Source organism: Podarcis filfolensis (genome assembly GCF_964270895.1).
Source record: "Podarcis filfolensis genome assembly, chromosome: 10".
Classification (NCBI taxonomy): Eukaryota; Metazoa; Chordata; class Lepidosauria; order Squamata; family Lacertidae; genus Podarcis; species Podarcis filfolensis.
In genome coordinates, this window is record NC_139612.1 from 22,396,951 (window position 1) to 22,654,099 (window position 257,149).

The following is a 257,149-nucleotide window of genomic DNA, read 5'->3' on the forward strand; positions in this document are numbered from 1 at the left end:
ACTTGTTTCTTCCACAGACTCTCCCAGCTCAAGCATCTGACACCTCCTCTTCACGGTCTTTTCCTCCTTCTTCCTCGGACTACTCATCCTTGTCCCACCACCACTCCCTGGGCTCTGAGCCTTCTTCCCCTGGTGGTTTTCCCTCCATTCTTCTGCATCCAGCCAATCCTTTGCTTTCATGTCCCTTCCCTCTTTGCTTATGACCTGCATGAGTGGCTCCCAAACTTTGAAAGCCACGGACCGCTTGAAAATTTCTGAGGGTCTTTGCGGACTGCTTGATTTCTCTGCCTGTTGTAATGCACAGTGCTAGGTGCTGTGAGGTGCTTTTTATTGCTCCTTTTATTTCTCATAAACTGCTATTTATTTCTTGTTTATTGTATTTCAGACACTTCAAGTTACAGACGCTTCAGGTTACAGACTCCGCTAACGCAGAAATAGCACCTCGGGTTAAGAACTTTGCTTCAGGATGAGAACAGAAATCGCGCGGCAGCAGCTGGAGGCCCCATTAGCTAAAGTGGTACTCAGGTTAAGAACAGTTTCAGGTTAAGAACGGACCTCCAGAACGAATTAAGTTCTTAACCAGAGGTACCACTGTAGTCATTTAGCATCTTTTGCCCAGTGTGCTTTTCTGGATGAAAAGGTTTCATCAAGCTTTTCTTAACAGAATTAAGTAGTTGTGAGTCTGGCGTATCTTGGGATAAATTACACCTGAGGCCTTAGCTCCTTTGAACTATAAAAGCTACTTTTACCTTTTGTTCCCGGAAAGCTTGCAAAAGAAGAGCCTAATCTTATTGTTAGCTTCTAAGTGCCTAGGTTTTCAGACGAATCTCCTGCAAGCACAAAGGAATGCAAAAATAATTCTTGCATTGTTAGCTGTTCAGAAAAATAATCGCACCTTGTTTCCTCTTGCAGCCAACGACGTCCATTGTAAAGGTTCCATTTTTATTACTATTCCATTTTACCAGAGCCAGGTGATACAAGGGTCCAAAAAGTGCTATCGTTTGAGCAAGGTGAAGTCTCTGGTTTTGTTTTGGGTTCCCCCCCACAACAAAAGTAAGAGAACTCTGCATGCATGTAGGACCCTCACCTCTTGGTAGATGTGTGAAGCACCACGCCTGGTGCGAGAAGAACATGGGAAACCTACTAGGTATTTCTATTTCTGAATATATGTATTAAAACTATTGAATCATTGCCATGGGCCACATTTGCTAACACCACATACCCCCGAAGAGATTTTAATGCAAAGCTTCAAGAAATAAATTTACAGAGCTAAGAGTCTAATGCCCAGTTTTATCCAGACAGACCATTAAGCACTTAAATCTATGGAAGAGAAAATACCATTTTCTTCGCAACTGTATTATTGAAAGCGTCAAATTGGTCAGACAGCACTTATTTTTTGTCTTTGAAACTATCACCCCCTTCTGGAATAGCCTTGTCATTACAGTCACCAAGAGGCAAACGAAAGATTTCAAGCTAGCAAACGGTTTGGTAAAAGTTTTATTTGAGAGCATGAATATAAGTTTACACATTTCTTTAGTCTTAGAAGAGCTGAATGGAAAGAGTTTGCATAGTTTACAAAGCCAAGAGCCCACATTCCTTTGCTGTGTACCTTCTTACATTCGTTATAAAGAAATTTCAGCATCGCAATAACTGTACTAGCTTGCAAGCTGCCTTATACAAAATTAAACCCATTAGCCTATATACCGTACTGTTTGCTCCAGGGGTTGGCAACCTGTGGTCTCCAGGTGTAGCTGCCCTGTATTAGAAATCTCATTCATGTGCAGAGGCACTGGCAAATTTAAATCTTTCCTATTGCCTATAATTCTGGACAATACATAAAATGAAGAGACAAAATGGACACACTTGATAACAAGCTTGATTGGAAGAGGACAGAGAAAGAGGCACAGAAACTTCAGATTAATAGAGAGCAAGTCACATTCTAAGCACCAAAAAGTCCACAGCTGCTTTTTTAAAAAACAAAACAGTTTAAACCTAACAAAGAAGGGAAAGTGTTTTAATGCAAATATTAAAGGTTGGAGCCAAAGTTTTGGGGGCATTTGCTTAAGCTGCTCGGTGGAAGCAGGAAGGCTTAAAAATATTTATTTCTGCCTAATTATGTTTGAGGGCTGCTGTACAGAATCAGCAGGCTAACAAATATGATCTGTGGTTGGACTTGTAACGCTTCAGGCTGACAGTGAGGAATTCAGATGTTTGAATGCTACTTTACACATTCAAAATCTCACCTCAGATATGAAGCAAGCATGCCAGGAAAAGGATTCTAGCTTAGCATTCCCCCCATATATTGTGGTATTTGTGAGATTTTTTGAAATGGTAGAACCCAAAACATGTGGCCTTCTATTTGTTGCTAGACTCCAACTCCCATCCGCTCCAGACAGCATAGCCAATGGTCAGGGATGAAAGGAGTTGTAGTCCAGCAACATCTGGAGTAGGGTATAACATTTACAACAGTGTTTCCCAAACTTGAGTCTCCAGCTGTTTTTGGACTACAACTCCCATCATCCTTAGCTAGCAGGAACAGATTTTATTTTTACACAGTTTGTTTTAAAATGTGTATAAAAGAAGACTTTAGAGCATCTAGTCTTTGAAATACACCAGGAATATCAGGCTCCCTATATGTGAGTAACATTTGCAACAACTAGTAACAAAGTAGTAAGAGAAGTGCTGGAAGTACTTAATCGGAAGCTATCAAGTTAGAAATGTTAAAAAAAAAATCTTTGGAATATGCCATTTAATACGTTCAATTTTGTTTAAAAAACGCCCCAATACAGTAGAAATGCAGAGGGTTCTGAAGTAAAGCGAAACTTGGCTTGATCCGGGTTCTCTTCCCATTAGGACATCATCTTTTTCTTACATTCCACCGAGCAGAAAACCATTCCTTCTACCGGCATAAACTTCTGGCCAATGAGACACTTGCTGCAACAGGAGCACAGAAAGCACTCTGTGGTGGCATGCCAGTTGAAATTGTTGTAACTCACACGTTGAACTTCAGGGTCGATAGCATTGTGGCAACCCTGGCAGACCTAGAGAGGAGACGAGAGAAATGAAAAATGTGTTTGTTTCCACCTTTATAAGACAACGAAACTCAGCATATTCAATACAGACGTTATGACTTCGGCTCAGCATTTGAAATTCGCCAGGCGCATTTTGCACCTGGCTATCGGCCACTTAAAAAGCAGAGACATCACCTTGCCAACAAAGGTCCGTATAGTTAAAGCCATGGTTTTCCCAGTAGTGATATATGGAAGTGAGAGCTGGACCATAAAGAGGGCTGATGGCCAAAGAATTGATGCTTTTGAATTATGGTGCTGGAGGAGACTCTTGAGAGTCCCATGGACTGCAAGAAGATCAAACCTCTCCATTCTGAAGGAAATCAGCCCTGAGTGCTCACTGGAAGGACAGATCCTGAAGCTGAGGCTCCAATACTTTGGCCACCTCATGAGAAGAGAAGACTTCCTGGAAAAGACCCTGATGTTGGGGAAGATGGAGGGCACAAGGAGAAGGGGACGACAGAGGACAAGATGGTTGGACAGTGTTCTCGAAGCTACCAGCATGAGTTTGACCAAATTGCGAGAGGCAGTGGAAGACAGGAGTGCTGGTCCATGGGGTCACGAAGTGTCGGACATGACTAAACGACAACAAATTGCCCACTTGTGACCAAGTAAAGATGCCCGGGTGCCAGAATGGTGCCTCCACCACCTAGAGGTACATGCCTGAGGTTCCTTCAACCTTGACTGTTTTCACAGATTGGCAACACATCCTGTAGAATCCTACCTGTTATATTTTATCTGCACAATCACAATGATTTTCAGGAACCAAAAAGTCGCATTGAAAAATATGACTTTCGAGTCGTCTTGCCCCAAAATGACAACTAGGGATTCTGTAACCCTGGTTTAAGGAGTCATTTGGCGCCTAGCTTATATATCCGAGTTTTTAACACTGCTTCAGTTGTAACATAATTTATCACGATGACAACATTACTCAACATCCTTGGTTTCTCCTTTGTGCCTTGAAATTGCCTGTGGAATGTAGAAAAGGCAAAGGCTGAGGACTGGATTTTCCCTCGCAGAAAGGGATTCTCTGCAGGCAGAAAAGGCAAAGCCTATTGTTTGCCCATTCTGTGGATCTGGCCTGTTCTTCCTTGTGGCAAGAGCCGCTATACTGAGTGCTTTCCACAGGCCTCCACTTGGTGGCGATATTGTGCAAAATGCGAACACTGTACTGCGGATTGATGAACCAGCCTGTCTATCCTACAGGTGAGGAGCCGTGAGATGCAAATTCTTACAGTGCTAAAATAAGCACACTGAAAAGTCACAGGGATGGATGCTTCATTGAAGGATCATGAGAGCATAGAGAAAGATATTGATAGTTTACAGAGTTGAACCACCTGTTCATAGAATCATAGAATTGGGAGGGACCACAAAGGCCATCTAGTCCAACCCTCTGCAACTCAGGAACCTTTTGCCCACCTTGGGTCTCGAACCCAGGATCCTGAGATTAAGAGTCTTATGCTCTACCAACTGAACCATCTCATCTCTGCTTACAGGTAAATCTGTACATATATACTGGGTGATAGCCAATGTTAGTCACGCTCAGATCTGACCCACAGAAAGCAATAGACTTAAGTAACTAGTCTAATAAATTTCAGTAGGTCTGTTTTGAGTATTACTTCATTGGATATCCCCCACCAAGTCTCAACAACCCTGCTCTTCCTTTCCAAGCAGTTGTTAATCAGCATGGAATGATTTCTTTTACTATATGGACCTTTGCCAACAAAGGTCCATATAGTAAAAGCTATGATTTTCCCAGTAGTGATGTATGGAAGTGAGAGCTGGACCATAAAGAAGGCTGATCGCCGAAGAATTGATGCTTTTGAATTATGGTGCTGGAGGAGACTCTTGAGAGTCCCATGGACTGCAAGAAGAACAAACCTATCCATTCTTAAGGAAATCAGCCCAAAAGTGCCTGGCGTGCTCTGGTCCATGGGGTCATGAAGAGTCGGACACGACTAAACAACAACAAATGGAATGATTGTGCCCAAAAGAGCTCCCATCTCTCTGGCATGCTAGTTTTATACATGCAAGACTTTGCGCTTCTTGTGTTGCAAGAAGGGTTATTCAATTATGCAAACTTCCCCCTGCAGTGGTACACTCACTGCTTCATCTACTGTGAGAACAAGGCCACCCCTTTTGCAAATTCTTAAATTCTGCACTTCTCTATTTTAATGTGAGTCAGTGAGTGTAAGATTTTTTCCCAAAGTTCTTGGGGGGAAAAGAAATAGATGCCCTGAAGAAACACAAAGAAGTGTTTTCCAGTCAGTTCATTTCAGATAATGGTCAGAACAAGAGGGGAGACAGAGTGTTCTGATGAATAACTGCTCTATCAGTGGGAAAGCTGAATTTAAGAACTACAGATTAAGAAGCACACACAAAAAAGCTAAGCGAAACTACAGACAGAAAACACTCATTAAGAGAAGGGAAAACCAAACAGGAACAATAATAAATAATTAAATAAAGCTACAAAAAGCCACATTGTAAGTAGAACAAAGGAAACCCAGGAACCCGAATGAGGAAGTAATTAACTTTGGACTAACTGGTGCAGATGCTAAACAATGTTTTAAAAACATTTCATTCTTTGACACTGCATTTTAAAGAATAATATTTATAAGACTGCACACTGAGATACTCCCCTGGTGGTCGTGCTGTGTGGACTTCACAAGAAATACAACGGCTGTCCACGATTTTGGACAATGCAGTGAAACTGACAAAAACTTCAGTCTAGAAGATAGCAGGAGAGTCACTGCTCTATGAAAGCATTAGACAAGGACAGTTGCCCCAGGGGTTTTATACCCAAGGTACATTAGGTCTATTCAAATGAAATCAAATCCCAGCCCCCTGTTGTTTTCTGTCTGCATTTATTCAGGCACCAGAGCAAAGTTTGACATGCAGATCTCTAGTACAGTTAGAGCACTGGAAGTCAATAATGATTCCTTTGAATCGAGGGCGAGCAGGTGCAATGAAATACAAACATCATGCTCTCCCACTGGCCTAAACTAGCAATAGTACTTCTGCATTCTGCAGAAATTGCAAGTGATGGAGGAGCATCCCTGGAAGCTCATAAAAAGAGCCATAAAAAAATCCCACCTCTCATGGGAATGATCTGGGAAGAAGACACAGTGGCAGGGTCAACTTTGGTCAAGCAAAGGGATGGTTTACACAAACTGCTCAAAGTGGTCAAGGACAATGCACAAAATCTTTACTTGAAGAGAGGATAGGGCACCTTCATACAAACTTCCCTTCCTTACTAGCGTAATCTCAGTTTCCACCCCCCCCTACTCTGGAACAAACGGGAATAGCTGTGTGTCACCAGCACATTCCTGATATTACCAGTCTTTTTGCCTAAGCTGGCCATTCCCAAGAGTTTGCGTGTAGATGCTGAACAAAACATGTGATAAGAGAGGTGGACCTTGATGGTGAATGAATTGCTTACAGGAAACACTATCAAAGACAAAACACTGGGTGGTATTAAACCTAGTTTGATTTAAGAGTATACATCAATAAACCACCATCCTTAAACATTGACACTAATGAACATTCCTACATTGCAGGGGGTCTGAGCTTAGATGACCCATAAAGTGTCTTCTAACTCTACAATTCTATGACTATGTTAGGTCTATTAATTTCATTAAGTCTACTCCGATTAAAACTTAGCTGACAACCACCAGGCTGGGGTGAGGCATGGATAAGCCAGTAGTTTTTTTTTTATGGATAACAGTGTTTTAAGAAATCACTGTTCTAGGCAAGATATGGGAAAGCACACCTGGGCACATAACTGTACATAGTAGTTACGCGTCGCAGGCAATTCGTGACTCTCTTACCACGGCATGATTCTTCACGTAGCACGGTTTGCAGACAGGCTTTTCGTTTACCATGACGTAGATCTCCCCAGCCAAGACACAGTCGCAGTCAAAGCAGCAGAAGTGTTTCAGATGCCAGCTTTGACCTTCGGCCTGGGTGTACTCATTGCTGAATATAAGCTGAAGGGATACAAGGAAGGGAGGTACACATTCAATACAACCACCCCGGTATTTTGTTCTAGAATGTTTTACAATGCTAAGGAAACACACACTTTCGGGCACATGAAATAGCTCCACTGTGCATTTCAGTCTGTTGCATTCATCGTTCTGTTCCCTGCCCCTTTCACCAGGGCCTCTTGGAGATCTCTGTCAAAAGCAGCGAATGCAAAAAAGCAGAGGTTTGACTCTCCCAGAGAAAAAAGGAATGGCTTGTGGGCTTCCCATGGGTATTCTGTGAGAACAGGATGATGGACTAGATTAAGGTTACCAGACGTCCCTGTTTCCCGGGGACAGTCCCTGGATTTACAAATCAGTCCCTATACAAAATCTATTGAAGTTGAAAAGTGTCCCCGGATTCGTTGAAAAAAATCTGGTAACCTTAGACTAGATGGGCCTCTGGCCTGATGAAGTAGGGATATTACGTCCTTATGAATGCCTTCCAGGTATTGAGAAAATGAGGGTAGTGTACTGTCAGGGGACTGCCATTGGAACAGGGGAGGGAGGCAGGGGGGCCAGTGGGATACAGAGAGCCTCCGAAGGTCCTGAGGAGCAGTTCCTCTTCCAGCGGTGGGAAAAGCCACACCTCCAGTGGAGAAGAGAGGGAAGGGGCCAGCCAAGCGGGGAAAGGGCTCGAGGATGCTGTTGAGCTCGCTGGGCTGGGCAGGAGGGATGCACGCCCCTTCCATTGCCCAGCTTGCGCAGAGGGGTGAAACGCAAAGAGGGGAGGCGGTGGCTTGGGGTACCAAAGTTCTTATGCTGGGGGAGAAGCCGGAAGGAGCCACTCCCGGATTCTGCAAGTGACTAAGACGGACATGAACTTTGTTGGTCTGCACTGTAAATAGTTTGCACAATAAAACCTGTAAAAGACAGGTCGGAGTCCTGCCTGGTTACTCACGAGCAACCACCAACACCATCTGACATGTACGAACAGTGCAAATGGGACACAAAGAAAGAGGCTCCAGGGGTTGTGGCAAACCCTCGACAAGGAGGACCCACAAGCTGAGCTACAGGTAAAAGGAGTTATAGCTCCTGCACAGCTCAGGACTAAGAGATGCTAGCAAAGTGCTCCTGAGCAAAGCTCAGAAAAGAAATATGGGGGTTCATTCAAGCCCACCTCAAAAGGAGAAGCCAGCTTTAGAAGCTGCCAAATTTATTTCCCCTCAGATTAAAAACCAGAGCGGGAGAAGAATGGATGGCTTTCCCATACTCTCTGCTTTGGGTAATGGAGTCATGTCCCTGATGTATACTTTTTAGGGCCAGGTGTTGCCTTTCACCATCATGCCCTGCTTGTTAGTGAAATCCTAATGCTGGGCTAAATGGACAGCAATGGAAGAAGCTGCGTTCTACAGAATCAGGCCACTGGTCTATCTAGTATAATCTATAGCAGTGTTTCTCAAACTTGGGTTGTTGGGACTACAACTCCCATGATCCCTAGCTAGCAGCACCAGTGGTCACAGATGATGGGAGGTGTAGTCCAACAAGAGCTGGGGACCCAAGTTTGAGAAACGCTGGTTTCTACAGGATTTCAGGCAGGGATTTCTCCCAGCTCTTCCTGGAGATGACGGGGATTGAACCTAGCACTTCCCGTGTGGAAAGCAGATGCTCTCCCAGTGAGCTATGGCCCTTCCCTTGGTCTGGTCAAAAGGCAGCAAATCTTTACAGGCAGGTCTTTTCTCCATGGCCTCTTCCATGGATGCAGAGCAGAAGGGGGACCTTGCTTACCTCATCGCAGCCAGCGCAGCGGGGCTTCTCGCTGTCACAGTAGTGTCGGCCGCAGTACAGCTTCCCATTCTTCCAGAAGTAGATCATATCCACAAGAAGCTCACTGCAGGTGCAGCAGACAAAACAAGCCGGATGCCAGAGTTTGTCGTAGCCGGCCCGCTCGGCGTAGACAGCCGGGTCCCCTTCCTTCATGCTCAGTTTGCACCGGAAGCAGCACTGCGAGGAGGTCAAGGGATTTTAAAGTTTATGTATAGAGCTTATCCAGACTTCCACTTACCCCACTGTGCCAGAAGTGCTTTAGTTATGCTGGTCACATGATCCAAAAAGCTGTCTGCAGACAAATGCTGGCTCCCCTGGCCTGAAAGTGAAGATGAGCGCAGCACCCCATAGTCAATTTCGACTGGACTTAACCATCCAGGGGTCCTTTACCTTTTACCTTTACCTACCCCCTGGGAAAACCCAAACTTGACTGCTAAACCGGAGCAAATGTACTGTAATTTAGATTTCTGCAGATTGATGTTTGCTCCAACTCAGTGCTAAAAAGTGGGTTTTCCTAGGGAAAACAGTGAAGGCAAACAGAAAACTGGTCAGATCCATCAGACAAGCCTTTCCACAGCAAAAACTATGGCCAAGGCAGCTCACAAAAAAACCCACATGGGGGGGGGGAGTGGAGGGAACCCAAATGCACAACACGGTTTGTGTCTCATATCGATTTCACATCATTGTGAAATCACCTTTGCATTTTACACATCAGTACATTCAAACAAGGTAAAACAGTGCCTAATATAGGCTTAATGTATGACAAGGAAAGCGCTAAATGAAAACCAACTGCCCCTAGAATAAATACGTAAATTAAAGGTTAGATATACTAGTGCTGCCCTTTCGGGACTCCAAAAGACCACAGCAGCCTGGCTTAAATACAGTCCAGAGGGGGTGGAGTCTTCTCAGCAGTGTGGAGTATTTACAGCCAGCTCCTTCTAACTTAGTCTTATAAGTAATAAGTGGATCAATGCTGTTTATATGGCTTAATATATTCTGCCAACAGTAAGTGAAGCCATGATATGTCTGCCTTTGTATTGATTAGTTTGATTTCAAGCAGAGGCCTTTCCTCGTTAAACTTAATTGGGGGTGCCATCTCCCCCCACCCCCCTTGGCTTCCACTTAGGCTTCCCTCCCTCTTCATCTCGGGAGTTTTCCTTTTCTGTACGGTTCGTCAGTTTTCACCTTGAAAAGAAACCCACAACAAACTGCTTCTTCCAAGAACTAATGGCTCTCATTTAAATATAGCAAGACTCTCCGGCCATCCCAAGAGACAAAAAATATTGATCTTCATGCAGGTACTAAATATAGCATTTTAGATCTCGGTAGAAGCTGCACGACTGTCATGTAGATGATGGAGCAGACTTGCTCCAGATTGAAGGAGAAAACACATGGGTGGAAATTAGGCAGGCTTTGCCTAAGTGTTAAGAAGTAACGTCCCAAGGAGAAGAGCTGTTCAACAGAGAACCCAGCTGGTTCAGGAAATAGCGGGCCCTTCATCACAGGAGAAATTTAAGCAGATGTCGGACATTGCAGGGGGTAGGACTAGAGCACCCTTGGGAGACCCAACTCTACGATTCCATCCTTTCTGGGATGCTGTGACTGCAAGATTCCTTCACTGAGATGTGGGGCATAGTAGATCAGGGTGGCTTGTTGTGGTCCAAGGGATGAACTCTTCCTTGACCAATCCTCCTAGGGTCACACGCCCATGTTGGCTGTGGCCCAAAGTAGGCATGGTCACTAACCAGCCAGATGGGCGGGGTATAAATAATAAAATTATTATTGCACACTCCTGAATGCACACAAGCACACGTGCAGTGCTCAGGTCAGCTGAGAGGTGTGTGCATGCATTACCACTCACTCCCCAGTCGCACCATGACCAACAGGGGGATGGACAGGTTTAAACTGGCTTGCCTACCCTGTGCTGAGTTCCATTTTCTTTTCTTTTTGGAGCCACTGCCAAAATCATCTGGGGTGAGGAGAAACTGCTGGGTGGAGAGGAATCATGCTTCTGAGCTGCAGTTAGCCACCCCTGGCCTAGATGGTGTCTGAGGTCTGTCCCAGCTAGGGAATGCCATGCTTCTAAGTCGGTAGAGCACGAGACTCTTAATCTCGGGGTTGTGGGTTTGAGCCCCACGTTGGGCAAAAGATTCCTGCATTGCAGGGGGTTGGACTAGATGACCCTTGTAGTCCCTTCCAACGCTACAAATTTTATGATTTCCATGTTTCTTTACCCAGGAGTTACCTCCAAGGCCCAGAACAGTCACCTTTTAGCACATACTGTGTTTTTCTTAGTGGAGGACCCAGAGGCTTTTTCCTTCTGCCCCTGTTGCTCTTAGCAGGCTGAAACAGTCAATAGTTTAAAAAGACTAAAATACTTAATAAATAAACCCTGTGCAAAGGATGCTGCAGCGTGAAATACCAGGCTAAAATAATACAAAACCCCATTGTTTTGCTACCCTTTACCGACAGTTCTGCTCCTGTTTGCAGCACACAAGACACACACAGACAAGAAGACAAATATACATATATGCCCACTTACATATTGGGATGCCTTTTGACCAGCCAGTTTGTCTTCCATGGCTCCTACGGTGGCCGGGGTGCCTCTCTCCCCATTAGTCGGGACATCCTTCCCGGCAGCTTTGCCTTCCACTTCGCTCGGCAGCTTGACATCTCCCACCCCGAGAGCCTCGTTCTTGTATTTCTTCACAAACTGCTCCATCTGCTTCACCTCATTAGGACTCAGCTCGTGGCATTTGGACGGATCCTGATCATGTGCGGGCAGCTGCTTGGCCAACTGCTTCTTCCTGTACTGAGCACCTTCCGAGCCAGCCACGGGTTGCTTCTCCTTGGGAAGCATCTGCATATAATGTCTTGCCTAAAGAGTCCAGAGGGATTGCAAGAATTAGTTTATCAGATGCCCTTGGGATTCCTGCTTTTATAAACGGGGAGGGCAGCAGTGGGGAGGAAGGCAACCAAGGGGAGATTAACAGGGCTTAGCAGAAGTTGTTACTCTTCGGCGCGAACAGATACCAAGAAGTGGACAGCGAAACTGAAGGGACGTAACTGGGGCTGAGAGTCAGAAGCTCACTGCAGCCGCATGCTTTACAACAAAAAAACCCCAGCCATTTACTCCGCTGCAGTAACAGCTTGAACAATGTTTAGCTAACACTGAATCTTTTCAGATACTGACATTGCAAGAGCTTTCAGACTGCTAATTGCAATCTTTCTCACAGAGGAAAACCAGCATGTGAGGGTTGGAATTGAGATCGAAGGCTTTTTAGCTTGTTTAAATAACTTAAAATGAAATAAGGTACTGCAAGATATACATGAAAAACTGAAGGAAAACTACTTCTGTACGCTGAAGTCCCCCCTCCCCTTGAAAATCCCTAAAACCCTCTTATGATTACAAAGCTGCACACACATCTCCAGCCTTCTGCTTTAGATCAGCCAGCAAGACACTACATAAACTTGACTCAAGATTGAAACATGCAAGGGGTTGGGCTGGGTGGGGAAGCCCAACAAGGCTATCCAACTATCGCATCTCGATGAGCCATTAATAAACCAAGGGGAGCTTTTCGCTTGGATCCCAGCTCTGAATTCGTTCTGACCATATACAGTAACAGAAATGTGCAAGCTTGAGTGCTTTTCTTCAGCTTTTAAACAATGACATAAATTGTGCAGGTTTTCCAACGCTATGTCCTGTTTCTGGAAGTATTCTTGAAAGGGCTCGTCTGGGAAGTCGTAAATCATCCTAAGTGGTGGCGAACATCTCTAATGCAATGCTTTATCCTAGCCATTAACACGACCTCTTTCCTCCACCTCACCCCTCTTGCTTCCACAATCATCCCATTTCCATTGTGTGGCTATTTTATAGCAATCAGAGACTTGCAAGGGGAGTTGACCACCGGACCCCACTTCATTATGTTTACACGGCTTATAGCAGGAGAACCAGGGGCAGTGGACTACATTTCCTGTCTTGGGCCACTGGCGATGCTATTGAAGGCTGATGGGAATTGGAGGGGTACCAGGCTTACTGAGATAATAATTCCATTTAAATTTTCCTGTTGTTTTACATCAAAATATGGCCCCAATCCTGGGTGTTCTATACACTCCAATCCACCCCTCCTTCAGTTTAAAGCAGGATTTCCCAAACTTGGGTCTCCAGCTGTTTTTTGGACTACAGTTCCCATCATCCCTGATCACTGGTCCTGCTAACCAGGGATGATGGGAGCTGTAGTCAAAAAAAAACCATTTGGAGACCTAAGTTTGGGAAACCCTGGTTAAAAGGATACCTTCTAGTTTTCACAAAAGCTTCCAAGACTGTATCACGATAGCTCACCAGGGTTTGATTCTGAACGGGAGGTGCCCATTCGTAAGTCACAGTATTGATGGACACGTTCTTCTTGGCAGCCACTGGATTAGTCAGTATCATAACATTGCGCTTGTACATAGGGATCCCATCCGATTTCAGCTTTGCAATGAGGGTTGTATATTTTGTATCCTCAAAGAGCTTCCCCACTTTGCGGTCGTCCTCGTTACTAGTGGGAACATCATGCTCCTCCTGCCCACACTTGCAGTTTCGACATATTTTCCTAGCGATTCAAGAGAAAAGCACTGATTAGGCCATGTTCATATAAGTAAACAGAAACTGAGTGATAGCCTGCTTTAGATATCATTCAGGAGGGCATAACCATAATTCTGTGAAAGTGTAGACTCAAGGAGAGGAAACCACAGCTGCTTTGCTTCTCTAGGCAAATGCTGAGCTGTAAACAAAGAACTGACCTTGGTTGCAACTCACAACTGTCTGGAGCGAGACAAACCACAAGCCCATGTTCTGATGATGTGCTAAGCCAAACCATGGCTTAGCTCACAGAAGCAGCAAGACCAGAGAGGAGAAGCAAAAGGGCTGCAATCTCTTCTCTTGGCTGAATGCTACATGCAAACTGGGTCACTGTCTGTGCTTAGAAGTAATTGCCTCAACTGTCCCTTCCCTGCTGAAAATGGAGCTTAGTGAAGTCACATGATGAATACGACTGATTCCTTTGCTGTTTCATTTCCTAGGAAATAGCCCTTTTCTCTGTGGGACAGAAGAGCATTCTGGGAAGGTGGGCAGCAGCATCAATATTACTCTGGTAACATTGATGTGAACAAGCAGCTCAACAGTGTGCTGTCCTTTGTTTTCATGAATACATTTTCCTCTTCCCTCATTAGTATAAATAATCTGGGAGCAAAAGGGGCAGATTAATATCCTATATTCAGTAGCAGTTTTATAGTTTTAAGACTATGGACCGAATGCTCTTATGCTGCTGCCTCTTTATAGAACAATATGCACTACAGTACTTCACTTACTTACATATTTGGGAAGCCCAACCCTGCTGTGTTTGGGGCCCTGGACTTCTGCCCTGGAGATCTACCCTGATGGCCTCAACACCTTTCTTTCCTCTTGACTTCCTCAAGGTGGTGCATGTGGGTCTCTCATCACCCAATTTAGCCTCTCAACCACTCAGAGACACAGAGAGACTGACTGGGCCATGGCCACCCAGTTTACTTTGTGGCCAAGTGGCAATTCTATCCTGGGTTTCCCTGGTTCTAGTCCAGCACTCTAACCACGACATCTCTCTGGCTCTTACATTACTAGTGTGGCATGTCATAACTCAGAGACAATACTGAGCTGGATAGATCAGTGGTCTGCTGCTTCAATACAAGATGGACATACCACGTGCGAAGTTTATCCCTCAGGACTCTCTGGAAGAAATCTGCATGGTTGCACAACCAAGGGTCTAGAAACCAAGCTTTATGAGGAATGGCTGAGGGAGTTGGGTATGTTTAGCCTGGTAAAAAGGAGACTAAGAGGAGATATGATAGCCATGTTCAAATATCTAAAGGGTTTGTCACATGGAAGATGGAACAAACTTGCTTTCTCCTGCTTCAGAGGGTAGGATCTGAACCAATTGCTTCATGTTACTGCAGAATATGATCCGGAACCTTGCACTAGATGTGCCAAGGTCACATGCAATAAGAGACTATCATAGCCATAGTTTTTACATAGTGGCAATATGAATTTTCCGGCAGGTATGTCAAGAATGCTCCAGTGTAACAGATTTCCACTCACAGCTGGCTTTATATTCACACAGATGTTACACTCCCATCTAGTGGAAAAGAACATAATTGTACTGCAGACCCTAAAGGCATATTTGTTTTGCAGAAAGCTTTTCAGAGACGTTCGTGCACATATATTTGCTGGGCCATCTATCTATTGGGGGGGAATTGCGGGGGGGGGGGGGAGTCTAGGTTTGGTCATTCTGAAATTCCTGACAAACTACCTTCACACTTAGAGAAGCTAACAGAGATCTTCTTTTAACAATATGTCATGTATAAATACATATACGTAGAACCATAGAATTGCAGAGTTTGAGGGTCATCTAGCTCAATCTCTGCAATGCAGGAATCCTGGCCACAGCCAGCCCTGGGTGGACTTGAACCACCAACCTTCTGGCCACAGTTTATCTTGAAATGGGAAAGGTAGCAGATTCAGCAGAGCTCAACCTAGGACTACCCAGCTATTGATGCACACCAATTCCCATCATCAGAATTCCGAGCCAATGGCTTTATTAATCTGAATGGGGAGTCTTGTGTTTATTTAGTCTGCTGGAATAATGCTGATGTTGATTCATGTATTTTAAAAATATGTACCTTCAGTGGTGGGTTTATGATCTGTGGGGCCCTTTGTGCAGCCCTTTCCGGGCCCCACCCATTAGTTTTCCTTAATAAATGTGACTGTCTCAAAACTAGAGGAAATGATAATTATGTTTCTGCCTTTGCACTGTGCTCCCTGCTCCCCAGACAACTTGGGAATACTTCTTGCTGTTGCCCAGACAGGGGGGAAAGGTGAGGACAGTAATGGTGAATCTGAAATGGGTGCCCCCCCCAATAAAAAAAACCTTGGGAACAATCAGGAAAAAGATGATGATGATTATGGTGACGACCTGAAAGATCATCTCACTGCTTATATTCCCAGCTGATCACTGCACTCTGCAGGTGAAGGCCTCTTGCAGGTACCATCTTATCAAGAGGACCATCCACACAATATACAAATTGGGCCTTTAGCGCTCTGACACCTACCCTTAGGAACTCCCTCCCTGTCAATATTCGACAGGTCCCGTCTCTGTTCTCTTTTTGGCACCTACTGAATACTTTCTTCTTCCAACATGCCTTCCTCTAGTTCAGGCTTTTTCTGCAGTCTGTACCTGTATTGGAATTGTTTTAATTTTTTATTGCTTTGTTCAGTTGTTGTTTGCCAACCTGGGCTTCTTTCTGGAGGAAGGGCAAAATATAAATTTAATATACTAATAATACCTCTGCCAAGGGGTCTCCCTGCTCAACAACTTTGGGAAAAGGTGACAGTAACAACAGAGGTGGTAACCAGTGCCGTTTTTCTAGAAAAAGAGGTGCTGAAACTCACCACGAATGCCTCCCTTGTTCTCTTATAATGACAGTGGCGCTCGCCTGAGAGATGGAACTGGTGGTAATAATGACGATGCCCTAATCCACAAAAGGGTTCATCTAGTGTATGTTATTTAGGAAGGACTCTATTTTATTTCCTTTTTTCATTATTCTCCTTCACCTCTTATCTTTAATGGTAATAAAGCTTACAATACAGCTTAAAGGTAAAGGTAAAGGTAAAGGTAAAGGGACCCTTGACCGTTAGGTCCAGTCGCAGACAACTCTGGGGTTGTGGTGCTCATCTCGCTTTATTGGCTGAGGGAGCCGGCGTACAGTATGACTAAGCCACTTCTGGCGAACCAGAGCAGCGCACGGAAATGCTGTTTACCTTCTCGCCGGAGCGGTACCTATTTATCTACTTGCACTGGCGTGCTTACGAACTGCTAGGTTGGCAGGAGCCGGGACCGAACAATGAGAGCTCACCCCATCGCGGGGATTCAAACCTCTGACCTTCTGATCGGCAAGCCCTAGGCTCAGTGGTTTAGACCACAGCGCCACCCGCATCCCACAATACAGCTTACAAGAGAGCCAGTGTGGTGTAGTGGTTAAGAGCGGTAGTCTCGTAATATGGGGAACCGGGTTCGCGTCTCTGCTCCTCCACATGCAGCTGCTGGGTGACCTTGGGCCAGTCACACTTCTTTGAAGTCTCTCAGCCCCACTCACCTCACAGAGTGTTTGTTGTGGGGGAGGAAGGGAAAGGAGAATGTTAGCCACTTTGAGACTCCTGAAGGGGAGTGAAAGGCGGGATATCAAATCCAAACTCCTCTTCTTCCTCTTCTAATTAACTGGAAGATGGGGTTCATAGGTAACGTCTCAGACATCACAAGGATTTGGTGCCTGTATAAAAGATGGTTCTTCCACACACACACTTTGGAAAGGGAGACAAGGTAGCCCAGGAGAGGTCAGGGGAGCGACACAGCATGCAGAAAGTCCCAGACTGTTCAATCCATGGAATGCAGTATCAATACATTTGGCTTCTTGGTTAAATTCTATAGCAACACCAATCACCGGTAGCATTTCTTCACGGTACAGTCAAAACTGTACTCTCATCGGAAGCAAGCCCAATGGAAATCAGTTGACTTCTAAGTAAGCAACTGTACAAAACATTAAATTGCCCCAAGGCTGGCCCAAGACATTTTGGCATCTGAGGCAGACCTCAAAATGGCGTCCTCCCTCCCCACCAGGGAGAAAGGGGGTCAGGAAAGAGCCACATCAGGAACAAGGGTGGGGGAGGGAAAGGAAGGAAGACTGACAATGGGATTAGTTGCCCTGGTAGACCCTGCTGCCTGGGGCAGTCTCAATTCTCCTCATGGGCGAACTGGCCTTGGCTTGCCTGAACCCACATTTTATTTATACGCTCATAAGAATCTAAGAGCTCCACTGCAGGGGTCAGCAAACTTTTTCAGCAGGGGGCTGGTCCACTGTCCCTCAGACCTTGTTGGGGGCTGGATTATATTTTTTGGGGGGGAAATGAATGAATTCCTATGCCCTACAAATAACCCAGAGATGCATTTTAAATAAAAGCACACATTATACTCATGTATAAACACCAGGCAAGCCCCACAAATAACCCAGAGATGCATTTTAAATAAAAAAACACATTCTACTCATGTAAAAACACATAGATTCCCAGGCCGTCCGTGGGCCGGATTTAGAAGGCGATTGGGCCGGATCCGGCCCCTGGGCCTTAGTTTGCCTACCCATGCTCTCCTGCATGGGACCAAAGGTCCACCTAGCCAAGTATTCTGTTCTCATAGTAGCCTGCGAAAAGCCCACAGGCAAGATGTGTGCACAATAGCAGTGAAATAGTATGGTGTCTTTCTCATATATTTGAAAAGGCTAGCATAACTCACACTTGCTGTTCTAATCAGAATCAATTCCTTCATGTGTTAATTTTTCCCAATTTTGTCCATGTGTGTGATATAGTTAAGTTTATGTCTGAATGAGTCAGTTTGCGGCCGAATGAGACCTGTGTTGTGCAGATATGCTTATCTGCAATAGAAATGTTTTGGTAAATCAGGAAACCTCTCCTCTTACCTCCAGAAATGTAGCTCAAATCCTTCACATTTGTCTTTGCACTTCAAGCAAGGGGCTCCTGATCCTTCTTCATGTCCTAAGCCCATCTAGAAAACCAAAAAAAAGAACAGAGTTTTTAAAAAAAATTTCCCCAAGGCACATAGTATTATTTTTAGAGTGCTTCAACTGGCAAACTTCCAAAAATCTATCTAAGATATAGGCAGGGGGAGTTATCAACTTTCAACAAGATAATTCACTTGAAGCTGCATCATGGAAGCGTCACACCTTTCTTCCTAGCCCTGTAATTTCTGAATAATAGCTGGCTCTTTAATGCATTTGGCTTTGTGATAGCGGTAGTGATAGCAGGACACTGAAATAAGAAACATATGATTGGACCAGGGCTGGGTGATATATCGTCCACAACCAGTTTGAAGTCCATATTGTGGTATCATTGTCATAGTTCTTGACCTGGCAATATATTGCAAATCATGATGTGGGTGTGGGTGTGGTAGGCAAATATCACAATGTGGCATAAATCGTGAAGCCAGCCAATGCCTCTACAGAGCTCCATCCTTATTTCAGACTTTGCAGTATATCAGTATATTGCGATGTTTAGCTGGTGATACACCACAAAGTTGAAAATCAGGTGTATCCTTATTGCAGACATTGAGATATTTCAGTATATCACACTGTTTAGCTGGCAATATATCACAAAGTTCAAAACCAGGTATCACCCAACCATAACATTCACCTCTACATAGTTCCATTCTTATTTCAGACATTGTGATATATCTGTATATCACGATGTTTAGCTGGTGATGTATTGCGATGTTGAAAACCAGATATCGCCCACCCTACTGAATCAGCTTCCCCCCTCCAGCGGTTTAGCAAGCCACTATGTAACACCTCCTGCCTCTGTTGAACAGCTCGCCTGGGACACCTGCCACCAGTGGTGCTTGCTTGCCTGCCAGACATGTGCCCTGCTGGAGTTGATGTGGCCACCTACTGGCTACTAGGCAACAGCCTGGTGTGACAACAGCCTTACATTTCTATCAATATAGAAAGAAAAGACCACATGAAACTTATGTTCTGCAAGAGTGCTTCAGCAAGCAGATTTGTTGAGCAGAAAAGAAATGGCCAGTTTTCATGAAAATGAGTAATGGGCTGTAATGGTTGCCATCAATTTGATTTGATTTTAATTAATTTTTATAATGAAATGTTTCTAGAATGTTGCACTATTTTATTGTTGTTAGCCGCCCTGAGCCCAGCTTCGGCTGGGGAGGGCGGGATATAAATAAATTTTATTATTATTATTATTATTATTATTATTATTAAGCCTTTGGCTGGCTATTCATGAGGGGACACAGGCTTTTGCCCCTGCGTAAGTAAAAGCAGCAAGCTTCAAGGTGAAAGGGTTTCAGACATAATATTCATAATTATCATTACCACTTACCCAAAAGTGTGTGTTGCAATTGCTAAGTAATGCTTTACACCTGTGTGGAATTCTGACTGAACACCAAGCTTGCCTTTCAATACTCAAAAGTATAAGAAATCTGCCTGCATGCTTTTTCTTCTTCTTTTTTTTAAAAAAGAGGATGGAATCAATTTATCCATAAATGGAATCATGGAAGAAAGTAAGACACATAGGTCATTTGAAATGTAGCCAAGAAGAGGTTTCTGGATGTCAGTTGCTAAAAATTCTAAAAAAAACATCTGGCATTTCAAATACGCCCAGTTTGATTTCAAGGCAGTCTGCGAACGAAAAGCATTACAAGTCTACTGATTGAAGTCATCTGCTTCACAATGCCTTCACGACTAAAATATTACTTCAGAGCAAAGTGTTATAAATGGTTGCAGGCCAGCCTCATGTTTGAAAAAGAAATCTTGCTTTAATCAGCTTGGAATGTTTCTGGGGACTCAAAAGCTGGCTCTCTTTTATATTAAAGAGCCCTGACCAAACCTCAGCTTCCTGGCTGCTGCCAATCAAATGTCTGGGGAAACAGAAGTGCTGAATATCATCTCTCCCTCTCAAGAAGAAGAAGAAGAAGATCTGCACCATCAAATAATGTATTCATATGTTGCATGTTCTTACTGCAGGCTAAGGGAAAATTACTGGGTGGGGAGGAACAAATTCTGAGAGGAATTGTCACCTGTCACTTAATATAATGGTGGCCAACACACAGAATGCAGCCACAATGACAGTGTCAAAAGGACGTGGTGGCATCATGTGCTGGCATCCTCGTGTGGCTACACAGTGCTACAGAGATGCAATGCAAACCAGGTGTGCTTCTAGACTCTTAGAGACACAACATCAGGAATATATGAGCAGGTGCCCACAATTCCTCTCGCCCCTGGCAAATGTCCCTGGCTTGAGGAGGACTGCCAGTAGACTTCAATCTAGTGTTATATCTTGAACACCCATGGGTAGTGTTGAAGAGAAACCGAGGCAAAGATGCACAAGCTCACACAGATGCCTTCAGATACAAGCAAGTGGATATTCTTTGTTCTTTTGGCCCGACACCAAGATCCAGGACCGAGGGCCTTCTGGCGGTTCTCTCACTGCAAGGAGCGAAGCTACAGGGAACCAGACAGAGGGCCTTCTTGGTAGTGGCACCCACTCAGTGGAACGTCCTCCCATCAGATGTCAAGGAGACAAGGAGCTATACAATCTTTAGAAGACATCTGAAGGCCTGTATAGGGAAGCTTTTTAATGTGTGATGTTTTATTATGTTTTTATATGTGCTGGAAGCCACCCAGAGCAGCTGGGGCAGCCCAGTCATCTGGTACTACTATCTTACTTGGCTATGAGTGATTGCCAAGAAAGAAGACAACTACAACTAGTAATAATAATGGGGAAATATACACAAAGAGGCTCCCCTTTTCAATGCCCTGCCAAATGTACAGATGTTGGAAGGGAGTGGAGTGGAACTGACCTTCTGAAAATCACATGTACAATGGTACCTCGGGTTACATATGCTTCAGGTTACAGACTCTGCTAACCCAGAAATAGTACCTTAGGTTAAGAACTTTGCTTCAGGATGAGGACAGAAATTGTGCTCCAGCGGCACAGCAGCAGGAGGAGGCCCAATTAGCTAAAGTGGTGCTTCAGGTTAAGAACAGTTTCAGGTTAGGAACGGACCTCTGGAACGAATTAAGTACTTAACCCGAGGTACCACTGTATATTCTAACACTTAAGCGGCTGTCGGAACCAGCAGCTGTTATGCGCAGGAGATTTTCGTGCAGGTGAGCCTCAGTGTGACTGTGGCCTTAACCAAACCCTTCTAACATTTATACGTAACAAGACCATATGCATAGCTAGCTGGCACTAGACCATACATGTACTGGCAACATGGATTGGCTGAGGGAGACAGGGAACAGCAAGAAGCCTCAAATTCAGCAGGGAACTGCTTTTACTTAGGCTTCACTTTTTCAGCATTCTTCCAAAGAAGCTATTCCTTGTTTGGGAATCCCAGGCCTGGTGCACCAAATTGCGAATGAGTAGGAGCTGTGAATTGGGAAAACTCTGGTTCAAACCTACGCTCAGCACCAGGAAAGCCTTGGGCAAACCACCACTTCTCAGCTTCATCTATAAAATGGGGATAACCATATTAGCTTGTTTTACAGGGCTGTTCTAAGGGCTACCGAGGGAATGTATATAAAGCCTCGATAGGTGTATTAAAATCATATATTGCAATGAAACACAGTACCAATGCAAGAGTTTAGAAATGTTTTTAATGGACAAAAGGCGATTATTAAGGCCTCGTTGGTATTAAAACGTGTTATTTAATTTTATTGCTTTACATTTTGATTTTGTCACTTTATGATTCCTACCCCCTGCCACCCCACACAGAAATCTGCCCAGGCCATCTTTGAGAGAATTCCCACACATATAAGGGAATTCTGGTCTATCTTGATAACTAGCAATTTTGACAATTACAAAATATAGAATTAATTTCGCTGGTACAAAATTACCCGAATGGCTGAGAATGTTGTCCTGTTATAAAAAAAAACAACCCAGGACTTTTTCCATTTTGTCCCATTTTCATTTGGTCTGTTGAACTGGGAAGATTTATTGAAATGGTGACTGGCTGTTGATTTTAACTCTGAACTGGTTTCCAAGGCAGCCGCCGCAAAACAACAAGGATCAAGAAATGCCCTGCAAGAAATGCCAAGTGGCACTTTGCAGTAAACGAACGGAACAGAAACTTTTACTTCTGCATATAAAGTGAGTGCTGCTTGCAATACAGGATTTTAAGCAAGTTTTCTCTTTGCTTATTTTCATTGTTCAGACACATCCCAGAGTTTACCTCCTCTCAAAAAACCCCTTTTAAAAAAGGCAGACACATACCATTCTTCTTTAAAGAGTAGCCGTCTGAATGGGAATGTTCCCCCCTTATTTTCCAAAAGGACGCAAATTTCTCTGCTTCAGTGCCAGCCTCTCCTTTCCTGAGGCAAACTATGTGATCACAGCATGCAAATGGGACCGCGAGGCAGTGACCTACTGACACGTTTTTATGGAGTTCACCGATGTCACAGACAGGGCAGAGCAAATTCTAACTTGGAACAAAGGTTTAACTAACAGGGGCTCAATAAAGCACCAACTGTATAGCTCTCGGCATCTCCATGGTGAAGTTAATGGGAAACACAGACACTGGGGAAAATCACAACCTCCGTCAAACACATAGCATTATACTCAGAGATTCCTCCATTGCAGGGGGTTGGACTAGATGACCGTGAGGGTCCCTCCCAACTCTGCAATTCTATGATTCTTTCTATAAAAAGAGATAAAATCAGGTAGCAGTTGTATATGTGGGAGAGATTAGCCTAATGTTAAAGGCATCCCTGGCACATGAATGCACTCAGTGAATTAGGCATTAAGACTGTATTTTGCAACTACTCAAGCTCTAACCTCTGAGGCACTCAGGCTTTGGGTAAGAGAATTATGAGCAATTTATTCTGGGCAGGCAGAAGAAGATTTTCTCAGAGATTGTTTATTTCAAGCTCATTGTCAAGAACCAATAACCCTTCTTTATGGGACATGAAATCTCACACAGATGCCATGTATATCATCTTACCTCCCTATCTCATCCCATTTTACCACATACCCAAAATAAATATCTTGCCATTTCTCTTCGCTGCATTATTCATCTACAGATGAAATAAAGACAACCCAAGAGGCCTTTAGTATCTAGGAGTTCACTTCTAGCCTTTCTGCTTCAGGTTAACTTTTCAATGTAAGCATGGAGACATTCAAGGAAATTTGGCTGCAATCCTATTTACCTACTTACCTCAAAACAGGCCCTACTCAACTCATTGAGACTTCTAAGTAGGCATGTGAAGGATTGCAATGTTAGAAAGTTGCTTTTCTGCGATACAGAAGCATAGCTGTCAACTTACAGATTTGAAAATAAGGGACCAGCAGCCTTGAAAATAAGGGACCAGCAGCCAAAATAAGGGACCTGCAGCCTCACCTGTTCCAAGCACAGTCTTCCTGTCTTCCTCCTGCAGTCTGGTCAAACTCATGCTGGTAGCTTCGAGAACACTGTCCAACCAACTTTGTAACAAGAGGTTCAACTGACTAGAATCTGAATCACATGCACCACAAGGCCTATGCAGCCTCAACTTAAGATGGCTCCCTGGCCTGGCTTTGCACTGCAAAGTTTGCAGCAGCACGTGCAACAAAATGGCGTCCAGCATTCAAAAACCCCCTCAGCTTGCATTAACTAGCCACAGTCGTTCTTAGACTTCTTATTGGGTGAGCAACACAGCCAAGCAACACAGTTGGAGCCTCCCTCCTCCCTGGCTGGCAGGGAGGGAGGGAGAGGAGCTGCTTCCTTTGAAATTTAAGGGACATACTTTAAGAGACATTTAAGGGACATCCATCAGTAAGGGACAACAGTGGGACATGGCGCTGGAATAAGGGACTGTCCCTTCAAATAAGGGACACTTGACAGCTATGTACAGAAGGCCTACGAATCCTCAAATCAAAGGGAGATAATATGGTGCTGCCAGATGTTGTTAAGACTCCAACGCTCATCGACTTGTCTGATGGTTAGGGATAATGGGAGTTATAGCCCAACAATATCCGAAGGGTACCACACTGGCTACCCGTTCTTAATGTTTCCATTTGCATCTTGAGTTTTGTGCAGGTATTCCTTGATCCCTCCACAGGAAAGGTACCTTATAGGAATACACTGGAATAACTTTTTTAAAAAATAAAAAAGAGCCAGCAAGGAAGTGACCAAAGACAACACTTATATTTATTCATTTGTATATTCAAGGCAGCTCAGAAAATTCTTTAAAATGTGATCCTAGGAAACATGAGAAGGGAAATAATAAAGGTTGATTGCCTATATATCATATAATCTCTTTACCACTGAATCCTTCTCATTTCCAGCTTGGTGCAATGTCTTCAACAACTGTTTGAAGAGTGACAGGCAGTTATGCTCCTAATTTCTCCCCCGCCACATTACTGTCTTCCCAGCTACTTTTCTCTTGTTCTTTTTTGTGTGGAACCAGAGAATAAGTCTTGATAAAAAAAAATGAAGCATGCACCACATCTATAAAGAAGTAGCCACCTTTGTCTGCAATGTCATTTTTGAAAATGAACATGCTCTATGAAGCAATTAAGAGCTATAATTATAGAAGTACATTCTCATTCAGCTCATAGGATGGCTTTGAATTAAGGCAAAGTATGTTCCAGCGAAAAAACCAAGTTATGGAATTTATGAAGAGAGCAAAGCGGCAGCTTTCAAAGATGGGAGAACCAGATGGATGTTTTTCAGATGTACTTTTCCACAGGTCTTCAGATTTCACACAAGATCAGGTAACGAGAAGAAGGTCTCAAGCCTGATATTTATGTTCACCATTGCATCAGGAAGCCTGAAATCACAGAGCATCAAAGCTCTCTGTTGGCCACAGTTAATGGAGTCAGTTTTCACCAGGACAGAACTACCAAAGAGCATCACTGAGATCAAAGGGGATGCACAGTTTTGCCTATTAGGATGTGCTCAGTTGCCAGGACTGGAACGGATTAATCCACCTCACATTAAATTTCTTAAAATTTAGGAAGTGGGTTGGTTCTAACTAATGGCAGGGACAACGTTTACGAAGAAGAGTTTCCTACCAACATACTACATGTTCTCTTCTATTTTTCTGGCCTCCAGATTACAGCGATACTTATACAACTACCACATAGCTTATGCCAACACTGGCATGTGTTTATCCTTACTACATTTTATCGTCTTCTGGAACGGGATCTCTTAAATCTTTCACAAACATTTATTTCTATTTATTCCTAAACAAAGAGGTTGCAGATGGCTGCGTAAGAGAGTAAATATATCATTCACAAATTTCTGTTCATGGCCAAGGCCTGGACACAGTTTCTTGTTCTCCGCAACAATAGCTATTCTTGTACAGTGGTACCTTAGTTTAAGTACTTAATCCGTTCCGGAAGTCAGTTCTTAAACCAAAGCGTTCTTAAACCAAGGCGTGCTTTCCCATAGCAGCAGGGGACTCAATTTACAAATGGAACACACTCAACAGGAAGTGAAACATGTTCTTATTCCAAGGCAAAGTTCACAAGCCAAAACACCTACTTCCGGGTTTGCAGCGTTCTTAATCCAAGTTGTTCATAAACTAAGATGTTCTTAAACCAAGGTAGCACTGTATTCTGTATAACACACTCCTGCAGGTAAGATACCCACCTGGAAACATTTTCCAGGGTCTCAACAGATTTGTTTAAATGACAGATATGTGGTCTCTTATAATCTTCTGTAATCCCAAAACCTAACTGAAAGAGTCATACTTCCTCTAAGATTGTGTGTGTGTGTTAACAAAATCTGGACAACAGATTGACTACTTCAGCCTAATGCTTGCTAATTGTAACATCGAAGAAGCAAGCATACATTTATTCTTCATCAACAGGCCCAATTTTCCATGTAAAATATTCTGAAGATATATATGATGATGGAAAGAGCTATGTTGCTAAACTATCACTTTCAGCACAAGTTTTGAGCTGCCCTTAAAAGTGGCCTTTTGGGCAACAATTAAATATACAGTACCTTTATGAAGTGTCACAAAAAAGTTGGCATGTAGCCATAGGCACTCGAAGTTGAATGCAACACAAAAAACATCAGCAAGTTTCTTGGAGTTCCTTTCACTTCTGTGACACTGACCAATTATCTGAGACCTCTTTCATATACTAAAGGAGAAGCAGTGACATCTGAAAAACTAATATGGAGCAGATTATATACATTCTTGAAGAAATACATGAGTATAAAGTTGAATCCATTAACTATACTCCTTCCCTGATCATGTTTCCAGTGAATATACATTCCTTTTTGTGCAAAATTACCATCATCCTACATGAAGTTCTGGCTAACCAGGATATTAAGAAATTTCCCCTTTCATTTATCGAGATAGCTCAAAGTATTTATATTGAAAGTTCAGACGTGAACTGGATGGCGTTGGTGCATATGGAGTTGTACAGGTATGTGACACAAGAACTGTTGCATTTATAGACTGGTAGCTGAAGTTCAAGTCCATGCATGGACTCATTTGGTAGCCCTGGAGAAACAATCACAATCTGGCCTATTTCTAGTGCTACAATAAGTATCCAAACAAACCCCTGTGTTGCAAAAGAACGTCAACAATGTTTGGGCAACATGATGACCATATCCATACGTAATACACAATCTTTATAGAATTCTTTCAAACAATAACAAGTTCAATGAATATATGCAGAGCAGTGACTACATTATTACATAAGCACTGCTCCACAGCATTTTATATTTTCATTCACATATATTCATTCGAAATAAGATGGGTCTATGAAACAATTCTAGGGACGCGGGTGGCGCTGTGGGTTAAACCACAGAGCCTAGGACTTGCCGATCAGAAGGCTGGCGATTCAAATCCCCGCGACGGGGTGAGCTCCCATTGCTCGGTCCCTGCTCCTGCCAACCTAGCAGTTCGAAAGCATGTCAAAGTGCAAGTAGATAAATAGGTACCACTCCGGCGGGAAGGTAAACGGCGTTTCCGTGCGCTGCTCTGGTTTGCCAGAAGCGGCTTAGTCATGCTGGCCGCATGACCCGGAAGCTGTACGTCGGCTCCCTCGGCCAATAAAGCGAGATGAGCGCCGTAACCCCAGAGTCGGTCACGGCTGGACCTAATGGTCAGGGGTCCCTTTACCTTTATGAAACAATTCTATATTCTCCCACCACGCTGACGAAGATCCACAAAACAGCAGTCAATATCCGGAATCTCTGTTCATTATATTACAAAGTTGGAATCTCTGTTAGACATTATATTACAAAGTTTGGTACCTTGCTTCATTTAAAGGCTTTCAGAGACTTTGAGTCTAAGATTTCATTTTGAACTTGTTATTGTTTGAAAGAATTCTATAAAGATTGTCTGTTACGTATGTATATGGTCCTCGTGTTGCCCAAACATTGTTGACTATTGCTAGTGCTGCCAGAGCCAGGCACCGGGACCTGCAACTCATCCTTCACCCAACCTGATGCCCTTCAGATGTTCTGAACTGCAACTCCCATCAACCTCAGTCACCATGGCCAATGGTCAGGGATGATGGGAGTTATGGCCCAAAACATCTGAAGGGTGCTAGGCTTGGGAAGGCTGCTCATGCAGCCTGGGGCTCGAGCGCTCAGGTTCCCTTCTTTCTTATATTCTCACTCTTCCAAAAGAAATAGCAAAATAAGACTGCACACACAGACTATTAGCGTACATCAACAGTGCACACCAACATCCAATCTATTCACCAGCTTTCACTGGTGTGGGCTACAAAAAGTAAATGGAAGAACTATTTGAGCACCAGGCCATGAACCATGCTGTTTTGCTGCCCTAGAGCACTTGTAGGTTCTGGTAGGCTCCCCAGGTCTGGAGCTCGTAAGGTTACGTACTTCAGGGGCAGACTTTGGGCTCTCAAATTTCAGTGGCACCCTGTGTGATGCTGAAATTTGGGCCCTCCACCACTTGAGCCCTATTCTACAGCACTGTTGTGGCGCCCCTGCAGTGCTGCGCCCCCTGTGGTCGAACTGTTCATGCCACCCTAAAACCACCTCTGCTTACTTCATAGGAATGTGGTATAACTCCACAGTAGGTTGACTTCAGTGTGTAGACCCTTCCTTCTTTCCTCCCGATAATCTGTGTGGTTTATCAATAGGCTTTTAAACTTAACAGAGCAAAGACTGCATGCTCAGGGTGCATAACAGCTAAGGTGTGCTCTTTTGCAGAGAAAGGTTTGCTGCTGATGGGGATCATGTGAGCACACGTGGCGATCCACTAAGAGCAGGTCAGTGGTGCACCCAAGTGGATTGTGTAGCTGAATGAGAATTAAGTAAATACAGAGGTACCTCGGGTTACAGGTTACAGACACTTCAGGTTACAGTTCTCCGCTAACACAGAAATAGTACCTCGGGTTAAGAACTTTGCTTCAGGATGAGAACAGAAATTGTGCAGCGGCGGCACAGCCACAGCAGCAGGCCCCATTAGCTAAAGTGGTGCTTCAGGTTAAGAACAGTTTCAGGTTAAGTACGGACCTCCGGAACAAATTAAGTACTTAACCTGAGGTACCACTGTAGAATAAATCAACAATAATAAGAATGTTAAAGGAACATTTTAAAAAAGTATTAAAATGTTTATTGCTTTTAAATAACACCACAGCACCGGAATGTTCATACGTTCTGGCCCTCTCTAAGGTAGAACCTATCCCAGCAAGAAGTCAGAGATGAATTCCTGTCATTAATGACTAGAGCAGAAATGTCTCTATTTCCCCATCTTCTACCTTATTTTGGCACCTATGCACACCATAAAATTGAATAAAAGCGTGCAACAAACCTACTTCAGTTGAGCACACATTTTGCTCCAGCTTTAGAAAATGCCTCCTCAATTAAGACTTGGCTTTTCTAAAACAGCCTGCCGCCTCCAACAATTCTGAGTAACCAATGCAGAGTATTTCGTTCCAAACAGCTCAGGTGCTGCAAAGATTCAAGTTTCCGTCCTAAACTTACAGAATAAAAATGGTAAAAGAGGTGAAAGCCTTAGGGAGTTGCACTGCTTTTAATGTCGGTGCATCACAGAACTAGAGAACACTTAAAAGAGATCTGCTTGTCCGTACATATTGAACTGTACACACTAACGCAGAATCCATCACAGCAAGCACAGATTAACTCCTGTTTGGTAATATTTGGGCATATCTAGAGAACAAAGAATCTGAATTTTGGGGAGGGGAAAAACCACCTGGAAGGACTGGCGGAGCAGGAGATTGTGCTAGGGACAGGAGCCTAATATTTTTTTCCATTTTCTCTTGTCATTCAGACTTTGCTGTATACTTTTGGTTTTATTTTCGGCACAGCTTTCCCAGACTCATAGAATCACAGAACTGTAGAGTTGGAAGGGACCTGGGGGCCATCTAGTCCAACCTCCTGCAATGCAGGAATATTTACCCAACGTGGGGCTCGTACCCATGAGCCTGAGCTTCAGAGTCTCCTGCTCCACCGACTGAATCGAACGCACTTTTACCTACTTACTAGGGAGTACGCCCCATTAAACACACAACGACCTGGTTCTGAGTAGACGTAGGTAGGACTTGCCCTGCCAGGATCGTGGAACCTACCGATAACCACAGTCTCAGCCAAATCCCTCCGGGCCAATGCTTTTAAAAACAAAAAAATATTTATTTGCATAGTAGCAATATAATAATAATAATTGATAATAATAATATCTCTGCAGCAGCGCCCTCTCCCCTTCAATATTACGAAGGAGGCGCAATCTACTATCCAAGGATGAACTTGAGACGTAGAGGGGTGTGGGGGAGGAAAAAATAGGTTTGGGATCTTACAAACCGAGGAGGAGAACAATAGCAGGCAGCCAGCAAGGGTGTCAGGGGCGTTGGCCAGCGCGGACAGGTAAGTTTAGCCGCCGGCCTCGCTCCCTCCGCGCCCGCGCTGAAGTTGCGCGCTGCTTCCTTACCTTCTTGATCTTGCTTTCCAGATCCATGTTGGATCCCCAGCGCGCGCACGCGAGATCCGGGGCGAGGGAGACACTCAGAGCGCAAATGCCCTCCTCCCTCCTGCTGCTGCTCCCTGACAGTCGGATGTGGTTAGAAAGGAAATGAGCGCAGGGAGGCTCACTTCGCTGGCTCGCTCGCTCGCTCGCCCCGGGCAGCTCCAGCTGCAAGCGAGTGCGCTCAAACTTCCGCTCTCCTGCGGCAGCGGCGAAAGGAACAAAGGAAGCCCGGCAGCCAATGGGCGCGCAGCTGCTCGCAGGTCCGAGAGCCAATCGCGACGCCCACCAGCCCCAGACCTTTGCGCCAGAGAAGGGGCGGCTCTTGCGCGGACGCGCAGCCACCCGGGCGCAAGTGGGGCTGAAGCGGCCCCTTCCTGATGCGTGTAAGCGGAACTCTTTGGCTTCGCAGCCGAGGCGTTCAATGAATGAGCTGCCTGATCAGCTCACGGCAAAGGTATTTGCTGACGCAGCCTGTCAAGGGCTTCCAAGCCTCTGTCTCTCGTGGGGTTAAAGGGCGGGGAGGGGGGAGAGCAGTTTATTACAATTATGAGCTGGTGGCTGATAAGAAGATAATCCCCTTTTCAAAAAGTGCTCCCGGAGGCTCTGTGATTTATAGCGTCTGGGAAATGAGTATGTTTTGCTCTCACTGGAAAAAAATAAAAAACGTTCTTCTACTTATTTTTCCTCGCTTGAAACTGGCTGCAGGAGCAGTAGGCATCTAATTTTTATCCCTGAAGCTCAGTGGTATATGTGTGTGTGTGTATAATATATACCGTATTTTTTGCTCTATAGGACACACTAGACGCTAAGACACACCTAGTTTTGGGGGGAGGAATACAAGAAAAAAAAATTCTGAATCCCAGAAGCCAGAACAGCAAGAGGGATCTGACTTCTGGGATAGCATCTTGCTGTTCTGGCTTCTGGGATAGCCACAAGAGCCGCGCGAAGCCTCAGCAGGGCAGCGGGGAGCCTTCATCCCCATGCGTGCAGAGGCTTTGCAGGGCTATCCCAGAAGCCAGAACAGGGCACGGGGAGCCTTCATCCCCGTGCCCTGCGGAGGCTTCACGGGCTATTCCAAAAGCCATAACAGGGAGAGGGAGCACTGCGCAGCGCTCCGTCTCACTGTTCTGGCTTCTGGAAGAGCCCACGAAGCCTCCGGAGGGCAGCGGGATGAAGGCACCCTGCTGCCCTGTGGAGGCTTAGCTGCGCAGCCTGTATTCGCTCCATAAGACACACACACATTTTCCTTACTTTTTAGGAGGGAAAAAGTGTGTCTTATAGAGTGAAAAATATGGTATATACATACATACACATATGTTGCATGCACAAGGTCCCAGGTTCAATCACAGGCATGTTCAGATAGGGCAAGGAGAGTAACCTGTCAAAATCCTGGAGAGACACTGTCAGTCAGTGTAGACCACCAGCGATGAATCTCCATTCCAGCACGGGTCTTGCTCAGCGTTTGAAATTCACCAGGTACATTCTGCACCTGGCTACCAGCCACTTTTGTCCAAATGCAGATGCCCGGGAGCCAGGATAGTGCCTGACGTCTCCACCATCTGGAGGCGCATGCCTGGAGATCCTTGGACCTGGACTGTTTTCACACACTAGCAACACATCCTATGGAATGCCGTCGGTTATATTTTATCTGCACAATCGGAATGAATTTCAGGAACCAAAAAGTCATATTCAAAAATATGACTTTTGAGCTGTCTGGCCCAAAAATGACAACGGGATTCTGTAACCCTAGTTTAAGGCGCAATTTGGTGTCTAGCTTGTATATCTGAGTTTCTAACATTGGACTCTTGCTGTCTGTAAGGCCGTTCAACACTACCATTACCACCTGATGACATCAGATGCGGAGCAGGTTTGGACAGGGACCAGGTTATGAAAGGACAAGGAGGAGCTTAAAGTGAGCTGCTGATTCTTCCTTTGCAAGTGGGGCTCCTTGCCACTACTGCAGACCTGCTGAACTAAGATGGACCAATGGTCCAACTCAATATAAGGTGGATTTCTGTGATACTAAAGCTGCAAAGTCAGCCAATTTAAGTTCCGATTTTCTTTCCCTGTTCCGCCTTACAACAGGATCCCATGCATGTTTTCACCAAAGTAAGCCCCGCTGACCTCATATGTGGGCAACACTAAACCATGGTTAACATGAAACATAGTTAAATGTTAGGCGCCTGGCAAACTGTAACTCAGCCCATGGTTTACTATGTCACAGAATAGTTAAAAGCACCAGTAAGAGCAACTGAGCCTTAAAAGTGGTTTTACTTGTGGCTCTGTAGCTTTGTGGCAGCGACAGCTCCTTAATCATAGTTAATTAGGAGGCCTGGGCTTGAATGTACTGCTAAGCTATGGCCAGTATTGACCAATGTTTGCAAACCAACTATAAACCTTGGTTAGGAACATGGCATTATAGAGTTGGAAGGAACCACAAGGGCCATTTAGTCGAAGCCCCTGCAATGCAGGAATCTATGCCCAATGTTAATAAGCCACAATTAAGCTGCTGACTTGGGTTCACACATAGTGCTAAACCATAGAATAATCAATCATTTCACATTCTGTGCAAACTAGGCCACTGAGTCAGTGCAACATAATCCCAAATGAGCACACAAAAGTAGAGGCTGCAAAACGAAGCATGCTTATTGAGGAGTAAAAAGGTAAAGGGACCCCTGACCATTAGGTCCAGTCGTGACCGACTCTGGGGTTGCGGCACTCATCTTGCTTTATTGGCCGAGGGAGCCGGCGTACAGCTTCTGGGTCATGTGGCCAGCATGACTAAGCCGCTTCTGGCGAACCAGAACAGCGCACAGAAACACAGTTTACCTTCCCCCCAGAGTGGAACCTATTTATCTACTTGCACTTTGACATGCTTTTGAACTGCTAGGTTGGCAGGAGCAGGGACCGAGCAACGGGCGCTCACCCCGTCGCGGGGATTTGAACCATAAACCCCAGTAAAACTTATTTTGGTTTGAGTTGCCTTTTGGGGCTAAAGGTCTAGACTTGTTCACTGGGAGTCTTTTCCTGAAAGATAATGGAAGGTGACTAAAAAGTGATGCTATTTACATTTTATTTCTGTTTAGAAAAGAGGTGGAAGCAAATAGCATGGCTAGGAAGTTAATCTTTCAGCTGGATCGATAAAAAGCATTGTTACAAAATCAGGTTTCTGATTTATGTCCTACAAGACAAGGTAAATTCTCTGGCCTTTACATAATTTAGTATGCTAACAACCCTTCCCAGGCATAAATACTACCAAACACACAGCTGTAGGGTGTTAAAAGTATTAGGAAGGAATGTACAAATTACATCTACTAACTTTTTGGGAAAACTCCAAAACTCACAGTTGGGCCATACCTTTATTAGGCATTCCCAAATTGTCAAAATAGTGGCAAGCTTTAGAGGTCTCTAGAGGTCTCCATCAGGCAAGATGCAACAATGTGGGGGGAGGGAAAATAAGGAAAAACCAAAATTATTTTGTTCCAATATAAAGATAGCAAGCTGAATAAATCTCTGCTAGGTGCTGCAGATATCAGGTTGCATACCTAGGATTCTGGAATAAATGAGCAATGGTCTCCTCATTTTTTTAAAAAAAGAATAACTCAAAGCCTGGCTGTGAAAAGGATCACGCAATTGTGGATTTCTTTTTATTTTCTTATAGACCAACATTTTTCTTGTGGGCCTTTGCTTTTTAGGAAACTTTTTGAAGTAAGCCCTACTACTCAAATTCTGTATTGCACTGGTGTCAGTGAAGTGTCCAACACAGAGTTGATGTGATGGTTTTGGAGTACAGTGGTACCTATGGATGCGAATGAGATCCGTTCCGGAGCCCCGTTCGCATCCTGAAGCGAACACAACCCGCATCTGCACGGGTCGCGATTCGCCGCTTCTGCACATGCGCGTGACATCATTTTCAGCATCTGCGCATGCGCGAGCGACGAAACCCGGAAGTAAAGCACTCCGTTACTTCTGGATCGCCGCAGAGCGCAACCTGAAAACGCTCAACCTGAAGCATATTCAACTCGAGGTATGACTATATTCTGCTGCTTGAGCAGAGAGCAAATCATCCACCTTCTGTGACGGAAGGGAAAGTTGTCAGTTTGGCTGATATTAAAACCTCACACAGGGGAGCTGGGAAGAGGTCCTGAGAGGCAAGAAGACTCAAGAAACAATATAGACACACACACACACACACACAGAGAGAGAGAGAGAGAGAGAGAGAGAGAGAGATGAACTTGAGGAAAAGGTCAAGGGTATTACAAAACGGAGTGGGGAAGAAGCTAATGAGAGAATAGACTCTACAAGTAACACAACAGTTCATGCTGCGGAGGGAGGCTAACCAGAATGCATGAAGGAAGTCGAGTAAAAGAGGTAGTGGTATGAAAAGCAAGAACCTGTGTAGACAATAGCTTCCCACTATGTGGGCAGGGACTGATTCAGCCAGCCCCCAGCCCCCAGCCCCCAGCCCCCAGCCCCCAGCCCCCAGCCCCCAGCATTGCTCTAATTCAGTAGAAAGAACTGTGCAGTCAGTCCACACCCACAAGGTTGGATCATTTAAACAAGAATGGGGAACCTGCGACTCACCAGATACTGCTACATCACAACTCTATGGGCAGCTTGATGTAAATCTCTGACCTTTGGACATGCAGACTTGGGGGTGATGGGAGTCAGAGTCTGAAATATACTTTATTCAGCTCATAGTAGTGAGGAATGAAAGTTTCCCCAAGATATCTGCTTTATATACATTATTCACACAATGGGCCGCACGTGATTGGCTAATTCTGAGATTCTCCTGTAGGCCAATCAAGTTGCGGATTCACTTCCACCTGGAGCTGGATTGGGTGGCTCCTGCAGACTAATCATACTGCTGCATTGTTCTAGGACCAATCAGACTGCTGCATTCTGAATCCTATTGTTCTAGGACCAATCAGACTGCTGCCTTTGGGATCCTATTCAACTCAGTACATAACAGAGTCCAACAGCATTCAACAGGTTCCCTCTTCTTGATTTAGATGCTAAGCCAGCTGTACAGCATCTGCTTGTGAAAAAGCTGCTTTAGCGCAGTTGAGATAATAGCTAAGAGGCACCTTTGAGTGTTGAAGATGGAAGAATATGGAGTTGTGGGAAGTATGGCTGCATTCAGGCAGCACTCCCCCCCTCCCCCAATTTTCCTGATATTCCCTTACTCACAATTTCCACATTTCATGTGATCTTTTACTTGATGTAAATGCTTCATCTGGAAATCTGGTTGAACTCAGGTGGGTAGACATAAGCTGAAAATTAAGGCACAGGATGCCTCTGAGCCTAGGAATTTGTGACTGGTGCCAGAACAAAACTAACAAGTCCTTTCAAACAAAGCACATCCGCCTCCCCACATTGTCCCAGCAGCCTGATTTAATGCAGGAAAACCTTCAGTTGTTGCCATTGCTAAATAATTGGGAGTCCGAAACCCTTGCTGATCTGTAATGAATCAGGTCAGCATCTAATGTAGTAGCTATTGATCTTCAGCTCTCCCCTGTTGAACAAGATTACACCCTCCATTCATTTGTTTGTTCCTCTGCTGCAAGACTCTTACAGCTTTATCTGCTGCTTGAGATTCATCCATTTCCCCACCCCTCTCCTAGTGAAACTTTGTCGTGTCATCTCCATGTCAGGAAAAGCTTTTAAGCCAGGGGTGGCTAAGCTGTGCCCCTTCCAGATGTTGAACTACAGCTGCCACCATCCTTTGCTGTTAGCCAATCTGGATGTGCCTGTGGCAGATGTAGTTCAGCAACATCTGGATGAGGTCCACAGGTTAACCACTCCTGCATTAGCTGTTAAATTTCTACACGCCACGCAGCCATTGGAGATCTTTCAAAAATGAGCTTGCAATTCTGCTCTCTGAACAAGTAAACAGCTGGAGAATCTGTGAGTTCAGGCTCACCAGTGCTGTGGTGTTAAGGCTGCAGTTACATAAATGCATACCTAATTTGCAATAAGTCCCATTTGAATTTGGTGGGACTCATAAGTGGGAAGAGTGCTTTTGCATTCAGGCCCTGCATTCTCACAGGCATCGGTTGGGAGCCATGCAAAGAGGAACTTGACCTATTGGATTGATCCAGCAGGCTTCTTAGTTATGAGTAAAGGTGCTAGGATGAGGCCATCATACTGTTGTTCTGCTGGTGCTAGTGATGTGTTAATTGTGCAACGAGTAAAAGAGAGAGAAAGAGAGAGTCGGTAATAAAGTGTAAATGAAAGAAGAAGTGAAATTGAAGCAGGTGACATTTTAACATGATAGAAACCAGAGCAGGCTGTGTTTATGAGCACCAAAGTGGGAAGATCTGTTTTGCTCTGTTCAAAGAACCAGAAGAAACTCTAGAGCAACTGCAGAGCTCTCAATTATTTGACTCCATCAAATAGCAGGAAAAGAAACGGCATTCAAAAATTATCAAAGGGGAGAGCCAGTGTGGTGTAGTGGTTAAGAGCGGTAGATTTGTAATCTGGTGAACCGGGTTCGCGTCTCCGCTCCTCCACATGCAGCTGCTGGGTGACCTTGGGCCAGTCACACTTCTCTGAAGTCTCTCAACCTCACCTTACAGAGTGTTTGTTGTGGGGGAGGAAGGGAAAGGAGAATGTTAGCCGCTTTGAGACTCCTTCGGGTAGTGATAAAGTGGGATATTAAATCCAAACTCTTCTTCTCTTCTTCATGTGTGGTGTGCAGGGTGTATGAGCGTATCTTACCTTTCAAGGGGTCAAGAGGTGTTTGCGACTGGTCTTTATTTCTAGACATTATCTCACTACTGATGTGCACTCTGCAGAGTTTCTAGGTGCCCATCATTCAGTTAAAGCCCATGGGAAGATACCAAGAGGTAAACATTCTCATGGGCACCACCGAAAGGAGCGTCTCCACCCCCATTGTTCAGCCCGGAAACCAAGACCCAGAACCAAGGGCGGCCTTCTTGTGGTTCCTTCACTGTGAGAAGTGAGGTTACAGGGAACCAGGCAGAGGGCCTTCTCGGTAGTGGCATCCACCCTGTGGAATGCCCTCCCATCAGATGTCAGAGAGATGAGTAACTATATAACCTTTAGAAGACATCTGAAGACTGCCTTGTATAGGGAAGCTTTTAAATGTGCAATGTTTTATTACATTTTTCTGTATGTTGGAAGCCGCCCAGAATGGCTGGGGTGACCCAGTCAGATGGGTGGGTTCAAATTATTGCTTTGCTATTGAGGCCATTTTTAGATCAGGAAGCTCGGGCAGTTAGGGAGGTTGCAGAGCACTGGTGAAATATATACTGGAAAGAAAAATACACACACCATCCTCAGTCACCCCAGTTATAAGTTCAGCGCCCCACACCCACTGAAATCGTGAAGAGCATTGAGAATTAGACAGAAGAGCGAAAGCCTCTTTCACAGCGGAAGGAAACTTTGGACAGATTGTGGCCCGGCGCTGTTTGAGTCAGAGAGACACAAGACAAATTGAGGGGAAAAGGCAGAGAATGGCCTTTGAAAATGGACAATGAAAATCGTTCTTGGTGGTACTTTCCCTCTAAGCCTAATGGTGACATCAGGCCACAGTTCTCTGTGCAATTGCAGTAACGAAGGGAAGAGTTAAAACTTCCTATGTGCTGTGGTCCCAATGAAAAATCATTCTCATACTTAGTATTAAAGAAAACCCTCTCTGCGTATTTGATATAACATCTAGTTATACTGTAAGAGTGCCCCTCCGGCAAATCTGATATGCATCAGTAGATTTGTTGTTCGCAGCAGTGCCATTACGTTATGTCTCCACCTAGGCTCAACTTGTACATTTTTAAACAAACAAGTTCAAATATTCCAACAGTGCCTTAAAATCTCTTGTAATCGCTAAAAGAAGCCAAACCTGAGATATCTCTCTACTCAGGGAAAGCAGGACTGCTCTAACAATGTAAGCAGAATTTTTAAAATGCTAGCAATTCTGAGAACGTCATAAGCTGCCAAGTACCAAAATAAAAGTTTAATTTGTTTGTTATGGTGCTTGAACTCTGATCTCACAGTTACGACTATCCTATTAGTAAGATGATAGGGCTGGGGAACCTCAAGCTGGGGGTGGGTGGGGTGAATGTGGCCCTCCTGGCCTTTCTGCCTGGCCCTCAGTGGTTTTCCTAGGTCTCTTGCTTGACTGGATAAATGAAGCACAGGGGTCTCTGTGTGTACAGAAACTAGCTTAATATGCAAAGGTAAAATTCACATTAAATGCTCTGGCCTCCTCCCCTACTAGGATGCGGCCCCTGGAAGGTCGATCAGACTGGAATATGGCCCTCAGACTGAAAAATGTCCCCCACCCTCGTCTTTAGGTTAGCTAAAGATATTTGTGAATCCAACTAAAAGTGCAAGACTGGAGGAGGTTGTAAGAAAGATGCAAAGTTTAGCATTCCTCTCCAAGTAAGGTGACATTTATTTCAAGGATGATATTTTATTGGATACACCAAGTGCCTTGTGAATATGGAACCAAATTCCTTTGGCAATACTGTTTACTTATAACGTAAGTAAAACTATACTTATATCATTAGTTTTAAAAGTGCAAGACTGTATTTTGGTTGTTTTGTTTTTTAAAAAAAGAAATAATCTTAAGTGTAGAATAAATACAGAAGTCTGTTATGCACCACTGCTTTAAAAGCATATTTAGGGTTCAGACCCCAAAAGGATTTTTTTTAAAAAATAAATCTGTTCCAGTACAATATTCCTGAGAGCAGCACCAGATTCCTCATTACTAGACAAAGATACTACTGTCACTCATTTATTTCCCCCAGACTTTCGGTTTGGACCCCAAGAGTGAGATCCGCAAGTCCAGGTATTTAGAAGTATTTGGAGAAAATCAAGTTTTAGAAGCATCGTAGTTTACTTCAGATAAACACGGCAAGTCACTTAATACCAAATAAGGCCAGATAACATTTCTTGGCTCGGCGAAGAAATTGTGCAACAAATTATCATGACATCACATTCCTCTGCACTGTCAACGGAAGCATCTGCCATAATAAATGTGAGAAATTATTCCAGTGAAAGGCAACGAGGCTCGTGTTTGTAGAAGCATCTCTTGTTGCCGCTTCTCTTGTTTCTTACACAATCCTCTTACATTTTCCCAGTACGCGTGCCAGCGCTGCAGGTGGTGCTTAGCAAACAGCTACCGTACCACTTCTGTTGCTGCTACTGCTGCTACAAGATGTTCCCTGCTTGCCTCTTCCCATTTTTTGAGTCTGTTGGGATGGATGTGGCAGCATCAGGCAATGCATTTCTTGGAGGCTGGATCTGCCGCCCTGTGGATCTTTGCTGCCTGAGGCAGTTGCCTCGCCTTGCCTCATGGGTTGGCTGGCCCTGTGGTGAGCCTACGTTTTGTAGTGGGAAGCCATGCTGGGTGAGCCTGGTGGATCTGGAGCCCAGCAACACCTGAACATAGCTTTCAGACCAGCAGCCTTGAAAATAAGGGACCCGCAGCCAAAATAAGGGACCTGCAGCCTCACCTGTTCCAGGCACTCCAGTCTTCCTGTCCTCCTGCAGTCTGGTCAAACTCATGCTGGTAGCTTCGAGAACACTGTCCAACCAACTTTGTAACCAGAGGTTCAACTGACTAGAATCTGAATCACATGCACCACAAGGCCTATGCAGCCTCAACTTAAGATGGCTCCCCGGCCTGGCTTTGCACTGCAAAGTTTGCAGCAGCACATGCAACAAAATGGCATCCAGCATTCAAAAACCCTCTCAGCTTGCATTAACTAGCTACACACATGGCATGCAAGTTCCACCCCCCAGTCGTTCTTAGACTTCTTATTGGGTGAGCAACACAGCCAAGCAACACAGTTGGAGCCTCCCTCCTCCCTGGCCGGCAGGGAGAGAGGGAGAGGAGCTACTTCCTTTGAAATTTAAGGGACATCATTTAAGGGACATCCATCAATAAGGGACAGCAGCGGGGACATGGCACTAGAGTAAGGGACTGTCCCTCCAAATAAGGGACACTTGACAGCTATGCACCTGAAGGGCCACAGATTCCCCAGACCTGCTTAAGAGGGGGAGAGAAGCAAATAAGTCCCAAATTCTGCTTCTGATACAGGCCATAGAGCTGGTTTCCTTTTTTGCAGAAGCCTCCCATGGCACTTCAGAAAATGTAATTTTATATAGTTGTGTGGTCTTCCGGAGAGTCTGTCTGGAAACTTAAAATGGCTCCCACCTGAACTCTCCTCACAGAAGAGCATGTTGCTGACTGGCCCAATAACTCCCAGTTTATGAATAGCTTGCACTCCCTGTTGGGTGCTGTAATAACTGCAGCTATTTTCCTGGAGCTACTTAAAAGCAGATTTCAATAATCGCTAAAAGTGATTTACTCTGGCACAATCAGCAAGCCCTCGCTTTAAATAATGTGGGGAAGAAACATACGCCCCCTGAGCATCATGGGAAATCTCTGAGTACTGACATAACCAAGGGGAAGGTATTTCCAATGTCTGGCACGAAGGCGTCCTGAGACGACGAAGGTTTCGCTTGCTGGACCCTGCAATAGAGACATCTCTCATGATAGGATGCTTGAAGGCAAAGGCTTTTTATTGTAGACAGTGTAAGCTCCTTTAATGCACTCTCTGGCTCAGTGAAATATTGAATTCTTAGACTTCTATTAAGCTTCTCTTGGGGCTCCGGAGAGGATACATTTCTCCACAGTGAGCTGCCTAAGCTGCTTATCAGGCTATGCCTTCGTCTATCCATGTCATTTTCGAATGATATTTCCATTTACTTTTGTGTGCAGATGAATGAATTTAAAACCTCCCCTGTGTTCTTGTAAGCAGTGCTCTTTTGAATTCCGTCCCCCCCCCCACTTCTAAAAAGTTGGCTATTAACTGTGGCTCTCTAAGGTTGAAAACCTCCTGTGCATACCTAACTTTGCAATCGATGGGACTTGTAAGTAAAGCAGGTTAGGATCATACTTTAAAAGGGAGGGGGGATATATAGCCTTTCAAAAAATAAAAATAAAAGTACAAGGGCACAGTCTGGAGTGTGTATTCCCCCCCCCCCCAAATTTTTTTATTGGTTTTCACAAAATTATAAATACACACACACACACACACAAACAAACAAAAATCATAACCTTATTAAAATTAATCTTATTAACATTGTTAAGTGACTTGCTCGTATCCCCCTAGTTGAATTTCAATGCACATCATTTTAAAGGTTTTCCAAATCAAAGTTCTTATAAACTTAACTTAATCACTTAACATCATTCTATCTTACCAATTCAGCATTAAACATATTAATTCATCACATAACTTATTATTTAAATCCTAAGCCTATCTAGTAATTGCAAGCTTTTTCCAATTAATTTAACTTAACATATTTAACTAAATAATCATTAAATTTTGTCCATTCTTCCTGGTACTACTCCTCCTTCTGGTCGTGGACTCTTCGTCAGGTTGGCTAGCTCCAAAAAAATCCATTATCTTCATCTGCTATTCTTCCACAGTTGGTACTTCTTGCATTTCCCACTTCTTGGCTGGTAAATGGAGTGTGCATTTTTGGCTGCAGTCCTAAAAACTCAGGAATATGTTTCATTGAACTAAGTGGGAAATCATTAGTAAATGTGTAAAGGATTGTAATATAAAGCCCCTGTTTGGCCTCTGTGTCTGGAGGGTGCTTTGGTATCATTTGATGTTCAGAGGCACCAAAGGACTAAGGAATGGTTCTTCCTTTCCTTAGATCAAGCTTCTTCTACTCCAGATGTTGTTGGACTACAAATCCCATCACCCCTGAACTTGGGCCATGCTGGCTGGGGCTGATGGGAGTTGGAGTGCGCCACATTAGGTTGAAGGACCATCTCCACCCCCCATCGTTCTACCCGGACACTGAGGTCCAGCGCCGAGGGCCTTCTGGCGGTTCCCTCCCTGCGAGAAATTAGGTTACAGGGAACCAGGCAGAGGGCCTTTTCAGTAGTGGCACCTGCCCTGTGGATGTCAAGGAAATAACTACAGTCATACCGCGGGTTGAATATGCTTCAGGTTGGGCGTTTTCGGGTTGCGTTCCGCGGCGACCCGGAAGTAATGGAGTGTGTTACTTCTGGGTTTCGCCGCATGCGCAGACGCTCAAAATGACGTCACGTGCATGCGCGGAAGCAGCGAATTGTGACCCGCGCACGCGCAGATGCGCAGACGCGGGTTGTGTTCGCTTCAGGATGTGAATGGGGCTCCGGAATGGATCCCGTTCATATCCAGAGGTACCACTGTATCTGACTTTTAGAAGACATCTGAAGGCAGCCTTGTTTAGGGAAGTTTTTAAGGTTTGACGTTTTATTGTGCTTCTAATATTCTATTGGGAGCTGCCCAGAGTGGCTGGGGAAACCCAGCCAAATGGGCGGGGTTTAAATAATAAATTTGTTGTTGTTGTTGTTGTTGTTGTTGTGGTGGTGGTTGTTGTTGTTCTTATTAAAGACTGTGTTCCTCTTTCTTTGGCAGCCAGACCATAATTGGGAATCTGGTCTCCCCTCTTGGAAAGACATCCCTAAAATAACTTGAAGTTTGTGCTGGTTATTAAGATATATATATTGCCTCTGTTAGCGTTTCGACTGTCCAAAGAACACAAATGATGTACTGCATTTTTAATTGTCTGTTTAAAAGCATGACAAAAATATATATATTTGCTGGCGGTGGGAAATTTCTTTTAGGCCTTCAAGAAATTATTTTTTGTTATACAGGCAAGAAGTTTTATTTTTCACCCAGTTCTCCTCTTAGCATTGCTTTTTTGGGAAAAAATCCAAAGTATAGGGCATGTAAATTGTTATATTCCTTTTAATCTTTTTTTGTTTTTTTTAAGGCAATAGATAAAGTTTTTCAGCAACAGCTTATTACCTCTGGACTGTCAGGTTATGTAGTTTAACAGATGTGAGAAACTTTTTTTTAGCACTAGTGCCATGACAAGGTTTTAAAAAAAGATGATTATTGTATCTGCGAGTTGGAGAACAGATGGTTTGCAGTGCTACTCAGCGAAGAGGCGCTTACCTTAATTTATGGAGGTATTTCTGATTTATTTCTGCATTTTCCTAGCTCCCCCACCCCCAAATAAAATAAATCTTCTCTGTTCAAGTATTGTTTGTTGAAAAGGAGGAAGTGGGACAGAAGTAAGAATCCTGAACTACATAAAAACAGGAAATCAGTAGAAATCAAGGTGTCGGAAGCATCTGTACAAAAAGCCAGGAAATCACAATTTTACCCCATACAGACAGAATGCTAGTTATTCTGTGGGCCTGTCCATACCGTACCTTTTCTAGTTAGGAGTTTCCACATCTGTTTTTGTCCTACATGGAGGAAAAAAAATATGTGAAAGGTCCCGGATTCAATCTCTGGCACATTTCCAGGTAGTGCTATGAAAGTCGTCTGTTTGAAAATCTTGGGGAGCATTGCTAGTCAGCGTATACCATATAGAGAGCTCAATGGACCAGTGACCAGACTTGGTCTAAATGGCATGTTTGTTTTGCTGAAAGAAAATGGGCTGGGAAGATGAACTGCAAAGGGACCATATCTGTTTAGGGAAGAGGCCATGTGTGAAGCAGCTCTCGTAATACAGTTAACATGCTTCCTGTGTTTGGTGGTCCCTGGTGGCTCAGAGTCACAGCTTGCAATTGCTACAAGATGTGCATTCAGTGTTAGAGGCCCAAGCCTGTGGAACTCCTTCCCACTGAGATTAGACAGGTACTCTCCTTGCTGAAATTCAGGAGCACAAGAAGGACTTTCTTACTTCAGGAGGCAATTTAAGGTAGCATTTGGTGTTACAAATTTTTAAATTTTATTTTCTGCTCTTATTCAGTAAGGAAACAGCCTCCTTTTAAGCACCAGGAACAGAGTAGACCCATTAAATTAATGGATCCAAATTAGTCATGTCTGTCATTCCCAATGTGACTCCTCTGAATGGGACTAACATTTCATACAATTCTCATTTGGGGTGTGTGCACCTCTAGTCCTTTCCCCTGTGCATATGTCTTCAAGCGCCATTTTAAAGAACCTTCTTTATCTCTCCCCCACCAATACAATATAAAGGGGTGGACATGTTCCTAATAGCTGCCCAGAATGTCCAGGGACAACCCAGTCAGAAGGGTGGAATATAAATAATAAAGTTGTTGTTGTTGTTAACACCTGCTCTCTTGTTGGCATTTTTCTTACATGAACAGACGGAAGAATCTTTATTTGCATCAGCCACTACCCATACATGAATAGACAGCTCTGTGTTTGGCTCTGTAAATGGAAAGCCCTCGATTGTTTTAAAGTTGATTTTCAAGTTCTCTGCCTATACTGCTTGCTAACAATAAAAAGCAAATAATCACGTTTGGTGAAGTCCTGTGTGAAATTTGACCCACCGAGTTTGTTCCACACATCATTTTGTTACCAACAAACCACTTGATCGCTGCTTTGGCCAGAGATAAAATGCCAGAACTGTTAGAAATGTCTCTTTAGCAAGAACCCTTCTCCTCTTTTATTTGCAGGTTGGAAGGGGTCGAAACTGCTTCTACAGAATGTTTCGAAAAGATGCCGATTTCCTGAATGTCGAACAGAAAGCATATGCTGCCACCCAGTGGACAATTAGGGGAACTTCTGCTTTGCAGTTGACGTTTGCCGGGGAAAGAAGGTCCCTGTCAACTGAGGATAACGCTGAATGCATTTGAGGAAGTGGGCTTTAGTCCAAAAAAGTGTATGCCATAGCAAATGTATCATTATTTTACGGTGCCAGAAGGCTCTTTGTTGCTTTATCATATTTATTGCTAAAAGACCAGCTGCGAACTGCAACTAATACTAGGGAACAGAGTGATACGTTTGGCATCAGCTTCGCTGCAGGAGTTGTTGGAAGTAGGTATACAAGATGCCATCCATCTGTCCTGGAGACTCCTCTTTGCTTTTGTGTAGTGTTTACTCCTTGGTCTTTTCTTCTTCCAAATATATCCCACAAGGCAGCCGAGATTTAGGACCAGAGCTTTCCTTCTCCTAGATGGGCTACCTTCCCTGGTTGAGGAGCCTCATCTGTCTCTCCAAAGCACATGCAGAAACTGCCTTCTTGACCATTGGAATCACTATTGGGATCACCTACTCAATCTGCTGGAACAGACCAAGGCATAACTCGGTTGGTAGAGCATGAGGGACGCGGGTGGTGCTGTGGTCTAAACCACTGAGCCTCTTGCACTTGCCGATTGGAAGGTCGGCGGTTCGAATTCGTGCAACGGGGTGAGCTCCCGTTGCTCTGTCCCAGCTTCTGGCAACCTAGCCGTTTGAAAGCACACCAGTGCAAGTAGATAAATAGGTACCCTTGTGGCAGGAAGGTAAATGACATTTCCATGCACTCTGGCTTCCGTCACAGTGTTCCATTGCGCCAGAAGCTGTTTAGCCATGCTGGTCACGTGACCCGGAAAGCTGTCTGTGGACAAACACCGGCTCCCTCAGCCTGAAAGCGAGATGAACACAGCAACCCCATAGTTGGCTTTGACTGGACTTAACCGCCCAGGGGTCTTTTACCTTTTACCTTTACCTGGAATATGAGACTTTTAATCTCAGGACTGTGGGTTTGAGCATTGGGCAAACGATTTCTGCATTGCAGGGGGTTGGACTAGAGCAGTCATGGCCAAACTCGGCCCTCCAGATGTTTTGGGACTACAACTCCCATCATCCCTAGCTAATGGCGGTTGTAGTTCCAAAACATTTGGAGGGCCAAGTTTGGCCATGCCTGGACTAGAGGAACCTTGCGGCCCCTTCCAGTTCTATAATTCCATGAAAATTCAACCTGCTATATACAAGGGTAAAAATCTAGCTGTACAAAGTACCCTCAAGAGCGTCGCTGAACCATACCATCTTCCCCACCTAGGTTTGTAGCTCCCATATCCCCCTTTCAGCCTTCTATGTGCACACTGGATTTGGAATCCTTTTGGAATTGCTTTTATGCTGCAATTCTATATCCATTTACAGTGGTACCTCGGGTTACAAACGCTTCAGGTTACATACGCTTCAGGTTACACACCCCGCTAACCCAGAAATAGCGCTTCAGGTTAAGAACTTTGCTTCAGGATAAGAACAGAAATCGGGCTCCGGCGGTGCAGCGGCAGCAGGAGGCCCCATTAGCTAAAGTGGTGCTTCAGGTTAAGAACAGTTTCAGGTTAAGAACAGACCTCTGGAATGAATTAAGTACTTAACCCGAGGTACCACTGTACCTGGGATTTGCATCTCTGCTGTTGTAGACAGCATGCCTCTTAGTCTCAGGTGGTTTGAGCCCCACGTTGGGCAAAAAGACTCCTGCATTGCAAAGAGTTAGACTCAATGTTCCTTGTGATCCCTTCCAACTCTACAATTCCATGATTCTCTCATTCTATTGCGACCATGCCTTGCTTGTGGACTTCTGTGAGAACAAAATGTTGGCCTAGATAGGCCTTTAGTCTGACCCAGCTGTGTTGGTCTGACAAATAAGCCTTGGGAACTCGACAGCATTTTGTTTTGAATAGATATATATATATAGGTTGGCATTGCCTGATGGATTTGACAGCTGAGCAACGGTGCGTGGCTCTCGTCACTTTACCACCTCCTGTCCCAGACAAGACTATGTATGGCTCCGCTTGGCTCTGAGCGGTGAAACCGTTCTTGTGTTAGATCAGGGGAAGCTCCTATGGTACAAAACCCCAGCACTGATCCAAGCCAATGGCAGCCACAAACAGGAGGCTGTAATTGATCCTCTGGAGCCCTGTGGCATCTTTAATGCAAGTAATGCCTATAATTGGGCCATTAATGATCCCTTGTGAATGGGATAAACTGCCTCCATTAGAGCAAGTGCCCTTTTTGCAATTCCGACAGGCCCAAGCTCATAAAAGTAAAGCAAAGCAACCTGTTTCTTTTTGCCTGTTTTTGAGTTGGTGGTGGTGTCCCAGAGAACTAATTTTGGGGGATCTGTACAGGCTTTAGTGCTGTTCACACTTAAGCCTCCTCTGAATGTGACTGGTTTTTAAATTTTAGCACCACTGTTAAGATGCTTATAATATCTGGCACATTCAGGCTTGATTTACTTTGTTCTTCCATAAATGTGTGCTTGATTGTATTATATCACTGCAGAGGACCAGTGTTTGATTGAAACAAATATTGTTTTCTTTATCATAGAAAGACTCTCCTCCCTGCAAGAGAGGGGAGTGGTTGTGGCCGGGAGCCGGACTCCGCCTCAAGCAGGGGGCGTTTGCCCCCTGCCTCCCACTCACCTGGCTGGTGCCCACGCCCTCGGCCAGGCACCCAACCAGGTGCCTTCAAGGGGGCGTGTACAGCAGCCTAAATTGCTGCGGTGCCAGCCTCCAGCCCTCACTTTTCGTCATCCCGTCGCGAGTCACCCACCCTCCACTCCCTTAGAGCAGGGTTTCCAGTTTTCTTTTGGCCTTGCTATGGACCTTAGGTTGGTCGCCCTGGTTGTCCAGGGGGCCTGGTAGGAATTTTTCCATTTGGCATTAGGCTTTTTGGTTTTTTCGCCTACCTCGTAGCAATCGTCACAACTTTCACGGTATTGGTGGGTAGGTTAGGCATTGGAATAATGTGTTGTGGTGTGTCGAAGGGCTAGGTGTGGCCATCGCCTGCGCCTTCAATTTTTGGGTATTCCGTTAAAGGAATCCGGCGGTCGTGTATTCTGTCCGATGCCTGCTTGGCGGGAGGCCATGGCACGACCCTCGGTGACATCAGGGGAGAGCTTATAGTTGGATTAGCATCAACAGGCTCCACCTACTGGTGAATAAACCCCCTTTGCTTGTTAGGTATTATTGCTGCAGATATACCGAAAGAATTAAGAAAGATATTTATGTATGCAACTACTGTGGTGAGAATGTTAATAGCTAAATTGTGGAAGGGAGATAAAATACCAACTAAATTGGAATGACAGGCGAAGTTATTTGAATATGTAGAATTGGTAAAGATGACAGGAACCAAACAAACCAAGAGTTTAACCAAGAATGGGATTTATTCAAAGTATTTTTAAAAGAACATTGTTCTGAAACGAAACCTTTCACATGTTTTGAATAACTTCTGCAATGATATATGCTACCAAGAATATGAACAATTAACAATAAGTTAAAAAAATATGCAAATATGCAGTCAACAAGGTAATGATGGACCCATATTGAGGATGATGGAAGTCCCAATATATGGAATAATTTTATATGTAAAAATTTCTTTGTATGTGAGGTGATTGGTTTACTTTTCTGTTTTTCTGTGGTGGAGGGGTTTAATACATAAAATCAATAAAGAATAAATTTCAAAAATAGTAATAATGCGTTATTGAAATGTGACAGTAGCAGCCGCTGCAGAGCAACCAGGAACCGGCAGTAAGGAAACTGCATTGTTATGGACAAAACAAGCTAAGGAACATTCTTATTTTACCAGTATGCCCTGTGATGTTTTAGAACGATATTTCTGATATCATTCTGATAACATTAAAAAGTTCAGAGTAGATCCAGCCTTGGTTCACAATCACTGCTATTGATCTGCTTGAATAATTTGCCAAGGGAACTGTTTATTTGGTTAATGTTTTGTGTGCTTTAATAATTTTTGAGGGGGAAAAAACCCTTCTAAATGTTTGTAATAAACATGTCTGCTTAAGAGTGCACTTTAATGAATCAGCTTTTTTTTTTGTTTGTTTAGGAAGAACTTGCAATGCAAACATGTTGCAATATTTATTCCTAAACATAAGAATGTGACGAAAATGTGACCAAAAATCCCAAAAGTCCTCCCTCCCCAAACACTGCGCTCGTGGGGGATGAATCCCTGCAAACTGAAGAAAAATCCAAATCATTTTTAATAGTCAGATGACACTGTGACTCAGCTGCTAACAGCTGGCATTTATCACGGTCTTTGGGACTTTCTGACCAGAACTAGGGAAAAGCAAATTGAGTATTAAGACAGGACTTCCTACAGTCAACATTTCACTTTTATATGCATGGTGAAGGTCATCTTGGTTTATGAGGAGTCAGTAGATTAATCTGTTCTTCAGATTAACATAGAAATCTAGTAATAAACAAATGTATGGAGACAACCAATTAACAATGCTTTGCAGTGTCAACATCTGGAAGGCTGCAGGTTTGCCATCCTTGGGATGGGCTGACAATGGACTAGATAGGCCTTTGAATCAGGAGGGCTTTCCTCTATGTTTTCATGACAGTCTAGAAGTCAGTTGCCTGGGAAAGCAGAGTTTACAAGTATATATGAATGAAAATATCTCTGGATACTTGCATTGTAAACATCTACTGAAGAAAGGATTTCCTATTCCCTTCCTAGATGTTATAGACCATCACAAAATAATTTAAATGGATTGACAGAAACAGTTTAGAATTGCCTAAAGCCGAAGTAAGAAATCTAGTTGAATTGGTACTGAACTCATCAAGAATTGGTGTGAAACATCATTCAGAATGTGTTCAGGGCAGTGTGAGGGAGATATGAGAGGTTTATGCTACAAGTCTAACCATGTCTACTCAGAAGTAACTCCAACTGAATTCAGAGCTGCTTACTTCCAGTATGGTTCGGATTGTGCCCTTGCTCTGTGTTACAACCAAGGTTAATTATGACCCCTCCAAAAGAACAAGAATTACTTCAAGAGCATTGGTTGAGATTATTTAATGTTTCTTTTATAACTTATAACAGGGCTGGGGAACCTTTGGCCTGCTAGATGCTGCTGAACGACAACTCCCATTGGCCCCAACAAGCATGACCAATGGCCTGGGATTATGGGAATTGTAGTCTGGTGGCCCAAAGGTTTTCCACAATTGACATATAATAAGAATATGAATGCTATTGGCACAGGACTATTGAGCAAGCATTTTTGTTGTTGAAGCAAAAGACTTGTATAGATATACCTAATATATAAATATCCATTTGTTTTATAACAAACAGTGTAGCAAATCAATGAGTTGGCCAGATGTAGATGCTCTGCCCTAAATATACAGTGGTACCTCGGGTTAAGAACTTAATTCATTCTGGAGGTCCGTTCTTAACCTGAAACTATTCTTAACCTGAGGTACCACTTTAGCTAATGGGGCCTCCCACTGCTGCCATGCTGCCACCATGCAATTTCTGTTTTTATCCTGAAGCAAAGTTCTTAACCCGAGGTACTATTTCTGGGTTAGCGGAGTCTGTAACCTGAAGCATATGTAACCTGAAGCGTCTGTAACCCGAGGTACCACTGTATTCCCTTGCTGAAATGCAGTGTCCAAACACCCCTTGGAATAGCTGTTGTTTCAAAGATAACATATTTTTGGTCTGTCTGAAGATTTATAGGTAGAAAGAGAACCAGATGCGTAGAACAGGCAGAGTACCAAATAACATGTTGGAATAGCACACTGATTTTAGCATGCTTTTGAAACCTCACTCTTGTGGACAAGTACTCGATGCAATCAACTTTTCCTCTTTTCTAGAAGAAAAAAAGTTTGGCTTGGTGTTAAAACACTGTCAGACTGCAAGTGTGTGAAGTGTGTGCCTTTTTTAAAAAAAAAAGCAGGTAGTTTTTTCTGCTGCTTTCTTTTTACAGACTTGGACCACAACTCCCGTTTGTGAGGATGTGGACTTTGCTGATGTTGAAATTCCTGCTCCCACTGGCATGGACAGCAAGGATAGGTTAAAGATACTTTGCTGCTTAAGGCAAAGGATATTATGACACCCTCCCACTCCAAGTATAGAATCCAATTGGAATGGTCGCTGAATATTACTTCAGCACCGGGGATGGGACAGTGTCCCCCCCCCCCACCACACCTAGGGGCAGAAGGCTTGCTTAGTGGTTGCAGGGAAGGCTAGCTTGGGAGATTTGGAAAGACTAATGGGAGGCTGCTGCCCTCCACATCCCCTGCAGCATCTGCTGCAAGAGGCAGTTGCCTCACTCTGCCTAATGTTAGGGCCGGTCCTAATGGAGAGGTATTGGGGCAAGTGCAGCCATTGGTGCATGAGGGCAAGCAGACTGTTGCCATACAATTTTCAGTATAGATTCCAGGGTGGCGGCAGAAAAGATTTTTTTTTTATTTACCCTGTCACTAGCAAGATGGTGACTTATAAACTAGCAGTCTTTGCAGTGAGTGCAGCTAAGACTTGATCACAAATACTGAAAAATGAGCTAATATACTGTAGAGCCGACAATAAGAATTGTTCAGCTCCTTAGGCAGCAATCCTGCTCCCAAGGACCTGGGAGTAAGCTCTGTTGAACTCGGGGGGACCTACTTCTGAGTAGACATGCACGGCCTGGTGCTCTTAATGTGCGTTTGATATATAAGCAAACCATATTCTTGTTTGGGCGTCCTTGATACGTTGCAATGCAATTTCTTGCTGTGCAATGAAGAAATATTGATTGATATCCCCCCTTGATGCTCATTGCCAGAATGTCCCTTCTTCAAGGGAGCAGAGTATGGAATATAACATGGCCTCAGCGGAGATAAATGTTGATATAATCAATTAGCCCTGTGACACTGCTGGATTAGTCATTCTTTGCTGATATTTTAGTTCAACCCTGCCAGAGAAATTAGCATGACGTTGGAAAGGGGAAGTGGCACTCTGGGTGATAGAGCTTAACTTCCCTTGTCCACTTAAATCTGAGCAATGTACAATGTGCCTAAAGCAGAGAAAGTAACTTTTTCCAGTCGGATGCAGGAGACATTATTATGCAGGTAAGTTTTTATTAGAATATTATATTTAATTGTTAACCAGTTTTCTAGGGAGGTATGTTCAACTTGTATATTTGTGAATAAACCCAGATACCATGAAACGATCTCTTTTTCAAAGAAAGCCAGACTTGGGTAAGGGCTGCTTCTGGAACTTCTTATCACTTGAGGAACACATAACATTGTGAGCATGGCCATTTCTCTTCATCTGCTATTACATACTCCAAATCCAAATCTTATTAAATATTTTTTAAACCCATCATTGTCTGTTGACAATGTGGAACACCCTCCTGCCAGATGTCAATGAAATAAACAACAATCTGATTTTTAGAAGACATCTGAAGGCAGCCCTGTATAGGGAAGTTTTTGATGTCAGATGTTTCACTGTGGTTTTATAATTTGTTGGAAGCTGACCAGAGTGGCTGGGGCAACCCAGTCAGATGGGGGGCATATAAATCACTCTTGGTCAGATCACACCTGGAATACTGTGTTGAATTCCGGGCACCACAATTTAAGAAGGATGTTGACAGGCTGGAACGTGTGCAGAGGAAGACATCCAAGATGATCAAAGGTCTGGAAACCAAGCCTTACGAAGAGTTGAAAGAGCTGGGTATGTTTAGCCTGGAAAAGCGGAGACTGAGAGGAGATATGATAGCCATCTTCAAATATCTTTAGGGCTGTCACATGGAAGAGGGAACAAGCTTGTTTTCTCCTGTTCTGGAGGGTAGGACTCAAACCCAATAGCTTCCACTTACAAGAAAGGAGATTCTGGCTAAACATACAGGAAAAACTTCCTGACTTTAAGAGCTGTTTTGATGGTGGAACAGTCTCCCCTGGAGGTTGTGGACTCTCCTTTCTTGGATGTTTATAAGCAGTGGTTGGATGGCCATGCCATGGATGATTCAGCTGAAATTCCTGCATTGCAGGGGGTTGGACTAGATGACCCCCAGGATCCCTTCCTGATTTGTAAAAGCATTCTCAAGAGTTGAATGCGACAGCATTAGAGCTTGGGTATTTAAGTGACTTAAGATGTTTGTAGATTGCTGAAAGACTAGGAAGGTATAGTGACTCAGTGCCAGAGCAAATGGTGGAAAAACCACACAAAATATTTTGGTGACTGACAGTTGGCCAGTTTAGGTTTCGAGACAGAGCTACTGGCTTAATTGAGGAAGTTATATTTCTGTCCAAGGCTCAGAAATTTCTGACTGATCTTAAAGTCAGCCCTTTGACTTTGGTGTCAGGGTATACTAGTATTAAATGAGGTTATGTTTTTAAGTTTCCCACTGCTGTGTTATCCGTGAAAGCACACATCCATACATCTAAGTCACAAATTGATGGTTGCAGTCATAAATTGAACCTTTTTGAAGCAGCCCTATAATAATCTCATAGATGCTCAGTTTAGGCGAGCTGCTTAAGACGTAAAGTGCTATTTTGCTTGACTAAGAACATTAGAGGTTTAATATAGCATTTGGATGTGCATAATGCCGTTTGAATGATTCACTGCTAGGAGCTTTGTTATCAGCAATGATTGATCTGTTATTTTAACAATGTAGCATGAGAATGTTGAAATCTGCTTCATTCAATTTCGCATCTCGACATACTTCCTGGTTTTTAAATGTCAATTGGATATTTTTAGTTGTAAAAAGTTGCAAGCTCTATCTTTTTACCATACTGTTGCATGCCACCCCAATCTTCAAGCAGTGCGAAATTCCATGAGTTCTAGGCACTTTGCCAAGGGTTCGTGTTTCCTTTGGAAATGGGGCACAGAGGAGACTGTGGTGTCTTTATGATATAGGGTTTATTTACACATATATACAACCTGAGCCTACGATGGAGGGGTTCAAAGCAGTACACTTCAAGGGGGTCCTATTTCTTGCATGGCTGCCACCTTGGATTCAAACTGCCATCCCACATTGCTCGTTCTCCAGCTTGCAAACCACTTGTAAAATGCCACTAGTTTTCCTCTTACATCAGGCAAAACCACAACCCTGAAAACTCTACTACTTAAAAAAATATATATACTTTTCAGATTTATGCATTTCACTGATTTTACAACCATTTTGGCTTTTCAGAACTTTACTTCCTCCCCCTACTTTCTGTGGTTCCTTAATTTTTTTATATATATTTTCTACATATCCAATTTAACTTAATTTGTTCACTTATTCATCTTCTTTAAATATATACTCTTATGAAACTGCGGGTTATTACAATAATGCTGCCAATGTTTTTATCTGTTTGCAGTTTATCTCTAAATATTCAATAAACAATTTCCATTCTTTTATAAAAAGTTTGTTATCTTGATTTCTTATTCTTCCAGTAAGTTTTGCCATTTCTGCATATTCTATAAGTTTCTGTATCCATTTTTCCTTTGCTGGGACTACTTCTTCTTTCCATTTTTGGGCAAGTACTTGCCACTGTAGTAGCACACATGAATTAGTCTCTATACATTTTAGGTAGTTCTGTCCCTATAATTCCCAAAGGGAAAAGCTTCTGGGTTTTTTTTAAAAACATTATTTTAAACATCCTATTCATTTCATTATATATCATTTCCTAGTAAGCCTTAACCTTACTACAATACCACTAAAAATAACCTTCTTTCTGTTTACATTTCCAACACTTGTTTGATTTTGATTCATACTTTTTTCCAGTTTACTCAGTGTTAGATACCATCACTATATCATTTTCATATACAGTGGTACCTCGGGTCAAGAACTTACTTCGTTCTGGAGGTCCGTTGTTAACCTGAAACTGTTCTTAACCTGAGGTACCACTTTAGCTAATGGGGCCTCCCACTGCCGCTGCGCTGCCGCCACACGATTTCTGTTCTCAATCTGAAGCACAGTTCTTAACCCGAGGTAATATTTTTTGGTTAGCGGAGTCTGTAACCTGAAGCGCCTATAACCTGAAGCGTCTGTAACCCCAGGTACCACTGTAATTTTCACTTAAACCATAACATGGTGTAAATTTTATATCAATTTTCCACAATCATTCCCATGCTTCCATGCCTATATTATAACCAATATCTATTGCCCAATGTATCATTGAAGATTTTACTTGCCCATCCTTTCCCCCCATTCCAATAATATTTTATACATTTTAGACAGCACTTTTACATTACACTCCAACAGGTCTCTCTCCAGTTGTGATATTTGTTCCCCAAACCCTTGTATCCTATCTTTCTTAAATACGGAAAACTCTACTATTGGCCTTTGTTCTTCTGTGTAACTCAGACAGCAGGGAAGGACTTCACCCACTTTCTGGCTGGCAGAGTCTTAGCTTTGCTGATGTCATTTTCAATGGATCATTCCCTTTGTGCTCTTTTAAGAGTCCATCTCTCCAGACGATGACGTCATCAGGAAGCCAGCCTAACTTACATTTCAACATGGCTTATATAATTAATATAGCTTAATTTAGGCCATATTCAGTGTATGGCACCTAGGAATTAGGAGTGGAGTCCAGGAATTAGACAATTGACCCAGATGGATGTACAAGGTTCCACATCCTGGGGATGCAATGCAGTACCAACCAGCTCACCTCTGCAGACATGGCTTCTGATGCATTGATGGAGGAAAGAGCAGGGCTGACATGACCACAGCATGCAGCTGTGTTCTCCCTCTCATGTGATAGCAATGACTGTGCCTTGAAACTGAATCCTATTGAAATCTGCAGGACATCTGAACAAACATGGATATGACTGGGCTTTTCATGTATTTTCTCCATTTCATTCCATGCTAATTACTGAAGATGAAAGAGATCTTTGTTTGCACTCAGCTGGAGGAAAATTGGTTTCTTAAGGGGGGAAATGGGCTGTGAGTGAGCTCTTTCCCTGGCCAAAATGTTAATGTGTTGGCATCCAGTGAAGTATGGCTTGTATAGACTTGCGTTTGTTTCCAGTTTTTCCTATGTTTAATCCAAGCTGAGCCTGTTGGAGTGGGTGAGAAAACAGAACATCTACTTGTTTGTATTTATGTTGTGAACGGGTTTTACCAAGTCTATATACTTGGGGCAGCCAATGCTGTGTCTCCAGATGTTGCTGAACAACAAGTCCCATCAACCCCAAGTGGCATAGCCAGTGGTCAGGGATGATGGGAGATGTAGTCCAACAATATCTGGAAGACACCACATTGCCAACCCCTTCTATACAGTGTATGAACCATTATACAGTACTGCATCCATACACAACATTGACGTACATACCCTCCAACATTTCTCCGTTGAAAAGAGGGGTGTCTTATTCAATGATGATGTTGGGTGGCTTCCAACATATATAAAAACATAATAAAACACAATAAATAATCAAAAAACTTCTCTATACAGGGCTGCCTATAATGGCTGCATAGTTAGTTATCTCCTTGGCTTAGGGATCACATAACTCCATACCCTCCAATATTTCTCTGATGAAAATCAGGGCGTCCTAAGGAAAAGTGGGACATTCTGGGATCAAATCAGAAACCGGGATGGCTTCTGTAAATCTGGGACTATCCCTGTTAAATAGAGACACTTAGAGAGTCTGGATGTATGACATTCAGAGAAGGCATTCTTCCAAACTTCCAAACCTTCTCCAAATTTCTACTTGTATTTTGGGGCTCTGAATTACCTGGGCTTGTTCTGAAAGTGGAACAATGCAACAGGAATGCAGGTGGAGTGGAAAGCAACTAGAGGGCCTCTTGCGCATTGCCCAAAAAAGAGTAAGCATAACTCTCTCCAAAGAAGACACAGATTTGCATGCAACATGCTTATGCTAATTTATATGAATGACTGCAACTTGAGAAATAGTTAGGATAATTTACATGGAAAGACAATCTTACCAGGGTGGGCAAAGGCCAAGCGAACTGTCTTGAGTCTGTTGTCCAGAGGTCAATTTTAACAGGCAACTTCAAGGCGTCTGCTTCCTTTCTGATGATTCTCTGTCTTCAAACTAGACCTAGACTGGTAGCATAGCTAGCTGCTTGGGTGCCCGGGGCAGCACAAATGCCCTGCACCTGGGGCAGGGCAAGCTGGGGCAGAGCACGCTGCGTGGAACCTCCACGGAGTCCACAAGTCCCATGTTACTGTTTCGGGCAGCGCGGAGCTTGCAGTTCCCCCAGCCACCACGTCACTCCCCAGGAGAGATGTGTGGCTCAGGCGTGCTGCAGGTCAGGCCCCACAGTCACCCCCCACAGTGATAACACCCAGGGCAGCCTGCACCTACTGCACCCTCCTTCCTACACCACCCACCTAGACCAGACATCCCTTTGAACAGAGGACCATCTTCTGTAAATCTGGCCACATGTAGCCAGAGTGGGGAGGAGGAATGGAACAGGGAAAATAATCTTGTCCCCAATAGAGTCAAACTTTCCATTGTTTGTTATGTACTGAAGTTCTCACCCTGGGCCAGCAGGGGGATACTGTAGATAGTTTTCACTCAGGTCCACATATGCGAATAACGAATTGAAAGTGATGTTCAGTGATTGGATAGTTACAGAAAGTTGTTACTGTTGCGTTCTAGTGGAGCTCTATATAAGCAGGCTGGCTGAACCCTCCAGTTCAGTTCTGTTCTGGGTCTGTGAATAAACAAGAGCTGTTTGGAGAATTGCTGTGTCATCTGATGTGTTCACCCACAACTTAACAGTTTCCTTGCCCAATAAAGAAATGAGTTTGCTGCTGGGGAGAGAGAGCGCTGGCTTCAAATTGTCTCTGAAAAAATTGGAGTCTGTTGTGATATGTGTCACTGGTGTCAGGTATATAGGGTTGTTGGTGTTGACTGGGGTAAAACATCAGCTAGCAGTTCCAAGAGTAGCTTCACACTTTTTCTTTTTAATGTACAGTGGTACCTCGGTTTACGAACAGTCTTGTTTACGAACTATTCGGTTTACGAACTCCGCAAAACCGGAAGTAGTGCTCTGGTTTGCAAACTTTACCTCGGTCTACGAACAGAAGCTGAACGGTGGAAGGGCAGTGGCAGCAGGAGGCCTCATTAGGGAAAGTGCGCCTCGGTTTAATAATGGATTTGGTTTAAGAACGGACTTCAGGAACGGATTAAGTTCGTAAACCGAGGTACCACTGTACAAGTAAAATATTTTAGCTGTATTTCTAATTATGTAAAGAATAAGTGCAACAAACCATGGATCATTCTAGTCCTGTATGGCTTGAAGCTGAGCCTGGCTACTGCTCCCTGCCACATATAACTCTGATTGGCAACAAACTGCATTTAAGTTGTACATTGAAATAAGTCACTATGGAAAGGAGGGCTGCCAAATTTCCAGGTGGGCACTGTGGCTCTTCCTGCCATCTGCAAGTCAAAGCAGAAGGGTGTAGAGACACTAGCACATGACAGCTGATGGTTAGTCATCAGAGTAGACCCATTGAAATCAATGGATTTAAATTATGTGATTCTGGGGATCTGCTCTGAGTAGGACTTAGCTGGTTATCACCCAACAGTTCTCTCCATCGCTTGTGAAAGGAGGCACATGGATCTGCCAGTCTGCCAGTATTTTCCATTTCTAATTGGAAGGGGCATTGGCTGAGAGCCATTAAAACCTAGGCATTTTCCTCTGCAAAACGGGAGCAAGAAGTGTTACTTGAGCTGGTAAAAGCAATCCAATGCATATGTTTCCAGCTTCTAGCTACTGACTTACTAGTTGTTTGTGTGTGTGTGTGTGTGTGTGTGTGTGTGTGTAAGTGTAAGATGCTGCAGTGCTAGTTAAAATAGATAAATCACAGTGCCTTTGAAGGATGATTCCAAGCCAATTTGGAAGTTCAATCTCTTCCGAATCCTATTTTTAAAAAATAAATCTGTATTTTTTTTTATTTAGGCTCGTATGCTTGTCCCTCCCACCGCTTGCTCCCTCCCACCGCAGTCTAGCTTGTCAGAGTCGAAGTTCTAGTTTTCATTCAGAAGAACAAACAGGACCTATCTCTTTGCATCAATAGGCATGCTTTGCATAAGCTGCATGGGAGATTTCCATTTTTAATGGCTTTAATTAGCATTTATGAAAAACCCTGGTTTACTATGATATAAAGTGACAGATTTAATTTGTTAAGTGGGTAGTAATAAAGTGTGAGTTGATTTGTTTCACTATAGTTTAAAAGGCCTGCTCAACAGGGCTTCCGTGTTAATTCATTAAGCATGCTTTGGACCTTATGGAGTCTTCTCTCTCTCTCTCTTTTTGTAGATTTAATTAACACAAATCTAACTCTCGGGAGATTTAGTGTCCTCTACAAATGTATGTGACAGAGACAGTCATTTAAAATCCATCTATGTCTTTATGTTCATTTACTCTAAAAGGGGATTATAAATGAAACAAAATGATTGTAATTGCCACAGTAAAGAATGAAGCCCTTAAGTGTAATGCCACTACAATTGCAAGAAGTCAAGGAAGCAAGAATATGTGTCGGAGCAGATTTTTTAAATAAAAAAAACTGTGGCGAATTTCATAGAAAGGGAGCATAAGAGGTCCTGGTTCTTGGCAGAATGCCTTATACTGATTTCTTTTTTATAAAAAAAAGAAGTAATTGAGACTACAATTCTATACCACTTTCCTGGGAGTAAGCACCATTGAGCTCAATGGGACTTACTTCTGAATAGATGCATGAAGGATTGTAAATCGATTTAATTCACTTTTAACTGGTTGTAGGAACATGTATCCTACAACCAGTTAAAAGTGATTTAAAGAGCACCAAAGAATTGATGCTTTTGAATTATGGTGCTGGAGGAGACTCTTGAGAGTCCCATGGACTGCAAGAAAATCAAACCTATCCATTCTTAAGGAAATCAGCCCTGAGTGCTCACTGGAAGGACAGCGTGAAGCTGAGGCTCCAATACTTTGGCCACCTCATGAGAAGAGAAGACTCCCTGGAAAAGACCCTGATGTTGGGAAAGATGGAGGGCACAAGGAGAAGGGGACGACAGAGGATAAGATGGTTGGACAGTGTTCTCGAAGCTACCAACATGAGTCTGACCAAACTGCGGGAGGCAGTGGAAGACAGGAGCGCCTGGCGTGCTCTGGTCCATGGGGTCACGAAGAGTCGGACACGACTAAACGACTAAACAACAACAACAACAACAAAAGGATCACGTATCCTGGCTTGGCCTGTATAATTTGAGGGCCAGGGAGTCAAATGCAACTCGCTCGAGTGATGTGTTGTGCACTGTTTGGGACTGACAACTTCTGTTTGTTTGTTTGTAGTACTAGCCACGCAGCAAAAACTGGAGGTTTACTTTGCCACCATATGTTGTTGAAGTTCTGTATTGCAGTGGTGTCATCACAAATTATACTGAACTGGTCTAGACAATATAAGACAACAAAAATTGAGTGCAAGAAGCCAAAGAAATTTTCCTTCACATGCTGCGGTCCAAAGGTTTTCTAGCTTGAATTGGGCCCAGAAAACTGCTGAAAACCAATGCAAGCTTGTTCAGCAAGGACCACCATAATGTGTTCAGAATGGCTGATTCCTGTTAGGAATCTCACTGGGGAATTCTGGGCCACCTGAAATTTCTGGTCCATCTTCAGGCACAGTCCTGTGAACTGCTGTAACATATTGCAGTAACCTAGATGGGAGTTTACTAGAGCATAGATTTATCTTGTGAAACACCCTGAGATCTTTTGATGAAGGGTGGTATATAAATCAAATAAATAATATATTATAATAAAGCAGATTGTTAATGCCAGGGCCACCAGCCTATGCTGCTGAAATGTAGCACAGAGATCACTATGTGCTGCTAATTGCAGTAGCTTAAGCTGTGAGTCTAATCCTTCAGAGGAAATGCAACCCCTTCCAGAACTGGTCGATACGCACATCATCTCTGTCTTGTATGGATTAAGTCTCATCCATTCTTTACCACAGCCAGGGACCTGTCCAGTCCAGCACACCCACTGCTACACTTGATGAAGATGAAGAAGAGAAATAGTGTGCCATCTCTGTGTTGAAGACAACATGCTCCAAAACTCCAGCTCCCTCCCTCAGTGGTTTCCTATTAAGAAGTGTGGGAGATAGGACTGAGCCCTGTGGAAATCCATAATACAAGCTCCACTTGGCTAAACATACACCCCCTGCCCAGCACCACTTTCTGGGTCTGACAGACCAGGTAGGAGCAAAACCATCACAATGTGCTGCCACCAGCCCTTACCTCAGACAGCCTAGAAGGACAATGGCATCAAAAGTTCCCGAAAGGTCCAAAACAATCAATGGGGTTACAGCCCCACTCCTCTCTCTCACCACAAGGATCTGCGTAGCATCCATCTGCTCCAGAGTCTTGCTCAAGAAGGGAATGTTTGCCATGGGCCTATAGCTGTTTACATTTTCTAGGTCCTGGGAAGCTATCTTTAAAATGGCCTCATCCTTTCCTACTTGAGATAGTGGGAACCACTTGCTCTTAGAATGAGGCATTTATATGCTCCCTTCCCTGCCCCCCTGCCACCAAGAGGGGCACATGCAGTCACACAAACCCAATCCAAGAACTTGCTACACATCCTTCAGCTACATCAATTGAAACTCCTCCATCAACATTGGATCAACAATATTGATCCCCTTATTATTTTTTTGGTTCACTTTTTGTCTATTTGATGCTTGACTTATCTGTTGACTTTGCCTCTTCTCCCCGCCCCCCCCTTCACCACTATGCAATTTCTAAATGGGCCTCTATAAGAAATTTTTGTTTTTAGAAACATAGGAAGCTGAGTAGAATCATCTACTCAGAGCCCTCAGAGCTTGTGACCTGAGGGCTCTTAGAGGCCTGCAATATGGCCTACACAGGCATCTAAGATGTCCCTTGCCACCAGCTCCCCTTTTTCAATTTTCTCCACATGTAAACCGGTGTAGTTGTGACGAGGAGCAAGGCGTATGAGGAAAGTCATCCCTGCATGCCTACTTCCTATGTCAGCGTTGCTCCTTTCAGTTCTTAAGATTCTCAGACTGTACTCTAAGGCTTCAGAAAGTGCTGTGAGCTCTTAAGAAACATTCATGGTTTACTATATGAGCTTTCATAGGCAATAGTCCACATTATTGTCTTGTATTTCACATATTTATCTTTAACCACTAGATGTCTCTCCTATGTTATTAGAGAATTATGCCATTAGAGAATTAAGTTTGCCTTTTCGCTCCCTCCCCACAATTGTCTTCCCCCCCAAAACCATTTTAAATGTGTCCCCCAGTTAAGGAAATGGCAAAAACCGGATAGGAGTTCCAACATCCTTGTCTAATGTTCAGCTGAAGGAACTGTATTTCATGTCGTTTATGATTCCTGCAGCTACTTCCAAGGAAGTAATTCCACTGCGTTCAATGGGACCTGCTTCCAATGGGTCTTATGTATGTTTGTTTGCATTTGTTGCAAGTCTTCTAACAAAAATTTTTTTTCCTTCCAGTAGCACCTTAAAGACCAACTAAGTTAGTTCTTGGTATGAGCTTTCGTGTGCATGCACACTTCTTCAGATACACTGAAACAGAAGTTGCCAGATCCTTCTATATAGTGAGAAGGTGGGGAGGGGTATTACTCAGAAGGGTGGTGGGAATGGGTGATTGGCAGATGGCTGTGATGAGCCTGTTGACGACTCTTAACGACTGCAATAGGTCTTACAGGAAAAAGCAAGGGGTGAGAAGGTGAAAAATGGCTTTGTCATGTATAATGAGATAAGAATCCAATGTCTTTGTTCAGACCAGGTCTCTCCATGGTTTTAAGTTTGGTAATGAGTTGCAATTCAGCAGCTTCTCTTTCCAGTCTATTTCTGAAATTCCTTTGTAGTAATACAGCTACTTTGAGATCTTGTATAGAATGTCCTGGGAGTCTTCTAACACTTACTCTTCAGCTTGTTTGACCTGTTGCTTCATTGCCCTTAGGTCCTCTGAGTAACTAGATGCTGAAATGAGTCTGAGTCTGGGCCAAGGACACTTGGGAGTGATATTGCTGGCTCACCCCACATTCCAGGCAGTGACCAGAACTCTAGCAGGAATGCCAGACATACCCATAGGAAATTTCTCTAGCACCTCCAGGGATCCATTGGTTGAATCAGCTGTCAATAGCGGATAATCAAAACTGGTCCTCCACCCCTACAAATGTTACAGGTAGAAGTTACAGGTCAAACCTGTCCCCCACAAACCTGTGATGATATTGTCTGCGACAACGGAGTCAATTGCAGCTCACCCATCTACTGATTATTGCCCCCTATTCCAGAACAGAAGACAATATCAACTCTGTGTCCTGCCACATGTGGTGAACCAAATATAATCTGAGATGATCCCATGGTTGTTATGGAGGCTATGACTTCATGAACCACTCTAGGCAAGAACTCTTTGGCACGTACTTTGTGGAGTCCTTGAGCTCTTCAACACCACAGCCAAGATGGTCTCTGTGAGGTCAAGCAGGAAAACGATTGGGTAGCAGGGTGGACAACCTGCAGAATCCAAATCCTGGCTGATTCCCAACCTAAAGTTCAAACACTTGGCTTCATTCCAATGTTGGATAGAGTCCCTGATCAGAAGAATCTAATTCCTATAGATCCCCTGCCCCCACAAGTTTAGGCTGGTGGTGGTAGTGAGGAACCTGGAGGTTATGTATGGCTGAGGTGAATTAATATTACCACAAAGCATTCAAGATTGTGAATTCACATTGAAATGTGGGGTTGGGGGGCTTGAAAAAATAAACATGTAGTGTATTCCTATGTATGATTACCACTTTTTTAAAAAAGCTTTTTTTAAAAGGTGACATGACAGAAAGGGGTAACGTGAAAAAATAGACCATGTTCAAAGGCCTTCCTCACAGGTAACTGTAGAGAGCTAAGTGCCCCCCCCCCACACATAACACAACACCAAAAGAATTCCACTTTCTAATCAAAACAGAAGTTCAAGTCTGTTGGCTTCTGTTGCAGTGTAAAAAGTAAATAAATCTTCTAATCCAAAAACCACTGATGGGGACCAATGCAAAATAACCCGGTCAACTCTGGCATGGTTAAATATTAAATATGTACCCTGCTTGCCAGCAAGCACTGTCTCTTTTGTTTGGCTTCCCCCCACATCTCCTGTTCTGCTGTTTTTGTTGGCATCGTGGTCTTTATTGTCACATTGAGTCCCGCTGGTGGCAGTGAAGTGCTATGAAGCCACCGGAGGTTGCAACCTTCCCCTTAACTGTTGGCGCTTGTTCCGGAGATGAGTGCTGGAGCTGTGGACTCTGAAGGTTATTCAAAGCATCCTCTTTGTGTTTTGTCTGTCTGCCCCTGGGAAAGGAACTGCTCATGTATGCAGTGCAAACTTTTTGCCCGCTGCTCTGAGAAATCAGACACATGCTGCTCCAGTATGGCCAAATTGATGCTCGCTGGCGCCTTTCAGGAATCTCTCTCTCTCTCTCTGCATTTCCTGACTACAGGAGATTTGTAGCCCTCCGCTCTAGTTAGAATGTGTGTGGTTAAAGCTTCATTTAAAGTACCTGCAGTCTTTCAAAACAGAAAAGTTATTGTCCTGGTGGATTTACCTCAGTGTGCATTAGTTTCATTTATGTCTGATGCTGTATTGTTTTTAATATTCGGTTGGAAGTCGCCCAGAGTGGCTGGGGAAACCCAGCCAGATAGGTGGGGTATAAATAAATTATTATTATTATTATTATTATTATTATTATTATTATTATTATTAATTTATTTAGGGTCAGGCATGGCCAAACTTGGCCCTCCAGATGTTTTGGGACTACAATTCCCACCATCCCTGAACACTGGTCCTGTTAGCTAGGGATGATGGGAGTTGTAGTCCCAAAACATCTGGAGGGCCAAGTTTGGCCATGCCTGATTTAGATGCTTGCTTGCTTTTTTTTTTTTTTTTGTAGATGGCTTTGGTTGGGGCAGGCTTGCAAGCCTGAAATGGATATCTGTGATACCTCCCTCTTTATGATCTAGTAAAACTCAAACAAAACCCCTGCTGTTAAACTGGGATTACTGCAAATGGTTTGTATAACTATAAAATAGGATTTGAAAGCAATACAGTTAGGTTGAGGGTGGGGAGGAATTCTTGGTTAGTATAATATCTATATATATCAAATATGTTTCCCCCCTGTAAGGATTCCCCCTGGTCCAGATTGTTTGAATGCCTTGATTGCTTAAATGTTTCCAAAGAAGAAAGCATACACGACTTTAATAGCTTCCTAAATTGGTATACCCCTATATATCTTAACCAAGCAGTGGATTAAATTATTGTGCTCATTTTGTGCCTCTCTCTCTCTCAATCTTCCAGATAAAATGAACTCTGTTGGGCAAGCCATCAGTCATGATCTGTTAATATCACACACTTCAAAAAAGGTCCGTACCCTTGTGAATATTCAGTTACTATATTTGAAGCTGATGCGTGAAACGCTAAGGACATCTAGTGGAGAAAGAGCCACAGGAGAGACATCAGTTTCTGAAAATGTCCCCCCCCCCCTTCCCTCTGCTTATTTCCATTTTCTTTTCTGTGTACCAGTTTGCTTGGTGCCTGAAAACAAACCGTCCTGATAGAAGAGGCTATTCTTTTCCGCTAGCAAAATGATTGCCCTGATGAGGTAGAAATTCTGGTCCTCCAGATATTGTTCAGTCATCCCTGACTGGCCATGATGTCTGGGGGCTGATGGGAATCCAACAACATCTGGAGGGGTAACCCTCTCCTGTAACCATTCTCAAAGCCACCCAAGTTTGCATATGCAGAACAACTGTTATCATCTGACATTCCGGGGAGATGCCTGAGCTCCGGTTCTCTGCTGATGCCCGCTCTTAATATTTCTTTCAGAATACTTAGAATTAGCCAAATTGACAGACATAATAAGACAGAAACCAAAAAGTGAAGTAAAAAAGAATGGGTGTGCCTAAATGAATACCTCAAAAGTCAAGGTTCGAGGACAGAAATCTGGCTGAGTCTGGAATAACCTTGTGAAGTGAAAGGATATGAAAGAGGGATTTATATCTAGATGTTAGGCTAGAGATTATAAAGAAAACAGGAAGACACAATGAGAGATAAAGGAGGTGCTGCGGGATTGGTGGAAGTCAATGTCTTGTTGTTTTAGTGTTTATAATATTAACTTGTAATATATGGATTTGTTTTTTCTGGTTTTTGTTGTTGCTTTCTTTAGTTTTTGAATGTTGATTTTTGTGTGTTGTGTATTATTATTTTTAGATATCTTTCGTGTTGTTGTTGTTGTGTGGAAAATACTAATAAAATTTATTTGAATGGAGAAAAAAATTTCTTTTTTTGGGGGGGGGAGTAAATTAAATTGTACATTTTATTTTCCTTTTCCTTTTCTTCCAGAGTTGTTGTTCTTCTTGTTGTTGTTTTTGAATATTTTTATTAGGAATTTCAACATAGCAATTCTTCAAAAATACATCATCCTCATTCCCCCCCCATCTTTCCCTCCCGCCTCCCCAAGAAAAAAAACCCCACTCTCCCACTCCCCCAGACTTCCCTCAGCTCCTCTTTCTGGTTTTTCAGCACATGTTATTCTCTGCATATCATAAAATTGTAAAGATCCTTAATTTATCTATCTATATGTTACCAATAAAAAGTTTGTGTATGTTTATTCAAAACCTGCCAAGGAGTCCAATTCATTTTGTTGTTTCTTTAAGTACTTTGTAAAAGGTTCCCATTCTTCTTTAAAGTCACAGTTGTCCTTATCACGTAGTTTATGTGTCAACTTCGCCAATTCCGCATAGTCCATCAGTTTCTCTTGCCACAGTTCTTTGGTCGGGGTTCTTAATATTTCTTTTTGACCTGACCCTTTGAACAATGCCAGGCGGCTGGATCTTGCTACCCTTAAAATTTCTCACAATGCCCCTGACCTATCATTGCTGTAGAAAGTAGAATCACTACCACAGCTAGGCAAAGCCCATCAGAAACCACAGGTAGGAAAGAAGAGGCCGATCAGAGAACACTTTACTCAGGGCCCCCTCAAACCTGGAACCGCCCCTGAGTGTATAGAATCTCTCTCCCCATATTGACGTTGATTATTAAGGAGGGAGAAACCCACCACACAATTCTTCAGTGGTACCTAGGTTCTCAAACTTAATCCATTCCAGAAGTCTGTTCCAAAACCAAAGTGTTCCAGAACCAAGGCGCTCTTTCCCATAGAAAGTAATGCAAAACAGATTAATCTGTTCCAGACTTTTAAAAACAAAACCTAAAACAGCAATTTAACATGAATTTTACTATCTGACGAAACCATTGATCCATAAAATGAAAGCAATAAACAATGTACTGCAGTCACACAATCAATCAATCAGTAGCTGAACAGGGTTCCACACAGTCACAAAAACAAAAAAAAGAGCCACAAAAACAAAAACGCAAAATAAATAGCGAAAACAGACAGACTCAAAATGGAAGTGTGGCACTCAAAACGGAGCATGTTTGGCTTCCGAAGAAAGTTCACAAACCAGAACACTTACTTCTGGGTTTGCAGTGTTTGGGTTCCAAGTTGTTTGAGTACCAAGGCGTTTGAGAACCAAGTTACTACTGTATAGACTATTAAAGAAAACTCAAGTTGGGTGCAGTTATCCATGCCTTAATTACATCCAGGTTCAGTGCTTTTTTCTAGGGGTACGCAGTGGTAGGCAATACCCCTAAACATTTTGTGAATCTTTGTACTTTTGTCCATTTACTGTATTTATTTACATTATATGCTTATGTTGACCTTTAAAGTCCTAGTCTCCTAGGGCAGGGCTTATACAGAAATTCCACCAGAAGGGTCTGCACCTGCTGTTGGATCATAGAGAACAGGGGTCCACTTGGTGTACCATCCACCTTGCTGCCCAACAGCTTCCTTGCTAGAGCTGGTTAAGGCAGGCTCAGAAGTGATGCTGACATAGGAGCCAAATCCTAGGGACTAAGGTCCCTTCAGCCCTCCAATAAAATATTTGAGGGGGCCTAGCCCCCTAAAGTTGATGGGCATTGCCATTCAATGTGTGTGCATGCACCGTGTCATGTGAAATTACCTGCGCCACCAAATATTTTATTCAAGTAGGCACCCCTCGATGCTGACAGCAATACTGAGATGCTTCAGTATCTGCAATAAGGTTTAGTTTGGGGGGCCAGTTCAGGACTTTATGGCCTTGATGATAACCAGGGGTTGCATAGTTAGCATTTCATTGGTTCAGCGCATGTTTCTGGTCACAGCTTTAACCTGGTTTTGCTAACAAGCAGGCTGGTTGGGGTTCCATGGTGGGGGTGTTTTTCTTATGGGGATTCCTGAATGCTTTGGGTGATTTTACAGTTGGTATGTCTAGTGTTCCCATTGAGGTTCTGGTCTCGCTGTGCTGTGGTGGAATGGAAAGGACCTTCAACAAGATTTCCCCACTCCAAAAATGCACCCTGGTTTTTCAGTGAGCTTCAGATGGTGAAGTGGGTTGGACAATGGATGGCATGCAAGTGGTACAAATCTCATAGTGAAGCTGGCGTAATATAGGTTATAGCACACAGTCATGCCTTCCATGTGGCACTGATAATGGTGATGAGAAACTGCTTCTCCATCTCCATGTTATCCAGAAGATGTCCAGCAGAGCCTTTCAGAGTGGTTAAGGGACTGGTGAACTCTGGGTCATAGTCTAGAACAGTGTTTCCCAAGCTTGGGTCTCCAGCTGTTTTTGGACTACAACTCCCATCATCCCTAGCTAGCAGGACCAGTGGTCAGGGATGATGGGAATTGTAGTCCAAAAACAGCTCTGGCTCCAGGAAATTGGTGACCAGTCTGTGAAGTTGTCCTCCCTCTGGCAGAGCAGGTACATAGTTTAGTGGTGCTGTTCAATTCATCTTTGTCATTGGTGATCTCAATTGCAAGGTGTGGCTTTCACCAGCTCCAACTGACACACCTGTGGTCATTCCTTTGGGTGTTTTTGGTCCCCCCCCCCAAAAAAAGTATTCATTTTATAACACAAATAATACAAACAGAAATACAAACAATACAAACAAATTCTTGTCTTATCCTTATTTTTTCTAAACATTGTTAGGTGAACTTCCTCAAGTCCCCCTTATCTGATTTTCATTTTACCTCATCTTTAGCAGTTTCATATATCATACTTTTTCACCCTTTTTCTTATCACACTTACTTTTACCATAAAATTCTTCACATTTTATCACTTACAGATAATACTATTTTAAAATACACTATCTTCTACTTCTAACCCTACAGCCTATATCCACTTCCAAAGCTATTCTAAGATTTAAATATTAACATTTTTTCAAATATTCTTTAAACTTCTTCCAGACTTCTTCCACCGTCTCTTCTCTCTGGTCTCGGAGTCTCCCAGTCAGTTTGGCAAGTTCCATACAGTCCATCATCTTCATCTGCCATTCTTCTATAGTTGGTAAATCTTGTTTCTTCCAATTCTTCACTAATAATATTCTCGCAGCTGTTGCGGCATACAGAAAAAAGTAACATCCTTTTTGGGGATTTCTTTCCCCACTATACCAAGTAAAAAGGCTTCTGGTTTCTTAATAAATGTGTTTTTCAACATTTTTTTCAGTTCATTATAGATCCTTTCCCATAAGTCTTTTACCTTGAGGCACGTCCACCACATGTGGTAAAAGGTTCCTTCTTTTTCCTTACATTTCCAGCCACCTGTGGTCATTCCTGGACCAGGATAGCCTAGCTGAGTGGCAGCCATAATACCTGCACTGCGGGATCTTCACTGGCTACCTGTATGTTAGCAGGCCCAAGTTGGAATTAATGTACAAAGCCCTGAATGTCTTGGAGTCTAGGTAACTGATGGAGCATCTCTTCCCATACCAGCCAGCCTCGATTGTGAGGTTGTCAGAGGGGTCTGTTGCACTGTCACCTGATGTGGGATAGGGTCTTCTCTGTGGTTGTGTCTTGACTGTGGAACACTCTTCTCTGAGAGACACCTCTTCAATTAGCACACTTTGGCAATTTGACATTTCTTTTCACTCAGACTTGGTTAGCCTGCTCTGGATCAGTGGATTGTGATGTTTCTATAGATCTGTTCCTATTTGTCAGACTTTGTTTTGTGTTCCTCAGCTTCAAACACTTTTTTTGAAGAATGGATGATTGTTTTATTGATTGATGCATAAACTGTTTTGTGACCATGTTAGGGTATAAAGTGATCTATAAAGTCTATCGAAAGACTGGTGGGGTGGGAGAGAAGGTAAGCTTTGACTGGGCATCAAAAAGATGTCAGGGGAGGTACCCAGTGGACCTTACTGGGGAGAGCACTCCACAAGTAGAGAGCCACAACTGAAAGGGCTCTCTCTTCCAGGTCTTCCTCAAAGGAGGGACCCAGAGAATGACTTCTGATGAAGATCTAAGGTTCCAGATACATTTGTATTGGGAGAGGGGTTCCATAAGAAACTACTATTGAAGGTCTAATTCCATAGAATTCATTTTTTAAACAATTAGAAATGAAGCATGTAAATCGCTTTGCTCGGCATCTGTTCAATATTGATAACTTGAGATGTTACTCTCAATGTCAGCCAACGTAGACTGCCTTTCCAAGCCATCTGCTCCAAAGGCCCTGACAGGACTTGTTTGCAATTTGCATAGCCCTGAAAGCCTGAGATGGGAGAAGGAGATGGCTCGCATAATGAATCTATCAGAAAGAGTGAAGGAATGCAAAATAAACAAATCAACCAGATGAATGCTAATTATCTATCAGCACCATCTTGAAACATCCTGTATTCAGAACAAATCAGTCACGTCACTGGGTACCTATTCTGCTTTTTGCCCCATCAGCTTTACAGAACGGATACGCGTTCCGGAAAGGTAGCTCCTAAATAAATATTATTTTAGTTTAATTGGATTGAAATTTACTAATGCAAATTCTGATATCTCTAATTCTTTCCCTTCCCTTTTTATGGTAATAACCCTCTAATGGCTTAAGCCTATGAAGGGGGGAAAACACACACATACACACACACACAGAGAAGATTTTTAACTAGCGACTTTACAGGGGGCAGAAAGGAGCAAAGAAGATTTAGTGGTGAAAAGAGCAAATAAATAGGTGCTCCAAGATTAAAAAGAGGGTAGAAATTGCGTGCTGAGCTGTTGAAAGGCCTCTCTGTCTTTAAAGAAAAATATTGTTTGGTGCTTTCACCAGTGTGCATGATCAAAATAAGAGGTACAAATTAGTTCATGGCTGCTGAAGCTACAAAACATCATGCAGAGAGCTGTCTTTGGGAACGTTTTAATGAGGAGAAGAGGTCATCAGACTGTGACATTGCTTTTCAGAATTCTTCAAGAACAACACAGACTTCCTGTTCCAAATGTGGTAAAGAATAAAACAACCTTAGTAGTAATCGTACAACTTTTGAACTGTGTTCCTTGGAAATACAGTGCAGTGCTCATTTTGTAGCTTTAGTTAGCTATCTCAAAGGCTCTCTGCCATATTTTTCCATGTGCCCTTATTTCAAAAGTACAGTGGAATGACAGAGCTCCAACGAGGGCTATATTTATAAAAATAAAGTTTTATTCAGTTCTTCTCAAAGTGATTTTAATGTTTTCCATTGCTCTGGGTGAGATGGTACACTGCGGCTCTCTTCATTAACATTTTCTGTCAGTGCAGAAAATAAAATAAAATAAAATAATAGATATGCAGGATTACCACATGCCATTTGAAAGGGAGGCCAAAAACGACTTTGAAATTAAACTCGCCACAATTTTAGTTTTTCGGCATTTCAAAAACATGGTATTTAAAAAATGGAGCAAGCAGCATTCTGGGTCAAATGACCCTACCCTACTGGTCCCAACGAGAATGCCATTATTCAAATAGGGAATGCATAGAATATGCTGACACAGTCAAGAAATCCATTTTGTAGTAGGCAATAAGCAGAGTACTAATTAGATTACCACAGAGTAGTCTAATTATAGTATCATTATTCCTGGTAAATAATAAAACATGCAGAGTACTTTTTTTGGGGGGGGGATAGGCTCAGTTGTGCTTGGTAGCTGCTAAAGAACAAATATTTCTTACTCTTGCTTTTCACGACAGCACCGCTGTCTATGTGCAGTTGCTGTACGAGAAAAGCCTATTCCGGCAACCTAGAGAACGGTAATAGCAATTGCTGCTGATCTGCAGATGTCTTTGTATTGGGAACACACCTGTTTTGAAGCTTGTCTCAGAGCACTGCCAATGTAGGATGAAGTAGTATAAAATTATTCTGTGAGGAGAGGTACGTTGAAAATGCAATAATTTCTGTCACAAGCTGTTGCACATCTTTCTCTAGTCACCTAATGGGTTGCCTCTGGTGGGGGCAAGGTGTGGCACCTCTGGGAGATGGGGGAAAATCCTGGTGGTGGTCTAGTGGCCGTAGGGCAATTGAAAGGGGTGGGTAGGCCAGGAAACTGACAACGTATGGCCCAGAAGTTCACCTGTAGTCCACACTGTGATCATTTAGGGGGGTGAGCGAAAACATTTTTACTCACCCCAAAGTCTTAATAGACGTTTGCTTCTTTTATTTGAGTAAGTTTGAATCTGTTTTAATATTTTCAGCTGCTATTTATTTGTTTTATGCTGCACACCACCTGAAATCTGAGCAGGGATGGGGAACCTGTGGCCTTCCAGAGGTTTCTGAACTCCAGCTACCATCAGCCCCAGTCAGAAAAGCCAAGGGTGAGGAATGATGGGAATTGTAGTCCAGCAACCTATGGAGGCATGGTTTATGCCGCCAGTTGACGATCACACAATTTCCCCAAGTATTTTAAGTTTTAGATCATTTTGGGAGTTTTGCTGTATTCTGACCTACACCAGAGGTTTTTTTTTTAAAAAATTCCTGCTCTGCATTATTGTTTTGTTGCATTTGGTTATGCTAATTTGTCGGTTTAAATTGGGTTGCAAATTAGGTGGTGCCACCTTATGTTTTAAAATCTTTTGAAGAAGGGCACTTAATAAAAGGTAGATAAAAATGAATGATTTAAATAAGCAAGTTGATAATAAGCAAACCGGGCTGTGCAAATCACATTGCTTTGATCAATGGCAAGCCAACCACTCTTGTTGACCTAGAGTTTCTGGAAATTCTTGCAGCCTGTCATCCTCCCTGTTCTCTCCAGGGGCAGACACCTGTGGAGAGGGTGTTGCCTTGCTTTGCTAGTCTCTAAGATCACACATGGCATGGCTGTGGCATTATGGATGCTCCCTGTAGACACAGTTTCCAAGGATTGGATTGAAGAATAAATGAAATTTTGCATGCCTGCAGAGCCTCCCTAGTTGCCTTCCACAGGCCAATGGTGTGAGCAGAATCATGCCTCATATACGGAGTGCAGTGGAGTATAAGGCCTAATTTTATTAGTGCCCCACATCTTCCAGAAATGCACCTTTCCATATGCCATCATATAGTAAGGCACAATCAAGACACGGCTCTGTTCTGGCCTACACAAGTGAGAGGCAGTCTCAACACACACACAAATTGGCATAATAATGCAGAATTGCAGGATCTACTCGTTACATCAATTTAGTCACCTCATTCTTACAAACAGAGATCTTTTGGAAGAACTTCTCTTCATTGTAGAATGCCAAAAAAATGGGTAACTGGATTACATTTTCTTTGAAAGCAAATAAAGTGTGCTAAAACATTAGATCTCTGAGACCTGAAAACTTTCTGTATGCAATAAACTACCCTGCGGTTGCAAGAATGCTGGGATACACTTCCGGTGCTCACCGCCATGGTGAAAAGCAGCTTCCACGCTAGCAGAGACTGTCCGTGCAGCAAATTAAGGATAATTTGAGAGTAATTATCCTTGCAAGACCCCCTTAAGTCCAAATTCAGATCCATCTTAAAAAACAGAAGTACCTCCACTCATAGTGACTGTGTTGGAGAGTTACCAATACGTGCAGTGCTATCCTCTCAGTGTCCCCTGCCACCCGCATTAGCGAGAGGCAAGTATCAGACAATCTGTGGGTGAAAGCTCATCTCCCCCCGACCCGGGATAAGCAAGATGGCGTGAAGCTCTGGCGCAGCGACAACTGCAGTCTCTAAAGTGAAAAGGGAAATGCTGGAGATGATGGATTACAACATGAAGATAATGATGAACGTAAAACAAACATTTCACACAGAAATCTACAGAATACAAACTCTTCTTGCAAATTAATGGATATGGAATAGTTAAATACTAAAGGCATCGTATCAGTGGCTGTCAAAATAAAGGATTAGGACTGGAACTGTTGTATTTGGATTAACTAAGAGGATCGGAGCAGGACGAAAGAACATCATTCCCTGAATACCAGAACATGGGAAGTCATCTAAAATTGTTTAATTTAGAGTTGGATAATTGGCTCTTTTAATTGTATTATAATTTGGTATTATATTAATGTGGCTTTCATTGGACTGTTATTCATGAAAAATTAATTAAAAAAATATTTAACAAGAATGCTGGGACACAAATAAAGATTACTGTTTCCACATTGGAAACAGATTGCCGTATTTAAGGCTGGCCAGCTATCTTCTCCCATACCAGATGGTTTGGTGGAGGATGCATGTCTTACTTCCATTGGAGATGATGGTCCTGCCTCCTTGCTTGACGATAGAATCATTCAGCTGATTCTGACAACATGGCTTTCCTTCCCTGAGGAACCCATGGGGCAATCAAGACAAAAAGGTAGCATCATTTACAGCCTGAGGTGAAATGGGAAGGTGCCACCCCACTCCTGAAGCCTTCCTTACTTGGGTTGTGTAGTGGCACCCCCGAAGCAGCTGTGACAATGGTGGAGTCCAGTGAGATCTCGCAGAGCTGGTGATGGGGTTCCACTGCCTGAGGCACTGCCTCAGCCTGTGTCAGGGAACTGGAGCCAGAGAAGGGGGAGGGAATGGGAACTTACCGGGAGAAAGTTCCTTTAATAAGCAGCTGCTCTTCATCGGACGAGGAAGTTGACGAAGGGCTGTCAGGAGGTAATGAATCTGAGAGGGAGGAGGCACTTCCGGGGCCAAGTACCTCTCGTCAGAGAGGAAGGAGGGGGGCTGGGCTTCGGAAGTGGTTATGCTGGCCAAAAACGAAAGGAAAGCCAGTCAGGACATCTTACCCGCCATGAATAAGTCGAACTTTTGAACTGCTCTGTAAATAGCTTCAAAGAGGCAATAAACCTTTGTAAATATGGCTGGATTCCCGGACTCTTATCTTCGCTAGCACTCACAACTCATTGCTGACAGCCTGCCTCATAAGCAAGTAGGATCTGCTGCTGGGCCCACATCCTATTGGCAGACAGGCCCATAAGCAAAAGTGGGAGAAGCAACAAAATTTCCCTTTGTATGGTAGGCCAGTTTCTACCACCTTCTACATCCTCCATCCGGGCAGGCATCAGAGATGAAGGACACATTCATAAGAACAGCCTGCTGGACCAGGCCAATGGCCTGTCTAGTTCAGCATCCCCTTCTCACAGTGGCCAACCAGATGCCTATCAGAAGCCCACAAGCAAGGGCAAGGGCACTCTCTCCTCCTGAAACTTTCAGCAACTGGTATTCAGAAGCAGACTGCCTCTGGTTACAGAGGCATAGCTTAGCCAACACAGCTGCTAGTTGCCAAACATTCAAAGAGGGCATGAAATAGGATTGAGTGGTGTGGCCTGAGAAGAGGGGCTGTATATAGTTTGGGGACTGTATTTGGCTCCTGGGCCTGAGGTTCACCCTGCATCTAGCATGTGAGTCTGAAATAGAGATAATAGTGGATGTTCCTCCATGTATGCTTCTTAGAAGGAACTTTTAAATTGCATATAGATTGGGTATCCCATTTAAGTTTTTGAAAGGAAAATGGGGTATTGCTAAAGCTGTTTAAGAGCACATCAGGTGAGGAAGAAACTTATGGGTAAGTCACTCCTCACAATTTAGGAAAGAAAAAAGGAACTGAAATAACACAAAAGGCCTGGTGTGCAGAGCAATTGGACAGGACTGAAGGAAGAGATGTTTTATTTTGTTTTTGCTACAACAACTCCCGATACATTATGAAGGTGGAACCATTCTTCTAAGGATTAGGTATCTTATCCGCCTACATCAGAGGTAGAGCTTGACTTGACATTTGTTCTAACTACTCTTGAACTCAGATAGGAGGCTAAATTCCATTGTTTTCAAACTCCTGTAAATGTATGGGATATAGCTTCGTTTCCTTTGGAAGCATGGAAGTCAGGTGATCAAAGATATTTTGCAAGAGATGAGTACTCTCTCCACACTCAGTCACACAATATAAAAGATGTTAAGGCTAGACACTGTCAGGTGAAAATCTCTTTAAATGCAGAATGAAAACATGGGGTAAATATAAGGGGAAAATAAACTCTGATAGCTCACCGTTGGTCTTGATTATTAGAAAAGATACATTTGACAGAAATAATATGGGTAGAGGATTCCAGAAATGGGAAAAGAACAATGGTTAGATTTAAGGATTTGATTGTACAATTGAGTTTGATTTCAAAATACCAACTGAGGATAAATGAATGGGATCAATATTTTCAGATCAGATGTCTTATCAGATAGGGATTTGAGAGTATGGTGACTCCCACTGCTGACCCTTCGCAAAACAATTTTGGCAATACGACCAGATGGTAAACAAATATAGGTTTGATACAAAAATGCAATATCTTTTTTTTAAAAAAGGATACTGTAATAGGGTGCTTTGGGAAGGAAATCTCAGAGCTATCTCAGAAAGGCCATGGCAAAAATATATGAGACAAATAAGCATTTTTATGTTAGTGCATCATGGAAAGAAACCCAATTTAAGAAGATTGTTTAGATGGTATATGTCTCCTTGAAGAATGAATCGGGTATATGTATGGGTATTGGCAATGTGGATTTAGATATATATAACATGTTATGGAATTCCTCAAAAGTTTGAAGTTACTGGTCTCAAAGCCTCACAAATAATTAAATAGCAAAGATTATGTTAAAATTTGATGTTTGTTCTTTATATAATGGATGGACAAGACTAAGGATGTGAAAATTTGATTGTTAATTTCTCTATAGTTCTTGGTCATTTCTTGGCAACACTCAGAGAATGGTTGTTGGTACAGTAATGTATTCGTGGAGAATATGGTTGACGGAAGAAATTGACAATCTTTATGAAACAAATTCTTGGTTATATGAAGCAAATGAATGTAATTATTTTATTATTTATTGGAACCATCATTTTTTGTTAAGTAGGTTAGATATTTGAAATCACTGCTCATGACTAACTGGAGTTCATTGATTTCAATAGGTCTACTCTGAGTAAAAATTAGTCACATACAGTCAGGAAAACTGAATTGTATACTTATGTATATATGATTTATTTTTTAAAGTATATATATATATAAAATTTATATAAAATAAGTTTGATTAGATATTCTGACTATTGATCTTCCAACTGCAAATATGTTATGAAGTATATTCCTTCCTAAACTGCATAAATTTCTCCCTTAAAAGCAAAATGTCAATTGGGGTATCCAAATCTTACCCTTTGCACCTGCTTTTTCTGGTAAATTATATAATTACATGTTTGAGCTCTAACAATGTCCTTGAATGTCCTTTGCCAGACTCTTCTTTCAGTGATAAGGGCCTGGGAGTTTGGGCTAATCTGACATCCTCCCTGTTCCTGTCTTTCCAATGTCCAGCTTTAGCTCTGTATTCCTTTTAAGAACCACTGTAGATTAAAAATGTCTTAGGTAACCCGTTAGTTATTGTGCACAGTTTTTAGCCAGCACAGTAGCAATCTTTCTTATAAGGAAACGAAAGGTGGGAGAATAGAAGAAAAGGCACATCTGTATTGTTTTCAGTTATCCAAAGCAACATCTACATGCAGACATATGAAAGTTTTCAAAATTGACGTAAGAAGGCACATTTGATTCATTAGCTGGGATATTTGCAGAATGCAGCAGCTTTACTTGTAAGTAAGCCCTTATAAATGATAACAGTGATTTCCTGTTGAATACTTGTTTTTTTCTGCCCTTTGATGAATGCAATTGGAATTTTTTTATAGCTGTGATAAAAAAGGCAGCGCATTAGATCATGAAGAGGTTGTAGCTGAGAGAATCTGAGATGACTTCACTGTAACGAAAGCATGTACAATCACAGGAAATCAGGCACAACATCAAGGCTGATTGTCACATTTTAATGAGCATGGTCGCATCCTGTGTTGGTGCAAAGCAAATGTCTCTTCACTGGAATGCATTAACATTAGCTGCAACTTCGTTATTTTAGACACCCCACATGTTATTCTGTAAAAAAAGGAAAGAAATGTAAAATACAAAGTTTAAATATGTGTCTTATGCTAGGTTTATTACCAATCCGTACGGCTGCATAAACACCAAGCTTTTGAAGCACATTTGAAACACACATCCCAAGAATGCTGGTAACTATGGTTTAAGGGTTCTGGGAATTATAGTTCCCCGAAGGGGTAAAAATTTCTAAGATTCTTGGGGGAGTGTGCACTTTAAATGTATGGTGTGTGCGCATTAATGATATTTAGGTTGGCCACTTGAGCATTAAGCACACTTTCCCACAATATATGCATTTTTAATGCATATTACTTGGCTAGAGAACTGCATCGCAAAATTCAGGGAAGTGTGAATTTTGAAGGCTATCCGGGAATCAGTTTGTGTACTGTTTAGGAAAACGCAAATTAGGTTGGTTAGCCTTCAAGTATGAACTGAATCAAATTCCTTCTCCATCTCTAGCCACCCCAAATTCCCCAAACACTTTCTCTATTTCCTTTAAACGCTGCTTGTCTAGCTGACACAGCCGAGGGCAGCAAGCAGCTATGAAAATTTCTCCCTCTGTTATGTCTGCCATGCTTCATAGATTAGGATGTAAGACCCTGATAGGCCTGGTTTCCCAGGGACAGTCACAGAATTACAAAAGCCATCCTGGCTTCTTATTTCTTAAATGGGGGGTGCCCTATGCGTGGTTCTCGCACAGCCCCCTGGACCCTATGCGGCACCATTAACACAAGCTTGGCTTCGCCTTCCCCCAGGTGGGATACCTGGAGGTCTCCGCCTACCTCAGCCAGTTGCCCAATCCTGCCTGGGGAGGCATTGCCAAAGTGATCAAGACAGGTAGGGGCTGGGACCACCCTGCTCACACAATAGTTACAGGGCCAAGTTACAAGGAACCAGGCAGAGGGCTTTCTCGGTAGTGGCACCCGCCCTGTGGAATGCCCTCCCACCAGATGTCAAGGAGAAAAATAACTACCAAACTTTTAGAAGACATCTGAAGGCGGCCCTGTTTAGGGAAGCTTTTAATGTTTAATAGGTTATTGTATTTTAGTGTTTAGTTGGAAGCTGCCCAGAGTGGCTGGGGAAACCCAGCCAGATGAGCGGGGTATAAATAATAAATTATTATTATTATTTATTATTGGGGGAGGATCTTGCCTGGGAATCGTCAGTTGGCTCCAGAGCTTCTCCCACCCTACCCACCCTCAGTTAAGACTTCTTTTGCAGGCGCTGCTACATCAAGGTCGCTGTTGAAGGGCCGGAAAGGAATTCTCCTGCATTGGCAGGTTTGCCTTCCCCATAGCAAAACGTCATAACTTTGGCGGTATCAGGCCTTGGGCAGAATCCTTTAGTCTATCTTCCCTAAACTGGGGGTGGGCGTGCAGCGGTGACTCAGGCCCCCCTTCTCTTTGTGGTGGCGATACCAGGGTTCCCCGTTAAAGGGGTTGTTTTGAGGGGAGGCTTTGGCCCTACGCTGAGAGGTTGTCATTGCCAAGCTCTACCCACATCTGAAACATAATAATGTTGTGGCCAATTTTAATCCCATAGCTTGTTGTCTTGAGTCGTTATTCCACACGGGGGCTGCCCAGGGTTTTGGGGGACTCTGCCTGTCCATGCAATGTCCTTATTTTCCTTGCCAGTGACACCACCAAGCTCAGGGAGGAGGAGGAGGAGGAGGAGGAGGAGGAGGAGGAGGAGGAGGAGCTGGCACTTGTCTCAAGTGGCAGCAGCAGTGAGGAAGCATCCTGTTGGCTCTCCATGGTCACTGTCGCTGGCCTCCTCCCATGGCAGCTCGTAGCAGCTGATGGAGAGTGGGCGAGAAGCAGAAGATGCTGCTGCTGCTGCTGAAGCCCAGCCTTCTATGATGTGCCAGTTCTGAGAGTAGGGAAAAGGGGGAATGGAGCGCAAGGAGTGTTGATTTTTATTTTTAATTTTTAAAAGAATACTTTGCGCATCTTGTTCCTTTCTAAAATTCATTGATTGGTGTGTGCTTTTCTTTTTGTAAATCTACCAAAGAATAAAATAACATCAGGATTAAGGGGTTTTCTCAGGACGGTGGAGGGTATGAATGAATCTTTATTTGCGTAAGCCATCGGCCATAGCAATAAAACAATACAGTATACAAAAAATAGAAATAAAAATTCAATTATATAAAATACATTTTAGGGTTTAGAATCAATAGTCAAATAGTGGATCTTATTCTGATTGCCCCAGCTGAAAACCTTGCAACCTTTTGCTTGTCACCTGCTCATCTTGATCTGTCAAGAGAAAGGACACTGTGGCAGTGGTTGGGCGACCTGGGATGGACAATAAAAGAGGGGCGATAATCTCATTCCTCAAGTCTGGTGGAGGGTATGTGTGCTGTGTCTCATTGGTGAAATGGTGGTGGCACTTCCCCTTCTTCTGATAGGAAATGCATTGAGGGGGGGACACACAAAATGGGGGGTCAGGGAGGGTCAGTTGGGGAGGGACGTCCCTAATTTATTCTGAGGAATGTTGGAGGGTATTCTGACATTGCATCTCCCAAGGGCAGTACAGCTCGCAAGTGTCAGACAGTGGGGAGAAAGCGGTCTCTCCCTCTCTTCCTGTGTGGTTGCTCACCACTGTTGGCCACACCAACAAAGTAAGCAGAGTTCATCTGCTGGAAATGTAAGGAAAAGGAAGGCATCTTTTATCATATGTGGTGGAACTGTAATGTAATAAAGGAATTCTGGGAGATGATATATTAGGAGGTGGGGTGGGAAATGTTGAAACGTTTGTTAAAAAACCAGAAGCCTTTTTTGTTAGGAATTGTAGGTGCAGAGATACCGAAGGAACAGAAAAGTCTGTTTATGTATGCAACGACAGCTGCAAGGATGCTGGTCTCCCAGAGTTGGAAAGACGACAAGGTCTCTACCAGAGCGGAATGGCAGAATAAGCTGTAGGACTATGCAGAGTTGGCAAAAATGACTGGGAAAATCAGAAACCAGGAAGATCAAAACTTCAATAAAGAATGGGGAAAATTTATATTATACTTGAGAGACCACTGTATACATTTGAACTCTTTAGCAGGTCTTAAATAACTCTTGGCTACCTCATGAGAAGAGAAGACTCCCTGGAGAAGACCCTGATGCTAGGAAAGATGGAGGGCACAAGGAGAAGGGGATGACAGAGGACAAGATGGTTGGACAGTGTTCTCAAAGCTACTAACGTGAGTTTGACCAAACTGTGGGAGGCAGTGGAAGACAGGAGTGCCTGGCGTGCTCTGGTCCATGGGGTCACGAAGAGTCAGACATGACTAAATGACTAAACAACAACAACAAATGTTACATAGACTGTGGACACAATGGAGAACTGAAAAACTACAGGGATTTATAAAAAGCAGTTGAAAAAGTTAACTAAAGAACCCATGGATGGGAGGAGGGGAGTCTAGAGATTTGGAAGAATCTTGTGTAATTTTTTTCCCGGGGGTGGGGGTGGGTGGGTGTTGATTTTGAACGTGAACATATTTGTAAAACCAATTAATTATTTTTTTTTAAAAAAGGAAGCAGAGTTCAAATGGATGGAGAGAAGTGACTTGGGTGATTGGATGGTCAATGGGAATGAAGGTGTGTCTGTGTGTGGAATTGCATTGAGGTCCAGACATTATGAGCCCTCAGAACTTGTACCAGGCCTCAGAAGAACAAGTTTTGCAGGCATCTCTAAATTTCACATATAGATTCAAAGCAAGCAGCCAATATCTTCTGCGGCGGGTTTCTAGCACCCTCTTTGTTGACAAAACGAAATTTGCCTACTTAAAAAAAGGAATACATTTGCTGATCATTTGAATAAGCCGTTATCTGGTAAGTTCACGGTCTATACTAATGCTATCTGTATGTTTATTTATTTTAACCCTCTCTACGGCCAAAAATAGAAATAAATAATAGAGAATGGTCAATAGCAGAAAGTGGGTCTTTAAAGGACTGCTTCTGTCCTGTTTCCACCAGTGTAAATATTAACACTGTAATATGTGGGAATTTTGGTTCTGGCTTTGTGCTGTGTGATTTATTTATTTTTAAGAATAGATTGGATTTATTTCTTCTCTTTTGAGATGGTCTTAGAACTGAAGTGGCTTTGTTTCAATAATATTTGCAGAGACACTGGTTTGGAATATGCACCAGTAATTGCTGAACTTCTGCATTGCCTGTGCAATTGTATTAAAAAGAAAGTGGATTCTTTCTGCAAAAATTCTTCCAGAGGCCTGAAAAACTGTTCTACTCGAATTAAAGAGCTGAGTGTGATGATCTTGCCCCCTAGTGGTTTGCAAAGATGATAATTGCTAGTACCACAGTTAATTATTGGCTCTGGAGCTTTTCGGTCAATGGGTGGGAAGTTTAAATCTCAGCAGGTACAATTGCCTCTGAAATTAAAACAACACTTTTCAAATCAAAAGGCCTGATTTATTATTGGCACATGGACACCCAAGCTAGGTTGTGGGGGAGGTGATGATGGGGAAACTTCGACAGACAATTCACAGGTTCCCTATCAAATTCATTAGCATAATTGGAAACGGAAACTTCATTCAGCGGTTTCCAACCTCTTTTAATGGATGCCAAGTATTATTTTCATTTTCAAGGCTCTGCCAGCTTGCAAAATGAGTTAGTATGTAGACCTGGGAATCCCACTGTGACGACCTGCACACCGCTTTGGAAAGGCTACATTCATTCTGTTACCCAGGAACTTAAGAGTTAACGTCATCTAGATGATATTGGCGCCATCAGAGCCAGTTTTGCAGTTTGGGGTTGCACTAGTCAAGAGGTTCCTGCCATGCTGAAACCACCATTCCATGTCAGGCAATGATGTCAATTCCAATATGGCTGACTCCCCACCCTGACTTGAGGGTCTGCTCCATAATTCTTTGCTTGGCATTGATAACCAGCAGAATTGTGAACCACACTGTCAGAGACTGCCTCTAGGTCCCGGCTCACAAAGGACCAACGCTAGCCGGTAGAACGGTATAAAGTCTTTATTGAAGTATAGTTTCCATTTCCAAATCTTAGCGTGCGTCTCTACGTCTATTCCCTAGATCGGCGAAGTCCCATCTGAATCTCCGCCTCCTGTACACCAGTTCAAGACCCTAGCCTTGCTCCACCTTTTGCGTCTCTCCTTTCGCCTCTGGGTCCTACCACCCCCCGGGGTTCCTTCCTTCCTGGATGCCTCGGATGCGGACCCTTCGGATTCCTCCCCCTCCCTTCGGCGGGCTTTAGGACCTGGCTCCCTTTCCGGGCTGCTCATTGCGCCTCCCTCTGTTACATTTGAACTTGGCGCGCGCGCGCTGTCTCCGACCCTCCTCTCTACCGTTTCCTCGCTCTCCGACGCAGGCGTGGCTGCTGCCGGAGAGCTGCCTGTCGCTGGTGCCTGGAACTCCTCCCCCCTGCTGCTCTCTGGTGGCGTAGCTGGTCCGGATTTCCAGCTGCTGCTCTCTGAATCCCCTCTGGTCCCTCCTTCCTGAGGTGCCCCTCTTGGCAACCCCCCAGCTCTGCCCACGGGAGCCCCTTTCTGTGAATCCTCCGATTCGCTGGAGAGACTTAGGGACCTTGGTCGGCTCTCGTCGCTAACTTCTCCCTCCGATTCCTCTCCATCCGTCCCTTCTGCTCCTGAACCCCTGACATCCATCCCCCCCTCGAAGCCCCCCCTTCCCCCCTCCCCTCCTTCCGGTGTGGGTTCTGGGTGCTCCGTCGTGGCGGGGGTGAGTGCCGGATACAGTTCTTCCCCCGTGTCGTACATCACATCGGGCAGGTCTGGCTCGTCCTCCGTGCGCTCGTCGACGTCGATCTCCTCTGCTTCCATCTCCCTGCCTTCGTGTTCAAATCCCACGTCCTCCCCCAACACGTCCATGTCCATCTCTCCCCCGTTCCCCTCTGAGGGTGATGCCTGCCAGGGACCCCCCAGCCACTTCCTGCGCCACTGCTCCTCTGGTTGAGTATCCCACCAATAGGAGCGGTCTGAGGCAGAACCCGAGGTTGAACCCTCCGGAGAGCGTATGTGTGGTGCCGTCTCCTCGTCCGAGTCGAACCCCTGGAACGTGCTGCCTGAAAGTGTGGGTGTGAAGAGCCAGTCGTCGAAATACTCGGCTGGCATGGGCCTGTGTGGGAAAATGGCATGGAACTCTTCCTTGAGAAGGGGCTCGTCCAAGGCATAGCCCGGCACCCAACTGTTGGCGCTGGCCGGGGTATCCTCTCTGGCAAGAAGGTATTCTACTCCCTCTTCCCCCCATCTCGAGTCTAAAATCTCTGTGGCTTCGTTGATGCGCTCCCCTCTTGGCGACCCCCCTTCCCTGGGTCCTTCTCTGGGCGGATCTGGTGCTGTGCCTGGCTCCTGAAATCTATGCGGTGCTTTGTAGGGCGTGAGCACCGATCTATGGAACACCGGATGCATTCTGGAACCCTCCGGAAGCGCTAACCGGAAGGCCACTGGATTGACCTGTGCCTGGACTTGGTAAGGCCCTAGCTGCTTATGCCCTAGCTTCTTCTTGGCCAACGATTTGGTCGGCACTGCTTGCGCTGCTAACCAGACCCAATCTCCCACCTGTATGTCTTCCCCTACTCTCCTGTGTCTGTCAGCCTGCAGTTTGTATGCGTGCTTGGCCAGTTCCAACTGCCTCCTAAGCTGTTCGTGGACTTCCTGCAACTCTGACGCTAAGTCTTCCGCTGCCTGCGGCTCCCCCTCCCCCACGCTCTCTAAACCTGGGAAGGTTCTGGGATGCCTCCCGTTGTTGGCGAAGAACGGCGTCACCCCCGTCGACACGTGCTTCGTATTGTTGTAAGCGAACTCTGCGAGGGGCAGGTAGTCCACCCACGTGTTAGGCTGCTGATTGGCGTAGCATCTCAGGTACTGCTGCATGATGGCGTTGACCCTCTCCGCTTGTCCGTTGGTCTGCGGGTGTCTCGCCGACGCTAGATTGATCTTGACGTTCAGGATGCCCATCAACTTTTGCCAGAAGTTCGAGATGAACTGCCGCCCCCGGTCGGATAGAATAGATCGTGGCAGACCGTGGACCTTAAACACGTGGTCTATGAACAGCCTGGCGGTCTGTTCTGCCGTGGCCACCTTCGCACACGGGATGAAGTGTGCCATCTTGGTAAACATGTCCACCACCACAAGCACTGCCGTCTTTCCCCTCGAACTGGGCAGATCCGTGACAAAGTCCAGGGCCACCCGTTCCCACGGCTCAGACGGCGTCTGCAACGGTTCCAGCAATCCCGCCGGCGGTTTGTGCACTGACTTGGCTCTTTGGCAGGTGTCGCATCTCGAGACGTAATCCGCTACTTCCCCCCGCATCTTGGGCCACCAAAAGTCTCTGGTCACTAGTTCTACAGTCTTTTCTCTGCCAAAGTGCCCGGCAGTGGGGGCGTCGTGTAGCTGCTGCAGCACCCTCGCGCGGAGGTCATTCCCCGGCACGTAGAGTGCTCCCTTGCGGATGAGCAACCCGTCTCTGATCTGGAACTCGTCGTCCTTCACCGTGCCCTTGTGCACCTCCTCCATCTTGGCTTGCGCGAAGGGGTCCTCCTGCAACGCTCGACGTACGGCGTCCAGATCCACGGTCGCCGAAGCGCAAGCCCACGCTTCCGGTGCGAAAATGTGCTTGGCTGCCGACGGTGCCTCCTCCTCGAGGTATTGCGGCTTTCTGGACAAGGCATCCGCCATGATGTTGTTGTCACCCGGGATGTACTCTATCCTGAAGTCGAAGTCCGCGAAGAACTCTGCCCATCTAATGTGCCTCTGATTCAGGAACCTCGCCGTGCGCCAGTACTCTAGATTCTTGTGGTCCGTGCGGACCTGCACTGTGTGTCTGGCTCCGATAAGGAAGTGCCGCCACGCCTTGAACGCTGCATGGATGGCTAGCAACTCCCTGTCCCAGATGGTGTAATTCTGCTCCGACTTGCTGAGCTTCCTTGAGTAGAAGGCGCACGGCCTCCAGTCCCCCTGCTGGTCTTGTTGCAACAGTACAGCTCCCACGGCTCTGTCTGAGGCGTCTGTCTCCACCCTCATTGGTCTGCTGGGATTCACATGCAGCAGCTGCTCCTCGGACGCGAAGAGACGCTTGAGTTTCTGAAAGGACTGCTCCGCTTCCTCCGTCCAGAGAAACTTCTTCTTCTTGGAGCTGAGCGTGTCGGTGATGGCCGCCGTTTGCATAGCGAACCCCTTGATGAACTTGCGATAAAAGTTGGCAAAGCCGACAAACCGCTGGACTTCCTTCCGATTGCGCGGGCTTTTCCAGTCCAATACTGAGCGAACCTTGGCGCTGTCCATGGCGAGCCCCTTGTCCGACAGTTTATAGCCCAGGAAATCCACCTCCGTCACGTCGAACTGGCACTTCTCCAGCTTGGCGTACAGCCTGTGCTCCTTTAGTCTCTGCAGAACTTCCCTGACATCCCTCTCGTGCGCCTCTCGCGACTCAGAAAATATCAGGATGTCGTCCAGGAAGCATACGCACTTCTTGTAAAGGAGTCCCGCCAACACGTGATGCATAAAGGCTTGAAAACAGTGAGAGCCATTTTGTAATCCGAAGGGCATAACTCTGTATTCGTAGGTGCCCAGTGGTGTGAACATGGCCGTCTTCCACTCGTCGCCCTCCCGCACACGAATCAGGTTGTACGCGCCTCGCAGATCCAACTTGGTGAAAACGCGTCCTTTCCTTACCGTCGCGAGCAGGTCGTCTATTTTGGGCATGGGGAAGGACGAGGGCTTGGTTTTCGAGTTCAAAATTCGAAAGTCCACTACAAGCCTCTTCTGGGGCGTGTCTCGCTTCTTCACAAAGAATACTGGGCTGCCCCCTACAGCTTTCGACTCCCGGATGAACCCGCGCTTCAAATTGTGGTCTATGAACTCCCTAAGTTCCTGCAGTTCATCCTCAGACATGGAATACAGTTTCCCTGTTGGCAGCGTCGCCCCCGGCAGGAGATCAATCTTGCAGTCATAGGGTCTGTGGGGGGGTAGCTTGTCCGCTTCCTTCTCGCAGAACACCTCCAAAAATTCAGAATACTTGAGAGGTACTGCTTGCAGCGTGCCCAAATGTAACTGTGGGTCATCCTCCTCCCCTTCTGGTCTAGGCAGAATGCAGTGTTCCGCACAGTAGGAGGAGCCAAAAGTCAGTTGGCGTTGGTACCATGCCAATGCTGGGCTGTGCCTGTGTAGCCAACTCATTCCCAGAACTACTGGCGTGTCCGACAATTGGGTGACGTTGAAGCTGATTACTTCTCGGTGATTCCCAATTTGCATCACCATAGGTGGTGTCTGCTGTACCACCTGCCCCCCTAGCAGTTCCCTGCCATCCACTGTGACAACGTTCAGGGGCAGTGTGGCTGGCAGTAGCGCTATGTTGTGTTGTTGAAGGAATTCCAGTGCGATAAAGTCCGCATTACTGCCAGAGTCAATCGTAATCGGCACTTCTAAAGTGAGACCACTGGGCAGCTGGAGCGATGCGGTGAGCTGCACCACTGGTTTGGGCGGGAGGGGATCCGTGGGCTTCAAAATCTCTGGGGACTTCTTTACTGACTCGCCTGGCTGGCCCCCAGTGCTTCTGTTTCCAGCCAGACTCCTTCGTTTCCCTGCTGTGGTTCACTTTGCTGAGTTGCTCCCATTACTGTCATTGAAGCTGCAGTGTGCTTGTGGAGCCTCTGGGGACACTCTTTCGCCATGTGCTTAGGACTTTCACAGATGTAACACTTCCTGTTCCCTCTAGGCTGCTTTGTTTTGACTGCTCCCGGTGTTAAGGCTCTGGTGGCTGATTGAGCTCTAGCACCGCCGATCTCCATTGGCTCCTCCCCCCCTGCTTGCGGAGGCGTTGATTGCGCACGCGCGACATCCCTGGGCAAGAGGGAGGGCGCTCTGGCTGGTGTGCGTCCCCAACGCCCTTCTTCTCTGTCCCATGGGCGGTCCTCCAGCCTCACCCCCACTGCGAGCGATCTGTCCACCACTTCCTGGGTGCTTTTGGGTCTCTCCCCCCGCGCTATCTCATCCTTGATTTGGGGGTTCAATCCTTCCCAATAAAGATCTCTAACGGGGGGGGAATCCTTGTCCCACCCCAAGGCATTGACCAATGCAAAAAAGCGGGAGTGATACTGCCTCACGCTGGCTTTCCCTTGTCTCAGCCCAAATATGTCCTTACGGGCAATGTCAATGTCTATTTTCGATAGAAAGCAAGAATCCATCGCTTTAATGAATGCAGCTGAACTCTGGAGCGCTGGGTCCATATCTCTCCACAGATTGCGCAGACATGCTTTCGCGTCTCCATGCAAATGAGACAAGATAAACCCCACTTTTTCCTGCTCATCTCTAAACTCTTTTTCCAGCAGTTTCAGCGCAAACTGCACGTCTGCTCGGAAATTGGGGTACTGCTGTAAATTCCCATCGAAGTGAGATACAATGCTGCCTCCTCTCCTCCCCAACCCGATCCCCTCGGATCTGGACCCCGTTTGTGCCTGCTTAGTAAGCACGTCCAACCTGGCTTGGAGATCTCGGCATGCAGCAGCCGCTTCATCCTCTCTTTTCCTGGAGGCGAGTATCTCTGCGCTGAGCTGCGTTACCGCTTCTTGCAGGGAAGCAATTTGCTCTTCAGTAGACATGTCGCTTGACTCTTGTGAGCTCCCAAGGCACCAGTCCTCTTTCCTCCCTGCTTCGCTCCCCACACGCCGCTTGAGTCAAAGAGAACTGATGAAAACTTTGTGAGATGGGACTTACTGTCAGAGACTGCCTCTAGGTCCCGGCTCACAAAGGACCAACGCTAGCCGGTAGAACGGTATAAAGTCTTTATTGAAGTATAGTTTCCATTTCCAAATCTTAGCGTGCGTCTCTACGTCTATTCCCTAGATCGGCGAAGTCCCATCTGAATCTCCGCCTCCTGTACACCAGTTCAAGACCCTAGCCTTGCTCCACCTTTTGCGTCTCTCCTTTCGCCTCTGGGTCCTACCACCCCCCGGGGTTCCTTCCTTCCTGGATGCCTCGGATGCGGACCCTTCGGATTCCTCCCCCTCCCTTCGGCGGGCTTTAGGACCTGGCTCCCTTTCCGGGCTGCTCATTGCGCCTCCCTCTGTTACATTTGAACTTGGCGCGCGCGCGCTGTCTCCGACCCTCCTCTCTACCGTTTCCTCGCTCTCCGACGCAGGCGTGGCTGCTGCCGGAGAGCTGCCTGTCGCTGGTGCCTGGAACTCCTCCCCCCTGCTGCTCTCTGGTGGCGTAGCTGGTCCGGATTTCCAGCTGCTGCTCTCTGAATCCCCTCTGGTCCCTCCTTCCTGAGGTGCCCCTCTTGGCAACCCCCCAGCTCTGCCCACGGGAGCCCCTTTCTGTGAATCCTCCGATTCGCTGGAGAGACTTAGGGACCTTGGTCGGCTCTCGTCGCTAACTTCTCCCTCCGATTCCTCTCCATCCGTCCCTTCTGCTCCTGAACCCCTGACACACACTTTGAAGAGTTTGCGTAAGTTGCGACAGCCCTGTGAGGCAGCATGATATGGAAGGATTGAAAGAAGACAGGAAAGTTAAATGGAAAGGGATAGAGAGATGCCGGGCTGATTCTGCCATCCCCATAGTATTATGGGAGGAGCTGTAGCTTTTTAAGGGTGCTGAGAGGTGTCTGGAAACCCCTGTTGCCCGCACAGAACAACAGCTCCCAGATTTCCCTGGGAAGAAGGATTGCTTGTTAAATCATTCTGAGAATTGTAGCTCCGTGGGGGGAATGGGGAAGTTTTACTTACAAATAGCTGCTGGATTTCTACCTGTGAATTAGCTGGATGAGAAGTTGACTCGGTTTTACATGGCATGCTTGTTGGAAGTATGACTGAGGGAACACATGGAGGCCTGGTCCTTTCTGTAGGCCACAATTTATCACCCACAACCACAAAAAGGACAAACCCACAGGGGTGATGGAACGAGGGAGGAACGAAACACAGTATAATGAACACTACTGATTTCAAAGTGCATGAATAAGGAGGCTAAGCATATATGCCCATTTGACCACTTCGATCTGGGGAACTGGTATTTTACAATCTCTCTTCCTCACTTGTAAGGAGTTGATCTTTCAGTATGACAGGACCAATGTTAAGCAATTTGTAATTAACTTCTAACTTATTGACAGTTTTAATGTATGTTTTACACAAATCCTCACTGCCACCTTCTCGCTTATAAACTCAATGCCATCTCCTCCTCTTCCTGGTCATCTTCTGGATCATTCTTTGTAGCTGGATCTTCTCTTGAGGAGATCTCATGCTGATGCTGGGCTTCTCATTGCATCTGCTGCCACCTTTGTTCTTGAGGCCTGGCTGGTAAAGGGGAGAATTGGGGTTCAAAGTAGGGTTTAGTATGGAGACTTCCGGGTTGGCGCCATCGCCGAATGGCGGACTCCCTCCGAGCTCCGGAGGGAGCCGGCTCGGCAGGGGCTGGGTTTTACCGCACCGGCGATGCGGGGACCCTTAGAAACCACGGCCACGGGGGCCGTGGACTTGGAGACTCGGCTAGCACCGCTAGCGCCCTCCCGACTCGTGAAGGAGCCTTTTTAAAGGCTACGGATCGGGTGCCGGGGAGAAGCGTGGTGCTTTGAGTCCTCTGCCATCCCTGCCGAGCGAAGCCGCATGCCATCCGGCGGAGAGCGCTGACTTCTTCCATTGAGAATTTGGACTTTTAACAACAACCCGTGAGTAAATTGGAAATCGGGTTTAAAAGAAGAAAAATTTTTGGGATTTGAGACGAGCGGGGGGGGATCTAAAAAGGAAGTCAGTCCCCCTCCCTATTGTAGACATTTTAAAACAAGGATTGGGAAGCCAAGGCCCAAAAAGAACGGTATCTTTGCTAAATTAAGAATTCCATGATGGGAAAGTACAAGAATTGTGCTGGAGGAAGAATTGAAGGAGAAGGAAAATGCACCCCCCTCCCTGGGAACCGGGGCGATTGAGGAGTGAGCCTGGTGAAAAGAGCCGGTGATTTTGACAGCTGTCAAAGTAGCTGTCAAAGTCGGAATATTAAAGAGGATTTTATTACAAGGACCTTGCTGGTCAAATTTGTTACAACTTGATATAATTTGTTAAGACTTGAATACAAAATGGCGAAAATACGGAGAACAATCGGATTTTTGGAAACAAAGTTACAACAACCCCCCTAGAGGAGTTTCGGGACATTACAAAGATGGGCGTAAGCTGGGAAAAATACAACACTCCGGAATTTCACAGAACTGGTTATCTCCTGGGAAAGCTGCAAAACGGAAACTGAATCTTGTCTACAGGGTGTTTAGACTAAAAGGAGACAACAGAATACCTTACTGAAGAAGGAAGGGACTGAACGCAAGTTTTTGTTCCTGAATAACAACAACCCATGTAGAGTTACTAAACTTCTGAATAAGAAAGTTTTAGCAGCGGAACAAGAGGAAGCTGGACTATAACCTTGAAAGAACAATGGGGGGAATTTTATAATTTGACATTTTTAAAGATTTAGGAATTAATTTTTAAAGAAAGTAATCCTAGAAATGGGAAATAATTCTGCAAGGAGTTGGGGGAAAAATGGGATTGATGGACTTAAGATTTCCAGGCTGGAAACATAGATTGGAGGATAAGGGAAATTAAACCGGGGAAGGGGAGGGAGAATTAGAATCCAAAGGCTTGCAACTATTTTCTGAATTGGTTTTCTTTTTTCTAATATATTTTTTATTTTTTTATACTTTTATTCTGTGTGCTTTTACTTTAATGGGAAAAAGGGGGACATTGTGGAAAGAAAAGGGGGTGGGCTATGGGGAGAGATCTTTTGCTTTTTTTTTTATCAAGGGTGTTGCATAAGGTTTGTATAAATTTAAATTTGAACAATGGGGTATATAAATTGTGCTTTAAATCAGAAATAGAACTTGTGGAAACAACAATATGAAAGGGGAATACAGTAGGGGTGGGGGAAGGGGGGAGTCCCAGAAAGTGGATGTTTGAAAATAAGGTTCTGAATGTATCTTCATAATTTCTTTTCTTCTCTTTCTGTATTTTGGAAACTTCAATAAATATTATTTAAAAAAAAAAAAAACAAAGTAGGGTTTAGTATGTGTTTGGATTGGGTTGTAAGGAGCCTCAGGTGGAAACATCCACAAGCCAAAGGCACTTCAGGTGGATTTGAGACCTTTGTGGGTTCTTCCAGGTCCTAACTGCCTTGGCTTTTGTTATGTACTGAAGTTCTCACCCTGGGCCAGCAGGGGGGATACTGTAGATAGTTTTCACTCAGGTCCACATATGCAAATAGGGGATTGAAAGTGACGTTCAGTGATTGGATAGTTACAGAAAATGGTTACAGTTGCGTTGTAGTGGAGCTCTATATAAGCAGGCTGGCTGAACCCTTCAGTTCAGTTCTGTTCTGGTCTGTGAATAAACAAGAGCTGTTTGAAGAATCGCTGTGTCGTCTGATATGTTCACCCACAACTTAACAGCTTTCTCCGTGAGGTACCAAGCCTCTTCCTCATAATACTTGTGGCACACCTATCTCTTTTTTCATGTCTGTCCATATTCATCTATTGTGCAATTTCAAACCTTCATTCCCTTCGACACCTGCTTTGCCCAGCATTTCCCTTCTATCTCTCTTTCCTCATCATTGTCCTCCATGTTCATTTTTCAGTTCATTATTTCAGCCGTGCTATTTGGGAGTGCATTTATAATTATAAAAGAGCAAATTTTGTTTCAAACCAGAACAGGCTATGTTATGTACTGAGTTGAATAGGATCCAAACTGCAGCAGTCTGATTGGTCCTAGAACAATAGGATTCAGAATGCAGCAGTCAGATTGGTCCTAGAACAATGCAGCAATATGATTGGTTGGCAGGAACCACCCAATCATGCTCCAGATAGAAGTGAATCCACAACCTGATTGGCTTACAGTAGAATTCCGGAATTAGCCAATCATGTGCAGCCCATTGTGTAAATAATGTATATAAAGCAGATACCTTGAGGGGACATTCATTCATTCCTCCTCACCACTATGAGCTGAATAAAGAGCATGAAATCACTTTGCGACTCTGAGTATATTTCACTGGCGACGAAGGTGGGATCCCGCTGAGCTGACTGCCACACACAGCACCGCAGCACCGCCACCTGCCGCACCGCTGCCTCGCACCGTGTATCCAGGCTTCAGCTCCGGGACACAAGGAACTCAGAATGGCAACCGACAGCAGCTTCTCGCCGTTCAACCCAGCATCTGGAGACTGGGAAGCGTATGCCTCCCGTTTCACCTTCCTCCTAGAAGCCAAAGGGGTCACCGATGAAGAAGACGCCAAGAAGAGGGCGATATTCTTCAGCGTCTGCGGAGAGGAGACGTTTGAAATCGCCCGGGCTCTCCTTGCACCCGAAGACGTCGCTACTGTTCCATACAAAACAATAATGGAACAGCTGAAGGGGCACTTTTCGCCACAGCCCTCTGTGGTGGCTCGTCGAAATGCCTTCTATGCAAAGCGGCAAGCCCCTGGGGAAACCATAACTGGGTTTGTGACCTCTCTCCGCCAAGCTGCCCGGTTCTGCAACTTCTCAGAGCTGGAGAACATGCTTCGTGACCGCCTCGTCGGTGGCCTGAAGGATGAGAAGCTGCAACGACGCCTCTACGCTAAGAAGGACCTAACGTTCCAGGTCGCTCTGGAGGAGGCCCTGGCAACGGAAGCTGCCGAGAGGTCGACGCAAGAGGCACGGCCGAGCCAGCCGTCCCAACCGAGGGTCCACCACGAAGACCTCACCGACGACTCAGGATCCAACAGGGAGGAGGTGCACCGAGTACAGCAGCGCACTCAAGCAGCCCACATACCACAGCTGCCTCGACGAGAAGCAGGGAACTGCGCAAGCTGTGGAGACAGTCACGAGAGGAGGACCTGCCGTTTCCGCAACGCAGAGTGCAGGCAGTGCAGAAAATTGGGACACATCGCCCGGGTGTGTCGAGCTCGGCCCACCCGACGCCAGGCATCAGATGACCAATCCAAGAGCCCCAGGTCCCGGGGCCCAACACACCAAGGCAACTCGACGGAGCTCACGGACTTCCAGGTATACCAGTTGCCCCACCCCAACGTAGAGAAAATTTATGTAGAGGTACAGATAGAGGGGGCCCCATGCCGCATGGAGCTTGACACGGGTTCAACTCTATCCATAATCTCGGCAAGGACCTTAAGGAAACTGTGTCCTACTGGGGGTCCCAAACTCAGGCCGGCCCCATTCACCCTCCGGGACTTCCAGAAACGTAAGGTCCCCACAATGGGGGTGGGGACCTTCAGGGTGCAATACCGAGGGCGGACGCGGCAACTGGACTTGCTTGTGGTCAAGGGCCCCTACATTAGCTTACTGGGATTGGCATGGTTTGGACCACTGGGGCTAGCCGTCACCGGGGTGAACCACACGAGCTTACAAGTGGACGTGGACGCCATATGCAAGGAATTTCCGGGGGTTTTTGATGGGAAATTGGGACAGTATACGGGCCCCCCCATTGCTCTACAGCTTGACCCCGCAGTACGACCAGTCAGGCTCAAGGCCCGCCGGGTCCCGTTCGCCCTGAAACCCCGTATAGACGAGGAATTGGACCGACTCGTGGAGCAAGGCGTGCTGGAGCCGGTGCCTAATGCCCCCTGGGAAACCCCAATCGTCACACCCGTCAAGCCGAATGGTTCGGTCCGCATCTGCGCAGACTACAAATGTACCATAAACAAGGCCCTCACGGCCCATGCATACCCAGTGCCAGTGGTCAGCCATGTCCTTGCCACCCTGGCTGGGTCGAAAATTTTTGGCAAGCTGGACTTGGCCCAAGCATATCAACAACTGCCAGTAGATGAGGCCACAGCAGAGGCACAGACGATTGTGACGCACAGAGGAGCGTTCAGGGTAAAGCGGCTGCAATTCGGTGTCAGCGTGGCACCAGGCATATTCCAGAATCTAATGGACTCTCTCCTTAAAGGGATTCCTGGCGTCACCCCCTTCTTCGATGATGTGTTGATTGCCGGGCCCACACCAGAGGAGTTTGAGGACCGCCTCCGCACCGTTCTGCACCGTTTCCAGACGGCGGGTCTCAAGGTGAAGCGGGAAAAATGTCTACTAGGAGTGCCTCAGGTGGACTTTCTGGGATTTATGGTGGACGCAGAAGGGGTCCACCCGACTGGGGACAAGGTACGGGCCATTTGTGATGCCCCAGCGCCCAAGAACAAGACTGAACTTCAGGCCTTCTTGGGACTATTGAACTTTTACCATTCCTTCCTTCCCCACAAGGCGGCGGTAGCGGAGCCCCTACACAGACTCCTGGACAAGCGGGCCCCTTGGGTGTGGGGCCAGCGCCAGGAGGCCGCATTCCAGGCAGTCAAGGACTTGCTTGTCTCAAACTCGGTCTTGGCACACTTCGACGAGAGGCTGCCGGTGGTGCTAGCATGCGACGCCTCACCCTATGGCATTGGCGCTGTCCTGGGACACCAACTCCCGGATGGAAGAGAGGTACCGGTGGCATACTTTTCCCAGACACTCAACGCAACCGAGCGGAACTACTCGCAAATCGACAAGGAGGGTCTGGCAATCGTGAAGGGAGTAAAAAAATTCCATGATTTCTTGTACGGGCGGCCCTTCACCGTGGTGACTGACCACAAGCCCTTGCTTGGCTTGTTTGCCTCCGAAAAGCAGACCCCCCAAGTGCTGTCTCCTCGTGTCCTCAGGTGGTCAATTTTCCTTGCCAGCTACCAGTATGCACTGATTCACCGCCCTGGGAAGGCGATGGGCCATGCGGACGCCCTCAGCAGGCTACCACTACCGGAAACAGGCCCCGACCCAGCACCTGCACAAGAGGTTATGAGCCTGGAGCTGCTGCCCGACCGCCCCATTCAGGCACAAGAAGTTGCACACCATTCCAAGAAAGATAGGGTCATCTCCCGCGTCCTGGACTGGGTGTGGAGGGGATGGCCCAGCAGCAGCCCCGGGCCAGAATTCGCCGGCTACACAACCCGCAAACATGAACTGTCAGCCCACAAGGGGTGCCTGTTATGGGGAAGCAGGGTCGTTGTTCCCCAGCCCCTCCGCAAAAGGGTCCTCACAGCCCTACACGAGACACACCCAGGGGTAGTAAGAATGAAGGCCCTTGCCAGGAGTTATGTGTGGTGGCCGGGGATCGACGGAGAGATAGAGGCCTGGGTCAAACACTGCCAGGCCTGCCAAGAATCCCGCCCAGATCCCCCAAGGGCCCCAGTCCAGTCCTGGGAGTCCGCCCGAGCACCATGGTCACGCCTGCATGTGGACTTCGCTGGCCCCTTTCAGGGGAAAACATTCTTCATAGTGGTGGACTCCTACACCAAATGGCTGGAAGTCGCACTGGTACCGTCCACTTCTACGTCCGCAGCCATCCGGGTACTACGCAGGCTGTTTGCAACCCACGGGCTCCCTGACACTCTCGTCTCAGACAACGGGACTGCATTTACGTCAGGAGAATTCCAAACCTTCACAGCGCAGAACGCCATCCGCCACATCCGTTCGGCGCCATTCCACCCTGCCACCAACGGCCAAGCAGAACGCATGGTGCGGACCACCAAGGACACCCTTCGCCGCATGACGCAAGGGGATTGGGAGTACCGCCTTGCCACATTCCTCCTAGCACAACACAGCACCCCCAGCTCAACGACTGGCCGGAGCCCCGCTGAACTACTAATGGGTCGGCGCCTTGCAATCAGATTGGACCGCCTTCACCCCGATAGAGCTCAGGATGAGGTAGTGGTGGGGGAAGGCAGGAACCCCCGGACCTTCGAGGCCCAGGACCCAGTGTACGCAAAGAATTTTGGGGCAGGCCCAGCATGGGTACCCGCCACAGTCACCAGGGTCACTGGTCCCGTGTCGTACGAGGTGCTAACGGATGGGGGGCAATGCTGGCGCCGCCACTGCGACCAGATACGGCGACGATTCCCGGGAGAAAACCAGGAGGAGGAAAGGTCAGAGGAGTCCCAAGGGAACAGAGGGGCAGTGAGGCCCATAGAGCAGGAGGGGCCAGCAGGAGAGGCAGAATCAGTAAATACAGAGAGGACCCGCGAAGCCAAAAGGACACCGGAACCAGAACCACGACTGAGCGAGCCGGTTGCACCAGACCAGACAGGCCCATCACAGCCAGCATCCTTGGAACATGAGCCAGAACCTGAACCCCGGACCAGGGAACACCCCAGGCCGCAACGCACACGTAGGCCGCCAGCGTACCTTGAGGACTATGAATGCGACCTCCCGGGCAGGACTGGAACTTAGAGGGGAGGGGTGTTATGTACTGAGTTGAATAGGATCCAAACTGCAGCAGTCTGATTGGTCCTAGAACAATAGGATTCAGAATGCAGCAGTCAGATTGGTCCTAGAACAATGCAGCAATATGATTGGTTGGCAGGAACCACCCAATCATGCTCCAGATAGAAGTGAATCCACAACCTGATTGGCTTACAGTAGAATTCCGGAATTAGCCAATCATGTGCAGCCCATTGTGTAAATAATGTATATAAAGCAGATACCTTGAGGGGACATTCATTCATTCCTCCTCACCACTATGAGCTGAATAAAGAGCATGAAATCACTTTGCGACTCTGAGTATATTTCAGGCTACTTCTGATTTTATTATTTTTTTGGTAACTGTTCAGCCACAATCATTTTTCACCCCTTCGCTTCTAGTGACACGAAGCTCAGCTGCTCACATAGACAAAAAGTGATAAAAGTATTTGGCTTAGAACTTCATAGAATGATGAAATGTTAGAGGGGGAGAAAGACCCGGTAGGTCATTCTGTGCATCCCCTGCCAGTGCAGGATCTTGACCTACTGTATCATATCTATTCTAGTGCTCCACTAAGTCTGCTTTTAAAAGAGCAAAAATGATGGGGCTTAACATTACTTTGTCACGCGGAACCATTCTTCAGGCTTTTGAGACTCACTGTCATGATTTTCTATCCATCATATCTAAATTTAACACTTTTAACACCACAACAGTACTACATAACCTTTATTTCTTTCCTGCTTTTATCCAGTTGGGCACCCATTTTATTAGCTTGCTATTTAATCCATTGAGCCTATCTATATAGCATATATACTTTCAATTTTTTATATCCTCTTCCTTTCATTCCATTTCTAACGAGTGACTCCTTGCCATTTGTTTTGTATTCAGGAACAAATACACCTGTGTATCACATCACTTATGAGTGATACAAACATGTGTATTGTTGCCAAGTCACCCCAATCTCTGAGTGGTGTGAAATTTCGGGGGTTCCAGGGGCTTTCCCAGGGGTTGTGTTTCCTTTTGGATTGTGTCATAGCGGAGGCTGTGGCCTCTTGGGCTGAGCCTCTTGGGCTTGCCAATCGGAAGGTCAGTGGTTCGAATCTGTGAGATGGGGTGAACTCCTGTTGTTCTGTCCCAGCTCCTGCAGTTTGAAAGCACACCAGTACAAGTAGATAAATAGGTGTGGCAGGAAGGTAAACAGTGTTTCCATGTGCTCTGGTTTCCGTCACGGTGTCCCGTTGCACCAGAAGCGGTTTAGTCCTGCTGGCCACATGACCCAGAAAGCTGTCTGTGGACAAACACCGGCTCCCTCAGCCTGAAAGTGAGATGAATGCCGCAACCCCATAGTTGCCTTTGACTGGACTTAACTGTCCAGGGGTCCTTTAACTTTACCTTTATCTTTATGGTGAATGGTTTATTTTTGCATATATACAATCTGAGCCAGTGATGGAGTTCACAGCATCAACACCCCAAAAGGGTTTTGTTTCCCCCCGGAACTAAAGTCTTGGATTCAAACAGAAATAAAATATTGCTCCCAAATGTTGCTTTGACTGCGTCTTGCTTGCTTTACTTCTTGGTCACATGACACTGCAAAACTCTACTCCAAACTTTGCCTTTGTCTGTTGGGGCAGTGGCTCCCGCCTCTTTGCTTCTGACACCAGTGTAACTCATGTACAGCCTGTGGTCTACTAGAATGTCTAGATCTTTATGACATACATTGCTATCAAGGCAGATACCCATCCATCCTATGTTTGTACATCTAATTCTCCCCACTGTAATGCAGAACTTAGTTTATCTCCTGAAATTCATTTCATTACTTTTGATCCAGGTCTCCAACCTGCCAATATGGCCTTAATTCCCATTTCTGTCTTTTATAATACTATCTAACTGAAATATACTCAGAGTCGCAAAGTGATTTCATGCTCTTTATTCAGCTCATAGTGGTGAGGAGGAATGAATGAATGTCCCCTCAACGTATCTGCTTTTTATACATTATTTACACAATGGGCTGGACATGATTGGCTAATTCTGGAATTCTACTGTAAGCCAATCAGGTTGTGGATTCACTTCTATCTGGAGCATGATTGGGTGGTTCCTGCCAACCAATCATACTGCTGTATTGTTCTAGGACCAATCAGACTGCTGCCTTTTGGATCCTATTGTTCTAGGACCAATCAGACTGCTGCAGTTTGGATCCTATTCAACTCAGTACATAACACTAACCTAGTCAGCTTCTTGTCATCTATGAATCTGATGAGCATCTCCCCTACTCCTTCATCCCAAGTGATGTTAAGCATCACTCATGATAGGTTTAAATGTAAACTCAGCAGAGAAAGCCAAGATTTTACTGCAGCTGTGACTGGACACTAGTGAGTCAGCTGTTGTTCCTGAAACAAAGCCCAGTCTTCCATGCAAAAAAATTAGGCTGCAATCCTCCACACACTTATCCCAGGATTACTAGAATCATAGAATTGTAGAGTTGGAAGGGAACCTGAGGGTCATCTAGTCCAACCCCCAGCAATGCAAGAATATGCAGCTGTCCCATATGGGGATCAAACCTGCAACCTTGGCGTTATCAGCTGCATGCTCTTACCAACTCAGTGGGCCTTGTTTGGGAGACAATATATGTGATAGGGTTGTGTAGCTCTATTTGTCTAAAAATTTGAGTTCAGTCCATGTTGCAGGTTGTTGAAGTCGAAGTTTTCAACCGAAAAATTCCCCCATACGAAACATCCAGTTCGTCAAAGAGCAGCATCAAATTATTTCCTTGTACCTTTTCCCAGGTATCTAGTGCAAAAGCGCTGTGCTCCATTGACTTGCATGCGGTTGTCCAAAATGTCTAAAATAAAGCAATTAAAGTTTTTTATGTAAAATAAGAGCTGAGCAGAAACATCTGATTTTCCTGCTCTCTCTCTCTCTCTCTCTCTCTCTCTCTTTTTTGCCACAAGAGAGGAAGACACCAGTGTACTGTCCAGTCACATCCTCCGTTTGAATAACATCTATCATCAGATCTAAAATTAGATATTGCCCACTATCCTATTTTTCATCTTTGGGATTCCCACTGTTATACAGTGGTACCTCGGGTTACATACGCTTCAGGTTACAGACTCCGTTAACCCAGAAATAGTACCTTGGGTTAAGAACGTTGCTTCAGGATGAGAACAGAAATCGTGCTCCGGCGGTGCAGCGGCAGCAGAAAGCCCCATTAGCTAAAGTGGTGCTTCAGGTTAAGAACAGTTTCAGGTTAAGAACGGACCTCCGGAACGAATTAAGTACTTAACCCGAGGTACCACTGTACAGTTCGCATTTAAGAATTGTGCAGCGGGCAGAAATCCAAGCATTTGCAATATCCCCACCCCAACAAAAGTGGGAACTTGTGCTGGTCATACAGCCGCACGAGAGCCCTGTTAATAGAAGAAGTCAGCAACTGTACCTATGAAATACCTTCTTCCAGCTCTCATTCTTCTTCACATCTAGGGGAAGATCTGTCACATTTGGCAGACGGCTTCAGGGAACGATGGCAAAACCTTTCCGTCCTTGGCTTCCTAATGTTCCTGTCAGTGCTACGAGGAAAAAGAGTTGGCAGGATATGTGAAACGAGAAAATCCCAGAGACTTGTGCTTAGCAGAGGACTGCTGCCAGCCAGGTTAGAACTGATGTGCCCTTTCTTTGCTGCTGCCGCTTTATGATTTAATTTACTCAGTGTGTCCTCACAACAAGCCTGGGCGATAGGGAAGACCAGTGCTTTTTTCTGGTGGCACTCAGCGGTATATAGTACCAGCACAATTTTTTCTAGAAATAAACCACTGAGAATAATATTCTGTTTTAAGCTGAATATTTCTGAATTGTTTCTGTTTGTGCACATATATATACAAAACTTAGTGCTATTTAAATTAAAGTGTGCCGGCTGCACACTTGATTTTATGGGTGGATATCTTATTGCTGTCAAAATTTGCTCCAGGCTAATCCTTGGCAGGCACAAAGTCGACACAGAGGGCAACCAAATGAAGAAATCCACTTGGCTGAACTAAGCCTGCACAAAAATAATGTTTGTGGACCGAGATGCTTTTATTAGCTGATATTCCTGGGAAATAAATAAATAGATTCTCTCTTAATAGTTACCTTTGACTGCCTTGTAGGTTGGGGAGAAGAACCAAAAGGAGGCATTTCTGTGACTGCAAGAATGGCGACTGTGTACGTCCAGAACAATATAGCTGTTTGTATGCAGATATAATGGAGGGCGGAGGGGCAGAACTTGAAGAATCTGCTGAAGTCTCATGTTTTCTATTTGTATCTCATTTTATTCCAAGGGAGGGACCTCAGGGTCATTTGCTCTAACTTGGGATGTTGGAGAATGTTGACAAAAATGGAAACATGTTGTCAGGGAACTGACATCGGAGCCAGAAGTAGAGGCAAGGCTCCCAAGCGATGCCAGAGAAGGGACCAGCAGGGAGAGAGGGAACTCATCGGCTGGGGAAGGAAATCAGCGTAACACCAGGGATAAAGGGGGGCGGATGGGGGAATCGGTGAAGGGGCTCCAGGACTCTTCGCCGGAGACCAGCGGGGAGAGCACAGGTCCTCCGCTACCCACACCCACCCTGCGCAGAAGACTTCCGCGCAGGGAAAGTAGGCGTAGACTTGGCGTCAAAGAACTTCTTTGCTGGAAGAAGTTCAAGAAACGCCCACTGACGGATTCTGCTAGCAACTGAAACAGCCACGAAGTGAAGGGCTGTCCAGCCAGGAAAAGGTTTAACCAGGCAACCTAGCCAGGAGTGGCGGCAACTTAAGCACGAACAACCCCATATAACCATTACACATGTCCAGAAGAGAAATTATGTGGGGCTGCCCTTGAGACTGACCCAGAAACTCCAGTGGGTGCAGAATGCTGCAGCGAAACTCCTTACGGGGTCCTCACCACAGGATCACATTCACCCAGTGCTATACCAGCTGCACTGGCTCCCAGTAGAGGACAGGATCAGGTTTAAGGTGCTGGTTTTAACCTTTAAAGCCCTATACGGCCTAGGACCCTTGTACCTATAGGACCGCCTTTCCTGGTATGTCCCACAGAGGAACTTACGGTCTTCAAATAAAAACATCTTGGAGATACCAGGCCACAAGGAGGTTAGGCTGGCCTCGACCAGAGCCAGGGCTTTTTTGGCCGTGGCCCTGATCTGGTGGAACGCTCTGTCACAAGAGACTAGGGCCCTGCGGGACTTGACATCTTTCCGCAGGGCCTGCAAGACAGAGCTGTTCCACCAGGCCTTTGGCCAAGGCACAGTCTGACCCCATCTCTCCTTCTGTAATCCTCATAGAACTCTAGCCCAATGGCTGCCATTAATTTGATTCTGAATTGATTCTAGAATGTATTTTAATTAATTGACTGTGTGATTTTATGTACACTGTGCTTTTTTACTTGTTGCTAGCCGCTCTGAGCCCGGCTTTGGCCAGGGAGGGTGGGATATAAATAAAAAAATATTATTATTATTAATATTAATACAGCAAATAAAATCAGTATCCACTGCTGTTGCTGCTTTCAGTCCGCAAGTGATATGGTTGGGCCGGCCCTGTTAATTACAGGAGGCAAAGTGAGGTGACCGCCTTGGGTGGCAGGGTCCACTGGGGCAGCAGATCACAATGTGGATCTTTCTTCCTCCCTTGTTCCTGATGTACATCTTCACTTACACCTTCCCTAACTGAGAGGGATAGGCGCCATTTTGTTGATTCACCTCAGGAGCCAAAATGTCTTGGGCGAGCCCTGATAACTGATGACATTTCATTCCATTTTCATTGTGTTTCCTTGGCACTGAAATGAATGGAGTGGAATAATTAACTACATACTTACTTACTTACTTACTTACTTACTTACTTACTTTGCCAAACCTTTATTAGGCATTACAAATTACATAAATATCGTAAGTTAAGATAGTGAGGCCAACAACATTGGAACAGAAGACTAACTGCAGCAGAATGGAAGCGGTGCTGCATGTGATGAAAGGAGGGCGGAACAGAAAGCGATGCTGTCTTAGCTCCCTAACTTCAATCCCCTTCTCAGTTCAGGAGTCTTGCATCTACAGTGGCCAACCAGATCTCTAAATGCAACAACACTCTCCCTACTTGTGATTCACAGCAACTGGTATTGAGAGACATATTGCATCTGGCAGTGTTGGTGGAACTTACTCATCTATAGCTTTCATGGATTTGTCTGTTCTTTTTCAAGCGCAGCTCTACTATCCTAATCCACCTTCCGTTTTTCAATATATATTATTTGAAAAGCTCTCTCAGTTGCCATTTCTACCAAACTCAAGCCAAATTCCCCTCCCAGGTCCAGATGTCTTATCTTAAGGGCAATCCTTCCTCTCTTATTTGGCCCTTCTTGTCTCTAATTCATAGCACACCCACCTTAGCACACAAACCCTGGGAGCTGTAGTTCACTCACCACAGTAACAAACTAGCAAACTACAGTTCCCAGAATTCTTTGTGGGAAGTCATGTGCTTTAAATGTATGGTGTGTTTATGGCCTAATAATCGCATAATTTAAATCTGTGTCCTCTGTTGCCGTCCATTATGCATTATTGGCTACTCTGCTCGGCTTGTTCCTTTGTTGAAAAGAAACTCTTTAAAGCTGACCACAGAAATCTGTCTCCATCAACTAGAGATGTTACACATCAGAGTTCTTAACATGAGATTGCTTTGATAGGTGAACTCGGGACCTTGTATATAAAAATGGAAACCATTTTCTTATTGATGGCTCTCCAGTGAAGTCAGTAACGTTCGGAACCTCACCAAACCTCAATTGCCATTCCAAGGCCCTAGCCCAGAAATTTGTAACCGGAATTTAGAGTGATTTTGTGCACAGGAAACATCACACAACTATTTTTTCATTGCATTATTAGTATTGCTCAATAGCCTGGCTTTTGTTGGTTGTATTTTTTTTTAACTAATGGGAAATACTTTGACAAAGCTGTCTTAGAAATAACTGAGAGTGGGTTAGTAACCTCACCTATCCTAAGTCTCAAATAATAATCTTCATCAGCATAATGTCTGAATAAAGTGTTTTTAAATGTGCCTTGATAAGTATTGACAAACTCACTCATAACAGCTACTTAAAAGCCATTATTGTCTAACAGGCTCATAAAATGCATTCTTCAAAGGGTCTTAGTTATATATTTGCATAATGGGGAAAGGGGTTATGATCTTATGGAAAGACAGAAGAAACTAAAGAAAAGCTCTAGCATTGTAGAATATAAAATCCTCATTAGATTCTTGAGTAATGCGTGTTCCACACATCTAAACTTGTATTTATTGTTGGGGTATTATATTTTTTATTTAAAGATCTAACCTTGGATATTCTCAACTATTATTTTTATTAATATTTTTATTCCTTCAAATGCATTTATTCATAGATTCAAATAAAGTCTTCATTGTTGTGGTCAATGACCATCATAAGGAATTTATTCGTGGGTTACTGTTGTTCTAATATTCAAAGCTAATTAGTAGGATAATCCATCCATTTTGCTATTCACCTGTTGGGAAACCTAGACTGGGAGAATAGGTAAGGTTATCATATATGTTGCTTGCTAGACCCAACAAGAGAGGAGACTATCCAATTCAATTTGAGTTCAGAGACAATGGTTGGATTCTGAGATCCTGTGAATGGAATTATTCTCCTGGGATGCTCCCGCTTATTGAAAGGGGAGGGAGCAATTTTCACTAACTTTTCCTTACCTGCTTGCAACCCTTTTTTGCTCTTCAGATGAGATCCACATGTTCATAATAGAATCCAGTAGCTTTCAACTTCCAGCAAAGTCCAAATGGAACACAGTGTGAACATGTCAGCGTATTTTATTTATTTATTTGAATATGTATGATATGTACGTTCATAAAATATATCAAGGTGGCTTACAACAACAAAAAAATCACTATATCTAGAAAACATAATTTAAAACATTAATGAAACAGCTGGTTAAAAAGGAAAAAAAACCATATAGTGAGGGGGTATCTAAATACAAGGTGTGACTGGAAAGTTTGGTGAATGGTCACAGAAATTGGACAGCGATAAATATTCAAGCATACAACCTTACAGCCTTCAAAGTAGGCCCCCTCTGATACAATGCACCATTGACAACGTTCATAGAACTGTTGGAAACCTCTGGAGAAGTCCTCTTTTCGTACTGCTTTCAGATCCCCTGTCACAGCAGCTTAGATGTGTGAAAAGTTGGAAAATCTGTACCCTTTCAGTGCAGATTTCAGTTTTGGGAAAAGAAATAAATCTGGTGGGGCAAGATTGGGAGAATATGGAGGGTGGGACAACTCAGTAACCTCAGCAACAATTTCACGTGGAATATGCAATTCTTCTACCATCATTCAGATGGACAAATGCCGATCCTGCATCAATAACTCACAAACTCCGTTGACATTTGCTGCTGTTTTGCTCGACGGCCTGCCACTCATACACTGTCTTTCAAATTACGGCTTCATCTCTGTACCCAGCTGTGAGCATTTCATGAATTTCCGATGCCAATTGTATGCTTGAATATTTATCGCTGTTCGATTTCTGTGACAATTCACCAAACTTTCCAGTCACATCTTGTAGTACAGTTTTCAAGGGACGTCTGAAAGGAGGCAGGGATGCTTCCTGGTGGACCTTTTCAGGTAGGGAGTTTCACTGGGCAGGGCCTGCCACACCAAAGACTTGGTCCTCAACCAAATCTCAGGGGCATGGGAACCTACCAGAAAGACCCCATCAGAGGATCCCAGTGACTGAGGTGGAGTATAAAGGAACATGAAGTATGAAGGTACGTTGGGCCCAAGTTGTGTTTGGCTTAGTGAATCAATAATTTTGAACCTGGCCTGGTAGCAAATCATCAGCCAACTATGATATTATGTTAATGTTTCATGTGAATCATGAAACCCATAATTCTAAGCCTTACTTGCTTGGGATACTCCTGTTCCTCAACGGGAATGTTGTGTCTTTAAGGCTGGAGTGCTATGCACATTTACTTGGGATGGAAGACCCACCGAACACAGCAGGATTTCCTCCTTCTGAGTATATATGTATGAACTCTGGCTCCCATCAACCCTAGGAACCGTGGCCAGTGGTCAGGGTGATGGAAGTTGTAGTCCAGCCCTTTCTCCATTCCCAATGTAGAGGCTGACTGAGGACCTCTGCTCCTTCCAGAAGCCGTGTTGTGCAAAGAAGCTCACAGTACGAATTGCTTCTGTCCATACAACTTGAGAGATGGACACAAAGCGTGCTGCCGTACATGTTACAACCACCATGTGTACAAGACTCTATATGTGGTATGTACGAGGTAGATCAGCCCTTAATTAAGATGATGTTTCATGCCAAACTCAAACTTCTGTGTGTCTTAATAGACTCCATAGCAAGCGGATTGTTAACAAGAAACGGAGGCACTTTCCCCCTATTATGGGACAACAATGCACTTGCAATTCTAGATGGCTAACAGCAACAAAACTGCTTTAGCAAATGGCTAGAGACAGCTTTGCCTTCATTATGCTTTCAAGAGGCTCCTCACATTTGGAGTCAGCTGCAGTGATGATAGGCAACAGGGACGGGGAAATGTAGGCTTTTGATATCCAGTGTAGTATATTATTTTTTGCACCTGGCAGTTGTTCCTATATTGAATGTTTGTTTCTACTTTAATGAGGAGATCAACTTTCATCCGATGAGATGTGCAGGTCACTTTGTAAATGTGTGTGTGTGCGCGCGTGTGCACACACACACACACTTTCTCTAAAGCGATGCACCAGCTGGAAATTTTGACTTTTAGCTGAATTATTTCTCCACAGCAAATGGTTTTCCTTTTGACGTATTTTAATGTACCTGCACACTGTGAGGAAGAGTGGGTGAACAGAAAACAGGCTGTTTTATTAACCCAGCAGTCACCTTTGAGTTTCAGAAATGTCCACTTTTTTCCCTGCCTTTGTACATAATCCCAAGAGACTTGTACCTGGCTTCCCTTGGAATAACAAAGTCCGCCACAAGCCTCCAAACATGATTGTTAACTGAATGCCAACTGTTTCTTCTCATCTTTTTTATTTTATTTTTAGTGGCACATTAGGGATTGTGTGGCCTTGTGGGTGCACTGTTGCGACCATAACGTTAATTTAGCTTTCTATTTATGGAAACCGTTCTCTCACTGTAACAGACTGACACTGTAGAAATTAAATTAGTTGTGTCTGCATTATTTGTGTGTGTGTCTGTGTCTGTGTGTCTTTTTACAGTGATTTTTTTTTTTAAAGTTCCCCAACTGTGCTCAGAGTGGAACGGGGAAAAAAAATAGAACTATGTTAAATGTTCTAACAGTACTACCTCTTCAGCTGAGAGGAATTTCTCTGAAACAGAAAGATAACGAACCCCCAAGAAGAGGCCGTTTGGCCCTAGTCAATGCCCTCAACCCCCACTTTTTTTAAAACAGTGGCCAGATCTTTTTCTGCTGATACATTTGAGTCCTTCCTTACAAAATATAGGTCACATCTAAAAATAAGTTTGCTTATGCCCTGCTCTGTTGTTTACTCCAAAGCAGTGTACAAAAATAGCACACAAACAGTATTCAGCTAACTTTTACTCAGGGTATACCTGAATATAAATTTAAAATTCAATGAGGTTAGACAAAGCAATGGGCTTCTTTTCTTTTTTGGTTGGTGTTTTTAGTCTGTATTTAGTAGCAGGAAGGAGAAGAAGCAGAGAGTTGTTTAGGATCTGAAAATATGAATAAAGTTATCAATATATTGGAAGTATTGTTGACTGCTAATGAGCGTCCTCAACCTGGCTTGCTGCTTCCTTTTTTCTGATTTGGCACCTTCTGTGTGCCATTTGTTTCACTTTCCTCCACTCTAGCCTGGGGAAATGAAGAATTTTTATCTCCCCACCTCCACCGTCCGCCAAACAGAGTTTTTATTTATTCCTCATAGTGTTTCAAGGCCCTGTGGGCACTTGTCTCCTATCTGAGTTAATGTGCCGTAATGATCTGCTCCTGCCACACATTCCTCTTCCTATCAATCAACAGGAAGAAATGCTGATTGAGATGGCTCCTAATAAGACCTAAGAGTAGGCCAGTTCACATTAGTACAGTGTGCCAGCTTTCTTTGTTTTCATGCAATCCGCCTTTAATTGGGAGCAATACCTGGGACCTGCCTCAGTGTTGCCTCATCAGGTCCTGCCAATCTCCCTCCCCGGGAAGGAAAACCAACAGCTTCATCCGCACAATGACTTCTTCTTTGGCGATCACTCGGAGCTGAGTAAGATTGTCTTCCATAAACACAGTTTTAACAATGAGTCCATAAGTGACTGTGGAGGCCAATTCTGGACCCACACGTCCTTCCACAGTGGGGACATTGGTTTCCGGGTGGGAGTTGATCACGGTGTGGATTTGCCAAGCGTGCCTTCCTCTTAGCATGTTTCTCCCTTGCGTCCCAAGTTTGAGTGTCTTCAAAGTCCATGACACCTTTGGTAAAGGCTGTTCTCCAACTGGAGCGCTCACAGGCCAGTGTTTCCCAGTTGTCAGTGTTTATACTACATTTTTAAAGATTTGCCTTGACACAGTCTTTAAACCTCCTTTGTTGACCACCAGCATTATGCTTTCCATTTTTAAGTTTGGAATAGAGTAGTTGCTTTGGAAGATGATCATCAGCCACATCTCACCTTGCTACACCTCTGTGGCAATCTGAGCCAGGTGTACTCAATGCAGTGTGACTTCATGTAGACCAAAATAAGACCCTGTAGAAATATCGCCGTCCATCCCTTTTGGGGGACCATAAAGAAGGAAAGAAATCCACGAGAGAAATGGACAAATGAGTGGATTCTGCTGAGACTTCCACCCATGCCTTCATCCACGAAACTCCACTATCCAGTTTCCACACTCCAACGCCCGGTCAACCTGGCACCTGAAGGTTCATAAGACCACCAGCCACATTCCTGCTTCTGTTGAATTACATGCTGTGCTGTGGTTGTTGGTTAGATGGTTACTATATTTTAAATATGATTAATGTTTTAGCCTGCATGATGGCTCCTGCAATCAAGGATCAGAAGGGGCCTTTTCCTTGCTTCTGAGACTCCAGGGACACCTGGGCAGCAGATGATGGAAGGTCTCTTTGGTTTGGCCCTGCAGGGACTTTCTTGGGTTTTTTAAGGGTCATCACCTACTTCTTTTTGAAGGAGCTGTCCAATCTAAGGACTCAGCTACATTAGCAAAGAACGCATTTTCACATGCATTATAATACTGTGACACCAGATGGCACTGTGGAGTCCTGCCTTCTGCCCATGTGATCCCCTGCTATGAGGTTTAAAATGCCTTTTTCTGAAATGCCTTTTTGATGTGTCTAGATCTAGCTTGTGTTCCATTTAAGGATTTTTTTTAACACCATAAGGAAGGCAGAACAATGGTTTTAAAGTTGACTGAGCAGGCACACTGGTGGTGTGGCCTTACTCCATCACATGATGGTGTGTTGCATTGTATTTTTATAGTATTCCCCTTCCCTAAATTTGCATTTGTACAGTTGAATGAGCATGTGCTAATTTTAGTTCTCTTCTGGTGATACATAAATGGCCATCCTACTTTTTTTTTAAAGTTTTATTTTAATATGACAACATAAAGAAACATACAACCCTTTAACCCTCCCCTGAGAGAAATATCAATTATTATTATTATTATTATTATTATTATTATTATTATTATTATCTGAAGAAGTGTGCATGCACATGAAAGCTCATACCAATATCAAACTTAGTTGGTCTCTAAGGTGCTACTGGAAGGATTTTTTTTATTTTGTTTCGACTACGGCAGACCAACACAGCTACCTACCTATATCTAATACCTACCTATATCTAACAACAACAACAACAACAACAACATATTATTTATACCCCACCCATCTGGCTGGGTTTCCCCAGCCACTCTGGGAGGCTTCCAGCAGAATATTAAAAAGCAATGATTCATTCAGTATTAAAAGCTTCCCTAAACAGGGCTGCCTTCAGATTATACAATACTAGCAGCCCCCCCCTCCACAAAAAGTGCAGTTTTGAAAGGGTCATTCCCTCATCTTGATTCCAAATGTCCAACTGTATCCAAACATAGAGCTCCTTGATCTCATGAACCATCATGCAGAATTTGGTTACAACATCTTAGGAGGTGCCCAAATGCATAGGGATCAGATAAACTGCTTTCCAAAATATATAGCAGAGATAATCTTGCACCCCACCACATATAACCAGATGCCCACATTTTAATGGCAAAACAGGAACAGTTCAGGCCCAGGGTGGGGAGAAAAAACTGGAGGGGTGAGTGTAAGGACTGTCGGTGAGGGATGGAGATCAAAGCTTATGTTCTTAAGGTTAATTTTAGGTGACTTTGGACATGATAGGAGTAGAAATGTGAATGGTGTGTTTTCTTTCGTAGGACTCTTGTGTCTCACTCAAAGATAGAGATACACCTGTTCAGAGACACATATAGCTCCACCTTTTGAACAAGATGCTGAAGTAAAGTGAGAGGACTCATGGATTCCATGCATGTCATGACATGAAGCTCTTGAAGGAGCGGGACGCTTGCCTGCTCCTTCAAACAACTCTCTCCTCTTGTGCTCTGGAAAACCCAAATGGATTTCCTTGTCTTGTTCCCATTGCCACCTCTCTTCTCCCTTTCAGAAACTCTGTCCCAAATATGGGGAACCTGTGGCAGATGTTGCTAGACTACAGTGGCCATCATCCCTGATCGTTGGCCACGTTGGCTGGTGCTGATGGGAGCCCAACAACACCGGAAGATTCCCCATCCCTATTCTATGCTATTAAAAGCTGAATGGCAGATATGAAAACTACTCAACAGGTGTGGTGTTTCCTATTGCTGTATCTCCAGGCTGGGGAAAGTTTCAACAGTGGAATTTCTGCCCTACATGCAAGTCGGCAATAGGAGCCCAGCCAGGATGGCAGAGGATGGAGGGGGAAAGGTGTGAATCCTCTTATTGACAGGCCAAAGGAGTGTCACCCTCTGACTAACTATTTCATTGTGCGAACTCAAATGGAGATGTGTCAAGCAGCCTTACACCCGAGCTATGTGCCAGTTCTAAACATAGTCAAGTAGAAACAGCCCGAGAAGGAGATACGCTTGTGAAGTGGCAAGGCTGCAACTTTATGGAAGAGGGTGTGATAATTGAATTTTGAAAAGAGCTGACATCTGAAATGAACAGCATTAGTAATTACGTGACATCCTGAAGGATGATATTAATGATTCTTATGCAAGTGTTTGTTAAACCTGTAATTCAGATTTAATGACTATCCAAAAGCCTTTATTATAAGAAAAAGAAACTCTCACTTTGTTCCCGAGTTTAATCTCCTTTGAAGCAAATTCTCTCTCTCTCTCTCTCTCTCTCTCTCTCTCTCTCTCTCTCTCTCAAGCAGGAGATGTTCAGCTTCAATTAGCATCTGCCGAAGTGAGTGGGAGAGTCCCCCACTTCCCATTTATTAAGGACGGAAAGGAATAAAAGGCTTTGCCACAATGATACCGTTTCATTGTGATTTGACCCTTTTGGATGTTAGAATTGTCCTTGATTGTGTGTGTGTGTGTGTGTGTGTGTGTGCGCGTATAATATCTCCTCTCTCTGAATTTGGGGAAATAAATTATTATTAGAATCCCCTGAATAATTATTTCTATTATTTGAATCTGTGATAGAGTTCTGTATGCTGATGCAAGGGGGAAGAGGATTTCACAAGATGGACCTGGGCATAATAGAGGAGAAAGCAATCACACAGACAGTGGTTGGTCCTCCTGTTGCTGACTTCAAACCAAGTCTGATTTGCAAAAAGCATTAAAATGTCTCAGTGCCGAGGGCAGCCCTCCTGGAATGCTTCTGGTCGTGCCCCCCCCCAACTTTTGCTATTCTACTTTATTTTTTTAAAGAAATCTTACTTAAATAATAATAAAAAAGCACACCTATCAGCATATATATTCCTATGATCTTCAATTCTGCAGTGTTCCATTTTCCCACCAGGTTGACTCGTAATACTTTCCTGCTTTTCTACAACTCCCAAGCAACCTGTTTGGTGGTAATACTAATTAAACCCTGTCCCAAGGATGCAGAACTCGCAAGAATGTGAACCCCTTTAGTGGGCTGGGTGCAAACATGGATTTGAGCTCTTCGCCGTCTTGTCAGCCTGTAAATATATAGAAAAGAACCCTCTAAATTAATCCTGTGCACCGTTTTCTAATTAGACTTAAAATGCAGCTGCTTTGAAAGGCCCCCAGAAGTGATGCAAGGTGCCAAATTAGTGTTGCTTTTGCCGAGAAGGTGTTCTTCTCAGGTCAGGGAGCAGATAACAAATGAAGCAGTGTTCGGAGGCATGCATTGGGCTGCTTGTATAAGAGCTGGCTTTCGGATTAATAGAGGAATGCAGTTTTTAAGAACTGCAAGTCCCCTAAGCTTCATAAAGAATGGCAACAATTCCTCTGTTGCGTTCCTGTTTGGGTCGACCGACCGCAAAAAGTGCCACATATCAACGTGGGCGCCCCGCTGTTTGCATTTGCTGTGTCTGATCTACAGCAACGGTTCTCATTGGTGATTCTTGCTCTGCTGCTTGAAAAGGACGAGCAGGAAGTAAATTTCCTATTGCTAGGACTCTCGGCCAGGATTCCTCTGATTTTAATATGGCTTTGGGCAAATCACTGAGACTTTGGCTTGCTTCATTTATTAATCGGCTGTCAGGATGAAGATAAAATGCCTTTTAAGGGTGGATGGAGCTGCCATTGCTCTTGTTACTTTCTTCTCTTCCAGAAACGTGGCTGATTCCAGAGGGGTGTCTCCTCATTAGGGATGTAGGAATTATAGAATTGTATTGGCGCTGTGGGTTAAACCACAGAGCCTAGGACTTGCCAATCAGAAGGTCGGCTGTTCGAATCCCCGCGACGGGGTGAGCTCCCGTTGCTCTGTCCTAGCTCCTGCCCACCTAGCAGTTCAAAAGCATGTCAAAGTACAAGTAGATAAATAGGTACCACTCCGGCGGGAAGGTAAACGGCATTTCTGTGCGCTGCTCTGGTTCTCCAGAAGTGGCTTAGTCATGCTGGCCACATGGCCCGGAAGCTGTACACCGGCTCCCTCGGCCAATAAAGCAAGATGAGCGCCACAACCCCAGAGTCGGTCACGACTGGACCTAATGGTCAGGGGTCCCTTTACCTTTAATATTCTATTGGGAGCTGCACAGAGTGGCTGGGGAAACCATGAACACTCCATGGACAAAAGGAGAAGCTTTGAGAAGAAATGCTCTGGTTCATGGGGTCATGGAGAGTCAAGCATGACTAAGACTACTGAAAGACGAAAAATCTAGTCCAATCATTTGCCCAATGTGGGCCTTGAACCCACAACCCTGAGATTAAGAGTCTCATTCTCTACTAACTGAGCTATCCCAATAGTTAGCATTATCTTCCATTCTACCTTGTATGTGTCCTATGCAGCACTGTTTCTGTTTCATTGCAGTTCATCTTCCACCCGGCAATGGTCAAGCTATGTAACTTACGTAATTTACTTAATTAATCAATGTAATCAATTACATAACTTAATTATGCTATGTTTAGTTACCACATCACTAAGTTATTCCTCCTCATTCATTTCAGTGCTAAGGAAACAAGAGGTGGGAGACGTAATCAATTCATGGACTGAAAGGCGGGGGGAACAGCGATGGTGATCACAGTTGCTGAGCTGATGTTTGTTCTGGACATGGGAGGAATAAACAAATATTTGCACTTTCCTCTCCCGTTTCCACCAGAATTTTTCAACTTCTCTACTCCACATCCTACTCAGTCCTTGTTCTTCTGTTGTAATTTACATGCAGCATTGCTACACTATTGAGAGTATTGCACTTTTTCTGTATGTACATCTCACTATGTTTTGTCCACATCTTTGGGCAGAACATACCTATTTTGAGTGGAGTTACCTGTAGCTTAGCACACGTTATAGCTATAACTATTGTGGGTACCATACTATGACCCCATTTTCATTTTTTAATCAGTCTTTTAATTATTGCTAAAACACAATTCCACCTTTTCTTTTGCATTGAAAAAGAAGCATACAGTGGTACCTCGGGTTAAGTACTTAATTCGTTCTGAAGGTCTGTTCTTAACCTGAAACTGTTCTTAACCTGAAGCACCACTTTAGCTAATGGGGCCTCCTACTGCTGCCGCGCCGCCGGAGCACGATTTCTGTTCTCATCCTGAAGCAAAGTTCTTAACCTGAAGCACAATTTTTGGGTTAGCGGAGTCTGTATCCTAAAGCGTATGTAACCTGAAGCATATGTAACCCGAGGTACCACTGTACTGCTATTACACCGTACTGCAATAATGCTATTACACCATGGTATTATAACATTATAAATCTCTTTCATTTCTAAAAATCCTAGCAATACTGCTTTAGCAATAATGAAAGATTGATTAAAAAACAAAACAAAAACGAAGTTATAAAATGGAGCCCACTGCAAACTTTATAGTAACACAAAAATTGTTTGTGAAAAATTCTTAGCTCTTCTAAAAAAACCCAGCATGTTCAAGAATCTTACAGATTAGAAAACAAACATTTTATTTAAGTGGCCTACCAATTAAACTAATAGATGTTTGAAACTCTGGTTTGCATATAGAAATATGGAGTGGAGCTTTTTCTAGCCCCTGTGCAACTAATTTTTCCATATCTTGCTAACAATGCAAAACAGTGCATCACTTCTCAGAAATTGGTCCAAAAAAGTTCAACTTGCTCCCAACCTAATTATCTTAATTACGCAATAAGTAGGTAGTGATTTTACAGGTTTAGGAAATAATTCAGAGAGGTGGTCACTTGTACAAGGTACTAGTAAATTGAGCTTTCGTTGAGTTTTCTTTTATTTTGAACTAAATTTGAAAATTCAGGCAACTACATGTGCATAATGAATGCTTTAATGCAAGAAGTGGTATGTCAACCATGGAGACGAAAAATATTTACATTAAATGTATTCTTCCCACACAATTAATTAGCATGTTAGCCTTTATCTACCCAGTGCATTTTCAATTTAGTAACTGAAAAGCTTTCTTAGGCTCACTATCTTAGCAAAGTGACAGAGGGCAATAATTACACCACCTATCTCAGCCTGTTGTCAAATATCAAGCTTGTTTCTAGAAACTGAGCATCAATACCAATTAATCTTAGACCTTTGTTTTGTAAGTTCCCTTCAAGGCGTCTCTGTTGTTCAGTAGTAATGGTACATGTTTTTTTTTAAAAAAAGAACCCAAAATATCTACCTAGCCTTGCAGAAATATTGAGGTATTAACACAAGCATATCAATAGCAGGCATCAGGGTATCTCTAGCAATGTTCTCACTTGAATCAGAATCAAGCCAAGTTAAAAACATTCAAACACAAAAATGCTGAGTGAAGCATATTGAGCTTTGCCTACTTAGAATAATAATAGAAGAACAGAATCTTAGAGTTGGAAGGTGCCCAAGAATCATCTAGTCCAACCCCCTGCAATGCAGGAATCTCAGCTAAAGCATCCATGACAGATGGTCACCCAACCTCTGCTTTAAAACCTCCAAGGAAGGAGAGTCCACCACCTCTTGTGGGAGTCTGTTCCACTGCCAAACAGCTCTGCCTGTCAAAAAGTTTTTCCGAATGTTTCGTTGGAATCTACTTTCTTGTAAATTGAAGCCATTGCCTTGAGTCAAGAGCAGGAGAAAACAAGCATGCTCCGTCTTCCATGGGACAGCCCTTAAGATATTTGAAGATGGCTATCATATCTCCTCTCAGTCTCTCCAGGCTAAACATACCCAGCTCCTTCAAGCGCTCCTCATAAGGCTTCATTTCCAGACCCTTGATCATCTTGGTTGCCCTCCTGTGCACACATTCCAACTTGTCAATACCCTTCTTAAACTGTGATGCCCAGAACTGGACACAGTATTCCAGGTGTGGTCTGACTAAGGCAGAATAGAGTGGTACTATTACTTCCCTTGATCTGGACACTATACTTCTGTTGATTCAGCCTGGAATAGTGTTAGCTTTACTTTTGCTGCTGCATCACACTGTTGACTCATGTTACTTCTTCAATTTAGTTGACCACTAAAATTTCAAGCAGATTTCAACCTTTAAAGAGTGGATTTTTGGAGTCTGGAAGTTTAAAAAACTAAGCAGTGAGAGATTTCAGGGATGCCAACACATACCTTGGGTTGGGTTTCCTTGGAAGGAAAGTAGTAAAAAAATGGTGGTGTCTTCATGATACCAGGATATGCCAGTGATTGAATTTGGGACCTTCTGCTTGCAAAGGAGATGTTCTCCTGCCAAATGTGTGGAACCTTTGGCGCGCCACATGTTGCTACAACCTCCTTCATCCATGGCCATTGGTCATCCTTGCTTGGGCTGATGGGAGTTGTAGTTCAGCAACATCTAGAAGGCTAAAGGTTTGCCATACCTGTTCTATCACCAAGCTATAGCTTGTGACACCCATTGCTTGGATTTTTCTAAAACTGCAGTGCCTAAGTGGTATGTGGGGTGCTTTCTTAAAAGCCCAGGACCATGTGAGAAGGCTGAATCACACAAGTTGGTTCTGCCCAATAACAACAAATGTATTTTCAGTGAAGGAGACCCTGTGGCTGTCTAGATGTTCGACTCCAGTTGCCCTCAGCTCTGCCCAGCATGGGAATGTTGGACTTGACAATATCTGAGGAACCACAGGTTCACCTTTGTCATGTTAAATGGAGGGAGGGGGAAATTATCACATTTTCCCAGGTTCAAAATATTGTGCTTAGAGAGCTCAGAAAATAGTGTATTTCCATGACAGCAGTGCAATCTTGAAGGAAGATGTGAGGAATGTACACAAGTACACAAAGAAAAGAATTGCATGTTTATTGTGCAGTGATCTGATTGTGTGGGTCATATCATGACAAAAGAAGTAAGGTAAGATCCATCACTTAGGCTAATCTGACATCTTCTGCCAAACATACTTTGCTCCCTTAAAGCCTCACGGATGTCAGTGCAATAAGTATCCATATTTAGAACTATGGGGTACCCAGAAGAAAATACAACGAAGCATTCCTTCAGAGGGAAGCCTGTTGTGAATGACTGCTCATATTAAGGAGAGTGCTATAGTCAAAGGGAAAAGAACTGATATTCTGGGTCAGTCACAATTCATAAAGCAAAAATCTCAAGAAAGTCAAATACTAGAAAGTGTGTGTGTGTGTGTGTGTGTGTGTGTTGGGAAAGAAGTGGGGATGAAGAGAGAGAGAGAGAGAGCTAAAATTCCACATTCCACTTATTTTATCCAAGGCTGCATATTTATTTTGAGATTAATTTGGCATATGCAGTGTATATTTGCCAAGATTTCCCCCCCTATTTAAATCTTCAGTTCCAAAGCTATGTTTTTAATCCTATTACTGCTAATTGAGTGAAGTCTGCAGTCTTTTTCAGTTAGGTGAAGTTCAAATTGTAATTGGTTAAAAAAAAGAGCACAACATAGGAATGAAATATTAATATTTAACTTCTGAATTTTCATTATTTCCACTTTAAAATCAAGACAGTGGTGAAAACACACGTGCACACACGTGCACACACACACACAGCATTTTGGGGGGAGAAGATACTGATTTGGAGATCATGGGAAAATTGGTTCATGGAGCAGACTGATTAGCAAAGAAACAGATACAATTGTCAAGACTGTACATTAAAGTTAAGTATTATGCTAACTCTTCAGTGGCATTCACAACGGTCAAGATCAATCAGCATTTCCCAGTGAATGTTTTCATTTTTAAAGAAGCACAGTGGGTGACATCCATTGATACCTGTCTGCTTGCAGATTTCAGTGCTTTGGCTGGCCTGTATTAAGTGTCCCATCAAGTTTTTAAACCGTACAATCAATATTGCTGCTGTAAATAGGGCTCAGTAGCAAATTAGTGCCAGTGCAACTCATGGCAAATAGGTGTGATATGACACTGACTTCATGTGCTGCTCAGAAACCCAACAGCAGCATTGTGTAGCAAGTGCAGCTTCTAAACAGTCTACAAGGGTAGCCCAGCCTAGATTGTGTTACAGTAATCTAGAGGTGAGGTTACCATGGCAGAAAGAAGATCCCAAAGAAACTCCCAGCTTAGCAATAGGTCAAGTCAAAACATCCATTAAGCAACTCTCTTATGAAGGCTCATAGAGCTGGAGAATAGGGCAAGGTAGGTGGAACCAGTCATCTCTGATGGTCAGCACTTCCCAGTTCTTCTGACAGCAGCTCCCCCTATGAAGCTTTCTAGGGCTGAAGGATGGGGCAAGACAAATGGAAAAGCCACCCCCTTACTATGTATTAATGCAACACATTTTTGTATGTTATTCTCACTCATCATTATGCGTATTTCCCCTAACGCATGCATTTTTGTAAACCTTGGCTGCTTGGAGAATCACAGTGCAAAATTCAGATAAGTGCAAATTTCGAAGAATGGTTGCATTTCCGTTTTCATATTGTTTTGGACAGTGTGAATATGATAGATTTAGCTTTAAATGGGATCTGAATCAATTTTCTCCCCTACCAGGAAGACTGTATGGAGGGTGGGTTGCCCCCAAAGTCTTACCTTTCCTGCTCCACATAATGCATTATCTTCTGTTTCATGTATAAAAGATGGCTGTAGTATCGTAGAATAATTCATTGAATAATGCACATGCCCAAATAAAAAAGCAGATGTGTCAGACATCATTCTCATCCTTTCAGGCGCGTAGCACTTAAGCCGTAGAAAGGGCAAGATGTAGAAATGTTTGTTAATCCTGTCAACTGCTTGTTGCCCTATTAGGTTTGATGACATTGCAATTTCTGTAACTGACTTTGGAATGGGATATTTTGTTAGTTTGAGAGCTTACAGATTTTGTATTAGCCTAGCCAACAGGTCAATCTAAAATGAAAAAGCTTGCTCACACTTTCATCTGAAGACGGAGCCTGAGTGGTCCTGGATGTATGTGTGAAATAACACAAGTCCATCAAAATTTTTGCTAACAACCTTCTATGATGGAGTATGTTCATGCTGGGAGAAAGTATGGTCCCAGGCTTATTTAGATTCTCATGGCAAAAAAATAAAATAAAAAATCTATAAACAAACATTTGACAACTCCTTTATGCTCTTAGGTGTTCTACAGATTATGAAAGACTCCTATAATTATTGAATTGTTCTTTTGGACAGGCAATATGTCCAAAATACAAAAGTTGTGTTTAAGAATGTTTTGAAAACAAGCTTTACTATGTAGGCCATTCTCTGCTCTGTCATATCTCATAAGCTGGTCGTTGGCCTCAGAGACCACCACTCTACATTGATTGTGTAATAGTTTGAATGTCATAAAATATTATTTCTGCGAGAACCTGCATTGAGAAAAGCCATACTTCCTTGCCCTCCCGTCGCCTGATTTTATCACCTGTATATTTATTGTACAGTACAAGAATGCATGTTATAGATTAGTGAGGACTGCAGTGGGAAGTCTATGGCTGGCGAATGTGGGAAAATATGACTCAGTCAACAAATTCCAGAGCAGTAGGTTGGTTGTTGTAGCAAAAAAAAGAGAGAACCAGGTAGCTCCTTCAAGTCTTGATTATCTAGTCAGTTCTTCAAGCAGCTTCTCCCTCTGACTGGGGAGTGAGAAAACATTTTAGGCATAACTTTAAAAGAGCCTGGAAGGTTGTACAAAAATGCCAAGAATTGGATTAATTGGCATAATACAAGGTGGTTGGGCACAGTTGGGAAAAGTGTCAGCGTAGGGAGAATCCCCACCAAGAAAGACTGTCTGCGCAATTAGCTATCTGAACTCTAACCCTTCCAGAATAATTAATGAATAACAGAGAGGATCAAGACAAAGACACAAAGTGATTTGGTGTGTGCTAGCAAGTAATACATCAAAGAATGCTGGTAATTGGCCCTGTGGCTTTCATTCTTTGCCCTATTTCTTTCAATTCATTGACTCAAAATAATGGGTTCAGGTTCATTATCAACAGGTTTTAGCTGCAAGAGTACAACACTTCAACAAAGCTGGGATTGTAGCAGTACTGGTGGCTCGTGAAAAAAAAAAGTAAAAAAAAAGTTGTGGACTGGCGCACACTCGCTTGAAAGGGAAAGGAGCGGTGCAAGGCATTAGCTTTGCACTTAATGAAACAGTGGGTATTCACAAACTTTTCCGAGTTTTCTAAGGTTTGGCTTTCCCTACAAGTCACAATGCTGGAATACAGTTGGTATGGGCAGGTATGTATAGCTCCAATTAAAGCTGTCTTATTATAGCAGCAGGGATAGAGAGGGAGAGATAGAAAGTGCGCCTTCCAATATAATGAATGAGGCTGAATGCTGGACGCCATGTGTCACAGGTGCAAGTCACTATTTATTTGCCAATAATGGCCGTTTATTGCTGGAAGCACTTATCGGTCCCTAAAAGGGCTGATTTGCTCCATAAATGTGATTACAGGTGGGTTCATTCCCCCTCCGCTGGATTTTGTTTGGTTTTGTTTTTTTCCGCCCAATTAGAAATAGAAAATGCTTAAATATTTGCAGGAAAAGAAAATCTTTTCTGGCTTTGGAAGGTACTGCTATGGCCACCATATACCACCATCGCTAATGATGTGGGATAACTTTGGATGAAGAAAAGGCAAGGAAGAGTGGAGAGCTAGGGCAGACTTCTTAGTATTCATGTTGGATGAGTATATAATGCGTACTGTTAACTTTATAAAGCTCTGTGAATGTCATTCAAAAGGTTATTTTGTTCCAGTTTTTTGGCTAAATATTGATCAATTTTTATCAGTTACTGAATAGCTTGGGGAGCTGGGGAAAACCAACATCTGTGTGACGTTATATTTCGGTTTCCCTAGTTTATGAGGTATGCTGTCATTATCAGGACTGTACCATAAACTCGACTTTTTAAAGAAGAAATATGATTGTTTATAATGCATGCACAGCAAAACATTGTTCGTTCAAGAGCAGGCTTAGGAAATTTTCATATGTGATGCTAAAATGCATTTGCTTGTCTGACGTGTATAAATGCTATTATTACAGAGTAGAAAATGGAAGGGATCTATTCGTAAATATACATCAAAGTAGCCTTTTCATTGGATTTACAGAAGCGGGAAGTATAAAATTTGATGTATCGCATGTGAAGCAGTCGCAGAATATATATTGTGAAATGTTTAAGAATCATTCTTAGTTCAATGATTGGATGACGTAATTCAAAGATCTTGCGAATCAGGTCAATGAAACTTCAGTAGATCGCAATAAACTTTGGATAAGACTTTCTGTGAAATAGCTACCAGCACAGCTTTTGTCTCTAGACAATAGTACCACGTGAATGATGTAAAATGATGTGGAATAATCTACAAAGTACTATATTTTTTTTAAAAAAGCATCTTTACATTACTTTCCTGCTGTGTTATTTTACACACTACAATGTATAATTTTGCATAGAACCGGAAACATTAATAATCTTTAACTAGGAGCTTGCCGTTACTACATTTAATTATATTCACTGAATGAAAAAATACACAATTTCCTTTATCTGATCTGTTTATGCTCTCTAAATGGTTTACACAACATGCAGTCATAACATCCCTTTCCTGATCTAAACACCCGGTCTTATATCACTATAAGTTTCTGCAACTTATGGCTTGTTGTCACATGCAAGCTTATCAATTGATGACTGCAACATGATGATGACTTATGCATATAATGTGATAGAACTTTCCCATCGCTGCATATATTATCTCAAGCACAATAATTTTCTAGTTCACACATTTCAGCTGCCAGTCATCATGAAATCGAATAAAATGTGCATATGTGTGAATCAGCCATTAACACACTTTTCTTTCTCTTTTGCTAGTTTCTGGCAACTCAAATATTTTGGTTGATCTCCCACTTTGTTTGGATAAATCAAATTATAGCGAATGATCATATGCATAAATGTTTTTTCTTCTTTGAAAATTGCTGCTGCTCCTTGTCTGAAATTTATTGTTTGGAATGAAAAGAATCTCAAAACCTGCACCAGAAAAACTGGCATGGAAAGCTCATTTTCAGAGGGAAGCATTGAAACTTTCCCATGTAATGCAGTCCCATTGAACTCAATGAGACTCAGGAGTAATGAGCTGACATTCGTAGGATTGCACTATTAATATGACATTAATAACTTACTTCTGATGCATGAAAGTAACCAAATCTTTGAAGAATGTGCAATGGTCACATTCAAAGACGAGGGTGGCCAGAAGTTAGAACAGCTGGGCTTCTTAAATTTCCAGTTGCAGCATTCAACAGTTGATTTCAACATTGTCACTTATGAGCTGTGAATTAAGCTATAAATATTGCAATACATAACAGCGATTTCTCCCATTTGAGAAGCACTGCACATCAAAAGAGCTGTGCTATGGCATGCCACCTATGGGCAGGTGTCATGCTTTTTTAAAATAAATAAATTACCCCCATCTTTTCTCCTTCTCCAAATATGTGGCTTTTAATGGGAAGGGCTGTTGAACAGTTTGAAATGCCTTTTTGTTTACTCTAAATCCCTTCCATTGCACGATTCTTTCTGAAATTCATCCTCAATTTTTAGTTGAATGATTTTGCATTCATATATTACGGTGTGCATAACAAAAAGACTGAAGACTTATATCTTTGTTAGAAGGGGAAAATAATTGACAGCAGCTGAAGCTGGCATCTTGCAAATAGTTCCTCTCACTTTACGACTAGACTTCTCTGTTACTCACCTGTATCCATGCTGGGGTTTTTTGCTTTCTTCCTTTGTTATATTACATTCCACATTAATTCTTAGCTTGGGAGTTACTTTACAGGCAAACTAGATGCGATGCTAAACACCTCATTAGGAAGCCCATCAATGGGACTTATTTCCATCAATATTATATTGTATGGAGGTAGGAGGCTTAACCCTCCCCCCTACATTACTCAAACAACAATTTCTCCCTCACAAAGAAGGGCTAACAGCAGCAAGGGGAGGATTTTCATTGGGATCATGGTGAGCAGGGAAAGGGTTAAACCTCCCTTCCCTGCATGCTATGATCCTGATTAAAATTGGGGCCCTTGCAATGGCTATATATCTATCTCTATCTCTATCTATCTATCTATCTATCTAATCTATCATCTATCATCTATCAGCTATATCTATATCTATATCTATATCTATATCTATATCTATATCTATATCTATATCTATAGCTATAGCTATAGCTATATCTATCTATCTATCATCTATCTCTAGCTAGCTAGCTATCATATATATCTATATCTATCTATCTATCATCTATCTATCATCTATCTATCATCTATCTATCATCTATCTATCATTTATCTATATCTATCTAAACATTAGATAATGTCCTAACAACACGTTTAGCATCGTGTTGGGCTCTTAGTTTTTTATAACTACTGAGTGTTGCAGGAGTGGCCCTGCATTTCATCCTAATGCTTGAAATCTTATTCAGATATAAATGGTGAAGAGTACTGCTCTCTCCAAAAAAGACTCTGGTTTCTCAGCATTCTGCTTGAAGGCAAATACAAGTTGGGCATATTTTTGCGTGCAGGAGGGGCTCAATGAGCACGTAGACATTACAGGATACTGACAGTTCTCTGCTATGGGATACCTGCCTGCGCTTTCTGTACCACCCATGCTTCTCCTCTACAGGGCTGTGCATACAAGTTTCTCATGTTCCAGACACTGAAATATCCATTCAAGGACTCCTTTCTGCATGCTCAACAGATTGTAAGGAGAGGACTGGAATATCATACCCTCCAACATTTCTCCAATGAAAATAGGGATGCCCTAAATACTACTACTATTACTACTACTACTACTACTAATTTTATTATTTATACCCCACCCTTCTAATTGGGTTGCCCCAGCCACTCTGAACAGTTTCCAACGTATATAAAAATGTAATAAAGCATTAAATTTTAAAAAGCTTTCGTATACAGGTGTGCTTTCAGATGTCTTCAGAGGGGTGTATAGTTACTTATCTCCTTGGCTCAAGCGTGGCATAACTCCGTACCCTCCAACATTTCTCCGATGAAATTAAGGACAAACTAAGGAAAAGCGGGACATTCCGGGATCAAATCAGAAACCGGAACGACTTCTGTAAATCTGGGACTGTCCCTGAAAAATAGGGAAACTTGGAGGGCCTGGAGTATGCCCCATATGTGTTAAGAGGATTTTAGACATGCTATAATGCAGAGGTACGTCCATGTCTTCTAAATGTAATGTAGGAAGTTTATCTTGCAGTGCGGGATGGTATATGTCTTTGATTATGAAAATTATTCAGAATTCCAAGGACATCATTGCATTTTAAGGGCTGCTGCGTACTCAGACAGCACGTCTTAATCTCAGTCTAAGATAAACATTTCTGCATCACCATGTACCTGACTGGCTTGCCCTTTTAAATGCACAAAACCTTGATCCATATTCAGGACAGTGGTTTTTCCCCCCTTTGAGTTTTCCTGCTGTGATGAAAGAGTCATCTCATCCTGTATTAATTTTGTCGGGTATCTTGAATATTATTATGCTATTACTTTTGGAGGCAGCCTGCCAGTACGTATCTGAACATTTTTCACATCTAAAGTAATAACACTGATAAATATCCCAATCTTTTTTTTTTTTTTGAAATAATGAATTGAATAAAGTTATTTCATCATTATCATCACCGTTTAAAAACAAACCAAACAACACACAACTTTTTTTAGGTTGGCATGCCTTCAGAATATGTTGTATTTAATATTTAAGTCCCTAGATTTCAGCATTGCAATCCTATGTAAGTTTACACAGAAGGGATTTTACTTCCTTGAAAGGGAGTTTAGGATGGCAGGCTTCAGTAATTAACAGTGCTAGTTTTAAGATAAAATGAAACAACTTTATTTGATACTTTTTTAAAAAAGTGCTCACCACTTATGTCTACTGACCTCTTGTTAAGATGCCAAGGCCTCTTTTAAAACACACTTTAGTTATACTTCAATTGAGCGCCTTTATGGGCTAATAGCCGTAAATAAATAAATCAATCAATTGAGCGCCGGAAAAGAAGGGGAATGAAGGGACAGATCTCTCTTTATTCCTTCCCCACACACTGAATCTCTCTCTCTCTCTCTCTCTCTCTCTCTGTGTGTGTGTGTGTGTGTAGAATTAACCTCCGAGAAAGCTTTCTTTGAGGTTAATTCCCCCTCTCCTCACTCTGGAAGTGCAGGGTGGAATCAACATTCCTTATCTCCCAGCATAAAATTGTAGAATTATAGAATTTTAGAATTGTAAAATTGTAGAATTGTAGAATTGTAGAGTCCAACCCCCTGCATTGCAGGAATCTTTTGCCCAACATGGGGCTCAAACCCACACCTCTGAGATGTTCTACCAACTGAACCAGCTTAGCTATGATAGTTGCTACCCTGACCCAACTGATCAGCTTGAGGGCAGCATGCATGAGTGACTCTTGCCCAACTTTTTCCAGGATTTGGCCAAGGAGACATGATTGTTCTGAACCCCACCCCCTGTTGGGAAATTCAAGCCCTTCTCAGGAGAAGCTGGCAGCAGTCCCAGGCACCCGGCTTGATTCCCTGTTGACCTCCCTGGCTGCATTCCCCAGCAAGCGCAGGCAAGGTCTCGATCGGCGATTCTTCTCAAACGTGAGAAGAACATACCCCTCTTTCCTGCCCCCCCCCAGGCAGGGGAAAGAGATAGACAGAAACGTATTTACATGCTTTTATTTCTGTCTTTGCAGCGTTACAAAAAACATGACTGCTCTCTCCATACTCCAGCAGTGTTGTAACTAACACTTCCTGTACTTCCTGTACAGCTCATATTACACTCTGAGGTAATTCCGGTGCTTCGCACTGTGAAATGACTGCCCCTCTGTTCCCACAGACAGTCCCAATATTCCCATCATGTTTACTCTTCAAGCTAGGACTTTGCAGCAGCATTGCTTCATTATCGTAACACCCCCCACACCCAATGATTTTTCTGCGAGGTCAGGGAGTCCCTTTCTTACCTCACCCGCTCTCCTGTTCAGTGTCTGCATGCAGAACTTAGCCTGATCGTTTATTCCCCTTCCTTCCTTCCCTCCCCCTCCCCTTTTTATGAAGATTACCCGCTCTGGGATCCCACAGCTAATTCTCCCCTGGTCTCCTCGCTGGCCCAAATAGGACTAATTTAGCCAGCTAGCCCTGGTGATCATCTAATGTTTACTGGATGGATTTCCCCCCTAAATTGAATTCTGAATTTATTGTTATTCATGTTTTATACTGTATTTATGCTGTTTTTTGTTGCACCAATTAAGTGTTTTAAATTTGCTGTTAGCCACCCTGAGCCCGGTTTTCTGAACCGGGAAGGGCGGGGTATAAATAATAAATTATTATTATTATAATTTATTACTTAGATATGGCAGGGATAGGTGGGGGAATTCAGGGTTGTGTTGTATTGTGGGCAAACTTCCAAGGTGGGGCCAGAGGCAATTGGGGAAGGACAACTGAGGTGACTCTTGCCTTCTCTTCCTCTGGTAACTAAGGGGCATGATTGCAGTTCATGGGCATGTTTCAGCCAAGCAAAAGCACTCAGGGAGGCCTTGAGAGAGTCTCAAGAGTTTGGATGGTCAAAGTCAGTCCATGGGTTAGAGGTTCCCCTCTCCACTTTATGGGATGATGTTTATTCCTGGGGGGTGGGGGTGAATGTTATTATTTCCGGATGGATATTTATTTATTTGCTACATTTATGCACTACCATTATTCCAAGGCGTTCAAGGTGGCACGTATGGTTCTCCCTCTTCCCATTTTATCCTCACAAGAAGACTGTGAGCACCATCATCTCCCAGGCTCCCACAATTTTTTTGTTGTGAGTGCCTGTGGGTACCTGGTCTCCCCCACCCCACTGATTCTGCCCAGTGCCTCTGCATGCCACATGCCATGCGCTGCTGCTGCCTGCCATGCACCACAGCCACTGCCTTACCTCTTGCGTTCCAGTGCCGTGGCCTGCACCTCCACCTCAAACCCCTGCAGCAGAGGTGCAGGCCCTGGTCCAGTCACCACCATGGTGCTGGAGCGTGAATGCTGCACCGTCACATGTGATGTCATGATGTCATGATGTGTGATGTCATCACATCACGACACAGTGTGTGTATGTGCACTGGGCACCCACTTGTGGGGCCCAAGTTGGGGCCCTTCCTGTGCAGTAGGTTAAGCTGGGAGATGGTGACTGAGATCTGCTTTATGCATTATTCATTTTAACTTTTAATATTTTTCATCAGACACAAATCATAAGCGTTTTACTAGGATTCTCTGAATCCCCTTCCATGGTTTCCCCAAATATTCTTTTCAAACTGCATCATATCATATTTCCCATATTTTCTTAAACCTCAATTTTTAACATAATTCTCGCTTCATTGCAAGTGTTTTTAAAATCCTGCCAATGTTTTCAATTGTTTACAGTGTTTTTTGAGGTAACTTTAAAAATTTCCCCATTCTTTATTAAACTTATTGTCCTCTTGATATCTGATTTCCCCAATCACTTTCACCAATTTGACATAGTCCATCATCTTTATCAGCCATTCTTCTGCTTTATGCATTATTCAGCGAAAGGGAAACTTCCCAAATATGTTTGGTCTATATATATATATATATATATATAATCTATAGTATATCTGTATCTCATTGAGACTTTCTTGTGATGGTTTCACTTGAGGAAGATGACAATGGGTTCACCTATGCTGTTGTTGGACCTGAAATACAATGACCTCTCCAAAATTCCCTGCCCTAAGCAGATGGGAACTGCTTTGTCCAATATTCTTCAGGGAGAAGAGAAATTCACCAATGGTTTCTTAGGGGTGGGCTTACAGGTAGCAGTGGCAGCAGAATAGCTCTCTCTTTCCCCCTCTCTGTGTTGTCAGCCTGGCCACCATTTTGCACCCCCTACAATTCATTGTTATGGGATGTTGCGGGGGGGGGGGGGAATGGTGGTTGCCACAAAAAATGGTGGAGAATGTTTAGGAAATGCCTCTTTTTTTCTTGGGGAAGGGGGAACATTGTGAGGGGGGAAACTTTCTCATGATTTTGTTGAGAGTATTCACATTGGCAGTCTTTAATGGGCGAGGGAGCCATGTTGCAGTGCTCCGTGTGTGCTTATATGTAAATAAAGTAGATTAGCCAAAATGCTGAGTTGCTGAGGTCTGTTACGCAAGCTGTGAAGACTCTGCGGATCCCTAAGTGTGCCGGTGTCTGTTGGCATCGGTCGCTGTGATGTTCGGGCTGAAGAAAGCTTTTGAAGCTCCCGAACGATCGACCAGGAGGGAGAGAACATGCCAGTCAGGCACGTGTCTCTGCCGGGGTCCTACTCAAGTGTAGACTGAGCTCCTGACACTTCACACACATACTTTTACTACTGGCAGTGGGTTTTTGAGACCAGGGTTGCGGAGCCTGCAGCCTTCCATATGCTGTTGGACATCCATCACTCAGCTCTAGTCAGAATGGCCAGCTGTCAGAATGGTGGGAATTATATCTGCTCTAGCCCTCTGCTCGACTTCTCCCCCAACCCTGCTTTATAGTTTCCATGTAGGAAAAATGGCACCCCATCATATGTGAAGTCAGTGGAAATGCGTGCTTCTGCTGTGAATACATGGGTTGAGAATTTGAAACCAGTGCTCAGCACCAGTCAGAATTAGTGTGGTTACTGATAAACTCAAGAGTAGCTGTACTAAGGTGGGGGTCCTCAGCTCACAATCTTGTAACACAGAGTAAATGCTGGTTCTGGGATTAGGAAGTCTCTAATTGAATCTCTAATTAAGAAAGCAGTAATTAATTTACATGCACATGCTCAAGCCATAATGAAATGTACAGCATTTGCTTTGATACAGGGGCTGATTGGTTAACATGCTATTTTCAGTGCCAGCTGCCCAGAGATCTTGAATTACAATTAAACCATTGTAAATCCATCGCTACTGTGGTGCACCCTAACTAATCAGGGTTAAGCAAGTCATGGAGATTTTTTTATATTTTCTAAAATTAAATTTGTTTTTAATTAAGCATAAAAATAGTGACCCTCCCTTCTCGCTTACTCCAGCTTGTTAAAGTATCCTGAGGACACCACTGACATTTTAACATTTCTGGATCTTGCACCACATACACAACGTTTCCCTCCCTCTCGTCTCTTTTACCTCTGATGTGACAATATTTAAGACATTTTAATTACGGAAACTGTGATAGCGTGTGAAAAGGAAAAGTCAACATTGCACATTTGCCTTTCGGTGTTGAAACAGTGCTTGTCACTAAAGATACCGAGCTGAAATTTGCAATGGCTCTCAGTGTCTAATCATAGAATTGTAGAGTTGGGGGAAAAAAACAAGGACCATCTAGTTCAACCTCTGCTTAAAAACCTTCAAGGAAGGAGAGTCCACAACCTCCAGAAGGAGCCCGTCCCACCATTGAACAGTTCTTGCTGTCAGAAAGTTTTTCCTGATGTTTATTCGGATTCTCTTTTCTACTGCAACTGGATTATTCTGCTCAAGTCTGTTTCTGCTTTTATCAGATATGGGTTGTTGTCCCCTCTCCCCCATATATGTCAGGGACCGTGCTGAGGAGGGCTGCGCTGAGGAGGAATTGTGGGAGCCCCCCCTCCCCTCGATCCTGATCAGGATCCTGAATCTTCCCAGGAGCTGTATAGATTTGGAACAGTGGTTTGCAGAGGGACATAGTTCAGAAGGCAGAAGCTGGGAAATACTGGATGGGGAACAGCTAGGAGAAGAAGCAGTGGGAGAGCGAGAGTTAACAGATTCACTGTCTCTGGAAAGCATTCCTCTCCTCTCCCAAGAAGAGGAGCTGATAAGGTGGTGGAAAAGAAAGCACAGAGATTACGAGCTCAGATTACAGGACGCAGTAGTGACATGGGTGACTAGGGAGGAAGTGGGTGGAGCCCTTAATTGGGAGCACCGCCATTCCTAGGAAATGGATTCTTTGTTCTCTCGCTGTAATCATTAAAGTTTCTAACTGGTAAGAAGACTCATTTTCCTTTGTTCTGTTTATCTACTGCCAAGGGCGGGGGGGGGGGGGGAGAGCTGATTCCCTGAAGCCTGACAATATATCACAGTTCATGCTAGACTTGTCTATCACTGCCATCAGCAGATATTTGCCACCAACAAATCAGTTGCCTTTCTTATGTGTCCCCTTTCAAAGGGGCAGAAACACTACACCAGTTTCCTGGCAGTTGGATCACTATTGATTCTGACAGTACATTTGCACCATGTCTCCCCTCCCCTTCTTCATCTTGGTAAGCAAAAGTGGCCCACCTGCTCAGAACCTAGCGCATAGTGGGTCTGCCTCGCCCATCACATTCTATTATGGAAGCCTTTTCTCAATCCCTAAAATAACGTCCTGTTTCTGTGACCTCTCTTTAGAAAAACAATCAGGTCGCCATGTTCTTTCCCACAAGCCCAAGTGTTTGGGCCAAACAAGGCATTTGGTCCATTCATGTATATAACATGTATATAATTCATTGAGGAAAAATACAAAGATTAGGAAGACCGGGATACAAGAATCCTAACAGAGCATAAGAGAATAAAGTATCTTTATATGCACACCATGTAACTTGGACCTTGTCAGATTTGGAGAAATAATTTAGAGATAGAAATCGGAATAAAATCATTCACCAGATTGCAATCCACTGTCAAGTTGTAATGTTAATTTTGGGAAATCTGAAATGCTACCACTTAACTCAGATAAAAGGATAATAAATAGAACTTCTGGTTTCTCGATTTAGATGGTTAAGATTCACTCTCCCTCTTTTCCTTTGTTCTGTACAAATTACACTACAGCCATCCTCTTAATTATTTTCATTCTATAATCTTTGGGCTGGAACTCTATTTAAAGCAAGTTCTAAATATAGCGTAGTGAAATTTTATGTCCCTGAGCAATTATGGTATAGAGCTCAACATATTTATTTCTAGACCTACACAGCTGATCTTTGTTAAAGCATAAGATTTATTTTCACTTCAAATTAGTAATTTCAGAGTATACATTTCGCAAAGCTTTCTTAACTACATGTAACGGTTAATCCATTTTCTTTAGATGACTGTTACATTTGTACTGCATAAGATGGTATATGGCCGAGATGTTTAAAAGATTAATGGCTAGGCGGAGAGAATCATTTTGGGAAACAATGCAGTTTACTACACCAGCTTCTACATAGATCATGAAAAGCAAGTGTATATATGCACACAGTGTGTGATATTAGAACACCAGTTGAAGTTGTGTGACACAAATGACTGGTTATTTTATTATTTGGGGGGTTGCTATTATTATTTTTTTGTAACGCATTGGCTATCACACTCAGGTATACTGAATCAGATTTCTTGAAGAGGTCACACTGAGCCAGCCACTGTATAAAACTGTATAGGGATGTGGGTGGTGCGGTAGTCTAAACCACTGAGCCTCTTGGGCTTACCGACCAGAAGGTTAGCGGTTTGAATCCCCATGACGGGTTGAGCTCTTGTTACTCTGTCCCAGCTCCTGCCAACCTAGCAGTTCGAAAGTACACCAGTGCAAGTAAACAAATAGGCACTGCTGTGGCAGGAAGGTAAACAGCATTTCCGTGTGCTCTGGTTTCCATCATGGTGTTCTGTTGCACCGGAAGCGGTTTAGTCATGCTGGCCACATGACCCAGAAAGCTGTCTGTGGACAAATGCCAGCTCTGAAAGAGTGATGAGCGCCGCAACCCCATAGTCACTTTTGACTGGACTTAACCGTCCATGGGTCCTTTACCTTTACCTTTTTACCTTAGAACCAGCATGGTGGCTAGAGATATAGCACTCCCAAAGTATTAAAGCTTATGGCCTGAAAAATGGAGGGGGACAGGTTCCACACCATCCCAGATGATAACACTGTAGAATTACCCTGTATAAGGCTATGGCATGTGAAGAACTGGTACCCCACAAACAGGGTAGCAGAAACAATAGTTTCTTGCAGGCATTTACTCTGTATACCTTCTCTAACTGTTATTGCTAGCTCTTCTACAGAGTGATCTCTGCAGTGTCATGAAGCAGTGGCCAAAGATGACATTTAGTAAAGGGTGTGTTCCCTGGAGGAATGTGTCATGGCTAAAAACTGGCCGCTGTTTCTTTAATGCTAAAAGAACTAAGTCAGCATGAGTCAGCGGCCTACAATGACTCATGCAACCTTTCACCAAATTGTACCTGTATATATAGAGTGGTCAGTGTTAGTGTTTGGTGTGGGTTGGTGGGATGGTAGAAAGCTGGTTGCGTTTGGTGTGTGTAAAAGCTGTCGGTCATGGTTGGAGAAGAAGACTTTTTAAGAATAAAAGCAGCAATACTCTGCAAGAATACTTTTTCTCAAAGACTCTTCTGTGCCAACTAAGGTCCGAGGACTAGGCAAAGGAGTAAAAAGGAGGTCAGAAACTTTCCCCTTTTCAAACACTGACAAAATGGCCCATGACAGCACAAGTGGAAGCTGCAGTCTGATCTTATGCAGAGTTGAGCGTGCTGAAGCCTACTGATCGACTTGAGTGCACAACCTCATACAAAAGCCCTCTGTTTCTTGAGTTGCAACTCAACTAAGGCATATTCTGAATAGACCTACTGAAATAACTTTGGTTCATCATTTTCAGTTATTTCAGTGGGTCTACCTGGAGTAAGTCGGATACAATATCATACCCCACAAGTGTCCTGAGGGGACAAAAGGCCCATTCCATTTTTGGGGGCACCCTGCCCCAGAGAAACACTTTTTCAGAGGGAAATTGTCATGCAAAATCACATGAGATCACAGTGGCAAAAATGGCTGCTATTTTGAAGAAAAAGTGGAAAGATGGCGTCTGGGAAGATGGGGTCCCAGTTGTTCCCTAAAAGGTGTTGGAGAGTATACATTATACATGCTTTACATTATAATAGAGATGTTTTTTTGGGGGGGCAGGTATTGTTACATTCATTGGTTGGTGGATTATTAGTCTGAGCTTCTGTGATGTGTTCATTGATAACTTGTCCATCCCTAGTTTCAACAGTCTTGATAAGAAAATAAGTCTTGAAAAGACAATAAACACCCATGGGCTCCAATGTATAGTGGGATCAGACTGGACAGTGCTACTCTAAATGTGGGTGGCATCGTGACAATAGGGGTGAAAACATCAGACGAAGCAAACTATGTTGTGCATCCTTCTGCAAGTTGCATTCAGCAGGTACCACGGGACAGCAGAGAGATGAGGACCAAAAGGTTCACAATGGAGTGAAAATTGGTGAGGCAACCTTATCTCCCATTCAACCTAGGATGAGTTTCACGTTTGAATGTCAGGCTTTCGAAAGATGCTTTGCTTTCTCAGCATCTCATGTAGGGAGTTACAGCCCAAATGTCTTCATTTCCCCTGGGATAAACCACTCTGGGCCCCACTGATCTAGGAATATAGAGTTCCTAACTCACATTCTCTCCGATACCCCTTAGCCAATTCAGAAGCTTCTTGCATTTTCATGTCAGATACTCCCTGAAATAATTTGCAACCAAATTATGAACAACAACAGAAATCCTGCTTTATCTTCATATTTAATAACGGGATACTAGGTAGATAAATTCCTACCCCCTACCCAAGTCGAATTAATAAAACGTATCTGTCTATTTGATTTCCACAATGCTTATTTGTGATGTAGTCTGCAAAAATGCTCAAAGGGTTAAATTAAACATGATGATGCTATGGCCTGTTGGCTATGCAAATAAAGTCTATTCTATTCTAAATTAAACATGAAATAGCAAGCAAGAACATTTGGAGGAGCCAAAAAGAGTCATATTTAAGTTCTTTTTAAAAAGCCTTTCTGTGGGATAATTCCAAACTGCAGAGTTCCTGTTTTATTTAATAATGCTAATTTCATTCTTCGTGATAAAACTTAATTCTTTTAAATTTAATTCTTAGAATTAACAGAAGAAATGCCCTGCCATCTGTCTCAAAGAGGACTCAGAACAATTCCTTTACTGCAAGCCCGAATATTGTTTCAACTCTTCCGTTTACATGAGAGCCTTATCATTGGGCTTTAAGTCTTGGAGAGCATCTTTAATGCTAAAACCATTGATTTCATAATGTGAAAGATTGCATTATTTTTTTTAAAAAAATCATGTCGCTGTAATTGGATTTGAAACATCAATGGACTTGATTCTAAAAGACATGTTTATGCCTTACAAAGGCTTTTCCAAGTGACCACACAAGCAAGTACAGCTCTCTGCTTCATGTTTATCAAATATAAAATAGCACAGACCTAAAGTTATAGAACAAAATCTATTCAAATAACTGTGAAAAAGATGTGCCGGGTAGGAAGGTTAGGAGGTCAACGCCCCTGTTCATTTGCTGCTTGTAACATGAAAACAATGGCGGTATTCAGTAAAATTAAAATGTGATGCTTGAAAAACTTGAATGAACATAGAATGCTGTCACAAGATGTGGCTAGAAGCAGTACACAAAATATTGTGTGCTTATGGCATGTAGAAAACTCCCTTAACCTGGTATACCCTGCAGAAGTTTTGGGATTAAAACTCTCGGCAGTCCCAGCTAGGAGAGCTGTGCTAACTGCAGCTCATGAAAGTTGTAGTCGAAAACATCCGAAAGCCACCAGGGTGACGTATAGATCCTACCCAAACAGCTATTTAGAATATATGAGGAAACATTTCTGAACCTAATCTGTTGTACATGCACCAAGAATCATAGAACTGGGTAGCAGATCAGGACCATAGCTATGCATGGACTTGTTGGACGTCTGCACCTCCAGGATCTTTCTGGTCCTTGCCTTCAATGTTCTTCTTTCTTTTCTTTAAAAAATAATTCAGTATCTCTAGTTATCAAAGGCACCATGTCTCTCAGTACCAGTAGTGAAGAATGACAACAGGAGAGTCCAGCTGCTGTCATGTCCAATTTTCAGGGCTTCTCATTGGGATCAGATTGGCCACTGTGGGATACAGGATGTTGGGTTAGATATTGTTTCCAGCAGGATGCTTTTTCATGTTATGTTCCAATTCTTATTTCTAATGCATGAAACAAAGGGAAATGGGCAGGTAGCATTTTCTCCCAACTGCCCAGGGCAGAGTAAATCTGCTCCTGCTTTCCATTGTTTGAGGTTAATGAGCAGAGGCATTATTGGCTGGCCAGGACACAGCAGTGTCTTGCACCGTTCGCCTCCATTGCATGTACTGACCGATGAAGGGAGAAGGGGACAGGATTTCCGCACTTCTTCATAGCAATCATTTTGCTCCAGTAGGAGCTTGGAGGCGGCGGGGGGGGGATCACAGTTCTCCCCCCACTTTTCTACCCACATACAGAAACTACACCAGCGATTTTGGCTTAAGACCCATTTTTTATGGGCTAGAAACATATTACAGTAGTTGTCTTACTAATGTCCTGCTCTTTGGATGGTCTTGCTTCCTGTTGGTGAGCCATGCCATCGTGTAGAACAGGAATAGCCAATGAGGTGTCCTCCAGCTGCAGACGCAGGTGGCGCTGTGGTCTAAACCACTGAGTCTCTTGGGCTTCCCGATCGGAAGGTTGGTGGTTCAAATCACCACGACGGAGTGAACTCCCATTGCTCTGTCCTGGCTTCTGCCAACCTAGCAGTTTGAAAGCACACCAGTACAAGTAGATAAATAGGTACCACTGTGGTGGGAAGGTAAACGGTGTTTCTGTGCACTCTAGTTTCTGTCACGGTGTTATGTTGCAACAGAAGCAGTTTAGTCATGCTGTCCACATGATTCAGAAAGCTATCTGTGGACAAACGACAGCTCCCTCGGCCTGAAAGCCACCCCATAGCTGCCTTTGACTGGACGTAACCATCCAGGGGTCCTTTACCTTTACCTTTTTACATTACCTCCAGCTGTTGTTGGACTCCATCTCCCATCAGACCCAGCCAGCAGATCAGGGATAATGGGAGTTGGAGTCTAACTACAACTGCAAGGCAATGTATTGACTACTAATGAGAAGAACCATTTTAGGAAGTGCTGTTTTTCTAGGAAAAGAGGTGTTGGAACTCACCTTGGACCCTTGTTCTCTTAGAATGGCAATGGCACCCACCTGAGAGGTGCCGGAATTGAGTTCCAGCTGAAAAGAAGCCCTGCTTTTTGGGATGTTGGCAAAGGATTGATGCTGCTACCCTATACTTGTTTACCTGGGAGCAGGTCCCTCAGGCCTCCACACACTTCAGAACGTTACTGCTATGTGTTCTTCTATCCCACCCCTGAATCATGGAATTAAACCCAGTGCTAATGTTATCTTTTGCTGTTCCTTTGGCCTTAAAATATATGGCTGAAAAGGTTAGGAGTACAGCTGCTGAAGGAAATGGCAATTTGCCTTTCATCACATAATATGACTCGGAATGAATTGCATATAGCTGCATGGAGTAAGTGGGTTTGGGTAAGGCTGGCATTGCAGTGCTGTTGGTCAAAAGCCAGGAAGGCAGGCCTCCTGGAACCTCAAAAGACTTGTTCACACATTGCACCGAACACAGGTTCAAGCTGTCTCTACACAGGTACAAGTGTTTGTGTGAAAGTATGTACGTTCGCAATAGCAATGATGCTTTCTGTTGCTTTTATAGTTTTGTTATTTGGTGGACTTAATATGACTTAGTTATTTATTTTAAAAATTTATTTCTATGTAACCTCCCCCCCGCCCCCGACAGGAAAAAAATGCAGACTTTTTCTTCTATATTTTGTATTCTCTTAATTTAAATAAAGCAAAGTGTAATGAAAAGGGGAGCTTGTTGATTTGTGCAGCTCATGTTCTGTACATGAAGTGTCCCATGTGAAAAACTGTGCTAGTGTAAAGTGCATTTATTTGTACTGGAGAAATGCATTGCAAAATTCAGAAAAGTGCAACTTTTGAAGGATGGCTTTTTTTTATTCATGTGTTGCTTTCAGAGAGTGTGGATTAGATAGGTTCGCCTTTAAATGGGAATTTCTCTACTGTCCCTATTCACAGAGTCAGTTCTATCAAACTGAGTGAGGCTGAATCCCAGGTAAATGAGGTAAGCCTTTATCCTCAACTGATGTTTAGGCTTTCTGAATGGTAGAAGTTACCTCCAACAGTTGAACTACTGTGGTCCTGATGGCAAAGACAGAGATAATATAGATGGGTTAATTCACTGCATTGCCTTATGATGATTTTGTTCTTTCCATCATAATGGCTAAGGTAGTCTGTATACAATTACTTTCTTTTTTTAAAAAAGTAAGTCTAAATTATTGGTGCCAGTGTATACCATGGCTTTATTTTGCTTTCTTTTTTTCAAAAGACTGTTGACTGATCAATACAAATGGTGACATTATTCCATAAGTGGTAGTAAGATGTGAATGCATACGTCTGTTGAAAAGGCTGTCATGGTCCCTGCTGGGTCTCTGCACAAATGTGTTTAAAAATAGGACTTCCTGTCAGTACTTCAAGTGTGTGTAGCAGGAGATAATTAATGAGTCAAACCTTTTCTCTGTTTGTTGCTCTCTTTCTTAACTCACTGTGATCTGGCATATATTTTGTCCTTTGTTGAAAGATGGCCACTTGTGAGATAGCAGCTGATCTGTTTGTGAGGCTCCCTAAGTACTTAAATATACCAAAAAAAGGAGAGAGAAAAGAGTGGGGAAGAACCTTACACAATTTTTGTTGTTTTTATTAGGAAACAATCCTTCTGCGGTAGCTCACAATGTGAATTGCGCTGGTGATCATGAGTGGCGAGGCAACATCAGAAGAAACTGAGGAAGGGCAGTCATGCACTTTTCCAATAGGAAGGCACAACGGACTGATCATAAAGGCGCATGCCTCTTGCATCCCCCTCAAGCTACCCTGCCAGTGCGCCCCCCCCCCATGCACCTGTGCTCTCTTTCCTTGTTTTAAATGACACACATGTGCTCACCATTCTTGGAGCTTGGCAATCCTTTACATTCACTAGTTCCCAAAAATGTGACAAAAAGACAGTCCATCAACCATTTTAGAAATACGATCTGCCCTTCACTGGAAGCCCCTACCACATTGTCGATAGACCAGGTCCTCTTTAAAAAACAACCCCAAAACCAAACTGGGGAGAGTGGAAACCCTGCCCATCCCACAGGGTCTTGCATATCAAGTTAGGTATTGCTTTAGAAAAAACTTTGGTGCTTATCTACGCATGCTTTTAGGGATGCGAGTGGCGCTGTGGATTAAACCACAGAGCCTAGGACTTCCCAATCAGAAGGTCGGTGGTTCGAATCCCCGTGATGGGGTGAGCTCCCATTGCTCGGTCCCTGCTCCTGCCAACCTAGCAGTTCAAAAGCACGTCAAAGTGCAAGTAGATAAATAGGTACCGCTCCGGCGGGAAGGTAAACGGCGTTTCCATGCGCTGCTCTGGTTTGCCAGAAGTAGCTTAGTCATGCTGGCCACATGACTTGGAAGCTGGCTCCCTTGGCTCCCTCGGCCAATAAAGCAAGATGAGCGTCGCAACCCCAGAGTCGGCCATGACTGGACCTAATGGTCAGGGGTCCCTTTACCTTTACCTTTACGCATGCTCTTGCACAATGTCCTGAATACAAATCTATTTTAAAGGTGGCATTTAAACTTCAAACAGAGCTTGTGTTTGGAAGATGAAAGCCGTGAGGGGCTTGTTGTAATACATTCTCTCTGTCTGACTGCTGTAAAATTGTAGAAAACGAAGTATATTGGCTGAAAACTTTATCTTTCAAACTTTTTGCCAGTTTTCTCCCCCCTCAGTTGTAAGTCGACAGCTGGAGCCTTGCTCACAAACAAAGCACGCATGTTAATCCTGTACCCACCTATGTTCATCAAACATATGGCTGAGTTGGTAGTCTTGTCACATGTAAGCTACATATATTGTTGCTTTAATGTATTCCCTCACTACTTTGATAAAAGCCTTAAGATGTTGTGACAGGCCCTTTGATATTTTCTTCTGATGTTACTGTGTTCGTTTCTTCTCCTACTACTTCTTCTTCTTCCTCCTCCTCCAAAATTTCCTATTTTGCATAAACATGAGCAGGCGAGACAGCTCTAGCTATGGGTAAAATCATCATGTTTTATCAGTAAAAAGGCAAAGGGCAAGGGATATGCTCTCCTCTCTCTTTTAGCTAAACTCATAGAAACTCAGCAAAATGTCTCCTGCAACTGTTTACATTTGTCATCCACATCAGATGTCATCCTTTACATATGATGATGATGGAACCACACAGAACAACCGACAGGGCTGTCAAAATTGTTAGGGTACTCCCATAACAAATAGAAATCTGAACTTTTGTGCAAATATAATCCCTAACAACCTAAAAGTCTGAGCGTTAAACAGGTTAATCTCTACATTTTTTAATATCACGGCGGCATGAAGTCTATTGTATACGAGAGACAGGGTAACTACTGGTCTCCTAATGTTGGACGCTGTTATGTGTGCCGGCGTGGTTGCTCAAGAGCGAACAGGCAAGACTCCCACTGGTCTTTTCAAGGATTTATTATCTGTCCAAAACATTCACTGTGCAGAGTGTCTCAATTCCATGTCTGCTCAGTCGCTAGCAGAATCTGGGAGTGGGCGGTCCTTAAACTTTCCCCAGCGTAGCAGTCTTTTGACCCCCATCCTACGCCTCCGCTCTCTATGCTTAAACTGACCGCACAGAGAGGGCATGGGCAAAGGGGTACCTGCCTCCCCGTCACTTTGGTCAGGCTTGGTGTTGTGGCTCTCTTTAGCATCCTCCAAGGCCTGCATCCCTTCCCCACTGGAGGCGTGGCTTCCTTCCTCACCGGTGGAAGAGCTGCTTTGCACAATCTTTGGAGGCTCCCTGTAACACAACTGCTCTTCCACCTCTCGCCTCTGAGCTGATGGCAGTTCCCATCAGGTGGTGACCTTTAAAGCACTAAACGGCCTTGGTCCTGTATACCTGAAGGAGCGTCTCCACCGCCATCGTTCAGCCCAGACACTGAGATCCAGCGCCGAGGGCCTTCTGGTGGTTCCCTCATTGCGAGAAGTGAGGTTACAGGGAACCAGACAGAGGGCCTTCCTGGTAGTGGCGCCCACCCTGTGGAACACCCTCCCTTCAGATGTGAAGGAAATAAGCAGCTATCCTATCTTTAAAAGACATCTGAAGGCAGCCCTGTTTAGGGAAGTTTTTAATATTTAATGCTGCACTGTTTTTAACACTTGATTGGTAGCCGCCCAGAGTGGCTGGGGAAACGCAGCCAGATGGGCAGGATATAAATAATATCCCCACCAACCAGCATTGCTAATGATCAGAGATGATGGGAGTTGCAGTCCAACCACCTCTGGAGGACGACAGGTGCTCAGTCCCTGCTATACACAGTGATGCGAGAGAAGATACGTATGCATGTCTTTAATAAAAGGAGCTCTCAGGCACAAAAATAAAACCAGAAGAATGGGAAGCTGCAAGTGAGGATATGGCACTGCTTTGCTGAGAGAGGTACCTTCAAACACCTGAACCATCTCACAAATGGGAGGGATTTCTGATGGCACACAGAAATGTCAACAGAATGGCGGAGTATAGGATTTGCAGTATCAACCAGGAACTATCAGTGCTTGTGAATATGCTATATTTCTGATACCATTATAATGATCTCTTTTATGATGAATGGACATCTAATTACTTGAATGCTGCCAATTCACATGATTTAGTTGACGTGGCAGTTGCATGTCGAGGTCCCCAGGGCCACCCCAATAACTCACACATCACACAGAATTTTTGTTTAAGATTTTTGGCATAATTTTGGCCACAACTTTATTAAAATACAAATTTGTGAGTGGTTGCTTAGGCATTGGTTGCGACTATCTGCCCCCACCATGGGGGACAGACTGACATTCCGCACGATGCGAAAGTCAGAATAGGGGAATACACTTGGGGGTAGCGTCGGAGCAGGGAACCTGCCCTCAGCCCTCCCCAAATGCAACCAGGAGCTCATTGCTATGGCCCGAGCCCTCTTGACAGAGTGGACAAGCAATAGTTAGCCCCCAATTCCTTTAACGGAATCCCTTGCAGCAGCAGCAGCATTAGAGGGGCAGGCACAGCCAATCCATGCCCCTCAACCAACCAAACCATAAACCAATGCCTAACCACGAACCTTACAAGTTGTGACGATTTGCTACGCAGTAGGCAAAAACCAAATGGCCCCAGCCAATCAGCCAGATGGACAAAATTCCTACCGGGCCCCTGCCCCAAAGCAGACGACCCCATGACAGGCATAGCAAGGTCAAAGCGAACAACCCTATTCTAGGGAGGGAGGGACGGGCAATCCGATGCATGGGCGAAAAGAGGAAGCCCTAGCCTCGTGCAAGAAGTTTTAGCATTTCTGGCTGTCAATCAACAAATGGCAACATTAACTTCTTCCCAACAACAAGGGAAGCCCCAATCGCATCAGTGGCCAACGGTCAATTAGCCCGCCCCCAACTTTGGAGTGTCCTGGCGGCCCCCACCGCAACACATGCTCTCCGTGAAGGAGAACACGCTTTACATGTGTCCACTCGCTCTTTGCTAAATTCTGCTCATGAACTCTGCTTTGATTATTTTCTTACACATTCAGTCTGTCATTTAAGCTACCTGCACTACCAGGGTCCGCTATGACCTGAACACAAGATATTAATTTAATTGACTTACTTTTTACAAGAGATTAATAGATTTTCAACTTACATTACACTGTTGTTTTGTAAGTTGCCTTGGTCCATATTCTAAGATGCCTTTCTTCTGATTTAAAATGCAGAATTTTGAAATTTTTAGGTCCTCCATTCATTCACATCTATTTCCTCCTTCAAAGTTACCTATGTGCTCAAGTGTTTCCGCACACTGGTGAAACCCTTCCCAAAATGAACCTCTTGATGCAACCATGCGCAGCACTGGATGAAGTTTGTGTTTTCCTCGAAGGGTTTTATCGATGCACAAAAGTACATCTGCACACAGGACAAAATTGAAAGATGCAACTGAACAGGAGGAACTGAAAGCAGTGAGAAACTGCATGTGCACAAAGCCTGAAAATAAAAAGTGGATTATTATTGGATTTTTAATCCTTTGGCACAGTTCAATAAACAACAACTGTAATTTAAAATCCTAAAATCTCAGGATAAATTCAAATGGAGGAATTTCTGGGGAATCTCTAGTTTATCTGTCGATATGCATTTTTGTCTTTTGCAGTACATTCAACAGCAAGTCACAGTTTTGCATGCTTAGAAATGAATGAAATATAACAACTGTGAAGGATGGTAACTTCCTATTCCTCCTTGCTTACTTCCTTTTCAAAATGGTGATCAGGAAAGATTTTCTAGGAGATATGATCATGCCAGTTACAAACCTAAAGTGGCTCAGCCATTTTCCATTTACTCTATTCTTTTTGTTTGAGGTTATGAAGGCTTTCTTCAGGCAAAAGGCGAAGTGTTTCGGTGTGAGAGTTCATCTCAATCTATTCGCTCTCTTGTCAAACACAAATGTCAAATCAACAGCACTAAAATGGTTTTTTGTGAAGGGGAAGAAAAATAATGTCTACAGCAATGTGAGCAGAACCTTTGGAAGTGAAAATGAAACTTCAGTCGTTAACATGAAAGTCGTGCTGCAGGAATTGAAAATGTAAGTTAAGTTTAGGTAGCCTGGAGACTGAAATGTTAATTTGTCACATGTGAAATTTCAGTTTCTAACACAGGAGAGGCAGAACTTCAAGTAACAGTGGAAATGTTGAAGTTCATAGTAGTGAAATTTCTTTTATCTTTTGGGACATATCACTTTGTACCATATTTTAAGCTCTTGTGATCAGAACAGAGTACTATGCATTACTCATCTATCTATATTTGTATCTCAGACTTATTCCAAGGACCTCAGGGTGGTATAAGGATGATCTTATTTTATCCCCAGTTAGTATAAAAGAGACCTGATGACTTGAGTACAGTGAACTGGTAAATTTTGTGCCAGAGTGAGAACTTGAACCCACATCTCTTTGAACCTAGGTCAGCTTTGTATCTGGGAACCTTCTTCCCTGTTAAATCTTGCTTTCATCTGGTAGGGAATTATTTTTCCCAGTGAGAGCAGTTAAAATAGCATTTCTTACATCCTTTTAGGCCCCTCGTAAAATTGATGAGCATTGCCATTCAATTGGTGTGCATGTGCACTACGTCTTGTGATCAGTTATGTGGAATGTGGCTTACCAGCCCTCCCCAATGTCTTATTCAAGTTGGCAGGCCTACTGCCCATCGGCAGAGGTAAAATCCTTGGTAGCAGATGCAGTGTGTTTGGTCTGTCTCTTTAACAAACATGCCTAGTCTTTAGAAGAAACTCCCCCCCCCCCCCGCTCTTTGGATGTGGTTCCTTCCAGAGCTGAGAGGGAACTAGGTGGAACCTTAGTCATGCCCATGTAGCATGTCCTAGCCGATGTGCTGAATGTTGTTGTTTATTGGTATTCACCAATAAACACAACTATCAAAGTATCCTGACTCCTGCTGCTCTTGGTACTTCTACCATCCTCATACGTTTTTTGGGAGGGTGACTATGGAAAGAGTATTCTTTGTGGCAGCCTCTAAGTCATGGGTAGGCAAACTAAGGCCTGGGGGCCAGATCTGGCCCAACCACCTTCTAAATCTGCCCCATGGATGGTCCGGGAATCAGCATTTTTTTTACATGAGTAGATGTGTGCTTTTATTTAAAATGCATCTCTGGGGTTATTTGTGGGGCATAGGAATTCATTCATTTCCCCCCCAAAAAATATAGTCCGGCCCCCACAAGGTCTGAGGGACAGTGGACTGTCCCCCCGCTGAGTCTAAGTTGTAAAATTATGTCCCCATAGTATTGCATCTTCAGTGTATAGCTTGTATGCTGAAGATGCAGTTCTTTACGGACATTTGATATTATTATTATTATTATTATTAGGCACTTAGTAGCTGCTTTTTAAAATGAAAAGTAATCTCAAAGCAACTTATGTAATATAATCAAATAATATGCATGCACTCTATGCTCGGTTGCCCTGGAAGAAGACTTGGAAACTTCAAACTTCCACCAGGAGGGTCCTCCCTGGCTGTTCTTAACATCCAAAAGGAGACAGTATTTCAGATGCTTTAGACACTAGTGTGAGCTACACACCAGTTGTGGTTGTAATTTGTTTTAAATTGTTTCCTATGCTGCATTTTATATTGCTGTGACCTGCCCTGAGATTTTCTGGTGAAGGGTAGGTTATAAACAACATCTGTTCCCCACCCTTGGTTTAGATACCAAACTTGGGTCTCCAGATGTTTTTGGACTACAATTCCCATCATCCCTGACTGCTGGCCTTGCTAGCTAGGGATAATGGGAGTTGTAGTCCAAAAACAGCTGGAGACCCAAGTTTGGGTAACACTGGTTTAGATAAACTGAAGGCTCGTCTGCACTTCTGCTTGCACCATGCGTAGAAAGCATGAGTCCAAGTCATTTTCCACTTGTCCAATGCTTTCGAGTGGCTTTGCCTTTGCCCGGCTGCTTTTCCTTAGAAAACCCACTTTTTAGCTCTAAATCAGAACAAACGGTAATCTGGAGAAAACCCGATTGCCATTTGTTCCAATCCAGCGCTAAACTGCAGGTTCTCCCAGGGGAAAGTATGTGCATGAGCCCTAACTGAATTGTGCTGGTAATATGCAATAGATCTATTTTTTCATTCTTATACACAGGAAGTTAATTCAGCATTGTTGTTGTTTGTTCAGTCGTTTAGTCGTCTCCGACTCTTCGTGACCCCATGGACCAGAGCACACCAGGCACTCCTGTCTTCCACTGCCTCCCGCAGTTTGGTCAAACTCACGTTCGTAGCTTCAAGAACACTGTCCAACCATCTCATCCTCTGTCGTCCCCTTCTCCTTGTGCCCTCCATTTTTCCCAACATCAGGGTCTTTTCCAGGGAGTCGTCTCTTCTCATGAGGTGGCCAAAGTATTGGAGCCTCAGCTTCAGGATCTGTCCTTCCAGTGAGCACCCAGGGCTGATTTCCTTAAGAATGGATAAGTTTGATCTTCTTGCAGTCCATGGGACTCTCAAGAGTCCCCTCCAGCACCATAATTCAAAAGCATAATTCAGCATAAAAAAGGCAAAGGGACCCCTGACCATTAGATCCAGTTGTGACCGACTCTGGGGTTGCAGCGCTCATCTCGCTTTATTGGCCGAGGGAGCCGACGTACAGCTTCCGGGTCATGTGGCCAGCATGACTAAGCCGCTTCTGGCAAACCAGAGCAGCGCACGGAAACGCCGTTTACCTTCCCGCTGGAGCGGTACCTATTTATCTACTTGCACTTTGATGTGCTTTCGAACTGCTAAGTTGGCAGGAGCAGGGACCGAGCAACGGGAGCTCACCCCGTCGCGGGGATTCGAACCGCCGACCTTCTGATTGGCAAGTCCTAGGCTCTGTGGTTTAACCCACAGTGCCACCCGCGTCCCTCTATAATTCAGCATAGATCAGATTAAAAGTTTTGGTCCATTCTTCTACAATGTACTGTTACCAAACAAATAATGTAACTGGGCGATTAAAAAATGCCTTTATGTGTGGGCATGTGCTGGGCTGTGGTTGCATATGAATGGATGGGATAAAGGGGGAAAGTGGAAGAAAGGGATTGCGAAGGATTTGCGAATCAAATGCTGCAGTTGTGTGAAAATAAATCAATACACAGTGAACGGACAAATAAATAAAAGCAATAACATGTGCATTCATGCCTTTACATTTGGGGTTAATTCACCATCCTTTCTTCTGTTGGTAATTGGAGAAGTTTCCTCCCCTTGAAAGTGCTGTGTCACTTCTTCTTCTTTATCCAAAATTCCAGCCAGAGTTCAGGAAGTTACCTCCGTCTGCTACTTCTCCTTTTCTTCTCTCTCCAGATTTACACAAACTAATTAGCCATACATTATTCACTGTCAAATATTTAATGCCCTGTTCCTTGCTCACTTGTCATTAGCAAGCTGCTTTCATTCTGGCAACAGGAGTCTGCGAGGTGGTGCTGTTTTACAGGGGCGATTATTTAAATTGCTCAAATCCAATAAAAGCGGGTAGGTAACCCAGCTGCTGAGGTATCGTGGCTTCTGGCTGTCAGTTAAGTGGCATGAACAAAATCAGTTTATGCAAGTCCACTTTAAGAAATACAAAAAACCTTGGCATTCTGTTGCCTCTTTTTTGAGAAATGATGTAGTAAAACCTTTGAGTGCCGCTGCTGCTCTTGGAGTGCTGGCTGGGATTGGTGAGAGTTGTAGTCCAAAACAGTTGGAGGGCACCACATTGGCAAAGGATGTGTATATATCTTTAATGATTACTCATAAACGTGTGTATCTTTCATGAACGCTGGTTTCGTATAAGGTTGGTAAATTCTGTGGAACTTATACTTAGCTTATTTTAGGATCTATGTTTTTTTTTATTTGCGTTGCTGTTTCTGGCATTTTTGTTTATAATAAGGGTTTCCTCTTCCTATGCACAGTGTAGTCCTGTAAAGATCTCCTCAGAGTAAATTCAATTAAGTTCAGTGGGGCTTACTCCCAGGTCACTGTGCATAGGATTGCATCTTCACTTTTCTAGTGTATGGTGAACTATGGACATAGATCAAAATTTATATCCAAATAGTTTCTTCGAAAAATGTAGTTTTCTGTTTTTGCTTGGGCATTTATTCCATGATATAATGCTAGTTTCGTGATATTTTGTTAACCTACAAAGGTAGATGTTCTCAGAATACTAATCCCCCCCCCCATTTTAAGAAGTGCATAAATGCATTTGCCCTATGTTTCAAGCTTTAATCTGAGATAGAGAATTGATCTTGACATTGCATGCAAGTTCTCGTGCATCCCCTCATGCAATGTTCAGGTGAAAAACTCTCTTCATGCTAATTGACCAAAGATTTGAAGAACAGCTGGGGACATTGGGGGTGGGACTTGCATATGAGCTCTTGCCCTATCCACACTTTAATCTTTTGCATGTTCAGGCAAAGGCAACTAACACAAACCTTCCCATTGCTTTAAGATTGCGGCTAGCTTACCAGACAAGGAATCTTTAGCACCTGTGGTATAGAAAGTAAAAAATCCAAATGGAAAGAAATGTTAGAACATTTATGACATGTCAGTGGTACTGTACAGTGGTACCTCAGGTTAAGAACTTAATTCGTTCTGGAGGTCCGTTCTTAACCTGAAACTGTTCTTAACCTGAAGCACCACTTTAGTTAATGGGGCCTCCCACTGCCACCGCGCCGCCGCTGTGTGATTTCTGTTCTCATCCTGAAGCAAAGTTCTTAACCTGAGGTACTATTTCTGGGTTAGCGGAGTCTGTAACCTGAAGCATCTGTAACCTGAAGCGTCTGTAACCTGATGTACCACTGTAGTTACATATATCCATGCTCTGGCTCAGCAAAAGGATGAAGGCATGGAACAAGGCTTCCACATTCAGGCTCTCTCACCACCTATGCAACTGGCAGCTGTGTGGCTAAGTGAGCTGAGGGTGTAGGAAATACTGATGATCAGCATCCATTTCAGTCTCACTTCAGGTCTGGGTTTGGTACCCAAATTGCCTTGGAGATCCTGGTGGGTAATCTACCATGGGACAAGGAGAGGCATAATGTGGCCCTGCAGATTCTCTGGGATGTTTTGGTAGCTTCTGATACTATTAACCAAGGTATCATATGGGATGGAGAACTTTTCTACTCCTTTCTGCATGACCTTTCTAGAAGGTTGACTTGGAGGGCTATTGTTCTGCCCCATGGTAGTTGTGCTATTGTGTGCCATAGGAATATTGTCCTCTCTGCTGTCTATAAAATCTTCCAGGCCAAAATACTTCAGATGGAAGTATGAGATATAAAGTGATTGTAATGTAAACAAGTGGGACCTGAAACAAAATGTTGCAGGACTGATTTCTCATGTTCAGCCAGCTATGTCTTCTTTCAAGGTAATTCATTCTATTAATGGCTCCTGCCCCAATAGTCAACCCATATTCCATGCCCACTAAGCATGGTTGGTTGTCAATGGATTATACAATACACACTCCTGCAAACCTTAAAGAAGAAAATATCTAGATTAGGACTCCTGATTCAAAGGAAGATAAATAATGAATACTTGCTCTAATATCTGCAAAAGGAGGAATATCCCAAGCTGTAGACTTTCCAGTTTGATATCATCCACTCTTCACAGTGGACCCCTTGGAATTGTAGTTTGGGGGCTTTGAACAGAATAGTTGTAGCGGTGTCACCAGGCTACAATTTCAAAGATTATTTGGAGGAAGCTGTGGCAATTAAAACTGCTACAAGTTTGTCGAGTAGTGTAGGCATCTACTAAATATAGGGCTGTAATCCACAAACCTTCATCCCCAAAGAGGCCTAATGGTATTATGGACATTGATCTTTGTGAAGTTAGTGTGCTTGAGGTTTTTATTGTTTTTCACGTTGCTTTGAGTCACTTCAGATAAAAGTTCTGCTTTCAAATTGCTCTTTTGTTGCTGCTTTATAGAATGAAGTGATTTGAAGCAGAAATGAAGCTTTAGAATTTTTTTTTTTAAAAAAATGCCTGAAAATAAACCAACTGATTCTTTTCATTTTTTCAGTTAGCTGGCTTGTAGTTTAGTGGGATTTGTGGGAAGCCGCAATTTCAAATATGTATTTTTAACATCAAGATCCCTTTCTTAGTGTTTTGCTGTGTGTTAATTTTGTGGGGGTTTTCCAGCCGAAGGGAAACAACTGCTGTGTCATTCAACCCATCTCTTTACCATAAATCTGATCTCCTCGTTGCCTCATTATAATGTAGTTAGTATAAGGCACAGAATCTTATTGCTTGCCTTATGAGGCAATTTCCATCTTCCATGTGGCCCCATGCAAGTTATCACTGTAATGATATTTATCTCTATCAGGGAGGCCTACATGGAAATTACAAGCTATCAGATTGTTTATACCGGTGAGTACATATTTAAGAACAGCTTTCTGGTAATTGTTGTTTATTACATTTTCATCCTGCACTTCCTTCAGGGAAGTGGAGGATAACAATTCATGGTTCTCCTCCTCCCATTTTATTTGCACAGCAACCCTATGAGCTAGATTAGCTTGAGAGATTGTGGTTGGTGGTGCTGTGGGTTAAACCACAGAGCCTAGGACTTGCCGATCAGAAGGTCAGTGGTTCGAATCCCCGCTGCGGGGTGAGCTCCCGTTGCTTGGTCTCTGCTCCTGCCAACCTAGCAGTTCGAAAGCACGTCAAAGTGCAAATAGATAAATAGGTACCGCTCCAGCGGGAAGGTAAACGGCGTTTCCGTGTGCTGCTCTGGTTTGCCAGAAGCAGCTTAGTCATGCTAGCCACATGACCCGGAAGCTGTACACAGGCTCCCTCGGCCAATAAAGCAAGATGAGCGCCGCAACCCCAGAGTTGGCCACGACTGGACCTAATGGTCAGGGGTCCCTTTACCTTTTACCAAGTGAGGAGGCTGAATGGGGGTAACTGAACTTGGATCTCCTCAGTCGTGGCCCTTCTCTGGCTCTCAAATCTTCCATTAGTCTCCTATAAATTGTCTTCTATCCAATTAGTCCTCTGATATGCATCCTACAGTTTGCCTTACCCATTATTCCTAAATGTATTGAGTTGGTGTATACATTGCCATCACCATATAGATCAGCATCTACATGACACGTTTCTTGCCTTCTGGCTATACACTTTGGTACAACTCATCAGGTGTGCTAGGAATATGTGTAAGATTTCATGTCTACGATCCACGTCACTGTGATTCACCAATGGGCAGGTAGAAAGTCAGGATGCAATGGAATGGTCTTGACTTTCAAGGGATTCTTGTGCCTTGTAGAGGCAAGCTCATCTGAACAAGATAGGGGATCGTTACTTTAGCAATTCCTTTTAATGCATAAGCTAGCAGTTACAGTTAGCAAGTTCTCAGCTATGTTTGAAATTCACTAAAAGCTTAGAATACCATTTTGTCCAGGGTTACCATATTGAGGGTTTGGAACCAGCTATGGCTAAACAAGAGGCCATATTTTGATCTAATAGCAGATATCTCAAAAAACAACCATTGGAGCTTCCTGTACAGTGGTACCTCTGGTTACGTACTTAATTCATTCCGGAGGTCTGTTCTTAACCTGAAGCACCACTTTAGATAATGGGGCCTCCCGCTGCCGCCACACGATTTCTGTTCTCATCCTGAAGCAAAGTTCTTAACCCAAGCTACTATTTCTGGGTTAGCGAAGTCTGTAACCTGAAGCGTATGTAACCTGAGGTACCGCTGTATATCTTTTCATTTTCTCAGACTTTTAGGATACCACTGTAATGTTGACTGTTTTGTGCTGCCTTTGTGACATTGTGGGCATACAGTTTAATTATGTGCTGTTCACACTGATGCATTAAGTGTGGCATCCAGCTAAGTTTTATTCAGAGTAAATGTGACTAAGTTTGGTCCCTTAATTTCAGTGGGTCTACTCTGAGTAAATCATAGCTGAATGCTCCTTAATTTTGTTTTCTCCTTTCTGGGGTATGATTGAAGGCCAGTGCAATGCAAAAATGAATGGGTTAGGCTTAGAAACAGTAGCTGGCCCAAGGCCATCTAGTTAGCCCAAGCAGAATTTGAACCCAGGTTGCCCTGTCCAAGTCCAACGCTTTATCTATTTCATCATTACCCTGGCTTTTTGTGCTGGCTTATTGGTCTTACAGCAGCACTGTACGGATTTTGACATCTAAAGATAGCTCTCCTTGCTTGAGCTATAATAGACGAAGGTTTAATAATGCCTGACAGCTATGATAGATAAAGAATCTCTCTCTTTCTGCGTGTCTCCTTCTTACACATACACACACATTTACAGATGCAGACTATTTTTAGGATGTTGGTATTAAAATAGACAGCTCAATAATACATTTTGAGTGGCCTATGCAGTAAAAAGGGGTGGTGTGTGTGGGGGAACCATGAAAATAGTTATTGCTTGAATCTGCTTCCCTTTGTTCAAAATTTGTTGAAGAGTATGATGTCAAAAGGTTAAATTGAATGTAAAAGACTATATTTAATGTCACATGAGTGTTTTGTTTTAACTTCAAAGCTTCTTCACATAGTAACTTTTCTTCAGGACAAGATGTGTTCCTCGGTAATTGCTCTTCATTGAGATGAATATAAAGGAAGTTCTATCTTCAGAGTAAAGATTTGAGAAAAGAAAGTATTACAAGTTTTTTATATATAAAAAATCAGCTATAAAATTTATAGGCTGATCACGTGAGTTGATATGGTGCTGTAAGCACCATTTCCTAACATTTGGTATAAGTTCCTCAGAAGAGCAAATCCTCCAAGTGTCTCTATTTTCCAGGGATGTCCCAGATTTAGAGAAGCCATCCCAGTTTCTGATTTGATCCTGGAATGTCCCACTTTTCCTTAGGATGTCCCTATTTTTGTTGGAGAAATGTTGGCGTTATCTGACCCCCAAGCTGTCTGAAGGCAATGCTGTGTAGGGATGTTTTTTTTTTAATGTTTTATTATGTTTTTATATAAGTTGGAAGCTGCCCAGAGTGGCTGGGGCAACCTAGTAAGATGTGTGAAATTAGTAGTAAAATAATCATTATGGAATGGGATGTCCCTGTTTTCATTGGAGAAATATTGGAGGGTATGCAAGAGAGAACTATCTATTCTCTTTAGGTTGAGAAGGTTTTATTACCACCTCCTTTAGGTTTTACTTATTTAACATATTTTCATACAATGAAAGGTGTACAATGCAAATTCCTGCATTGCACTAGATGACCCTCAGGGTCCCTTCCAACTCTACAATTCTGTGATTCTATGATTCTACAGAGTTGGCATTAAAAACACAACAATAAAACCACATACACATAAACAGAATACAGTGGTACCTCGGTTTTCGAACACCTCTGTAGTCGAACATTTCAGAACTTGAACGCCAAAAACCCGGAAGTAAATGCCTTGGTTTTCGAATGCACCTCAGAGGTCAAACAGGAAAAGCAGCTTCTGTTTTGAGTTTTCTGTATTGAGGCTTCCATTTTGAGGCTTCCACTTTCAGTTTTCGGTCTTTGAACGTTTTAGAACTCAAATGGACTTCCCAAACAGATTACGTTCAAAAACTGAGGTACCACTGTAGTAATTTAAACCCATAGATACTAAAAGTCAGAAAAGGCCCAGCAGTGTCAGTGCCTGCCTCCATTCAGAGTGAATTTGGTTCTGAATTGGTCACCTAGCAATTCCCCACATCACCAGCATTATGCAAGAATGGCTACTTGGTCATAAGTTAGCTAAGCCATCTAGTGATGGCCATGAATTTGGATGGCATTAAAAGAGGATGGGGCAAAATATTGGAGGATAAGTCTATCAGTGTCTCCTAACCACATGTATTACTTTTGCGGCTGCAGGCAGTAGGCCTCTGAATACCAGCTGCTGGGAATCTCAAGGGAGGAAAGTGTTGTTGTGTATATGTCTTACAGGCTCCCCAGAGGCATCTGGTTGGCCAGGATGATAGGCTGGGTGGTGCTTTAGCTTGTTCCTGCATGACTTTCATTATGTAAGTGCCTGGAAGATCCTTAAGGTCCACATTCAGAATTTGTGCTTCCCACAAGCGGCAAAGTCTGTACATGCACTTCTCACAGTTCCTTTCATGCCTACTTGGAATGAAAAAGTCCAACTCCGGCCTGGTCCTGCACAAGCCTCAAAGTCACATATTGTGGGAAATCAAATGTTGCTGTTGAATGCAATTACAGTGGTACCTCAGGACCTCGTTCTGGAGGTCCGTTCTTAACCTGAAACTGTTCTTAACCTGAGGTACCACTTTAGCTAATGGGGCCTCCCGCTGCTGCCATGCAATTCCTATTCTCATCCTGAAGCAAAGTTCTTAACCTCAGGTACTATTTCTGGGTTAGTGGAGTCTGTAACCTGAAGCGTCTGTAACCTGAGGTACCACTGTAGTTTATCATTGTACCACACAGATGGACAACATGTGGCTTTCCAGATTTTGTTGGACTCTTCCATTAGCCCCAGCCAGTACGAACAATGGCCAAGGATGATGGGCGGTACACAAGTTTCTCATCCTTGTTGCAAAGCATACATAGCTCTAGTTCTGGTGAGCCAGATGATGTTAAAAACTTCCCATATTTTATATTTAGTTGCTGTGCTGCTTTTAACAAGCAGGAACAGATCAACCAAATGTTTTGAAGAGGTTAGCTGCTTGTCAGATGTGTGCTGCTTTCCCTTAGTTTGAAATGTGATGTCTTCATTGTACAAATTGCCAGCTTTTTTAGCAAAGATTCCTATTCTTATGTTTATTAACACATTTGTAGTTCTTTTTGTTTATGTAAAGGAGGAAAAGTCCTAACAGTGCGAGAGACCTACAGAAAATTTGAAACTGAAAACATGCAGGCAGGAGATGTTGCAAAAGTTTTACAGTAATTTGTCTGTTATGTCAAGACAAATATAGTACCCAAAAGGCAAAGATTAAAGCTGCACACTGACTAGGGAGGGAGCCTCCATTTGAGACAGTGAATGTGCAAACATGCAGAGGATTGGTTGCACATGTTTCTGACATTTAGCTGTGATCTCTGAACTGCATGTGGTGGCTCTGAAAAATAAAGAGATCATAATGGTCTGGATCTGAGTTTCACTGTAGAATGTTACACACCCACACACCCACACACCCCATCACATGTGAGTGTTTTCTTCAGTTTTGATAAATGCATACAGTTTTGGTTTCATTGATCTGAGGTAGTTCAGATGGATAGATAAACTGTTGTGCTTGAGAGCTAAAGGCTTGGATTCAAATTATGGCCCAGTTTCAGTAATGACATGACCATGCAAAGTTAAGTACATAATTGAGTTCAAATGCCAACTTAGCTGTCCTACTAAAAGAAAAGGGAAGTCAAGGCTGCAGTCCTATATACACTTTCCTGGAAGTAAATCCCTCCGAATTCAGTGGGGCTTACTTATGGGTATACATGTATAGGACTGGTTGGGTTGAGACCAGTGTCAATTTTGGTTTGATTGAGAAACAGTGTAATCTTAGATAAGGCTTGCAAACTTGTTTTCTATGCCATAAGTGGACATACTTTTATTTTTGCTGTGGAGGATTCATGGAATAAAGATTAGGGGATAATGGACTTGGGAAGACTCACTAAAGGCATTTCAGACAAGATTAGGTTAACCTTGTTTATAAATTATAATGTTTGGTAATGACTGAAAGTAAGAATAGCAAGATGGACAAGGTACATAAATAATGTACTGTGGTGACAGCAATGGGTGCCTGAGACTGATCCTTTGAATCAAATTTCCTTGAAAATTAATTTGGTTGAAATAACTTTTGGCTAATTTAGAATGGAAGTAGAATTGTACGCTACAATTAATTCCAAAACATTATGATGTGTATAAAAATGTATACTCTTATGCAATTCTTTTAAGATCGCATAAATCTTTTGCCTTTTACAAAATTTGTGGAATATAAGCACACATGTTTTGAACTGTGATAGTTTAAGTGGAAAGAAAACAAAACGAGAGCTGTAACACTGTTTTTTAAGTCTTAAGGGTCATTTGAAGAAAACCTATTAGATGAAATTTGTCATTAGTCATACTATAATATTGCAAGAAAGCCAGAGGGTGAATGTGACAGTACATATTTGTGTACTCAGTATCCCTGTAGTGGGTAAATTGTAGGAATGTGGCAAGGATCTGAGATGGGAGTTGTTTGAAGTAGTGGCTGTCAATCAGCACAATCAAAGGATGGCCTGCTCTGACACAATTAGCTGATTTGGGCATGACCACTTAATTTATAAGGTCTCTCTGGCTGCTTGAAAGCTTTATCAGTCCTTAACAGGAGCATCGAGAATACCACATTGCTTGAGGTTGGTCAGGGATAATCTACTGCATTGTTTTTGGATTATTTGATAGTGCCGAACTTAAAAATGCCTCATCTGACAGATTGCTCTTACTATCAGGTGAGCTATTGAAAATAAGTGCTAGTTTGGGTGCTGTTTCTCATTTTACTAATGAAGAGCAATGATGTAGTTTGTATCTAATGGAAGTCTCTATTGGCAGATTATGCAGTGATCTTTGTACACATTAGGCATGGGTTTCAACTCAAACTTGGTGTAAAAACAATGTTCAAAGGTATGCTGAGGTTACTCTGCGTTCTTGAAATTTCATTCTTTCCTGAGATGATTGTTTCTGTGGCTGGAGAATTAACTGTATAATTAATTTGGGGAGCAGAGAAGATTGAATGGATTTCTTGAAGGCTGGGGTTCTCTGTTTGCTTATGGAAGTAGCATTGTCCAGTTAAACTACCATGCTTCTGTATAACTTAGCGGACATAGATCTTGTATAGCTTGTAGGTCACAGTGTCAGCCAGTTTCCATGACTTGCAATTTAGTTGCTCACAACTGTATTATTAAAGGTCCTCGAGCCTAATCTAAGAGAAATTGTACTTCATCGTTTTCTTTTCTTCCATAGGTCCAGACCCACTTGGACAATCCATCTAGGTATCACGTTCAGCAAACTCAGAGGCATCAAGTGAAGCAGTACCTAACGCTGGATGCGAAGCTGTCTAGCCAAAGCCTGTCATCTCATTCCCATTCAATCCATTCTTCAGCAGCTATGCCCATATTAAGGAGCGGGCATATGCCTCCGACCAACATCAGCACTCCTGGGAGTCCAGTGACCAAGTTATTAAGTCTTGGAGGAGAACAAGAAAATGCGGTATGTCATAGAGCTGTGAAATAGTCTAAGGCCTCTTGAATGTTGGTTTGCCAAATTAGATGGAGCTCACAAGATGGGGGAAAGGTCTCCCATTTGTTCAGCATTGCTACACCTAAATATGCCTGAGTTAAACTACATTTGTTGAGTGAGATCTGGAGGCTTATGCATGAAATTCCATGTCATCACTGTGGATTTGCACCATTGTCAACGGTCCTTTTATAATCACGTAAGCATTGCTTAAAGAGATGTTTGCTCTCTGATGTGATAAGGGGTGATTAATTCAACATCAAGTCTCGGGACTAAAGAAAACCTCCCAAATTTGCACAGGTTGGAGCCAGATTTAGTCATGCTTAGAGCAGACCTGAAGGAATGGGTTTCCCAAACCCAAAACTGACTGTGCAGGCAGTTTGAATAGCCTCCAATAAGGCTACAGACCCACTTTTATGACAAACTAAGACCTAAGTTTGGATTCAAACCTACCATTGTTAATTACAAACTATAGGATTTTATAGCAGCCCCTTGTTCCAGTAAATAAGGACTGCAGAGTTTTTACATGATATATGCATATAAATACCAAATAGAGCTCATATTCTGCATGCATAGCTACATTCTGGGCTGCTACTAGAAACCACCCCTTTCTCAATCTTGGAATCTTTTCAGACTGTGAATTTAAAGTCCTATGTATATGTTGCCTTCCTCATTTATGTGACTTGCATTGCCATTGAAAATTTACCTTCCCCCAGTATGAGTTTGCTTCAGTTGTAGGGCTCTCATTGGGGGGGGGGATTGGTCCCAAAGTATTAATTTTGGAAGGACATAAATATTTCCAAAATGCTTTGAATGTGAGGATACTTTTATTCACAGTTATCCTTTCCCCTGCATGCTCATCTTCAGCACTATTTTGTTCCTTATTTGCTGTTGTTCCCCCACTGAATTAGTCACAAACAGGTGATCCTAGCTTAATCATAGGTCAATTTATAAATGAGATGCTGTTATGATGCTATTCAGCCAAACAGTATTGGCTATCATCATCATTTCATTTGTATGCCTCTTCTGAAAGTGATTCTGATCACAAAGAGAATTCTTTTATCAAAGGATTAGTGTTTGTTCTTTTTTTTAAAAAAAGTGAATATTTGTAGAATAAGTTCCTCTGTTCACCATCCTCTTGCATTCATTGACAACTTCTTTTATTAGATGGAGGACGTTATCGATGACATAATCAACATGGAATCTAGTTTTAAGGATGAAGGGATAGGTTGCTCGGAAACACCGCTTCTCTTGCAAAGCACTGTAAGTAATTGACACTTCCCTTTCAAAAAAAAGTAATGAAGAATACAACTGAGAACTGTAATTCATTGTTGCACAAAGGTGATATTTGTTCTCTGGCTTCCTCTCTTGCATAAAACTATCTGAGAAAATTATCCTTTCCACTGACAAATTTCAGGATGGTGGAATGAGCAATAGAATGCTATCTTGTTACAAAGGTGTATATATATCTGTGTTATAGGCTATCTCTGCTGATAGGAACTCATGTTTCCCTTTTTACAATGCACTGATTATATATCTTGATTTCCTTGACAATTTATAATCAAATGTTTTAACACTCAGTAAGCTCAGATGCTTTTTAAGAACATACCAGAAGTAATAAATGCCTAACAAACCTGATATTCAGCAACTGATTTAACATTTGCCTCAAACATGGAAAAATGTTGTAAGGCCAAAATAAGCTGTGTTTCTCTACTTAAGTAATAGTTTCAAACATTCAAAAAATGTTGAACCTATTGTCACTGAGCATCAAAAAGAATGGAACAGATCCCTTTGTATACCTTTAAGTTAACCATTTTATTTATTGTGTTATTATTAAAATTTATAGGCTGCCTTTCAACCCCAACCCCACCATCTCCACTTTCCCAAGCTGATTCACAAAAACATATGAAATGTGCTCAAGAAACCAGCTGATCAAATTATAAAATTCATGCCATCAATTGCATGCAAATTATTAAAATTCATAAACAATGAAACTGATACCACAATTTCCTCCCCCCCCCCCGGCTGCCCCCACATGCATAGAGATCCTGCAGTTCTGATCTCCCAGGCTCAGGTTTCTAATTGCACCCTAGTTAGTGCTATTTGTATGAGCAGTTTCTCGTCAGTGATTACCACGATCTTCAAAGCTGAGTACATCTTTGCTGGGAAAGGACCAGACTAAATATTAACAGCGCCTTATCTTGGGTAACTGGAAAAGGCTGCACAAGACAACAGCAAGGCAAAAGTCTTTGTTGGCACATTTTACACTAGATGTACTTAAAAGTCCAAGGAAGACTCAAAGGTCACCTTGATATTTGAGGCTCAGCATTGCATTTCCAGGTTCCGCTCACAAGATTTGCACAAAGAGAAATGGCCGCGACAAGCAAGCAACGTACTACTGTGAAAACAGGTAGCCATCAATATTCCTTCCTACTGTGCAGATCAAAATAAATATGAGACGTTTCCCTTCAGCTTAGAAACTCTGCCTAAAGAACAAAGGGGGTTAGGCTTGGCTGGCAAACCCTGCCAAAAGGAGCTTGTGAAATTCGGACAGAGGAGCAGGGAGGACTGACTATGGAATAGAATCAGATGTGCCTCTCCATAGCTCAGGAGACTCTTGCAAGGAGAGGGCTGCATACATACTGGACTGATCACTGCTAAGGAACTATTTTGCACTTCGGACTTCATTTGTGGCAGTCCCAACTCCCCTCTCATGAATTGCTACGAACATGGTTGCAATTAATATAAGATACTGTATTGGAGATGGCATTTAAATTCATGCCAGTTTCCAAAGCAAGCTTCACAATGTTCTGAGCATTTAGCGGACCCAATTGCGCAGAGACAGGACAGAATGGAGCAGCTCATAGAGACACAGTGCGCCACGCACTTTACGATGATGTGCTGGTTGTTTCGTCGTCTGCCAGCACTGCAGAGCAACATTTTCACCTTAGTCCATGACTTTTTGTGTTGTTGGGATGCTTCTATTTTGATTGGTTGGTTGGTTGGTTGGTTGGTTGAATTTACATCAGCAATCTTTATTATGGTCCAGAGACCCAACAAATTGATTGAATTTATATACTGCCCTATACCTGGGGGTCTCAGGGCGGTTCACAGAATAAAATCAAGATATAAAACCACAAAATAATCAAAATAAAAACAACAACCCAATAGCCCCCCCCCCCAAAAAACACCCACATTTTAAAAGGGCATAGGATGTCAATTTAATCAACCAAAGGTCTGGTTAAAAAGGAACGTTTTTGCTTGGTGCCTAAAGGTGTATAATGAAGGCGCCAGGCAAACTTGCCTGGGGAGAGCATTCCGCAGACGGGGAGCCATTGCAGAGAAGACCCATTCTCACGTTGCCACCCTCCGAACCTCTCGAGGAGGAGACACATGAAGGAGGGCCTCAGAAGGTGATCTCAGGGTCTGGGTAGGTTCATCTGGGAAGAGGCAATCCTTGAGGTATTGCTAGTTTTAATGTATGTACGTGTTTGCTTAAAGTATTGTAAGCTGCTTTGAGTTGCGGTGGCAAAAAAGCAACTAATAAATTTAAATGGTGATAATAATGTGGGGCGTATGGCATGGAGCTGTGCCTCCTGGCACCACCCTCAATATCATGTGCCACTATATTGTCCAGGGAAAGTCTGCAAAGGGGGCTCCTAAATATCAGGAAGTATACTTCATTGTAGGCACTCCATGTGATCAGGAACCCTGCTTGCAGTGCCAGCATTCAAACAACCGCTGATACCCTGGGGCCATTTTGCAGGGTCTGGACAAACCACTACTCCACCCTCTGTGAGTTATCCCTACACATGGAGGGAATGTATGTATATGGCCAATGTCTATACCACAAACCAGCTTTGAAAATGTTAATATGGGTCCAGGTACTAACCAGCCACCTCTGTGAACATAACATTCTGCAACTATTTTTGTGTTCCAAAACTAGACCTACTCTCAGATTTCATAAAACCCAGATCTATGTCTGCCAAGCGACAAGATGTCCTGCTCTGTGGTATTTACCGGTGTGAGGGGCTTCATGTGGTCTACTGTCGGTGAAGAGACTTTTGTTAATTATGTGTGTGAGTGGTGCATATTGTTCCCAGCCCTTGCAAACGCCACTGAAGACTGTGTGTTACACATTTGTCCTTGGATCGGCCCATTTCCTTATCTCCTCTATAAATGCCATCTGAAGAGGCTGGTGAATATATGCCGTTGAAGTGTATTCCATGGTAATTTAGTAGGAACGAAAGGAAGGCTGTTCCCTTCCTTCCTGTTGAGCGTTCAGCCTTTGAAATGTAGGTGAAAGCTGTAAAGGGAAGCATTCCTTGCTCGAGTGCTCGGATTTTATTCTAGAGCTGCCAGTCACTTATAAATAGAAATGTGATGGGCCTAACCAATTCACACTGTACTTTAAAAGAAAGGCGAAAAAAAAGAGAGGAAAGGGGATTTGTTAATCTTTTAAAAGAGAAGAAGACGTTTCTCATAACATGTGCCACACGTTCAGTGTGCACTGCGATCTGAAATGGCATGTTATGCCATACGTCGGGTGGGCATTTCTTTTGCTGCCCCCAAAGAGATGGGTACCAATTTGAGTGCTGAACCATCTCCTTTAAAAAGTTGTTTCCATTATTGAAATTGGGAAGAAGACTCTTCCCAAATGGGGGGACCATTGTAGTGGAATACCTCTACTTATTTTCTCTTGGGGGAGGAAATCCATTCCATAGGGAAAGGGGCAATGTTAGGTTTCCTTCTATTGTTTGATGGGAAGGGGCTCTTGATCTCCTACTTTGGAAACAGCAAAAAATCTGACACAAAGTGCAACTGCTTGAAGAGAGACTTTGAAAAAATGGCTGGTGGGAAGTTGCTGCCATCCTATAAGGAAAAGGTCAGTCCTGCTTTCAAGAAAGGTGTCTTCTGCTGGAAATGAGATTGGTATACACTTGCCATTGATAGCTTAGCACTGAGATGCCATGTCATCATTATATACTCCAGTCTGGTTCCAATGGGGAGAAATGAACCACATGGTGGTCACTAAGCAGCTCCTGACTTAGTCTATTATGGGCTTTTCCAGATCATGAGAACATGGCAGTGGTGTTAGCCCATCTAGTTTGTTCAGTGTCCTCCTGAATCCTCTTCAGGATTCCCCCATCATGTGCAAGGGGGACAGTGGGAAGGATGGGCCCCAGCTACACGCCCTTCAACAAGTCACTGGTCTGGTTTGCACAACATGGTAAACCAAACTATGGCTTAGTCAGGCTCACGCGAATGTGCAAACCCTGGGGATAAAGCTTGCAGTCACTTTGCTCCTGATCCTTTTTGATTTTGCACATGCTGAGCTAAACCAAGGTTTGGCTTAATGTTTCACTGACTAGCTTAACCACAAACCTAGATTCAGACGATACATTAAGCCAAATATGGCTTCGCTCAGGACGGTAACTAAAAAGGGCCAGGGTGGAGCAAAGTGACTGCAGACTCTTCTCTAGGATCCCAGACATTTCTGCAGTCTTGGGGTTTGGCTTACTGTGTCATGCTAACCAAGTGATGGTTATCAATCCTGCAGCCATTTATGTTTTGAGGTCTAAACTTCAACAGCAGATAGCCTTTTCTACAAAGTTAGGCGCTCCATAAGGTTTAGAAGTCTGATCTTCCAGGGTCCTAAAATGAATGGAGAGCCTACAAGAGTAGAAAAGGTTCCCTACTTCAGAAATTCAGCCCTCAATGTGTGGAGGGCTCTGGAGTGGTGACACTGATGTGGATGATACCTCACAGGATGATAATTGAGTGGATGAAACTATAGGGAAGGGGGTAAATTCAATTCAGTATGGACCTAAAGGCAGACCTACTTATTTTATTCTGATGCAGGCAAACTGAAATTTCCACTTCTCCGGATTTTGCAATACAGTGCAAAATTAAGCCAAGCAGTTTGTACAAAGATGCACTTACTTGGGTTAATGAATGCCTAGAAATACGTATATCAGGGAAAATAAGATATGAACATGCTTTACATTATGGAAAATTGTTTTGCAGAGATATGGATAAAATTGCGTACAAAAATGAAAATTGCACTAAAATGGTGCTGAATTTTCATAATGACTTAAAAACTCCCTCAAATTTTAGAAAAATGGGAAACTGAGAGAAACTGCCCATCCCTAGAGGAAGAACACTTGAATAGGGCTCTGGTCGCCAGATACTATCTGTCTCACTCATCTGTTTACTGCATCATCAAGTTCAGCAGTTTACAAAGGCAAGTGCAGGTAAAATACGTCACAGATGGGCAGTTAAGCCACAGAGAATTAAGAGTTCAGAATTAGGTATCCTCGAGGTCCTTTGTGATGCTTGAAGCTAACCATTACATATGGTCTTTCAGCCCTTCTGTTTGTGAGCAGTTTTGAAATGCTAGACCAAATGGCAAGGTAGAAACAGCTCTGCTTCCCCTTTGAGTTTGAAGAGGAAATATCTTTTGATAGCTTTGATATCATTGTGTGAGTAGCGGCAGCAGTAGCAAAAGATGAGTGTGCATTAACAGGACAAAAAGCAATGCATATTTTCTAGTTCATCTGCCAACTTCAAAGATTAAACCAATCCGTGTTGGCTACTTATACTGAATAAACCCAAAAAGCAAATGATAAGAAAATGAAACAAACATTGAACAAATTGTATTTTAGTTAATTTAGGAAATGAATGAGAACATGCTTCTAATTTCAGCTATCCACTTGACAGATGAAAATAGTGCAGCTCCTAAACTTTATTAACTCAGTGGTGGCGATGTTTAAAATGAATCAATATGGTTGATGTTTAAATTGAAGATTTTTAATACATTCTTCTTTTGGGCAATTGTTACCTAACCAAGTCAGTCAAGGAGCATACTTTCTGTTCACTTAAATAATTGATTGAGCATTGGGCTCTGAGAATTCATGTATTAAGAGGATCTGTGTTCGATTTTGACCATGGTGAACCATATTAACTGGAAGGCGAGAAGAGTGCTCTTAACATTGCATTGTTTGTTTGTTTAACCGAAAACAATTTCCTAACCAAAGGCAGATTTTTTGGGGGGTGTATTTAGGGCCCATTTAGAATAATAGGATCATAGAGTTGGGAGGGACCACAAGGGTCATCTATTCCAACCCCCTGCAATGCAGGAATCTTTCACCCAACTTGGGGATCAAGCCCACAACCTTGGGATAAAGAGTCTCGTGCTCGCCTGAGTGAGCTATCCAGGCTCACATCCTTTCAGAGAGGATATAGGGATGAGGCCAAATGTATATTTCAGAAGAGGGAATTCCTTAGGCATCGAGTCACCACCAAATAGGCCCTGTCTCATGTTCCAACCAACCTAATCATGCTCACTGCTGCGTCTGTGAGCTGTGCCTCTGTGGCTAATCTCAAAGCCTGGGCAGGCTGCTTTGGCTGGAGCCACCAAGTAGCATTTCCAGGTTTTAAAAAGTCAAAACCAGCACTTAACTAGGAAGTGCATAGGCAACCATTGTAACTGATACAATATTGGAGTAACACAGTCTGGGTGTCTTGCCCCCACAAGCATCCAGGCAGCAACTGAAGCTTCAGAATCACCTTTAAAGGCAGCCCAACACTGCAGTCTGGGTATAACCAGGGCATATCTGAGGCAAGATCTACCATCCCTAGATGTGTTAACTACTATACTAGTGGAGATGCAGAAACTCATTGTCCCCCATTAGATGAGTTAGAATAAATACATAAGTAAACCAAATAGATAGATGCAGAAACTTGCACAACACCTCGAGCTTTGGATAAAAAGAAGATCATTGTTAACAATGTTCTTATCATAATCTCTAGCTACTTTGGCTTAATCGACATAATTAAAGTTTAGAGAAGCTCCATATTTCATTCAAATGAAATGTTAAGACACTATTATGTGATGATTAAGGTTTTGTAGTAATCTTTTCACAGAGCCTACCCTGGGTAAATGCATTTTGTTTCCCTTATTGGAGCTTCAGTTATACTTCAGTGCAGTTGTACCATCTAACAGGGACTAGTTAACCATTTGCTGCGTTAATCATTTAGTGCAGTTCTCATCACTGAGTGAAATGATTTACAATTTGGTTGCATGAAGACAGAGACAGATGCATATTGGCCTATAGTGACTGAGACAGTGAAGAGCGCAAAATGCATTGAATTGAAAGGTATTGTTTCTCTAAATGTATTTGTTGGCATGTGCATGCTGTATAAATATATTCTGGCCTTCAGCGGTTCAGAGTACTTGACTATCATGTTGTGGAGCATATTTTTGTTATCTGTCATGCTGGTTTTGGTTGGACGGAGGTTTGCTTGACTCAGTTTGTGCCCTGATCTGCCTTTGGCGAATTAGAAGATGGTGACATTCTTGAGTTTATATTAGCTTTGATCCTTAAAGTAAGAGAGGTGGAATTTTGATTGCATAATAAGAATCCTTGATCTGTTTGTCTTTTTCCTTATTTTAATTTGCCTTTTGAATGGCACGGGGAACTCATACTCTAGCAGTAGTTCAGGAATAATACCGCATCAAGAAAAGTAGCTGCACTTTTATGTCTAAGATCTGGAGCTCAGATATGGTTGTTGTTGTTAATAATAGCAGATATTTTTACCAATCCTGCATCATGCGGTTGCAGCCGTTTAAAAATACAACATTAAAATTGGTTTTAAAAATCACAGTCAATGAAGATGGGCAAGTCTTCTGAAATATACATCTCAGGTGTCAAAGGCCAGGGTCAAGTGGTGCATCTTCATCATACAACAAAAACGACAGGAGATATCAAACACACCTCTGTAGGGAGGAAATTTCCCAGCTTAGGGGCTACTGCAGAGAATGCACTCCCTGTGCCAAGGCCCCACCTGAGGGTGGTGAAACTACCAACAGGTAGTTTCCTGTAAAAGATTCCTGTCTGGTACTACTACCAGTCAATGTTGACAATACTACGAGATGGACCAGTGGTCTGATGCATCCCATGTTCTGTGTTCTAAGTTCATATATCTTTTTCAGTTGCTGCCCCTTTGCTTGCATATCATCTTTTTCACAGATGTCGGTCCTTTCCGATGCAAACCAGGAAGCTGGTTTCCCTTATTTATTTATTTTTTTTGCATTTTAAAAACAGACAATATGTATGTGTTGCTTTTTTTTTGTTTTAAAGGCCTAAAATAAATAGGATGTGGGCTTGCCACAGTGACTGCCTGATTAGAACTGACACAAAGAATTTTCTACAGCTGGGCTTGGTTTGAGATGGTGATCACCAGAGCTCAGCCCCAGAACCCTTTCATATGCCGGAGGATGAGATCAGCTTTGGAATATGAGAAGTAAGAATGCAGAAGATGGTGCATCTACAAGTTATGTGCTGATGCAAATTGACTCCCCACCAAGTAGTTGTATAAGAAGTAGGATCTGTCAGTTTTGGACCTCTCAGTTTCTCATGTTTCCAATCTTAACATCAGTTCTCCACATTCTGCAGCAATTTGCAGTTCAAAAATCCTCATGACCTCTCACCAGCATTTTAGTGTGAATTTCTCCCAACAAGCATATTCTTATATGCTGTTTGCATTTTTGTAAACAAAGCTACCTAATACATTGCCTTTTTGTGCCATTTTCATTGCCATTTTTATTTTTATGCTCAACCCCCCCGTTTTTTGGAAAACAGTTGGAGAACTGCATTGCAAAATTCAGATAAATGCAAATTTGAAAGGATAGCTGTGTTTCAGTTTGCACATTGTTTCAGAAGTGCAAATTTGATAGATTCTGCTTTAAATTGCTCCTCCATCCCTAATAAGAAGGCATGTGTTTTGAAAATTGAGATTCCTAGGTCTGGAAGACCTGGCCAGTCCCTTTGGCAGATGTGAAAATAGTGACGGTTTGGAAGCTCCCTTCGAGTCCCACAAGGAAAAAAAAGAGATGCACTTTTACTATGCTAGGAGATTCCATGGTTAGAGGAAGCGATTAACTAAACTGAAACTTGACACACAGCGGCTTGACTAAGAGCTCATTATGTCTACTCATTCCTCTGCACTTACATAGCCAAAGAGTAAATGTAATTGAATCTGCCAGCTCCACTCTGCATGATGGCGTCTCAAAAAGGAGCCCGCCTGCATATAGGTGTGCACATAGAGTCCTCTTTCAGATGTTCTGTGACCACATGGACATTAGAGCTGATGCATACAGCCCTGCTCCTCATTTTACATTCTCACTATGCATGTGGAAAGGGGATTAAATATTTGAGCTGCTTAAATGTTTTGGGTATATTCTTTATTCATTCACAAAAAAACCACAAAATTTTATTAATATCTGTAATTTCCTATTCCCACCCCCCAACAAAACCTAGTAGGATTCGCTTGTATAAAGACTTGTAGGTGATGCTTATTCATCTCAGAGGACATTGAGGAAGCAATCTAAATAACTACGAATCATCTATTTTGTTAAGATCTTCAATTAAGGATCCTGTAGATACTTCAGTTTCAAGCAAATAGCAAGCCAGTGTAGTCTACAATGTGCATGTCAATTTAATTGTCACCATTCAGTTAAAGGATGATCGGAAAGACGACAGAACTAGAATATATATATATGAAAATTATGATGAGAAGAATACATTTTGTCTTACTACTCAGGAATAAAATAAAGGTGCTTAAGCTGGAAATGTGCTTAGCTTTCAAATCCTACATATTAAACACAGCTTGCTCTTGAATAAGAATTCTGAACATTCTTTAAAACCTATCTCTATGAAGACATAAAAAGATATGAGAATTTTCTGGAAGTGACAGGATAAAGACACACAAGGCTTCCAATTGGCACTTGCTGGTTACAGTTTAAGCAGTGGTAGTTGCTTCAGTTCGGCGATAGCTGAAGACTTTTATTCTACATCCCATTAGTAAGAATAGTTGGGAAGAACTGCCAGTTGCCCATATCTTTGTGTTTATATGGAGCAAGCAACTGACAGAAAAAGAGGGTAGAGTTACAGTACTGTGGTACTGTTACATACAGGTGGCGTGCAACAGTTGTGTGACTCCTGTGTATCTCGTGCAATGTTATTATAATAATTAACATTTATACACCTCTTAATGCTAAAATAGGCTTCTCAGCAGATTACTGTTAGAATTTCTGCACCGTGATTGCAGTCATGGGATTGTTGTCTGTCACATGACGATGTATGTTTTGACTCCACAGAGTGGGGAGTGACAGAGACAGGATGTTTGTGTTACTGTGTTCCGTGAAGTGGGACTATTGTCCTTTGTTCTTTCTCTCTGCTATCTGATGCTAGAGAGAGAGGGAGCCATGCTGCAGTGCTCCGTGTGTGTTTATATGTAAATAAAGTTGATTAGCCAAAATGCTGAGTTGCTGAGGTCTGTTATGTAAGCTACGAAGACTCTGTTGATCCCTAAGTGTGCTGGTGTCTGTTGGCATCGGTCGGTGTGATGTTCGGGCTGAAGAAAGCTTTAGAAGCTCCCGAACGATAGACCAGGAGGGAGAGAACATGCTAGTCGGGCATGTGTCTCTGCCAGGGTCCTACTCGAGTGTAGGACAAGCTCCTGACATAAAAACCAATTACAGGAGAATTAAAATATACATGTACATAATTGAAATGTGCATTAAAACAACACAACAATTAAAGCAGGATAGTCAGGTTGAAAAGATGTGGGAGCAAGTGCCTCTTCAAGGGAACCAGTGGTATGCCAGTACAGATGAGACCGCTCATATTTCAGCAAAGAGTACTTTCTATAACACTAGTGCCACCAGTGAAAATGAAGGCTTCCACATCATAAGTCAATAATCATTAGGCCACAGCAAGTCTAACCGGGTTTCATTTGTTCTTGATGCTCTTATCGGGTCATGGAGAAGCCCACCAGTATAGAAATAAAATAAACTTTCGAATATAAAGTGGAAATACTAAAAAAGATCTTGAAATGAAAGAGAAATCGTCTGTTTGACTGGAGCCAGGATGAAGCATTAGAATAATGACACTGCTCAAATACGTTTGGGTTCTTAAAGACCACTTCAATAGATTTCCACTATTTCCTTTCCTGAAGGAAGTTGTTCTTGCTATGTTCTTCTCACACCCCTGCTTTTTTCCTTTCCATTTGGGCCACGTCTGTGAGATCTGCCTCCTTGTTTCTGTGCTCATTATCGCAAAATAGAGAAAAGTTATGGCCAAAGCACGTCTTTGAAATTAGGTGCCGTGCTCCAGTTTTGATAGGAGAAGATATTGCACAATGAAAGTTCTTCACATCTTCAGTTACTGTTGGATATGTAGCCAAGGAAATGTCTGGTTCTAGATGTTTGGTTATCTAGGGTTATTGGCTTGTTTTTGTTCTTGGTCTTGCTTCTGTTACATATTTTGTGCTCACATTTTGTATTTTTATGAGGCTCCTCACGGGGTCTCTGCCATTGGGAGCATATTCACCCAGTGCTGTTCCAGCTGCACTGGCTCCCGGTGGAGTACAGGGTCAGATTTAAGGTGCTGGTTTTGACCTTTAAAGCCCTTCACGGCCTAGGATCCTCGTACCTACGGGACCGCCCTCCTGGTATGCCCCATGGAGGACCTTAAGGTCCATAAATAGCAACACCCTAGAGGTCCCGGGCCCTAAGGAAGTCAGATTAGCCTCAACCAGAGCCAGGGCCTTTTCAACTCTGGCTCCAGCCTGGTGGAACGCTCTGTCTCATGAGACCAGGGCACTGCAGGATCTGATTTCTTTCCGCAGGGCCTGTTGTTCCACCTGGCCTTCGGCTTGGAATCAATTTGATTCCCTTCCCCTCTTCTTTTTTCCTTTCTCCTCCTATGATGGAACTCCTGTTTGGGGACTTCCCTGGCTCTTTTCTGGCCCATGTAGGACCAGTCTGGAAAGTTAGCCTTGGTGAAGACTAGACGTTTTCATCCCCAAAAAAGTTTTTGATTTGAGTTTCCATTGAAATGAGGCTGTATTTTAATGTTTTAATGTTGTGTTTTAATCTTGTTTGTAAGTTGTATTTCAATCAATTTGTTTTTATATCAGGTGTTAGCCGCCCTGAACCCGGTCTTGGCTGGGGAGGGCGGGGTATAAATAAAATTTATTATTATAAAGCAAATTCACTTTTTTTTGCATATTTCTCGTTACACATAAGAAATTAATGAACAACAGTGCTAACATCTAGGCATATATGGCAGGTGCAGAATGATTTTTCTCATCTAGCACAGTACCATTTTAAGGCAGTTGTCCACAACATGGCCCCCAAACCCATTTTAAGGAGTTTTGTACCACAGTGCCTCTTCCTTTCCGCAAAGTATCAACAAACTGAGAAATGAATTTTGAGTTCAGGGAGATAGTTACAAATCCGCTCAGGTCTCAGGTAAGACCAGCAAGGTTATTCTTCCTTTCAACTTAACTCATATTCGAAGTGTAGTTGCAGTAATCCTGTTATTGGAAAATATGCTATGGCATTAATTCAAAATCGGACATCAGGGGCCATAACCAGGCATCATTCTGCATATGAAACGCACACCAGCCTCACTCAAGTTTCTCAATATGGAACAATGGCAGTCTTTGACCCTTAACATTTAATTTTGTTTTATACAAGATAAGGGCAAAGTCTGCCTTTAGATGCATATTTTCTACCTCCCGCTGCGATTAAGACATGAATACGCATCTGAAAAGGAATTTTGTTCTTAAGTGTCTGCATATGCCTTTCACCTTACAAATCATGAATTTATTCTGATTCACTCACCCCTAACTTTTCTGACTCTCTCTCTCTCTCTCTCTCTCCCTATCCCTCTATTTCCCCCACAGCTTTCAAGTAGCATTTTGGATATATACAACAGTGACCAAGGAATGCCAGCTGCTAATATGGGCCTCACGAATGCATCCTGCCCATCTAATTTGCCTGTTAAAAGGGAAATCACAGGTAATATAACGCTGAGATGTTGGCACAGGCTTATCATTTTGAAAATAACAGTACCAGCCTTTCTCCCACCCCACAGAAGTCCATTCTGCATGATCCTAGCCAGTGCTTTTATTCAAGAGAAATAGGTGTCAGAACTCACCAGGAAGCTGTTATAGTAAGTCATCAGGTGACTCGGGGCAGCCCTGAACAGATGCCAGCTTGACAGCAGCTGCGTTCACACCCCCACACCCCCGCAGAAGTGCTAAAACCTATGGCAAGCTGTCTCCCTAGCTAGTTTGGGGGTTGCCCCTGGTTCTGGTGCAGGTCAAATAAATGTGCCCCCACTCCCCGTTATCTTAGATTCAGGTGTTTGGCTAGGGCAGCTCAGAAAGGATCTCGTGCAAACTGAAATTGAAATACTTTATTGTCACTTGTACAACTTGTATACAGTGAGATTACACGAGCAACCCTCACTCAGCTCTCTTAGTCTTAATTCCCCTCGTTTACTGACACACACACACCAAACCCAAAAGTCAGTTGCCCTGTTGTTATCTTTTCATTCAGCAGCCTAACAGCCCACGGATAGAAGCTGTTCTTTACCCTGTTGTGCGACTAATCATGCTTCTATATCTTGTGCCCGAGGGCAGGAGATCAAGAAAGTGCCGGCCAGGGTGTGAATCATCCCTGATAATTTTTCTCACTCTCCTGAGGCAACGTTCTTCCGCGATGTCATCCAGCGGATTCATGGGACAGCCCATTATATCTTGTGCTGTATTCACCACCCACTGTAGACACTTCCTATCAGTTGATGTCAAACCAGCGTACCACACCATGATGCAGTATGAAAGGACATTTTCTATTGTGGACCGGTAGAAGGAAATCATCAAATGCACACATGTAGAGGCCTGGCTGGAAAGCTTAAAGCCCACCGCTGCTACACGGAAGGCAGATTGAAGAAAAGGAAATATGAATTGGCATTGTCCTGTAGCTTGACCAATCACAGCTAGGAGCTAGCTGGAGTCATGTCTATAAATACAAAAGTGTAGACACTGGCCAGCTTCTGTTTTGACTTGAAACGTTTGTTTTGGGCTTCTCAGAAGTGAGTAAAAGCAAGAAGCGGGTAGGGGGAGTGCTGGTCCACAATGGTGCCCACCTGAGAGGTGCCAGAACTGCGCTTTGGTGAACTCTGGCTGAAAGCTAGCTAAGACTCTTGGAGAAATGTCATCGGTCAGCCAGCAGCCACTGGAAGATGCCCTGCAGCAACTTTTGGCTCCTTCAATGTTCCCTCAGTTATGCACACACAGTTTGCCACCCACCTTTAGCTCTGCACTAGCTTTGACCACTTCATACTTTAGAGGGGGGTGAGTTGGGTGCCCACCAGATGTTATTTCCATCATCCCCCACCATTGGCCATACTGGCTGGGGCTGATGGGGGGTGCAATCCAGCCACATCTGGAAGACACCGCATTATCTCCCCTTGGTTTTGAATGACTGTCTAATAATCTATAGTTGGGTCCAATAATCTATAAGAGCAATTTTTGCAGAATACATGTACTATTAAATATCATATGCCCTTGATGTTTTGACTTATTTGATTCATTTTCAGATGTTGACCTATAAAGGATTTATTAGCTGCTACTAATAAACCACATTAAACCACAGAGCCTAGGGCTTGCCGATCAGAAGGTCGGTGGTTCGAATCCCCACAACGGGGTGAGCTCCCGTTGCTCGGTCCCTGCTCCTGCCAACCTAGCAGTTCGAAAGCACGTCAAAGTGCAAGTAGATAAATAAGTACCGCTCTGGTGGGAAGGTAAATGGTGTTTCCGTGTGCTGCTCTGGTTTGCCAGAAGCAGCTTAGTCATGCTGGCCACATGACCCGGAAGCTGTAAGCCGGCTCCCTCGGCCAGTAAAGCAAGATGAGCGCCGCGACCCCAGAGTCATTCGTGACTGGACCTAACAGTCAGGGGTCCCTTTACCTTGACTACCTTATGGCCTTGTATATGATAGGCAATATCTCACATTGTCCAGCACAGGGACTTTTAAACTTTGGAGTGACAACACAACTCATCCTGCCATGCTCTTCTGAGGTCTGACTTTATTCCTGCCTCAGCTACTTTCTTTCTATTCCAGTTGTTTTACCTCAGTCCATATTTTGCACACCTGCTCTTTACAATAGTCCCTTGTCCACCACATGGGCAGAATCTTGAAGTAAATCTTTTGGCAACCCCACCCCCCATCACAGCTAGTTTCCAGGGAGATTTTCTCAGGATTTTGGAGGGTTTCCCCAGCCACTCTGGGTGGCTCCCAACAGAATATTAAAAGCACAATAAAACATTGACCATTAAAAACTTCCCTAAACAGGGCTGCCTTCAGATGTCTTCTAAAAGTCAGATAGTTGTTTATTTCCTTGACATCTGATGGGAGGGTGTTCCACAGGGCAGGCACCACTACCGAGATGGCCCTCTGCCTTGTTCAGGCAGCAATAGTCTAAAACTGACTCTTCTCTTTATCCCCACTTTGGTCTCCAACATCAGTTGATTGGCCCTTGCTCACTTGGTTTTTACTAAGTAGGCACCACGTGGGGGCAGCTGGATTGAATGTGATGGGGATGTGGTTTTAAACTCCCTGTCTACTCACACTAAGTTCCTGATTTGGATCTGCCCCTCCTGTGGCTGCTATCCAGCATACAAAGACCAAGCATAATCATTCGTACCTATAATCACACCTACGTTTGTCCTTTTATCTTCAGAGACAGAACTACACCAGATGTCTTTTATTGCCTTCTGAGCCCTTCGAAATGCATGTTTTGAGGGATAAAGCTGGAGCAAAACAAGTTAATACTTTAATTTTGTTTTTCCAAACTGCCCTGAACTTTACATTTCCTCATTGATTTTGCAAGGCCTTGGTCAGGCCTTGCAAAGGTCTTGTCCTGCTTCCTCAGGACAGAATGTTCCCAAAGATGAGTTATTTCTTAGTTCTGTCTAGCTGGGTGAGCTTCAAAGCAGCGATCTTTCTGGATATAACGCTGCTAATAAACCCAATTACTGTAGGAAACATAGCAGATTCGGGCACATTTGGGCTTCTGATCGATGGTATAAATAAGTTACCGTCCATTAAAATTTGTTCCAAGTTGCCACAAATGACTCTCTTAAAGGTTCACAATACATCTATTCATGGAAAATCCGTATTAATGGATTAACAACTTTAAAAGTTACATTCATTTAATCCAAAGAATGCTAACAACTGTGTACAGTGTTATCAGTGCAATGCAAAAGGAACAAAGAGGGGGGTTTCCTCTCCCCCTTCCCCAATATGACTATTTAAGAAATCTGATTATTTCTTGCATGATGGGAAGGGAAACTCAAATTCACTCTGGGTGCTTACCCTCCCCATGGTAAAGTACAGAAAATTAGAAAATTGCTAAATGCCATGATCTTCTTTTTCAGTTTCTAAAAATTAAAAATGCATGATGGCTATATAAAAAAAATCCCTGGCACACATAGAATGGCAACACATGCTGTAAACAGCAACTGACAAACTGCAGGAAGCGGTACAATCATCGTCGGTAAATCTGGGAGTACATAAAATTGCTTGAAGGCTTGCCTGAAAAAGTTGTGCAATTAAAAGGTCCTGTTGTTACACAGAGCAATTTCTGGAACTGTGACCCAATGACTGTTTAAACAGTTTTTGCTTTCTGTCAGAAACAGATACTCGAGCAATGGCAAAGGAGAGGCAAAAAAAGGATAACCATAATCTCAGTGAGTATATTTACATGAACTGTTGTCTGTAGGTTGTACAGGGTGGGGAAGTACCTGCTAATGCTGAAGGATATACAGTGGTACCTTGGGTTACATACGCTTCAGGTTACATACACTTCAGGTTACAGACTCTGCTAACCCAGAAATATTACCTCAGGTTAAGAACTTTGCTTCAGGATGAGAACAGAAATCGTGCTCCGGCGGCGCGGCAGCAGCGGGAGGCCCCATTAGCTAAAGTGGTGCTTCAGGTTAAGAACAGTTTCAGGTTAAGTATGGACCTCTGGAACGAATTAAGTACTTAACCTGAGGTACCACTGTACTTGGGTTCCTTTATGTGCGAAGCAGACACAGTACAAAAATGCACATGCGTAAAGGGAGATCAGCCTCATTCCTGACACCCAGAATGTTGTCTTACATATATAATGTTTTGCCTGCACTGAAATAGCATGTTTACCTATGGGAGAAACCATAGCCTTGCCTACTGAAGGGTGGTGGTAGCTATGCGTTGCATGCAAAATGTCCAAAGTTCAATCACTTGCATTTCCAGCTGCGAGGTTCTCAACTGGCAGGACTGAGAGAGGCCTCTTGAGCCCAGGGATGTTGATGAAGCTGGCCCAAGCCAGGCTTGCAGATTAACTGGCTTTGATCTTGATCAAAGCCAGAAGGGAACGCCATCTGCCATTCCTGGATTTGCTCTCCCGCCCTGGCTGTTCGCTAGAAAGCAAAAGAACCTTGCACTTAAAAGCAGAGCTATATGACTAATGCCATATTATTATTATTATTATCATTATTATTATTATTATTATTATTATTATTCGTTCATTTCTACCCCACTTTTATGCCCAAATGACATGTGTAATTTGACTCTCAGTTAGCAAAACCAGGACAGATGCAACTGCAGACTATAGCTGGTTAGGGCAGTGGTTCTTGAGTACAGTGGTACCTCGGGTTACATACGCTTCAGGTTACAGACTCCGCTAACCCAGAAATAGTGCTTCAGGTTAAGAACTTTGCTTCAGGATGAGAACAGAAATCGTGCTCCGGCGGCACGGCAGCAGCAGGAGGCCCCATTAGCTAAAGTGCTGCTTCAGGTTAAGAACAGTTAAAGGTTAAGTATGGACCTCCGGAATGAATTAAGTACTTTACCCGAGGTACCACTGTATAGATATAAGATATAGATGTGTGCTTGGCCATTGGTCACATTGGCTTTTCACCTATTGTGTCATTCTGTCCGGGTCAGAGAGTTACAGTACTTCGATCTCCTTTTCATTGATTTGGTTGAGTTCATCATAAGAGGAATGGTTCAGTTTCTGAGAATGGTGCCCCTCAACTTGAGGGAACCTTTGCGGGATGAATATATAGCGTTAATTATAATAATGTCTGCAGTTGGGTTGGCCAGGAGGAGGAATACTTTGGGGCTGTCTTGCCAGAGATGGATGCTTGGGAAGCCAAGCCAAGACTTCCCACTTTTTGAGGGCGTGGTCTAGGAAGAGGAGTCAAAATATTTAACTTGCTCTCCTAATTAGTAATTAGATCTAGGTTGAGAGTGCCCAGATGTGGAGGCTGGGTGTATGGCGGACATTCGATGCCACAATTGTAGTCTGAGAGCAAGCAGTGACCTCTTGACTGAACCTCCTGGCTCCAGCATGGCTGAACTAGCACCCCTCCCCTTTGTTATCATGGATTGAGTATTTTCAGATGTTACAAAGAGGGTGGCGTTGTGATGTTTCGAAAGAGGCACAGCATTTCACTGCCTGCTGATGAATTACATCCGTTCTGTTACATGCTGCTATTATTACAACCTCTTGTTTTCATAGTTGAAAGAAGAAGACGGTACAACATTAATTACCGGATCAAGGAGCTTGGTACACTTATCCCAAAGTCTAATGATCCGTGAGTTCGGCTGTCATTTCTGTCATTGTTTCTACTGCTTAAATATAATGAAAGGGGCTGAAGATGAAATAGATTTGCTAGATGTCAAGGTTAACTTGGACAGTTTGGTTTCACATCATTGTTCTCCTTGCAGACGTCTGCGGAATTGTTGATATTTGATTAATTCAGATCCACCTCCCTTTTCCCTACATAATTCTTCAGGTTCACATGCAATACTTATAGCATTATGGCAGAATCCCCATGATCTGACATGTATATGCTATGCAGGGCTGTTTTTATATGGTGTCCATCTGAGAGGTGCTGGAAGCGAGCTCCAGTTCAAAAAAAGCCCTGGTTCTATGGTGTCTGGTACTGTCTTGACTACCGAGAAAGCTGTCTGCCTGGTTCCCTGTAACTTCACTTCTCGCAGTGAGGGAACCGCCAGAAGGCCCTTGGCGCTGGACCTCAGTGTCTGGGCAGAACGATGGGGGTGGAGATGCTCCTTCAGGTATACTGGGCTGAGGCCATTTAGCGCTTTAAAGGACAGCACCAACACTTTGAATTGTGCTCGGAAACATACTGGGAGCCAATGTAGGTTTTTCAAGATCGGTGTTATGTGGTCTCAGTGTCCGCTCCCAGTCACCAGTCTAGCTGCCGCATTCTGGATTAATTGTAGTTTCCGGGTCACCTTCAAAGGCAGCCCCACATAGAGCGCATTGCAGTGAAAAACCTGTGCTGCTTCTCTCTGCTTTGAAATAACAAAAATGCTTTATGGTTTCATGGGCTTCACACACTCCCCCCCCCCCCCCAAATTCTGAGAAATCTTCTTAAAATTATTGCGGTAAATAGGATTACAAAAGGGCCTATTTTTAACTTGGGGGGGGACTTTTTTGGATAGTTGCCCCATTTCTTTTATTTGAATTTGAACATGTTGGCAGAAAGAGTTTTAAGTTGAAATTTTGAAACTAACTGGACAAGGAGAAACAGGAAGAGTAGGAATAAATAGACAGTTCTCACAGCAGACAAATGGAAGAACTGGGGGCGCAGGTGGTGCTGTGGTCTAAACCACTGAGCCTCTTGGGCTTGCCGATCAGAAGGTCAGCAGTTCGAATCCCTGTGACGGGGTGAGCTCCCGTTGCTCTGTCCCAGCTCCTGCCAACCTAGCAGTTCAAAAGCACACCAGTGCAAGTAGATAAATAGGTACCGCTGTGGCGGGTAGGTAAACGGCGTTCCCATGCGCTTTGGCTTCTGTCACGGTGTTCCATTGTGCCAGAAGCGGTTTATTCATGCCGGCCAAATACCCAAAACGCTGTCTGTGGACAAACAGCGGCTCCCTCGGCCTGAAAGCAAAATGAGTGCAGCAACCCCATAGTTGCCTTTGACTGGACTTAACAATCCGGGGGTCCTTTACCCTTTTACCTTTACCCAGTGATCTGTATTGGGATGGGTGATGGTTTAGTAATTCATAAATGATTTGGAGTGAGCCATCAGGTGCGTGTTTTGGTGACGACACCAAATTATTCAGAGTGGTAAAAACAAAAGGGGAATATAAAGAGTTCCAAAAGGAACTTTCCAAACTGGATGAATCAGCAATAAATGCCAACTGCAGTTCATTTTAAGTTAATTATAAAGTGAGCTGTGTGTCATCCTTCTGCCACCCCTTAACCTTGCATGGTGAAGGTGATTGACAAGGAAGGAGATATTGGGGTCATGGTGGATAATCCAATGAAAGCATTGGCCCAGTTTGTGGCAGCTATGATAAAGAAGCATTCTACATTAGGGAAAATTTAGAAAAGGATTGATTTTTCAAAAATGCCAATATCATAACACCTTTTAAAAGTCCATAGTGCGATCACACTTAGAATACTGAGTGCAGTTCTGGTTGTCATATCAGAAAAAGGACATCGTAGAACTGGAAAAAGTGTCCAAAAGTACAACCAAAATTCTCTGGGGCTTTTTAGTTCAGAAAAAAGATAAGGGGAACCCTGATTGAAGGCCCCCCCCAATTGCAAATGCCTTCCTGTGCACTTCACAACTGGTACCGAGTGAGCTGTAAACCTCTGCTTCCTACAAGAGGGGGTTTGGCAAAACACTGCTGTAAATAGCATGATTTTAAAAGCCTAAAGCGGCATTAGAATTAACTGCTCAGTTTATTATTTACTGCCTATGCTTTCATCTTTGGAGTTCTAATGCCACTCCACTAAGCCTAAATGGTATGCGGTATTATGATTGTGATGCAATCATGTAGCTGCTTATTTATACAAACATTATGCCTTTCATTTTCTCGCGCAGACAGCTCCACATGATATTGGGGTGGAATATCTCTTTGACACATTTCCCCCTTCCAAGAGCTAAGAAATATTTGATTAAATTAAGGATTTTTATAACAATACAAAGCTATGTGAGACTAACATAAGTATATGGTTGATGTGACAAGCTGCATTGAATGAACTCACCAGCGATAAACTTAGTGCAGTCATAGGCCATATATATATATATATATATATATATATATATATATATATATATATATATATATATATATTTACAGTGCACCAACCTTGCCTCTCTCTGTCCTTGTATGCAGCGGCTACTCAACCAGAGGGAGGACAGGCAAGTAAGGCAACCCCACAGCGCTGTTAACTACCGCTGTTCATATAAATCCCGGAAAAGATTCCCTGAATAGTAATGCAGCATAGTGTACAACATAGCATATATCGTATTTTTCGCTCTATAAGACGCACCAGACCACAAGACGCACCTAGTTTTTGGAGGAGGAAAACAAGAAAAAAAAATATTCTGAATCTCAGAAGCCAGAACAGCAAGAGGGATCGCTGTGCAGTGAAAGCAGCAATCCCTCTTGCTGTTCTGGCTTCTGTGATAGCTGCGCAGCCTGCATTCGCTCCATAAGACGCACACACTATTCCCCTTACTTTTTAGGAGGGAAAAAGTGAGTCTTATAGAGCAAAAAATACGGTAAATTACAATGGGTGATAGCCAACTAAGTCATATGCAGAGTAAACCCACTATTAATAGAATAGTTAAGAAGCCCTTATATAGTAAAAATTAATTCCAGAATGAAAATAAGTGTCAAAAGAAAGTAATAAAGTGACTTTTTGTGTGTGGAAGAGCTAAATGCAATATCGTTTACAGACCTATGTAAATTAAGCACCTTTATCTTAGTGGTTTTATTCTATGTATGACTTACGGTAGTTGGATATCACCTGGTTGGCTTCTCTTTGTTGCAATCCAGACCTAACTAAACTTGACATTGGCTCTATTTGAATCACTGAGATTGGGAGAGGAGGGGATAGACTGATAAAAACATGCAACTTCCAGAAAGACAGAAATTCCAGGTCGCTAGGGTATAGATCACAGCTTAAGCCAGGAGCAGTATACCCAGTTTGGCTTCACTGGCCCTCATATGAAAATCCCTATACTTGTTGATTCAACCCAGATGTTTTGAGGGAATGACCACACTGTTTATTTGCATTGTTTTGCCAAACCTCCTTGTAAGAAGAAGCAGCTCGTTACTCAGGACCAATTATATTGGCACCTTGGTCCTAAAGATCTGTACAGTTGTGAAAGTGTATAAGCTGGCAGAAACTAACATAGCTTCTGTGACACCCTATGAGACGTGATCTGGGCAAGGTGCCCTCTCAACTCTACAAAGTGTCTGTCTTTCCTTATGTCACCACTTCAAATATACACCTTGATGCATGCAACTCTGTGTGATTGCAATTGTACAATTGCAGTTGTTGGTAACTCCTCTTAAACTGCTTCAGCATGAATGTGCAATGCAATACAAGGCAATAGGTGTTCATACGGTATATTGAGAAGTTTGTTTTAGTTTGCATTAATCACACAGGTTTTGTAATATGACATAATAGTTGCTAAACTATGGTTTCTGTGTATCATCAGCAGTAGGGATCAAAACTGAGCCTTTTTTATTATTATTCCAATAAGCATAAAAGCATCCTCATTAGAAAGTCAGGAAAAAAGAGAAGTATATTTGAAATGATCTTTAAAAATTTAGGCTTAAACTCTCAGTAATGTATGTTTCCTAGTTCATTAATGTAGAAATACTGCACATAGATTTTAATCTTGGAGTTAATAATAAAAGCAATTTTCACTAAAAATATAAAAACTGTAATGGTAGAATCATGATATTGCATTTAGCTCTTCCACACACAAAAAGTCACTTTATTACTTTCTTTTGACACTTATTTTCATTCTGGGATTAATTTTACTATATAAGGGCTTCTTAACTATTCTATTAAAATTTCCATTCAGAAGCAATAATATCTAAGAGTGAATAATGGTCATGTAAATCATTATTTCATATTAATGTAAAAGATTTTGTACGTTCTTATGAATTTTGCTGACATGCACAATTGTGAAAAGGTTATCTCCACTTTCTGCAGTGATATGCGCTGGAACAAAGGAACTATTTTAAAAGCATCGGTGGAGTATATCAAGTGGTTACAAAAAGAACAACAAAGAGGCAGAGAATTAGAGCATAGACAGAAGAAATTAGAACAGGCCAATAGGAGGCTTTTGCTTCGAATTCAGGTTTGTATCGGGATGGACCCGTTAGGGGTCGAGTTTCCTTTCTCCCCCCTCCCCGCTTCTCCATCATCAAATTGTGTCTTGCAGTATCTTCCCAATCATCCATAGTGCTTTAACAGAACAATGCTGAAAAATCTTACTGATTGCAGTATTTAATTTGTGCAGCAGTACTTGTAGGGCTAGCCGCACAACGGTGTATATTGCTGTGGTTTAGAGGGGAAGACTGTAAGGACATTCTGCCCTTTGTGTATATCGGACCTAGGTAAAATCCACAGTATTGAAGGTGGGGACGGGGGAAAACCACTCCTTATTTCATTTGTTTGTTGAAAATAGTATTTGAACACTCAAGACTCCAGGATATTGCATAGCACTTTGAAAAATGCCCGTGACATTGTGTTACCTTGGGGTATGTTGTGCCACGTTAAATTAAGGCACACATCATCTTTCCGCGGCTTTCTGTAGCAGAGCGCACATGATTTATAACATATTTAATTGGGTAAGGTATCTGGTGTGCTTCTAGATAGCATTCCTGAATTTTGGTAGATAATTAGCAAGTAGAAACGCTGGCAGGATTTTCTCGTCACTTCTAAGTACTTAATGCAGGGCACAATCCATCGAAAATTAAGCTGCTGATTTCAGTGGGGGAGATTAAGCATATGCTTAACTCTCCCATTAAAATCAAGGCGACTCCAAAGGGCTTAGGTTTGGCTGGATCATGCATCCAACCGTTGATCCAGTCACAATTAGTCATTCTTAGGAGCCATTGATTTAAATGAGAAATTAAAGGTTACAATCTTGTACTCACACCTTGGAGTAAGCCCACGGAACTCTATGCGACTTACCTCTGAGTAGACATATTAGTAAGCCCTGCTGAGTTTAACAGGTCATAGTAGATGGTTAAATATCTATGATTACATTGTAATTTTCTCACTGAAATAATGGAATTTAAAATGCTTAACTTTGGGTGGATTGAGCCACAATGTAAATAGATGTCCATTGTGCGTAGCCGTGCTACTCCTTTCAACAACTTGGTATATTGAAAAAATTATTTAAACACTGAAGTCTTCAATATACTCTTTTATGCTTTGAAAATGCCCATGATATTGCCAGTTTTCAAACATATCAATAAACTCTGACTCGTCATAATGAGAATGAGTCTTAGGATTCTGCACCCACTGTTTTCCTTTTCTCCTCTGCCACGACTGTGAGGAGGAGATCAGAACATTTTACTTCCATTTCCAATTAATTATATGTTAGCTTTATGTCTGAATTGTAGTTAAACTAAATATAGTTTATTGAAATGCATTAACTAATAAGCCATGGTTTGTAGTAGGTTAATTTCTGTAAGCTACAGTTAACACTAACCAAGGTTTGTTGAAATTTGGACATAACACTAAACAGTGGTTAGCAAAAAACCCCGAGGTTTTCCAGTATCCTCCTTCTAGTTCTCCCAGGCTCATTACCATCACAATCAACCATAGTTAATCACAATGTCCACATGCCCCTATCATGCTAACCATAGTTCAGTGTAACATTTACAAGCCTGAACAGCCTTGTGTGTTCACCTGTCCTCAAAGAAGGGGGGAAGAAGGATTTTGTCAGTGTGTAGTTTCACTTCCACAGTATCCTGGATTGCCATTATGCAAGAAGCAGAGTTTGTGGTTTAAAGCAAACTCTGGCTCATTAAACAAGCCAGCTTCACAACCTACTGTGTTCTAGTGCAATTTTGCCCTACCTGGTAGCTGCCAGATGATATAGGACTCAAGCTTCTATCAGCCCCAGCAAACATGTCCAGTGGTCAAGGATGATGGTGGGTTTAGTTCAAAACACCTGTAGGGCATCAGGTTGTGGAAGCCTGGTTTAGTATGATGTGTGAACATCACTGTTATGCTACTAAAAAACAACATGCTGTACAACGAGTGTCAGCAGTATGAATATTGCACATTTTAAACATACTGTCAAAATAGATTTCAGAATTATTTCAGATGTAGCTTTCAATTCCCTCATTACCACATCTCAGAATACAACAGGGAAGGGAACCTCTGTGATATTCCAAATATTGTTGGAGTACACTTCTAATTATCCCTGACCATTGGCCATGTTGACTGGGGCTGATGGGAGTTTGATTCCAATGACATCTGGTAGGCCACAGTTTCCCCATTCTGGTTTACGGAAACAAAATCAACTCACCTTTTACAGTGATGTTCTAAAAATTATTGTCTTAAACCACAGGAACTAGAAATACAAGCACGAGCTCATGGCCTGCCAATCATGCCTACAATCAGCACGGTGGACTTAGCATCCCATGTCATGAAACAGCAGGTCTATCAAGAAGAGAATTCAGTAGACTATTCTCAACATCTTGCTGTGGTCCACGAGCAACACTCTGACCTTGGTGATGCCTCTGCAGCCTTTTCGGATCCACTCTCGCACTTTACAGATTTGTCTTTCAGTGCCGCTTTGAAAGAGCAGAGGTTGGATGACATATTACTGGACGATACAATATCACCATTTGGGACAGATCCACTGTTATCCTCTGTGTCTCCTGCTGTGTCCAAAGGAAGCAGCAGAAGAAGTAGCTTCAGTTCAGATGATGGAGATGATGTATAGCACGGAAAAGACTGCATAGTTAGGGTGCTGCTGTTTTGTTTTGTTTCGACTTCATTGGTGCTAAGAAAATTATGAAACGTATTTATGTTGTTGCTCAGCTCAACTGGAAAAAGAAAGGAGTCAGCTGTTGTTGAGAGAACCTCCCTGGGAATATATAGTTTAGGTGTGTGCATACAACACAGATGAGCAATAGAGTGAAAAGCAGTGCTATTTTTATAGAAAAAGAGGTTCCAGAAGTCACCTCCCTTGTTTTCTTAGAATGGCACCTGAGACATGCCACAACCCACCGGAGAGGTGCGAGAACTGAGTTCCTGTGAGTTCCCCCTGAAAAGAAGCTCTGGTGAAAAGCATATCTTTGGTTGGAAGTGATCACAGTAACACTGATATTTCACAGCTGACATTTTGCAATGGATAAGATCTAGACTTGGTCATGCCACTGAAATTTGTAGGACTCCATTAAGACTAACTTCAGTTTTACTGATTTCAATGGATCTGCTCTCAGTGTGACCCAGTCTGGACCCAATCCACTGATTCATATTTATTTACTAATAATGCTGCAGATGTGTTTCCTTGCAATTATACACCAGTATTGTACCCAGTGCTTTTTTCTAGACAAATAGAAGTTCACCAGGAAGTTGTTACAGTAAGTGCCACACATTTTAACAATGAAAAAAAGAGGTGCCGGTTCTGCAAACCCTTGAATAACCCCTGGGGAAAAAGCACTGGTTGTATCCCAAAAAAAAAAACCAGTGGACTGCTGTCGGGGCTGTGTTGGGCCCAAGGGCAACCATACATGACTCAAGATTTGGAGATGGGTATACCAACTTGGGAGCCTGAAGTAAGAGATGGTGAAGCCACAACCTGAAGTACAGCAAGCAGATGGTACTGTTCTGTTGACCAATCAAAGGCAAAAAGCTAGGCTGCTACTGTTTATAACAGAATCTGTCATCCCAAAGGAGCTGAGAATGGCCGCTTACCCGGTTCAAGGGTGGATGGTGGTTGGATCCTGTTGCAATGACTCTGGGACCGACCAGAGCACCGCCACCTTCCTATTAGCTCTATTCCTGGCTGCCGTGGAGCAACACTGGTCCCTGTCAGACCTGGTTTGAATTTCAGCCAATCCATGGTGGCCTGGGGGCGGGCATTCAGGAGCCGACCTTGGAGTGGCAGCTTTCACTCCTGTCTGCTCCTGGACCATATAGACAGGCCAGCACTGCTTTCCCAAAGGAGCTTAAACTTGGTTTAAGCACCGGAGTCTCTGTCACTACTAAGGGAAATACATCCTAGGGCTGTGCTAAAAACCGATATCACCCACCTTTCCCAAAGTGAATGAGACACATTAGATAATGTGTTTATCAGGGCTGAATTGAGACGGCTGCCAATTTCGCAGGCTGGGGAGATGGACTTTTCAACTGTTTTGGGGAGATGAGGATGAAACTTACTGTGATTTCTTGGCAGTCACCTATTTTCCAGCCACCATTCTGTCCCCCTCAAAATGCCCCCCAAACTGACACAGATATCATGAAGTTGTTTTTTTTTCTTCAAGTAGGCATTTCTTGATCCCAATTCCTCATAAAACAATTATTTGTGAAAAGGTAACATTGTTCCAGGAGCACTGAGTAAATTGGCAGCTAGTATCCTCGGAGGACCCACTGGCATGAAGCTGAAAGTAGTGGCAAGAAAAGAAAAGAAAAATCCCTATTTCACCTTTTTTTGCCCCTAAATCTTCCCCATCCCCACAATTTGAGGGAAAGCTCCTTATGGGCTCAGTCCTAATGTTTGGTGATTTTTAAACGACATATTGATACTGGTTCTAAAACTCTGGAGAATGGGAATATTATCCAACTGGAGAGTTAGATAATACATATTAAAGACTTTCTATCTCTCTATCTGGGATGTTGTTTGTCCCTTAATGCAGCAGGAATGTTGAAGAATTTATTTATTTTTTAAAAAAATGAAATGGCAATGCTTAAAACATTGTTTTGCAGTTTATGGAAATCTGTTACCTGAAAAAATCAAATATTTTCACATTATTGATCAGAAAAAGGAATTGATAAAGTATGTCGGTCAAATAGACTAGCAAAGATGCATAATTCCTGCAATTATGATGTTACATATCATACACAATTAAGGCTGCAGTTCTATGAACAGTTACCTGGGGAAAATCTTACTGAATTCATTGTCCTGCTTCTGAGTAGACATGAATAGGGTTGAACTGTGAACAATGCAAAAAACAGCGAGCTTAGTGCACAACTTTATACTCTTTGGAGTCAGTAATCATTAGATTATAATATTATTTTCAACCATAATAATTGCAGCTAAGTAATATTTAAGAAGTGTAGCTTGTTTACTTTGCTGTACTATGGTATAGCTTGTTCCCCTTGCCAACGTTTTATGCTAAAACTACAGTACAGACGGATGTGGGGTTTAACTTTCTGGTGATATTTTATCAATCTAGATTTACCATCCAAAAGGTGACCTTGGAATTGCAGCGGATTATTAGGGTAACTATATGTGTTAAGGTGGTAATACTCTTGTAATGGTACATATAGATTAATGAAATAATAGAGGTTTAGCAGTAAGAGGGCATGGGTTACTCACATCATTTTCATATCTAGAGGGATCATGAAGAATAGTGTGGGTTGTTGAACTGAATAAATAGAATAATTCTATATCAAATACTAATAATCAGGAAATAAGCTGGCACTCATCCGCCCCCAACTTTGCACTTAGAAAAGTTAAGTGATGTTTCAGAAGTGGAAAGTGAGAGAGTATTTCAGATTGGCCTTTCATAGAAATCACATTATTTTAAAGACATCGGTGGACAAGTCCTTAATGGAGATAAAGAAATTAAATATGAATGTTCTACATGGTTTTCTCATTCAGCTTCTATGGGCATGCTTGGTCGTTCCTTTGAACTCTGGATTTTAGGAGATACTGAATCTCCTTACTTCTCTGAAAAAGACATTGCAGTACCCATGCATAAGTGTTTCAAATGTTCGTTTTGAATTTTTATTTATTTTTTTAAAAAAGCAATTCCATTATATAACACGAGCAGACAAATCTCCCAACTGTCGGATTATATGCCTGCCATTTGAATGGACAGCAACCCAGCGCAGGTTGAAATCTCTAGTATGCTTGGTCACACTCAGGTTTTGCACCAATCTCGAAAATAATTGCTGTGCAAATTGTGTTAAGTATCTGCATAGTGCCTATGGCTACAGGCCTTTGTTATTTTACTGACACTCAGCACCTGGCAAGATCAAACCCTGGGAGATCTCATATAGAGCTCTTTATAGAAAGGAGATGGAACTTCCTGTCTTAGTTCACGCAACATTCCCCGGAATGGGAAAGGAAAGCAGACCAGATTAATATTTGAGTGTATGCTACAAGTGTAGTTTATGAGAAATATGTCCGAGAGGCTTCCAATACAGCTTTAATCAAGTCTTAGTAATAGGTATGTACTGTTCATATGGTGGAGGCCTTAGGAACTGAAATATTCATTGGAGCAGAAGGGCTGGTTAGCTCCCCACCCCACAAGCTAATAACAGACATTCGAGAATTATCTTGTTCTTCCAGAATACATGGACCAGTAAACTCATCGTTATGCAAAATGAGGAACTGAAATATTGCTGTCTTGTCTAATTTGTGAAATGGACACAGGTCCTCATTGAACAACAACAACAAAAATCCCGAACCCTAGAGTGTTTTATGGCCGACATTGTAGATATCAAATGCTAAAAGTGAAACCTTTTTTTAAGAGCTAGAAATGCTGTTGCTTTATACTATAAAGGGCTGAGAATAATTCAGCCACTTAATCTTAATAAGAACATTGTTATTATAATACATTTGACTGTAATAGGGTTGTATATAAAAACGGAGAATGTAAAATTATTGTAATTTAAAATTATGTTAAGTCTTTTAGATCAGTTAAGACATTTACATTGCTATTATGAGACTGTAGAGTCATTTTTATAGTAATTGCTATTTTCTCCTGTTAATACAAATCTCTTGTTTTCTAAGTATGCGACAGAAGGTGCTTTATTTCGTACCTTTATGCAATCTTTATTAAAACTACTTTTAATATGGGCTGGTATTTATATTTATTATAGGTATACAATTCTCAAGCAAAAGTAAAATAGGTCTTTGTAGAGCCCACATGAAGTTGTTTTGTTCAGACTGACAATAAGCATCACATCCAGCGAGACAATATAATAACACCAGCTAAGCACATCTGAGAGGGTACCCAGCAGAGACAAAGTCGAACAACAGCTAAACACTGCATCCATTATAAGGCATCATGATCCAGTAGCTTCCCATTATGCATTTAATACGATCTCCTCCCTTCTGTTTATTCCTGCTGCTAAGGCTTTGATTTATGGGAAACATTTTTAAAATGTTGCGGAATTGCTAACAGGCAAGATGCTATCAGTTAATTCACAAAGAAGTACTGGAAACCCTTTTTAATATACTAGATGTTCCCCAGACAATCTAGGATAAACAATATGGTACTTTAGGATGTAAAACATTTCAGAAAGCCGATAATTAGACAACATTTTGGCACTTGGAAGATACCCGTGTTTAATGAACTTTAGTAAGGATTTGCTTGTTAACGTTTAGAACTCCTGGTACTAAGAGCACTTCCATTCTTGGAATGCATGTGCTAGCTTAAGTATATCATAGAATGGCACACTGTGATTAAATATGAATACAATTTAGCAAAGTTTTGTAGTCTTGGTGGTGCACATTTTAAAACACAGCGTTTTTTTATTATTTTAGAGACCATTACTCATACATCAGATTTATTTGCTTTGGAATTGTTTAATTATAACTCTTTTAATTATTGTGTTGCAAACAGTGGAGGCTAATTAGCACTCTTGCAGTTAATTTTGAATTTGATGAACTAGAAAAGGAAATGTGACTCTCGTGTGTGGTAACACACTAGGGATCTGAATCTGCAAAGGGCTTAGTGCATTTTAATCTAAAGAATGCTCAGCACCTGGTAGAAGGGAGCCGTTAAAGGTTATATACAGCATGGAGAAATTGAATCACAATATTCAAATTAAGAAAACATTGCATGCTGCCTACCTGATTAGAGACAGTGATATTACAAAAGCGCTTACAATCAAATTTGATGTCAGCATCTTGTGTATTGACAGACAATGCCGATTAGAGACACACCTGTGAAGTTTTGATACTAATCAGTGTCAGGACCACAAATTTAATCAGGGATGCTCTGGTAGTTAAGTGCCAAGTGGTCTCGGTTAAATCACTGATACCCATCAACTTAAATATATATCACTTTCATTAATTGGCAACTACAAGACAAGTGTAGAATGCTCCGGATGGCAATGATTCTGATATAATCCACCACATTGTGGTTAAGTATATGATTCATGTAATAAAAAAATGGTGCCTGCAGGCTATTGTTCCTAGCATGGATTAAAATTTGCATATTGCTTCTCCTTATGTCAAAACATCTGGTGTCTGCAAATGCTAACATTTCGTTAAAAAGTTTCATGAGCCAGGAAAAGTGGACTGGAAATATTGCATGTGACTCATTCGAGCATTATAATTGAATAAGAGGCTAGGTTAGAGTGAGAGAAAGTGCTGAAAAACAATTGTATGGTGAGCATTATAGATTCATGGGGAGGGCATATACTGTAGGAGATAGGAACATTTCTCATATTGTACAAGAACTAGCTTTTTCTTCCAGATTTCATTAAAAATGACAATTGTTCTTATTGAGGTCATATGTGACACTTGTGTGTCATTATTAAGATAATATGAAGATATTAATTTATGTCTGAAATTTAAGGGGAATATTTTACTCAGCTGACATTATTAATTCAAATGCAGAATGTCCTGCGATGTTATTCTTGGCACCCACTGCAAACCTTTATAAACATACAGCACACCTGTCCAGAACAAGGGATAAAAAGAACAAGGACCGGGGGGCAGGATAATAGCAACATCTGCTTCCCTCCTTTCAGTTTATGTAGCCTGGGGACAGGGGTTAGAAGCTCCAGAAACCCAAGAAATTTGACCCAGTGAGAGTAGGGTGACAGACCCTATATAGGGTAGCACACTCACCCATTCTATAAATTTTACATTGCAACACACATAAATACTTATGCCTCAGCAGGGACCTCTCTCAGGGTCCTCAGATCATTGCTAATCTAGCCTCTGTGCTGGTAAGATTTTTGAAATATTAAGTGGTATAGGCATGCTTTTAACTAAACAAAAACATTTTCTTAGGGGGAAGTCATTCCAAGGGTGAAGACAGAAGAATATGCATGCATGACACTGTGGAGCAATCAACAAGTGGCCAAGGGACTGAGGTTGTATCCCTTGTGTTCATGAACCCCATGGTGAAAGAGTTACATGTGTACACACTGTAGGTGCTTAGGCTTGGTTTGTGCAAAAAAATGCCGTCCCTGATCATTCAGAAAGAGTCTATACACACTCCATTTGTGAGTGTGGAGGTCCTTTCACAAGTTGGTCTGAGTGTGTGAACAGGGAAGCAGAGCTTGTGATCACGATCTCACGTACAGCCTCTGTGAACGTCTCCAAACCTTCCTCCCCACATCCCAAGGATCCTTGGAACACCAAGAAGTCCTTTACCTTCATTGACTCCTGGTAGGCCTCTTACTCAGACTGACATTAGAGCACTTATCATCATGGGATCCCTTCTATGACACAGCTTTACAGTAAATACCCAACACTGCACATAGATCTGTGTGCTGTGTCCCCGGTGAAACCAGCTTTCCTGCTCAGGTAGTTTCTCTCACCCCTCAGTCCTTCCTTTCACCTCTCTCACCTTTTACGGCTACTTTGGGGAGGTGCTTGCTCATTCCCCTTGGCCTTGTCCCCCTGTCCAACCCTTCCCTCTTTTGTCTTCACTATCCACCATATTTATGCTTCCCCACCTGAGAACTTCTATCTCACTGGCATCTCTTCCACATCTCTGCTCCTTTTATTCTAAGCTCCTCCTCCCTGGAATTGGTCTCAGAAATGGTAGCTGTTAGCATGTCTATCTTACTGGCGACTGTGCATCCCTTTTCTCCAGACTGTGGCCTTGCCACACTTTCAAGCACATCTCACTCTCTCTTGGAGCAGAATGAGAAGCTCTTAAGTGTGTCTGGTATGCCACTGCCCTGGCATCTCCTCACACCATTATTCTCGTTGTACACCATTGTAATGTACGTACAGTCCTAGGACCAAAGTAGATGTGATGCTAAATGAGTTACTTGAAATACAATAATTGTCACCATCCCCCCCAGTATTAATAACTTCAGTGGAGGGTGTCATCTGAGTCCACAGCATGTTGGAACCACAGAGCATGGGAAGGACCACTATAGTCCCAACAAAAATTGTGCATGCATATGGACCCATGGGAGCTATCAGTCCTGGAAGGCACATTCCCATAAGTGTCTTTGCTCTCTGGAGGCAATAGCCACCAGAAGAGGAGAATATTTTTCATCAGAACCAGAGCAGGAGCGGAAACGGTGAACGCCTTCTGAGGCCCTTTGCTCCTGGTTGGAATCTCCTGCCCCACAGCTGCTGTTAACACTTGAGATGACACATGTGACCCCCTCGGCATTCATTCTAAGTGAAATCGGTGGACATGGAGCAAACACATTCACTGCATTTCCAGGCATTTGTTTTTCAGAAAATGAAACGTGTGTTCTTGCAACTTCATATGTCTATTTGTCTCTTGCCATGGTCCTAAATGTGTCAGCACTGAAACGGGCCATATGGAACAATGTCTACTGAATCATAGTCTCAAAAATGCCATTCGTAAAAGTTCCTGGAAGACTTAGCATCCCTCCCGTTTGCCGATATATCTGTCATTAACATATATTTCCACATTTGGAAGGCTTTTGCTGACCATCAGAACAAAGCTCTAAAATACTATATTACTATATTCATATAATCTAAGAATACCAGTTTAACACTTACAGCATCAGAATGTTAGGAGCTTGGTATCCTCTTCATGCCCTTGCTAGATACTATGTCCATAAATTGGCATTCGAAATGGTTCAGCCATGGATATATACCAGGTACAGTGGTACCTCTGGTTACGAACTTAATTCATTCCGGAGGTCTGTTCTTAACCTGAAACCATTCTTAACCTAAGGTACCACTTGAGCTAATGTGGCCTCCCACTGCCGCCGCATGATTTCTGTTCTCATCCTGAGGTAAAGTTCTTAACCTGAGGTACTACTTCTGGGTTAGCGGAGTCTGTAACCCAAAGTGTTTGTAACCCGGGTTGTTTGTAACCCAAGGTACCACTGTATTTTGATGCCAGGCATACTGAGCACCATTATACCTATTAACTGACACCTACCATTCAATCCCATGCATGTTTCCTCAGAGGTAAACCCCACTCTGCTGCATGGGGCTTAATCTGAGGTAAATACATATACAGCTACAGTCTCTCAATGATTACAAACGTTTGCTAGAGAACTGCAGTTATATAATTTGCTTCACTTTAAAAATGTGATGTGCAGAGCGGCTAAGTCCCTGGGCCATTTTTATTTATTTTTTAAATATGGCACCACAAAATTATGATTCAGTAGGACAGCAGAAATCCACTGAAATCCCATGCTGGATTGTATCATAAAGTGATAACGGACGATCATTTTTAAGGAAAAGCCATTGTTAAGCCTCACCCAGGGATGGCGAGGAACAGAAGGTCCTGCTCTGCTCTGCCGCACTGCCCATACCACTGCCTCCACCTCTGAAGCACCTATCCCCGTGGCACCATCGCTGCATCACTTCCTTCTGCCTGCACCCAAGACTGCACCACCCTCTGCAGCTCTGATTTCTGGTGAGATCTCTAAAAATCCCTTGTGCTCTATGGTGTCCTTGATTTAGGCACATGAGGCTCCCTTTTAAAATAGACAAAAATTAAACATAATATTTAGGGAAAGTAGCAATCTCTGCCTAAAAATCTTTATCGTTGGCATGCACAAACCATTGGGGATCTGCTGGTAGAAGCAGACTTCCATATGTGAAACACCGTCTAGATGTGATTTGTGCAATGCCAATTCAGGTCTGCATTACAAACCATGGCTTATCACAACTAGGAAGAAACCCTAAGCTATGTTGGGCTCATGTGCTCCCCCATCTTCCTCCAGTGTGGCTATTTTGGAGAAGATCAGAAGCACATGCTTCCATTTTTGCCATGTCATCTGAATGTATCCAACGGTGCTTAATGTGCACTATGGTTTGCTTGAAACAAGCCAACTTCAGTGATGAATGAGGAGGAGACACTGGAAAAGTGGGGATTTGAGTGAAAAAAATGATATTTCAGAAATTTGGGTTATTTAATTTGAGCAAGTAAAATGATTTGCTGGATCAGGCCAAAAGCCTATCTACCCCATGATCCAGTTTGCCACAGCGGTCAAGTGGATGCCTTTGGGAATCTATCCCCGGCTGTTGTTCACTAGCAAGTAGTATACATTTATATGACAGGTCTTGGGTGCAGGATCATGTGAGTGCCATTGAATTCTACTCAATATTGATCCAGAGCAGATTCCAATGTATAGTTAGCAGAGTAAAAACTTAAACACGTTGCAGGATTCCAAAAAATAGACCAGAGGTGATTGTATTTCATCCAGCAGAGCTTTACTGCTACTGAAGGCAAATGAGCATAATGGTCACAAATCCAATACATTCAGGATTGGCACTGTCCATAAGAAATCCAGTTGCAGCAGACTTAACTTAAACTTACAATAACTTATAATAACACTATGTACAGAACACCACACCAGAAGGAAAAGAGATAGAGAAAGTGGCCCTGCTTTTATAGTCAGCATGACCTTGACTGAAAGAGATAACAGAACCAGTTTAAGCCAGCTGTACTCAGCTTCTCTGAAGAAATAACCCAAATATCATGAACCTTCTGCTTGTTTCTTTCACACAGAGAAGCTTCCAGAACCCTCCTGAATCAACCAGAACAGGAAAGATATCTTCACATCAGATCAATACTTTACGCACTAAGAAATGCAAACTGACAGAGAGCAGATATACTGTAAGTTTTGGAAGCTGAGGGGGGGGGGCGTTGTCCCTTTAGCTTGGTCTCATTGCGGGACTGTAACCTGATTTACAGGTACGCGGGTAGCTCTGTGGTCTAAACCACAGAGCCTAGGGCTTGCCGATCAGAAGGTCGGCGGTTAGAATCTCCGCAACGGGGTGAGCTCCTGTTGCTCTGTCCCTGCTTCTGCCAACCTAGCAGTTCAAAAGCACATCAAAAGTGCAAGTAGATAAATAGGTACCGCTCCGGCGGGAAGGTAAAAGGCGTTTCCGTGCGCAGCTCTGGTTTGCCAGATGAAGCTTAGTCATGCTGGCCACATGACCCGGAAGCTGTACGCTGGCTCCCTCGGCCAATAAAGCGAGATGAGCGCCGCAACCCTAGAGTTGTCCGCAACTGGACCCAACAGTCAGGGATCCCTTTACCTTTACCTTTACCCTGATTTACAGGCTACTGTCTCATTGCATGTGTGTGCAGCAACATATTATCAATGCATTAATAGTGCATTTGAAGTGGATTTATTCTGGATCATCCACATGTCAGTTCACTTTACCTGTTGCTTTGAGTTGCTTCCCCAGGGTTTCGTTTTCCACATACAAAAACCCATAGGAATGCCAATATCTGGCACCAACAGGAAGTATGTGGGAGCAGCTATGCCGCAAGCATTTTAACGCATTGCCAAGGTGCTCTTCCACAATAGTGCCTTAAAACGAGGAGGAAAAAGAGAAGGGAAAGAATGGGAATGTTTGCAGTACTGAAAAGTTACAATGTTTTAGCAGTAAACTGCTGGACATGAACCAATTGCAGTTGAAGCACTAGAACTGCCTCAAAATGATTGCAGGCACAAATGGTATTGAAAGGTCACGTATAAATAACCTGATTGCATCATAAGCACAAATCATGATGAATAGACAATAAAAAAGTCTAGAGGGGCCCTTACTCTAAAAGCTAAAATGCGGCAAACTGGGAAAATAGCAGAACAGAACTTGACTAATATCACTGAGGAGACATCATACAGTTCCAAATCTCTTTCTGTCTCTATATCTGCTTTTAAAAGAATTTACTCAAAACGCAGCAAAACTAGAATGCTCCTCTGCTTTTCAACACTGCCTATCTAACTGCGAGTGAACTATTTAGGTAACTTTTTAAAAAAACAACTGCTTTTATAATATTATCTGTGTATCAATGGGGGATTATTCTTTTCTATCTTTTTTATTTTTATTTCCAAGGTTTAATTCTTAGCGACCCCAAGTTTTCCTTCAAGAAAAGCAATGAAATATATACAGAAGGAAGCAAATAATTAAATGTGGTTAAATGACACAAAGCAACGCGTTGGCTTTTTAGCCCCTCTGCATTTCGTATTTACCTATGGGCATGTCTGAAATGCTTCTGTTAAAATGGCAGCTACTTATAATTTACAGAACGACGCTAATACGGGCAGTCCATCCTAAACTGACAAAACCCAGATATTCCCTTAATTTTACTCCAAGGAATTTTAAACTGACTCTGTTAAAGCCAAGGTTATTTGCCGTGGGGATGCCTAATGGAAGGATTATTATAGCAGTGTCCACAAATAGGTATCTTGAGAGATCCGGGGCCATAGTACTTCATTGACAGTTAATAGATTGCGCTATTGCTGTATCACAGTGATCTTTGAGGGCAGGGGTCATACCTCTCCCTTAATATTTAAATAAAGATACTTGACTAGAGCAGAAAACAGCTTATTGCCAGTTATAGCTGCTGCTCAATTTACAAGAACCTTTACAAAGTCATGCTAATTCCCGGCCTCCTTAGAATGCACAGTAACCTTTCATAAATCCATCTTTTCCAGATGTCCTTGGAAATGACAGTTATAAAACTACAAATGATTTGTAATGCAAAAATGGGACTGGCAGACTTGAAGATTACTTCTCAATGTACTAAAATGACTGAAGACTATAGCTAACAAAAGGTTTAAAATGCATCGATAAGTATCTGCCAAAACAGTTCATGAGTATCTTAAATATGTTTAATAACCTCTTTAGTGGTGGTGGTGGGGAGATGATGGGGGAAGATCTGGTGTATTTTTGTACAATAGTGCAAGCATGATCAATATCCTAGAGCAAAATTCCTAGTAACGTTGCTAAACATTTCTACTCAACAAATAGTTGTGTTATCTTACTGTACAGACTTAACACAACTTAGATCTTCCAGTGCTGTGTTTTGTTTTTTTCTGTAGAAAAAAATGACCTGCTTTTGTATTCTTAGGTGCTACTATTGTCTTCATGTGGGCTAGATGATTAGTATTATTTTTCACAAAAACTGGCCACAGAAACTGGCCCTTTTACAAGTGATATGGGCAGAGCTGTAGCCCAGTAGTAGTGCCTTGTGTACTTGTGAGGAGTCAGTCTGCTAATGTGCACCTAGGATTGAATCCACCACAGCCATTGTGTGAGCACAGCGACTTCTGTTCGTACAATACAACTTTGCCTCCCTCTGCTTCCGCATGTGCCCTCCTAAATCTGCTCTGGATGACTGGGGGAAACCCCCATAGCAGATTGTGGGGGTGATGAAATTGCATGGGAGGGAGGAGGAGCAGAGGAAATTCCATTGCATGTCAAGATTTCAGTCTGGAAGTCCCTTTCCTCTCACTGGGAATCTCTCAGTCCACAATCTTCCCCACTTAGGCTGTTCCACACTTCAGTCTAGTCCTGTGGATCAGACATTCACTAGACAGCTCTACACTCATCTTTTTGAAGATGGTCCAACCTTGTTGATCTCGATGGGAGCTGGACACCTCCAACTTTAGCTAGACTCCCATCCTTGCTTCCTTCCCCAATTCCCCTGTCTCTAAATTATATTTATCGTACTCCCAGACTAGTCATAACTTTTGCAGGAAGCACAAGCCAACATTACCAAAAAGCAACTCATTTCTATTATGGGGGAACCTAGAAACTCAAGGGAATCAGTCCTGCCTCAGGAGCTCTCTGTGAAAGCTTTGCTTACCTTAAATGAAAACTTGAGTGGAGGATGGTCCATGAGGATGAATGGGGAACTCACTCACCAACCTCAGTTTGCCATCAGTCAGTCCCTGCCTGCCTGCCGCCTTACTTAAAACCAATAAGGAGTTGGTTCTTTCACTGGCTCTCGATTCACTGACTGCCTTCAACCCTAACAGTACCAGTGGGCACCAGCCATCACTGGACCCAGGGAACAAGATTTTTCAGGGCTCAAAAGATTCCTCTCACAGATTGTCCCAACTCTATCTAATTGTAAGGGAGTCCCCATCACCCCATGAAACAACTAGCCTTCACAAACAGCCCCCCAACCCCTCTGTGTCCAACTGTGCACCTTTAGGTCATCACCACACCCTGGAATTATTAAAGGAATTTCTCCTTCCTCATCACATTATTGTGCCTTATGTCTCCCACTTCCTTCTCCTGTTCATTCTGTTCAGAACATCCTTACCTACAGCCACTTCATCCTGCGCTGTTCCTTGTAGTGAACTGAACACCTTCTCCATTTTGTAACACTGCCATAAAGCCATTTTAGTTTAATTTATGATAATAAATTTTGCCATTTTTTTCCTACTTCCCCTAAGCAAGCAAGATAATCGGCATGTTCAGGCATTCACTGGCTACCAGAAAGTCATCTCCATCTCTTGACATCATTTGAAGATATTTCAGTCCTGACAATCTGGCCTTTGTTCATTTGGAGGTTCTGCCTCCCTCCGTTTTACCAGGCAATTGTTTTTTATTTTTAACATGTTTTAATTTTTTTGTAAGCTTCTGTGGGAACATGTTGAAGGTTGGGGTAAAAATGGGTTGTATTTTTTACCAGGAATTAGTAGACTTACCACGTTGAGCCATTTGCTGTGTAGACTTCTTTGAATTGTTCCATAAAGCAGCTGTAACCTTTAAAAATGAAAATATTTATTCATGTCATTTCACTTTTGAACCACTCCCATGAAACATCATTAAAGGGATTAACAATATAACATATATAAAATTCCATTTCCAATGCAGGTATGGAGTTGGGTAAGCATCTCTGCCTAAATAAAATAATGGGAGGAAATGCCACCACACCAAAGACCTGCTTCTTACATCATATAAAATGAACCTCCTGATGACGAATATTTGTGACTGAGCAGTCATTGTCACAAACTAAGGAGTCGAAGGTTGGCTTTTCAAGAGTGATTGAACCACTGCCTCTTTTAAGAGGCAACTTTTTAAAGCTCATTGTGTGCAGCAACTCAACATATGGATTGGGTTATTGTTGCCATTCCATCACCAGGGTTTTTTATCTGGGAGATTCACCTCGTCTTTGGGAGGTGAAAATCTGCAGAGCCATTTTGGTGAGCCATTTTACTGAATGTAAACAGTACATTGCGTGAAAATGATGCGCTGGAATAATAAAATAAAGAGGCTTTCATAATGTTGGTTGCAATGCATATGAACCTGTCTGAAACTGTTCAGGTCCAATAGCTTTTTTTTCTAAAATAAGAAATCTGCAGAGCCGAATTTTGCTCTGCCTCTGCATATACCGAGGCCAAAATAGCTTCAGTAAATTGTAAGATCTATACAATAATGGAGAAAAATGTTCCTCTGTTGGAAAAAGTGGTTGAAATGGATACAATTATTTTTTGCGAAATGAAAATGCACAAATAAATGGGCCAGTTGTTGGATATGTTGAAGAGAATAGTAAAAGTTAATATGTGCTTTAAAAAATCCTCAAACTTTCTACTTTTAAGGAGCTTTGCTTATAGTTTTAAAAACTAAAAGGTAATTAAAAATAACCTGACTGTGTAATAAATAGATTTCCCACTTACTGTCCAAACATATGAGAAGGTCAATTCAAGTGAAAGGCACTAACAACGAATTGTGGATGTTCAATTTTCTGTCACTTAAAATGTAATGATTATTAATAACCCCCAAAAGTCAGAAAATAGCATCCTCAGAAACTCATTCTGGATTAGCTTGCCTCATAAACCTTTAAGATGACAGCATTAGCTGATAGAATTCACGGGACCTGCTGTGGTGAGAGATTTTTCTTTTGCAGCCAACACTTATCACACCTTTGTTTTCCTCAGCATTCCATAGTTTCTCTTCTCTCATCTAAACATACATCCCATGTTTTAATTGGCAGCTTTTTCTGTTACTGAAATATAATGTCATTAAGAACTAGCCAAGGCAAAAATGCTTGCTATTTTTTTGGAACTTCCTCTCTCACACACACCCCCAGTTCCACCAACTTCCCCCCTCCTTTGGGATGATTTTATGAGAGTTGTTTCACAAGTCTTCGGTCTCGTCAGGATGAAATGAGCATTTTATTGTTTTGTTTACAGCATTCAGATTTATTTATTTTTATAAACTTCCTTTCCAGAAATAAAGGCCCTCTTTCTGAATTGACTTTGTTCTCAGAGATGTCAGCATATAGCCAATACAGATGTTGGCATTATCAGGAGGCACTGGGCGAAGTGTGCTTGATGGAGCCGCAAAATGGCTGCTCACCCAGTGGTCTCAGGCTTCCCAGACGGCAGGCAGAGGGAGCTGACTCAAGGACAGCAGTGCTGAAAGAAGCACCAGGTCCACATGGATGGCCTTAGTGAACTATTCGCAAATTAGCAGAAACAACAGTAACAAAATGGATTAGACAAAAGAGAAATAGTTAAAGCATTTTAGTGAGCCATTTCTATCCACTCCCAAACCAACAGCAAATTTCTGACTGAAAATAAAAACAGGGTTTATTTAGTTATGGCATTTACCGGTCACCTGAAACGTGAGGTTTTTGGGGCAGTTTACAACAAATGAGTATAAAAACAAAATAAGCACATTTTTTTATATATATAAAAAATCATTATGCACCTTTAGGCGCCTGGAAAAACGTTCCTTTTTGACCAGGCCTTTGGTTGATCTGATTGACATCCTATGCCCTTTTAAATGTGACAATTGGGGGGGGTGTTATTGGGTTGTTGCTTTTATTTTGATTATATATATTGTGGTTTTTATGTTGATCTTTTCTGTGAACCACCCTGAGACCTCCGGGTATAGGGCAGTATATAAACTCAATAAATAATAAAACAGGAACACCAAACTTGCTGAGACCCTAAAGTTGTTGTTAATTTCATTTATTAGTCATTTTTTACTACAAAAAGTCTCCCTGGGGACAACATTCCACAGAGAGAAGCCACTACTGAAAATGCCTGTTCCTGTATGGTAATACTCTGCAATTCCCATCTCCCTTTTTTAGCATCTGAAATTTTATTTTTATGTACTGAGATTTTGTATTTAAGGATTTTTAATGTAGCCACCTTTCTTTTACATAACCCTGCAACTCCCCCCCCCCCATCCAGTTTTAAAGAAAGTTGCTAGACAGACTGAGGTCAATAAACAGCTACATCATCGTAATAGGTTAAGATCGACTTCCACATCAGCAGGTAAATCTTTTGAAAAAATAATCCCTTTCTTGCAGGGTTAAGTCAGTGACTTCCTTTTGAGTGAGTCTTTTTTCATTTATGCCTTTTGTGATGTTCCTTTTATGTTTTTCATTCTTTGTATGCTGTTTGGTAGTTTATTGCTTTTGAATAGACAGATTATTATTTCTGAAAGCATGTGTGGATTTCTACTCAGCTCTCTCTTGCTCAGTTCCACCTGGGACTGTTTCTGAAGGATGTGTATTTCCTCTCGGCCTTAAGTAATAAAAGCTCCACGCCTTGCCTGGTTAGCCATCCATTGGTGCAGTCCAAAAGGCTGTTGTCTTTGGACAGAGCCTGTGGTCACGAAGATCAGCAGGCCCGAGAAAGGGGAAAGAATCCATCTTTAAAAAATAAAAAATTATGTCGTGGCAGAAGAGTCATCACTATAGTTGTGTCTAACAGTGCAATCCCATTCATGTTTACTCACCTGTTAGCTGACTTCAATAGGACTTACTCCCATGTAAGTATGCATCCTAAATCCCACTCAAGAACTAATAGAACAAGTTATCGCAGCTAATGTGAATCCCAGTACTTCTGACAGGATGTAGCCACAATTAATGGATCAGTACCAGCAAGTGTAATAAGCAATTTATTGCCATTCCAGTAGATACTGTATATGCGACCCTGTTCAGAACAATGCAGCAGGTAAGTTGTGCTTCTGTTTTGTTTTCCTGAAGCACAGCAAGTGTGCAAATACAATATTGTGGGTTTGCAACGACAACAGCATAAGGTAAGCCCAGATGAGAAAATGCTCAATTAGGCGGCCAACTTCACTATTGGAAGAAATAGGAGCCTCTTGAACCATATTGAACTAGAGAGGAGAAGCCAACTAGCTGATAGGACTGGCAGCCAGGAGAAGCAATATATTTTTTGCTGAAGGATCTACTTCAGAATAAATATATTTCAGGATCTTGACAGTTGTTGTTGTTTAGTCGTTTAGTCGTGTCCGACTCTTCATGACCCCATGGACCAGAGCACGCCAGGCACTCCTGTCTTCCACTGCCTCCCGCAGTTTGGTCAAACTCATGTTGGTAGCTTCGAGAACACTGTCCAACCATCTTGTCCTCTGTCATCCCCTTCTCCTTGTGCCCTCTATCTTTCCCAACATCAGGGTCTTTTCCAGGGAGTCTTCTCTTCTCAAGAGGTGGCCAAAGTATTGGAGCCTCAGCTTCAGGATCTGTCTTTCCAGTGAGCACTCAGGGCTGATTTCCTTCAGAATGGATACGTTTGATCTTCTTGCAGTCCATGGGACTCTCAAGAGTCTCCTCCAGCACCATAATTCAAAAGCATCAATTCTTCGGCAACCAGCCTTCTTTATGGTCCAGCTCTCACTTCCATACAGCACTGCTGGAAAAACCATAGCTTTAACTATAAGGACCTTTGTTGGCAAGGCGATGTCTCTACTTTTTAAGATGCTGTCTAGGTTTGTCATCGCTTTTCTCCCAAGCGTCTTTAAATTTTGTGACTGCTGTCACCGTCTGCAGTGATCATGCAGCCCAAGAAAGTAAAATATCTCACTGCCTCAATTTCTTCCCCTTCTATTTGCCAGGAGGTGATGGGACCAGTGGCCATGAACTTAGCTTTTTTTTTGTTGTTGTTGAGCTTCAGACCATATTTTGCCCTCTCCTCTGGACACATTTTGCTGTATAGATCTGGGAAAACAGGGTTGTGTGGAACAACTGTTTTAATTGTGCTTCCCTCTGATTGCAGAACATCCGTGCCTCATCAGCACCACAGTGCTCCAGTGTCAAAGTGACCTTGGTCTGACTTTCTAGGCATTTCCCCCTTTTTTCCAATATAAACGCATCCAGAGGTGTTGGTTTGGCGCATACCGATGACAGTCCAAAACCACTAGAAGTAAAGAAAAATATCAGGAAAGGAAAGATTCCTTTTTCGGAATCCAGCTTCTCAGTTTCTTAGTTCCCCCTGCCATAAAACACACCTGATTTCATATGCAGAAAATCTCTTTTCCTGTTCTTTATGATTTATATCCTGCTTCTTCAGCTCAAGAGGTTCCCAGAGCAGCTCACAAGTTAAAACAAACATTAAAGGGGAAAAAATCAACACAGTAACGCAGTAAAAACACAGCAGGGCAGCAGCTGAAACAACACTATTCCCTCAATTTCCAACGTCCAGGGTGTGACTGCTGTCGCTTCTGTAACCAAAATGGTGCCATCCATGCATAAGGAGCTGGGGGAAGTTCTGAGATGTACAAAAGTACAAATCTTACCGGACACCAGGTGGGTCCATGAGGACAAAATGTGCTCAGGGCCACGGAAGGAAACAGAAAATGGAATGGGAGAGCAAGGCATGAAGTGGCTGGAATCCTGAAAAACACTCCTTCCTGCTGCAACATTTCGTTGCGGGTCTTACTCAAAGCAAGAAGCTCTAAAATGACTGGGTTGAGGAAACACCTGGTACTGAAAAGACCTCAAACCTGGTGCCAGGTGAGCCTCCCTGGGAAAGGTATTCCAAAGGCAGGATGCCACAATATCCTCAATTTCTTCAGTTACCCCCTCCACCCAACCTGCACTCTAAAGTCAAAGGAATATTAGCACGCATGTTTGAGTGGTACCTAAAAATAGTGTTTTTAAACAAATTATTTGCTTGTACAAAGCTCACGTGAAAGTTAGATTATAACCAGCCTCTGAGGCACCAGGTTGCTCCCAAGATTGAGGTGGCTTGGCGTGTATTGCGTGTGTGTGATGTCACACATGCACTGCGTGATGTCACACACATCTCCCATCCCCGCACAGGACGGTGCAGCCTTCTCCCAATATTGAGGGGTCTGGACCCCATTCAAACAAATATTGAGGGGATTGGAGACACCTCAGCCCCCTAAAGTTGGCCTGTCTGACCAGCCTTTACTGAGCGCTCCTCCATCATCCATACTTATCTGCTTGTGAGGTATTTATTGGGCTGTGCACAGACACCCCCCCCCAAATCTGCCTTGTGGTCTTGATCTGTGGGTCACCCATATCGTGGCAATTCACCCTTTGCAATTCATCCCTGAAACATTTTGGGCCAGAACAAAGGTATTTTTTAAAGGCTTCAACAACCCTTTAAAACCCCTTTGAAAGTTTGGGGGTGCTCAGCACTGCACAGGATTAGATCCTCCTACTTAAGAGCTGTCAAGTGGCAGGATCTGACCCTGTGCAGTACTGGCTGCTCCTCCTTCTCGAGTCGCTTCCCTGCACACGAGTGACGCTCCTCATGAAGGAGAACCCACTAGCACCATGCAGGATCAGATCCTTTCACTTCTTAAGCAGAAGAATGTGATCCTGCACAGGTTCTGCTTCACACATAAAATTTTATGACATATAGATCTAAATAAATCAAACAAGGAAACAAAAACTCACTGTGACCCTGCATTTCATTTCAGTTCATTTATCAGTCATTTTTTACAACAAAATTCTCAAAGGAACTTGCCCAAAATAAAGCAATTTACAACCATAAAAAAAGCAATTAACCATGCAAACTACATAAAATGGCTTCAAGTTACAAGAAATGAGATTCTGACTAACAGGAAAAACTTTCTGACAGTAAGAGCTGTTTGGCAGTGGAACAGACTCCCACAAGAGGTGGTGGACTCTCATTCCTTGGAGGTTTTTAAGCAGAGGTTGGGTGAAGTTCTTTATGAATAGAAAGGCCTTCCTCCTTCTTCCAAAGAAAAACTAACCCAGCGGCTTCAATGTTAAGAAAATAATAGGAGAGCTTTGGCAAATGCTACAACGTTCCTTCCCTCCTCCTCTCTCAGAGGTGGTAGAAGCTTCTGCTAGTAGTCCTAACTCAGTATCTTGGAGCCTTCTAGAGGACAAATGATGTCCAAGTTATCCTCACAGCTAATGAGAACATAGTTCAGAGGCCAAAGCTTTTGGGCCAGTGGGCAGGTTTGGAACTTTGATAAAGTGCTGTGAATGCCTGACATAAAATGGCTGCTGGGGGCATTGGCGTGGCATGAGACAAAATGGCTTCAACATCTAAAAGAACAAAAAGAGAAATATTATCCAACAGGCATGTTACCCTGGTATCAGCTTACCTGTTAATGAAAAAAGTCAGCTACAGAAGCTGCTGCCATAATCTTATAAGGCAGCATAGGTGGCCAATCCTGGCATCCAATGAAATGTGGGCTTGTTTAAGGAGCACAGTTCAATAAAGAAGAGATGAAGTCAGTGTAAACAGGAACTAAGCAGGAATTCTCTCAAGAATTATGAAATTTGTGAGGGGATGTTTACTGAGAACTTGAGTGAGTGTCGTAGGGAGTTGTTGGCATCTATCTGTCTTGGGAAGCAATGGAGAAATGCGCCTTTGAGGGGCAAGCCAAACTGTTGGAAGGCTGCAGCACCTGCTGTGGATGCAGAGACTGGTAGGGGAGAGACATGTTGTAGCTGGGGCAGATGAAGGCGTCCAGTTGTGCTACTGCAGATGCATCATGGCGTTTCTTCTCTCTACGCTCCTCCCAGTGGTCATTCCTCCTCTAGTCACTGCTATGAATGCACGACCTGTCTGTCTCCAGGCACATCCATAGGGAGTATTGGTGGGGATACTGGGGCCAAAGGGTATCACTTTGATGACCCCAATATAGTTTGAATTCTTCATTTTATGTGCGTGTTTTGTAGCGCGCAGCTCGGTATATGGACAGGTTAAAGTGGATACAGGTGTTCAGAGATCCATTTCCCAAGCCTTCTTCTAAGCTGAATATTTTCTTTCAAAGCCAGCCTATCCTTTCCTTCTGGTCCTTTGATCCATGTGCATCCAGTGCCATCTAGATGGTGAAATTTATTTATTTTTAAAGGACCAGTTATTGTTGCTTCCCATTATTTCCACCCTATGCATTTTTGTACACAGCCTGTGCAAAATTCAAATTAGGTAGATTTTTATTTAAATGTGAATTGAATAGAACTTCTGCTTCATCCCTAGCCAGCCCTACCAATAGGCAGAATGAGATGGTGGCTTCAGGTGGCAGATAGGAACACAGCAAGCTGCCTTATACAGAGCAGGGCCGGCCCACCCATGAAGCAAGGTGAGGTGACTGCCTCAGGTAGCAAGATTCACAGGAGCAGCAGATCCAGATGCAGATCATTATTCCCCTCCCCCTTTACTCCTGATGTAGTTCTCCACTCACTCCTTCTTCCCTGGTGGGGAAGGGGTCACCATTTTGTGGTTCGCCTCAGGTGCCAAAATGCTTTGGGCCGGCCCTGAGATAGAGTCAGACAATTCATCTACCTAGTTTAGTTTTCCTACACTGACTGGCAGTGGCTCTCTGGATTTTCAGATGGGCTAGTCTCTGCCCTACCTCAAGATGGCAGGGCTTGAACCTGCCAACTTCTACATGCAATTGATGTATGGACATTCTGTTAATGGTGTGGGTAAGTAACAGAGATGTGTTGGAGGATTAATCTGTCAGGCAGAGGGACCTTCTTGGTAGTGGCACCCACCCTGTGGAACATCAGATATAAAGCAGCTGAACTGTATAACTCTAAGAAGACAACTGAAGGCAGCCCTGTATTGGGAAGTTTTTAATGTTTGATGTTTTATTATGCTTTTTTATTTGTTGGAAGCCTCCCAGAGTGGCTGGGGCAACCCAGTTAGATGGGTGGGGTACTACTACTACTAACAATAATAATACCTTGTCATACATCCTGTAAGCTTGCCAAAGCCAAACTGAATTAACTCTGTATACTTTGGTACATTGGAATACTGCATATCTCTGGCCTTTAAGTATAATGCTGAATTTTCAGAATTGTGAAATATCTGGAGTGTAAGAATGAGATACCTGCGGCGCTGATTTTTATTGATGCGGAGAAGGCATTCGACAATGTCTTATGGTCGTTCCTATTAAAAAGTATGGAGAAGGCAGGGATAGAGGGCGAATTCATGAAAGGAATAAAGGCAGTATATTCGAATCAGTCTGCCAAATTGATCATAAATAACAACTTAACAAATCCATTTAGAATCGAAAAAGGAACAAGACAGGGTTGCCCTCTTTCCCCGCTTCTGTTCATCATAGTATTAGAGGTAATCGCGAACAAAATAAGAGCAACACCAGAGATTCGAGGGATTAAAGTAGGAACGAAAGAATATAAACTAAAAGCTTACGCAGACGATTTGATGCTATCCCTAGAAGAGCCACAAAAAAGTGTCAGCAAGGCGCTGGAAATATTAGAAGAATACGGCAAACTATCCAGTTTTAAATTGAATAAATTAAAGACAAAAATGATGACTAAGAATCTGGGAAAGGATGAAAGAGAAAAATTAGAGATACAGAATGGAATCAAGGTGGCTAAAAAAATAAAATATCTGGGAATCTGGCTAACTACAAAAAATATAAATTTAATTCAAGATAACTACTTGACAACATGGAAGGAAATTAAAAAAGATCTAGATATATGGAATAGAGTTAAACTTTCGTGGATGGGAAGGATGGCGGCAATAAAAATGAACGTACTCCCAAAAATGTTGTTCCTGTTCCAAAACATACCAGTGATCAAAGGTTCCAAATTGTTTAAGGATTGGCAGAACACCCTTTCGAAGTTTATATGGCAAGGGAAAAGACCGAGAATCAGATTTAAATTGCTCACAGATCGAAAAGAAAGAGGGGGATTCTCGGTCCCAAATCTGAAATTATATTTCGAGGCCGCCTGCCTTTGCTGGATTAAAGAGTGGATAACTTTGGAAAATACTGACTTATTAGACCTAGAAGGGTTCAACAATAGGTTCGGCTGGCACGCCTACTTGTGGTTAAATAAAGAAAAGGTACATAAAGGGTTTTCAAGCCACATTATTAGAGGACCACTATATGAAGTTTGGGAGAAAAATAAAAAACTCTTAGAATGGAAAACACCCTGGTGGTTATCGCCAACGGATATTTTAATAACTAAGAAAACAAATATGGAAGGAGAAAGATTAATCTACGAAGACCTACTGATAAGATCAGAAAACGGCTGGAAATTGAGAACATATGAGGATCTGAAAGGAAAATTAACAGGTTGGCTACAATATCATCAAATAAATGCAATGTGGATGGAAGATAAAAAAGTAGGGATGAGTGAAAAAAAATCCAAATTTCAGATAGAAATAATTGAAGGTAAAACCAAGTTATTATCCAAAATGTATGATATATTATTGGAATGGGACACCAAAGATGAAGATATAAAGGAGGTTATGACAAAATGGGCAATGGACTTGGGATATAATATAGAATACGAAAAATGGTCGAAATTATGGAACAATGGAATAAAATTTACGGCAAGTGTTACACTTGGAGAAAATTTGGAGAAGATGATATATAGGTGGTATATCACACCAGCAAAATTAGGAAAAATGTACAAAACAGGAAATAAGGCCTGCTGGAAGTGTAAAATCAAAGAAGGCAACTTCTACCATATGTGGTGGACTTGCGAGGAAATGAAGAAATTTTGGGATTTGATTTATAATGAGTTAAAAAAATATTTAAATATACCTTCCCTAAAAGACCAGAGGCCTTTTTACTAGGAATAATTGGGGATGAAATTAAAAAGGAAGATAAGATTTTATTCCAATATTCGACAGCAGCGGCCAGAATACTAATTGCACAAAATTGGAAAAGTATAAATATACCAACGGTTAGGGATTGGCAAACAAGATTATTTGAATATGTTGAATTAGCAAAAATGACGCAAAAAATTAGAAACCAAAAAAATACAAAGTTTATTAGTGACTGGAATAAATTTATGGTATACATTGAAGGAAACTATAGAAATCTAAAAACTATAGCAGGTCTGTTATAAAACTTACGATGCGCAAACCATTAATAATTATCAGCTGCAGAAAATGGAAAATTTCCTTTCATCAAGAAGCCCGAAATCGGGAGGGAAGGAGGTCAACAGGGGTGCAGAAGAAAGATCTAAATATCCAAATATGTAAAGTTTTAAAGAATAAGATATAGAATTGTAACAGAGATTGTTGCTCTCTGGTGTTAGATGTGGATATTTTTTTTCTCTTCTTGTTCTCCCTTTCTCTTTTTGAAATTGTTGTCTTGTCTTTTGTGTTCTTTTTTGGTTTTCTTTTTTCTTTTTTTCTTTTCTTCTTGCTTTCTTTGATGTTGTAACTGAAACTCAATAAAAAGAATTAAAAAAAATAAGTATAATGCTGAATTTTCAGAATTGTGTAAGTTTGACAGAATGCATATTTTCTTTTCTTTTAGAGACTCCTCGCAACATTCCCTCTTCTTCTACTTAATCATAGCTTACTGAATACTTGATAAATGTAGGATTGGGATAATGCAATGAAATATTTTTTACTATAGCATTGATCATTGATTTGGCTATTTACAAAGTTTAATACCTGCATTCCTTTAGTGTCCGCATTGAAAAGGCAAGGAGAACAACACACTCATCCTCTAATAACAAAAGTTTCAACTGTACAAGTGGAGGATCAACAGTGAGGGGGGGGGGAATTTCACCCTTTTAGTCACACACAACTTTTGCCACTAGAGGTCTCTCTCGTAACAGCTTTCTTTTGGCCATGCTCCTTTAATTATTTTACTCAAAGGAACAATTTTAACTTTTAGATTGGAATTCCTCACCTTAGCTGTTATGCTAGAGAAAGATATAATGCCTTCTTAGCCCGTTCTCCTGCTGATGAGTAGATGTTGGGTTGACTGAATGAATCATCTTGGATATTTTAATACACAATGGGTAGACTTCGACACAGAAGTTTGAGCTTTCACCCTGGCTTTCCAAAGAGTGAATGTTTTAACCAGACAAAAACAATACAGTAAAAATACCTTGCTGTTGGGAGGTAAGGAAGTGTGACACGCCTCAGAAGACACCAAGGATCCAACATAGACTTAGATCCCATAATTGCAAGAGTGAACCCTTTCTGACTTCTTTTGGAAGAAAAGGTTTAGTGTATTATTAGGATTTCCTTTTACTTCTTCCCCTTTTTGGGGGGGAACAGGAAATGGAAAGAGTATATTGAAGCGTTTCATTTAAATTTGATTCCAAGTAGTCCTATAAGGCTTCCTCAAGTGGCTCTTTCCTGAGCACAAGAATATACAGCAACTAAAACCACGAGAAGGGCCCGGAGGTGTTGATGTTGCCTGCTTGTGTGCTAGGTTTTGTGAATCAAAAATGCCCACTCAACCTATGCATTTCAAAAATAAATTATTACTTTAATTATGCCACAGATCTCCAGTGCTCAGCTGTTATGCCCAAATTCTGTTGCAGGTAAAATAAAATAAAAGTTTATGGTGTGACCTATTTACATTATAAAAGTTGGGCAGAACTGAGCACTTTCTCTTGTATTGCACAATCGTTCTGTAGTGTTTGCATCCAGCCTACTTTGTTCTGATTTTCCTAGTCATAGGGGAAGTGGCAAGGAACGGCTCAAGGGATTGAAACCCTCAAACTTTGATTCAGCCACCCTCTCTGGCTTCTGTGATTTCCGTCGGATTTTCAAGCACATCTTCACAGCCACAAGGACCAGAAACCCACATGTTAACAAACGGAACATTCATATTGTCAGCTGAGGTAAGGAATATGCAACGGCATTCACCTGGAATGGAAATGTGATGTTTTGAATATTGTTGTGGGGAGAAAAACCCGTTGAAAGATTTGTGAAGTCGGCTGCCTGAATGACTGTTGTCATTTATTTATGTATATTGAAAAATATGCATGTGATGGTTTTCCAGGCAAAGCCTATCCAAAGCTGCTTTTAAGACAGAGGCATTGGGCTGATCTTTGTAGTGCTAGGCCCTAGCACCCCATTGGTCCACCTTGTTCAGTACTGTGCGCACTGACTTGCCATTGGTTCTCCAGCCCTAGCTGGAGATGCGAGAGAATGAATCTGGGGCATGTGCTCTGCCACTGAGCTATGGCCCTTCTGAGTTTTTCTTTTCTTTTCTTTTTGCATGTCCATTTCACGAGAGGCTAGCATTCTAGGATGCTAGAGGACACCTCTAAAACTCTATTGCAACATTAAGAAGCAGGTGGCACATCCTTTACTTTTTCTGCGTTCTGGTGGAATCCATATCAGTCCTAAGTAGGTCGTCCCTCTGAGTTCGGTGGGAGCTACTGTGCAATACGGATGTTTAGGGTTGCAGCAATTACACTGAACTGAGTAAGAGAAACTGGCTCAGATGCGAGTGCAGAATGGAGAGGGGCACCAAGCACAGTCTCCAGGCGCTACTGCTTCCCCCCGTCCCCATCCCCGCTCCCTATTAACATTGAAATATTGTCTTGTGACATGTGCCAGCAGATATTTAGGAACACTATTTGCATCACGAGAGCCTCGTTGAACAGAACAACGCTGCAAAAAGGAAGGGGGGGGGAGCTGTGAAAGTGCTGGCAGCCGGCACAGTTATTTAGCCTCTGGATGGGCTGCTATCATTGTGGCAGAAAAGTACTGGAAACACAGATTTGTCCTCCAAGGCAATGCACTCTGTAATAAGCACCCCTTTGCACAATATCTGGCAGTCGATAACAACCAAACAAGAAAGCCAATTATACTGAAACAAATATATCTCAACGTACAAACGGGTTGTAAAATCCCATAATAAAAATGATTTTAATAAATAATAATTCGCAACTGGGAAACTGTTCCAAGAACAAGGCTTTGAAAATATGAGAGCAGCTGGAAAACTGAAGGTGCCATTCAATTGAGTTTTCTCTCGCTTCACTTCCCATCCACAGTTGCCCCGGTTTCAAGTTTCAATCTCACCACATTTCTTTAAATATAATATCTCGGACCAGGGACTTAAGCAGTCAAAAGCAGCCCAAACGCCAGTTTGGAAAGTCCCCTGGTTTCTACTTGATTTTATCTCATGACCGTTTTATAATACTGGCCTATTTACATGGTTTCCAAAGTCATCTAGGTTTATGTTCCCGCCGAGCTTCTCAAATGGCTTTCCCGGTAGCGATATGATAACATAAGCTCAATTGCTTTGTTTACAGAGAAATCTTGGCATAAATACATAGGAATATTGAACGAGAACAATTGCCTTTAGCAGCCAACCCTGCAAGTCATCTGCAAGCTGTCATCGGGAACTGAAATGCGTCTGCATATTTGGTACCATGTTTGGCTCTCTAATCAAAACAATATGTAAACTGTTGGCAAGAAGGAGCGCTTACCAAGCCAAAATTATTTACAAGTTACATCTGTGCTTCTGGAGGTTTTCAGAGGAGGAAAAGTAAAAAGGGCAAACAGTTTAACAGCAAAGCAATGCCTAAGCCTTAGTTTTCCACATTCACAAGTGACTCATACATCTTTCTTTTCTTTGTCCTCCTCCTCCTCCTGCTGCTGCTGCTATTTCTTGGAAAGAGAAGAAACCATGGCCTAGTTCAAATATCTTCTTGTGGTCAAGGAGCAGATACATAGCTCTTCCATCCAATGGCGTAACACAGAGGGGGGCAGATTTTTTTGCTAAAGACGCTTTAAAAACTTTTAACAGTGTAATCTTATAAAGGTATAGTCAGAAATCAGCGCCACTGAATGCATGGGTGCTTACTTCCACAGAAGCAGTTACAGGATTGCAGGTAGAATCTTTGCTCCGAAGAAAAGAACAGAAAAAAATTCTTTTTTTAAAAAAAAAAACCTTTAAAAATTAAAACTCTTCACTTTTGACTGGAAGATGAGAGCAATGAAGAGAGCTTGCAACTACGAAATAGGGCAAAAGTAAAGTGCCAGCTCCCCTTTTAGTCTCCAGCTATTTGTTTTTACAATGGTTGCAAGTTTCCATTATAACACTTGCCTGCCTGAAAAACTCTGGCAAGACTTTGGTTTCCATGGTGACACTTCTTTTTCATACATATTTATCATTTAAAAGCAGAAAACCCAGCCTTCTTCTCCCCCCCTATCAGTGAATGCTACTTTTAGCACTTAATAACTGAAGTCAAAGCTGATTTATTTTTTATGTCAGTGTGTCTTAAACATACCCCTCCTATCGCTAAAAACTCGTGGAATGGTACAGTCATTTTCTTGTAAGTAGTTTATTTAAGACATGACTTCTGAAAACAGTCCCTCTCTCTCATTTCCAAACAAGAGAGTAGTTTCCTTCTTGAAATAGTTTTCAATTAACAGTGTGGGCATAACTGGCCAAGTTCCCAAATCTACCATCCTGAATATGCAGGATGTAATCATCATCACATAACCTGGCTCAGGCTTTCACTGAGACTTTTTGAATGACTGTTGTTTTTTGGGTGTTTTGGGGTTTTTTTATATAAAAAAGGAAGTTGGGTTGAAATGAAAGAAAGAAAGAAAGAAAGAGAACAAGAATCCTTCACGTTGAAGATTTGGCAGTAAATCTAATGACATATGACTACATGAAAATTTTGGAATTCACTTCCCTAGCTGGCATCCTTTTGAAGTTACACTATAACTGTCTATTCCACAACGTGGGGAAGAATGAATAGCATTTTTCTTTCTTTTCCTGTTCCTGTACAGATTTTTAACTCTGACAGGGGTGGGGCACTAGCAGTGGCAGATATTGGGGTCTCAAATTTCAGCAGTGCCTTGTGTGATGCTAAAAGTTGGCAATCACCAACCGCTTGCCTTCCATTCTACATCATAGAGGTGGTGTCCCCTGTGGCCCCGCTGAGGCTCTGCACCCAGTGTGACAGAAACCGTTCGCACTCCCCTAAATCTCCCTCTGGAGACTTATGGCCCTTGGGATGTTGTTGGGCTCCAACTCTAATTACCCCAGACAGCATGGCCAGTGATCAGGGGGTGATAGAAATGGTAGAAGGCCACAGTGGAAGGCCACAGTTTTCCTCCCTCTGGTCTACCTGCTATTGGTTTCAGGATATGGAAAACAGAAGCACAACGAAGGAGATCCATGCAGCAAGCTGTAGTGTTCAAGTGCTTCTCAAGGGCATGCTAAAAATCCAGAAGTCATAGTGTGGAAATACATTCGCACAAACATAACATCATCGGGTTGGATCTAAAGAGCCCTTTCCTCTGTTGGAAGGAATATTCTTCAAATGCAGGGGTGGGGAACCTGTGGCCCCCATATGTTTATGGCTATAGCTCCCACCATCGTTGACCATTGGCCATGCCATCAGGGCCTGGTGAGCCCAATAACAACTGGAAATGACTAGTTTTCCCACCCATTTCAATGGAAGGAAGAGATTTTGTGTCCTCATTTCCCTCCATATTGTTACCAATCTGTGGATGAACCACAAACAATTACCCTCAACCATGGGTTCCGAAACCTTCACTCAGTTGTCCTTGATGACCTCTGAGTGTCAGGACTGCTGACTGGGAGACAGGGCAAGTGGGCCTTCCCTAGACAGTCTGTAGCAATTCAACCTGCACTAACAAACTTATCAGGTGCAAGAGCCAGACATCAGGCATTGTGTTGTAGGAAATCTAAGATGGTGCCCGGTCCCAATAGGCAGTGAACATTCCATGAGCACTTTCAGACCTCATTAGGCTAGGGTTTTTTAGGGGGAGGGCTTAGGGCTTTCTCCTAAATCTGTTTTTTGCACACTTCAAACCTCAGGGTTCTCCCAAAGCCTACTGATGCACCCCACTTGTGCATGTGTGATCTGGTCCATATTGGCTTCATAAGTAATGACATAGGCTGAATATTGGAAATTGAAGGGTTGATACCAAAAAAAAGAATCACGTTACAACAAATGGGCATTCATTTTATTCACAGAGAAGTTGAAGAGATTTTAACACCTGAAAATTTATTGTACTTCACATTTCACTAAAACTAAATTAGAAGAACCATCTCTCAATCTACTCTGGCGTGATCCACCCCTTTCTTTGTTTTCTCCACTTTCCTCCACCACAAGAATTTGCTTTTCCTTTCGTCACAATTTGGTTGATCGCACCATATGCAACTCATTCGGTCTGGAGCTTGATAAGATCTCCTGGATTTATTTATCTTCTATTGTACAGCTGAGGTGGTCTTCATATGTGCACTAATAATGTTTACATTTGCAAAATGGAGCACAGACATTCTGCTGGGGTGAAAGATCACGAGGTCAGCAAAACACAGAGATTAGATCGTCTACCTAAGCAGACTGCAATGCAGTCAAACATCAGTGATCTCGATGTGTATCTTTTTATTTTACTATCTGAAGCCAAGATGTTACTTCGATGAGCAAGTTTCTTAATTGTCAAAGTTTTCACTTCTGTGTCACTTCCACCATCAATATGTAATGGCAAAAAAATAAAAATAAAAAGTGAGGGGAGCTTATCTCTTAGATAAGATGCCGTGACAGCAGCTGTTCTCTGTTTGGTGTCATCGGCATTGGCTGGGTCTGATGGAAGTTGGCACCCAGTTGAGAAAGGCAGCATTTGAGCAATGATCCTCACAAGCCAGCTTCATCACTTGTTATGATTGTTTAAGCCTTGAACCACCACCAACCTTAAGGCAATGGTTCTCAAATTTTGTACCTCCAAGGAACACTGTCCACATCAACCCACCCAACGTAATTGGCATGAAATATTGTTGCATGGCAGAGAATTCTGAAGATGCTGTAGGCCAGGTTGAGTCCCCATCATATCTCACAATTGGCTAAGCTCAGTGCTGTTTTTTTCTAGAAAAGAGGTGGTGTAACTCACCATGAACCTTGTTCTCTTAGAATGGCAATGGCACCCACCTGAGAGGTGCTGGAACTGAGTTCCAGCTGCAAAAAAAAGCCCTGGCTAAGCTGGGGTAAATGGGAGTTCTAGTCCAACAGCACAACTGGTGACTCAGGGTTTGATACAACTTCTAAACCAGGCTTCCTCAACCATGGCCCTCCAGATGTTTTGAGATTAAAATTCCCATCATCCCTGACCACTGGTCCTGCTAGCTAGGGATCATGGTAGTTGTAGGCCAAAAACATCTGGAGGGCAGAGGTTGAGGAAGCCTGTTCTAGACCACATATTCAGTTCATATGGTGTTGTGGTCAAGTCTGTTGGGTCTTGACATGGCCATGCTTAAACTGAGAGTATAGTTTACATGTACACCCAAAGTCCTGCAACTGTACTCAGCAAGGAAAGATTGATACTGGTGGCTGGGCAAGCCAGCATTCAGGAGACTTCCCCAGCATGATCAATTTTCTTTCACAGCCCTGGATCACATCCTCACATTTGGGGAATAAGACCATGTATTCCAAAGAGGAGAGGGAGTAGGAGAAGAGCAACACACGAAGAAGCCATCTTCTCACCACCTCCTTAACCTGAGGACATTGTTCTTATCATCATCCTCAGACTCTAAGCACTGAAATACAGAAACCAAAACAGAGTCATAGCCCCACACCCTCAATGCTGTTGGAACCAAAAGCTGCTAAATCAAATAAGGGCTCTTTAACTACAAGAGGCTTCTTGCAGTGAAGGGTGGAGCTAGTCACTCAAATTGCACTGCAGCCTTACTTTAAACCTCAGACTAGAGTTATCTTTTGTTGAAGCAACATTTGTGTCTGCAGCCTGAGTTCCAGTTGGAACTGTCTAGGATTGAAATGGAACTCCAGCTGCCTGAGAGAACCAGTGTGGTGTAATGGTTAGAGTGTCCAAATACAATATGGGAGACCAGGGTTTAAATCCCCACTCATTTGTTAAGCTCACTGAGTAATCTTGGGCCTGTAACTGCCTCTCAGTCTGGTTTACCTGACAGGCTGTTGTGGAAATTAAATGAGGTGAGGAAGAACAATGCACTATCTGAGGTGGTGGACTGGCAATTCCCCTGTGCCTCATGTGCCAGGAACTGGGGCCATATTTGGTTCCTGAAGCATCCTAACCCAACCTGAGCTGTGATGGAGTTGCCGCAGACCAGGAGCCTATGAATAATGAACTGGCACCTGTCTATGGACCACTACTTTGAGTAGCACTGATGTTCAGCACCTTGAGTTCTTTTGGGGAAAAGTGGCATAAAAGTACAATAATAGATAAACAATATTTAAAGGTAAAAAAGCTAAGGTAAAGGACCCCTGGACCGTTAAGTCCAGTCAAAGGCGACAATGGGGTGTGGCGGTCATCTCTCTTTTCAGGCTGAGGGGGCCGGCGTTTGTCCACAGACAGCTTTCTGGGTCATGTGACCAGCATGACTAAACTGCTTCTGGTGCAACAGAACACTGTGATGAGTGCCAGAGTGCACGGAAATGCCATTTACCTTCCCACCACAGCGGTACCTATTTATTTATTTGCACTGGCATGCTTTCAAACTGCTAGGTTGGCAGGAGCTGGGACAGAACAACGGGAGCTCACCCCATCGTGGGGATTCAAACCGCCGACCTTCCGATTGGCAAGCCCAAGAGGCTCAGTGGTTTAGACCACAGCGCCACCCATGTTCCTCTCTAAATAATATTTAGAGAACCCCAACTCGCCTATTATCTCCAAACCTCCCCTAGAATTTCCAGAGGTCCAAGGGAAGAGGGAATCACTTACACATCAGTTTAAGGCTGTTGTGCAGATACGCCCAGCAAAGTTGACTCATGAGCTCAGAATACATCTGCGAGTGCATTTATCTTGTTCAGAATAAATATTTTGCTAAGGTAAATGGTACAGTTTTGGATGAGGGTGGATAACGTGAACCCTTGATAAAAACGAGCCATGTGTTTTCTTAGGGCAAAGTTATCTCATTTCACAGGGTGCAGGCTCAATCAAATCCATATGTGCTCATATTTTTAGGTTTTTGCATTGCGTATGATGAGCTGAATCCCACAAGGCGCTGACATAAGGTCTCACCAATTCATTTCCCATTCCTGAAGCCAAATCTGGTAGTTGAACAACCAGATGTTGATGAGCCTAATTCTTCATGTCTGTTATAATTAACTTTCTTTACACATGGGCAGACTTCAGTGTTGCAGTTCTTAATTCCTATCTTTACATACTTCCTGCACTAAATTTCTTTCTTCCACCTCTTGTGTTCTTGCAGCCCAGTGTCTCCTCCTCTGTCCCACACCCAACTATTATTTTACAGATAACTTCTTAACATTGCAGTCCTCTTCTTGCCTACTCGGAAGTAAACCCCACAGGGTTCACTCCCACGTCAGTGGGTAAAGGATTGCAACTTAAAATGAATTTTACCAATAATAAATGAATAGCTAACATTCCTTTGCATTGACCCAACATTGCTGACAAAGGGCAGAAAGCCTGGAAAACACACCCCTTGGTTTTTATCTTGATGCATTAGTTTTATCTTGACACACTGACATTTCTTACTGAGACTGGGTGTACTCTAAAGAGGGGGTAAAAAGGAGATTGGGGCTTTTGGATGATTTACAAGAGAGGAGCAGTTGAACAGTAGGAAAGCAATTGTTTAACGCTAGTAATAGCAAGGTAGCTAACTCTTTTTTATTTGAGGAAAAAGCAAATGAGGAAAGGGAGGTGATAGAGATGTATATTATTATACATGGCATAGGTAAAATTGGACACATCTCTCTCTCTCTCTCTCTCTTTCTCCTAATACCTGAATTCATGGTCATCCAAAGAAACTGAATGCTGGAAGATTTGGGACAGACGAAAGGATGTATTTCTTGAAACAGCACATAGCTAAACTTTGGAATGTGTCCCGCAAGATGTAAGAGGACCACCAACTTGGGAAGCTTTGAAAGAGGGTTAGACAAATTAATGGTAGATCAGGCTATGAATGGCCATGTTCTGTCTCCACTGTCAGAGACAGGTTGTGTTGTTGTTGTTGTTGTTGTTTTGAATCTGTCCGTCTTGAAAGACAATGGAGTGTGCCTCTGAGGATGAATTCCAACCACTGCATTAGCAGCACCAAAGTGAATTCCCTGGGGTGCAAGCCTGCGGAATGTGTATGGAGGTCCTGGGCTGCCCAGACGACAAGACCCCCCTTGTGGCCTCACTGATGTGGTCCAAAGGAAAGCAGACCAATACATTTGGAACCAGCTTGGCCACAGGAGTTGCTGGAAGAAGGTATACAAAGCACCATCCAACCAGCGGTGGAGGAAGCCTCTCAGGCACCTGGGGCGCAGTGCCCATAGGAACAAGGCGTGCGGCGGGGCCTCAGCTGCCCTACAGCTGGGAGAGGCAGTGGGCAGACAGCGTGGAGCCTGCGGGCACTGAGACGCATGGCTCGTCCACACTGCAGGCCCCGCGGTGACGAGTGCCATCCGCCATTTTGTCACACACAGCCCATCAGGATGGCACCCGGGGCAGCCCGCACCTCCCTTCGTACTCCCCTGCATCCAACTATCTTAGGGATTCCACTCTGGATTTGTGCAGGGTTTACTCCTTAGCACAGGGTTCAGCAAACTTTTCCAGCAGGGGGCCGGTCCACTGTCCCTCAGACCTTGTGGGGGGCTGGACTATATGGGGGGGGGATGAACGAATTCCTATGCCCCACAAATAACCCAGAGATGCATTTTAAATAAGAGGACACATTCTACTCATGTAAAAACATGCTGATTCCTGGGCCGTGCACTGGCCGGATTTAGAAAGCGATTGGGCCAGATCCGGCCCCCAGGCCTTAGTTTGCCTACCCATGCCTTAGCATTTTCTTTTCCTGACGATATCCCACAAGGCAGCGGAAGTTTAGGATCAGAGTTTTTCTTCTCCAAGATGGGCTACATTCCCAGGCCAATGAGCCCCATCTGTCCCTGGCTTCCCTTTACAGCATGTGGAGAAACTGCCTTCTTGACTATTGGACCCACTGTTGGTTTTGTGGACCCAGTCTGCTGGAGCCTGTCTTCACATGCAGGGGAAGTCCCTAACTCATTGAGGGTTTGAGACCCATCAGCTACCCTCACCTGGTTTAACCAGCCAGTCAAAGCCATTCTTGGGGTGTGGCTGCCATTGTGTGCCAACAGCTTCCAGGAGCCACAGGTGAGTGCAGGGTGGGGACCAAAGGTGGACAAACTACCCCAATATATGCCTCTGGCATATATTGGGAGAGTGCTGTCAGGTCCTGCTTGCAGCATTTCTCTGGGCATGTTGCTGGCTATGGTGGGAACAGGATGCTGGGCTAGATGGACCCTTGACATGATCCAGTGAAGCTCTTAAGTTCTTACCCCTATTCCAAATGAGAATCCCAGATTTGTAGTAATTCACATGTATTGTTCAAGCAGGTCATCCCAGTGTATGGATCATCGGGTGCAATAGATAATGGGCTCCGCAAGCTGAGACACTTGTTTATATCTGGCTCCACCTCCAGCCAGTTGTTTGCACCTGGCTTCAAGTTATTAGAACTTAAGTGTTCGAGCATAAATCAAATTAGGTCCCACAAACCTATTGTCTCCCTATTCTTGCTCTCCAAAAACAGCATATGCTTGTGGTTAGATGTAGATGCTCAGAAAGGATGTGGAAAACTATTTATTGGGCTGTCTCCATTGCTGAAGCTTCCTATATTTTGTCAGTTAAGTGGAAGCATATAAGCAGAAGTTCAAGAAAAGCAGCAACGTGGGGTCAGACCGAGACCATCAAGGGGATCTGATATGGAGAATTGGTGCATCCTGTGGTGGCTTTTCTTTTCTTGATGAGAACTTAAGTTCTTTCTGAAAAGAACTTAAGCTCATGCAAGTTGGGGCACTCCTTTTTCACTGATTACCCCTGTCATACCTCCCAAACTGCTCCTAAGTGTTAGGAGTCCCTCTAGAATTCAACATGATATAGCGCAGAGGTAATTTAGTCGGTAGGTGGGATTGATGCGTATTGGGTGCCTTGACTCAAACGACCAGAAGAAACACTTCCTGTTAAAGCAGAGATACTCATTGGATGCAATCCTAAAATTAGAATAAATATGAATTACAGCAGCATCCTGAACTGTCAAGCAATGAATGAGTGTGCTAAACCGTTGCATTATATATATATATAAATCTTTCTCTTTTTGATTTAGCCAGCTCTTTAGCAGCAAACCTAGTGCCGCATCCATTCAATAGTATTGTTTTTCCATTTAGAACCAATGCACCAAACAACAGATTAGCAGAGCTGAGCAGGTAACATGAGTGGGATTGGACCTCCTTTTTAATATCTATAGAAAGTTGGCAAAATGAGATATTGCTATAGCTCACTATGATACAATCTAGGCAATATTAAGAATGGCATTGAGCCTGTTCGTTTAAAGCACTTTAAAGGAACCTTCAAGGGAGTATCAAGAACAAACTCCAACCAAAAATAATATTGCTATATAAGATGGGTGAAAAAAATATTGCAGGTTTCTCCTTTTATGTCCTGTTGAAATTCACATACTTGGGCAGCAGGAATATCAACATAGGATTCAATCATATTATCTTGGAGTAAAGTAAACTATTAGAAACTTATGTTTTACTGTGAGGATCACGTTAACCAGTGTAGGAAATATTAAGGCACAGCGCAGCAACATACAAATTAGATTATTTTTAATTAAATAACAGCTGCAGTTGTCAGGCATACATACTATGGTTCTGAAGCTCTGTTTGCTATGTGTAGACCACAGCATAAATGCCTGCATGTGGCAGAGAAAGCAGCCATATTGGTAGAGCTTCTTTGAGGGTGAAACAGAAGTTCATAAATACCATCTCCACCAGCTGTTTCACCTCTCCTTTAACACCATTATGCAAAGCATAACTAAGATGCATAGGAAACTGACCACGCAACCGTGTCCTTGCAAGTCTGCCTAAAACCATCGAATCTGCTTTAAATAGCCATAATTGGTGATTTGTTAGACCAAGGGTCTTCTTCAGATCAATGAGAGCAGCTTGAGTATATCGATTGCTCTCCATGCCTATGAAAATACGATTTATTACCACGGGAACAATAGTAGAGTGAACAGAAATGCTGCACTTCATCCCACCCAAAGGCCACCTCATTAATAGGCAAGCCAACCCCAACTTAACCTAAACATGGCAGGGAGAAAGTTGGGTATAGTACCACTATTTCATTAAAAATAAATAATAGTAGTAAATTTATAATAGGTTAAATGTGATGCATACAGATTTTTTTTTTTAAAAAAAATAATATTACAAGAAACCTGTTACCTTAGAACACACACATACACACACACACACAATCCCAACACGGAGAGAAAAGAAGCAATATATTCCATGGCAGTCATTTAATGTGCTTCTTTTCAAGATAGAAATCTTATGTAAGTGTTCTTTATCCTGTTCACTTTTCAACAAGTGAAGTGAAGCGCCAACTGTTCCAACATTTCAAGTTGTATTATACCATTTTAGCAGTCACGGCTACCACCAAAGAATGCTGGGACATGTAGTTTGTTAAGGATGCAGAAAGTTGTTAGGAGACCCCCAATTCCCTTCGTGGAGCTACAGTTCGCTGAGCAGTCAATTCTTCGTTCCACAGAACCCTGGGAATTGTCTCTTCATGATGGGAATAGGCATCTTCTAGGTGTGACTCTTCAAACCAAGATTTATGCTGTTTGCTGCTGCTGTCACCCATTTGACTTAGAATAGTAGACAGAAACAAAGCATTTTGGGTATTTTACAGGTTTCATAATTAAAACCAATTCACCAATTACACTGCACAGAACAAATAAAGGTTGTCTCGGAAAATTAATGGCCTCATTGTGCAATTTCGGTTTTAAATCAAAGTTGACAAATAAGGCTGGGACATGACTGTATGTGAACCATAGGGCACTTTTTGCATATATAAACACAAATTAGCATTTCATGGCAATTTGTTAATTTAATTAGGTGTTTTTGGCTTTTATTTTCAGTATTACTTAAGCAGAACGCCCCTATTTAGAGCATTTAGATGAAGGTCACATGAGTGAATCTTGTTTTGCCAGGTGGACTGTCTAGCATGGACAGGATCTTGATAAAAACCAGCTGCAAGGGCCTGATACAGGCTATGGCTGAACTGTGCAAACAAATATATCTTGGCCCCAGATACTTGCCACATCTGCCAACAATTAGTTATCTATCAGAACTGGGAAGGGGCACAGAATAAGCATGATCTGATTTCAGAATAAGCAAACAAACAAGGGACCCGGCATCATTATTCATCAAGGATGTGGAGTTACCTAACTTGTAGACTCAGGCTCAAACCTGTCAATCGGTAAAGTTTAACGTGAAGTATTAGATAACAAAAGATCTTACTCTCTGAATGCTTTGCAGATGTCCTGGGATTTTAGTAACCAACCTGCCTGACAATGATTTCTGCCTGGTAGTCAGCTGGGTTGCCCAGTATTGGTGGTCACTTACTTCCTTTCACGTTAGAAGGTAAAGGTAAAGGGACGCCTGACCATTAGGTCCAGTCGTGGCCGACTCTGGGGTTGTGGCGCTCATCTCACTTTACTGGCCGAGGGAGCCGGCATACAGCTTCCGGGTCATGTGGCCAGCATGACTAAGCCGCTTCTGGCGAACCAGGGCAGCGCACGGAAACGCCGTTTACCTTCCCACCGGAGTGGTACCTATTTATCTACTTGCACTTTGATGTGCTTTCGAACTGCTAGGTTGGCAGGAGCAGGAACCGAGCAACGGGAGCTCACCCCATCATGGGGATTTGAACCGCCAACTTTCTGATCAGCAAGTCATAGGCTCTGTGGTTTAACCCACAGTGCCACCCGCGTCCCTCCTTTCACGTTAGTCCTTACTTAATTGTGTCTCTTCATCTCTGTTTGAGTCTCTCACCTCTATTCATAACAGAATTTGTGTTGCCTTCACAAATAAGGCATGTTCAGATTAGCAGGGTTACCTCCCTCACTTCAGTTCTGCCAATGCTGTCTTCAGTTGTTCTACAACTCCATTAGGAACATGGAGAGCAGCGTTATCCAGCGTAGGGATGTTAGAGAAAACCATATGAACGGAAATGGAAGTGGAAATTGCTGCAGTTCTTGTTGCCATCTTGGCTGCCTCTTAGTGCAGACCCAGGTCATTAAGCCTGAGCTTCCACAGCTGCCAGCCGCCATGAACCAACACTGGCAGGATTGGCAGCAACAGCAGAAGATCTGTTCTATGCTTATGATAATATTTTATTCTTTTGTTAATTATGCTGTTTTAAATGTGCATTTTATATGTGACTTCCTTTAGTAATGTTTTCTTTTGAAATGTTATTTTTTAAAATAAAATGTTAACTTTTCTGTGTTAAATGTGCTTTCTGTAGTTGACCTGCTTTGCAATATTTTATTTCGAGCTCTTGAAGATAATATTTTAGCTTCCTGTTAATTATGTTTCTTTGAATGTATACTTTATAGTTGGCTTTCTTCTGGATTGTTTTATCTGATGTTTTAATGTGTTGTAAACTGCTTTGGGATTTTTTTTCCTTAAAAATTTAAATGTCAGGCCTGAGGAATTCTCTCCCACCCCCGATGGCACCAAGAACAGGCATAGGCAAACTTGGCCCTCCAGATGTTTTGGGACTACAACTCCCATCACCCCTAGCTAACAGGACCAATGGTCAGGGGTGATCGGAATTGTAGTCTCAAAACAACTGGAGGGCCGAGTTTGCCTATGCCTGACCAAGAAGCAGGGAGGAAACAAGAAAGTTCTTATTCTTTTATTCAGTCAACACGGTGAAAGGCAAGAAATCCAGTCATTCCTCAATGATGGCGTTGCTCACACTGAGCTCCTCCCCCTTCCCTTCTAGCAACAACACCTGCCTCTATGGTGTTCACCTGTGGACAATTGTCTTTGTGCCCTTTGTTCTTGCACCCTTAAAGAACGCCGCATATTGGGAGAAGGGGGGTCAGTTATGCTGTCCAGTGACATGTCAGCTAGCTGCTCTGCCTCCCCTCCTCCTTCTCCTAACACCTCATAACTCTGCTGTTCACCTGTCTCTGAGCTGTTATCTTCCTCAAAGCCCTGCTGTAATTTGAGACTGCCTTCTCCCTCTCTGGAAGCTCTTCCTCTCTGATCCCCACCATTCCTCCTCTTCTTCATTCCAGTGGTATAGAGATGAAACAAAAAATACTAATAATAATATTCTTAGCTCTACCAAGAGATGTTGGCTGAAGGATAAGCCTAGCTACCATTGAGTCAAAATATCCTTCCTCAAATTGGGTGCCCTAAAGATTTTTTGGGACTATAGTTCCCACTATCCCTAATGGTTAGCCTATCTGGCTGGGGCTGGTGGGAATTTGAATCTTGATATCTGGAGGGTGCCAGGTTGGGTAAAGCAGGGACAGACTAACAATGGCAACACTATACTCCCACATTATGAAGTTCTTCTTTCACATTATGAAGTTCTTCTGTTGCCCTTCCACCGACAAGCAACCTTCCCAACATCTCTGAATTGAGTCTGAAACCTCTCTGTGTATGCACGTGTGTGTTTGTGCATGTGTGTATAACAATCAGAAAGTTGCTCCAGATATCTGTGGTTATAGTAAACAGAGAGCAAAATGGTTATTGATCTTGGTTATTGTACTGGCTCTAAGAAATCAGAGAGGGGCAAATATGCCATGAACTCTGCAATATAGCAGACACATTGAATTTTACAGAATTTGTTTGGAATAAGGAGGTTGTGGATCACAATGTCATGACCATTAATTCAGTACATGGTGACATTTGGTCTTCTGGATCACTTAGCCTTATCACTAACCTCCAACGGAGCTCTCATTTACAGTCAGTTTTGTGATCTGTGACCTGCCTTATGTGCTAACTACCATCCACTATTAGGGAGTATGCAGAGATTCTTGTTCATTATATTCACCTAAAGCAGTTTCATGAAAGCCAGAGAACATTCATTATACAAAAAGGAAGTAAATAAATGATAGATAAATAAATAATTGTAGCTCATTTATGCACACAAAGCAGGATATTTACAGAGATTTGATCCCTTTTTAAACAGTTGCATTTCATGTTCTCTTTTTCTATGGGAAGATTGTAGTTAGGAACTACGGTAATACTTCACACACACACACACACACACACACACACACACACACACTTCAACATTCTGCCTTGATATATTCATACTGATTTGGGGGGTGGATTTTTCCCCCTAATGTGTGTTCAGAAACAACTTTTGATACAATCAAAGACATTGCAGTACCTGCCTTGCTCTTCTCCTGGTCCCTGTGAATGACACAGTAACAAGACTCTACACAACAATCTCCCTTATTTTGCTGTGTTTTCCATGGTGGATTTTTGTGTGACACCCAATGCTTATAATAGGGAAATTACAGTGCCTGTCAAATTGATGCTCAACTCAACCGTGCTTTTGTGGGATAGTTTCCTTGTTCTTTGAAAAATTATATTTCCCAAAATGCCAACTTATTTGTATCAAGTTGAGTTAAAGACATTCATTATCACCAAGTCTTGTTTAAAACAGTCAAAATAAAAGCAAGTCATTTACTGGCTGATTCTTTTGCAGTCATTTCAGAGGTCTCAAAGTCAACTTTAGTTGTTTCTCTCCCCCAGCCCTCCTTCATTTTAATCCATCACTTAAGCCTTTCATAACACTCTCGAGCTGTCAAGAGTTGTATACACCACCAACGTAAATATACAGTATTAAATGTAATAAATAACAAAAGGGCAAAATTATCCTCCTAGATCAACCTGCTGGTGCTTAGCTTTCATAAGTCAGCTCTCGCTCCATTTTCCAATCACTCCTCCTCCCCAATGCTAAATACACGCATGCCAGGATGCTTGAAAAATATTGCAAACTTTGTAGACAGGTGTTTTGACACATTTCGAAAATTGTAAGCACGTCGCTCCCGATATTGCAATTGCTACTGAAGGATGCTTTCTGCAAAAAGGAAGGACTTGGCTTAGATTGTATGGGTTATTGGATACATTGGTAGTCATGTGGCTTTCTTGGTGGCCATTTTCATAGGCAAGCAGGTGATGTGGGCAGCCAGGCAGATCAGCAGGGATGGCATTCTGAAAGCAGTGTAGTTTTTACCTCAACAGGAGACACCTCATACTAAGGTGCCAGGCCCAGTGTTGTAAGGCACACTTCCTCCCCAAAACATCCATTATCTTCCCATGCAACCTAAAAATGATCATGCAGGAGGACTCTAGCCTTAGCTAAAGGATCTACACTGGCTCCCAGTACATTTCCAAGCACAATTCAAAGTTTTGATGCTGACCTTTAAAGTCCTAAACAGCCTTGGTCCTGTATACCTGAAGGAGCATCTCCACCCCCATGGTTCAGCCCAGACACTGAGGTCTAGATCCAAGGGCCTTCTGGTGGTTCCCTCATTGCAAGAAGTGATGTTACAGAGGGCCTTCTCAGTAGTTACACTGGCCCAGTGGAACGCCCTCCCATCAGTTGTCAAAGAGATAAAGAACTACACAACTTTTGGAAGACACCTGAAGGTAGCCCATATTGGGACATTTTTAATGTTTGATATTTTATTATGTTTCTATATGTGTGGAAGGGATGCGGGTGGCACTGTGGGTTAAACCACAGAGCCTAGGACTTGCCGATCAGAAGCTCGGCGGTTTGAATCCCTGTGATGGGGTGAGCTCCCGTTGCTCGGTTCCTGCTCCTGCCAACCTAGAGCAGTTTGAAAGCGCTTCAAAGTGCAAGTAGATGGCCACATGACCCGGAAGCTGTACGCCGGCTCCCTCAGCCAATAAAGCGAGATGAGCGCCGCAACCCCAGAGTTGGTCACAACTAGACCTAATGGTCAGGGGTCCCTTTACCTTTACCTTTATATGTGTGGAAGCCACCCAGAGTGGCTGGGGCAACCCAGCCAGATGGGCGGGGTCAAAATCATCATCATCAATCTTTCTCTCACACAGGAGGCTGCTGCATTGGGGTGAATGGGAAGCTGCCCCACAAAGCTCAGTCTGCCCTCATCCAGCCCCCCACCTGTTTCCTTTCCTACTTGCAAACAATCCAGGGGTTGGCACTGCCTGTCGGCTTTCTTGTCCTTAGTCTCAGACTAGGTGGGCCTTTTACCTGATCCAGCATGGCTGATGAACTTCAGATGTCTTCTAAAAGTCAGTTAGTCGTTTATTTCCTTGATATCTGATGGGAGAGCATTGCACAGGGTGGGTGCTACTGCCGAGAAGCACTGGATTGGCTCTGCTGGTGCACTTGGGCCACACCAAAAACATCAGTCTGTAACAGTGCAACCAGTATATACAATCAGGCTTTGGTAGTGCACATAGTAGCATGGATTTATTAATAGGAGGAATACACACACACACAGAGAGAGAGAGAGAGAGAGAGAGAGAGAGAGAGAGAGAGAGAGAGAGAGGGAGAGGTGGGGGGAAAGCGCCATCAGGTTGATTTCAGCTAGTTTTGATAGCAGGTAGGGTGTTTTACCATTTTAGACTTGTTGAATGAGCCCATTCAATATGGTTCGCAGAGAAGCTGAAATCAGGTCAGCAAGAGAAAATGTCAAGATGTTTCAAATGCAAGGCTCAATGAAAGTGGTGTTCTAAAAGAGGTCACTGACCTATCCGTGGTATCTGATTCTCAACCATTTTAGGCAGCCTCTCTGAAAGTATATTATAAGCTTGTATATTCCATTGACTTCAGGAGCTGATGAAGATTCACGGGAGTCTGAAACATTGTTATGTGTGATCTCTGTCTTGCCTGCCCTGCAGCTGTAAAACCAGGGTGGTTTGTTGGTTTGCTTTTTTGCCAAATGTATGTGGCGAAGCCGTGTGTGTATGTGAAAAAAGAGAGCGCATTTCTGTAATTAGTGTGGGGAAAGATCAGAAAGCAAGATTGTTATGCTTCTTGCAACAATAAAAGGACATATTCCTAACATCCCACACCATTCTTTCAACATACCCTCCTGTGCAAGGGGCTTTAAACTTCCTACTTCCAGGGTCTACTTGAGAAACTCCAGGCCCTATCTGCATGTTCTAGTGTAGGTTTGCTCAAAAAATCTACCCCCATGGCTTACCCGATAGACCCTCAAGGTCCACTACCATGCTCTAGTGTAGGGTGCTTCAAACTCCGTTTTCCAAGGGCCCACCAGGGAATTACTCATGTCCACCAGTAAAGATACAATCATAGTAAACGGTTATTCAGGATCATGAAATCCTGATATTGGTGGCATATCTTGCAGGAGGAGCAGTCGAGCAGCAGCAGCCAAGGACATGGTGAAGGGGACAGTGAAGAGGAGGTGATGAGGGAAAATCCAGGTGAGGCCCCCAGGTGCGGGTTGTTTAAATGGCCTGGGAGCAGAACTGAGGGAAGCTCTGTCAGTACCACCCCCAAGCTGTGATCCAAGCCTGTTCGCAATTGGGAAATTTGTAGACAGGTTTGGATTCAACACCTGATAGGCAGTGGGGGCATTGCGCCCACCCACACAGGTAGGGAACCACCTCAAGTCTCCCCTGTGGGTTTTTTTGGGAGCAGCTGCCAGGCCTGCAATGCTGCCGCACTTCGAAGGTGAGCGGGCCTGTGGCACTCCATGCTGGCTGAGTCTTCCTTCCACTTGGGGCAGCGGGCGGCTAAGGCTGTTGGGCATTGTGTCATAACATTCTTCATCTTTTCTGCTCCCTCTACCGCTTCTTTTGGGCTTCTCCTTCCCTTCTGGTGCAGCTGCAACAGCAAGATGAGAAAAGAGAAAGCCAGCTAGCATGTGGTGACATGTTCAGCGTTCCGTGAGGGAAGGCAAGCAAGGGGTATGTGCCTTCAGCCTTGCTGTGATCCACAGTTTGAGCACACAAGAAGAGGGACCATAACAGGCCCCTGTGCACACAGAAAGGGGTCTGGGATCATGGGATGGGGGAGTGTGTTGGATGCGGGTGGCACTATGGTCTAAACCACTGAGCCTCTTGGGCTTGCTGATCAGAAGGTCAGCAGTTCCAGTCCCCGTGACAGAGTGAGCTCCTGTTGCTCTGTCCCAGCTCCCACACCAGTGCAAGTAGACATATAGGTACCACTGTGGTGGAAAGGCAAATGGCATTTTCATGCACTTTGGCTTCCATCATGGTGTTCTGTTGCACCTGAAGCAGTTTAGTCATGCTGGCCGCATGACCCAGAAAGCTGTCTGTGGACAAACGCTGGCTTCCCTGGCCTGAAAGCGAGATGAGCACCACAACCCCAAAGTCACCTTTGACTGGACTTAACCACTCAGGGGTCCTTTATTTCTACCTTTCTTTATGGGGGAGTGTGTAGTGGAGGAAAGCATCATGTCCAGCACATAGCCCTCTGCATAAAAAACTGCACCTGCATAGACTTGCACACGTACAAAGAGGCTGTGCTTTTTACAGGGTCTCAAACCACGCAGATGCCTTTAAGCACATTGCAGACGTGCATCACACATACACATAGGAGATAACTTGGGAAAGGACTCTAGATTCAGGTAGGTAGCCATGTTGGTCTGACGCATTCGAAATAAATTAAAAAATTAAAAATTTGTCCAGTAGCACCTTAGAGACCAACTAAGTTTGTTCTGGGTATAAGCTTTCGTGTGCATGCACACTTCTTCAGATGCAATCCTTCTCCCCGCTACATGAATTTATTGCACAGATTTATTGACTGTAGGATCATGTCAACAGTGCAAAAGTTGAGACTGTAACTCAGCTGCAGCTATTCATACCTCCTCTTCCCCTCCCCAATAAACTTGATGGCCTTTTAGTTAGTTTTAGATAGCCATTTCTTGACCTAGCCTAGTTATAATGATAAAGAGGAAGGAGTTTATGGAGTTCCCTCAATCTCTTTGGAAGAAAGACCTGTTACAAATGCAGTAAACCGGCAGAAACAAAGTACAGTGATCCTTTGGTTTAAGAACAGCTTAGTTTATGAACAACGTGGATTAAGAACGCTGCAAACCCCTGAAGTAGGTGTTTTGGTTTGTGATCTTTGCCTTCGAATAAGAACATGTTTCACTTCCTGTTGAGTGTGTTCCATTTGTAAATTGAGTCCCCCGCTGCTATGGGAAAGCACGCCTTGGTTTAAGAACAGACTTCCAGAACGGATTAAGTTCTTAAACCAAAGTACCACTGTAGATGCTTGCTGGACATTATTGAACTGCATCTCCCCTCAGACCCAGCAAGCAAGGACAATGTTCATGGGATGTTGGAGTCCAACAACATCTGAAGTGCATCATGTTGGCTACCACTGCAAGTAAACATGTGAACAAAAAGATAAATAAAATCCAAATCTGTCGGTGTGAACGGCATACGGTCAGTTCCTTCACATATTCTGTGGTTTTAACGAAGGGAAAAACATTCCTCTGTGTGCATATCAATATACTGGTGGTCCACTTATGTCTTCAACCTTTTCCTTTGTGTCACAGATATTGTTGTTGTTTAGTCGTTTAGTCGTGTCCGACTCTTCGTGACCCCATGGACCAGAGCACGCCAGGCACTCATGTCTTCCACTGCCTCCTGCAGTTTGGTCAAACTCATGCTGGTAGCTTCGAGAACACTGTCCAACCATCTCGTCCTCTGTCGTCCCCTTCTCCTTGTGCCCTCCATCTTTCCCAACATCAGGGTCTTTTCCAGGGAGTCTTCTCTTCTCATGAGGTGGCCAAAGTATTGGAGCCTCAACTTCAGGATCTGTCCTTCCAGTGAGCACTCAGGGCTGATTTCCTTAAGAATGGATAGGTTTGATCTTCTTGCAGTCCATGGGACTCTCAAGAGTCTCCTCCAGCACCATAATTCAAAAGCATCAATTCTTCGGCGATCAGCCTTCTTTATGGTCCAGCTCTCACTTCCATACATAACTACTGGGAAAACCATAGCTTTAACTAGATGGACCTTTGTTGGCAAGGTGATGTCTAAGAGGTGCCAGAACTTCTCCTTTGTTCTCCTGGAACGGCAATGGTGCCTACCTGAGAGGTGCTGGAACTGAGCTCTGGTGAGTTCCGGCTGGGACAGGGGGGAAGCCCTGAGTACAGGGCAAGATTTGAGGTTTGGCTGCAATTTTGGAGTGGTTCTGAGTTCTAGCCCATCACCAGGAAGCCTCTGGAAGCAACACTTCATCCCCCAGCTTGACAATGCCTGCTACCACATGCCTCCCCCCCTCCCCCTTCCCCTGCTGAAAAATCAAAGAAATGGTTAGAAAGGATGAAGTAGGTAAAATGTAAATTAAGCAGTGACAGTTCATTTACACTGCTTTTATTCGTATTCATCACTATGCGTTAAACTCCTGTCACAGCTGCTTTGTGAGTCATGGATCCTATGAATTTACATGGTGCATGACCTCTGCCACCCGGGCATTTATCTGGTTATATGAGCAGGGAGCATGATAGTTTTAGAGTCAGCATTTAGTTCTGATGTGTGATTTTGGTGATGCATCTAAAATTGCAGGCAAGATTAAAGCGTTTGAACTCTCATGAAATGACCAGTCAGAGCTCCTTCAGTTTAGCTCAACCTCGCAAGTCTCCCCAGAGAGATACATATCGGGCCCCAAAGACACCAGTCCTATATCCCTTCTGTCCAGAATGGTGGGAAACAAAACAGCAATACTGCACAGCAGGGGCTTAAAGATACCATGGGCAGCCTTCCAAAATAAAAACAATAACAAGAAAGTGTTACTCTGATCTCGGAGGTGGCATGCTTTTGAATACCAGTTGATCCGAACCTGCGGAGGGAACAGTGCTGTGAGGTTCTTCAGGTTTCTCATAGGTGTCTGGTTGTCATTGTGAGAACAAGATGCTGAACTAGATGAGCCACCAACCTCATCCAGCAGGCACTTCTCATGATGTAGTACTTGTTGGATTAGGACTGGGGAGATCTGGGTTCAAATCCCCACTCCACCATGGAACTCATGGGGTGATTGTGGGTCAAATACCATCTATTATCTTGAATGGGCAATTCAACTGCAGGGTGGGTTTTTAGACCACTGGTGGGATGTGTTTGTTTGTGTGTGAGAGTAGGGAAGAGAGAGACAGGCAGGCAGGCGGGCAGGCAGAAGACAGACAGAAAGAGAATGAAATGGAAGTTTTAGATTTTAGATTGTGATATTTTTGCCTGGTTGAATGGTTTTATCCCTCTTTATTCTGTTATATCATCTGTGTGTTTTATACTATGATGCTTTTGTCATTGTAAATTGCCTGAAATCTATTTTTGAGTGAGGGCTCTTCATCTGTTTATCCTCTCTCTCTCATCTATCTATCTATCTATCTATCAATAAATAAATAAATAAATATATAAATATGATGAGAGATAAAGGTGAAACTTAAATCTGGCAATAGTGCAACTTTTCACCAATTGAGCTAGTGCATAACAATGTAAATGCTTCTTGCGACAAAAGATTTGCCCCTTTGCGTTTTTCACTACCTTCCTTCACCTAAGGATTTGGAATAGTCTTGTTCTTTTATGCAATGGTGTGAGAAATCTGAGAAAAATAAATGTAAATGGTTAATGAAGAAGGAGTTAGAGTTCTAAGCAAGTGTAATCTGATACAGAAGAAAGAAGAGTTATTTCCCTTGTCTCCTGTTCTGATTCACCCACTGCTTTCGCCCTGGCTGTAAAACCAGAGGCTCTGAGAGAATAGTGGACTTAATTTTAACTTGTGACAAGGCTTTCTGCAAAAAGAATAGTCCCTGTTTCAGATAGCTGGATTAATTTATGGTCAAATCCTGCTGAAGTTGTCATCACACTAAATTGGAAGCGGTTCTGAGCATCTTTGTGTGACTTTTTTTGAAATGTGATCAGAACACCTGTCAAGATTTTTAGTATCTGTCCTTCTGCCACTAATGTAGAATTGCAGCTTGACCCTCAAAGGAAAGTACAGCAGAGATTTCAACAGACTGACACTTATTTTTAGCATTTGCATAGCACTTTCAAGTGGTCAAAAAGATTCAGGTGCATTATCTAGCTTTCAACCTTATGCTAAACCTGTAAAAGACAGGTTTCCCTAGCCTGGTACCCCTCCAGCTCCCACCATCCCCAGCCAATATGGCCAGTGATCAGGGATAATGGAGCTGTAGTCCAGAAAAATTTGGAGGGCACCAAGTTGGAGAAGGGTGCTGTAAGTCTGTATTATTTCTCCTTATATTGTAAAGGTTGTTATCAGGGCCAGGCTGGATGGGAAGCGGTGGGAGCCACCAGCTCAAGAACAACCCAGGGAGAGCTCAGACTGGCTGGATGAAGAAGACTGGTGGAGGCCTGTCTCCCAAGAGCCCCCCAGGGACAACTCCAAAGATGACACCTTAGAGCCTGGAACCTGGTGGTGGGACATTGAGGAGCAGTCAGCAGACGGAACGAGCTGGGAGATGATAGAGACAGGAGACTTGAGTGACCAAGGGGGGTGGTCAGGAGAAGGAGGGCCCTCCAGGACAGGATTAGATTAGATCTGGTTGGCTATTGTGGGAACAGAATGCTGGACTGGATGGGCTCTTGGCCTGATATATCAGGGCTCTTCTTATTATACATTTTGTGGAGCAATGGGTCTGTGTCTGGCTGTTGACCACAAGATTGGTGGTTCAAGCCCACCCAGGGACAGCTGTGGGCAGCATTCCTGCATTGCAGGGGTTTGGACTAGATTAACCTCAAGGTCCTTCCAACTCTACAATTCTCTGATTCTATGGAAATGTCAGGGACTGGACTAAGGAGGTATGGTGGAGACCATCCCTCCTCCTCCTCCGCTTCCCAGAGAAGAGGGAGACAGTGTAGATTTAGAACAGTGGTTTGCAGAAGGTCACAGTTCAGAGGCTGCAGAGGGGAGAAGCTGGGAGATATTGGGAGAGGAGCAGGAAGAAGTAGAAGCACCAGGGGAGAAACAGCTGACAGACTCAGTGTCTTTAGAAAGCATCCCAGACCCCCCCCATCCCCGAACCCAGCGGGCAGTGAAAGTAGGAGAACAGAAAGCTCAGAGGCCGAAAGCACAGATCAGCCAACGAAGGGATGACGTATAATAGGAGAGACGGAGGGGATGGGGCTTTACTCAGAGCAACACAATTACCAAAGAGGCTGCATTTAGACACCTCTCTCTGTGAATATTGAATAAAAGACTTGGTAAGAACTCTTCTTGTTTATCTAATTTTTGGCTGCCCACCGTGGGCGGGATCAGATTTCCCTGAAGCCTGACAGGAAGAGGCATTCTCCATTGTGTCTACACAACACTTTACCAACAAATACCACTTGGCAATGAGGTGGACAACAAGTAAGGATTTATTATGTTTTCAGAATGTATTGGAAATTTATATAGAAAGGTTTATTGTTTTGTGTACATTCGATTGTAAGATAAAATATATGCAAAGGAAGTCAAAGTTGAAGAAAAGATTTTGGAAGATAAAAGGGGGAAAATATTTACTTTCATTATTATCATTTTGGGTGTGGATGTGGGTGTGTGGGTGTCTGCACATGTGTGTGTTTTTGTATGGAATGTTTGGGAGGAAATAAGATGGTAAATAACAAATAACAAACTAAATATTGATGTATGTAATTTTTATTTCTTAATTATATTTAGTGGTAGTATGGTTGTATTGTTTTTTTGTAACATAAAATCATTCAATAAAAATTATTTAAAAAACCCAAAACAACCCAAATACTACTTGGCAAAAGGGCTTTATTTGAAGATCTTACTGTACACTCAGCATGGCATGAAAAGTCATTGGTTCTAGTGTTTCTCATAGCATAATACTAAATCAGAACTGAAAGCAATGGGGACAGCACAGAAGAGTCAGGTATCTGCTAGTTTACACTGCAGTGTTTTTGAGTGTGCAACCAGTGATCTTGCAACATCAGCAGTGACCCACACAGGGATCGTCACAGTCCCTTATGAAGCAATGTGTCTGCCTATTTTCAAACAAAACCGAGAGCCTCCATCTTGAAGCAGTCTTTCGAAGACCCAGACTTGACTGCCCGATGTACTTTTCTATCTTTGGTCGGACTGCTTTGCATTATCATGCACATGAGCAGAAAGATGGGCAAATGGAATGTTTGATTAACACTGCAAAGCACAAAGTCTATATACAGGTAACGCGACTGCTCATTTGCTTGCAGGTCATTTCTGAAGGATAGAAAGGCACTCTAATGAGAAAGACATGAAATAGGATGATTATCTTATTGAACAGATAAAATTTATTACATGGCGGTGTTCCCTCTTTATTTAACAACAAACGTTTCAAACAATATCTAAGGTGAAAAGCTAATCACATCCAGAGGTCTTACTGGTGAGTGACCGGCTGTTGGCAAAAAAAAAGAAAGAAAAAAGAAGGAGAAACCAATCCTGTTTTAAAATGGTAATTGCAGTTTTCACCTGGGTGGAGAGGGAGACTTCTGTTCCTGTAATGGACAATTACTGATAAGTTAGGTGATATGTAAAAACTAGCTACAAGTCTTTGGAGGGGACTAATGTGAGAAATTTCATACATTCCTTCTAATTCTTTATTACAATTGTCACTTTAATTTATATTGCAATTGGGCTGGATGGATAAAGATTTGAATTGGATTTTTTTATTTGAAAAATGGAATGGAATTTACAATGTATTTTTATTTTGGCAATTGACAATTATCTAGGACCAAGTTTCACTGAACTGAATAGCATGCATGCTCTTCCACTGGAGCCATTAAGAAATTATCTTTCTTAAATGAAAAAAGATACTTGCAGTGTGGATAATTTGGGAAACTAGAACTAAGAGAGGGAGGAGAATTTTGTCTGGCCCTTAATTTTAAGCCCAACTTAACCAATTTCACACTTCCCAGACTGATGTGCATACTTTGGGTTCCGCACATCCCCAAACCCTGCGATACAGTTATAAAGTCAAAATACATTCCATGCATTTAAAAAATGCCTGTTTTAAGATAAATACTGCATACACTGAGATAGCAATAAACATTTAAGTACATATTTGCGATAAAATACATTTTTGATTGACACATTTCTGTATGGGCTTTTCCTTGTAAATCCCTCAAAAAGCAGTCCAAGATACATTGCAAATCCCATCTCAATCTTAAACATACTCCAGGACCCAAGCGCATGCCTCTCCAATCTTCCATTATACATCCCTGGACTCTTTTCTCAGGTTGTTCAGTTCGTCACTATTAAAACAAAACTACCTGGAGGTAAAGGGACCTTCTTCCTCTTCTTCCCTTGAGTTTCTGGCTGCCTCCACACACTTCACAGAGGAGTGCTAAAGATTAATGCAGGCAGGGTTCTGCATGCAGTATAAAAATGCTGAACCTCACATGAACAATTCCGCCTGCGACAGCCGTGTTATGTTCAGGGACAGCAAAAGAATCCTGTGGTGTCTCCAGTAGCAGACTTTGGGCTTTCAAATTTCAGTGGCACCCTGTGCATTGCCAAAAGTTGGTGCATCCTGTCTCTTGCATTCTATTCTAAGTCATTGTTGTGGTGCCCTCTCAGCTTGGCACCATGTGCAGGTGAACTGTTCACACTAAATCTGTGTCAGGTGTCTCCTTGAAGACTCTAGCCCTCCCTCCACAAATTACTGGCTGGAGTATAACTCCCACTGTCCCTGACCATTGGCTATGCTGACTGGACTTGACGGGTGAGGGAGCTCAACAGCTTCTGGAAGACCACAGTTCCCCCAGTCTTGGACTAGGGGAATCCCTGCTACAGGCCTAAGCTAGAATTATATATTGCCTTGTAAACGAATCGGTGAGGTTGCCAACTCCTCTGTGGAGTCAAAGAAAACACAACAGTGACTACGATATGCTCTGAAGCTGTATGAAACCACTTGTCTGCTAATGCTAAGAAGTCAGTGTCTGGGGTAGAAATAGAAATGGAAAGAAGAAGTTTTAGAAGAAGAAGTTTTAGAAGAAGAAGAAGTTTTAGAGTGGACTCTAAAACTATTGGACTATGTGGACATGGTGAAATTGACTGCAAAAATAAAGAGACCAAACAGATGAAATGCTTGTGGAAGAGTGGAAACCATTTTCGGACTGTCTGAGAAAATACTATAGTCAAATGAAATTGCAGGCAGGATTTGAAATACAAGCAAAGGAATGAGAATGATAAAGGAATGCAATGTAGGATATATGTTTTACGGGGGGGAGGGAAGTATTGTATTCAAGGCAGTAGATAAAGGATTTGAACAGAAACATCATGGAAGTAATGATAGGATGTCAAAACGCTAAGGAAATACTGTATTGAAATTAAATTGAATTTGTTAAACTTATGAAAATCGATTAAAAAATTATGGGGGGAAGAAAAGAAATCACCTGGAAATCATGTTGGGTTCTACGTTGGGAAAATGTGGTACATAACTATTTCCTTGCTTCCAGCACAAGCAACAACTGCTACCCTAAGAGATGGCTATAGTTCTAGGTGTCTAGCGTGGCCTGTATGTCTAGCTACAACTGCAATCCCCTACAAAGCTATTTCAAATAAAGCCCATGTAACTCAATGGAATTTACTTCTGAGTAAACATTCAGAGAATTGCACTGCACTCCTTTGGGCAATGCAACACGCATGCATTCCTATAAACTGCAGAAAGCTTCCTTCATTATCTTTTTTTTCATTTTCTTCATATTTTCCTCTTAGGGTTTCGTTTTCTTCCCTTTTAGTTTTAATTAGAGATTTGAGAGAATCCTGACAGCATTATAATACAAGAGTTTATTTTTCTTATCAGTTTCTCTCTAAAGTGTATCTGTCAAAGGACTATGACAAAAAAAGAAAAGGAAAAGAAATGCTGGAAATAAAGCTGGCTTTGCATTTGTTTGACTTCTTTTTGTTATCTTGATCTCCATTTCTTAGAGTGATTTGTTTGTTTTCTACATATCAAAACATTTAGGCGTCCGACAGATTAGAAGTCTCTATGTCCGACAGATTAGAAGTCCCTATAGTGACAGTACACAATGGATTTTGACCTCTCAAATATTCTGTGTGTTTGATTGGATTGGCAGTCCCCCTTTGCATGAAAGGTTACAACGGCTGTCAACCAAGAGTTGGACCGGAATTGCCAGCCAATCAAATTATAGAATACTTAGAAGGTCAAAGTAGTAAGGCACACTAACATAATTCACAGGCTATATGAGGCATTAAAATCCTAATACCTCATTCTCGTAACAAAGGTTGTAATGAGAATGAGAAATGGCAAAACACGAATTCATTCCCGCGATGATTCTAGCAAGAATGTAAAAAAGCTGTAAACTTAACCCGTTCCCTGCTTTTAAGACTGTATCTTTGCATATGCATCTCTATCAAAGTGCCTCGATGAGCAAGGAATTAACTATAATGCTGGATATGATTTTATCTTTGCAACGTACACCAAGTTAATTAACAGTCCCTGCATAATTTTGTCACATTATTTTGTTATGTCATATAACACCATTTCAAATCTGGACTGGACAGTGGCATACACAAGATTCCTGTGCATAGGAAATTTTGTTTATTGTACTGTGGTGAAATGTTACATCTGCTTCCATTTTCCACAGGAATTTCTGCTCAAGTATTGTCTAACCATTAGCTTCTCTCAAACTCGAATGTGCAGATGGCACTCAAAAGTGCAGACATAATAATTTTTTTTAGAGTGCAGTTTGTTCCTCAGAAATCAGGTTTGCTTTTTATAGGAGTATAGTCCCTGCATCATTCCACTTATTGCAGCATTTTAAGTAATCAGGCTTTTCTGAGGGAATATTCCTCTGTAGCTCATATGTTTTGTCAACATAAACAGGGATAATGCTGACAAATAATTAAATAAAAACAAAACCAACACAAACCAGCAGTATTACGGTAAAAGGGGGGGTTGAGTTTTTAATCGCTTTATTTCATCACTCCTTTACTTGGTGAAATGCTCACGAAATAAAACCAAGGAGAGACAAAATAAGGACTGATATAACCTGGAGACATTTGGTTAACTTCTTCCAGAATGAAATATAAAATGTTAACTCGTTGCACTGAAATTAGAGAGGGGGCAAAACATTCTCTGCATATTCCCTCATTGAGAATCTCTCATATCTAAAAAGCAGAGGCTGCATATAAAAGACAATCCGGAGACATCTTTGAAGGTTCTCTTTCAAAGCATCTCGACTTCCCTGAGCGTCTGGGGATTTCTGTTATTAATTGAAGTTAATTTTCTAGGATATCAGTTTGCCATGCACGTGGGAAAGATTGATAGCCTCTTCAATTCTCAAGAGTGTTGAAAATGACACTGTTCCATCACCGGGTGCCTTCACTTTTATCATCACAAATCAAATTATAAACATCGGGGCAACCTTGCTGAAATCTGGCTTCGGGAGATTTCCATAAGATTAATTAGGCGGCCCAAGCAAAGATGGTAACATATAAGGGGGCGAAGGGAGGGTGGGCAGAGGAGGAGGGGAGGGAGGGAGGGGAGGGAGGGCAAGAAGAGCCATTCATTTCTCACAGAATGGGGAAGTCGATTCAACAATGGGTAATTAGCGTGGGCCATGGATTCTCAAAGGCACTGAGGACACTGGACTCTTTCTCTCACTCTGATGTTTAGTGCTGTATTGTGGACCCCTCATTTAATTAGGGCACTTTGATACCCAGAGGAGAGCTCCCAGCTCCAGGGCATGCTAAACACAGACAGACACCACCAAGATTCTGCCTCCTTCCACTCTAATTAGAGACACAATGAGCTGCAAAGACAATGTTTTACTCCAAGATTTCTTCGGCAGATACCTCTGGCAGGAAACAATCGTTTATTTTGTGTCTATATTGGTATTCAGATTAAATTGTTAGCATGCAAAAGATGAGCTGAGGGCACATATCTATTAAAAATGCTTGGCAGAGTTCAGAAATGATGGAAGTAATTCGTGTGTGTGTGTGTATTTCTCTTTTTTATTTTTTTTAAAGAAGTATGCTCCTTTTGGAGCATTTATCTTATTGCTCTGTTTTCTAGGTGGCCAGTGACTGGACTCAGAACAAAGGAGAAGAATATATGTATAATATGATGAAATGGGATCACCTCTCCACTCCCCAGATTTTAACCATTTCTGTTTCTCATGAGATTGACTTGTTTTGTTTTTCACTTTGTTTGTTTAACTCGGCTGTTTTCAGAAGAAGGAAAACCAGGCAGGAGGAGCAAAGAGGAAGTGCTAAATGGCTATGCCTTTTGGAAGGGCCTTCACTCAGAGGTAGGGTACCTGCTTGGCTTGAAGAAGGTCCCGGGTTCAGTTCCTGGTATCGCCTGGTAGGGTAGAGAAGGTCCCTCCTGGCTGAGAGCCACTACCAGTCTGTGTAAACTAAGCTGATGTCCCGAATACGCCCAGGCCAATGAGGATGAGCGACTGGATTTTTAGTTCTTTATTAGCAAAACACTCAGTTACATCAGCTCCTAACATGCAAGTGAAAATAACAGGACTCCCCGCTAACTAGCTGCAGGCTTGTGTTCCCTGTCAGACAGTTGAAGCAACAGCTTGGCTCCACCCTCTCCTGCCTTCTTAAACTCCCTTGCCTGATGCAGTGTGTTCAAGCACACAATGGCTCCTCCTCAATGGCAACTCTAGCTCTTCCTGGCCTTCAAGCTCCTTCTTGAACACAGAGGCAATGTGTGTGGGGGTGGTGGACACATAGGGATTTCCAAAGCCATACCTCTTCTCCAATCTCCTTCTGGATGCCTGATCTTCTCCTCTTGGCTCCCCTCGTTCACCACTGGTACCTTCCTTATGGGGGGCACATCTCCCCACAAGTCCTTGGCCCCTTCTCATAAATCTTCCTCCTCAACTGTCTCTTCTGCCCACACATTCCCCGCCCCCTCTTTGGGTGCCTGCCCATCCCCGACAGCTGAAGCATAAGGCAGTTTCCTATGTCCCTGTCCCTATGTTGCCCTCATATCTTAAATGTCCATTTCCTTACAAGTAATTTATTTCTATTTTGGCTCTGTCTGAATATCTTCCTGGTGAGTAATTTTACCCCCCCCCCAAAAAAAAGGAGGGAAGACATTTAAGTAGATATTTTTTATCCCAGCCTGTAATTGTATTTTCAGGCTTCGGATGGGATATGTATATACAGTGGTATCTCAGGTTCCATACGCTTCAGGTTCCATACGCTTCAGGTTACAGACTCCGCTAACCCAGAAATAGTGCTTCAGGTTAAGAACTTTGCTTCAGGATGAGAACAGAAATCGTGCTCTGGTGGCGCGGCAGCAGCAGGAGGCCCCATTAGCTAAAGTAGTGCTTCAGGTTAAGAACAGTTTCAGGTTAAGTACGGACCTCTGGAACAAATTAAGTACTTAACGTGAGGTACCACTGTATAGGATATTTTTCGCAGGATATTTTGTGGGAAGCGATTCGCAAATGAAATTAGTCAAATAAAAAAATAAGGGTGTTTGGCTATTTTTGGATACCTCGGCTCCCACAGACCTCAGTCTACTTGATTCCACTGCAAAGTATAACCCTTGGAGTGGTTTATTGCAAGCCCTCAGGCCACATAATAGAAGCACACAGCCACAGGGAGGTGCCACCCTCGCATGTTAACTCAGGGGGAGCCTGATCCCATTTAGTATGAGACAAGCATACTGATTGGCCCTTGAGCCCAACTGATGTTTGCTTCCCACTCAGAAGACCAGCCCTACCATTAGGCAGAATGATGTGGTTCCCTCAGGCCATGAATAATTGTGGGTGGAAGAATAGCAGTGTTGTAGGACAGAGTTATGTGCACCAGGTAGCATCTCCCTTCTCCCCAAAGAAGCTAGCCTGCTGCCCTTGGGTGTGATTTGATGGATGAAGTAAGATTTAGCAGCCCAACTAGTCAGCTCTTCTTTGTGGAATTGTGAGGTGGGGGGCCAGAGGACGCCATCTTGTCTTTTCTGTCAGTCCTGTTCCCACTAGAAGCCTCTTGAGCCATTGCTCATGTTCCTATGTACTTGCCCTATTGCCACCCTTGCCACCAATGAAATAACTTCATTTTGTGCCCACAACAGACACAAGGGAATATGATTTCAACAGACCCATGAATTTTTAAGCCTTCACTATTAATGTTGCTTAGCCACTGGGGCCAACAAACCCTCTTCTTCAAATTATAATGAACTGCCAAGCTAGAAATACAGGTCATTTGTGCTGAAGGATATGGTTCGTCTTACTACATATCTTTTTTTTAAAGGGAAAAAAAATACTCCTCCAGATCTCAAACTTTCCAGCAGCAAGTTAAAATGTACATATTTACATTGTTACTTTTGATGGACAGTTCTGCGCTGATTGGAAGAATATAAATATCCCTAGAGAACCTGCATATTGGAAATTAATCTCTGCATACACAAAATACTTGTGTATGCTGCCTCACCATAATTTCGAAGAACAATTGGCACTAATAATAAAAAGGGAATGGTATTTTTAACTGTGCTGCTGCTCTATATTTAGAGTTAGCTGTGTGTTGTTTATTGTTTATTGAGGGTTTTTTTTAAAAAAAAAACCATTAGTTGGAACCAAACTAATACCAATAAGTTGGAAAGTAAATGAGGATTCACCAGCAACTGCAGAAAAATAACTGGTGCAAGCACAGTGCATGGCATTTTAAAGAAAAATTAAGGTCAACACTTTAACATAGTCCATCAAATACAATTACTGAAAATCTATGTAAAAGGGAAACTAGGAATAGACTTGTATCAATTTTCTGTTGGCCTTTTTTGTGCCAAACTGCCTGGGTGTTCCCAAGGGACACTCTACATTTGGCAAAGCCCTGGTGAAGAGGCTGGTGGTAGTAGAGGCAAATTAACATTATATAACATCTGTGGTAGAAAGCACCTTCCATCAGATTAGATTGGTGCAGCATCTGCAGACCCTCCTTGATAAAAAGAGGTAGAGAGGCCATACGCATCCAAACTTTGGTACAGGGTGACCACAGATGCATCATCTTCATCATCATCAAAGAAGGAAATACATCACCCAAATAGAGGTCAGAGGAGCAGCCAGGTGTCCTGAAAATATGCATATGCTAAATTTATATATATAGGTACAACTTTAGAAATAATTGCTAAAATTTAAGTAGAAATACATCTGTATTGGAAGGCTTTGACCAGCTGATCTCTGTTCCTGCTCAGCTTGCTCTCTGGGTGTTAACGGTGATGGGCAAGCAAGACTCCACCACCATTTGGTTCTTTAGCTTTAAACCAGACTTGGACCAGGCAGCCCTTCATAGAGAGGGATGTCCTTTGTAAAGTAGGACACATGGTCAGCTTGTGCTAGTTACATCCTGTTTGGGGTACTGCAATGTATTGTACATGGGCTGCCTCTGAAGCTGTAGTTAGTTAAAAATGCAGCAACCAGATTGCTGAAACTATGTGTGTGAATGATATATTGCCAGTTATGGAATGCCTACACTGGCTTCTGGTCCAATTCTTAGTGCAGTTAGAAAGCATTTGCCTTAATCTTTAAAACTCCTAATAGTTTGGGACCCTGGTGCCTCAAATACCATCTCTACCTGCATGAACTTGCATAGGTGTTACAGACATTCTCAGAGGCCTTCCTCTAGGTCTCCCCAGTGGAATTCCTCCCTCCCTCCCTCTGGAGTGAGTGGTTTTTATGAGCTCCTATCTTTGGCCAATCTCACCTCCACACATCACTAATGACTCAGTTTATAGCTGAGAGGCTGCTTCCTGGTTGCTACCTCCCAACTCTTCCGCACCTCCTGTGCAACATACCTGGATACTTGGAGCAGCAGGTGAGGAAATGGTGCAAGCGATGGACAGGCAGTGGTGGGGGAAGAGGGATAAGCAAGAGGAATTGCAACTGCCTTATCTCCTGCTGCCCATCACATCTAATGTCTGGATTGTGAATCTAAGAAGCCACTCGAAGCAGATTAACCAGATGAGCAAGCACCACAGAGGTGATTCCAATGTTTGTGATTCTAAGGCCTGGTCTTAAAATACAGAGGGCATCAACAACCAGGGAGCCACAGCAGAAAGCAGAGCATATGAAAGGCTTCATGTATTCATACTCCCTGCCTCCTTTATTTCCATTTGCCTACCTCCCACCATCTCATTCTCTATGCTCCCTTTGTTTAGCAATTCCCTCGATTCCCTCTTGCATTCAGTGATGCGCCTTGCTTCAGGGGCCCTTTATAGTAATTTATTCCATATGCTCCTAACCCCTTTTTGTGTAAAATAGTTTTGCCTTCGTTCCCCTCACCCCCTTGTTCCCACCTTTCCATTTTTTAGATCATATCTTTTCAACTCTCTGGTCTTGCAAGTGTAAGGAGCTTGCTTGGATCAATTTTATCAATCCCCTTCATAATTTTTAAAACTTCAGTTGGGTTACACGAAGTCTCTTCCATTCCACTGAGAATACAATCAACTTCCCCAGTCTTTCCTCATAACTTAAATCGTTGAGCTATGGTATCATTTGTATAATTGCTCTACAGTTCTCCCCTGAAGAGCAATTAAACCTTTTCAAGGATATGGTGGCCAGTACAGTAAAAAAAAATTACTCAAGGTAAGAATCTCTTTTTTAATAATAATAATAAAATACCTCAAATAGAAATAACTCAATTTCCTTGATTTGTACAGAAGTTTCCCTAGTATTATTAATTTTCAGTTTTAGTTAAAAATGGAACTGAAATAGCCAATGCATTAAAAAAAAATTCATGTGTATAAATAGATAAAATTAAGGCCAGATACATTCTGGTCACGTGATGTGACAGCTTACAGAAAAGGCCAGATTGTGGGTGGAAGGAAGAGGGTTGGCTGCTTAAATGGCAAGTTAAGCATGGCATATTAAGGCCTAACAGGCCACCTTTGGCCTTCTCAAGGTTCATGGCAATTCTGAAATGAAGACATGAGATCAATTGGCCCTTAATTTCAAAAATACAGAGGAAATGCTGGCTATTTTCAGAGTTCCCTCTACGATCGTCCAATATATTCAATTCTATAGTGTTCAGGGCAGAATGAACATTATGGTTTTTGAAAGTGGGCAGCCGTTTGCTTCAGATCACTGATTGGTAATTAAACCATAAATGTGCAATGGTCATATTTACCCTGGAACAACACATGAAAGAATAATGGAGCAACTTTTACAGTCAAATCCATTCACCTTTGATAACAGTGGCATCATCTTCCCATCAATTTCCCCTTCTTGTACTTGTGTATCAGTTCGTACTTTTCCATGTTGTAGTACAGCCATATATAATATAAACGCTGGTCAGTTCCAGTAGTGTTCTGAACACTTCCTTGTTACTCCGATTGAACTCCCAAACACTTTTCTGTTCATTGGCATATACACCAGCACTTCCTTAATCTGCTTTAAGGCAGTAACTCGTACTCCAGTTCCTATCAGCCCCAGCCAGTGGAGTCAGTCCAACATCATCCAAAGCACCAGAGATTCACCAACCCTGCTGTAGATTCAGCTCTATATTCTCATAAAAACAGCACCATTACTTCACATGCTCGTGAGCAGGAAGTATGATAGTTACATTGGAAAATACAGCCCAATATATTTTGGTGCCTGAGGCAGAAAGTCCCAATGATACCCCTGTGCCGGTAAAAAATATAATAATCTAAAGAACTGTCAAATTATTATTCGTTAATTGTACTCCAAAATCTGCTGCGTGAGAAGAGAAGTCTCACCACACCTTACAGTAATGCCATCTTGTAGTTTATTTATGAAACTGCCCTATGTCTCCTTCTCCACCTTACCAAACTGCACTCCATTGCTTCAAGTGTTTTTATCCAGTCTGGCACACTTCTAGCACGAGTGATGGGTGGTCCAGGAGAAAATTGGCTGAAGCAATGAAGCACAATGAGGTGAGGTAGAAGAGGATTCACCCCATCCATTTCATTTTAGAAAAGGAGACAGTCTCCACCTGTTTTACATATGAAGGTTTAGGATACAAGAATAAATACACCTGGCTTTCATGTCACACCTAGATTGGCCTACAGGGAAAGGTGTAAAAATAATAGTGAAATGTGAAATACAAAATGAATCCCTGTTTCCGCAAGACCAGTGGCATAGCATGGGTTGCCAGTGTCTGGAGCCACGTGGAAGGGAGCGAAATGGATGAAGTACACATGTGCATTCAACTGTCTAATGGTGTCCACATCACCCAGGAGATCGCATCTGCAGAGATAAGAAAAGAAGAGTCAACATCAAGTCTCAATGACTGGGTGAGATTATATTCTCTTCATTCCCAACTATCAGAGAATGACCAATTCAATTTTCCATCCAATTCCTCTCCTCTTAAGCAGATCTGAATCATGTGTCAGGGTGAAACATTGTGCCATATGTGAAGTGGTACATTGATACGTGCTAGTTTTAGTATCTTGCACACCATATGAGTGAGCGGAACTGACAAAAATCACACAGAACAGCCTTTGAGTTTTCCAACTCAAATGTACATGGTGTGAATTTCTCCTTAGTTTGAGAGAGGCTCAAACTCACAGCTTCCAGGAAAAGAGCTACTGAGCCACTACTGTATGTTCTCCGTTGCCTACGTCTTGCAAAGCACATTGTCGGTTTCCTCATCCAGTAGGCAACTATGACTCAAAACTCTTTCTAGCAAGCAGCAAGATCACTGGTGGGAGGGTTAAGTTAACTCTGCTTTGATATCAAGGAAGCGCTTAAATAATTACCACCTTCATCTTCCCATTCAGCAGTTGTCTGCTCTGCTGCATTCTTTTAAGAGACAACCTGTCTCCTCCCCTAGTTTCAAATCACTCTTGCTTATCCGCAGGTTGCACATATCCATCCTATCTACATTTAGAAAACCATTAATTTACTCCCTAATCATCATCAGAAAGTCATCTCTTAAGTAGCAGTGCAAACATGAAAGCACCCTTTAACATATGATTTCCCCCACACCCCTTCAAGTAAGATGTCTTGGTTTTATCTTGCAAACATGCTCCCCCTCTCCCACTTTAATGTCATTTATACCTAGCACTCCAAATGAAGCAATTTTATGGCATATATATATATATATATATATATATATATATATATAGTCTGTTCCCTCTCAGTGTTGCCTTTAACATTACTCCTGGCAGACAAATCACTGTCTTTGGTGAGACAAATTATTCCTGTAACGTATTCAGTTGAGTCTTCGAGTGCCAGCATGTTCTTCCTCATTGTGAATCCCATTGTCTTTTCACTATGTTTATCCTTTGATGTGCTCCATCACCAAAGGTATAGTCAGTGTATATTCTACGATCCTGGCTCCTGCTGTGTATCTTTCTGACATAATACACTTTTCGTTCTCTCCCCTTATATCTTGCTTATTCCCATCTTTCTCTTCTCCAATGATTATTTAGTACTCAAGGGTACTGAAGGGGCTTGTGCATGTAATCTCAGAGCTGCTGTCTATAATCCTTAAGAACTATTGCGGAAGAGGTGAGGTTCCTGCAGACTAGAGGTGGCCAAATGTTGTCTCTATCTTCAAAAGGGGATAAAAAGAAAGACCTGTGTAACTACTGACTGGTCAGGAAAGCTCCTAGAACAGATAATTAAATGGTTGATCTGTGAGCACTTAGAAAAGGATGTTGTGGTTCCAAAGACCCAACATGGGTTTCTCAATAACAAGTCACACCAGAAAAATCTCATTTCTTTTTTCCACAGAGTTACAGGCTTGGTGGATCACGGGAATGCTGTGGATGTAGTATATCTTGATTTCAGTGAGGGTTTTGACAAAGTTCTCCATTATATTCTTGTGCAGAAGCTGATAAAATGTGGGCTGGATGAGGTAACTGTTAGCTGAATTTGTAGCTGGCTGATTGACTGAACCCAAAGAGTGCTCACTAATGGTTCCTCATAATCTTGGGGAAAAGTGACAAGTGGGATGCCACAGGGTTCTGTACAGGGCCTGTTGTTGTTCAACATCTTTATAAATGACTTGGATGAAGAAATTGAGGGGATGCTCATCAGATTTGCAGATGACACCAAACTGGTAGGGACAGCTAATGCTGCTGAAGACATATGCAAAAGGCCTCCAAGGAAATTTGTTAGATAAATTCATATTGTGCCTTTCACCAAATGATGCTCAATGCAGATAACACCAATAATGTAAATACAATTTTTAAAAAAGCAGTAGCATACTAAATAAGCCAAATATAAAAACAAAGCAGGTAAAGCATCTATAAAACAAGCAGTTTAAACCAACTAAAACACGTATTTGCAAGTCAGCTTCTTCAAAGGCCTGTCTAAAATTGCACTCTCGTTTCACATAGTAACCAAAATGGAAAACATATAAAGAAACTCATTTGGTAGCACCAATCCCCTGGGTTCTGATGACAGATGGGATTGGATTCAGCCCTAGAAGGTGGATTCATTCAGGAACTGTGTCTCCATACCTTTGCCAATCCAATGAGATTTATATTCAAGAAGGGAGCTTCATTTGAAAACTAGGCATTGCGTTAGCTTGTACAGCATCTGCTTTCAACATCTGCAAAAAAGATGGAAGATTTTTCAACATCTGCTCCACACACCTACCTGACAATTAAGAAGATTAGCTCATATATTTGCCCCTGAAGACCTTAATTTATCACTAAATTGGATTTTATGTTTCCAAATGTAGCTCCCTTATTGAATATAAATCTTGTTGGATTGGCAGCAGTATGCAGAGATGATTCCTGGCCGAATGAAGGTTCTAGGACTGAATCCAACTCCATCTCCTGCCTCCCTTTAAAACAGCAACCCAGCAATGACCCCAAGTGACTGGTGCTGCCAGAATCTGACTTCTTAATTGTCAGGAAGGAATGCAATGCAGTATGTTCATATACATAGAGTAGGGCCAAAATGTGTTATGTACATGCACCTAAAAGGAATGTACATCCCTGTGCACTGTGATTTGAAAGAAACATGGCAGGCGTTGAAGAGGAGCCTTTTATGTAATGCATTTTCTTCAACAACAATCCCAAGTGAAAACAACTTTTAAAAGAAGCTTCCCTGTATAGTGGCCTCAATCCAGCTAATGTTTGCCACCACTAAGTTCCACTGAAAGCAGGAGGGAGTGACATTCATATTTACTGATTTGTTCCAGTAGGGTTAAATGAGAGTTATGACTCACTCGTAGAGATGGGAGAATTTGTCAATTTCTGTTTCTTTTGGTTGCTGTTTTTTTCCAATCTGAAGTTCAGTTCTCCATATATCAGATCAGTTTCCAATTTTTAAGCAAGTAAGTCCTCATGAAAATTACTCGGCATTTTTATGCAAATGTCTCCCAATATGCACATTTTGGTATGCAATTTTGCCTAACGTATCCCTTCCGGCAAAGCAATTTTCTGCAATAAAATGCATTATGTTTTCAGCCATATATGCATTTTATGCACCTTACCCTAGGATATGCATTTTTGTACATGTTGCGTGGCTAGAAAACTGCACTGAAAAATTCAGAAACATGTTAATTAGGTAGGTTTACCTATAAATGTGAATTGAAATTTTCCCCATTCCTACTTACTAGTTATGCTTGACCTTAGCTGGATCAGGGCCTTCAGCTTTCTATGATGAGGTGGATTACTTAGTCTACCATTTACTCCTTAAGGCAATCTTTCTCTGATCCTACCAAAGGACCACTGCTTGTCCGTCCATTGGATTACTTGACAGCTTCTTAACACACAATGTGAGAAATGCAGGCACTGATAAAACCATTTGGAGCACAATTTGCCACGAATTCCTCCTATGCACACCCCACTGAAATGAATACTCGTACAAAGTTCCCATTCATTTCAATGGAGCTTTCAGGGGAGAACTTTCTGGTGGATTATACCCTTAGCTTTTATTACAACTTTTCCTTTCCAATTTTCTATTTGTAATGAGTGCATAAAAGATCCCCTTTTCACCCTATTGTTTTTGCTCTAAAAGCCACTTTATTCTTAATAAAAGGAATAATAAGTGCCAGTTGTAAAATAATTTGTCAATCACTTCCAGCACTTGCAATTGTAAAACACCTTTCTTTGGACCTCTCGGAGTGCTTTAGAAAAGATAAAAACAAATAAAATAAAATTACAATTACACTTAAATGGCAGAATTAAAATGATCAGTTTTAGATCACCTGAATTTTGTTGCTACCATTTGACAAGGGGAAATTGTTCGACTGAACTCCCTGGAAGGAGCTGAAATGCACAACAGTCTGGCCTATTCTGATCTTTGAATGAGCTTTTCCACAGGACCCTCATTAGGGACAAAGTTGAAGCTGAGCTGAAAAGCGCCTTATGCCCCTACAATTGAGGGCATTCAGTTGATTTCAAATTTAACTTCCCTGCTATTCCGTTGAGGTTCTTTTTCCTTTAAAGGAGTCTAATTGAAAAGAAGGGCAGAGTGAATAATTTCTAGGATTAGATGAGATAAACGAACTGGAGGATAGAATGGGTGCTATGGGGCGATGAGATTTTAAATTCCATGTTCACACACACAAAAATGTGTTTGTAGTCCATTGGGTCCTGAAGCTTGCAGTGCCCCATACACGGCTCTCCCTTGTTGGCAAGATGGGAGAGTGAGCACTTCCAGACAACCTGTTTATTGGGCAGTCAGCCCGAATTGTTTGCTGAGAGATTAGACAACGTTGGCTATTCGATGAGCATTCATTCTGGTTTCTTTGTGGGCAGGTTAGATGACATTGCCTCAAAGCAAGTGTTATCCTGCCCTTCCCACTGCATCCCACTGTCATTTCCCTTGTCACAAAAAGTTCACTTTTTTGGGGGGAGGAGCGAGTTTGTTGCACAACAGCTCAAAGTAAACTATAATCAGGAAATAGATGAAATTTGCTGGTCTAGCTGTACCTCCAGAGCAGTTTTAGCCTGCCAAATTGTAGGCCGATACTTCCAGAGGTTATCATGAAGGGCACCGTTAAAGTTTGATTTTAAAAAAACAAAAACAAAGCAGAAGTCTCAAACAGGCACATTGTCTTCCAAGATAATGAAACTTGTAGTCCAAAATGTCTTGAGGAAAGCTGCTCAAGATTATTCCAGCTATTAGCTGGCTACCAATATAATCTTTCTGCCCTGCAACTCCAGGTACTTTGGACTGCTACCAATTTTATGGGTACATTTCAGGCACAGATTGTTATGTAACATAGGTCTGGAGGCAGAATACACAAGCTCAAAGTTGATGAGCTACAATATGAAAATTTCCCTCAATTACCTGTGGGGTAAACCATATTTTACCGCCACTAATAATACTAATCATATGAAAAAGAAGACACATAACAGCAACAAGGCAAGGCAGAGATCAGTGTGAATTTCTTGCAGCCAGTTGAGACAATGGCGTTTTTATGATTAATGAGAATATTTTAAAGGCTGGTTCTTTATTTACAGGAGCAGCCAAATAATCACAAACATAAAAATGTAAAGATTACTAATTCTACAGCTGTACGGCACTGAAAACATTTCTTTAAAAAAATCAAGCATGCTCGTTCTATTAATAGTCCTTTTTAAACATGTTTATGTCAATTACTAAAACAAGATTGAACAATGTCAAAAAACATTACCGTTTAAAAACTGTCGTCTTTTCTGTGTTTTCATCTGCAAAGCATTAGGGTTTGTAAAATAGTTTTGACTGGGAATATGTATGCGTCGCCATGAAGACTTCCATATGTGCACAATGCTATTTGTGTATTGGATTGTGTGGTGCAAAAGTAAGGCAGCTGAGGATTTTCAAAAGGAATCTACAATTTGGGAGACAAACATCTCCACAGTGCAGGGCACCAGCAGGATAAAACTGAGCAACTGCTAATCAGAAGCATATTGTGAGGGGCTTGTCGAGGGCGCTGTGTGGAATCATGAGTTGCCTCGATTTGCTTGCAAATTGAAAATTGACCGTGTAACACACTTTCCCGTCCTGTGTAACATATTTCCTTGCTCTTCCATTGGGCGGCTTCACTCATGCCTATTCATCACTTCCTTGCTCAACATTTTTACAGCTACTCAGAAGTAATCCCTATTTATTTCACTGGCACTTACTCTCCCATAAGTGTGTTTAGGATTTATGACAGCCTCCGAGACTCGGAGCTTATGTGTAACTAGACTCCATTGAAAACTGTTGGGTTTGAGGTGAGGTGATATGAAAGGTCTCTCTAAGGCAATGGAAAGTCATCCTTGCCGCCACAGTTATCAAGTGTGAACCAGGCCATTGACTAGTCATTTGTCACTAGCATAGTGGAGTGAAAGACTTGGCAGCAAGCATTCTTGTTTCCCTTGTTGCTCAGAACCCAGAGTTAGTCATATCAATGACCCAATGAGGTAGCTTAGATTTACTTCATGGCAGAGTAGAGGTCTCAACCTGAGCTCACTCTGGACAATAGGGATGGGGGACACATGGCCTTCCAGATATTCCTGGATGACAACATCCTTGAGCATTGTCCATGCTAGCTGGGGCAGATGGAAGCTGGAGTTTAACATCTGGAGGGACAAGAGGGACTGACTATCTCTTACTGTGCTGTACCAGTGGAATTCTTGAGCATTGTTGAGATGTTATATTGACTACCAGCAATTCCTGTTCTTTTACATGAATGAAAAGACATGGATGGGTAGACAGACAGACAGACAGACAGACAGACAGACAGTAATTGAACAGAAACTTAGGTAAGCTTGTTCTGGATCTTGGTAGGATGCAGTTAATCACTAACTGTGTGTGCACATGTATGTGTATAATGTCTGGAATGAAATTTTAAGAAGAAACAAAAAAAGAAGAAAATTGGTGCATTGGCTCCTGAATAGCCAGGTTCCATGAGCTTGACAACTAAAGTTATGACTGTAGGTGTGTTCTCTCCCTAGAATAATTGAAAGTGAATTCAAGATTTATAAGCTCCAGAAATCCTGGCTAGAGCAAAGCTCAGGTGCGTAATCCACTGCTCAGTATTCAGGAAGAAAAACAACAACAACAGCAACAGATCTGTGATCCAAATGTCCCTGCAAATAAACCTTGAGGCAGAGTGAAGACTGGTAGCACGGATGATTTTCACTGTTTCACTTCAAAGGTTGTATAATATTTGAGCAGATTATATACTCTTTTAAGCAGCTAAGAAGGTTAGGTGATTTGGAGTGTGTAGTTTTATACCCATCGCTAACTCCAAGTTTAAAACTTTAAAATAGCACATGCCAGCTGACCTATGCCTCCATACCTTCATATGGCCAGTGGGGAGTAGGGTGGGGGGAGATGCACTACTGCCCATCTTGACCTCCATCAGCCCCACCATCCCAACACAGCAACCCTAACCCTAACCATTCCTAAATACGTGCTGAAAAAATATCCTGACAGCAGTGCTGTTAGGTAATTTCAGACTATGAACTCCATGATCTTACAGGGATGGATCCTCTCTTGTTTGTAACGCACATTGCTTTGCTTACTTCAAAATGTGGTACGCCAGCCTTGCTAAATTGGGGTGGGGTGGGTCATGGGCTTCTGCCTGAAACTTTGACCCTGTAAATCGTCAAACCATCAATTCTATCACGCGGGAGGCCACCTAAATTGTATAATTTGGCATATCAATTATTGGTATTATTAATTGTATTATAATTTGGCATTGTTATAATGTGGCTATTATCGTATTATTGTAATTGAAAACTAATAAAAATTATTATATAAAAAGAAAGTTTGACCCTGATAGCACCACAGTCTTCTGTCTGCATTATGCAGCAATCTGACACCCACTTTACAGCACAGCCAGCTAAAATGGGCATTCAATTCCCTGCACAGTTAAGGACAATTTTCAGTCCTGTGAATCATCCTTTAGTTGTTACTCCTTGAGCAGTATTGTTCAGAATTTCTTGGCTATTATTAGACCATTTATTTATTTATTGAGCATTCATTTGGATCCTTTATCTATATAATCACACTTCTTTCCCCTGAGTGATAAAATCCATTGAAAACAGCACTCAGAGATTTGAGCAAGGTATAGTTTTGTGTTGATAAATTCTACCTATGGCTGTATCTTTTCAAATACTAGTTTGAAATTCCTGCAGTTGTAATGACAAAAGACAGCACCATTAAAAAAAATGAAGGGTTTTTTTTAGCTCAAATGACAGTTATATAGAGGAAGTGATTATACATTTTAATAATTTTTTTTCTAAGAGGGAAAGACAGGAAATTAGACACCATATTAGTATAAAGACACTGTTATCACATCAAATGGTTCTTTTAAACTTCCTGATGTCCTCATTTAGTCTTACTGGTATACCCAGGAAGTTAAGGAATGTGTTATTATATGTTGTTATATTTGTATTCTACAGAGAAGGCTTAGATGCAATTGACTTACAGAAATAAGTCATTATTTTCCGTGGTTTCTATATAGTTGGCACTGACAATGATGTCTATCCTACCTAATAGGATCCCCAAACCAAATACAATTGTGTTTAAAGGAAAGAACTGGAAAATGGACCATTTTTCTTCTACTACTGAATCTAGACACACAAAGGCAAGATTCTCACCATGCTCAGTCATTTCCCCAGAGATTCATAAACCCCTCCCCTTTTCTGGTTGCACGCTGGTCTTGGTATGGAAATCTTGGCTTGCATTAAGCAAACATTCGCCCATAAACATCTGAAGCAGAAACTTCTGGCTTAATGACAGTTAACAAACCAGGTTAATAAGCCAGGATCTGATCTGACTTGGCCTCAGGCACAGAAGTTCCATTTCCAAGGTTCCTCAGGGAGGACGATTAAACCATTTTAAGTCTCTATCATTGTAGTATGGATCACATAGGCAACACCTATTCCTCACTTTAACAAAGGGGGCACGGAAGAAGCCACTTCTTAAATGAAATAAAAATCTCTCCCCACCTGTTATGATTGGGTCCAACATTTTATGTCAGACTCCCAAATTGTCGCTTGTTTAAAGTGTCCATTTACTAAATGCAAATATTTGGAAAGGAATCAGCATATAATAAAACCTGTACTTTGACTTTGGGAAATTCATCACAGTAAAAACTGGAATAAAGAAAGGAAATAATAACTGAGGAAAATAATAATTGGAGCCATGACACACTGAGTCTCTTGTGTGGATTACAGTTCTTAAATAGGTCTATTAAGGTGGGTGGCATCTATAGCTAGCAATTCATCCATTGGGAGATTGAGACTTCAGCCTTGCTGCACTTAAGACATGGGCACAAAGTGGCCTCAACACCTCCTGCCCAATTTTTATCAGTTTGCGCCCCCATTGGACCACCCCTGTCATACACCTTACAAGCAAGAAGATGATTTCACTTTCAACGCTCATGAAATCTTCCTGTACTCTCCTTTTTAAAAATATAGATGACCCCATATATTAATATTTACATTTTCTTCTGCTTCATACTAACGTATCATGGTGGACAGAATGGAAAAGTCAACATTGCCAGGCTGATCTAAAACATTACACTTGCTCCACTTGTGACTATACTGCATTTTTGCCATCTGTTTCTTTCCATAATTAAAATCATTGTTGATTTTATTCTCTATCAGGCTCAGTATTGGGGAAATGTCATTTCCCTGCAACAGATGCTTTGAACATGTGGCTATTTACAACAACTGTGTCTTTTATTATTGCACAGTAAAACAATCATCTGGATGCAAATTCTAAAGGGGTGGCTATTCTAAGTCTGCTGCTGCAAAAACAAAGAAGAGTTGTGGTACCTTGCAAGACCAATAGTAGGTTGGCAGTGCAATTCAATGCATATTTGCTCAAAAATTAGCCCCATCATGTTCAGTGGGATTTACTGTCAGGTATGTAGATAGATAGACTTCAGTTCTCTATACATTTGCCTGGGGATAGGCCACAGTGATACTTGCTTCAGAGTAAGCACGGTTAGAATTGTAATGTTATTTTGGCACAAACATCTACATTCTACAGCACAGATTTGTATAACAATAAATCTGTTTGATATTAATCTGTTTAAGGTGTCACAAAATTCATTTTGTTATCTTCTCCTCACTTACCTGTGATTAAGCCCCACCAAACCCAGTTGGATTTACTTCTAAATAGGGATTGTGTTAATCTGTCAATTTTGGTTTCTCATATTTCCATATCAGTTTATTTGTTTGGCCCTCTTGAAATTTCATCATCATTTTAGGGCGAATTTCTCCAAATATTCACATTTTTGTATGCCATTTTGTCCAATGTAAACATTTTTGCAAAGCAATTTCCCCCAATGTAATGAATTTTTGTGTGTAAATTTCACTTATCTGAGCATTTTAATGCACACTTTACCCTAGACTACACAATTTTGCAAACACTGGTTGGTTGGAGAAACGCATTGCAAAATTCGGATTTTGAACAATGTCTGTGTTTCAGTTTATGTATTTGTTCAGCAAGTGCAACTTGGGAAGGTCTGTCTTTATGTGCGATCCGAATTCTAATTTCTCCTTCATCTTTGCTTCTGAGTAGACATGTATAATATTGTGCTGTTAGATTGGTATCTGCTCCCATTTATCAGCTTCTCGGCTTCCAGCCCTGCCACTGCAATAACTAGGGCGTTACCTTCATCTCCCAGGCACTAAGAGGTTTAGAATGTGCCTGGAGAGAGTTTAGGGTCTGGCAGAGTAGCTCATATCTGTTCATCTCCACAAACAATCCCTGTAAATTTAAAGCAGAAAAAAGGGGGGACCTGCTGCTGCCATTCAGCAAGGAGTCTATTATGAATCCCTAGGTGGCATGCAAAGCATTTAGACTCATTTCATTCATATGTCAGGTAAAGACTTTCATTTAGAAGTGAGATGAATACTGAATAATGGATCTTTTGAATAATGTAATTAAGAATTCATTAAAGCAGCCTTTTAAAACCCTGCAAAATGCAGTGCATGTACAGTATACCTCCCAGCCCTAAAACCAGGAAAATGCAGTATGGAATTAAAATGAATTAACAGGAGGGGGGGAAACAATGTAGAAAATGCTGTTTAGAAAATCCACCTTTTGAAGCTAAATGAACAATCGGTAAAACGACGCAGGCTGCTTTCTTTTCCCCTCCCACAGCTTGTGAGCTGTCAGAAAAGAGCTTGGTATTTAAGATGAGCTTATTCCGTGTTGGGACAGAAGGAACCAATCTAGTCGAGGTGGAAAGAAGCATCCTAATCCTAAATTACTGCAATGCCCTCGCAATAGTCCCCTATTTGGGGCAGATTTGGGGCCCTAGTTAAGGCCATGCAATTGAGACTTGGGTGATAAGGAGGCCTGGTTCCTTGGCTTCTCAGAAGAGTGGGTGTATGCATCTCCAACCCTTTGACACCACAGACTCCATCAGTGTTGAACCTCTTCTGACAGCCTCTTTGGCAGGCTAACCTTCTTCCTGCCTGTATCCCCTCTGATCATAAACACTACCTTGCTCTGCTCTGTTTGGCATGACCAAAGGACAGTGCAGAGGAATGTCTACCAGAACGGTTGATGCAAGGCTGAAGGTCAGGAATTCTGTTCTTCTGGTGAGGAGGGGGGCTTTTATCTAGCCTCCTCAAGCAGACTAGCCCATCTCAGTCACAGAAGCAGGGGCTTAACAAGTGGGCTTTGTTACCTCATCTTCCCAGAGCGAGACTAGGGTGGTCTTCCGTCCATCCTTTGGTGAAATAGCAAGGATGTGGATGGGGAAAGAGAGGCTTAGAAACCTTTGGTGTGTTTAGTCAGGTGAGTTGGCCATTTATGTACCTGGTGGAGCAACAGAAGGGTGGGTCAGGGCAGTGGTGTGTCAAAGGAAGTAACTGGTTTTGGTAGAGTGTACGGGAGTTATTTAGTTATTTCCATTTATGAATTAGTAAAGGTAAATTACTACTGCTAGTAGTAGTAGTAGTCTACAAAGGGTTCAAGGCCATCTCTATCCCAAAACTGTGACAGAAACCAGACTGATATGGATCCAGGTGATCAATTTCATCCAAAAGTGCCTGGCTATGACTCAGAAATGGCAAATTAGAGACTGGCCTTTAGTTGCCAGTTTCAGCAGAGTCCAATGATGGTCTTTTAAGCAACGGATTGACCACTGTCTCTTTCAAGGCAGCTCAAAGACGCCTCTCTATCAATGAGGCCCTAGCCACCATATTGACTTGGCTAGAAAAAAGTTGGCTGATATCAGCTATGAAGTGCAATGGTCACTCCCTCCTGGTACATATCAGACAGGCCCTGCTTCTTTTGTCCAAGACCTTGCTTTTTCAACAAGCCTTTTAAGCAGAGACCTTTATTCCAGTCTGTATTGGGCCTCCAATCGTTTTCACATCATTATGTGTATGTGTGTGTGTGTGTGTGTATAAGAAACTGTATAATTGTTTTTATAGCTGATGCTTTTATTGTGAAACTGCTTTTGAGATATTTGATGGGAAGCAATTAAACCACAGAGCCTAGGACTTGCTGATCAGAAGGTCGGCAGTTCGAATCCCCGCGACAGGGTGAGCTCCCGTTGCTCGGTCCCTGCTCCTGCCAACCTAGCAGTTCGAAAGCGTGTCAAAGTGCAAGTAGATAAATAGGTACCGCTCCGGCGGGAAGGTAAACGGAATTTCCGTGCGCTGCTCTGGTTCGCCAGAAGCGGCTTAGTCATGCTGGCCACATGACCCAGAAGCTGTACGCAGGCTCCCTCGGCCA

General features: G+C 42.9%; 3 protein-coding genes and 1 long non-coding RNA gene across 6 annotated transcripts in view; 1 reads left to right on the forward strand and 3 right to left on the reverse strand.

Moving 5' to 3' along the window:
* Positions 1 to 1,479: 1,479 nt before the first annotated feature.
* TES (testin LIM domain protein) lies at positions 1,480 to 30,858 on the reverse strand. The gene is made up of 7 exons (XM_083574646.1): positions 30,368 to 30,858; positions 18,398 to 18,483; positions 13,197 to 13,449; positions 11,397 to 11,732; positions 8,816 to 9,031; positions 6,896 to 7,054; positions 1,480 to 3,041 (listed from the first exon to the last, which is right to left on the reverse strand). Exons 1-7 carry the CDS (start codon positions 30,392 to 30,394, stop codon positions 2,850 to 2,852), a joined length of 1,269 nt encoding a protein of 422 aa, XP_083430772.1. The 5' UTR covers positions 30,395 to 30,858; the 3' UTR covers positions 1,480 to 2,849.
* Positions 30,859 to 51,876: 21,018 nt separating this feature from the next.
* TFEC (transcription factor EC) lies at positions 51,877 to 186,690 on the forward strand. Of its 3 annotated transcripts, none has more exons than XM_083574670.1 (8): positions 51,877 to 52,034; positions 155,671 to 155,916; positions 157,111 to 157,206; positions 169,699 to 169,813; positions 173,494 to 173,550; positions 175,368 to 175,443; positions 179,847 to 179,994; positions 182,224 to 186,690. In XM_083574670.1, the coding sequence occupies exons 1-8, from the start codon at positions 52,029 to 52,031 to the stop codon at positions 182,599 to 182,601; spliced, it is 1,122 nt and encodes a 373-aa protein (XP_083430796.1). In that variant the 5' UTR covers positions 51,877 to 52,028; the 3' UTR covers positions 182,602 to 186,690. The 3 variants fall into 3 exon arrangements, with proteins under 3 accessions (XP_083430796.1, XP_083430794.1, XP_083430795.1); XM_083574668.1 differs by lacking the exon at positions 51,877 to 52,034 and adding an exon at positions 154,882 to 155,159; XM_083574669.1 differs by lacking the exon at positions 51,877 to 52,034 and adding an exon at positions 154,882 to 155,159 and having other exon boundaries at positions 173,500 to 173,550.
* Positions 77,424 to 101,549, reverse strand: LOC310744004. The gene is made up of 4 exons (XR_014539327.1): positions 101,455 to 101,549; positions 100,766 to 100,895; positions 90,246 to 90,393; positions 77,424 to 78,124 (listed from the first exon to the last, which is right to left on the reverse strand). It is a non-coding gene; the product is annotated as an uncharacterized lncRNA (long non-coding RNA).
* Positions 186,691 to 244,317: 57,627 nt separating the features above from the next.
* Positions 244,318 to 257,149, reverse strand: part of LOC310743972 (uncharacterized protein) — a 32,176-nt gene continuing 19,344 nt past the window's right edge. Inside the window, exon 5 of the mRNA XM_083574758.1 lies at positions 244,318 to 244,750. Within this exon, the coding sequence (XP_083430884.1) occupies positions 244,567 to 244,750 (184 nt within the window). The 3' untranslated portion in view covers positions 244,318 to 244,566. The remainder of the gene's footprint in view (positions 244,751 to 257,149) is intronic.

What these genes read in the sequence shown, in the direction of transcription:
- TFEC (XM_083574668.1), top strand. Translation starts at nt 155,127, where the DNA reads ATGCCTCATCTGACAGATTGCTCTTACTATCAG. An exon ending in CGCTTCTCTTGCAAAGCACT is followed by an intron (nt 157,207 to 169,698) that starts GTAAGTAATTGA and finishes TTTCCCCCACAG; the next exon opens with CTTTCAAGTAGCATTTTGGA. An exon ending in GGCTTTTGCTTCGAATTCAG is followed by an intron (nt 179,995 to 182,223) that starts GTTTGTATCGGG and finishes CTTAAACCACAG; the next exon opens with GAACTAGAAATACAAGCACG.
- TES (XM_083574646.1), bottom strand. Translation starts at nt 30,394, where the DNA reads ATGGATCTGGAAAGCAAGATCAAGAAG. An exon ending in TTTGAGCTACATTTCTGGAG is followed by an intron (nt 13,450 to 18,397) that starts GTAAGAGGAGAG and finishes TTGAATCGCTAG; the next exon opens with GAAAATATGTCGAAACTGCA. An exon ending in GCTGCGCTGGCTGCGATGAG is followed by an intron (nt 7,055 to 8,815) that starts GTAAGCAAGGTC and finishes GTATCCCTTCAG; the next exon opens with CTTATATTCAGCAATGAGTA.